This window comes from Heptranchias perlo, chromosome 38 (genome assembly GCF_035084215.1).
Source record: "Heptranchias perlo isolate sHepPer1 chromosome 38, sHepPer1.hap1, whole genome shotgun sequence".
NCBI classification, from domain to species: Eukaryota; Metazoa; Chordata; class Chondrichthyes; order Hexanchiformes; family Hexanchidae; genus Heptranchias; species Heptranchias perlo.
The window spans coordinates 16,721,574-16,985,179 of record NC_090362.1 but is presented as its reverse complement, the minus strand read 5'-3'; the positions used below and the strand labels follow the sequence as shown (position 1 = coordinate 16,985,179).

The 263,606-nt window shown below is 41.7% G+C and overlaps 4 protein-coding genes across 9 annotated transcripts; 3 read left to right on the top strand and 1 right to left on the bottom strand.

The window, feature by feature from the left end:
- Positions 1 to 39,082: 39,082 nt before the first annotated feature.
- On the top strand, positions 39,083 to 156,156 carry csk (C-terminal Src kinase). 6 transcript variants are annotated; one of them, XM_067973560.1, is made up of 14 exons: positions 39,083 to 39,282; positions 39,900 to 39,964; positions 107,203 to 107,296; positions 111,228 to 111,341; positions 116,593 to 116,705; positions 124,053 to 124,272; positions 139,874 to 139,967; positions 140,306 to 140,371; positions 141,398 to 141,497; positions 142,630 to 142,720; positions 144,420 to 144,493; positions 145,542 to 145,737; positions 147,011 to 147,097; positions 155,362 to 156,156. In XM_067973560.1, exons 3-14 carry the CDS (start codon positions 107,276 to 107,278, stop codon positions 155,542 to 155,544), a joined length of 1,359 nt encoding a protein of 452 aa, XP_067829661.1. In that variant the 5' UTR covers positions 39,083 to 39,282; positions 39,900 to 39,964; positions 107,203 to 107,275; the 3' UTR covers positions 155,545 to 156,156. The 6 variants fall into 6 exon arrangements, with proteins under 6 accessions (XP_067829661.1, XP_067829658.1, XP_067829659.1 ...); XM_067973558.1 differs by lacking the exon at positions 39,900 to 39,964 and adding an exon at positions 67,687 to 67,791 and having other exon boundaries at positions 39,102 to 39,282; XM_067973559.1 differs by lacking the exon at positions 39,900 to 39,964 and adding an exon at positions 67,687 to 67,812 and having other exon boundaries at positions 39,102 to 39,282.
- A 7,990-nt stretch (positions 156,157 to 164,146) lies between these two features.
- LOC137304820 (protein ERGIC-53-like) lies at positions 164,147 to 221,653 on the top strand. The gene is made up of 13 exons (XM_067973554.1): positions 164,147 to 164,381; positions 167,787 to 167,941; positions 170,838 to 170,945; positions 173,238 to 173,299; positions 174,248 to 174,347; positions 180,895 to 181,018; positions 185,508 to 185,563; positions 188,181 to 188,307; positions 191,033 to 191,229; positions 195,722 to 195,798; positions 214,820 to 214,964; positions 219,007 to 219,119; positions 221,232 to 221,653. The coding sequence occupies exons 1-13, from the start codon at positions 164,213 to 164,215 to the stop codon at positions 221,266 to 221,268; spliced, it is 1,470 nt and encodes a 489-aa protein (XP_067829655.1). The 5' UTR covers positions 164,147 to 164,212; the 3' UTR covers positions 221,269 to 221,653.
- Positions 221,654 to 227,685: 6,032 nt separating this feature from the next.
- Positions 227,686 to 237,535, top strand: LOC137304645 (complexin-3-like). The gene is made up of 3 exons (XM_067973289.1): positions 227,686 to 227,846; positions 232,753 to 232,840; positions 237,311 to 237,535. Exons 1-3 carry the CDS (start codon positions 227,686 to 227,688, stop codon positions 237,533 to 237,535), a joined length of 474 nt encoding a protein of 157 aa, XP_067829390.1.
- A 9,308-nt stretch (positions 237,536 to 246,843) lies between these two features.
- Positions 246,844 to 263,130, bottom strand: LOC137304644 (dual oxidase maturation factor 1-like). The gene is made up of 8 exons (XM_067973288.1): positions 262,983 to 263,130; positions 257,739 to 257,907; positions 257,505 to 257,562; positions 255,118 to 255,252; positions 254,189 to 254,402; positions 252,692 to 252,903; positions 249,572 to 249,750; positions 246,844 to 248,661 (listed from the first exon to the last, which is right to left on the bottom strand). Exons 2-8 carry the CDS (start codon positions 257,883 to 257,885, stop codon positions 248,641 to 248,643), a joined length of 966 nt encoding a protein of 321 aa, XP_067829389.1. The 5' UTR covers positions 257,886 to 257,907; positions 262,983 to 263,130; the 3' UTR covers positions 246,844 to 248,640.
- Positions 263,131 to 263,606: the final 476 nt, after the last annotated feature.

The following is a 263,606-nucleotide window of genomic DNA, read 5'->3' as shown; positions in this document are numbered from 1 at the left end:
TACTTTCCAATATCATAGAATCATACAGTGCAGGAGGAGGCCATTCGGCCCATCGTGCCTGTGCTGGCTCTTTGAAAGAGCTATCCAATTATTCCCACTCCCCTGCTCTTTCCCCATAGCCCTGTAATTTTTCCCCTTCAACTATTTATCCAATTCCCTTTTGAAAGTTAGAGTTGAATCTGTTTCCACCGCCCTTTCAGGCAGTGAATTCCAGATCACAATGACACGCTGTGTGAAATAAATGATGTAGTTAGTTGAGGGATCAAAGTGAAATTCTTTAATATTATTGCACCACCGTGCTTTAATAGAAAAAAGGGCTTCAATCTGAAATGATGTGTGTCTTGGAATAAATCCTAAGCTAACGTGAGCTTTTTACTTTAAGGATAAGTAGCTACTGAAAATGTTACTGTGGGTTGAGCAGACATTTAATTGAACCAGGGATTAATGATAGACATGGACTTCTCTGGCCTTCACGATACTGCAATGGTATTTAACAACATTTGTTGGCTCTGTATACAGCTGACAGAAGTATTGTGGTTTGAGAACAAGCTCTGGATTACTCTGTTGGCTGTGATGAGCCATGTTGCAGAATGTGGAAATAGAAGCAACTTGACATTAAGATACAGGTCTAGATCATCGAATCAAACAGCACAGAAGGAGGCCATTCTCATAATAACTAACAGTGTAAAGAAATTTCTCCTCATCTCCGCCCTGGTTCTTTTGCCAATTATCTAAAATTTGTTCTGGTGACCATAAGACTACACTCATAGAATCATAGAATCTTACAGCACAGAATGTGGCCATTCAGCCCATCATGCCTGTGTCAGCTCTTTGAAAGAGCTATCTAATCAGTCCCACTCCCCCGCTCTTTCCCCGTAGCCCTGCAAATTTTTCCTTTCCATGTATATACCCAATTCCCTTTTGAAAATTACACAGAGGTAAAAAGCTACAGAAAATAATCAGCTTGACTAAACTCAACACTTAAACTGTCTGGCAAGTAAGGTCATAGGTGGTGAAATCGGACTTGGGCGGGGGATGCAAAAACAGGCTATTGCCGCCTGTTATACGACACACCCGGTATTCAGTTCGATTGAAGTTGATGTAACTTAATATCGGACGGAGTGTATAGCAAGTGATCGATGCGATACTGCCTGTTTTGCATCACCATCCAAGTCCAATTTCATCGCCTTAGGGTCCTTCTCAGAATCTTTTCACAGAATATTAGTTGAAAATGAAGTGGGTGCCAGCTCATGGCGACCGGCCCCCCGCCCAACCACTGCTGCAATGCAGGGACTGGCAGGTGAAGAGGTGACTGAACATCCTCAAACAACAGTCCAGATATCCTCTTCCTCAACCATCTCAAAATAAGAATGTCTGTGAATTCGACCACTCAGGTGGATGAACTGTAAACCGCAATCAAACATATTGAGTTTCATCATCTCCCATAGTTACGAACCTGCATACATTATCATTTCAAAACAGGTGGTACCAGCTAAATAATCTTAATCTGATTAATTTTTGATCCGACAGTTCCAACAGCAAGCCAACCTCTCCTTGAAACTAATAATAACAGTATTTGTGTATTGTCTTTCTTTCCCTTGCAGCATAAAAGCACCATTGCATTCTTATTTGTAGGAGTTTTAAATGAAGGCTAGACGCTCATTTTATGTGCCTTGTTCTGTTGTAATTTTCTTTGTTTGGAAGTGACCAGAGAGTCAAAAGTCTTCGGTTTCACAAGCCAAACATTTAAACTATGAATTTACTTCCTCATAACTGCCGGTTAAGTTAATTTATTTTGAATGGATTTCTTCTGTTGCTTACAAGTTTCGGATTATATTTCCTGTCATTACACATTGTAAATGATACCTTTTATTCTGTGTATGCTATGTTGTCGCACATTTTTGGATAGTAAATTGCATATGGTCTCAAACAGTGGCAACACTCTGTCTGCTACAGGACTTTTATTGCCTTCTACAAAATAAGTCAGTGCAGAACCAGAAAGCAGCACCATCTGCAATAAACAAGAAAAAATAGAAAGACTTGCATTTATATTGGGCCTTTCATGACCTCAGGTTGTCCCAATGTGCTTTACAGCCAATTAAGTACTTCTGAAGTGTAGCCACTGTTTTAAAGTAGGAAACACGGCAGCTAATTGCGCACAGTAAGGTCCCACAAACAGCAATTTGGTAATCTGCTTTGGTGATGTTGATTGAGGGATAAAAATTGACCAGGATACCGGAGAGAACTCCTCTGCTCTTCTTTGAAATAGTGTCATGGAATCTTTTACCTCCACCTGAGAAAGCAGACGGGGCCTTGGATTAACATCTCATCCGAAAGGCAGCACCACCGACAGTGAAGCACTCTCTCAATACTGCACTTGATTTTTTTTTTATTCATTCATGGGATGTGGGCATCGCTGGCAAGACCAGCATTTATTGCCCATACCTAATTGCCTTTGAGAAGGTGGTGGTGAGCTGCCTTCTTGAACCGCTGCAGTCTGTGTGGTGAAGGTAATCCCACAGTGCTGTTAGGAAGGGAGTTCCAGGATTTTGACCCAGTGACGATGAAAGAACGGCGATATATTTCCAAGTCGGGAAGGTGTGTGACTTGGAGGGGAACGTGCAGGTTTCCCATGGGCCTGCTGCCCTTTTCCTTCTCGGTGGTAGAGGTCGTGGGTTTGGGAGGTGCTGTCGAAGAAGCCTTAGTGAGTTGCTGTAGTGCATCTTGTAGATGGTACACACTGCAGCCACAGTGTGCCAGTGGTGAAGGGAGTGAATGTTTAGGGTGGTGGATGGGGTGCCAATCAAGCGGGCTGCTTTGTCCTGGATGGTGTCGAGCTTCTTGAGTGTTGTTGGAGCTGCACTAATCCAGGCAGGTGGAGAGTATTCCATCACGCTCCTGACTTGTGCCTTGTAGATGATGGAAAGGCTTTGGGGAGTCAGGAGGTGAGTCAATTGCCACAGAATACCCAGCCTCTGACCTGCTGTTGTAGCCACAGCATTTATGTGGCTGGTCCAGTTAGGTTTCGGGTCAATGGTGACCCCAGGATGTTGATGGTGGGGGATTCGGCGATGGTAATGCCATTGAATGTCAAGGGGAGTTGGTTGGACTCTCTCTTGTTGGAGATGGTCATTGCCTGGCACTTATCTGGCGATGACCATCTCCAACAGCCTAGTTTTTGTGCTTATCTCTGCAGTGGGACTTTAACCCCTAACCTTCTGACTTAGAGGCAAGAGTAATACCCACAGAGCCATGTCAGACACCTAGCCTCATGCTGTAATTGCACACACTTTGCTTACACTGACTGACCCCTTGTATACTAATGGTATGACTAGTGTACAACAACATGATTGCACAGAACTTCCATACACACAACCAAAGAGACCTAGATGTAATCATTATAAAATAATCCAAATGGAATATTGTCACCTTGCTCGGGCTTCAGTTACACGACCACTTTATTAACACTGCTAATCAGATTCCACTTCTCAGCGAGAGACGGAGCGATCGGGGGTCATTTTAAGACTGCATGTAGTGATACAGGAAGTCCCGGCCAGAATGGAGATGATTGGATAATTCCCCTGTGAATCACGCCTGGAGCCCGCACTGCTGCAAGTGACTGGGATTGATTTTAAACACCTAATTTGTGTTATGTAACAATTCTCCATTCACTGCATTTGCCTGGAGAAATAACATTGCTTTTATCAGGAGACTTTTCTGCAGTTTCGGTCATGAGTGGTGTTTGCTGCAGCTCATAGAGACACTTTTTAAATGGACTCTGTTTGCTGAGTAAATAGACTCTGTTTGCTGGGTAAATACTCTGTTTGCTGCAGTAGGCAGTTTAAGTAGACTCTATTTGCTGTTTGCTGAGTAAACAGACTTTGCTGTAAAATAGGTTGTTTGCTGTAAGTCTCACCCGACCTCCAACTCATTGGCTGACGCGGTGTTGTCAATACTCTGTAATTCTTAACCTAACCAGCCTGGCGGGTTGGACGCCCATTTTACACACCGCCAGATTTTACACTCCATTGAATTCAGAGGAATGTAAAACCGGGTGGGTGTAAAATCAGGTGGGATATAAAATCGGATGGGGTATAAATCGGATGGGGTATAAAACGGATGTCTGACCCAAACCCCACCCATGCGGGTTAGGTTAAAATTGCCCATTTATAACTCTAGTTCTGATCTAACTGGAACGTAGTGGTGTGAGACCTCCTTGGGAGGCTGCCTGAGGCTCAACACTGCATGAAACAAAACATCCAGTGCAATGTGAAGCTATGTTTAAAATGTGCTTCGGGAGAGGGAACTCCATTAAATGTCCTGGACATTTTATGAGCTTCAGCAGAGTTTGTAATCCTTTTAGAAAGTGGATGCATCATCTCAAAAATAATTACAAATAGCCCATCCAGGAGCGGAGCTCAATGCACGGTCTATAAATGCAGGATTATTAAGAATTTCATTGAATGACAAGGGCTAAGGTTGGGTCTGCGGGAATTGTAATGGTAGGTGGGGGAGATATATTGGAGATTTTCATGTCACTTTGAAGATAGACAGTGCAAATCGCAGTCCATGAGGTTGGCAAAATTGGCGTTGAAAAACTATCAAAGGAAATAATAGGACGTTGTGATCGTAATCTCCTTTTGAAAGGACTGATAACAATCGTGCTGAAATGGCTTTAATAGTGTAACCTCAGCAGGCCTTTTCACCAGAGCGAAACTATTAACACCTGTAACTTAATCCCTTGACGTTGAGAAGTCCCAAATGAAGGCTGTGGGATAAAAGTGCAGGAGAATTTTCCAATGAAACTGCAAAGGAGAAATGTTGTCCTGACAGCAGACCACCCACACACCAAGTAGAATCAGTGCCCACCCCATCCAGGCAGCTGGGCAACTCATTCTTAACGTCAGTTTGTGTCGGCTCGGACACAGTTTGAATTCAGTTTTTAAAAAATAACTGGTACCAGTAAAAGTGACCACAAAACTGTCAGATTGTCATAAAAAAAAAACAATTGGTTCACTCGTATTCTTTCAGGAAGGAAACCTGCCATCCTTGCCTGGTCTGGCCTACATATGATTCTAGTCCCACATCAACTGTTGTTGACTCTTAACTGCCCTCTGTATTGTCTGAGCAAAGCCACTCAGTTGTATCATACTGCTACAAAGAATATACGGACTGCAGCAGTTCAAGAGAAAGGCCCACCACCTTCCCCTGGCAACGAGGGGTGGGCAATAAATGCCAGTCTTTCCAGCGATACCCACATCCTGAGAATAAATAATCATTCTTTATAAAGTTTGCCAAGGGAGTCAAGTCAATGTGCCCACCACATAAAGCAAAAGAAGTGAAAAAAAAACCCTTTTTTACAATAAATGATGATGTATTGTAATTAGACGATAGTGGCCGTGATGTGATACAATTGGAATCAATTGAATAGCACATTAACAAGAAAGCCATGTGTGTGTTATATGTAATGCTTTACAGCCAATGAAGTACTTTTGAAGTGTAGTCACTTTTATAATATAGGAAACACAGCAACCAATTTGCACACAGCTAGCTCCCACAAATAGCAAATGACAAGATAAGCTGTTTTTTAGTGTTAATTGAGGGATAAATATCCAGGGAGGACACCCTTGCTGTTCTTGGATAAGTGCCATAGGATCTTTTACATCCACCTGAGAGAGCAGTTTAAACAAGGAGTTCGTTTTAACGTCTCATCTGAAAGACAGCACCTCCAACAGTGGAGCACTCCCTCAGTACTGCGCTGGAGTAGCAGCCTGGCATATTGTGCTTTATTCCTGGAGTGGGACGTGAACTACAACCTTCTGACTTATAGGTGAAAGTGCTACCCACTGAGCCATGGCTAAAGTGATTTAGTGTAGCATGACATCCTGCAATGGGAGTAGACATGCATATGCCGTTCTCTTTGCATTTTTCATAAGGGGTACTGCCACGATTGGCAGATTGCTAATTCTAAAACTGAGGAAGCCAGCTCATAGAAGTTCTCGAGCATGGCTCTGTCTTGGTCAAAAGACCCAACTCCAACCATGAGTTGGCTTTTTCCCTCAGTTTCATAATTGGCAATCCATTAATTGCTCCAATTGATACAAGGGGCTTAATTTTCGGACCTCCAATCTAGCGGGTTTGTGGCGGGGGGGGGGGCTTCGAAAATCGGGGATTCCCGGGGCGGGTCCGGAGCCCGGCTCCAACCCTCCCACTTCCGGGTTCCCCAGTGACGCGCTTAGATGCGTGCGCAGCCCCCGCATGCAGGACTCCCGCCGGCAATTAAAGCCGGTGGGATCCCACTTAAACCAATTATTTACACGGTTCAGGTCGTTTGCAGACCTGATTGACCTGATATTTTAGGAGGGCTGGTATTTTCAACTAAACTGGGACTGTTTCCCGTACTGGAGGAAACACTCCCAGTTGAAATGGACGTGTTGCAGCCACCAGCCTGTGGCAGCTGCAAAGGTCCATTTGACAGGTGTGGGGGGAGACCCTCATTCATTGCAGGAGGCCACTCTGTCACTTCGGACAAAGTTTGGCCTCCACCACCCTCCTCCTAACAATAAAATTCACCAACTTGCAACCTCAACCCTGGTGTGCAGACACATTTACCTACCTTGCGGACCCCCTCAAGCGTACATCTTGTGGATGGGGGCCGCTGTAGCTGCAGTCATGACCTCCTCGGAGGATGAACAGCCTCACCGACCACGCCGTCCACCTCTGACACGTGGAGCTCCACAACACAGTGCTGTGACACATCCACCTGCACAGCAGGAGGGAGGGCAACCGCAGAGAGAGATGCGTCGCAGGGGGCACTACCCTCGCCACAGGGTCCACAGACCGAGACTCAGCTTCCTGGATCTCTCTGAGCAGCAGTGCACACGGAGGCTCAGAGTCACTCGACATGTAGTCGTGGACATCTGCAGCCTCCTTCATACCGAGCTGCTCCCGGCTGGCCCAAGCACCATCTTCTTACCTGTCGCTGTCAAAGTCACCACTGCCCTCAACAACTTCTCCTCTGCATCCTTCCAGGGTGCCACCAGGGACATCACCGACGTCTCTCAGTCGTCTGCACAAAAGAGCCCTGCAAATATACCTACACCCACTCTGCAGTGACACAATGGGTGGCATCAGTTGTGGGTCTTCATAGTGATCCTCAGGAAAGGGCATTATTGCACAAACCAGACAAGATTTGCAAAGACGTGGCAGTAGTGGTGACAATATAATATGTAATGTGAGTTGATCAGAAATTTTAATATAAGTAAAAACCATGACAAACCCTCAAACACCCTTGTGCATCCCCATCATGCTCACAACACGTTTGCCTTACGCTTCCTACTGCACATATGTGATGCATGCCCTGTGGCTGCAGCACAGGTAGTGGCAGGTTGAGTGAGGCTGACTGTGAAAGAGATGCACCAGAGGGTGAGTATGAGATAGAGCCATGAGATTGTGAGGATTGGGTTGAGTGGTAGTGGTGGGATGAGTTCTGGTGAGGTGAGTAAGTGCAAGTAAGATGAGGACGAGCTTTGAGTGGGTGTGAGGAGTGATGTGATAGAGTAGTGTTGGCAGTGCAGAAGGAGATGTGGGGTGGGGGCGGTGATGTGGCAGACAGAGTGTAGGGGAATGAGTAAGTGTACTCACTTTGGCTGACCTACTTAGGTCATTGAAGCGCCTCCTGCACTGTATGCAGGTGCGCGATATGTTGGTGGTGCAGGTGACCTCCTCTGCCACCTCGAGCCAGGCCTCCATAAGACCTGGAGTGAGGCATCATTAAACCTGGGAGCAGCCTTCCCCCTGGGCTGCTCATGCTGTAATTTTGCCTATTTTCTGCAGCATCAGTCAGTGGAGGACTGCCCCTTTAAATAGGGCTCCTCCAGCTGACAGCCTATGATGCGGGTGTGCAGTCCGCCCGCTGCGCAGCTGTCCAGCGCAAAACCCGGAAGCCAAGGTAAGTACCTTCAATCAGGCTGCGATCACATGCGGAGCACCCCGAATTCACTGGGCGCGTTACCCATGCGCCCAGTCGACCCCCCGCTGCCAACCCGCCTCCCTCCTAAAATCGAGGCTATGATTTAGATTTAGGTGTAGGGCTAGATTTTGGGTTTGATTCAAAGATCAGTTTCGGGCTAGATTTAGCATTAAATTAGTTAGAGTTGGGGTTACGGTTAGATCCAAGATTAAGTTTAGGATCAGGGTTAGATTTAGGGTTTGATTAGATTCACAGTTAGGGTTTGGTTTGTGTTAGATCTAGGGGTAGGCTTACATTTGGTTTAGATTTGGGATTAAGGTTAGGTTCAGAGTTAGATTCGATTGAAGTGAGATTTTGTGTTGAGTTCAGATTAGGGTTTTGGTTACATTTAGGGTCAGGCTTAGGGTGACTTTGTTTGCAGAAGAAACCTCACTTTATTGAATAGGGATGTCCTCAAGGCTTGTTAAAGTGCTATATAAATTCAAGTACATCTCGTGCAAAAAGTCCTGGAGGAATTGAAAACACCTGTTACATGAAGCTGGACGAGCAAGTCGTTCATATCGTACCAGGGTATGTTCTCTTTACCATGAATTAGAATTATTTTTAAAAATCAAAAATGTTTGATTTGTAAAGACAGAAATATGAACGCATATCAGACTTTGTGGGATACATATGCCCCAAGTCAGAGAGAGAGAGACCAGGGTTGTGTGAGCTGAGTTGCTTGGTACACATTTTGAACTGGTTGCTCCTCACATGCAGCTTTTATGGAGCATGGCTTTGCTCTGCAGGGCCTGTAGTTTTGAACTTCCAGTAAATCTGCTGTTGGCATTTTGTAGAATTGGCTTTCAGGTTTGGTGAACTGTGAAATACATTCGTTTTTCATGGAAAATTCGATAAAATCGGGGAACGCAATCCCGTAATAACAAGGAAAATCCCGTACTCCCATGACAAGGGGGGGGGGGAGGGTCTCCCCAGAGCATGTACCTCGAGAGGGCAGGCAGACAAGTCCTCCTCTTTCCCACACTATGTAGAACCTTGTTGCTGGCCATAAGGAGGTGGACAAGTCAAAAGAGGGTGAGATTACATAGAATCACATGGAATGTATAGATCAGGTACAGGCCATTCGGCCCAACGGGACTATGCCGGTGTTTATGCTCCACACGAGCCTCCTCCCACCCTTGTTCATCAACCTCATCAACATATCCTTCTATTCCTTTCTCCTTCATGTGTTTATGTAGTTTCCCCTTAAATGCATCTATGCTTTTCAACTCAACTACTCCTTGTGATAGCGAGTTCCGCGTTCTAAGCACTCTCTATTTGTTTTCCCTTCCCTCTTTCCCTGTGGGCATTGATTAGTCTCCATTCAGAATCTCTCTGGATGACCCAGCTGAGACATAGAACTTAGTGGGAAAAAAGAGATAGGATCCAGTACAGCAGATTAGAGGCCCGATATAACGGGCTATCAATTCTTATTTAAAAAAAAGTTTTAAAAAGTTTGTTTGAATTTATGTTTTCAATAGCAGATCTCTCGTGGCATTGCTCATGGCGAGTCAGAGGGAATTTTGTTGCAGAACAATAATGGTGTTACCAACAAGGTGTGACAGGAACATTGTTACAGGAAGTAAGTGTGACACTGACAAAAAGTGAGTTCTAGATGCAAGACATTTTAATATTATAGTTTGTAGGATAAGATGTTCGTGATTCATGTTTTAAATAGTTTCTTCCCTTTATTAAGGATATCGTGGTTTCTTACAGTCTCTAGAATAGAACCATTGACCTGGTATGGAATCCAACAATATGGTTCAGCAGAAAGTTAGTGCACAATGCTTGAAAGATTACTGAAGAGACCACATTCACCATGAAGAGAACAACGATCCTCCGGCAGTGAGTTAAGGCAGTTCATTCTTTGGGTTGCACTGACATTTGTAAACCACTTGGGCTTTGCTCTTCCAGTTTACGATGTCATCAGAATCTCTCAATTGAACTATGTTCTGTAACTCAGTGCTGGCAGTCCTGCAATTCTCCATAGGACAAGTTCACGGTTTTTGGCCGCCCCGTCGGAGTGCTTTCATAATGATAATATTTCTTTCTTACTTGGCATTTTCAATTCTTTGTTTTCCTTTATTGGTTTTGTTTTCCGAAGTGCTGTTTACTCTCAGTTTCTCCCATTCTGCCCGGCTGTTTCTTCTTCCATCTACCAGTTCTCCTCTTCACACAATTATGTTTGGCTGCTGTTGACATGTAAAGTGTTTCTGGTAGGCCATAACTGAAGCCCTATGAGACGAGCCCAGCAAATATCCTCAAGGCCCTAGCTCCCTCTGTGTTTAAACATAGTAAAACCCAGCTGGATGATGATTATATTCATTACTGATGTTGTCGCATCACAAGTTGATGAGATATGCAAGGAAAAGCTGATAGATTGGTTTGCCCTGTGGGCAGCATTAACAGTGGCCCCAGACATGTTCAAGATAATCACAGCAAGAACTAAAGGAGACAAACTTAGGAAACATTTCTTCACACAGAGGTTGGATGAGTATGTGGAATTCTCTGCCACAAACTGTTGCTGAAGCCAAAGTCCATGAGTCTTTTGAAAAGGGAGTTAGATAGTTGCATGAAAAAGAGAAATATTCTAAAAGAAATAAATAATATGTTCTCAATATGTGGAATGGAAAGTTCTTCCTTCATCTGATCTGACCCTGAGATGAGCTGCCGACCCCATATCCTCTCCATCACCAAGACCGACTACTTCCACCTCCGTAACATTGCCTGTCTCTGGCCCTGCCTCAGCTCATCTGCTGCTGAAACCATCATCCATGCCTTTGTTACCTCCAGACTGGACTATTCCAATGTTCTCCTGGTTGGCCTTCCATCTTCCACCCTCTATAAACTTTAGTTCATCCAAAACTCTGCTGCCCGTATCCTAACTCCCATCAAGTCCTGTTCTCTCATCACCACTGCGCTCACTGACCTACATTGGTTTCTGGTCCGGGAACGCCTCGATTTTAAAATTCTCATCCTTGTTTTCAAATCCCTCCATGGCCTCACCCCTCCCTATCTCTGTAACCTCCTCCACCCCTACAACCCTCCGAGATCTCTGCACTCCTCCAATTCTTGCCTCTTGCGCATCCCCAATTTTAATCGCTCCACCATTGGCGGCCGTACCTTCAGCTGCCTAGGCCTTAAGCTCTGGAATTCCCTCCCTAAACCTCTTTGCCTCTCTACCTTTCCTCCTTTAAGACGCTCCTTAAAACCTCTTTGACCAAACATTTGGTCACCTGTCCTTACACCTGCTTATGTGGCTCGGTGTCAAATTTTGTTTGATAACACTCCTGTGAAGCACCTTGGGACGTTTTACTACATTAAAGGCCCTATATAGAATCATAGAATCATAGAAGTTACAACATGGAAACAGGCCCTTCGGCCCAACATGTCCATGTCGCCCAGTTTATACCACTAAGCTAGTCCCAATTGCCTGCACTTGGCCCATATCCCTCTATACCCATCTTACCCATGTAACTGTGTTGTTGTTGTTGTTGTGGTGGTGGTGGTATCTGCAACCCTGACCTCTGCCAAAACAAATAATACTTCACCAACAGTAATTGCTTTACTGGGAACAGAAAAGCCTGTGAGTGTTGCCCTGGTCAACTGCAATTGGGTCTAATCTTCTATATTTTTACCAGTGAAGTCTACAATTGGTAACTTCATTAGTGAGGAATGGTCACAATAATGTTATATTCACATGTAAAATTGGACATATAATAACCCCAGACTTCACACTGTCCCTCTGTAACCTTTCTTATTTTTTCTTCCTCTCCCACCTCCTCTTTACATCCCCCCTTTATTGCACTAACCCGCTGCCTGAGAAGGCAAGCAGACCACACGTTCCTGGGCCGTATCCATGGTACTGTGTAAATAACGCAGAGTTGCATATGAGTGGCCTGAATGATATTGGCCCTCTAATTTTTGATCTTTCCCTGTTCAAGAGGAGCCTCCTCGTCCACTCAGCTCCCTCCCCCGTGACTCTTCTGAGGTTGAAGGTTTCTTGTCAGGAGGACTTCAGCATTCAACCTGAAATGTTGCTTTTCAAAAATCCTCTGACTATACCTGCACCTCACACCTAGTAACCACAGACAGACTAATTACTAATGGGAGATGGACCCTGACTTTCTCTCTGCACACTCCACCCTCATAACTGCTCCACTTTCCTTGCCCCGAATAACCCCCCCATGTGCTCTTGCTTGACGATCCCTCAACATGCTCTGAGCTGCTGGTGTTTCTTAGTACGTTGCCATCTTGATAACCCCCAGAGCTCTATCTCCCATGGATCGGTTCATAGCAATAGAAATCGGTTTTGGGCGGTAGAACAAAAACCGACGATTGGAATCGGCAGCCTGCTTCACAATACGCCGGATTTTCTTTTCCATTGATGTCAGTCGGGCGGAGTGGAAAACGGGATGGCCGACTCGCGAGCCGATTCCCAAGACAAATTTCTAATCCCATGGTCTTAGGGCAGGTGCACTGAAGCTCCCTGGGCGACGGACTTTATCCTTGCTGTTAGCTTGCCTGCATTACCCGACTCAGTAACTCATTCCAGCTAGCTCGTTCTTTAAACAAAAGATTCAACCATGAACAAAAATTAACAGGAAAACAAGGGACGTTGAAGTTAATTATAGCGCTTTGCAGAAAACTAAGCTTAACTCGCCAGGCGGGATACTCACAGGATCGGGTGGAATGCTGATTTTACATCCCATCCAATATTACTCTCCGCTGACTTCAGTGATCTAAAATCGGGCGGGGTGTAAAACCAGCGTCCCACCCGATCAGGCGGGTGAGGATAAAATTGCCACCCTGATGTTTGTTTCTCTTCTTCTCCCCTCCTTTCCTGAAAGCACTGACTCGCCTGGGTATTCAGTTCCACAGGCGCCACCCACCCTCTGGTACCTCACCTTCGTGGCCAGTCTCCACGTGTGAGCCCAGAGTATGAGTGTCCTAAGGTCTGTTTATGTTCATTTATCCAGGATGATAAATAGGCCTTCTGGCCTATGCCTGCTCACTTCTTTTAGATGCTTTAGTCCCCATTGTTCGATCGTGGAGTAACATTAATTGAACCTACCCTCACTGACCATCACCGTACACACATCCTCCAGTAGCAATCACTGGATATTGATTACTAGTGAAAACCCTGGCTGATTTTTCCCTCCTAGGGACAATTCTAATGTCGCTACTACCACCTTAGCTGAGATCAATGAACTAAGTTTGATCTTTGAAGCCTTAATAACTAAGTACTACACTCGGTGATGCACTTAGCCTCTAAACCATGAAGGGCGCTTCTTGATTATTATAATGGCTAAGATTTCTCGTTGAATCAGTTAATGCAGAATACTAGGCCTGGGCCCTAAGCTCTGGAATTCCCTCCCTAAATCTCTCCACCTCTCCGCCTCTCTCTCCTCCTTTAAGACACGCCTTAAATCCTACCTCCGCGACCCACTTATTCCAATGTCTCCTTCTTTGGCTCCGTGTGAATCATTTTGTCTGATTACGCTCCAGCGAAGCGCCTTGGGATGTTTTATTACATTAAAGGCGCTATATAAATGCAAGCCGTTGTTAAATATACTGAAAGGGTAGTAGCTGGATATGTCTTTGCAGTGCAAGAATGCAATATGTCCCAATTTGTGTGCTTACACGTACAGGGATAGAATTTCCTGTGGGGGTATAATTGGGAAATTACATCTAAAATTACACAGATTTGTGTGCCCATTGTGCCGATATTAACTTCGGCCTAAATTTCCTGCCAATCCTATGAGCGTACGTCGGAACGTAAAAATCAGCATCAACAATCGGAAATCAGCGTAAACAATCGGGGCCCGAGGAAAGCACTTGGCTCACACAAGTGTATGCCTCCTTTAAGCATGAAAATTAAAGTTTCATGCCATCTAACCATCATTCATGCACATTAGGCACAGCTTGTTTAAGAACCTGCAACTGTGGAACCTTTTCACTTGTTAATGTGCCTCATACTGACGCCATAAAACTGCATTCGAAGAAACAGAAAATACAGAGCAGGTCTCATTGAGTAGAAATAAAAAAATGCTTAAAAAATCGTAATAAAACACCAGAAAAATAACCTTGTTTCCTGCTGTGCCTAAAATTCTGGGCTTAATTTTACACCCGTTAAAGTTTTTACGGACGTAAAAGATCGAGGAAATTCGGCCGTTGTGTTGTTATGTGCATAACACACTTGCACCCCAGTGTTATTTTACACCAGGTATTTGCTTTATGCCCCAATTACATGTGTCTCTGGGTGCAAATCCACAGGAAATTCCACCCCACAATATCACTCCCACTCTACTGGAAGTCCATGCTGTTACTTCTGTGAGCATCCGTTGACACGTAGAAAACACAATGGGGGCTATTTTAACCTAACTCGGTGGGTGGGAAACCCATGGGATTGGGTGTTTTACAGCCCGCCCAATAAAACCAGCGTTGCATCCGATCGCTTCAGTTTCCCGACGGGCGGGTTAGGTTAAAATTGCCCCCAACATGTGACTTCAGGCTATTGAAAAGAATCATCTGTAATTTCTAGGCTACTTGTGAAAAATGATCAGATTCCAACCAATGGAACCAAATCCGAGGTCTCAGATTCTAACACTGGAAATGGTAAAATATCAAACCAAAACCCTCAGCAGATAAAGATCGAAGAGTCCATGATAAAGGCTCAATGACTGGTAACGGTTTGAAGGAGGAGGATAAACAAAGCATGATGGCAAAACAGTCACGTGGACGGGAATAAAACACATCAACGTATTGTAATTTCTCAAGTAGATGCAAGTGTGCAGATAGCTTTGAGTTGATTTTATTGAGCTGTACAAATTTAATCGTTGTGCATTTTTCTCAGTTTTGGTATTTTCTACAAAAAGGGATTCAAAAAAATTCCGTTCCACTTCTTTGCTTCTAATTTCCTTCTTGGAAGGGGAGGAAATTTTTTTTCCTTCAGTCAGCCCTGGCTCAGTGGCAGCATTCTCCACTCTCACCCCTGAAGGTCATGGGTTCAAGCTCCACTGCAGCACTTTAACGTCTAGACTGACACTTCAGTGCAGTACTGAAAGAGCCCTGCACCGTTGGAGGTTATGGATAAGAAAACTGAGGCCCCTGTCTGCCTGTTCAGGTGGAAGTACAAGATCCCGGGCCAGGACACCAGGAGAACCCCACGATCTTCAAATTGTGCTGCGGGATTTTTTTTATATATATATATATATAAACAGCTTTTTTCAAGAAACCAAACATTACGGGCTCGATATTAGCAGGGCGGTGGGTTCTCAGCGGGGGGGTCGACTGGGCGCGTGGGTAACGCGCCCCGGTGAAATCAGTGTGCTCCGCACGCAATTACAGGCTAATTGGAGCCACTTACCTTTGCTTCCGGGTTTCCCGCTGGTGAGCTGCGCGGCGGGTGGACTGCACATGCGCAGCAAGGTCTGTCAGCTGGAGGAGCCCTATTTAAAGGGGCAGTCCACCAATGCTCCTCCTGCAGCAAACAACCAGTGCTACAACATGGAGCAGGCCAGAGGGAAGGCTGGCCCAAGATTTTCAGGCTCTTCACTCCAGCTGCTGCTGGATGGGGTGAGGAGGAGGAGGAGGGAAATATTTTTCCCGTCTGATGGGAGGAAGTGCCCTCCCTCCACTACGAAGAAGGCATGGCTGGAGGTGGCCGAGGAGGTCACCAGCTGCGGCAATGTGCCACGCACCTGGGTCCAGTGCAGGAAGAGATTTAATGACCTAACCAGGTCAGGCAAAGTGAGTATACTTACGCATTCTCCCACACTCCGTCTTCCACATCACCTCCACCACCACACAACCCCTTCTGCACTGCCACCACAATGCTCTCGCATCACTCCTCACATCCACTCAACTATCACCCTCACCTTGCCTGCACGTACTCACCGCCCTTGTCCCCATTCGAACACTACCACGCAACCCAATCCTCATACAATCTCATGGCTATGTTGCACACGCACCCTCCCATGCATCTCCCTCAGGCTCAACCCCACCCACACCAATGCATGCAGCGGCTCACCATGCAACCATCACTCAATCACACCTCTGTGTTTTGCCTTGATAGGAGAAGAGATGCCAGAACGCCCGGGAGAGGGCACGGACCGGAGGGGGCCCGCCACACCAGGTGGTCCTAACGGATGCAGGGCAGCAGGTACTGGACATCAGCCGCATGCTGGAGTGCCTGTCCGTGGCGGATGCCGAGGCTGGGATTGCACAAGTGGTCAGTGACAGAAAGCTAACACTCAGCACTCATGATAGCGAATGATCTTAGCATCACTTGGCATCTGCAGCACCTCAACATCTGTCCACCTGCCTAATATTGCTTTCTGTTCTCTTGCAGGGCCATCTGCGAGCGCCGTGACCGTGGAGGACGATTCCTCAGAGGACCTGCCGGCCTCTGAGGGTCCATCGTCACATCTGAGCCATGCATCCACCAGCGCAGATACATACACCTCGGTGGGTCCCCGTCCTCACTTAGTTGGGCTTGCACATGGTGAGTCACCACGCACATGTGAGCACGAGCAGACCCTGGTGGCTGGGGCAGCTGTGGAGAGTCTGCGTCGGTGGGAGCACTCTTCTCCAGGCTCTGCTCAGCTGGACCCAGATGCTGAACCCTGGGGGCCAGCCATGAAAAGGAGAGTCATCGAGGGGCAGCAGCACATTGCCGAGGTACTGGAACAGGTGCCACGTGCACTCTCCACAATCGCGCAGAGGATGGAGGAGTCCAACTCCTGCATGAGGGGAATGGTGGCACAGTACAGGAGGGTATCTCCGAGATACTGTCACAGGGACGTGAAGGCATCTCTGAGATAGTGTCGCGGGTAGGTGCGGGAATGTCTGCGGTGTAGGAAAGGCTAGCCTCCATCGAGCGTCAAGCACGGCTCAACAATGAGTCCATTCAGGCCCTGACAACGGCCGTTCGGAGTCAGGGTGAGCAACATTCTGCCACCTTAAACAGGCTGACAGATACTTTATAGGTGGCCTTCCAAGGCCTCACACAAGTCCTCCAAACTGCCGTCCAGCAGGGTGGAAGGAGTGATGTGGGCCTGGGCCACGAGAGGGATGATGGTGAAAGGGGACATGGAAGTGGGGACGCCACTCAAAGCGCTCCCACGTCTCACCCGTTGCCCCCCTCTCAACCAGTACCCGCAATGCTGCCCCCTCTCCAGGTGGCCGAGTCTGCCCCTGCACAGGTGCAGGTGGAGCAGTCTTTGGAGGGGCCCTCATGGGCACCAAAACCCAGAGGGCGTCGGCCCAAAGCATCTCATCGGTCAGAGCATGGACAAAAGCAACCTGCCACTACCTCTGCTGACGCCACAGTGGTAGCACCACGTAGGGGTTCCCGGAAACGTAAGGCAAAGGTTTTGGGAGCACAAAGGGAATGCACAAGGGTGTCTGACGATTTGTCATGTTTTTCATTTATATTTGTCTTGTTTCACATGCACAATAAATCTTATTATTATCACCACTACTGCCACGTCTTGCCCATTCTTGACTGGCTTGGGGTTCACCATGAACACGCACACTTGATGCCACCCATTGTGTCACTGCAGAGTGGGTGTAGGTGTATTTGCAGGGCCCTTTTTTGCAGACGACTGAGAGACGTTGGCGATGTCCCCGATGGCACCCTGGAAGGATGCGGAGGAGAAGTTGTTGAGGGCAGTGGTGACTTTGACAGCGACAGGTAAGAAGATGGTGCTCGGGCCAGCTGGGAGCAGCTCGGCATGAAGGAGGCTGCAGATGTCCACGACTACATGTCGAGTGACTCTGAGCCTCCATGTGCACTGCTGCTCAGAGAGGTCCAGGAAGCTGAGCCTCGGTCTGTGGACCCTGTGGCGAGGGTAGTGCCCTCCGCGACGCATCTCTCTCTGCGGTTGCCCTCCCTCCTGCTGTGCAGGTGGATATGTCACAGCACTCTGTTGTGGAGCTCCATGTGTCAGAAGTGGACGGCGAGGCTGGTGATGCTGTTCGTCCTCCGAGGAGGTCATGACTGCAGCTACAGTGGCCCCCATCTGGAAGATGTACGTTTGAGGTAAGATGTACGTTTGAGGTAGGAAAATGTGTCTGCACACCGGGGTTGAGGTTGCAAGTTTGTGAATTTGATTGTTGGGAGGAGGGTGGTGGAGGCCAAACTTTGTCCAAAGTGACAGAGTGGCCTCCTGCAATGAGTGAGGGTCTCCCCCACCCCCACCACCTGTCAAATGGACCTTTGCAGCTGCAACAGGCTGATGGCTGCAACACGTCCATTTCAACTGGGAGTGTTTCCCCCAGTATGGGAAACAGTCTCTGTAAATTTAAAAATCCGATCCCTCCTAAAATATCAGGTCAATCAGGTCTGTAAACAACCTGAAGTACCTGTTCAAGTACTTTAAGTGGCACCCGGCCGGCTTTAATTGCCGACGGCAGCCCCTCCCGCCACGATCGCACCCGATCGCAGGTGTGAAAATCGAGCCCTACAAGTTGAAATAGGAACTGCCAGAACAGGCAAAAGGAGCCTTGGTTTAATGTCTCATTTGACCCACTGACAATGCTGCACTGCCTCAGTACGGGAGTGCCAGAAACATTCAACGAGGAGTGAGTTAACTAACTATTATATTGTATATTGCCCACCAAACTGGCCTCCACCTCAAAGCCGTCCAATCCTTGCCCAGTCGCTAGAGCCCAGTGAAAATTACTTGTCTGATTTTTCCTTCTTTCTGCAGGAAAGCCCTCCCCGTCAGCACAGTTCAAATCTAACCTGTGTGTCTCCCTCTCTCTTCTATTGCATCCACATACTGCTCCACTCTGGGATAAATTGCTGACCTTACAACAAGAGAGACCTCAGTTAACATCAGCACGGAAATAATTATTAACCTGGGTGCTTTAGAGTTTGTGCTAACTAAAATGTGTCACTTCACTTTCTCACACTATCTGGTTCACTAACTCTCCTGAATCAGTTCCCATTTCATTGGCACTCACTGTTCCACCTAAAATATTCCAAGGAAACAGGCAGAAAGAAACCATTTAAAGTTAGTTACAGCTCTTTGTGACTATTTCACATTAATAAAGAGGTTCTGGTGGTCTCTGAACGCCTCGATATTAAAATTCTCATCCTTGTTTTCAAATCCATCCATGGCCTCGCCCCCTCCCTATCTCTGTAACCTCCTCCAGCCCCACAACCCTCCGAGATCTCTGCGCTCCTCCAATTCTGGCCTCTTGCGCGTCCCCGATTTTCATCGCTCCGCCATTACCGGCCGTTCCTTCAGCTGCCTGGGCCCTAAGCTCTGGAATTCCCTCCCTAAACCTCTCCGCCTCCCTCTGTTCCTTTAAGACGCTCTCTAAAATCTCCCTCTTTGACCAAGCCCTGTCCTAATATCTCCTTATGTGGCTCGGTGTGAAATTTTGTTTGATAGTCGCTCCTGTAAAGCGCCTTGGGACGTTTTATTACGTTAAAGGCGCTATATAAATGCAAGTTACTGTTGCTTTAGGTATTTCCTGAATAAGTTCTGATCAGCCTACATAAACTATATTGGTGAAAAAAAGACTAAGACACATATCAGTGTATGGATTCACATTGATTGAAGTGTATTTATATTCCAGTAAAGGGCTGTGGTCTGAATGTTAGCAACAACTGACTGTGCAGTAGAGGGAATCCTGCACCATTTTTAGAAAACCTGATATGTCCAGCAGGTGCCACTGTGATACTGAGATTGGGGAGTGGTGACTCCATCTGCTGAAGCAGATGGGATTCCCTGTGCTCGCTGAGAGACCTTTTGTTATTTTAGTGCCAACGTGAGAACAGTTTTGCAGACGCACGTACAGCGTGAACTAGATCGAAATTGTCTAAATTCACTGCGCTGAGGACCCTTAATGGTCAGCGAGGCTACCAATTTGTACCACTTTGTGATCCTGCACCCTGGATTGAACCTGCCCAAACTCATTTCACGTGGCTCCCTTACAGCCAGAGACAGGGGAAAAGCGTTATAAAGAGCCTAATGTTTTCGAGGTGAAAGGGTTGTTTGCTGATCCACTGTGCCATTACGCCCCCCTCTGTCCTATTACTGCATAGGCGAAGCTACCCACTGCCCCCCTCCCACCTCGGATCTTCATTTCCTCCAGTATAACTGCTGGCGTAGGGGGAATTCAGAGCAATGAAGCTTTGCATCATTTTTGATTGGTTTAGTGACATAATGTCCCATTAGAGCAAGAACATTCTGACATCTGGGAGGAAGCTTGGTTGAGAGGCAGCCATTTGCAGTGTAAACTAGCCCTTCGTTACAATGTGTTTCAAACTGAGGAGTGCGTAAGTAGAGAGAGAGAGAGAAACCATTTTTTGTTTTGAGATTTCATTGTCTGCAAACTTCTGAGATTGTGAGAGGAGACACTGCTGGGCTAATTGACTGGGAGACCCTCTGTTAATTGTTAACTTCTTAAAAACTTATTTTCAGTTGGAGAGTAGGAAAAAGAAATTGAAGGAGTAAACAACGCTGGATTGGTTCAGAGTTGCAGGTGGGTTGGGTTCCAAGGGTGCTGAGTTTGAAGGGACAATTATTGGAATTCACAAAAGTGGCAGGGAGCCTCGCCCATCAGCTGGGTGTGTCTGTACAATGTCCAGAAAATCGCAGGATGCGTGGGATTCCCTGATACTGTGATCAGCAGGTGGGGATCCCCGACAGCAGTCTCCATTTGAAAAATTGCACTAAGTCCCGTTCATCCATCACCCTGGTGCTCGCTGACCTACATTGGCTCCCAGTCCGGCAACATCTCAATTTTAAAATTCTCTTCCTTGTTTTCAAATCCCTCCATGGCCTCACCCCTCCCTATCTCTGTAACCTCCTCCAGCCCTACAATGATCCGAGATCTCTGCACTCCTCCAGTTCTGGCCTCCTGCTCATCCCCGATTTTAATCTCTCCACCATTGGCGGCTGTGCCTTCAGCTGCCTAGGGCCCTAAGCTCTGGAATTCCCTCCCTAAACCTCTCCGCCTCTCTACCTCTCTCTCCTCCTTTAAGACGCTCTTTAAAACCTACCTCTTTGACCAAACTTTTGGTCACCTGTCCTAATATCTCCTTACATGGCTCGATATCAAATTTTGTTTGATAACACTCCTGTGAAGTGCCTTGGGATGTTTTACTACATTAAAGGCGCTATATAAATGCAAGTTGTGGTTGTTGTGTGTTGGCATTTAAGGGCATCAGTCCTCCGTTGTTTATTGACATAACCTATTGTCAGGACTTTCTCTGATGCAGCCATCGAGCTAACTGACAGACTGTCCGTGGTCTGACCCTTACCAAGGGCCCCATTTTAATTTAACTGTGCTATGTCCTTCGCAATCAATCAGCATTCTGCTTGTCGTACAGCTTCCCAATATAGCAGCCTGGATGTGACGAGGCCAGCCATGTGGTTTGAGAAATACACGCATAAGAGAGGATGAACAGAAAAGCCAAGTTTTCAAATCGGTTTTGATTTCCGGGGGAGACAAAATACTTGTATCACATCGCACCTGTAGCCATATCCTATCCTATTTCCAACACTTGGAACAACCTCAATTATTTGAGTGCCTATTTCTGTAGCTCATATACCTCGAGAAAATCAGTTGCTTTGGGACATATTTGGCCATTGTGTAACATTCGTTGCTTCTGATTCAGAAGGTCGTAAGTTTAAGTCCCGCTCCAGAGACTTGAGTACAAAAACCGGCTCGACACTCCAATGTAATACTGAGGGAGTGCTGCATTGTCGGAGGTGCCGTTTTTCAGATGAGATGTTAAATCAAAGCCCCATCTGCCCTCTCAGGTGGATGTAGAAGATTCCATGGCGCTATTTTGAAGAAGCGCAGGGGAGTTCTCTCGGTGTCCTCATCAACATTTATCCCTCAACCAACATCACGCAAACAGATTATCTGGTTATTTACCTCATTGTTCTGCTCTGCTCCATTCTCCGCCCTTCTTTACTTGGCCCATAAACATCAGCAGCAACCCGATGTCATGAATTGACAGCGAGATGTGTCCTCGAGGAAAGGCAAAGCCAGTCCAAAGGTGGAGCTGGTCTATGATGAAGCTGTCCCAAGCATCTTGGCGTGACCTAGTGCTCATTGAGAGTTGGAGTTTACCACCAGCCCTTTACAAGACCTCTCCCATTGCAATTTCTGTGTAAAACAGAGAACCTTTCTGGACCTTGGCAGGATGGCAGATTTTCCACCATTTGCATGTGTGACCCACTCAATGCAGGCCACCTCTGGAACTGAAATAATGAAACAGCTGCTGTACCCTCCATTTGGTTGGCATGCTGCCTCTCCTAATGCCTCCCATTCACTGCCCAAGTGTAAGCTAGCAATTTATGAGAAAAGGCCATTCAGCCCATCAAACTAGCTCATTCTACCAACTGTGTATAATAAACTCTATTCTGGGCTCTGCTCAATCCATTCAGTCTGCTACGGAATGCTTCTCTTGCCCAAAAGGTAAGTCTCTGGAATACCTATCTAATTATGCATCTTCTTTAATTCATCCTAGAAATTGGCCTTCCTTGCCATAATGTTTCCACAGTCCCAGTAACTCAGGAACCAACACATTCCAAAAAGGATTTGATCAGTTCTATCTATGCTCATCCTCGTAACCCTAAATCCTCTTGCTTATCAGCTCTGCTTTAGAGATGTTAATATTTTAACCAGGAGTCTGCTCCACAAATTCACCGCACTATATAGCCCGGGGGTGGGGAGGGGGTGTGAAATCCTTCTGATTTCAAGTGTTGCTTGAAGCTTGTTTTCAAATCCCTCCGAGATCTCTGCGCTCTTCCAATTCTGGCCTCTTGCGCAACTCCAATTTTCGTCGCTCCACCATTGGCGGCCGTGCCTTCAGCTGCCTAGGCCCTAAGCTCTGGAATTCTCTCCCTAAACCTCTCCGCCTCTCTACCTCTCTCTCCTCCTTTAAGACAATCCTTTCAACCTACCTCTTTGACCAAGCTTTTGGTCGCTTGTCCTAATCTCCTTATGTGGCTCGGTGTCAAATTGTGTTTGATAATCGTTGCTGCCAAGAGCCTTGGGAAGTTTTACTCCATTAAAGACGCTATATAAATGCAGGTTGTTGTTGTATTTGTGTCAGAGCTGTATTTCCATTGGGGCACAGGAATTTCCGACCTGAAAGACAAAGGAACTTCAATGTAATATTCAATAGCATGGGAGCACCATAATAATTCCTTTCTGGGTATCACCCTGGTAATGTACCATATCATAATCACACCCATATATGGTGATCCAGGATCGCTAAGGGAGCAGCTGCAAGTGAAGGTTCATTTAAAGGACAAAGTCAGAAAATTAAATGAGGTCTCTAGGCTATTTCTGTAACATTTTTCTTATTTTTGTTTCTCTTACAGTGACTGTATACACGCTGGGAAACTCTGGCTAGCTGAGCTTTTCGGAGGAGAAAGAGAATCGGAGAGACGCTAGGCAGGTCAGACTGAACCCGCAGTGCCTGATGCCCTCCTACCTGCACTCTCATACCCACGTCTGCACACAAAGGTGGGCATACCTCGCTCTCACAGAGGATTAGCACATGTGGAGTATCCGATCCCCAGTGAAAGCTGGGACAGCAGAACTGATGGGGTAAATAACAGAATGGGGATGCCCAACTAACTGTGCTGCTAACTTAGGGGGTTCATCAGAAACATCTCACTCTAAGTATTCCAGGTTTTCAGTGCTCCTGCATGAAAGAAGGCATGCCAGGGCGATTGACACTCTGATTGTTTGTACCCACAAAGATGCCACCGCACATATCCACAAGCATTGGTGCAGCTACCTGGCAACATCTTTTTTATTGTTCATTCTCGAGGTATGGGCATGAATTGACATTAATAAGGCATTCACACTTTGGGATTTTTTTGTTGGACTCTCCTACATCTGATATCTCTTCAGCGGTTCCAAAAAAATGCCATCTCATCAGAGAGAAAGGAGGAACGATACAAACAGATGGAATCCAATAATGAAATCCGTGGGTGGCCAAATAAGGGTTAGGGTTAGAAATCACGGCAGAGGACACTTGACTTCCAGGAACTGCCATTGCAAAAAAAAAAGGATGAGGTTCTTGTTGGATTCTCCCTGAAGAAGAGAAGGTCACGCCAGCCACAACTTGAACAGCCAGGAGAGTGATCCAAAAAACTCAGGACACAGATGCACAGTGACCTAACATCTGTGCATTGTAGTAATGCAAGCCAGCTGGCGGGGTTAACTAAGCAAGCTGGCCTCCCGATCAGTCTGACGACTACACTAGTCCATCACCTGCCACCATTCTCCACACAGTTAAAGCGGCCTCGTGTGCCACTGTGGCTGGTCCTTCAGAAACTCTGAGTGGTGCTGACAGCTCCTCCTCAAACAAACTGTAGCTTCTCAACCTTAATTATGTCAATTACCGGCCATTTTAAAAAGAAGAACTGTGTGAAAATTATGAATGGTTTTCTTTAAATTGGACACTTGTTTCAAAGTATACTTTTTCCTTCAGTTTAGACAGTTGCTACAAAATCTACCCATTTTCACATTCATCTCTGAGCTCTGCCTCATATGTTATGCCTTTATCTTTAGACTGTTGGTAGCCTTCCTGCTTTTGTATAGGAAGCTTACTATCTTGATGCAGATATTTCTTCCATTGATGTAATAGGGGACATTTGTTCCTCTTAAATATTGGTGCTGTTCCTTTAGGATAATGAAGCACATGCTTTTTCCTTACATTGGTATCAGCCGTCCCTCAGTGGTAGCACTCTCGCCTCTGAGTCAGATGGTTGTGGGTTTAAGTCCCACTCCAGAGGCTTGAGCACAAAATCAAGGCTGATCTTTCAGTGCAGTACTGGGGGAGTGCTGCACTGTCAGAGATGCCAAATTTTGGATGGGACATTGGATGTAAAAGATCCCATGGCACTATTTCAAAGAGCAGGGGAGCTCTCCCTGGTGTCCTAACCAATATTTAATCCCTCAACCAACACCTAAAAGCAGATGATCTCACCATTATCACATTGCTGTTTGTGCAAATTGGCTGTCTTGTTTCCTACATTACAACAGTCACTACACTTCAAAAGTACTTCATTGGCTGTAAAGCGCTTTGGGATGTCCTGAGGTCATGAAAGGCATAAGGTCATGAAAGGCACTGCATAAATGTAAGTCTTTCTTTCTTTTTCTTTATTGCAGTAATTTAATCTTTCTGACAAATCCTAAATCTACTTAGTCAGTGATTGACAGTCATTTTGAATGATTTTCAAAAGGAAATAAGATAAATCCAAGAACAGCATTTAGCATTTGCCTGCAAACCTTTTCAAACAGTGGGATCCATTAATTCCTTGTTCAGTAAGGCTTTGAACCCATGTTTAAAGTTTGAAAATTGATGAAAAATAACAACTGAAAGCAACGGGGAATGCACCCCATTAACGTCCTCTTGTTTCCATGACAACAGGCAAGTTACTCCCTCTCTCTGAAGTTTTCTCCCCTTCGGTTATGGGAGTAGGTTCCAAAGCCGCCATCTGCCCTGTCCCAAGTGGCCATTTTTCCATCACAAGATAGATTTGGATGTGAAGGATGTTCCACCCATTTGATCCCATCCTTTCAGAATACCAGTGCTACCATTGCAACATCTGGCTCTTTCTAAATTAATCCAATCTGTGATTCTACACAGTGAGGCAACGATTTTCCTCCACTATCCTGCCCGGAATTGGGGAGTAACTGAGACAACCCCCTGTGATTTGAACAGTCTGCTGTCGCCCCAGGGCTGGATTTTGCTGAGCCACTCCTTGCAGGGTTTGGCGGGATTTCCGCCTGCTGCTCGACCCCCCGTGACCTTAGCCCGGTTTTCCGGGTTGAGTCATTACGTTTTGATGCCAGGCTCCTAGTGGGATTACTGTCAGCGAGTGAGAGTCCGCCAATGCTCCCCAGTAATCGGACAGATTGAGAATTAACCCCGGCGCCTTCTGGTCTGTAGAGCTGAGTATCGCACTGAGTGATGCATTTATCCATTAGGCCCTGGGGGGTAACTTCTGCGATGCTGATATGTAGACAAAAGGGCTGAAGAGAACTGGTATCTCTTTGTACATGGATATGTCCCTTCTACAGGTGCCTCATATGCTTTTTTTTCTGGCAATTAGAATAATACATTAAGGATCCATCTGCCTTAATTCATTGAACTAAACTCAGGGATAAAAAAATGCAATTTTTTTTTCTATGCACTTACGAATGCTTTTCAGACTGGAGAATGGAACTCTTGTTCTGAAAGGTTTATCCCTTGGCAAAATATTTCTGCGCAAATTCAACAAACATTGTGTTTTAAAAAAAAATTGAAATTATGGGTGGGACAGCATAATATTTGGCAGACTGTTGTTTCTGGGTCCTTGTTCCCTGGAATAAAAAATATTGCAGCCAACCTTCAGAATCAGGTGTTACCAACAATTTTTACTTTTGCCAGCTTGCATGTTTACAGTTTATCTTTCTTTTTTTTTTATTTCCGAGTAATTGTATTTACTTCAGTACTATTGCAGACTAGACTAGTTTTTTTTAAGTTCTGCGGTCGGCATGTGTAGATTTACCTTTTTGCTCTTGTGTTCCTGTTTTAGATTCAGTGGACATTTCCTTCTTGCGGTTGGTTTGTTTCCCCCGGTTGACTTGAAGCCACATTCAGAATTATCGCTGTCAGCTCTGGACTTCCTGTCCTGCCAGCTATGGGTCAGCTGAATGAAGAAGATGTGAAGTAAACAAGTAGCTGGATTGTTTATTAAAGGAGATTTCTAATCTGTCAGCAGCCTAGAGGACTATATAGATATCGGCCTTGAAATGTTGCAGATATTAGTGTGTATAACGTTCCTTTGTCCACTATTTAACAGAATTATTTTAAGTGGGTGACCCCGTCCATTAAAATGGCAGACACAGCCATTTCATACAAACACCTTGAGTACTTGTTCATTAATATGTTCACAGTGAAATTCATATTATCACCTATTTTACTTTAATTTCTTTTATAGAAATCACAGAGGTACTTACAGTTCTCGCACAAACTTGCCTCAGTTGGTAGCACTCCTGTCACTAAATCAGAAGGTTGTCAGTTCAAGCTCCAGTCTAGAATATGAGGACATAATCTAGTTGGACACTCCAGTTCAGTAGTAAGCCAATACCTCGCGGAGGCTGGACGCCAACTCTCCGACGCCTCCTCCTACCTCCCCTGGACCATGACCCCACCGCCGAACATCAAGCCATAGTTTCCCATACCATCACTGATCTCATCTCCTCTGGAGATCTTCCCCCCACGGCCTCCAACCTCATAGTCCCCCCAACCCTGCACAGCCCGCTTCTATCTCCTTCCCAAGATCCACAAACAGGACTGCGCTGGGAGAACCATCTTTTCAGCCTGTTCTTGCCCCACAGAACTTATTTCCTCCTATCTGGATTTTTTTGTTCTCCCCTTCTCCAGTCTCTTCCGACCTACATCCGCGACTCTTCTGACGCCCTCTGCCACTTTAACAGTTTCCAGTTCCCCGTCTCTAACCATCTCCTTTTCACCATGGACGTCCAGTTCCTCTACACTTCCATCCCCCACCAAGTCAGCCTCTGGGCCCTCCGCTTCTTTCTTGAATGGAGGCCCAACCAGTCCCCATCCACCACCACCTCCTCCACCTGTCTGAACTTGTTCTTACATTGAACAACTTCTCCTTTGACTCCACTCACGTCCTCCAAATAAAAAGTGTCGTTATGGGAACCCATATGGGTCCCAGCTATGCCTGTCTTTTTGTGGGATATGTGGAACATTCCTTGTTCCAGTCCTACTCAGGTCCCCTCCCTCACCTCTTTTTCCGGTACATTGATGACTGTATCGGTGCCGTTTCCTGCCTTAGCCTCAAACTGGAAAATTTCATCAACTTTGCTTCCAATTTCCACCCTTCCCTGGCCTTCACATGGTCCATCTCCTCTCTTATCTTCCCTTCCTCGACTTCTCTATCTCCATTTCTGGGGATGGGCTGTCAACCAATATCTATTACAAGCCCACTGACTCCCCCAGCTACCTTGATTACACTTCCTCCCACCCCACTTCCTGTAAGGACTCTATTCCCTTCTCCCTGTTTCTCCGTCGCATCCGATCTGACGATACCACCATCTGCACCAGTGCTTCCGATATGTCTTCCTTTTTCCAGAACCGAGGATTCCCCTCCACCTTCGACCATGTCCGTCCTATTTCCCGCACTTCTGCTCTCACCCCTTCCCTTCCCTCTCAGAACCATGATAGGGTCCCCCTTGTCCTCACCTTCCACCCACTAGCCTCCACATTCAACGCCATTTCTGCCACCTCCCAGCACAATCCCACCAACAAACACATCTTCTCCTCCCCTTCCCTTTCAACATTCCATCGGGACACCCTGGTCCACTCTTCCATCACCCCCAACACCCGCTCTCCTCCCCACGCCACCTTCCCATCCGAGTGCAGGAGATGCAACACCTGCCCTTTCACCTCCTCCCTTCCCACCGTCCAGGGCCCTAAGCACTCCTTCCAGGTGAAACAGTGGTTTACTTGTACTTCTTTCAAATCAGTATACTGTATCCGATGCTCACAATACGGTCTCCTCTGCAATGGGGAGACCAAACGCAGACTGGGTGATCGCTTTGCTGCACTGTTCGCAAGCGTGACCCTGACCTGCCGGTCACTTGCCATTTTAATTCCCCTTCCCACTCCGACTCTGACCTCTCTGTCCTTGGCCTCTTACACTGTTCCAATGAAGCTCAACGTAAGCTCGAGGAACAGCACCTCATCTTTTGTTTAGGCACTTTACAACCTTCCGGACTCAACATTGATTTCAATAACTTCAGATCATAACCACTGCCCCCATTTTTTTTTTCAATTTTTAAAATTTATTGGATTGCAGCTGCTGGTAATGGTTCTGCTGTTGCCATTTACAGCTACTCTAGACTGATCTTTTGTTTCTTAACTTGTCCCATTACCACCCTCCTTGCCTTGCACCATCATCCTTTTTGTCATTTAATCACTCCTGCCCTCCACCCTATCACAGACTTCCCTTTTGTTCTTTCCTCCCCTCTCCTCCCTCCCCCCACCCCCCCCCCCCCCGCCCCCCCCTTTCCCTGGCTCTGTACTTGCTCAAAAACTTTAACTCTTTTAACATCTTCCAGTTCTGATGAAAGGTCTTTGACCTGAAACGTTAACTCTGTTTCTTTCTCCACAGATGCTGCCTGACTTGCTGAGCTTCTCCAGCGTTTTCTGTTTTTATTTCAGTACTAAGCGGGTGTTGTGTTGTCGGAGGTGCTGTCCTTCAGATGGGGCCGTAAATGATGAGGTGATTGTTACACATCCCACAGCACTATTTGAAGACGAGCAGGGATGTCTCTTGGTGATTCGGTCAGCGTTGCTCACTCAACCAACACCAGCAAGAAAAGAACAATTAACTGGCCATTCATGTCATTGCTGGTTGTAAACTCTGCTGAGTGGAAAGTAAGAAATGCAAAATAACAGTGACTACACTTCAAAGTAATTTGTTGCATGTGAAGTACATGTGAATGTTTCTACATAAATGCAAATTCTTGAGTCTTGTTGGTACAGGCACATGAGTTTGCAAGACGTTATCACACTATTTTGCCATTGTCTTGTCCTGGAGCCCCACTAATGCCAGTTTGCAGTGCACCAAGTTATAGATATCTATTCAGAAATGTGCCTGTAAATTGATTTAAAAATAGCTCGCTTCCATTCTCAATCCCAATGATTTCACAGAACAAGTAACTGTAGATTATGACAATTTACGAGTGGATTTTCCAGCCTTGCATGTCGGCCGCATATATCGGAAAATCACAGGTGTGTTGCTTGGTGATATCCCGATCTGTGCAGTCAGCAGGGGAGGTTCCTGCACTAAACATCGACAATAGCCATTGTGTGATAATACCATCGGATTGCTCAACAACTTCACAAGATATTACTTTATCAGCTAATTTAATGAGAGCGTTAACCTGTTTTTAAAAAATTGAGCTAACATTTCCACTAAGAAGAGGACTAAATGATTTCCTGGCTTTTATATCACATAGAATTTTCCAGTAATTAATGTAGGTTAGTTCTCAATAAATCTACAGTAATGATGTTGCAGTTCTCTTGTGGAAATGTCAGTGGGCATTAAGGAGATGGAATGTGCTGAGAGTTGGCATCTGGACCGACAGCTGTTCCTTGCACAAAAACATACGAACATACGAAAAGAGGGACAGGAAAAGACCAGCTGGTCCATCGAGTCTGTCCCAAACAGTCATGAGGCAACAAAGCATTGTGACTCCCACTGTTCCCTCTCACTAATAATTGTGTGATCTCTTGGGAGAGGCAAAAAAAGATTTAAAAACCTATGCCAATTCAGGGGGGAGAAAAATCTGGAAAATTCCTCTCTGTTCTCCTAAGGTCCATCAAAAACAAGTTCCAGGAGGTCTCAGTGACCATGTGGTACAAACCCAAGTACACAGTGATATTAGACACAATGAGGAACGCGTTCAGTTCCTTTTTGAACTGTTGCAGTAAAGCTGCCCTCACCACTTGAACCTGCAACACTACCAAAAAAGAAAATAGATGATCTGGTCACTTATCTCACGACTGTGGGACCTTGCTGTGTACAAATTGGCTGCCGCGTATCCCCTACGTTACAGTAGCGACTACACTCCAAAACACTTCATTGGCTGTGAAGCGCTTTAGGACGTCCTGGGGTCGTGAAAGGCGCTATATAAATGCAATTTCTTTATTTCTTTCCTCTATTTGACACCTGCCACCAGTGCCACGGCTGAAATTAGGAACTCACCAAATATAAGGGAATGTCAAACTCGGCTCAGGTCTCCACTGTGAAGTTTCCATGTGTTGCACCACTACAGTTTATGTATTACTGTGTTCATTCAAACTGCTAGTATTGAGTGTTTACTCGTTAATAAAAGGGCACATCAAAGAGTTTTGTTCATCTTTACTGCACCATGGCATGAAGCAAGGCACAGTGGCAGGGTATAATGCTCAGCCGTCCCTGCTTCATTATTGACCTCTTAATGATTGACCTACAGAGCAACATTCTACAATGCAAAGGGAGGGAGGAGAAAGCCGAAAGAAATACTGTATATTGTGCAACGAAATCTGAACGACAGCATTTTGTTTTATTGCAATAGGGAACTGGCTGCTTAAAATACTCCTTAAATTTAAATTAATTTAATCTTTTGTAGGAAAAGAATGAATGTTACTTTCTACATAATGAGAATAATACGTTATTGATTCTGGCAGTTTTGGAGCCCACGCAGTGTCATAAACTGGGGACAGCTGACTGCGAACCTAAAGGAACGCACGATAATGGGTTAAAGATATTCAATCTATTCAAAAGTAAGGTACTTGATTCCAGGGAGGCCAGCAAATAGTACTTACATAACCTGTGTCCAGATTTGACCTGTAGTTAGGAGTTATTCTTAAAATAATTTGTTTAATTATATACAGGTTGTTATCACAAGGACTGCAGCGGTTCAAGAAGGCGGCTCACCATCACCTTCTCAAGGGCAATTAGGGATGGGCAATAAATGCCGGCCTCGCCAGCGACGCCCACATCCCATGAACGAATAAAAAAAAAGGCTTTGGAATAGATCATGTGGGATTTCACTGGTAACGATTTGGAGATTACTCACTTGTGGATTACTATTCCTTAACTCATAGTCTTTCAAACTAAAGTCCACATATCCTCGGGGTCCATGAGGAGATCCTGAGGGGTCCGTAAAGTGATCAGATTTTCCCACCTGAGGCCTGGCATACTAGAATTACATAGAATTTACAGCACAGAAATAGGCCATTCGGCCCAACTGGCCTATGCCGGTGTTTATGCTGCACACAAGCCTCCTCCTGTCCTACTTCATCTCACCCTATCAGCATATCCTTCCATTCCTTTCCTCCTCATGTGTTTATCTAGCTTCCCCTTATCTATGCTATTCGCCTCAATTACCCCATATGGCAGCGAGTTCCACATTCTCACCACTCTGGATAAAGAAGTTTCTCCTGAATTCCTTATTGGATTTATTAGTGACTGTCTTATATTTCTGACCCCTACTTTTGGTCTCCCCCACAAGTGAAAAAATCGTCACTACATCAACAAGGTGCCACAAGCACAGTATCTTGACAACTCTGTATTTGTCCTGTACTGACGTACGAGCATGTTATTTCTGTTGTTGCATGCTAAAAAATATGAAAAATTCCCACTGCGAAAGCAGTGTTTTCCTTTGGTAGCCGAGGCTGTTTTTTCAGAAGTTAGGATAGGAGTTCCCCAGAGTGTGTCAGTATTAGCAGGGGTCTCTCAGTGTCAATATTTGTACGGTGTCACCAGGAGCGTGTCAGTATGTTCAGGGCGTTGCCAGGAGCATGTCGATTCTTGCATGGAGTTCCCAGGTGTGTGCCAATATTTGCAGCAAGTTCTAGGTGTGAGTCGATATTTGCAGCCAGTCCCCAGATGTGTGTCGATATTTGCAGCCAGCCCCCAGATGTGTGTCGATATTTGCAGCCAGCCCCAGATGTGTGTCGATATTTGCAGCCAGTCCCCAGATTTGTGTTGATATTTGCAGCCAGTTCCCAGATGTGTTGATATTTGCAGCCAGTCCCCAGATGTGTGTTGATATTTGCAGCCAGTCCTCAAATGTGTGTCAATATTTGCTGCCAGTCCCCAGATGTGTGTCAATATTTGCTGCCAGTCCCCAGATGTATGTTGATATTTGCAGCCAGTCCCCAGATGTGTGTCGATATTTGCAGGGGGTCAATAGGGAGTGCGTCAATAGTTTGGAAACCACTGTTTATGTTTATGTTAGCAAAACAGATTCTTCAATTATTGTCACACCTTTTTTTGACTTGCCAGTCAACACAATGGTAATCACAGTGCTATGCTGATAAACTACTTTGCAATTAAAACTCTATTAATTAAAGGAGACCTGATACTGTAGCTGTAACTGGGGAAAATCTACCACCTAGCACTCCTGGACAGATATAGGAAAATATCTAAAAGAACAATTATTTCACCTCTACTCTCCAATCTCTCTCTCCCTCCCTCTCTCTCTCTCCATTGTGACCTATCCTGCCTTCTTCTTTCTCTTTATTTTATCACTATACACTGCTATAGTCATTAATCATCTGAACTTACCTCTCTTGGACCTCCTAAGCTTCAAGTACATCACCTTACACGCTGTTTAATTCAAATGTTTAATTGGACGTTTCCACTTATGGGGGAGTCCAAAACTAGGGGCCTTAAATATAAGATAGTCACTAATAAATCCAATAGGGAATTCAGGAGAAACCTCTTTACCCAGAGAGTGGTTAGAATGTGGAACTCGCTACCACAAGGAGTAATTGAGGTGAATAGCATAGATGTATTTAAGGGGAAGCTAGATAACCTCATGAGGGAGAAAGGAATAGAAGTTTATGCTGATAGGGTGAGATGAAGTAGGGTGGGAGGAGGCTCGTGTGCAGCATAAACACCAGTATAGACCAGTTGGGCCGAATGGCCTGTTTCTACGTGGTACATTCTATGTAAATCTATGTAATTGCCCCCCAACTGTCCCTGGATGGGGGGGAGGGTGGGTATTAAAATTCCTTCCAGTGTGTTCAAATCCTGGAGCAAGCTTAAAACCCACAACCTTCAAACTCAGAAGCGAGCGTGACCAAGTTACCTGCCGTTGGAACACACCACCGGCCTTAAGAGGCACTGTAGCTGAAAGAAGGCACTGCTGCCCACTCATTAAAGCCCAGGCAGGACAGGGGGGCATTCATTCATGTAAAACAAATACATCAAGTTGTACTATCATTGAGGAGCAACAAAAATTAGAATCACGCAGTCAGCTATTCATAAGATCTTAACAAAAAAAAGCTTAACTTATTCCATTTATCCTGGATTAAATACAATACATTGAAATCCTATTTCTACTGCAGAGGGTTAATTTCTTTTTCATCAATTCGCAGCAAATTATAAAGAAAATGTTTCAATCTCACAAGATATTCCAAAGCCATGTTCTTGCTTGTAAAAATATCCCGCAGTGTCAGATCAGTTTACATCACAGCACATTCAATCCTTAAATTCCTCTAACTCAGCTGGTTAGAGGAGTTAATTAGGTGCATAATTAGGTGCTACGATTCATAAATTGGGAGCCGGTTTGTAGTCAAGATATTGGCTATATAATAAATCTATCCCTGGCCACTGCCATTTTTTTTTAATTGAATGAAAAACAGCCTCATTCATAAATAAGTATAAACCAATATTCATCCTACGTAATTTCAGTTATTCAATTTCATGCTGAAAACTATAATAGCAAATTAGACATTCTGGATTAAGAGCTCTTCGTCGCACCCTGACGGAATTGGTGGATTTCAATGATAGGATACTTTCTTGCTTCAAGAGAGTCGAAAGGAGTGTCTTTTTTCCGAATTCGGGGCATCAATAATTAGAGGTGTAAAACTCTATTTTTTTTCCAAAATTGCCAAGTCAGGGTCTATCTGGCATTGCTTTGTTCCATTTCAAAACATGGGAGGAGAATCAGATCCTTAAAAAAGACAAAAAGTGTTTTATAAAAAGTTCTCTCTGCAGATGCTGCATTTACAGCAGTGTGAAATTATGGTGCCCTAAACCACAGTTCCCAAAGCAAACTTTCCTTGGCTCTTCCAGGACCTGAGCCTACCCAAAAAACACCAACACCTCTGTATGGTCTCTCCTTATGTCTAATGAGCAAAATGTGCTTGCAAGGCTTATTTAGCTACAAGTGCAGGTGCTAAATTTGTTTTGTGTTTGCATTATGCATATTTCTTTTTGTGGGTTAGTGTGTGGGCAAAGTCACGGCCTACAGACATTTCAAGTTTCCTGAATGCATGAATAGAGCTGTAAATAACCACTTTGTTTATCCTGTGCAATTTTGCCTTCAAGCTTTCTATGTGTAGTGATTAAATAGTTCGAAACAGGTATTGAATGCAAAGCACAAACAGCAAATGCTACCAAACGAAAGGAAAAAGATGGTATGGTTTTATTTATTTGACAAAAGCAGAGGCAGGGAAAGAAAATGAAGGAGGAGATATCCTACTGTATGGATGGATCTCAGCCAATATCACAAAATATCAGATTTTGATTAGTAACACTCTTCCCTCTGATTCAGGAGGTTGTGTAATCGAGTCCAACGCCAGAGACTTGAGCATGTAATCTCGGCTGACATTTCAGTGCAGTATTGAGGGAGTGCTGCACTGTTGGAGGTGCTGTCCGTTGGATTAGATATTAAACTGGGCCCGGTCCCACCTGCCTGTTCTGGTAGTTCAGGGCGATATTAAAGATCCCATGGAACTATTCAAATAGGAGCAGGGAGTTCTCCCAGTGTAAACAGCCAACATTCCTCCTTCAACCACCGCCACTAAAAACAGATTACAACAGACCTTGTTGTGTGTGAAATGGCTGCTGTGGTCACAAACATGATAAGGCACCATGTCAATGGAAATCCTCTCTTCCTTAATGATAATTTCTTTAATTTACTGTTTGTGGATTTTGCTATATGCAAAATGGCTGCTGTGTTTGCCTAAGTAACAATAGTCACTGAACTTCAAAGTAATTCATTGTGTGAAGGGCTCTGAGAAATTTCTGAGAGACATAAGGCACAATATAAATGCAAGTCTTTCTTTCTTTAGAAAGTAAACTGTTTGCTGGAAGTGAGACTGACATGTGCTATTTCTGCAGTGAGTAAAGCATTGCTTGTGACAGAGACAGTACCAGTTGGAGTCACCTTCTGGCATACATCTGCCTTAACAAGGCCCATCAACAGCCACTCCACCACATTAGCTTGTGCAAGCATAAGGTATTTGTATAAGGCTTTTGCCAAATCCAAAACCAAAGAGGTCGGGCAGAATAGAGGCGGGGTAAGGGTGAGATCACAAGATAATTACGGATGAGGAAGGTTATTTGATCCTTCCTAATTCATCCATCAACAACACCCAATAATCCCTCATTTCAGCATCCTCATAAATAATTTCAGAGTTTTTGTTTCCACTCATCTATTCAGGAGTCCATTCCATGAGATGATCACGGCTAGAAAAAGAATTTCCTGATATCAGTTGTAAATTTGCTTTTTACTAGTTTGAATCCCGTGACTCCCTTGTCCTAATGTCATAATTTAACATAAAGTAATATTCCGAGTTTACCTTTTCCATATTAACTATCTTCTGTAACTCCAAGATCACCCTTTAGATGCCCCCCTTCCAGGCTAATAAGCCCCGGTTTCCTTATTATTTCCTCATGACTCAGACCTCCAGCACTAGGAATCAGGCCCATGGCTATTCTCTGCACTGCCCGCAGTGCATGAATATCTCCCTTGTGTCTCCGTGACCAGAACTCTTTGCAGTACTCAAGTCGTGGTCTGACCAGAGTACCGTATACTTTGATTATGACATCCTCTAACTTATAGTCGACTGGTTTAGTTACAAAGATCAATATTCTATTCACTTTGTTGATTGCTGTATTGTGTTGGTTGGACATGTTTAGCACCAAGTCTGCTAAGTCTCCCAGGTCCCTTTCATCTTCAACCTTAGGTATTTCAACACCATTCATGGAGTACTATGCACTGGCCTGTATTAAATTTCATCCACCCACGTACTTATTTTGTCCCACTCATTCCACTGCCTTGCTCACTTTGGTATCAGCAGTAATTCTGACCATTTTGTATGAAGTTTCAAAGTCCAGGCCATTAATGTAAATGAGATACAGTAGTGGTCCCAAAATGTCAACAATACTTCTTCTTGAACGATATTAAACAAAATTTTATTTTGTAACTAGTTGAATTTTCAAGCTAAATAAATATTGGTACAAATTTGAATAAAATGAAGGTTTTATTTACAATCATTATTTATCTATGTCACACATAAACCAACCTAAATAAAGAGCAGTATTGAGGCCAAAATAGTCAAGATCATATAAGTCTTCTGAATTTTTTTTGCTTAAACTGCTGTATAGTTTGATATTTTCTGGATACATTTCTCAAAAAACATGACCATCCACTCCAAAATCAGATAGATGGAGTACCTACTCCAACCCAATGACAACTGGATTTAGTCTTTTGGAATAAGACTCACTATGTAACATAAGAAGTAGGAGCAGGAGTAAACCATACGGCCCCTCAAGGCTGCTCCGCCATTTAATAAGATCATGGCTGATCTTCTCCTCAACTCCATTTTCCTGCCCTTTCCCCATATGTCTTGATTCCCTTAGTCCAAATAACCACCAATCTCAGTCTTGAATGTACGCAACGACTGAGCATCCACAGCCCTCTGGGGTAGAGAATTCCAAAGATTCAAAACCCTCTGAGTGAAGAAATGTTTCCTCATCTCGGTCCTAAATGGCCGACCCCTTATCTTGGGACTATGACCACTAGTTCTAGACTATCCGGCCAGGGGAAACAGCCTCTCAGCATCTACCCTGTCAATTCTCACCTGTTAAAAAATATTCTGCTTTTACATTCTCCCTACTAAATTTCACATTTCCCAACATTATAGTCCATCTGCCACCTTCTCGCCCACTCACTTAACCTGTTTATATCCTTTTGCAGTCTCTTTGCATCCTCCTCATAGCTTACTTTCCCACCTAGCTTTGTATCGACAGCAAACTTGGATACATTACACTTGGTCCCCTTATATAAGTCATTGATATAGATTGTAAACTGCTGAGGCCTAAGCATTGATCCTTGTGGCAACCCACTAGTTACAACTTGCCAACTCGAAAATGACCTGTTTATTTCTACTCTGTTTTCTGTCATTTAGCCAAACCACAATCCACGCTAATATATTGCCCCCAATCCCATGAGCCCTAATCTTGTGTAACAATGTTGATTAAAAATGTAACTACTCTTCAATGATTTAAATCAACGTCAATAAATTAATAATTTAGCTAGTTCTTTGGGCTGATAACATTTTGCTGTTTAGAATGTGGCAATGATTGGCAGCTATGTATCTCAACACAATGAATCCACCAGTATGTTTAAAAAGGAAAAACAATGCAAATCTGAAATAACGAAAAAAAAGAGAATAGGCTGGGACAAAAACACAAAACATCAGCATCTGTAAACAGAAAGGACAGGTTAACCTTCTGGATGTAGATTCTTCAGTTTCCAACTTACAACAACAATAACTTGCCTTCATATAGCACCTTTAATGTAGTAAAAAAAACCAAGATGCTTCACAGGAGCGATTATCAAACAAAATTTGACACCGAGCCACAAAAGGAGATATTGGAACAAGTGGCCAAAAGCTTGGTCAAAGAGGTAGGTTTTAAGGAGCGTCTTAAAGGAGAAGAGAGAGGCGGAGAGGTTTAGGGAGGGAATTCCAGAGCTTAGGGCGGAGGCAGCTGAAGGCACGGCTGTCAATGGCGGAGCGATTAAAATGGGGGATGCGCAAGAGGCAAGAATTGGAGGAGCGCAGAGATCTCGGAGGGTTGTCGGGCTGGAGGAGGTGACAGAGATAGGGAGGGGGCGAGGCCGTGAAGGGATTTGAACACAAGGATGAGAATTTTAAAATTCAGTGAACCCAAAATATTAACTTGTCCTTTCACTTTTCTATTTTTGAGCCTGAATAAAGTGCTGAGGATCAGATCAATCTGTTTGTGGTATTATTCCAATCTGAAGCTGGTGTCTGTAATATTTTCAATTCATAATTTCGAGTTTCCCCGCCTTAACTGCAACAGTGAAGTAAATCCCTGATTGGTTAATTATTCAGTGACGCTTGTTTTGTTGCCCCCTTTTTTAATCCCGCCTCCTCTCTGCGCTGATTGGTCGCTGCGGCCGGAGCTGAGAAACGATTGGCGCGCCGGCTGACCATTCTCAGCCTATTGAGCGGCCGGGCCCAGCGCGATTTTCCGATTGGTTGGAACGGGTGCCAATCAAGAGCAGGAAACGATTCTCCGACACCCCCTCCCCCTCCCCGATTGGCGGGCGGGGCGGCCCAAACAAAGGAGGCTCGGGGGCCTCATTGGGTGGGACCGAGTGTCAATCAGATGGGAGGAGTCCAATGGCCGGGGCACCTGGGGAGGGTTACGCGCGGTTGATTGGCTGAACTGAGGAGGGAGGGAGAGGGGGGTCCCGCCCACCTGCGCGTGGGCGGTTGCGCGGAGCGAGGGACGCGGTGCAGCGCGAGCGGCGGAGGCGGCGGTTGGTGGAAGAAGTTTGAGTCCGGCGGGAGGCTGCGAGCTGCCAGACGGCCGCCGTCCATCGATCGCATTCGCTGGGCCGAAGGAAGGACGAGGACAGGCGAGGCCGCAGGCCGCCGAACGGTACGGGGTACGGGGTGCGGATGCGGGCCGGGCCGGGCTGTCAAGGTGCGGGGTGGGTCAACACCTTCGTGTCCGGCCGTCCCTCGGAGGCGGGTCGGTAATGTGTTACCTGAGGCCTGGTGGGTGTGGGTGAGGCCGCGGGGTGTCAGTGCCCGGGCAGCCTGTAGGAGGTGGGCCAGCCAGCCAACCACTCTGCTGGGTTCACCACCCCCCGCCCGGTTACTGTGAGCTCCCACTGGGCCAGGCCGTGTTCCTGTGGCAGGCACCGTCGTCCTATCTCTGTGCAAACACTAAAATCTGCCCTCCTGCATCTGGCACTTGTAACTTTTTGTTTTGTATTTTTGTTGCGTTCTCTCTAACTTTTCTTTTAATGATATGAAGGAAAAAAAATCAGCTTTTATCTGAACGGTGAGGTTGGAAAATCACCCTTCTGAGGATAGAAGCTTAATTTTAAGTGTTTCTGTGCACTAAAGGTGGATAAAGCCACAAAAAAAAAAGGCTAACACGTCTTGCATTTTATAAATCGGGGCATAGAGTATAAAGAGGTCATGATAAATTTGTGCCAAACACAGTTGGAGTACTCCTGAAGTTGGTTTGTTTTTAAATCCCTTTCTCAGGGCTCCTCTGTTCAGGATTCACCAAATGTGTTCGTTGTCTCTGGAACTGTCAACCTGCAGCAAAGGTTAGCAGTGGGATTTCGTATCAAAGAGCTATCTAATTCAGCAGAGAAGAGGTCATTCTGGCTGACATACTTGTGCCAACTTCAAATCAGACCCATTTCAGCTAATTCCATTTCTCTGCTCTTCCCTGTGTCCTTAAACAAGCAAAATATTAATTCTCTCTTAAATGCTGTGATTGATGGAGCTTCAATAACTCTTTGTGGTAATGCATTCTGCTACTAACCCTTTGCATTAAAAAAAATGTAACCTCTCCCTGATTAAGTTTGGTGATTACTTTAAAGGTGAGGTGCATTAAAGTTGGCCATATTTGTAACCCTGATGAGTAAAATTTGATCATAGAATAATACAGTACACAAGGAGGCCATTCGGCCCATCGTGCCTGTGCTGGAACTTTGAAAGAGCTATCTAATTAGACCCACTCCCCATAGCCCTGTAAATTTTCCTTTTCAAGTATGTATCCAGTTCGCCTTTGGCAGAGCATTCCAGATCATAGCTCGCTGAATAAAATAGAATTCTCCTAATTCTTCCCCCCCACCCCCCCAACTTCCTGGTTCGTCTGCCAGTTATTTTAAATCTGTGTTCCCTGGTTACCGACCCTCCTGCCAGTGGAAATATTTTCTCTTTATTTACTGTCAAAACCCCATATAATTTTGAACACTCTGTTAAATCTTCCCGTAGCCCTCTCTTGGGTCTGGTTGCCCTTGAATTGCACAAAGATGGCATGTATGCTACTAATGCTGAATTTTTCCTTGAATAATTAAGGAAATGCTTGGAATCTCAATTGACTTTAATCTAGCAAATTTGCTATTCAAGTATTAGAAATGTTTTAATACTAAATGTTGAACAACGTAAAGAATTGTGCAGCTAATATCTTGGAGGGAGTTCTGAACCCCGTTGAGGAATTTATATCAAAACGAAAAGCAAAGTTTTTGAATAATTTTATAGACCTTACAGGAGCAAAGTTCTATGAATTTGTTTGAATACCATCTGAATCCCAGGATTGGATTTGTGCCGTAGAATAATGTTTTTCCCTGTGCGTTCTTTTCCGTACCAGCAACAAGTGTTAATTTGAGTCCTCACTTCTGAATATGACGAATACTAGTCTGAAATGGGTAGTTTCCTAAAGTGATGCAGGGCTGTTAAACTTGAGTTATACTGATGGCTCTGTTTTGTTATCTGGCAAAGCCTTATGAGCAAAAACCATGGGTGTGGCGAGTTCTACTCACCAGTATCTGAATGCTAGTTAAATTTTAATGCTTGCAGAAAGCTCCATGAACTTGAGCTCCTCCAAAACTCTGTCTTTATCCTAACTTGCAGCAAGTTCCGTTCACCCATCACCCCTGTGTTTGCTGACCTACGTTGGTTCCCGGTCTGGCAACGCCTTAATTTTAAAATTCTCATCCTTGTGTTCAGATCCCTTCATGGCCTCATCCCTCCCTATCTCTATAACCTCCTACAGTCCTCCGAGATCTCTGCGCTCCTCCAATTTTTGCCTCCTGTGCATCACCGATTTTAATCACTCCTCCATCGGCAGCCGGGCCTTCAGCTGCCGAGGCCCTATGGTCAGGAATTCTCTCCCTAAACCTCTCCACCCTTCTCTTCCTTTAAGACACTGCTTAAAATCTACCTCTTTGACCAAGCTTTTGGTCACCTGACCTAATATCTCCTTATGTGACTTGGTGTCAAATTTTGTTTGACGATTGCTCTTGTGAAGTGCCGTGGTATGTTTTACTATGTTAAAGGCGTTATATAAATGCAAGTTGTTGTTGATGGAATAGTCAGCTCTGTGCTAACATCAAAATGATGTAAAATTACATTTCAAAAGGTACCAAATGGTGAAATGGATTGTCGGGGAACTTTTAAAACTGATCTTTGCAAAAAAAACAGTTACATTTGAACTGGTGTGTGACTTCTCCCCTGTCTAAATTCATTTTGGGTGACTTTGCGGCTGAATTGTATTAAGTAGTTTGTATTGATACTTTGAATCAACTCAGTGCGTTGTATACTTGGCCTATAAGTTTGAACTGTATATTTTCTCAACTGATATATGGTTCCAGTATGAAAAGGCCAAGTACGCCAGCATTACTGCAGCTTAAGTTGAGAAATTGATTTATTTTCCAATGAAATTTTGTTAGCTTTTGTAACACTGTAAAAGCAGTAAACTTTCTGGTTAAATGTACATTTTCTTGCATTGTTGAGTCAGTAGTCAAATGAACTTTGTCTTGTTCAGTTAACCTATGCCAGTTTTCCTGCAACTGAAGACCAAAAATTCAGGTTTTGAGTTGTCGTGTCTGAATTTCTGTCTGTTTTATGTGTCTGATTTCAAAAAAATTGTAAAAAATGTATGGTGCAGATTAATGTTTGAACAAAGCCACTCTGCAATTATTTTATTCAGAATTTTTCTTGTGAACATTGAGAATGTTGAAGTCTGAATCTATGTAGAGGGTGCACAGCAACAGGAATTCACTTCAATACTTCTATAGCAGTTGAGCTCTTTGAACCATTTCAAATCTGGTGTAAAGTTCCCCTAAATTGATCTTTAAGGCAAAGGCAGCTATATGCTCCAGGGAAACACTGTATGCAGTAAGGCCATTTAAAAAAAAATTCAGACTAGACAAAATAGGGCACTGTAGTGCAATCATAGACGTGTAATGGTGGTCGGGTGCTTTTTGTACATTGTAGCTGTCAAACGGAATTTGGGTGGACAAGATATAATCTTGTCAATTTTCTCTTGCCCTCCAGCAAATATGGAGAAACCTGTGGTCTGTCACCTACGTTTATAGGTTGAGGTGACCACATCAGATTATAATGCAGCATTTTCATTGTTTTTGATCGTAAAATAATAAAGGTCGTCCTCCTGAAACGTTAACTCTCTCTCTGCACCGATGTTTACAGTCTTCAACGTTTTTCTCTATTGAATTCGCTTCTGGATTGTTAGTAATTTTCATATGCCAGAAACCATTTGTTTTCTTCTGAGTAAGTGTAGCAGTGAGTACTCAAATTTTAACAATAAATAAAAACCGAAAATGCTGGTAACATTCGGCAGGTCAGGCAGCATCGGTGGGGAGAGAAATGGATAACTTTTCAGAAAGGGAAGTTGGGAGACTGATAGTAATGAAGGTGATCAGGGTAAAAGCGACAAACGAAAACCTTGTCTGAGAGAAGAGCAGAACTTTTTCAAGATGGGCATTCCTGGAAGAAAAGTGACAGTGAATTAAACAAAATAAAAGCAAAATACTGCAGATGCTGGAAATCTGAAATAGAAACATAAAAAGCTGGAAACACTCAGCAGGTCAGGCAGCGCCTGTGCAGCATCAGAACCCAGGAAAGTTCACCCACCTGAAACGTTAACTCTGTTTCTCTCTTCACGGGGCTGCCTGATCTGCTGAGTGTTTCCAGCATTTTATACCAGAGGCAGCATCTGTGCAGAGAGAAAGAGTTAACGTTTCAGGTGGATGACCTTTCCTGGGTTCAGATGCTGCCTGACCCACTGAGTGTTCTCAGCATTTTCTGTTTTTAACTCAAATTTAACACTACTTTTCAGAAAACCTAAAACACTGCTGTTTAAAACACTGCTGTTTGTATTATGTACTCATAGGAGAAACATTTAGCTGCAAGTTGCTGCTACTTGAGTTGTACGGTTTGTTTCATTTTGATTAAAGTCTTTCAGGCAGAAGCATGTTCCTTTTGTAATTTCACAAGTATATCTGATCAGCCATTCTTGCCTGGAGGTTACACTTAACTACTCTAATATGTTTTTACATGACGATAGACTTTCTACAGAAATGCAACAGGTTGTATCGGAACTGCTTACGCTATAAAATTTAGCTTCCAAAGAATTGCAATGATCTTGTGTGCATTGTTTATTGCTCACTTGACTGATGGTCTGTAAAGAATGCCCTGTGTCGTGTTGTATGGCTCAGAGCTTTATAAAGAGGATCTACTGTGTTATACATTTTCTTCTAAAATATGCAAATATCTTGTTGGTGATTTAATTTTTTAATGAGCATCCAAGATCCATGGGTGAACATTGTTCTCATTTCTGACATTTCTATATGCAATTCATTTTTATTGGTTGTTTTAGGTGTCATAATAACTGACAGACCAACCTTGCTTTGTTGATAATGAAATGATGTAATCTGGGGGCTGAATGAAATTTGTTTCAATTGTGCAAAAGTATGAATTTTAAAAGCAGTAAAATTCATTTGTGATTTTAAAGGATTGCTTTTCCCCCATTTTTCAACAGCTCTCATTTTGGAGTTCAGAAGTCAAAACTAATTTGCATTCATGTCCGTCATTGGCCCTTTAGTCTGATGTACTTCTATTGCAACACAAAAGCTTGCATTCAAGTAGTCGTACTTTCTTGATGGGAACAAAATGCCTGAGATTAACTCCCCAGTTAATTATAGACTGCTCAAGAAAATGCCTTTTGTTTGTGGGGTGGGGGTCGGGGGAACGGAAATCCAATATCTTATCTACATTGATTTGTCCTGATAAATTTTCCCCATTTGATTCTCAATGTTGAATTATGTCATTTCTTTATTGTCCTTAAGTGCTTAATGCTATAAGTTTTTGCTTTTCTCAATTATTGAAAAATTGAGTATATAAAAATGGCTTTTAAAGATCCTTTAAAAACAAATTTGTAGTATTTGCTGGAGAAACTATTAATGGTGTTAATATATCCATTCGACAGTAAAATTTGCATGCTGAATTATTTATGTAACCATTTCCAATATTTCAAGAAAGTCGGTTTCTGCAAAGTTCATTGCTGGTTCAGAAAACATGGTGTGCAGTAGATTTTTTTTGTTTTTATGGACTATTGGTGTAGTTTATAATGGGTTTTGTGGATTTTACAGTGCGTACCTACAAGACGATCGAGCATTCATTCAAGGTTTTGATTTAATAAGCTCATATCTACTCTTTGTGGCTATGGGTAAAGTGGTAGAGTGGTTAATTACTCGATTAACAATCCAGAGGCCTGGACTAATAATCCAGAGAACAAGAGTCCGCCATGGCAGTTTGAGCATTTGAAAGCAGCATTTTAAAATAAAAACTGAAATCTGTCAAAAAAAAGTGATGATCAAACTATTGGATTGTTGTAAGAACCCAACTGTTTGGCTTGCGTCCTTACCTTGTTTGGCCTATGTGCATCTCCAGTCCCACATTAATGTGGATGACTCTTAACTGCCCTTTGATGTGGCCTAGCAAACTATCCAATTGTACCAAATCAGGGCAACCTGAATGCGCAATAAATTCCAGCCTTGCCAGCAACACCCACATCCCGAGAATGAATAATAAAAACCATACCTCTAAGAAATGTTTTAATGTCATTTGCAAATTGGGTACCAGAAGTTCCATCATCTCCCTTAACATTTGCCATTTTTCACACACAAGTTTGTTTTAAGAACTAATTACAGCCGTGAAAAGAAATTAGCTGTAGTTGTTTACTTTTAATTCCTGCTGTATGAAACACTAAAGTCTTGTAATTGTGCAGTTTTATGTTGTGCTGAATCTGATGTTTCCTGTCACCTTTTCATATCTTGCTAAAGTTTTCAGCACATGCATTGTTCACTGGCTGACTTCTGCCTTTGCATTTTTGAAAGTGGAAGCAATGAGCCGTGGTATAGTACTTTGTGGCATTTGTATGTTGTTTTGTGGGGATGGGCGGATTTGTGCATTGTAGTTTGGATGTTGCATATAGAACATTTTGCAAAAAGATATCGCTGGTGATAAATGACTTAGTGAATGTTGAAGTAATTGTTTCTTCTGCATGTATTGCGATCCCTCTGCTGTTTAGATGCTCTGAATTGTAGTATATTGTTTCCAGGTTCAGCTGAGGTTGCAGTTAGTCTATTGATTTATGAGCATATTTAATTGATTTCATGAGATGTAAGAATCCATGAGACTAGTGCTCCCAGAAGAAAAAAATAAATTTACATTTGAACCATGGAAAAGGATACATGAAATGTTTGTGAGCTGAATATAGTTAAAACCTCATTGTGCCACATTTTATGTGCTGTTACTTTACATCATGCTTGGTGTTTTTCATTTTTTTTCAAATCCTAGTAAGAGGTTAAAATCCTCCCCCCCGCCACGCCCCCCACCCCCAAAAAAAAAATCTTCTATGTGATATACAAACGGTTCTTTGGATTTTCTTAATTTGTAGTGAATATTGAAATGCAGAATCTTCTGTTAGGCCAACCTTTTCGCTTGTAGAATGGTAATATCTAAACCGCCCAACAACAATAACAACTGCATTTATATAGCGCCTTTAACGCAGTAAAACGTCCCAAGGTGCTTCACTGGAGCCTTATCCAACAAAATTTGACACCGAGCCACATAAGGTGATATTAGGAGAGGTGACCAAAAGCTTGAACAAAGATGTAGGTTTTAAGGAGCATCTTAAAGGAGGAGAGAGGTAGAGAAGTTTAGGGAGGGAATTCCAGAGCTTAGGGCCCAGGCAGCTGAAGATATGGCTGCCAATGGTGAAGTGATTACAATCGGGGATGTGCAAGAGGCAAGAATTGGAGGAGCGCAGGGATTGTAGAGTGTTGTAGGGCTGGAGGAGGTTGAAGAGATAGGTAGGGGCGAGGCCTTGGAGGGATTTGAACACAAGGATTAGAATTTTAAAATTGAGACATTCTGGACTAGGAGCCATGTAGGTCAGCGAGCACAGGGTATGGGTGAATGGGACTTGGTGTGAGTTAGGATATGGGCAGCAGAATTTTGGATGAGCTCAAGTTAATGCAGGATGGAAGATGGGAGGCCAGCCAGGAGAACATTGGAATAGTCGAGTCTAGAGGTAACTAAGGCATCGATGAGGGTTTCAGCAGCAGTTGAGCTGAGGCAGGGACTGAGACGGGCAATGTTACGGAGGTGGAAGTAGACGGCCTTGATGTTGGAGCCGATGTGTGGTTGGCAGCTCATCTCTGGGTCAGATGGGACCCTAAGGTTGCGAATGGTCTGGTTCAGCCTTAGACAGTGGCCAGGGAGAGAGATTAATAATTAAGCTATTAATCAGGTAAATATAATTTTTATTTCCTGTTGCCTTTTTGACAGGATGTGTTGCAGATTAAAATGTACAGTAATCTGAAAGGTGGCACGAAATGCTATAATTCCATTGTGTCTGGTTGACAGGTTTAGGATTTGACCATATAACATAGACTGACACTTCAGTGCAGTGCTGAGTGCCCCATTGTCAAAGGTGCTGTCTTTTGGATGAGATGCGTTCAGGTGGATATAATAGATCCCACGACACCACGAGCAGAAGCTGGGGAGTTCTCTTGTCCAACATTTCCTCTGCTAACACCACCAAAGAGTTCAATTGGTCACTTATCACTTGTTTGTGGGGCTTTGAGCAAATTGGTTGCAGCACTTACGTAAGTGACCACACTTCAAAAGTAATTAATTGTATGTGACATGCTTGGGATGTCCTGAGGATAAGAAAAAGTACTGTATAAACAAAGATAGTTCTCTTATCCTTTTTTATGTTTTGAAGTTGTGCACCCTGTGAATGAGAATTGCTTCATGGATTAGTTTTGTGCATATTACAATAAACAATTTTGAAGCATAATTTTAGAGATTGAGCTTTTTATAAAGTGAGTTTTTTAATAAAGTTTAAGACCTTGTTTCTGACCTATTAATTCACAATACTGTTGTACGCATGCTGCGCAAAAAATTGTGCATCAACCTGTATGGGGAGATTTAGCAACTGGATTCTTGCATGAATTGTACATTCCTTCCCAGATTGAATATTATTTACTGTTTTTTTTTCCCAGTACACAAATGGCTTTTACCTGCATTCCTTGATCTATGTAAAGCTGATCCTTGGCACCTTTTTAGAGTGGTTCAGTTAATACTACATACCCGATTAGCTATGTATTGCACGTTTGTTCTTAATGTAAGGCTAAACATGGGTAAGGACAGCTAATGTGGGATTGAAGGAAAGAGTTCAAAAAAAATCTGAGGGGAGAGAGAGTGAGTTAGCTTTGTTGAATCAAAAATGATTATTTGTGGCTATGTGATGTCTTCCAGAAGTTATAATGGCTGTTCAGATACTCTTTCTGCAATTGTAATTTTAAAGGGGCGCAAGACTGGATGCCAATCTGTAGTCGATCCAGCAGTGAAGAACCAGGGGAAAGCTACGCGACTGATTTTCAAATAGATACAATGCAAACAGCTTAGAGTTTAAAACAGGACAGTGTTTGTTTCAAAGAGTATGATGAAAGATGACACAGTTATGTGCTAGACATCACTGGCATGCTTAGTTGATTGCTACATGTGATTTATAAGAGTTATTATCACGAAACACACGATTGTAACGTGGAAATTAATGCTGTGTTTGTGAAACTTTGACACAGGAGTCATTTGGAATCTTGTATATAACTTGGGATCCTGTTTTCAAGCTGTATCCCTGTTTGCAGACAGTTAAGCATGATTAGAAACAAGTACACTATATAATATTTCCCACTTTATCTGTAAGGTTGTAAATGGAAGCAAAGATAAATTAATTCAGTGTCTCGATAGTTAAGTCTCCACGCTTTCCTCAATTTTGTTTATTGAAGGTTTGATTGTAATGGATAATGAGCTCTTAGTTCCCTAAAGCTGCAAATTTTTTTGTAATGTACTGATAATGTATCCCATTGACCATCAGCCAGAAAATTTGGAGTAAATCTTTGTAGACACGATGCATGCATTAGCAGCAAGCATATTGGTCATTAGTGTCTGTTGTGACAATCACTAACGATGAGATGAAATCAAAAATAGCACCATGAATATGTCTTGGATACCAATACTTGATCTCACGTCTGTAATATTACCATACGGTTCAGATGATATCTGTAAACTGAAGTATTCACTTTCCTGCTTTCTCATGAACCTGTTCAGGATATAACAATTATGAAATGTGTCCCAGATTCTCTTAAGCTTTGTAGGCTCCTAAGAATCTCAAATGTTTGATTACAATAATGACATTTCAATAGCCTGTTAGTCTTCAGTGTAATTTATTTGTTATTGTCGTCAGCATTGTTTACATTTTATTGAGACTATAGTGTAAAGATCATATGCAGTAATTATAATTTAGCGCTGGGAAAAGGGCAATATTCTACTTCTCGCCATAACTTGTGGATATACTTGCAGTTACCCTAGATTGAAAGGAAACATTGAGCCATACAGACCAGAAAGATCCTGTGTTAATAACTGGGCTGTAGAGGGGAAAATATTCATTCTTCCAGTAGCTGTCATATGCTGGAAAGTACCAGAGTGGGGAATTTGTGCCAAGAGCATGATCTCACTCAACTATGATGGCGACACGGTTCACTAGCTCACCAACACGCCTTGATTCTGGCAGGAAGTATGGCCTCTTCAGCAAAGTACTGGCTCCTGCTGGAATTGTATGATGGTGTGAAGAGGTAAGAAAAATGGGGAAAATTATTGTTGCTTAAACTGATTAACTTCCCACTTGTGAATAATATCAAATGCAAATGTGCAGTTTCACTTTTTGTAATGGAGATCAAGATCCCCATCCACGTGTTTGTTTAAATATGGCAAGGAGTTTGTTCTGCACTGCCAGTTCTTGGCTTAATGACACTGGAGGGGGGAGGTGGGCACTGATCAAATATTCCACAGGGAAATTTTGCTGGTGATTGGAAAGCTTGGTTAATTGTTGCCCCAGCACAATTCCGAGTTTGTAACCCCAGATGACACTGCTACTTAGGAAATACATATTTGGTAAATCCAACATTTGACATGGAGAGCTTGTCTCTGCAGTCTAATTCTGTCCAAGGCTCCCATAGGAGAATAAGATAAACCCACTTATGCTTTGCTGATCAAGTACCAATATGTTTGAATGCTGAAATTGAACATTCTAGTTCCTAAAATGACCTTATGGCAGGTTCATGTTTAACTTACTGCTATAAAGAATAAAATAATTCAATGCATTTACCTTTCTAATGTAGCCCTCAGTGCATTTAAAAATACAACCAACTTACAAAGACCCAAAGGTTGGCAGTAAAAGTGTTATTACATTTGTCTGTACTTGAGGCATACATTTGTTTTTTTCCACCTTTGACAACATGTTGCCACCAGGTTAATCATTTCCTTGGCAATGAAACCAGTATAAAGTACAAAAATTCCAATTAGAGTTCAGAAAATTGTATAAGAAAATGGGAGCAAAATATCCGATGGTTGTTTATCTTCAGTTTTTTCAGTCTAAATGTTTTATGAGCCAACTGAGTGTTGCTTCCTTCCATAATAACTTGTTGCTAGTATACTGTCATGTTCCACCCTATTTAACCATGTATAATGGTTTTATTGAATTAGATCAATGATGACCGTTCTCAATTATGTGTGCAGTTTGTCTTTTTAAAGCCAGTCCTAGCATAGGTTTGCATGAAGCCTGTTTTTATAATAGCAATCTGTATAGCTGCAGTTGAAAGTGTAGCCAGAAGTGTGGGGGTTTTGTTTATTTCCTTTTCTTCCTCCCTCTTTTTCTCCAAATTCTCCAATTTGTATTTAAACAGTTGGATATCTATTATTCTTGATGCAATGATTAGACAAATTCCACCATTTTAATTTGTGTTTGAACCATAGTTTGGTAATACATACAGTTGAGGATGTTTATACCAGAAATTCTTTCTTTAAATTTCATGGTGTTATCCAAGTCTTTGCAACCTGGAGCTGTTTTAGCAAGAGTTGTAATTGTGCTATTAATTGTTGTAAACTCTTTCATATCGATGTAGTTAACGGTGGATGTGAAACCCTGGTTGAAGTGTCTCGTTGCAATTTGTGTCACTATTTCCTAAAATGAGTTGTACACACTACTTACGGAAGACTTATCCAGAGGGACCTAGTTTAATTGAGTGCATTCTCTAATATCCTGATCTGTGAAAGGATGTACTGTAGTTGCTTCTGTCCTTTCATCTCCATCATTCCATTGGAGCTGTGCTCCTGTATTGATCAATCAAAGGCCCCTTATGTGGTGTCTAATTTTCCTGAACTGCATTTACATCTGCTATGCACTCTGAACTATTAGTATCCAGATGTCTCCCTTTCTGTTTGACTCCTTTGTTAGCTGCCCTGTGGGAGCTGTGAAATGCAGGCCTGTGCTGCAGAGAAACGTAAGGAGGATGGATGGATTGAGTCTTGAAACAAGGGAGCTGGTTCTTTTTGTGTGGCAGTTGATTTTAATTTTTTGTGGGTAACTGTTTCGTACTGATGGCCTACATGAGCTCATGGTTTCCATGGATGAAAAGAGCAATATTTATTTGAGTGGCAGGGAGCAGATTGGCTGGGTGGGCTAAAATATCAGTACTTAAACCAAACCTTTTAACTGGCTAAATCGAAGGATTCATATACTGACAAACTGGATATGAATGCCTGTTACAAATGTTTCCCCAATCTGTCCACACTTAATTTTTTTTACTGAGATCAGGGTTGGCTCGATACAACAATACAAAGATGATAAACATTGTGAATCAAAATTGAAAAATTTAGTAAACTTAAGTATTGCATAAATAATATTTCCAGAGGTTAGCATAAGTGTATACCAGTAGTACATGCTGCTATATTTAGTTGCAATTAAGCTTTTGGGTTGATAGGTTCTCAGTGAACAGCATGTTAACTGATTCTGTAGAAAATGTGCATGCAACATGATTATCCCTCGAGTGTTTCACCAAGAATGTATACCATGGGAGTGAATAGGAAATGATTTGGTTGTTTGGAATTCTGTGTAGAGATCAGAATAATATTTGGTCCCAGCATGTATTTGTGTACTTGAATCCTAGTCAACATTTTCTCATTTTAACTGTTTAGCTGGACAGTGGTAGGCAAAAAGTGACTCTGGTGTTCTCAGGCTAGGGGAGTGCAAATTCACCCAATGTTCTCCATTCCTGTTTGTCCAGTCCCATCTGCTGAAAAAATGTGGAAGTAAGGATATTTGGTGATGGCTTGGTTGTGTGACCCCCCCCCCTCTCCACCCCACAATGTCAAATAATCCGTTGACATTTATTTGGGCTCACACAGAAACAGTGGCCACTTGGGAAAGGTACAAGAAGGCTTTTGGCATTTGTGGACTTTTATCCAAATGTGAATTGTCTTTGGAAGGTAGTAAAAGTAGAGTTTAAAAAATATCAACTGTTTGTATAAGAACATTGAATTATTGTTTTTGATGTTTACTTCAAATTACATCTAGAATTACAGCACAGAAACAGGCCATTCGGCCCAACTGGTCAATATTGGCGTTTATGCTCCACACGAGCCTCCTCCCTTCCTACTTCATCTAACCCTATCAGCATACCCTTCCATTCTTTTTCCCTCATGCATTTACCTAGTTTCCCCTTAAATGCATCTATGCTATTTGCCTCAACTACTGCTTATGGTAGCCCGTTCCACTCTCTGGGTAAAGAAGTTTCTCCTGAATTCCCTATTGGATTTATTAGCGACTATTTTATATTTATGACCTAACTTTAGGCTCCCCCCACAAGTGGGAGTGTTTTATTTGTCTACCCTATCAAACCCTTTCATTATCTTAAAGACCGCAATCAGGTCACCTCTCAGTCTTCTCTTTTCTAGAGAAGAGCCCCAGCCTGTTCAGCGTTTCCTGATAAGTATGTCCTCTCAGTTCTGATATCATCCTTGTGAATCTTTTTTGCACCCTCTCTAATGCATCTATATCCTTTCTATAATATGGAGACCAGAACTGTGCTCAGTACTGCCAAGTGTGATCTAACTATAAGGTTCTATACAAGTTTAACATAACTACTCTGCTTTTCAGTTCTGTCCTTCTAGAAATGAACCCCAGTGCTTGATTTGCCTTTTTTAAATGGCCTTAATAACCTCCGTCGCTACTTTGTGATTTGTGTACCTGTACCTCAGGTACCTTTGTTCCTCTATCCCATTTAGACTCTTATTGCCCATGTAGTATGTGGCCTCCTTATTCTTCCTACCAAAATGCATCACCTCACAGTTATCTATATTGAAATTTATTTGCCATTCATATCCTATTGCATGAAGTTAGGTATGAAATTATCTATTTCGTTTTGTGAAATTGTATTGTGCTGCACTGGATTTGTGCAGCAATTATCATGCACTGCATAAATTATCTGCAAGTTCTCTGCAGAATTCAAACTTTAATTTTCTTTGCAGAATAAATCTGACCTACATAATATTTTGCATGGGTGCATGATAATTAGGGGATTGGATTATTTCAGATCTTGCACACTTCTTAACACTTCAATAAACTGAAACTGCAGGCTGTATTAATATCTACTAACATTCCAAATGCTGAGGCCAAATTTTGTTTCTGTTTAAATACAGAAAAAAATGCTACTTTAGATATATTTAGGCAATTTAAAAATAAAATGCACATTATTCAAATCTGCACTCATGTTAGTAAATGTTACTGTGTATCTTTATGCTTGAAATGCTTTTTTTCCTCAGTTTGTGGTTGGGGGGAGGGTTGCAGAAGCTACTTGTTTGAAATTAAGAAAAATTGGTATGGAGAAATGGGTCTGAGTTAAGCAATGTGAAACATTTAAATATTGAAGCTGAAGATGTCAGTAATACTGATTATTTTCCTTGTCTCCATGCTCTTAAATTTTTCTCTGGTGAACTTTGGTCATGTAAGATTATTGAATTTGAAAATGTTCGTCCAGTTTTCAACTGTTATATTTTCGTAATTTACTTCTTCTTTGCACATTTTTGTCTTTTTTGAGTAGATTCAGTGAAAATGAGTTGCAGTTTCATTTTTTAGGAAAACGATTCCATTCCTATCTGTCCAGTCGTAGCCAGCGAATCACCTGCAATGGCTTCTTTTCCCGTTCTCGCACTGTTATCTCTGGAGTCCCCAAAGGATCTATCCTTGGCTGCCTCCTATTTTTTCATTTACATGCTGCCCCTTGGCGACATCATCCGAAAACACGACGTCAGATTCCACATGTACGCAGTCTTGGGTCCCCGTTGCAAACTCCATTCCCTAGCCACCAACTCCATCCCTCACCCTGGCCACTGTCTGAGGCTGAACCAGACCGTTCGCAACTTTGGCGTCCTATTTGACCCTGAGATGAGCTTCCGACCACATATCTGCTCCATCAAGAAGACCGCCTGCTTCCACCTCTGCAACATCACCTGTCTCCGCCCCTGCCTCAGCCTCAGCTCATTTGCTGAAATCCTCATCCATGCCTTTGTTACCTCCAGATTGGACTATTCCAGTGGTCTCCTGGTTGGCCTCCACCCTCTATAAACTTGAGCTCATCCAAAACTCTACTGCCTGAATCCTAACCCGCATCAAGTCCTGTTCACCCACCACCCCAGTGCTCGCTGACCTACATTGACTCCCAGTCTGGGAACGCCTTGATTTTAAAATTCTCATCCTTGTTTTCAAATCCCTCCATGGTCTTGTATCTCCCTATCTCTGTAACCTCCCTCCAGCCCTATAACCCTCCGAGATCTCTGCGCACCTCCAATTCTTGCCTCCAGCGCATCCCCGATTTTAATCGCTCTCCGCTTCTCTACCTCCTCCTTTTAAGGTGCACCTTAAAACCTACCTCTTGGACTAAGCTTTTGGTTATCTGTCCTAATACCTCCTTATGTGGCTTGGTGTGAAATTTTGTCTGACAATGCTCCTGTGGAGTGCCTTGGGACATTTTACTACATTAAAGGCGCTATATAAATGCAAGTTTTTTTTTCATTCGTTCATGGGATGTGGACGTCGCTGGCGAGGCCGGCATTTATTGCCCATCCCTAATTGCCCTCGAGAAGGTGGTGGTGAGCCGCCTTCTTGAACCGCTGCAGTCCGTGTGGTGACGGTTCTCCCACAGTGCTGTTAGGAAGGGAGTTCCAGGATTTTGACCCAGTGACAATGAAGGAACGGCGATATATTTCCAAGTTGGGATGATGTGTGACTTGGAGGGGAACGTGCAGGTGGTGTTGTTCCCATGTGCCTGCTGCTCTTGTCCTTCTAGGTGGTAGAGGTCGCGGGTTTGGGAGGTGCTGTCGAAGAAGCCTTGGCGAGTTGCTGCAGTGCATCCTGTGGATGGTACACACTGCAGCCACAGTGCGCCGGTGGTGAAGGGAGTGAATGTTTAGGGTGGTGGATGGGGTGCCAATCAAGCGGGCTGCTTTATCTTGGATGGTGTCGAGCTTCTTGAGTGTTGTTGGAGCTGCACTCATCCAAGCAAGTGGAGAGTATTCCATCACACTCCTGACTTGTGCCATGTAGATGGTGGAAAGGCTTTGGGGAGTCTGGAGGTGAGTCACTCGCCGCAGAATACCCAGCCTCTGACCTGCTCTTGTAGCCACAGTATTTATATGGCTGGTCCAGTTAAGTTTCTGGTCAATGGTGACCCCCAGGATGTTGATGGTGGGGGATTCGGTGATGGTAATGCCATTGAATGTCAAGGGGAGGTGGTTAGACTCTCTCTTGTTGGAGATGGTCATTGCCTGGCACTTATCTGGCGCGAATGTTACTTGCCACTTATCAGCCCAAGCCTGGATGTTGTCCAGGTCTTGCTGCATGCGGGCTTGGACTGCTTCATTATTTGAGGGGGTTGCGAATGGAACTCTGCAATCATCAGCAAACATCCCCATTTCTGACCTTATGATGGAGGGAAGGTCATTGATGAAGCCGCTGAAGATGGTTGGGCCTAGGACACTGCCCTGAGGAACTCCTGTCCTGGGGCTGAGATGATTGGCCTCCAACAACCACTACCAACAAGTTGTTGAAAAACTCTTCCGAAGTACCTTGTGCTGAGTGGCTAGGAAGTGCTTGTCTGTGAACAAACTTTGTGACTATGGTTACAAGGGGATATGGCCACCAAGGCAATGTATTACCTTTGTAAAAATACTACTCTATCTGGGAGTCCATTCCATGTATTGATTACTCTTTCATGTGAACAGGAACTTGTGCATACTGGTTGTAAATTTATCTTTTTCTTAGTCCCACGCTCTCAATTTGAAGTAATTTTCCAGATTTTTCTTTTTCCATTCTGTTTACAGTCTTGTTTCCTCTAAGATTACCTCTCAGTCACCACCTTTCAGGGTTGAACGGCTCAAGTTTCTCTAGTCAGTTCTCGTAATTGAGCCAAGACTGGGGATCATCTTTGTGGCTCTTTTTTGTACTGCCCTTATGGCTTGAATGTGTTTTTGTACTGTGAACTGGACACAGTACTCAAGTTCTGCTCTGACCAGAGCGCTGCAATTTGATCTTGCCCTCCTCTGACTTGTGTTCTAATGTTATGGCTATATACATCAATAGTTTTTGACATTGTCGATTTGCATTGGTTGGGCTTTTCGAGGGTTGAGTCACCTGAAATGCCTAGGTCTTTCCGGTTATTTCCATTCAGTAACGTTGCTTAATCGTACAGTTTTTTTTTAGAAAAAGTTTAAAATTAGTCAGATAAAAACCAATTTATTTGAAGAGATTGCTCAGCTTCGAAAGCAAAATAGATCAACCTATCTGAATTGGGTGATTAACTGAACTAGCTGAAACTCCCTGTATCCACTCCACCTAAATACATGATCTGTTATCTGGAATTATTTACTCATCTGCACGTGGGTGTTTTCCTAACTGTTCAGATAATTAGTGTCCAACTTGTATATATTGCACAATATGTGTTTATATTGAGATTTATTTTCAAGAGAATTGGGTCCACTTACTAGATGCGATTATTTGATTTACCCTTAAAGTTCCATGTGTGTTGTGTGCCCACTAAAATCTGGTAAATTTTTGCAGCCGATCAATTTTTTCAAGTCAATTAAGGCCAAGTACTGATTTTAAATTGAAGGATTTTGCATTCTTTGTTGTTTACTTTTATAGCCTGTGTAGGTAGTGTCTGGTAAGACCATAAGAGATAGGAGCAGGAGTAGGCCATTCGGCCCCTCGAGCCTGCTCCGCCATTTAATGACATCATGGCTGATCTGATTTTTACCTCAACTCCACTTTCCTGCCCTTTCCCCATATCCTTTGACTCCCTTGCTGATCAAAAATTTGTCTAACTCAGCCTTGAAAGCCTCTACAGCTTTTTGGGGTAGAGAATTCCAAAGATTCACGACCCTCTGGGAGAAGAAATTCCTCCTCATTTCCGTCTTAAACGGGCGACCCCTTATTCTGAGACTATGCCCCCTAGTTTTAGATTCCCCCATGAGGGGTAACATCCTCTCAGCATCTACCCTATTGAGTCCCCTCAGAATCTTGTATGTTTCAATAAGATCTCCTCTCATTCTTCTAAACTCCAATGAGTATAGACCCAACCTGTTCAATCTTTCCTCATAAGACAACCCTTCCATACCCGGAATCAACCTAGTGAACCTTCTCTGAACTGCCTTCAATGCAAGTATGTCCTTCCTTAAATAAGGGCACCAGAACTGTACACAGTATCCCAGGTATGGTCTCACCAGCACCATGTACAGTTGTAACAACATAGAATTGGATTTTGGTTGTTAGAGGTATCTCCACTTCTAATTCTGTATTTTCTGTATAATTGTCTTTGAAGAGATTAGATTATGGGCCAGTGTAGTAATGTGATTTTAACTTTGTGCCCAAATTGGTAAAATTAGAGCTTCATAAATGGGATTACATTTACGGTTACAATGTTCTCAGCCATCACTTCTAGGGAAAGTGGATTTGGGAGAATCAGGCCATTTTCAATAAGTAGCATTGTGATCTTTTAAAATAAAGTTAAGTTGCCATCCTCCTTGTCTTTTTGTTATTACTTTTCATTTTTCGGTTTTCTTCCTCTCTCCTTTTTGCTTAGGATAGTAACGCCTTCATGTGATTCCGTGGCCAGTAGTGGCCCTCTTGTGCCCCACACGTGAACATTGTTCACGCATGTACCTAAAGGTTGGGCGTTGATAGGCAATTAGATCATTTCTTGGGGGGGGGGTTGAAAAATGTCATTGTCTAACCATAGATAGACACTTTACAACAGAGGTTAGTGCACGCAATCAAGAACTTTGGTTAAATCCTATTTTCTTTTGCACCGTACTCGAGCCTAGGGAAGCTGAGATTAATGATAATGCCCCACCACTGCCTTGGCTGAGATCAGCTAGCCTAAAAGAATTACTGGGTTTTGAAGATGCTATAGAAAATAATGGGACTTGAGTTCTGAATGGGCCAGTTGCAAAGTGAAATATTAATGTGGTCATTCTGTAGGGTGGCATTTAGTGCTATAAATTTCTTGCACTGTGACCTGGTTTAGGTTCTTTGAGACAGTATATTTACAAATGTCCTAGGGGCAACGGATATTGCACCACTGGTCTAATGAATGCATTCAAACACCAACTCCCTGCTCCCACTTAGACAACCTTTTGTAAACGTTTTACAAAATGCCTCCACATACCTGCATGTATATAGGTCCATTAAATGTGTTTTCAGTTTCTTTTATAATGGGTCAATTGGGTTTTTGCTGCAGATGAATGACCTGGTACGGCAGTCTTCTGTTGGCGTGATTTTAAAACCACGTAAGGATTATCCATTGTATAATACATCTGTACATATTTGTCCCTCTGGATATTACATGAGCATCTACAAGACTCTAATGTTCGAACAACTATGTCTTAATGGTTCAATATTATATTGAGTAGGACCAGTTTAAAGTTTTCATTTTGAAAAATTAGTGACCAGCACTGTGTACTACGTTACAAAGCTTTTTTTTAAACTTGATGCGTGTTCACTAGATTCAGTTGTTTATCCTCTGATGTTTTCATTTTTAATATATGGTTGTCAGTAGCATGTGGGTTGTACTATTGATGGATCTAAAAGTAGATCTCTGATGTTTATGTTGAAAATGTACAGAATAATGTAGATTTTGATTTGAAATCTTCCCCCAGAAAATCACTGTGTTCTGTTGCCTTTTTATAAAATGCTGTGTAGCAGAATTATTTTTTATTATCCTTGTTCAGTTTTTGTTGCATGTTTTGAGGAGAATTCTGGAGAGATTTGGTACTTGAAGGATGTATAACTTTTTTTCAGCTGTGTTCCCTGTGGTTTAGGAAGAAAAAAATAAATTACTGTCTTTCACCAAAAATTTTCGTACTTTTCCTGTGAAATGGTTTTCAATGGAATTGTAAATGAGCCATTCAGCAGCCATTGCTGATCTGTCATTGCCCTTTGTGGAGAAACTGAAAAGTGCTGCTGTTTAACGGACAAGTTTCTTGTTTTTGCAGTGTCAGGGTGCTGCTGAATGGTGTTTGGCATGCGGTGGGAGCTTTGCACTTCATTGCCTTCTCAGTCAAAAGGCCTGCTGCACAGGTGCTCCCACCTGCTCTTTCCTCTTGTCACTGTTGCCAAGGTTATTGTCCATCTCCTAACAATAGGGAGGCAGACAATTCAAGCTAAATTTGAATTACACAGTTTTCATTTTTGAGATTGAAGTATACCGAAGATTTGATCTCAGCAGTATTGGATCAGTAGACCTATATAATTAAGTGTATCTGACCAGGTAAATTTCAAATGTCTTATAACATTATTACATCATTTCCACACCGCCTGAGGAAGGGGAAAGCCCCCGAAAGCTTGTGGGATTAAAAATAAAATCGTTGGACTATAACTTGGTGTTGTAAAATTGTTTACAAACATTATTACACTACAACCGTCCATGAATGAAGCTTACTACTGCATCATAGTTCACATGAAATGTGCTACGTTTCTAAGTGCTTCTGTGGTGCCGCTTGCCACTCTTGCTATAGCAATGTCCCATTTTGTTAATTTCTGCAGCAGCTGGATCAACACTGAAACATATCGTGCATCTCAGTTGCAAAAGGTGATTATTTCCTGTGGTCACAGTCTTTCCAATGACTGTGAAAAGTCTCTGCTGGGCCCCATGGGATGGAATGGCCCCTTCAGCCACTCAGCTTGCTAGCAACCAAAACGGAAGCTAATTTAGGTTTACAACATAGCATTTAGAGTGATGGGCTAAAATCCTCTCCACAGTGTGTTGTCTTATTCACATTGGTGATTTGCCACTTGCTTTGGAGCTGCCACTGATGGCAACCTAGCAATGTAAACAAGCAATAAAATGTGCCAAGCTATGCCTGAAACGGTGATGAAGTAAATATTTCTGTAGCAAATTATAAATGGTTTTCTTGAAAACTTTTAATGTTAGATATTTGTTCTTGCTGTTTGACTTGATTGACTACAGAATGGTTTGAACTTTTCATTTACTACATAGATACGTTATGACCATTTGTGCTGTGTTTGCCACCAAAAGTTATCCATAAACACGCAATGTTAGCATGTCCTCTGGATTCTGCAGGCAAGTCAATGTGCTAAATGTGCACATGCCTGCTGTACTACAGATGGCTGGTCAAAAGTAGCAGGTCTGGGAGAAGGCAGTGTAAATGGGTTATTAGTTTAAACATTTCCTGTCATTTGTTGTTTGTCTCAAAGTTTCAGCACAGTTATGCCCTTTGCAACTTGCAATAGATTAGAATTGTTTGGAAACTCCTAAGTGCTGCTGGGCAAGAAAGAATTTGGTGCTTATATCTATTTTAGAGAAGGAGCTATGCCATATTTCTAATGTTGGTAATTCATTGATAATGCTGATAGGTTAGATGAAGTAAGGTGAGAGGAGGCTCGTGTGGGCCGGCCTGGATCAGTTGGGCTGAACCGCCTGTTTCTGTGCTGCACAGTCTATGTAATTCAGGGAAAGTTTACTGGCTTAATATAGACTTTTTATAACTTTTTAAGCTCAAAGTTAATGTCTTTAAAAAGAACTAATTTATTTCTGCTTGCAGTTTTTGTGATCCCTTTAAGCTGAGTGGAAGCCTTTATGCAGTTTTTGCAGAATGTCCTTAAACTCTTGGTAATTAGTTCCCTTTTTAATGGCATTGTAGGGTTCAATATGTAATCGTTTTGAGGATATTGGGTGACTACCATTTTTAAAAAGAATTTGGGTGCAACTTCCAGGTTCAGATATGTTTATCATTCTAATCAATATTGATTTCCTAACATTTACACAATTTAGCCATCTGTACTTTTAGTTCTGAATATTTTCAATTGCGCCTCTCCTATCTCAGTATAAACCTAACTATAAAAGGTAAAAGAAACTTTTTTTGTTAACAAAGTAAAAGTAACTAATTGTATAACCTATACAAGAATGCTGTACCCAAGAAGTGCAGTATTTTTCAGCTGAAACTTCAACCCTGTACATGTCAAAGCTTTGTTTGCAAAATTGATATTCTGTAACCGTAATGATAGGGGCTAGTAGAGTAAAGCAAAAATGGGCTGCATTCTCAGCAGATTAAACACTTCAATGTGTGAGGTTATGCTCAGAGGAGAAATTGATGTAGGGTGGGGAGGTGAGAATTTATGTAAATTAGCAGCTGAGTTGACAATGTATTCGAGGATGTAACATGTTTGAATTTGGATGAGAAACAAAATTTTGCTCAAAGCTTTACTTCATTTCAATAACTAGGAGTGTATTAGTATTATGGTTTTACCATTGTGTAAAGAGAAACTTGTTAAATTGTGGTGATAAAAATAGTGTAACATTAAATTGCAAGGGGTACTAAAAAGGAAAGTTAGTTGTGATATTCATTTGATATTCGAGCATTATGTCTACAGCTAGTTGATTTGGAAAGTTATTTACTGTTAGTGAGGAATTGAGATATATAAAATGATCATGGTTAATACCACAGTTAATTGTATCTGCAGGGAGGAATGCATACTGAAATGTGCTTTTGTAGCAAGAAAGTCAGATAAGGTTTCAGGGCTCTCCCATTTGTGCTGTTCTCGACTCTTGAATTGGGCTGGTAACTTTTAACAACCTTAAGGAAAATGTGTGTATTGCCCTAATGAAGAACGATGGGGTACCTATTGTACCTGAGTGAAGTGCAGTATCTTGTGGTTGTTACAAATTCCTGACTTTAGGAGACCTGGTAAGATCCTCATTTTATGATTTAATCTTGTATTCTAAATTATGCTGTTATTAAGATGCTTTGAAAGTTTCAATTTGATAAATGCCTTGCTACTTTTTGTTTGCATTGGAAGGAAACCTACAGATACAAATTTTTTTTGGGTGGGGGTCCAGAAAGTTGTATATTTCCTTGGGAAGATGAACCAATCTGTAAGCTTGTACTGCTCTGTGTCTGTCCTTCCATCCCCATCTAATGAGAAATGTGAAATTGACATCGTTAGCTGTTACTTCTTTGGATCCATGTGATGTGAAAGTTAGCATTAAGCACTACATTGTGAAGTTAAGTCCCTTTTTGTACATTGATTTTGTGAAACGTGAAAGCTGTTGCAAAGGACGTTGTTTTTGTTTTTCCCCATCCAGTTCATTAGCATTCCTTACAACTTTTAAGTGTAAGGGGTTGTTTTGTTTAGATTAAATGTTGTTCATTGTTCATCAGGGAACTCAGGTTTGTGTACAACATGTGTGTGCATATATAGTTTGGATGATAAAACTGCAAAACGAGCTTGGCAAGGATTGCACTATACTCTCTTGGCATCTCCTAGTAGATTAGGTTTGGGCAAATCTTGTATCAGTAGGAATAAGAGATTAAGATCAATCAAAACTGGTCAGTGAAGATTGGTGTCCATATCCATTGTGCCCCAGAGTGGGATTAGAACTGGGAATTCTCAACATGGTGAGTTCTAACCTTGGCCAAACTACCAGGGAGTGGTGAGTGAAGGCTCAGGTGCTTTCCCAACAACAAAGGAATGGAAATTGGCACACACGTTAAGACCTTTGTGCAACATTATGCTGTCACTGCAGTTCTTTGTTTCAGCTTGAGCAGTCTTCATTGGTGAGATTTAACACTAGTGTCATGGTGTTACAGACGAAACCAGTACTGTACATAGAACTGGTGGATCTGCCAGCAGAGATTTTATCTTTTGCTGGGATTTGTTAGTTACCAGAACAAGTTAAGTTATGCCATTTATATTTGAGTGCAGCCAGTGGCGTGGGAATGATGTGCTTGTCCTCAGCTGCACTGAGTAATTTTAAACACTCTCCTGCCTGTTTCAAGGCCATCACCAAGTTTATGGGATTATAGCTTGTTTGCCTTCTAAGTTGGAGGAAAGTAATTTTAAAATGGGGAATACAACAAAAAAAATCTGTTAATCTCACCCACACAACGAAATGCATATTTTGATTCTAAAAATTCCCTTGTAGTGTGGCTTTCAATAGCATATCTACAGCCGAGAGAGAAACTAGTAAAGTCCAGCACTGAATATATTGAGTACTGTACCAAACCCAAGTTCTGTAACCCAACTATAGTTAATTCAATAGTAAATTTAATTCAATTGATGAATAAGCAAGAGATGATTCTTTACCATTAATGGGTTGAGGAAATAATGTTTCATTTCCACTTAATTTCTCTGCTACTACTGTTTATCCTGGTACCATTCATCATCGTTCTTCCATCTGGAATTCCACATAAATTGCATTTACCATGTCTCACTTGTGTCTCCCTGGCTTTTCTACTCATCTTCTGTTTTTCTCTTCCCTGCTGTGTTGCGCCCCCTCTACATGGACTGTTTTGTTTCTTCAGCCTGTTCGCTGATATATCCTGACACACTACTTGTCTCTTACTCTCTCTATACCTCTCCCCTTACCACAGTTAGTGTCAACCGCTGCTACTTTTCTTTGCTACTAGCTGTTAATTTGTTGGCCTTTGATCACTTACCTGCTGCACAAAAATATAGAATTTTTAAAATTCGTTCATGGGATGTGGGTGTCGCTGGCAAGGCCAGCATTTGTTGCCCATCCCTAATTACCCTTGAGAAGGTGGTGGTGAGCTGCCTTGAACCGCTGCAGTCCGTGTAGTGAAGGTTCTCCCACAGTGCTGTTAGGAAGGGAGTTCCAGGATTTTGACCCAGCGACGATGAAGGAACGGCGATATATTTCCAAGTCGGGATGCTGTGTGACTTGGAGGGGGGCGTGCAGGTGTTGTTCCCATGTGCCTGCTGCCCTTGTCCTTTTAGGTGGTAGAGGTAACGGGTTTGGGAGGTGCTGTCGAAGAAGCCTTGGCGAGTTGCTGCAGTGCATCCTGTGGACGGTACACACTGCAGCCACAGTGTGCCGGTGGTGAAGGGAGTGAATGTTTAGGGTGGTGGATGGGGTGCTAATCAAGCGGACTGCTTTGTCCTGAATGGTGTCGAGCTTCTTGAGTGTTGTTGCAGCTGCACTCATCCAGGCAAGTGGAGAGTATTCAATCACACTCCTGACTTTGCCTTTCCACCATCTACAAGGCACATGTAAAGTTTTACTACACTTACTTAAGACATCCCTGTTTTCTAATATATCTTAGTGGCTTGAATTTTTCCACCAGAGCTAGTGTTAAGGAAATCAGTACATCTTTCAAAGTGGAATCCTCATGAACTTTAACCAGTTTTACTACTGAGGGAAGTGGGAGTAAAATAAACCAAATCTACAGAAGCATGTTACTGGTGCCAAAGCAATATGGTGCCTGATTATGAGTCAAGTGCTCCATGACTTTTAACTATTCAAGTTCTGAAAGATAAGCATAGAGCAGCAAAATGTGTGTGTCTCAAGGTTATCTTGTCCACATAATCTTGGTCTGGTAGTAAGTAGAGTGAGATAAGGAAGTTTTTGGTGTCTTGTGCAGTGAGTAATAAAAATGAGAAGGAAGTTGAAAGCCACTGATCTAATCTGTCTGTCATGTTGTCATGCAGCCATTATGTGCATGATCAACCTCAGTTGTATAGCAACCAGTTCCAGTTTGCAATGAGATGCATCCTTGTTCATTTTAATTACATATGTTTGTCTTCTCTGTTGTCTTCACCTCACCCCATCCATTGCTCTTTCATTTGTTTATATTAGTTGAATAAATGGCAACATTTAATATTGAAAAATTGAATCTTTTGAATCGGCCATACCAAATCGTTGATTTACAAGGAGTGAGAGCTGTCTGTTTTGAAGTTCATATTTTGTACCCACAGGTAGATTATGATTTCTGCTGCAATATTTCAAGCTGGTTTAGAATCCACCCAGATGCTTTGTAGCTGTAAGCCTTGAATCATTGCCATTTATACAAAAATGAAGACTTTTGGGTTAAGTTTTATTGAGTTCAACCAAACCGTTTCAGGAGTCCCCATATAACAGCTTACTTGGGTCAAATTATTTGGCTTCTTTGCTGGTCTAGATATGGATAGAAAACTACTGCTCCTGATTTAGAAAGGGACTAATAACTCTGAATTTGTTATGAACTAGTACTTTGGCTGTGCCAACAGGGACCATTGAGTGGTACAGGGACTTGTCACTGCAGAACAGCACTTGTGCAGTTTATCAGTTTGATTGCAGATCTCAGAACCGTACCTTGAGTGACTCAGTAACTTCTAAATATTCTGGCAATTAACTTCACATGTTCCAACAGAACTTAATCTTGGCTTCTTTCCCTACAACCAAGGCCACAAATGGATGGAGGCGAGTTATGAAGTGTATTAAGAAGCTCAATCTGAATGTTAATATTGAGGCCCTATCTTGTGAATATGGGGCTTTATCGTGCATTAACGAATTTGACTTTTTTTTATTGTGCACTTGTATGACATTTTCATTTACTGGGAAGTGCCAAGGACCAGATTTACAATATTAAGTTCTAGTCTGCTGTATTACTTCTAACTTGTGTCTAATAGCTTTGCTGAATGTGAGCAATGGAAGAAAAACTGCAAGTTACTTAAGCCAAATATACTGAAAGTTTTGTGTGTGACTTGATAAAGTCTTGATTTTTAAAAAATGGAGGATCTACCCTCAACGTTATATGCAATCTATTTTGTTTATGTGGGAGAGAACATTAGGAGATTTTTCTAGAGTTGATAGGCTAAATTGGGCATAAATTTTCCTTTCAATGAACAAGAATACTGTTTCTTTTGTATTTTTCACACAGTTGAGCTACATTTTGCTCTGAACTGTTTGATATGTTTATCAGGGTTTCAAAAGCAAATTTTAGGTCATATTTTCAGGTGGTCAACTCCTAGCTAGATACTCGTTTATGAACTCCATTGCTCTGGTCAATTTTCATTAACTTCTAGGAGTGCAGGGTGGCAAATTACTTAAATCCTAGTTTGCTTTGAATAAGTGGGAATCCAATATTGAGCACTGTAGGGCAGTGTCTGTGCATCTAGCATTTATGGTCCCCCCTACTTGTTAGGATCAATGCCAATTAGAAGCTGGATATTTCCTTTTGGGTAGAAATAACCTGAGTAAGTACTTTCCCGCACCACTGGTGAAAAGTTAATGTAGGATTGGCAGTGACCTCTGAGGAGCTATGCCGGACCACTGCCTGAGTGGAGAGGGTAGTTTTTGTGTTTTAGAACAGTAACAATTGGTAAAACTGAGACACCAGCAATGGGCCAGTTAAATTCTGTATAAGGATCAGGTTTTATAATCCAGCAACTTATGTACTCAGTCAGTGTCAGCATGCTACTTGAACAGATTTGATCCAGGTGAAGCCCAGCAGAAAATATTAATGATTTGAGGCACTAATAAAGGATGATAATAAAGGATAATTGAAGTTATAACTATCAGGAAAAACTGAACAGGCAGGTGCTGTTTTCTCTAGAAAAGAGAAGGCTGAGGGGTAACCTAATAGATGTATTTAAAATTATGAAGGGGTTTGATAGGATAGATGTAGAGAAGTTGTTTCCACATGTAGGGTGTCCAAAACGAGGTCATAAATACAAGATAGTGGCTAATAAATCCAATAAGGATGTAAAGAGAAACTTCTTTACCCAGATAGTGGTTAGAATGTGAAACTTGCTACCACATGAGGTAGTTGAGGTGAATAGCATGGATGCATTTAAGAGAAAGCTAGATAAGCACCTGAGGGAGAAAGGAATAGAAGGATATGCTGGTAGGGTGAGAGGAGGCTCATGTGGAATATAAACACCAGCGTAGACCAGTTGCGCGAAGGGCCTGTTTCTGTGCTGTAAGTGCTATGTAAGAGATCAGAAATATGCACTTTTTTTTGTCTTTGTTGGCTGCTTCAGTACAGGCCATGGAGTCTCGAAGGTCACATATAAGGTTTCAGTTCTACAAAACCAGTTCAAATCAGCCCTGATTGATGAAAGAAGCTGGTCTTGCTTCTGCCAGCTGTAAAGACTTGCATAAAATGAGTTAAGCTCAACCTAGTTCCTCAAAGCACACAACTTCCCATAAATTGGTATTAAATTGAACTCATTTAGAGGGCACAAGGTTTTTTTTTAGCAATATTCACATTCTTGTGATGGGGTATGCCCTGCTCAGATTCAGGTTAAGACAAATTAGTGCAGAATGGTGGGAGCATCAGTTTTATATTTGGAATCAGTTCCATCAAATGCCTCTAGCCCCTAAAATGAAGGTGTTCAATTAACCATTTTGTTTAAAAATAACCACCTCCCAAGGTGGGAAGAATCAGGGAAATTCAAATAGGAATCGAGATAGCTGTAAGAAAATGTTTAAGGGGAGTTTAGTGGCTGCAGACTTGTCCCAAGACTCTGCTATTGATCGTTATTGGCTAGTACCTGTTTGTGTGAAAGCGGCTTCCTGCCCTTGTTAGTCTATTTGCATATGGGTTTTCATGGGCATTAACTACTGGTAGCATAGTACCCTGAAGCTTCAATGTAGTGTGCAACAAGCATTTGCATGGTTTCTTCCCACAGCTGACATTGTGCAGTTAAAAGCACTAGTGGCGTCCCGCTCCAGGCTTCCATCTATGTTGCCATTAACCCACGTGCTAGGTTTTGTAAAAGCAACCCAGTGACACCAATTTTTTTCTTTTCATGCAGAACCTTCAAGATAGCATAGCTTCAACTGAGCCAAGATTGAACCACGTCCTACCGTTTCTTAGCACTGCCTTTCATTTCTTCACGCTGAACAGATGCATGTGCTGGGTTAGTTGGAAGTATTAACAAGTAGGACAGCTTTATTTTCCCATGTGCAAAATAGACCAGTGAGTCAATCAAGTAGTCTTTCTTGTTTACATGACTGAATTTTGATGTGTAACTTGGAAACAGAAGCTAATATGTTCTTGCACATTGTGGTCCTTGACCAATAAAACTGGCAAAAGGATTTGGTACCTGATAATAAGTCAGTTACTATTTTGTTGGGTGAAAAAGTGAAATCTGGATGAGGTAAGATTTGTTTAGCATGAACCAGTTACTAGTCGAGACAGGAACCATCCATATCTAACAAGAAAATTAGTTTTTAATTTTTTTCCCCCAAAATCTGTATTTTATCTTTTTTGCTGAGCAACCTTTATGAATAGAGAGTAATGGTTTTGATGAAAATTACTTCCAGGGTGCAACTGAAGGTTTGTTACGACAGAGGTATGGCTATTATGGATGATGGGGTCAGTTTTCATGTCTCAATAAGAGTAAATTAAATTGTAGTGCAACATCTTCCAAGTTCTTTGCTTGGGAAAAGGTAGACGGTTAATTGAATTAAGGGGGAGGAAGAGCTTTTTTTTGAGATGAACAAAAGCTGAGAGATTGTACTGTGTGGGACATCAATTTGCATTTTCAAGTCTTGATGAGTCTTTGTGCAGACTGATCGAGCAGCTTAAGTGCTGGGACTCTCTCGTGTTGCATATTTAAATCAGTAGGATTTAACCATGGCATTATACAGTTATACGTTATGTCCTTTTTGGGATAGCACTGCTTTACTCATTGCGTTCAATATAGAACCAGAGAAGATATTCAATTTTTTTTCAAAAGGGTGATAAATGTGATAAATGACCAGTAATACAGAAACTACCCAGTATTTTTTTTGCCTGATAATTAAGTTTAGTTTCCTTTTGAAATGAGAAGCAAATCTAAAAATGGTAATTTCTGATCTATATTTTATTTTCTTCCCCTCCTCTCTCTTTCTCCTCCTCCCCCCCCCCCCCCCCCCTCCCGAACATCTCTAACCCAGCATCCAGAAAATAAAATGTATCAGTAAGTCTCTAGCGTACTTCTCTTTATCCTTTAAACTGTTTCTTGCTCCAAGGAATATTGTGCTCAATGGGTCAGATATTTTATTTTTAGCTTAGCAGTTCATGCACTGCAGAAAAATCTCTTGATATTGAAGTGATGGGGAAATGCCACCTGGAGTTGTATTAATGTAACAAGGTAATACTGACCATACACTTCTTTTAAAAAAAAACCCTAACTTGAAGTTTAAAGAACAAATTGCTCTATTCTCTCATCTTTGCCTCATTTATCTTTATTTTGCCTTGTGCTTATATAGATTTTTTTGATTAGCACCTTTGTAAAAATGCATAAATACTGAGTTTGACTTTATCTGTCTCCCACAGCTTGTGTTGGGAATCAGGTTTGTGGGCTGATGGGTGTTGTAAGAACTTCTGATAGCTAAGTGATTCAAGAAGTGAGATGCTACCAGAAGGAGATGACTTGGTGGCACTGGAAGAGTCAGTATGCAAAAGTAAATATGCTTAGACCGATAGCATTTTGACTCTTTGTAAAAGCTGCATATATACTTTATCCCCCTGCTCTTGGAAAAAGGTTGTTTTCAAATGCATTTCATTTAAAATCTGCAGACTCGAGTTGTATAATATGCTGGGGTTGCATTGACTTTTTTTGAGCCAAAGTTTCTGCCAAAGCAACTTCATTGTAAGTCACAACTGAAATGAGCCACAGCTTCAAATGAGGCCTCCATATTACATTGACTTCTGGGGTACATATATGCAACAGTCGCACAAAGTATGAAATGTTGCTATGTCAAATGTCGTCTTTTTCCCTCGTAACATGCAGATGTTGGATTCAGTTAATTATTTGCGTAATAGTTGTGTATACTTTGAGTGGCATGACGGCAGCAGGTTGCTTTTAATTTTTCTGAATTAATCTGAGTGGGACAAGAGAATTTCAAAGTGTCAGCTAGTCTGAGTCAGAAGGTTGTGAGTTCAAGCCCCAATATTTGAGGCACATAATCTAGGCACTAAAGGAGTGATGCATTGTCAGAGGTGCCATATTTTGGATGAGAGCTTTAAGGCCCTATCTACCTGTTCAGGTGGAAAGATCCAGTGAAATTTTTGAAGAAATGCCGAGACGTTCTCCTCAGTGTCGTGGCCAACATTTACCCCTAAGCAAGCATTGCTAAAACAGGTTTATGCGACCTTGCTGGGTGCACATCGGTTACTGTGCTTGTCTACAAAACAAGTGTCTACATTTCAAAAGTAATTTACTGGCTGTGAAGTGCTTTGGGACTTCCTGAGGATGTGAAAGGTGTTTTATAAATGAAAGTTCTTTGTTTTTGTTCCTTCCTGACGAGTGCTCCAAGCACTCCATATGGCTGGAAAGGCAAGTACCCCAAATTTACATTAAAAATATGGCTCAAGTCTTGCTGTTTTCAATTAATTTGATCTGGGGTGGATTTAATTTTTTTAAAATCACAGTAACTTTATGATTTGTATTGCAGAGTGTTTAAATTTTAAACAAAAGAACTGCACCAAAAAATGCTCATGCTTGGCACGTTTCTAACTAATTGCTATTTTTCCATCTGGTTGCCAATTTTCACTGCTCTCCTCTGGAAAATCTCAACTCATCTGAGCAATGGTTCCATGGGTCTTAGTCACCCTTCTAGTGGGCAATGGTCATGTGAGTTTGGGATTGCTGGAAAGCTGTGAAATAGCAAGGATCACAGCTGAGTCAAATCCTGTTACCAGACATTCAAAAGGATGGAGCATAATTGGAAGGGGCAATTTTTTTTCCCCTCAATCTTGCCAAGTGTGTTGTGATCAACTGTAGCTTTCAACTGCTGTACTGGCTAAGATCATCTAGCTCAGCACAGACATAAGATTGATCCTGGAATCATTTTAGTATGTTTGACTCAGCTACTCCCTGAGCCATTGAGAACCACTGCAGCTCCTTTTCATAAAAATATTAAGTTGAATGGCTAAGTTTCCAATGACATTAATTTAGGAGTTGGATTTCCATTTCAGGTGGCCAGAGTTAGATGCATATAGATGTGATACAAACGACCAGTGCTGGAAATCTGAATTTTAAAAAAAACTTGCTAGAGACCCTAGCCAGTAACTCAGATGAATAAACCTTTTTGGGTGTGATCTTTCATCATAACTCTGATGAATAATCATATGCAAAATGTTAGTAACTTATCTTCCCCTCTCAGATACTGATTGACCTGTTTTGCATTTCTGTTGGTTTTTCTTCCTCTCTTCATTTGAATTTTGACTGTAATCATTTTTGGCAAACGTCATGTCATCTATTCGAATTTGTTAAAGGAGCTGTATATTAAAATGTAGTTATAACCGAAGAGAGATTTTAGCAGCTCATGACTATTTGTGGCCCGATCAAGCTTATGGTGTTTACTGAATATTTGGAATGCTATCCACTGCAAATGGAATGTGCCCAAGGCCATTTCAAGATGGTTAGTATCTACTATGCACAGCCTATTTTAACAGTGACACAATCTTCTATTTGAATGTGGCATAAAGTACCTACCCAAACTTGTTTTCTCACTTGCACTTTAATGATGTAGTAATTGGTTTAGTTGTCCATGCTGCTTGCTGCAAAAGTCACAAGTCCTATTTGGATGGGCTACATTCAATTTAGTCTGTACATTTTTTAATTTTACATTTTTCTACAGCTTTTAAAATGGCACAAATGCTCAAATTGACTTTGTAATCACCTTATGCTAAATATTTTAACTTTCTTCCCATATCCAGTCATTGCAAATTCAACCTGTAGCAGTAAATATCACATTGAAAAGCTATATTAAGAATGACCAAAGACAGTTTGTAGGCATTTGGAGCGAGTTCCTTTTGGGATTAAACTTTGACCACAAAAGTCCATCTCTGTATCTTGGTAGTACATATCCTCTCTCTGTATTTTAATTGTTGCACTTGGACTGAATTGAAGTAAAATGTTATTAATGTGGGAAGGTTTTTAATTGACAGTGCTTTTGGGGATTTAATAAGATTTCAGCACACCTGGATCACCAGACCTGATTTTGCTTGTTTAATGCAGTCTTTTAAAATAAAAAAAACTTTATGCCATAAGAGTGGTGCAGGTTTTCACTGGTGTTATGGAAGTTCAAGTTGAAACCTGTCCATTAGCAATTTGAAAGCATGGAACAGTGTCTCTACAGTCATTGGAGAATCATAGAAAGGTGCAAAAAAGATTTGGTAGGATGATACCAGAACTGAGGAGTTATACAAATCAGGAAAGATTGAACAGACTGTGGCTCTTCTGTCTAGAAAAGAGAAGACTGAGGGGTGACCGTTAATCTTTAAAATGATTTAAGGGTTTGATAGGGTAGACGTAGAGAAGATGTTCCACTTGCAGGGGAGACCAAAACTAGGGGCCATAAATGTAAGATAGTCACTAATAAATCCAATAGGAAATTCATCAGAAACTCCTTTACCCAAAAAGTGGTACTTTTTAAAGAGTTGAGGGTCCCTGCCTCTCCCACCAATTCGGGCAGCAAATTCCATGCACCCACCACCCTCTGGGTGTAAAAGTTTTTCCTCATGTCCCCTCTAATTCTTCCGCCAATCAGCTTAAATCTGTGTCCGCTAGTTCGTGAACTCTCCGCTGGGGAAACAGGTACTTCCTGTCTACTCTATTTAGGTCCCTCATAATTTTGTGCACCTCAATCAAGTCTCCCCTCAGCCTCCTCTGCTCCAAGGAAAACAACTCCAGCCTATCCAATCTCTTCTTGTAGCTGCAATTTTCAAGCCCTGGCAACATTCTTGTAAATCTTCTCTGCACCCACTCCAGAGCAATTGCGTCCTTCCTGTAATATGGTGACCAAAACTGCACACAATACTCCAGCTGTGGCCTCACCAGCGTTTTAGACAGTTCCATCATTACATCCCTGCTTTTGTATTCTGTACTTCGGCTAATAACTGAGAGCATTCCGTATGCCTTCTTTACAATCTTATCTACTTGTACTGCCACCTTCAGGGACCTGTGCACATGCACTCCAAGGTGTCTCACTTCCTCTACCCCTCAATATATTCCCATTTACTGCGTATTCCCTTTTACTGTTTGCCCTCCCTAAGTGCATTACCTCACACTTCTCCGGGTTGAACTCCATTTGCCACTTTTCCGCCCAATCCACCAAGCCATTGATATCTTCTTGGAGTCTACAGCTATCCTCTTCACTATCAACTACACGACCAATTTTTGTGTCGTCTGCAAATTTTCCAATCATGCCCCCTACGTTCAAGTCCAAATCATTAATATATACCACAAACAGCAAGGGACCCAACACTGAGCCCTCTGGCACACCACTGGAAATGGATTTCCATTCACAAAGACATCCATCGACTTTTACCCTTTGTTTCCTGTTACTGAGCCAATTTTGGATCCAATTTGCCACATTTCCTTGTATCCCATGGGCTTTTAGTTTCTGGCCAGTCTGCCATGTGGGACCTTGTCAAATGCCTTAACTAAAATCCATGTAGACAACATCCACTGCACTACCCTCATCAATCCTCCTTGTCACTTCCTCAAAGAATTCAATCAGATTTGTAAGGCATGACTGTCCTTGAACAAATCCATGCTGACTATCCCTGATTAAACCATGTCTTTCCAAGTGACAGTTTATCCTATCTCTCAGTATTGATTCGAATAGTTTGCCCACCACCGAGGTGAGACTGACCGGCCTATAATTGTTCGGCCTTTCCCTTGTACCCTTTTTTTTAAACAATGGTACTACGTTTGCAGTCTTCCAGTCCTCCGGTACCTCCCCTGTATCTAGTGAGGATTGGAAAATGATCCTCAGAGCGTCTGCTATTTCCTCCTTGGCTTCTTTCAATAGCCTAGGAAACAATCCATCTGGCCCTGGTAACTTATCAACTTTCAAGGATTCCAGTCCCTCTAGCATTTCCCCTCGTTATGTTTACTTTATCCAATATTTCGCACCTCTCCTGTTTAACTTCTATGTCCGGATCATCCCTTTCCTTTGTGAATACGGAGACAAAATATTCATATAAAACCCTACCCACGTCCTCTGCTTCTACACACAAGTTACCCTTATCGTTCCTGATAGGTCCCACCTTTTCCTTAGCTATCATCTTGTTCTTAATATACTGATAAAACATCTTTGGATTTTCTTTAATCTTACCAGCTAATATTTTTTTCATGCCCTCTCTTTGCTTTCCTTATTTTGTTTTTTACGTCATCCCTGTACTTTCTATACTCCTCTAGGCTTTCTGCAGTATTTAATTTTCTCTGACAGTCATAAGCTTTCTTTTTCTGCTTTATCTTGCCCCGTATACTTCTAGACAACCAGGGGGCTCAAAATTTGGCAGTGCCACCCTTTTCTTTGAGGGGATGTGTCTGCATTATACCTGTAGAATTTCACTTTTTAGTGCCTCCCACTGGCTTGCCACTGATTTCTCCTCAAGTAGTTGTGTCCAGTCCACTTCTGTAAAATCCCATTAGTTCTGTAAAATTTGCCTTCCCCCAATTTAAAACATTTACTCCTGATTTAACTCTGTCCTTTTCCATAATAATGCTAAAACTAACTGAATTGTGGTCACTAAGCCCAATATGGTCACCCACTTGCCTATTTCCCAGGACTAAATCTAGAATTACATCCCCTCTTGTTGGGCTTGTCATGTACTGGCTAAAAAAAGTTCTCCTGGACACAGATCAAGAATTTTGCGCCCTCTGTGCCCCTCACACTGTTTGAATCCCAGTTGATGTTAGGGTAGTTGAAGTCCCCTACTATTATTGTCCTCTTACTTTTGCACTCAGAAATTTGCCTACATATTTATTCTTCTATCTCCCTTTTGCTATTTGGGGGTCTATAGTGCAATCCTAGTAGTGTGACTGCTCCTTTTTTATTTCTTAGCTCGACCCATATGGCCTTGATTGATGATCCATTTAGCATATCATCCCTTCTCACAACTGTAATTGATTCTTTAACCAATAATGCTACCCCCCTCCTTTTTTATCACCCACTCTATCCTGCCTGAAAACTATATCCAGGGATATTGAGCTGCCAATTACCCCCCTCTTTTAAGCCAGGTTTCCGTTACAGCAATGATATCGTGCTGCCATGTGTCTATCTGTGCCCTTAGCTCATCTGCTTTGTTTGTAATACTCCTTGCATTGAAGTATATACCCTTTAACCCCGTCAAATTCCTGTGCTGAACACTATTTAACCTTTTGCTTCTTTTGCCTTTGAGTCGCTAACTGTGTCACTAACTGCTTTTCTACTTCCCGTTTCCTGGTCTGAATTTGTCCTATCTGTACCTGCCCTTTGGTTCCCATCCCCCTGCCATACTAGTTTAAACCTTCCCCAACAGAACTAACAAATGCCCCTGCAAGGATATTGGTCCTGGTTCTGCTTGGGTGCAACAGGTCCAGCTTGTACAGGTCCCTCCTTTCCCAGAATCGGTCCCAATGCCTGAGGAATTTAAACCTCTCCCTCCTACACCATCTCTCAAGCCATGCATTCATCTGGTCTATTCTCCTATTTCTGCTCTCACTAGCACATGACACTGGGAGTAATCCTGAGATTACTACCTTTAGACTAGGTCCTGTTTTTTAATTTATTTCCTAACTCCCTATATTCTGCTTGCAGGACCTCATCCCTTTTATTTAAACCGATGTCGTCGGTACCGATATGGACCACGACCTCTGGCTGTTCACCCTCCCCCTCCAGAATGTCCTGCAGCCGCTCCATGACATCCTTGACCCTAGCACCAGGGAGGCAACATACCATCCTGGAGTCACGTCTGCGGCCGCAGAAACGCCTATCTGTTCCCCTCATGATGGAATCCCCTACCAGTCTTGCTCTCCCATTCTTTTTCCTCCCCTCCTGTGCAGCTGAGTCACTCGTGGCGCCACAGTTTTGGCTCTTGCTGCATTCCCCTGATAAGCCATCTCCCCCAACAATATCCAAAGCGGAATATCTATTTGAGAGGGAGATGGCCCCCGGGGACTCCTGCTCCACCTGCCTAGTCCTTTTACTCCGCTTGGCGGTCACCCATTTCCTTTCTGCCTGCATAATCTTTACCTGTGGTGTGACCACCTCACTGAACATGCTATCTACGATAATCTCAGCATCGCGGACGCTCCACAGTGAATCCACCCGCAGCTCCAGCTCCGAAATGTGGTTAGCCAGTAGCTGCATCTGGACACACTTCCTGCACACGTGGTTGCCAGGGACACCAGTAGTGTCCATGACTTCCCACATAGCGCAGGAGGAGCATATCACGGCTGCGAGCTCTGCTGCCATGACTTGCCTTAGATTAAGCTTGTTACTCCCTTTTAAGGAGTTTACTCCTTTAAATTACTCTTTAGAGAATGTGAACTACACGAGGGACCTTGATTCACTGAAAAACACTACTTGCTATAACTAAATTTAAGTTTAGTTTTTTAAAAATAATTTAGTTTTATGCTATGTTACTTAGCCCACAGTCCTAAGAAAGAAAACAGAAGAGATACTCACTACCTACCTGCCTTACCGGTGACGTCACACTGCAGTTTTGTTTTGTTGTTGCTGTGACCCGCTCTTGGTACGCTCTGCTGACTAATCAAATGCACCTCACCCCTTACTGCACTGAATCCCCTCACGCACCAAATTCCCAATTATAGACACTGTCGAAACCAGACTCCGATAGCTGCGACTCCGTGCGTTAGCAAAACACTTTGGCATTCTAGCTAGCATAAATTCAGATCACCTGAGTCAGCCCCAGCTGACAGTAGATTACCAGTTCTAACCAGTCACCTAATTAACTAGGTGACCAACTGCCACTTCAGGCTGCTGGTTCACCACTAACTGAAAACTGCAAGTTAAGATTAAATTGAAGTTAAATACTTGTTCTATGTAATTCCTTGTAACTTGTTAGATCTCAAGATTTCAGCATTTATGACGTTGAGATTTTTGACTTCTGGCAGTCTCTGCTGCTCCTTCTGCTTTGCCGTTTTCCTTCCCTTGGCCTAAATGGGATCTGGCCAGATCTCTTGAGAAACATTTCCATGTCTGAATAGCCTGGGTGTTGTGAAGGTAATTGATTGTGATTTGTAGTGTGGTCACTGTGAATGGGATTTTCTGCCTTGTTTTTTTTTCTCTCTTCCCACTCCACTGCCCATCCCCAAAAGTCTTTGCCTGACTGGGGTGGGGGTGAAGTGAAGAATTCAGGATTTGCTTCCAGGTCTCTGCTGGGTGCTGCTTTGGCTACCAGGTGGAGTGCAAGAAAATAACTTTTGACTTGCACTTCATTTGGGGTATTACTGGGTTTCTGCTTGGCACTTTCCCACAGTAGTATAACTGAAATAGGGAACAAAAACTTCAACTGTGTACAAACTCCTTTAAATGCATGAGCAGCACTTCATAGTAAGTAGTGTCTTTTAATGTTCTGGAGTACCTCCCCTTGGTGGCTCTAAAACATGCTGCATGGTATGTTAGAGCCAGGAAGATATCTGCTTCAGTCCTTGTTTTGTGCTGATAGCTGACCTCCAGTAGTAGGGGCACAATTAGCCTCATTTTTATATCGATTATGGAAAAGTAAGCTTAAGCTCCTGCTATTGTTTTGCTATCCATTGACTTCTGCCGAAAATGTCAGTGGGTTTTTGGGTGAAGTTAGAATGTGGCTTGTGTAACATTGCAGGTTCGATTGAAGGAGTGTGTAAAAGAAGAACCAGTCTCTATCATGTAGGTTTTTTTTTAAAAAGTGACACTTGCACAAGTCTTTGTTCAGAGCCACGATAACTGGTATCCCAGCAACACTTTCTTTGTTACTTGACCTAGGTTCGATAATAGCATATGAATTTTCCAGTGCCTAAATGCATATCAATATGTTACATTACAAGAAAATCTGACATCACCAACAATTGCACTCCTAGAAATCACAAGTCATTTGAAGCAATTACACTGCCACATGAAATAAGAAAACTAATGACTATAATTAACTGGAATGTATCTAGTTTAACAGAAATTTCCATAACTTTCTCTCCATCTCAATTTTTGAAATTGCATTTCAGGGACCAACTCTGCCATTGACGTATATAGTCAAGATATGCTTATGCATGAAGTGTGTATTATGATCTGCTTGACTTGGGAACAAAGATTTTTGTGCAAGTGTTTGGGGTACAAGATGATTGGGAAGCACATTTGGAAATTAAAGGTGGAGCTTAAATTTTTTCCAAAGCTTTTGATAGTCCACTATTCTAGAAGTGAAATAGTTACCAGAACAATTAAAATTTTCATAGGTGAGCGCACATACATTTGTTAAACTTCACTGATTTTGTTACAGAAACCAAGCTGTATTTGTGTACAACGGTACAGTGTTTGAAATTATAAACAGTATAATTTTATCCCTTTTTCAAAATTGTTGCTAATTATGGAACACGTACTGAAAATGAAGTGAAAACTACCAGCAATTTGCCATTTTGAGCAAGTGTTAATTTAAATGCTGCACATGCTGATATCTGGCAAGGTTATTTGCAGAATTGGTCCATCTGTCTGTGGAAGTTACTCTTCTGCACAATGGTGCTTTTCAAAGCTTTGTGGGTGGGGGAGGGAGGTGTCCCCTGCAAATATTGATCCACCTTTGTCCTAACCTATTAAAGATGCTCTCATTGCAGAAAATATTAATATGCAGAAATAATGTGCTAGTAAGTTTAATAAACATGAAAAATATTACAGAAATCTGATGACTTTGTGAACTCAACATTTGGAAATAGATGTTATGTTGAGTAATTTAAAAAATCTTTTAAAGGCAGAGGATGAGGTGACGGAAGTCTTGGCTTTGTGATTTTGGAAACGATTGGTGTCTTGCATGAGGCTGTTGGATCCTCAGAATTCCTCTGACCAAGACATTCTGCCATCCCCACCCTCTTCAGCTTCCTGGCTGACCATTCAACTGTAGTATATCTCTCTCTTAGCTAATTGCAAGTATTGAGTGAGTTTTCATACATACATAGAATAACTGTCCTCCCAGACTTTAGTAGTCTTGTGGACATTTTTGTAGCATTTTTTTCATATACCTTTGGGTATAGTGCACTATATATTGAATCCAACAAATGTACTAACACCAAATTCTCATTCTGTTGAGTTCTTGCTTTTGGGATGTAGATTTAGCTAGCTGTCTTCATGCTTTGAGAAAATTGCAAGAGCAAAAGGCTGCCTAAAAGTTTTATTTTCTGATGAATTTGAGGAAATAGCCTCAGAATTATATTGAGTTGACAGTTGTGGGGGGGCGGGGGGGAGGGAGAGGAATGCATTTGTAATTGCCATCTTGAAGGTCCTTTGAAGTAAGGTGCGTTTTGCAAGGATCTGCATAATTTTAAGCTGGATTGTGAAAAATGAAGATTAAGCTAAGCATATAAAATAAATTCTATGATTTATGTTGCTGATTTTGACAAGAAAATGTCTGATTCCATCAGACCAGCTATTGCTTATTTAGGATATAAAGGGATAAAATGAAATTGTTATCGGAGAATCTTGGGAAAGTTCAGTTCAGTAATGTATAAGCAGCATTAAGGTAACTAGTAAATTGCTCACTGCGTTGCCCATGGTCAGTTGATGCGACTGAGTCGGGAGGGAAACTTCAGAAACTCACTGCACAGAGCCAACTAGTGGCTAGAGCCTGCAACTAAATCATGGTGGTTGATAAAGCAAAATTGAATGGAAAACGTAAACCTCAATTATGGTAAATATTAGCGCAAAATTATGACCTAAAATTCTAATAGGAAACAAGGTTTGTGGACAGGACGTATGTGCCAAGTGAAAGATGTTTTATATATAGATTCTGTGCAATGTTAGTCTCCATGCTTTTATATGTAAACACATCAACAACAACAACAACAACAACAACAACAACAACAACTGCTATTTGTATTCGTAAAGCTCTGTTCATATAGATGTGGGCTTTACAGGCAGTGGACAAAGAACAGGCACTGACCAGGAGGCAAAAAGTGGCTTTGAGAGAGGCCAAATATAGTTAGAAAGACAAGTCTTAAGGATGCTTTGGAAGGAAGGGATAAGTCAAGGGCGAGTTTCTGGAGCAGGGCGTTTCGGAAGGATGGGACATGCGGTAGGTATAAATTCTTGATCTGCCAAAACGATTATGAAATTAGGAATTCCCGCTAACAATGTGCAGGAACTAGGTGCAGTGATGAGGGACTTTAGGGAGTGGTGCAGCACTTGATTCATGGAGGGTGATTTTTGTAGATTGTGATTGAAACACGCCAGGTTTTGCAATGGTTCTGCCAGTGTGTAAATCCGTTGGCAGTCCCCAAATCAGTTAACTGTGCTCTAAGGGTTAATATAAGGAATACTGCTTTTAAACATTTTTAGTCCCACTGCTGCTATGAAATAGCCATATCACTAATAGTACAGCCTACAACTGAAAAATCAAGGTTTTTATGCGTTTTTTTTTTAAAAATTGAATTTTCCGATAATTTGGTTTAAACAGCCTAAATAGTGCCAAGTAGAAATTGAATTATCAGAATTTGAGGAATGGATTTAGTGTATTTATTGGAGTAGGCATTTAAAATAATTCTTGTTTTCATTCCAGTTGCCAACTCAACTCATCAATAAAAATGTGAAAGAATGCCATAATTTTAATTACAAGTTAATGAACTGGCTCATTTGGATGTTTGCAGACAATTTTTGCAAAGCTAGTTTCACAGTTGCAGGAGCACTTTGATACTGGTGCATAAAGACAGTGCTCAGGATGTGTGCAATTATGTAGATGAGGGAATATACTGACAGAATCGGATGAGTTTGACACCTTCTCAAAAGAAACTGCCATAGACTGATTTCAATTTATGCAAAATGTAATGCTAATATGTTCAATGTTGCGTGTTCTCTTATTCCTTTATTTTATGTTGCTTTTATATTCCATTGAATTGGAAAATTATATGTCAGCAATATGACCTGCAAAGAGGTCTTGTGACATTTTAAAGAGGAATTTACCTAGCAGCATAAAAGTGTTAAATTTACTTATGGAACTGCAACTTGTATAGTTGCAAGTTTTTATACTATTATGAATTCCATTTTGGTTCTGGGGGTTACAGTTGTGGCAGTGAAGCTCACCACTGCAACATACTAGGCTATGGAGTGGTAGGATTTGATTTTCTGTGCTCCTCCCCAAATCTACATGCTGAGTAACTGATTTCAACCATGCCACAGGGGAGAGGCCAGGACCATTCCTACATTGTGAGGCAAAATTTCTAGGATGCAACTGAACAGTGACAACAGAATCCTGAAACAAATTGCTTGGTCACAACTTGGCTGGGAAATGGGTTCATGGCACAGGAAAGAAGGAAAAAAAGGGCAAAAATGTTGGCGCACTCCTTTCTTGCATATCTACCAGTTATTTCGTTAAGTGGATGTTTGCTTTCTCCCATGTCTACCAAGTCTCGCCGCTCTTTTTAGTATGATTCTAGATATTGAACTAAACGGACATCACTTACCTTTTCACTAACCTTGAACTTTAGATAACATTGCTGTGGAAGGGGAAAGATCAAACTTTTCATCCCATCTCTGAAATGGGAGGGTGTGGATTTTTTTTTTAATGCCCTTTCCTTTTCTCTTTCCCTAATGCTAAATAAGCAAGTGCTTTTATACATCTTAGTTACCTATTTGAACATTTCTGTTGGTTATCTGTATTCATCAATTGCAGCCTTTACGAATAATGAGGGGTTGAATTCCTTGTTCTCCTGGCCCTACTCAAAAGGAGTACATTTAGCTGGTCCAACACAAGCCAATGGTTGGTTCTATTGAAATGTGTCACGTTCAAAAGACTCCCCTGGTAAACAAAAACGATTCCACAATGTACAGAGTGTAGGCCTATTTTTCAAAGTTTCTTGTAACTTCCACCTCTTTTAACTTCCTCCACGCTTTACCACTATGGTGTGCCACTTTGTTGATTTCGGATATATTAAACAAATCATTTTAAGGCATGGGTGGCTAATATATCTGTGTAATATATATTCATTTTCAGAGATGTTTGAAGGTACAGATGGGAATACTTTGTGTACAGCACTGTTGTTACCAGAAGAAACATTGCAGTTAACTTTAAGAGCTGAAATATTAATAAGTGTGATATGTGATGTACTGAAAATGTTGAGAAACTTATGCTATCTTTCAAAGCAAAATGTCAACTTGGTATTCCCATGACTTTCATGAGATTTGTTTTTTTAAATAAATGCTTTCAGGTGCTTCAGTTGTGGGCACATATGGAAGTATGGATGTGTGTTTGCCAACCAAGGAGTCTTTGTGTTTATTGCATCACTCTTGATATATCGTTCGACGTATTACGGTTAGGTTCCCACATAAAAAGAATAATTTGTAACTACTGGTTTATCAGATACCCCAAGATATAACAGGAAATGTAAAATTTGAAAACAAAGAAGTGGTTTACATTTCAGAAACCCAGATGGAAAATATTTGCTTTGAATATTAGAACTGCTCTTGTATAAGTATTGAAATGTGTTGCGGTGCTATGGCAGTAGCGAAACCAGTTTAATTCTCTGTTCAGCTGAAATCCAGTTCTTCATCGTGGTGTGACATTGAATGGAGTTAGATACTCCTCACAGAAGTCCTCCATGGGACACTGTGTGGATCCTAGTCACCAGCTTGAGTGTCAGTGAAGAACAAGTTAACCACATGTTTGTGCACTGAGGAGTTGAGTGGAATACTTTAAAAAAAAATTAACAAACTTTAGTTGACATAGTGCCTTTCATGACCGCAGGATGTCCCAAATTGATTCATTGTACTTCAAAAGTACTTCACTGGCAGTCACTTTTGTGATGTAGGCATTCACAGCAGCCACTTTGCACGTAGCAAGGTCACACAACAGCTATGAGATAAATGACCAGATAATATGTTCTAGTAATCTTGGCCAGGACACCAAGAGAACTCCCCTGTTCTTTTCGAAAAAGTGCCATGGGATGTGTCCGCCTGCTGGGGCAGATGGGGCTTTGGTTTAAAGTCTCATCTGAAAGATGGCATCTCCGACAGTGCAGCTCTGCTGCCCGTATCCTGACTCGCACCAAGTCCTGTTCATCAATGCCTCAAGTTTAAAATTCTCATCCTTGTGTTCAAATCCCTCTGTGGCCTTGCTCCTCCCTATATCTGTAACCTCCTCCAGCCCTAAAACGCCCTGAGAATACCCTGGCTTCTTGTGCATCCCGATTTCCTTTGACCCACCATTGGCGACCGTGCCTTCAGCTGTCTAGACTCTAAGCTCCGGAATTCTCTCCGTGAACCTCTCCACCTCTCTATTTCTGTTTCTTCCTTTTAAGGCACTCCTTAAAACCTGCCTCTTTGACCAAGCTTTTGGTCACCTGTCCTAATATCTCCTTATGTGGCTGTGTCAAATTTAGTCTGATAATGCTCCTGTGAAGTGCCTAAGGATGTTTTGCTATGTTAAAGGTGATTTATAATTGCAAGTTGTTGCAGCACTCCCTCAGTATTGTACTGAAGTGTAAGCCTAGATTATGTACTCAAGTCCCTGGGGTGGAACTAGAACACATGACCTTCTGACTGAGGCAAGAGCTACCACTGAGCAATGACTGACACCTATGGTTGTAGTATTATGTTTTCCCAATTTTGAGCTGTTCCCCTTCAATACATAGTGTATTCTTCTTTTGGATGAGGGAGGTGTATCTATTCTCTTATTTTAAGTGTACTCATTAAAATAATGAGCCTCTGAAAAGTAACATGAAAAGCAGTGTAAGTTTGAAATAATGAAAGCTCATATGCATTTTATTTAGGGATCAACTGGAAGTGCATATTGTGAGGTATTTGGATAAGGAAGTGATTATGCAGTGTCAGAAATTGCGCTTCAATTAAAATTGTCATCTAATTGTAAATATTTTGTCTGTATTTAACTGAAAGGTGGTACTTTCAGCAGCTCCTGATCAGATCAAGGTGATGTTGTGCAGTGTAGCATTGGACAATCCTGTCCACTCTTCAGAACGACTAGATTTAGTTCCAACACATGCTAACAGTGATTGGATCTATTGAAATGTGTCACATACAAAGGACTGCCCATGCAAACAAAACTGATGCAACAAAGTGCAGAGTGTCGGCCTATTTTCCAAAGTTTTAAAAAAAATAAATCACCCCCAATTTTATACACTCCACAACTATAGTGTGCCCCTTTTTTGATTTCGGAAATATGAACCCAGTCATTTTAAAGAGACTAAAGCTGATCACCTATGTGAAATGACAGATAAAGGGGGTCGATTTTCATCTGCGGTGTATGTTGGGTGGGCAGCAGGCAAGGTGACCACTGTGTCCACCTGATGAAATCAGTGGGAGATCTGATCCATTTAGGTGGTGGGGCCACATTTAAATTTGATTGGTCAGCTGCTAACTGCACTGTTACTAGGTAGCTCACCATTTGGGAGGGTGGAAATCCAGCAGGCTTGCTGCTTAAAGACAGCTTGCCTACTTAAAGTGGAGGTGGGCTTTTCATTGGTGTATGGAAAGTGTGTTTCTGGAGCCACAGGCACGTCGTCAATGGCCAGGGCACCCTGATTTTCAGATACTGCAAAGCAGGTGTTTAAACAGAAACATAGAAAATAGGAGCAGGAGTAGGCCATTTAGCCCTTCGAGCCTGCTCCGCCATTCAATATGATCATGGCTGATCCTCTACCTCAATACCATATTCTTGCTCTCTCCACGTACCCCTTGATATCTTTTGTATCTAGAAATCTATCTAGCTCCTTCTTAAATATATTCAGTATATTTATTGAAAGTTAGGTCCTCTTTCCTTCAGATTGTAGATGGGTGCCACGCCAAATAAGTCAGCAGTAGGGTTGCCAACCCTCCAAGATTACAGATGCTGTGTGTCAGCATTTTCTGCTTTTGTTTGAGGTTATCCCACCTTTGATTTCTTGTAGGTGGTGGGAGATGAGAGACCAATCTGCCCCTGCCAGTGAGTAAAAACGTTCTTTTGTAGGCTCACTGTGAGCCAAGCCACTCAACTACAGGGGACTCGACCGTTATAACTTAAATGCAATAACATTTGCAAACTGTGATCAAGCATTAGGCGACCAAGCCTCCAGGAATATGCCCAACCAGAGTTGGCAACCCTGGTAGCAACAATGACTGGATGCTGCTCCGAGGCTGTGTAAACGAGTGGCCCAAGCAACAACTGCTCTTTGCTCCTCCCCCTCAAACCAAAAACCCCGAATAGAACCAGGAACTATGATGTGTTGGTTTGAGTTTGAACCAACATCTCTCTGGCACTTTCGTCCACATTGAATTCTTAACCTTCGTTCTCTGTTTTCTAGTGAAATCTTTTTAAAATAGGTTGTTCATTTTGCACAGTTTATAATAACTCAAGTGCAAATCTGAATTTTGTTTTAACTGTAATTGTTCATCTTCCTGCAGCATCCAACTGAGGAAACTTTACAATTGAGGTCAAGGTACACCCAAATATACAGGCTAAAGGAGAACATTTTAAATCTATAAATTGGAATTTTTTCAAATCTAAACCAGCTGGCTTGAAATGACCATTTCAAAAATAAATATGTACCAGTGCATGCCTGGAGAAAGAAACTATAATATCTAACTTACGATTGCTGGTGAGACTGGCAGTCTAACCAAGGCCATTTACTGTGTAGGTAGAATTTAATTTTATTGCATTTTTAAAAAAAAATGATTTTAGTAGCAATAAGTTGTGTCTATGGTCACCACATGCTGGTGTAAATGTGTTCAGATACACTGATTTTCTAAATTTCATGAGCAAATGGAGAATGAAATTAAGTGTAAACCTTTTTTAGGTGAAGTGTCTGAACTATGTAGGTCTGATGTGTGCCAGTGCATTGAAACTGATTTGCAGTTTTGTTTCTCATGTCCACTTTTCTAGTTGTAGTATGAAATGGCGTAATGAACATAAGGCATTGATAATTAATTCTGGGTTTTGTGGAAGCAGGTGTTTTCTGATGACTGGTGAATTGGAACAAGCACTTGGCCAAGCAGTACATCCGATTCACATTGTGAATCTAAGTAACATCATTTCCTTCTGTGTGGTTTGAAGAACTCCCTACACATTTTGTCTTGTCTATTAGCCTCAGTTTGCTTTAAGCAAATTACTTTATATGGACATGCTTTGAATTTTTGTGGTTTGTCACTGCTGATTGGTACCAGTTTTTGCCTGCTCTTTCCTGTACTGTGCTTAAAAGATGGCAATCATCAGTAAAACTATGGGAAATTCCTGTTGGTGGGAAGATCATACCTGTTTAATTATGCAAAAGTAATTTGAGCTATTACAAAGATTGTATGTGCACTTTCTTCCCCCCAACCCCCCCAGCATTCAATGAATAAGTTTCAAAAAGTCAGAAGCAAACGGTGACTTTTACAGTGGCAAACGGGAGGTGCACCAGTGAAATTTGGTTTCTGTTTCGGGTAAATTGATTCATACTGCAGTACTAGGAAGTTCTCGAGCTTTAGAGCCATGTCAATCTTATTAGGGCAACAGCATGTGTCGTCTGAGGTGAATTCAGACTACTTTTTGTTTATAAATGTGCTGACTCCTGCTTCAGAATTAGCTTGATTTCCACCATGGGGCTGAATTTGGAGGTCTGACACTAGAGCACTGAGGGAGATGAGCAATTCCACAGTTTTGTGATTGTAGGAGATAGTGAGCTGATGTCAGAGTCTTGGTTTGAGGATGTGGGAAGGAGGAAGAGCATCTGGGATGGTATATTTTGGAACTCGCCAGAATTAAGGATGAGAAGAATTGAAAAGACATAACTGTAGTATGAATTAAAATGGAAAGATTAGATCATGTTTTTTGTGGATGCTAAGTGAAGACTTGAACAGGTGCAATAGATTAGTCAATAAATTTCTCAATTGTACCTAGCCAACAGGACAAAATGCAAAGTTGCATGCACAAGCTACTGAGGCATCAGAAACTGAGCATTCAATGCTAATTTTTTTTAAAAAACAGTATTTCTAAGTGTTCATTTTTCAGTTCCTCCTTATGTGTATTTTAGTTACAGCTGTAAATTCTGTTTTGTGGGTGGTGGATAATTGTTGTAATTTAATTCTACTTCAAGTATATTTCAATAGCTGTTCAGAGTATGAGCCATTCTCAGTATTGCATACAGCCTGATGCCCTTTGTAGATCTTGTTTAATGGTCAAGCTATTCATTCATTTTAAATTTTTCTCAACAGATTGAGAACGTATATTAACACTGAGTATACCAAAGGCTGCTCATCTAGTTTATAATCCCACAGTTGCTTAATATTTAATTTATTTACCCCTTCCTGTTTGTGAAAAGCAATGTCTGAGCTTGACAGGTGAGACCCCATCAATCTTGTGTTTGCCATTTGCTTGAAAAGCTAGCCATTGGAGTTGCTTGTTAGCAATTAAATGGCATTTCTTTTTAAACAAAGTCAATAGGCTAGTGCATTTACCTTGCTTGAAGGAATTTGGATCTGCAGCTGTCATTTCAGGGTGGATTCGAGGGGATTCAAATCCCAACTATACCTTTTCTTAGCAACAAAGGAACAGCTTTTTTTTAATCGGTGCTTTTCGATTTTGCCCGGCAGTATAAATGGGGTGTATTTGAAATACCAACATCCACTGGCACTAGTTGAAATTTTAATTTATACTTGTGCTTCCTAATTGAGAATAGTGAGGAAAATCAACTAAGCATTAGACTTGTAGTTATGTTAAGCACAGAGGAATAAATAACTGTTGTGGTAGCTATATATAGTGAATTGGCAAAATTTGTTCTGTTTGAATACATTTTATGTTATTGCTACATAGAGCTACCAGCGCAATTCTTCCACATCTCCTCTCCTTCCCTCCACCAACCTCCCCAACATTGTTACGTGAATTGAGCTCAAGGCAAAAACGTGGTTGAAGCACGTTCTGGATTTAACAAGTCTGTTTTTGAATAATTGATCCATTTCTTAAACTGTCAGTAATGTCCAATATATTTTACAGAAATAAAGCTGATCTCTCTGACACCCCTTTCGTTGCCAACCCACGCCCCCATATCCAGTCAAGGTTTATTGAACCTGTCTTGCACCTTTTTCAAATGGCTCCACAATTGGTCTGCACTGTCAGGTATTGCACCCTATGGAGCTGAGTTATCGTACAAATGTTTTGTCTGCATTTGCTTTGGGGGAAGAAACTACTGTGAAATACCCCATGCTGTACACGATACTCGTGCAATTAGTCGGGTCACTGGTTATGTTAGTGTCACACCAGTGAAAGTGTTCCCTATTTTAATCATGATCTGTGTTCTGTAGTAAGTGGCATTATATAATTTGTGCTACAATAGTTTTTGTCATGGGCCTTTTGAGTAAGATGATTAACACACACATTATTTTGCAATTAGATATGTATTGTAATATGGAGGTAGAACATTGTTTTTTTTCCTCTCATAGTACTGACCTGTCATGTTTATTCCCTCACATAATGTGTTTGTGATTGCAGCTGTACAGCTACCAGTTGGAAATGGTTGGCTACCATGCAGCAGACAGCTGGATTGCTAACATTTAAAGCCAAACTTTTTTTTAATGCAATGCTGTACATGGATTTTTTTCAAATCTTTCTCTGCATTCTGACAATTTGTGATGTGCAAGTTTCAGACTTGATGTGAATCTTGTGTCTGCTACAACCATTAATATAAGCCAGTTGTATCACTGCAGGTCAAAGTAGAAAAGGTGGGAATGCAATGTAGGTCTGTCAGCAACATAAGTATTTGTTTCCCAGCATTTGTAGTTTTTATTTCTGCTGTTAATGCATTCAAGTTTGAATACATTCAGGTAATTGAGCGTATCATTTGTTGAATTAGTGACTTACTGAATTTTTAATTTGCAGCCAGGGTGCTCTCCTGATTGGTGCCCAGTTACTTCAGCTGGTAAGTGTTGAGTATGGACGTTGGGTGAGGACAAGATTGGCAGTGGTTTCTACTCCCGTCCCCACTGTTGAATAAACTGGTATAACGCAATGACTTGACTTTACACGTGAAGAGCTATCACTTGGGCAAGTAGTTGGAGGATTGCCGGCACAATGGAGCTATATCCCAGCAAAAGTTGACAATTGCAGGCAGAGAAAAATTGGGTTTTAAGAAATACACGGGCAGAGTTGCATTATTTGTTTTGTAAAGCCAAACTGAGAAATGGCTGGGAAAATTGCTTCTAGATCTTCAGTCTTTGGGATCAATCCAGTCTGAGGCTCTGGATTTGTTCAAGTGCGCATAATATTACAGGCACTGATTGGCATTCGAAAGATTTACCCCTGACTGGGCCGAAGCTGTGAGGCATGCTTATCTGAAAGACCAAAAATATTTCTCATGAGAGAAAGCAGATCATCAGTTGAAGGTTTTTCTCAGGATCTCATTGTATCCAGGTCCTGTACCATTCAAAGCTTGTCCCATGCGCAAGGCTTGCTGAAACGACCTATCTTCTACCAGTGGCTGTACTGACCCAAATATGACAACCCTAGTTGCTTTTACTCTGGTGTCGCTACCCACTCTTTGTAATAAGGGAGCAGCACTGATTTCACCCTTTTTAAAAGGCTATTGAGCATCCACAGTAATCTGGGCAACAAATGTACTCCATGCTGGGCTATGTTGGGAATTGTAGCTTTTAATTCCATTTCAAGTTGCTTTATACAATAGCCAATGTTTTTTGAAAACTGCACATTTTTTTTGTAACTGGCAATGGCTGCTTTGTTAACTGAAAGCATCAAAGCTCAGCTGAATTTTTGTTTCGCCATGATGCACTGTTTTGAGACTACCAGATGGCTGGCAGTGTTCATGGTGATAAACTCGAAGGGGTTTGGATGATATATAAATCACGAGTGAAGCTCAAGGTTTCATGAAAGTCGCACCTTTGAATGCTCTTCCAGCCATTTTTATAATGGCAATTGCTGAATCCAGTATTGCCAATGATTTTTTTAAAAAAGGAACAATATTGCCTGTTTTGAAAGAGGGATAAAGTTTGAGCAACAGCAGTTTGTTTCAAATTGGCAGAGTTTTTATGAAGGGAAATTTTATTGGTATACTGGGGTTTAACTGAAGAAAATACTCTTGCTGCGTTGTAGTAATGAGCCTGTTTTTCTTTGAGAAATATTCTAGCATACTGACCTTTGTCTTCCCCTCCCCTCCCCCCCCCCCCCCCCCCCCCCCCCCCCTTCCCCACTTTCCCACAGTCCAAATGAGAAGGTGTAGATTGGCATTTTAGTTTAGAAATTATAAGCTAAGCTAATTTTATCAGCCAAAATGCATGTGTGGTGGCAGTAGTAGGGTATAATTCTGTGAAGAAAAAATATCACTGGTATTGTGTGCATAATATGATTTACAGCACATAACTTTTTTTAATTAAGAGCCAAGGTCCATTGTGGAAGGCACGACCAACATTGGCGAGTAAAAGACCAGATTAATTGACAGTTGCTGATTATCGTTACCAGGAAGGGGCGGTCGGGGAGATTGGAAATCTGTAGTAGAATCACAAATTTCTGGAAATATACAGCTAGTCTGTTGACATCTGTGAAAAGACAAGTTAACGTTTCAGTTGTACTAGGAGAAAGCTTGTTCTCCTGTTCTGTAAATAAAGACAGAGTCCCACACTGACTATCAGTTGTAACCCCATATTTTGTCTGTTGTTCCTTCATCTCTTTGCATTAATTCTTGCTGGCCAGTACCCTGAACGAATTCCTGTTCAGTTACAGGTTTCTCATCGTATCTTGTGGCCTGACTCACTCACTGTTGCAAGAACCCTACTGTTGTACATTTGCACTGATTTTGCTTGCTCTCAATCTTAGAAACTTACATAACTCTTCACCCCAAGGGTAAATTTGTAATTTCAGCATTCATGTTTGATTTTTAACTTAATGACAAAACACCTTTATTAAAATAGTTCATGTACTCCACCAATTATTTAAGGAAATGGCATCACTGCAGAGCTATTAAAAGTGGCTGACTTTTTTTTAAAGCTTTCAAACTTGCTTTGGTAACTTGAATCTTCACTTTGAACTTCACCAAGACTTGTTAAACTCTTTGCATTGTGCTGTTCCTCCTGTTAAGGCAATAGCTGGCTGACTGCTAGAAGGTTTACAAAAGCACCTGATGAAGACTTTTTCTACCTCCTTTTAAGCTTCTAGACGAGTTTTCTCTCCCTCTCTTTTTTTGTGAGGTACTTCAGTTTTACACTCTTTCCTACAGCAGATGTAAAGAGAACAAAGGATGTTTCTCAAAACAGGTTTAGTTTTCTTCCTTCCATAATAACCCTACTGTCGGAGGATGATGCAAATACAAAGTCTGTAACAGTGTTTTTAAAATGAAAGCACTTCATCAATGGGTTTCTCATCTTTAAATGCGTGACATTACTTTTATACTGTGCAAATCTAAATCGAAATTGATTTATGGTGTACCTATAGGAACCTGCCCGTGCTTAAGAATATCTAAACCAAATTACTGAAATTTAGTGTTTGTGTCTGATGGTGTACACTAGATTCCCATATGGGCAAACATCACCTTATCTAAACCCAATCAAATTGGGCACAGGTGGGCCTAAGCCATGTCTCTGAGACGTGCAAATTTGCACAGGATACTGCTGGAGTTCATCCAACTAAATTTGTGCAGGTTATTAGCACATGCACTGTAATGAACATCTTGCCTGTCCAGCTAAGATTGTCCTACCTTTTAGGGCATTGACTTGCAGGGTTAATGGGAGCTGAGTGGGAGGCTAACTGGTTAATCACAACAGTGCCTTCCAATACTGCAGGTCTGCCTGGATCAGCTATTGGATTACTGTAACAGTTTGTAATAAAATCTAATTATTTTAAGTGTAAAAATTCCCCACTTCAGTATTTGAACGCACAATCTAGGCCAACACAAGTGCTGTACAGAGGAAGTGCTGCACTGTCTGAGGTGCCATGTTTCAGATGTGATGTTAAACTGCGGTCCCACTTTCCTGTTCAGGTAGATGTTAAAAATCCCTTATTTTAAGAGTAGGATAATTCTCCTGGTGTCCTGGTTAGCATTTTATCCCTCAGCTATTTTTTTAGAAATGATTATTTATCTCACTTGTTTATGGGACCTTGTGTACAAATGGGCTGTCATTTGCCTACTTAAGTGATTCTACTTCAAAAAGTGTAAATGCACCTTTAGTACAGTAAAGATGCATTAACTGACTTGTGCCTGATTCTTTTACACTTGGGCAAAGAGGATGAGGATATTCAAATGTTAGAACATGGTAAAATCAGGATTTCTAAATGTGTAGAGTCAAGCTATTGTATCCATGTGTTGCAGTACCTTTTTTTAGCTTCCAGACTGAAGGAGAAAAACAACAAAAGAGGAGCTGACTGGGCTTTTTGTTACTGCAACTCTACACTTGCACTGACATTTTGCTGCCTATGGTAGCTCAACTTATGGCAATTATTCTAAGAAGTAATTGGTACAACACAAAACAAGTCCATATTCCTAAAAGGCAAAAGCTCCACTTATGCAGCTAAGCAGTCAACAAACTAGGTAAGAGACAGGATTAAGCTAAAAGAAAAGGCGTACAGAAATGCAAGATATTACATACGTACATACATACATACATACATCAGTTTTTCTAAATACATTGAGGGTGGTAAGGGGGAAATGTGGTCCCATCGAAGACAAATGCAGGTGATACTACAATGCATAATAAGGAAATTGAAAACTTATCGTGAATACTTTGTATCTGTTTTTACAGTGGACTATATGTATATGTGTATGTATAATATATGTACATACGTATGTGTGTGTGTATGTATAATACGAAAAGGCTATTGAATGTTGGCCTTTATCTAAAGGGGGAGGAAGTTGTGCTTCAGTTGTACAAAACCTTGGTCACACCCCATCTGGAGTACTGTTGTTTTGGGCAGACCCCACGAAGGGCCTTGGAGTGGGTACATCACAGATTCATCAGAATGATACCAGGGTTTAATGGGTTAAATTACAAGGACAGGTTGCATAAACTTGACTTGTAGTTCTTTGAGTTTGGAAGGTTGAGGGGGTGATCGAATTGAGTTCAAAATGATAAAAGGATTTTATACAATAGATGCAGAGAAACTGTTTCCTCTGGTGGGGGGAGTCCAGAACAAGAGGACACAATCTTAGAATTAGAGGCAGGCTGTGGATGTTGGGAGTCAGTTGAAATTTTCAAGACAGATCGACAGATTTGTATTCACTAAGGGTATCAAAGGATATGGAGTTGAGGTACAGATCAGCCATGATGTAATTGGTGGAATGGCTTACTTCTGTTGCTACGTGACAAACCAACAAAATGAGTGAGGGTGTGCAGCATCAAAATTTCTAGTTTTGGTGAGTACCTCTGAACATAAACTTGGCTACCAGAGAACTTGTATAATATCTTGTCTCATCCTCCGGCTATCCCAAAAGTAAATTATTTTTGAAGTTTATTCACTGTTGTATAGGCAGAGGAAAAGCTTCTGTTTTGGTTACCGATTGGTAGGAGTGGTTGAACAGCTTCTGCCTGCCCTGGACTGACAAGCAAAGTGGTTTTGCTGGAAGCTAAGAAAGGTAGTGATACCAGTTCAATAATGGCAAACAGAAACTGTTAAGTCAACTGATAAGCCTCTCCTCCTTTTAAGACACTCCTTAAAACCTACCTCCTTGACCAAACTTTTGGTCACCTCCTTATGTGACTTGGTGTCAAATTTTTGTTTGATAATGCTCAGGTGAAGCGCCTTGTAACGTTGTACTACGTTAAAGGCATTACATAAATGCAAGTTGTTGGTTTTCAAGAGTGACGTACCAGCTTCTATAGGAGCTGCACCGTACAATATGAACAGGCAGTTTCTACAGTGCAGAATCTATAATGCCATTTAGGACTGAAACTAATATTCATTGGATTTCATAAAGTAATCCTGTATTTGGAGTCTGGCGGTAACATTTTTTTCTTGAAAAATACTTTGCCCAGGGGAAATATTGTTGCTATGAATTTTATGGTATCTCCCAACCTGCTTTTGATGCCAATCATTTGCCGTCATGTTGCGCGGTTTGGTAAGAAGTTTGTTGGTGAAATTGTGAGAAGAGTTTGTTAATATGGATGGGAAGTTGCTGCTGTTGCACTGCTTAGGGTACATTTTACTTGTCGATTAACTCTGTAGTGGTGTTACACTGGATGAAAACCAGTTCGCCGAATATTTTTTGATCTTACACAATTGCAGCCAATAAATATCGATGCAATACTATATTGTGGCTTGAGTGAATATTATAGTTTAATTTTTTGTTAAGATACTCCCAAATTTTGCTATAGATAGACTTAATTCTAAAAAAAAAAGTACCAGCAATTCTAAAGAAAGTACCAGCCTAATTGGAAACAATCTCTTTTTAGTATCTGGATCGAACCTAGACATTCAATTATCAGGCCCCGCCCATGGTCACATTTATTTCCTTTACATGTGTTGAAACAATTTCTGTTATAGTCGAGCATCTAGACAATGTTTTTGAAGTGTTTTGTTGAACCATTTGTCATTTATTTTATACTATTTTAGATCTTTACTTTCAGTTGGCATAAATCAAGATGTAGAAAATGATTGCCATTTAAAGTTGCATTGCAAAATGAGGTTAGAATGTGTGGAACTTTTTTTTTGTACGTTGAGCTGCAGATAGAGAATGTTAATTTCAGCTAAACATTTCTCATTGGCCAAATGGTTATCAGTTGTGGGGGAAGCTGGATTGTGATTGGTCTCAGAATTTCACTGGAAGACAGAGTGCTTGGTGGCTGCATCAGAATCTGTCCACTGATCTTCTATGTGCAAAATCTGCATTGCACTTCCTTCATGGTGCCTGTGCTGGAGAAACTAATAGACTGGACAATACATCTTGAAAACACTTCAGTTGAAGAAGTTCATGCAAAATCCCAGAAACTCGTGGATTTGTTGAAGTGACATTAAGCGGCAGGGATTTAGTTGTCTGGTTCATTCTTGATCTTCCTTTGTGACAGCTGAAGCACAGTGACTCGCCTCTGCTCTGACCGGCAGCCAGCCACAAAGATTTGCAGGCAAGTATTAGCTCTGAAAATCTGTGCCAGGTGTGCTTTTCCCCCCTCCTATTTTACTGTGTGCCCTGTACAGTATAACTGCATGGGGATTGAGGTGTTTACTGTCTATTTATTTATATTTGCATAACCATGTAAGCGCTATTATTATTCTGAAGTGCTCAGGCCAAATGTGTCTCATAAATGATTCAGTGAGTAAGGCGGTATTGAAAGTGGTCTTTTTATGTGGTTTTAGTAATTTAACTTGTGGACAGTGCTATCTTAACATTAGTGACCCATGGGTGTCCTCGTAGTTACCATTCTGTTATGGGGGGGGGGGGGACAGAATATTTAATTATGCTTATTGGAAAATGTGAGGTTGCAGTTTGGTATTTTTATTATTAACATTATTGGTGAATAAGAAAATGAACTGCAGTAATGGGCCTGAGAGGCACCATGCAGGGATGCTTGTGTGCAAGATCATCAATACAGAAAGTCTGTCCTTTTTACATTTAAAAAAAAATGACTACAAAGCATTAATGCCTCCTGTGTTTTGTTGCTGTGACTGCAGAATACTGTTGATCTATTTGAAGGAGTCAGTGCTGCATCAGTCTGCAGAATAGGCCAGCCCAATTGCCTATGGTAAAATAGTGCACTGAAGCAAGCTCTAATGTGATCAGTAGCTATCATTTTTGCACTGACGCATTGTTGTTGCACAGCTAATTAACGCTCTGTGTGCTTCTCTACTTCAAAAGCTGGCACTGGTTATACTGTAAGATATTTCTTAGTTGAAACACTAATATTGCAGGTACTAAAGTCTAATCTAGCAGCTCTGTATTGAACTACTTTTAAAAGCCAGCTTTATACATGCTATATCTGTTTTGCAGACACAGTTAACTGTTGATCTTAAAAATGAAAAGATACACATTTGATCCTTCTGCCTAATGGATGTGTTGGCTGCAAATGACTGATATCTTTTGAAACTTGGACTTTAACATGCTGTCTTCTATTGAGGCAAGTGGCTTGCAAAAATCCACTAGTAGGGCTTTGGAAAAAAAAATCAAGTTTAGAATAATTGGAGAAATTTTGTTTTGTTGTGTATTCAGACTATAATAGCACTGAGATAATAGATCAAGGCCCTTTTTGGAAGTAAGAAATCACTATCTGCTTCACCTTCCACCCCCGCCGCCCCCCCCTCCTCCGCGCGCCCCCCCACTGACTCCACCCCTTCTAAATTTAGCTATTGCTGTTTCCAGGTTCCCTGCAACGATGGTCTTGAGTTGGCTGCGAGAAGGCTTAATGTCGCATGCTCATTGGTGTGCTTTTTTGTGTGTTGGGAGTGGGGGTGGGGGGAGAATGTCTGTCTAGTTTTTGCTCAGTTCTCCACACAAGTGCACCTGAGGTTGGGACCTTCAAGCATATCGGGGAATTGAGCCGACGTCCCAATTCATGATGCTGTGCTTGGCTGCTCAAGAGCTTTATTCATTCCTTTGTGCGTCTAGTGCACAGAGGCACCAGCTGAGCTTAATACTATGAGAGATTTGAAAAGGTGTACATGGTGTAAAATGGATACTTAAGAGCTTGAACTTGTACCTGGGCATTTCTTGTCACAATCTTTACTGAAAGGGTATATCCCAGATCTGAGCCAGCCTATGTAGGCAGTCACTGAATATAGGAGAGGTGGTTCCCCGTATGAGAAATTGTGAAGGGTTGGTAAGCATAGACTGCTCTTGTGCTTCATAGTTGCTTGTTACAGGATGATCTCAGCCGAGGTCATGGAACAGGCCTTTTTGTTTACGCTATCAGTTGGATTTAATGCTTGCCAGAAAGACCTTTTTTTAAATGGGGAAATAAAACTTGCTGTAGTAAATTGGTGTTGCAAATACCTAAACTTTTGAGTTCATTTAGTTTGGCGGCACTTAAAATAGGTTCACATTTCAGTATCTTCATATTCTGCAGTTTATAGATAGTATGGATGAGGTGACCATATTCTAGGTTTCTTGATGGTGGTACAAAACTCTATGGGAGCAAATTCACATTGGGAATATTTTCCTGAGTGTTCTTCTGAAATTTAGAGTGGCTGCCATGCCCAGGCACACTAGTTGTGGATTTTAGTGAGAAGTATCTTGTAGCAAACAAAGCTTGAAGGGAAATACTTCCTGAACAACAAACTGTCCATTGTTTTCTAGAGACATCACCACAACCTCTTACCTTTTCTTTAATTAAAAAAAAAGGATGTTTATTGCTGCTTCATGTTGATGGAGGAATGGGGAGGGACCCACCATTTCAGGTATCCACTCTGGAGGTGTAGACTGTAGGCGTAGCCAATTTGCTTTTCTACATAAATGACTGCACATAAGTTATTAATTGGCTGTGAAACACTCTGAAATTCTGCTAGAATGGGCACCAATAATCAGAGGACTGGCCCTTTGGATCAAGCTGAGGTTTTGACCCAGAGCTGTTTGATTCTTGAAAGATGACTCTTGACTGAGTATATAGCAATACCCAGACAGTCATGACTATTCCTAGTTTGAATAGGCACCCACATTGCACGTTGAATCTGCTATTCAGATCAACGGAGCCGCTTCAAGACGCATGCAGGACATCCTGTAACTTAAATCATCATTTGGATGTGAAAAGGCACTGTACAATTACAAACACCTCAAAGTGCTTCACACAATGAATTTTAGTGATTAATTAGACAAATGCATCAGCGCTCTGTGGCAATATTGCCCACAAACATCAGTGAGCCTGTGAATAGATAAGACGCCATGTATCTTTCAAAAGACAGAAGGTGGCCCTTTTACTCTTGAAGGACAGATTGGGGTGGGTTGGCCTCTCCTTCTCCCGCACATTAGGTTCTCAATTTGCATTCTTAACTTTAACAGCATTTGCTCCCTAGTGTTGTTGTAATTTTAGAAAAAATGCTGTCACATAATTCCATTAGTTTGCTTGGTATAGTGCTAAAGAATTTTTTTACCAGATTGCTGTATTCTCAGCATATGTACATTCAAAGTCTCTCAGATCTGCTATGTTTAATGAGGTGTAAAGAACCTGGGTGCAGTTGTTTGAATAATATGTATTAAATTCTTAGGCTACCCTGACTCATTTCATGTGCAAGACTCGTCATTTAAAACTGCCCAAGTTCTTAATTGTATAAAAGTCTGATTTGCAGTCAGCAACATGAATAAGTTGATTGGTAAACTTTATGAAGTGGAAATTTTGTTCCAAACTCTGGTATGAAGTAGTTGAAACAATACTTCTTTATAATTGTATGAATTACATAGTCCATGAGTTATATAGTTCGTGAATGACTTGTAGAGCCTCTGATTGTGATTTTCTTTTGGATTTCCAATGCTACCACCACAAAACCTTCATCTTTTTGGCTCTTCCACAGCTAGCTTGACGAAGTGGTACATTATATATGACAGAGTGAAATAAATGTATTAGGCCAATTATATGGAGAATAACAGGTGGCTGGACCTGTGGTGCATGGAATCCAGATGGTAGGAGCCATAAGTAGGAAGCTTCAGTGGTTTATATTTCTATGAATTCTGACTTTTATAGATTTGAATAAATACACACCTATTTTTATCTTAGATATCCCAGTTTAATTTTGATTTTGGAGTTTTTATCTTTTATTACTCCTAATGATGGCTGTAAGGAAACCTTGTGGTAGCTGATTTTTGTTGCATGTGAATACAAGACCCAGGGAGTGAAGATAAAGTACTGCTGTTTGACCTGAACAGTTCATTAACAACAACTTGCATTTATTATGCGCCTTTAATGTAGGAAAATGTCCCAAGGTGCTTCATGGTAGTGTAAATGGACAAAAATTGACACCGAGCCAAAGGAGTTATTAAGGAGGGCTAGAAGCTTGGTCAGAGATGGCTTTTAAGAAGGCTATTAAAGAAGGAGAGGGCTTTAGGGAGGGAATTCCAGAGCTTAGGGGCTAGACAGCGGAAGGCACAGCCACCAATGGTGGGGTGAAGCATGTGGGGGATGCCTCAGAGGCTAGAGCTGCAGGAATGCAGAGTGCTTGGAGGGGTGAGCTGAGAGAGATAGGGAGGGTTGAGACCATGGAGGGATTTGGACATGAGGATGAGAATTTTAAATTAGAGTTCATTCAAATGTTGTGGCTCTTGGCGAGATGCCATTTTCAATAAAATGATGGACCCTTCAGGTCCATAATGCTATACAGAATAGCTAATGTTCAGGTTAATTTGGTTATTTGCACAATTGTGTTGACATTATTGGATTCCATGCTGCTGCATAACAACCTGTGCATAAGATTGCAATCTGCATAATACCAGTTATTTTTAGTGCAAACCCTTTGGATCCTCTTCGAAATTGCAGATTTAGAAACTGACAATAAAACAAATTTCAGACCAGTCATTATAATCTGTATTGACAATATTGTATGCATCAAAGTAGTTATGGTATTGAAATGTCAGCTATAATCTTTTGTTTAGCATATGCAGCTGTTGAAAATGCAATTCTCCAAGTAAATAGTGTCATCCAGCAGGCCTTCTGGTTTTCAGAATTTGGCAGTAGAGGCATATTTAAATTCCCATTGCATATTTCCCGTGATCTGACATGCAAGTTGAAAAGTATTTTTCACGTACTTATTCTTGTGACATTCTGGATTTTGACACACTGGGATAACTGCTAGGGGTGGGAGACTATGCCTAATGTTGAACTGCTTGCTGATTTGGTTTTGCGGTTTCCAGCTATGTGGAAAACTAAAATTCTCCAAGTGTATGGAAGGGAACATCCTCATTTAAAATTCAAATCCTATTTCTTCTACAGCTTTCCCCCCCTTGCATTGCCCACTGGTGATGGGGTTGGGGAGGTGGAAGGAGGCTATATTGAAAAGATTTTTGTGCATATTATGTCAACCTGTTCGTTTTACAGGCACTATATAAAACAGTTTCTTATTGCTTTCATATTTAATAATTTTGAACATGTTTCAAAGGCTGAATATTTCTTGACTGAAGGTTTAAACCTTAAACAGCATTTATTGTATACACCAGATGGAGCCACTTCAGTTCTCCAGCTGTGTATTAATGAGCTTTAAATACTTGATCTGTATCAATTTTTTTTAACACATGTAAAAACAATTTATCACTACTTCATAATCTTCTGTATGATGATAGCACAGTCTGAGAATAATATGGTCAGTTTTTATTTGTTGCATGTTTACTTGGATAAAAAATAGGCTCAAATTTTGACGTTTTCCATTTATCATTTTTGAATAATGTACATCTTAGATAATGAGCAAAAATTACATATTTGGTACAATTTTGTACAAATGTGATCAATGTGTTTCTGAATGCAAAGTCTGTTTTGGCAAATGGCTGCCTGACATTGTAACCTTTTCGTTGTCAATGATTGCCAGGAGTTCCTGCTGCTACATGATGAGCAAACACTATTGGGAGTGGGATATTCTCTTCGCTTGTACAAAATAAAAGGTCAGAAATGCTCCCCATAAAGTGTGTTTTCTCAAGTCTGGCTGCAGCAGCAGATGGCTGTGGTAATTAGAGGAAGAGAGGAGCAGATTCAAGGCTGGAGTTAGAGTGCATGCCTGATGTGTTGAATTTCCCTCCTCCATTTTTTTCTCTTTTTCTTTCTTTTTTTTTCTCTCTCTCATATTTCTGAGAGAGGGAGTGGCAGAAATGGGGAGGAAAAGATGGTTAGGGTGTTTAAGCAAGGTCGGAGAGAAGCTGGCGACATTGTAGGTTCAGGTAGAATGATAACTCGTGGATTTCCCATGGCATTGCTCGTGGGTAGCCCACGGTATAAGCCGGGGAATGGAATACAGGGACAACAAGCAGCACCAGCAGGAATATAGAACCTGGAGCTGGGTTCGAAGCCCAAATAGAGGATAGATGGAGCTGGGTCAAGGTCTCTTGGGACAATGTGTTGTTATTTAATTAACATTTCTTTTAATGTATTGAACTTGTAATATAACTATTAACACCAGTAGTGTTCACTCTTTCTTTTATTCCCCACCTCCAACCCCCCTATTATGATTCTCATGAATGTATTATATAATATGAGTACCCCATTGTTTATAGTTATATTTAGCTTGAATTTAAAGCTGTTTTTTTCCAGTGACTTGTATTTATTATAATATATTAGAAATCAAGAGAGGGCTTTTACCCACTGGCAGAGTGAGCTGCTTGGGCTCAGCTGTTGGAGCTACAGTGGGAGCTGTCAATCTGCTAGTGAGGTAAACAAAGGAGATGGGCACAACATGGAAATGGTAACACTGAGCAAACTAACTAGAACCAATGGCCTATGCCTCCGGTTGGAGGGGTGCGGGGGGTGGGTGGAAGGAGGCAACCGTAGGTTAGTGCATTTGAGGTTCGACTGGGAAGAGGCAAGGTAAGAGTGGTTGCCATTATTGGATGTAATTATGACCTTTTTCTGAAGTGCTGGCCCCTCCCCCACCCTCTGCCCATCTCCCTCACCCACCCCCTCCCCCTACTTTCCTGGGAGTGGGGGGAATCTCTGCATTGATCTGACAAGGCTGGCAGTTCAGCTGCTTATCAGGACTTCCCCAATGCCCTTTGCAATTGCATGCCAGATGCACTTAGTGTGAGTTGATTTCACTTTAAACATTTTTCATTTCTTTCTATAAGGAATGCCACTCCTTCAGGCAAGGTTTTAAATTAAAAGAAACATTGCGCTGTTGTGCACCTTTTTCATTCGTTCATGGGATGTGGGCGTCGCTGGCGAGGCCGGCATTTATTGCCCATCCTTAATTGCCCTTGAGAAGGTGGTGGTGAGCTGTCTTCTTGAACCGCTGCAGTCCGTGTGGTGAAGGTTCTCCCACAGTGCTGTTAGGAAGGGAGTTCCAGGATTTTGACCCAGCGACGATGAAGGAACGGCGATATATTTTCAAGTTGGGATGGTGCTTGACTTGGAGGGGAACGTGCAGGTGGTGGTGTTCCCATGTGCCTGCTGCCCTTGTCCTTCTAGGTGGTAGAGGTCGTGGGTTTGGGAGGTGCTGTCAAAGAAGCCTTGGCGAGTTGCTGCAGTGCATCCTGTGGATAGTACACACTGCAGCCACAGTGCGCCGGTGGTGAAGGGAGTGAATGTTTAGGGTGGTGGATGGGGTGCCAATCAAGCAGGCTGCTTTGTCCTGGATGATGTCGAGCTTCTTGTGTTGTTGGAGCTGCACTCATCCAAGCAAGTGGAGAGTATTCCATCACACTCCTGACTTGTGCCTTGTAGATGGTGGAAAGGCTTTGGGGAGTCTGGAGGTGAGTCACTCGCCGCAGAATACCCAGCCTCTGACCTGCTCTTGTAGCCACAGTATTTATATGGCTGGTCCAGTTAAGTTTCTGGTCAATGGTGACCCCCAGGATGTTGATGGGGGATTCGGCGATGGTAATGCCGTTGAATGTCAAGGGGAGGTGGTTAGACTCTCTCTTGTTGGAGATGGTCATTGCCTGGCACTTGTCCGGTGCGAATGCTACTGGCCACTTATGAGCCCAAGCCTGGATGTTGTCCAGGTCTTGCTGGATGCGGGCACAGACTGCGTCATTATCCGAGGGATTATGAATGGAACTGAACACTGTGCAATCATCAGCGAACATCCTCATTTCTGACCTTATGATGGAGGGAAGGTCATTGATGAAGCAGCTGAAGATGATTGGGCCTAGGACACTGCCCTGAGGAACTCCTGCAGCAATGTCCTGGGGCTGAGATGATTGGCCTCCAACAACCACTACCATCTTCCTTTGTGCTAGGTATGACTCCAGCCACTGGAGAGTTTTCCCCCCTGATTCCCATTGACTTCAATTTTACTAGGGCTCCTTGGTGCCACACTCGGTCAAATGCTGCCTTGATGTCAAGGGCAGTCACTCTCACCTCACCTCTGGAATTCAGCTCTTTTGTCCATGTTTGGACCAAGGCTGTAATGAGGTCTGGAGCCGAGTGGTCCTGGCGGAACCCAAACTGAGCATCGGTGAGCAGGTTACTGGTGAGTAAGTGCCGCTTGATAGCACTGTCAATGACACCTTCCATCACTTTGCTCCTGATTGAGAGTAGACTGATGGGGCGGTAATTGGCCGGATTGGATTTGTCCTGCTTTTTGTGGACAGGACATACCTGGACAATTTTCCACATTGTCTGGTAGATGCCAGTGTTGTTGCTATACTGGAACAGCTTGGCTAGAGGCGCAGCTAGTTCTGGAGCACAAGTCTTCAGCACTGCAGCCGGGATGTTGTCGGGGCCCATAGCCTTTGCTGTATCCAGTGCGCTCAGCCGTTGATATCACGTGGAGTGAATCGAATTGGCTGAAGACTGGCTTCTGTGATGGTGGGGATATCGGAAGGAGGCCGAGATGAATCATCTACTCGGCACTTCTGGCTGAAGATGGTTGCAATCGCTTCAGCCTTGTCTTTTGCACTCACGTGCTGGACTCCCCTATCGTTGAGGATGGGGATGTTTGCAGAGCCTCCTCCTCCCGTTAGTTGTTTAATTGTCCACCACCATTCACGACTGGATGTGGCAGGACTGCAGAGCTTTGATCTGATCCGTTGGTTGTGGAATCACTTAGCTCTGTCTATAGCATGTTGCTTCCGCTGTTTAGTATGCATGTAGTCCTGAGTTGTAGCTTCACCAGGTTGGCACATCATTTGTTTTGTACACAAGTTGAGGGATGTCAATGTTTGGAAATTGGAACAATTTTCTTTGCAATTTGTATGTCCAGTATCATTTTGGATACAGCATAGCCACATGCAAAGCAAAACACTCTCTCTCCTCTGCCTGAACGGCACATCTTAATTTTGCTCCCTTGGAAGAACTTACTGTGCTGCACTGGTGCATTTTCCACTTCCTAGCCATGTTAGTGGGCCAGTGGTGCTCGTTTGTGGGCAGTCTGGTGGGGCACCCACAAGGAAGTGGTTTAAGATTACTCAAGACCCCTGTACCAGCAAAGGAACTTAATGCATCACTAATCTGTATAGGGTTCAAGCCAAACTCGGTGCAAGGGCAGCATGCTAACACACAGTGCCACTCAGTTCTCGTGGATTTGAAGCAAAAAAAAATCTACTTGTCATCTTCCAACTTAACCACGAGCATTCCATCAAAGTAAGTCTGAGTTCAGGGATTCCCTTTTGGGCTAGTATTTTAAACTGTATGGTTTGTACCTTGCATTCTAAAACTTAAACTGACTTTCCACAATAGCACGGATGATGTCGATAATGGTCGAGGCAGGAAAAAAGTTGTGAAAAGCTGGCTGTGCTCATTTTTGAAATGGATTTATCTAATTTTGTAGTAACTTGTTTCAGGAAAATTTGCCTACCTGGTCTGTCGAGAGTCATCTTGTTCTGTTCCCACCAAACTGCTGACCACCCAACTTCCCTTCCTGGCCCCCTTGTTAGCTGATATTGTTAACGGTTCCCTCTCCTCAGGTACTGTCTTCCCCGCCCCCCCCCCCCTCAAATCTGCCATCGCCACACCCCTCCTCAAAAAAAAAACTACTCTTGACCCCTCTGTCCTTGCAAACTACCGCCCAATCTGCAACCTCCCTTTCCTCTCCAAAGTTCTTGAACGTGCTGTCGCCTCCCAAATCTGTGCCTAAGTACCGAAACAGCCCATATCAAAGTCACAAATGACGTCCTATGTGACTGTTAGTGTGGTAATCTATCCCCCTCATCATTCTCAGCCTGTCTGCAGCCTTTGACACTGTTGACCACACCATCCTCCTTCAACGCCTCTCCTTCGTCGTCCAGCTGGGTGGGACTGCGTTCACCTGGTTCCATTCCCATCTATCCAGTCGTAGCCAGAGAATCCTCCACAATGGCTTCTCTTCCTGCTTCTGCACCGTTACCTCCGGAGTTCCCCGAGGAGCTACCCTGGGACCTCTCCTCCTCATCGACATGCTGCCCCTTGCGACATCATCCAAAAACACGACGTCAGGCTCCACGTGTACGCTGACGACACCCAGCTCTGCCTCACCACCATCACCTCCCTCAACACCTCCACTGACTGATTTGTCACGCTGTTTGTCCAACTGGATGAGCAGAAATTTCCTCGAACTAAATATTGGGAAGACTGAAGCCATTGTCTTAGTTCCCCGCCACAAACTCTGTTCCTTAGCCACCGACTCCATCCCACTCCCTGGCCACTGTCTGAGGCTGAACCAGACCGTTCGCAACCATGATGTCCTATTTCACTCTGAGATGAGCTTCCAACCGCATATTTGCTCTATCATCAAGACTGCCTACTTTCACCCCCATAACATCGCCCATCTCTGCCCCTGCCTCAGCTCATCTGCTGCTGAAACTTTCACCCATGCATTTGGTACCTCTAGACTTGACTATTCCAATGCTCTCTCGGTCGGTTTCCCATCTTCCACCCTCCATAAACTTGAGCTCATCCAAAACTCTGCCTGTATCTTAACTTGCACCAAGTTCCGTTCACCCATCACCCTTTTGCTCACTGACCTACGTTGGCTCCCGGTCTGGGAGCGCCTTGATTTTAAAATTCTCATCCTTGTTTTCAAATCCCTCTATGGCCTTGCCCCTCCCTACCTCTGTAACCTCCTCCAGCCCTACAACTCTCCGATCTCTGCACTCTTCCAGTTTTTGCCTCTTGAGCATCCCTGATCTTCATCGCTCCACCATTGGTGGCCGTGCCTTCAGCTGCCTGGGCCCTAAGTTCTGGAATTCCCTCCCTAAACCTCTCCGCCTCTCTACCTCTCCTTCTTTAAGATGCTCCTTAAAACTACCTGTCATCTGTCCTAATATCTCTTTATGTGGCTTGTGTCAAATTTTGTTTGATCACGCTCCTGTGAAGTGTCTTGGGACGTTTTGCTTTGTTAAAGGTGCTATATAAATGCAAGTTGTTGTTGTTTGGATGCTGTTTCTGTTTTTGACAGTGGAAAATATCAATTTGACCCTCACTTTTCTGACTTGCAGTTAAAACCTCGTGTGATTGGATTAAAAATCACTATTTTCAGCCAATCCGAGCTTTATTTAATTCAGTCGCTTAATATTTCTCCCATGCATTTACTGGTTTCATACTTTGGCACATGAAAAACAGTTTGTTTACTTTTACGTACAAAAAAGTTCATGCTGCTATCTTAAGCCTCTATATGCTTGGAGGATTTGCCTCAATCTCATTACACACTTTCTAAATATTATATACGTGTAGGAGTGAATAAAAATGGGTTACAGACATCGTCTAATACAGTTGTTGTGAAATCTTTTCAAAAACAAAACAGGCGACCCTGGCGTTCGAGAATATTGAGATTCTTGTAGTGAAGGCAGACTTTAAGCTTGTCAAAGGGACAGCATTATTGGTTAGTGATGTCACAATTGCTTTGCAAAGGTAATAGTAAAGGGGAAATGACAAGAGCAACTTCAATCCGAATTTCCAATGAGGGTAACTCGTGTACAGAACGTGACATCAATCAGTGTAAAATTTTCACTACGTTGGGTCTACATTTCTGCAGCTGGCTTACGAGAACTGGTTTCAGCCATGTTAACACAGGAGCTGGCATTGGGATGTTGTTTTCCCGTGATGAGAACTAAACAAGTGCCAATGTAAAAGCATCTTTTGGCTGCTTTTTTTGCAATCTAATTATTGTCGAGACCAGTACTCGAACCTGGATTGCTATGGCTTTTACTTTTAATTCAAATTTAAAGTCTTTCTTTTCATGTGGAACTTGGAAGTTTACTTAGTAACAGCTTCAAAGAAGTTGAGGTGCTTTGTCAAGCAGCATCTTCCCTTCAAAATCCATGCATGGTCGTCATAAAACACATACTGTTACTCCTCAAAGACTTCCTCTTTGAATAGTTCCAATTATTTTAAATATAATTGGACTAATGGGCCTAGTGCTGCCAATCTCCAGGATTGTTCTGGAGTCTCCAGGAATTAAAGATTCATTTTCTCCTTGGCATTGCTGCGAGCAACCTGGGAGAAAAATAATAGGGGCTTTAAAAATTGTTTTATTTCCCATTTTCTTTAACACTTTTGTTCATTTATAAAAATATTGAAGATGGTGGTGGTGGGGTGCGGAAAAGGCTGTTTGACTGGGTGGGAGGTGATGTGATGAAACCTCCAGGAATACGTCCAACCAGGGTTGGCATTCTTGAATGGGCCTGTAATTCAGCGCTGTATAAATATAGGATGTGACCCATTGAAAATGGAGCAGAAAACTGTGCTTGTATATCAAATCCAAAAATGCCTTTTGTTTCGATGGGATAGTTCAGGCGTATGATTCTGACCAAACTTCACTTGAACATTGATTTACAGAACATGCTTGTTCAAACTGTTACTTGCAAATATATTCGAAATTTAATATCAAATTATTGTGTATAACCTCCTCCTCTTTTGCTTCCGTGGTGCAGGTCTGATGGTACCAAGCAACCGTTGAACCGCTGTGAGGCTTCCCACCCACATCAATATTCACGAAGGTGCAACATGTCCAAACCGCAGGTAAATGTATGTACCCCATTGGTTAAATGCAATGCACTCTGTTGTACTTCATTCTCTAGATGAAAGTTTAAACATCAGGATGCTGATTGCACACTTCACAAGGGTGAGGAAGAATAAGGATATTAATCTGTTTCGTAGGTGATGAGACACATGCTGTCTTGTGGCAATTTATTTTTCACAACCATATACGCAGTGAAACCCACTTAAGGGAAATGTTTTCCTCTTAGTGTTCCTGGAGTAAAACAATTGTAAACCTTTGTGACAGACTGTTTAAAAATATTTTCTTGCGGGCGTAGAAAGATTGATATGAATGAGCTGGTCTGCTATTTTTAGTGTGTTGTTGGGGGGGAGGGGGGGGTGTGGGTTGGTGTGGCGGAAAGAACGGAGAATAGTAGATAGCATAAGCAATGTGTGCCTCCCTTTGCCACTAATACAGTTGCATCCAAATTAGTTGCAAAATGTCATAAAAGGGAATAGGAAATTTGAAATGTTTTTCCTTTTGCTTAAACATTACAGTTTTATCCTGTGATAAAAGTACGGGGAGGGTATAGTCATCCAATATTAGTGTTTGCTTCCGAGTATCTCTAACATCAGCTCTCTTGCTCCCTTAGTCTAGTTTTTTTAATTCACCAATTGATATTTAACCCAGTAGGAAGGATAGTGATGGAATTTTCTCAAGATCACGGGATTGGGGGTAATATTCTGGCATGGGTGGAGGATTGGTTATCGAACAGGAAGCAGAGAGTTGGGATAAATGGTTCATTTTCGAACTGGCAACCAGTAACCAGTGGTGTTCCACAGGGGTCGGTGCTGGGTCCCCAACTCTTTACAATCTATATTAACGATTTGGAGGAGGGGACCGAGTGCAACATATCAAAATTTGCAGATGATACAAAGATGGGAGGGAAAGTAGAGAGTGAGGAGGACATAAAAAACCTGCAAGGGGATATAGACAGGCTGGGTGAGTGGGCGGAGATTTGGCAGATGCAATATAATATTGGAAAATGTGAGGTTATGCACTTTGGCAGGAAAAATCAGAGAGCAAGTTATTTTCTTAATGGCGAGAGACTGGAAAGTACTGCAGTACAAAGGGATCTGGGGGTCCTAGTGCAAGAAAATCAAAAAGTTGGTATGCAGGTGCAGCAGGTGATCAAGAAAGCCAACGGAATGTTGGCTTTTATTGCTAGGGGGATAGAATATAAAAACAAGGAGGTATTGCTGCAGTTATATAAGGTATTGGTGAGACCGCACCTGGAATACTGCATACAGTTTTGGTCTCCATACTTAAGAAAAGACATACTTGCTCTCGAGGCAGTACAAAGAAGGTTCACTCGGTTAATCCCGGGGATGAGGGGGCGGACATATGAGGAGAGGTTGAGTAGATTGGGACTCAACTCATTGGAGTTCAGAAGAATGAGAGGCGATCTTATTGAAACATATAAGATTGTGAAGGGTCTTGATCGGGTGGATGCAGTAAGGATGTTCCCAAAGATGGGTGAAACTAGAACTAGGGGGCATAATCTTAGAATAAGGGGCTGCTCTTTCAAAACTGAGATGAGGAGAAACTTCTTCACTCAGAGGGTGGTAGGTCTGTGGAATTTGCTGCCCCAGGAAGCTGTGGAAGCTACATCATTAGATAAATTTAAAACAGAAATAGACAGTTTCCTAGAAGTAAAGGGAATTAGGGGTTATGGGGAGCGGGCAGGAAATTGGACATGAAGCTGAGTTCGGATCGGTCAATGCCCTGTGGGTGGCGGAGAGGGCCCAGGGGCTATGTGGCCGGGTCCTGCTCCGACTTCTTGTGTTCTTTAGATTTGTGGTTGGGATCAGATCAGCCATGATCTTATTGAATGGCGGAGCAGGCTCGAGGGGCCGATTGGCCTACTCCTGCTCCAATTTCTTATGTTCTTATGTTCTTATAGCTGGATCTTTTTAGCATTGTGTTTCTGCTGGGTGCCACTACTAAGTTTTCTTGATCCCAGCTATAATTCTTTGCGGTTTCACTGCTCTCCATTTAGAGGCATACTCAGTAGTAACATCCATAGAGCCAGGTAGCTTTGACCTCAAAAGTTCCAGTTTTTACACAGGTTTTGCATAAAAGTACTATGTCATAGAAATGTACCTATCTGAAGTTACAACAATTCTTAGATGTCCCGCTGTTAACCCTTAGCAACAAGTATACTCGTCTGGGCATGCTCACTGTGGTGTAGCCTGTCCTGTGTGCTATGTTTTTAGAAGTTGATCGTGTGTTTGACCTGATGTGTTAATCTTCAGTGTTTGGCTTTTAGATTGTCTGAAAAATAAGCTTTGAAACCGTGAATACCTTTTTTTGTCTTCAGTTGCTCTGATCTATAAAATGGATATTGGAAGACAGAAGGAAGGTGAAACAAAGCAAAGGGTTTGGAAAAAATATTTGTGAAGAAATAAAATTAAATATTAAAAATGGGACAAAGAAAATTAAAGGAAGAAGGAAGAGCAGGATTAGTGTTTAAAATTTTTATTCAACTGTTTATACTTTAGGGTTGAAGTAACTTCTTCCAACATTGCATAGCTGTATTACTGTGATATAGCTTCAGCATTGTAGGCACTACAAGCTTACAAAACCAGCTAACTTGGGACGGCAGTAATTTCTTTGGATTTAATGGCAGTCTAAGACTTTAAACATAATCTGGTTAATGCAAAGAACAACTGTTTGCACAATTAAGTCCCAAGGATTTATGTCTTAATGAATTGCGGCTATTGGCTTGTATAATGTGCAGAAAACTACCACTACCTTCAATAGAACCATGGAAGGCTCAATGGGTCAGATAAGTGATGGGAGAAAAAGTGAAAGTTTTGGCTGGAACAAATCATTGTGCAGTGGAAGTGATGTGGGGAAATTAAGCTCGAAAATTGTATGCTGCATATAAATGACCTGTTAGTAGTTAATTGAGTTTGAGTTTTGATGTATTACCACAAGAGCTGTTTACCATTTTGAATGCTGATGATAAATTCAGATCCACACCAAAGAAAGGAAAACTAGTTTTAGCACCCTGTTGGTAGTAATACTGTGATGACTTAATTTACATATTGCTGTTGGAACATTGCTGCCCATAACAAAGTAATTTGAATGTGAGAACATTGAATGGACCTATAGAAGGCTTTACGATCTTGGTTGCACTATGAGCTCTTTATCACAAAATGGATTGCATGTTGGTTAGATATTGAGTCTGGTTTGTGTTCTCAATTAGCGATTACATTGGATAACCTATCATGGTTTTGCTTTTCCCTATGCATGTACTTCCTATTCTCTTTCTTTCTACCGCCCCCCCCCCCCCCCACAAAAACCACGTGCATGTTTTAGCATAAATATTGATTGATTAAAGGGCAACTCAGCAAGAATCAGCTTGATGTAGTAAACCCAGTTGTATTGAACTGTATGATCAGTGTGTTGTAACTTTTAAACAAGTTGTTAAACGAGTATTTCATTCTAGCTTCACTGAAATAAATTGAGTTAATTAAGTTGATTGTACTCCTGGTTTTCTAAAGCCTGGAGTTCAAAACAGATGTTGTTTAATTTTTAACGACATGTCTCCTAATCTTAAATATTCATGAGTTTACCGTGACATGTCTGGATGCACTGAGTCAAGTTCCATTTTTAAACTGGCATGACAAAATTACATTAGCTGTTGTGCCATATAGCTATCATGGAAATCCTGGATTTGGCGAAGATTGATTTCTTGCACAATTAGTAATGGCAAGGAAAGCTATTTTGCAATTCACTGCTTTTAAAATATTTTAAACTACCTAATCACTATACATGATAGGGTTTATTATCCAATGCTTTTAAAAACCACCTCTGCTCTTGGGGTAGGTTTGTTAGTATATTTTTTATTTGAGAAATTTGAAGTAGTAAAATCCGAATCTTCAAGCTAACTAATGCATTTTTCTCTTGCAGTCAATATGGGCATCAGGCACAGAATGTATAGCCAAATACAACTTCAGTGGCAGTGCAGAACAGGACCTTCCCTTCAACAAGGGCGATGTTCTCACCATTATTTCAGTCACCAAGGTAATAGTGTTCTTCAATGTCCCCTTGGAAACTAAATGAAACCCCCTTCAACAATGTTTGTTAGTCTTCAGTAATTACTCTGAAATGTTTTTATTGTCCAGGAAGTTTCTTCACAATTTTAGGAAATTAAGCTTAGATTGTATAATAAGGTATGGCATAAAGTGTCTGCTTGCTTGATTAACTGCCATCCTCACGTTACACTTCACTAACTGCTTTCTTCCACAAAAGACGTGCAATAAAGGAAAAAAAAATTGAGCAGCTGAACAATTGCATCTCGTGTGATTTATCATCCAAAATCATTTCTAAGGATTTACTTCACGTGCAGCAATCAAACTCTCCCGGTTTTTTTTTCATATGATTTCATGCCCTCCTTGTGTTCAAAACCAAAGTATTAGTGCTGCAGTAGATCCTGAGCTGATTATACCATTTGGGGAATGAAGAGGAAATCTCACAATGAGCAAGAAGGTACCAATATGTACCAGCTTAATTAAATAGGTCTGCTCATCTCTTCATATGAATAAGGTTCTTTCTTTTTCAGTTCATTTAAAAAAAAGTTCGTGGTGCAAGGTTTTGAGGGAAGTACAAGGAATTGAACCAATTTGCCAAAAATTGCACCTTTTATTCACTTGATTTCCTTTATTGGTTGCATAGTTTGAAATGTACTCAAAATTCATTTAGGTCCAGTCTTTGCCTAATGGAGGGAGAGCTAGCTTCTAGACCTAACCCTTTGACTGATGTGGAGTGTAGTGATGATTCAGTGACACAATCCTTTGGATTAGGCCTACACTGACGCCTATACCATACCAATGTCAGTTTGCTATCCTTCGAGATAATTACAGATGAAGAAGGTCATTTAGCCCATTTTAATTCATCCATCCTCAAACATCCTCCAGCCCCTCCACTCCCATTGCAGCATTCAGTTGTTTCTCAAATGATTCCAGGATTTTTGGTTTCATTACTCTAGCTGGGAGTCCATTTCACATGCTGATCACTCTTTGTGAGAAGAATTTTCAGTCCTAGTTTACCTCTATTAGTTGATATTGTTTCCCTTTGTCCTACTGTCTCAATTTAGTTTAATATTCTGAATTTATCCTTCTAAATGCTAGATGCCAATCCTGGCATTTGCAATCACATCAAAGGCTCAGTACTGGCAGAATCAGAGTACTGACGTGTGCAAGTGCTGGGATCAGCATCCAGGAGTGAGAGTGGTGCTGATACTTGCCTCATAATTAGCTGACCTGGAGAGGGACCTGCTTGGTATATTACTTGAACGTGGCAGGTCTCCCATGGTTATTAAAAATCGGACGTCTCACTACAGGGTGCTGTGATGCTCTCATTTGAGTGTCCTAGGTTGAGGCATGAACCAAATTCATGTGAGTGTATCACAAAAAGAAGATTTTTAATACAAGCTGAAAAGAGTAACTTGAATGTAAAAGCATTTGCAAAAATCAATCTGACTTCTCTAAAGTACTTCTACATACTATATCGAAGTGTATTGTGAAGTTTTATTAATGAGTACTTTTTTAACCAAATAAGGTGCTGAAACATTAATTTTGTAGCTAAACAATTTTTTTCTGCTTAGATGGTGAGTTTAAAGAAATCTTTCATTTCCACTACACAATTCAAGTCAGCAAGATTGCTGAAGTACAACAAGGGTTTGTGAGGTGGCGAATGAGGCAATGCACGGTGACTGACCAGTACATTTCTTCTTCCTGTGGGGAAGTGGCTAACCTCAGCTCTTTGCTTCCCTGATGTGACCTAGATAGGGCTACTACTTCATGATGCCGCATATTGGAACCCTAGAGTATTGCATGTGTTTTTTCCTATTTCTCCTTGCTATTCTTTATTTGTTTCCAGCTGTTGGTAAGTGTTTGCTCTGTATATTTGAGTCAAAATTCAGTAATCGAGAACTATAATCAGAACCAGTGTCTCCTAAATTTAACCCTCGTAGTTGCTGAGACTATAAAAAAATACTTAATGTCCCAATAGGAAAATTTCCACCAAGTCTTGGTTGACCTTGCAATTGAAACTCTGCATACAAGTCAGTGTTCCAGGTAACATTATTTGGGAGTAGTTTTGTGAAGCTATGCCATTGTATGCAGACTATGTTTTTGCTGTGAAGATGATTCTAGGAATCTCCCTGTGGTGGAAGTGCTGCCAGCTGTACTTAATGCTGGTGAATGTTCTGAGTCCTTGATAGAAAACAGAGATGAAAAGAAGACGACTACATTTAAAGGGGGGGGGGGGGGTCGATGGTGGTTGAAGAAGGAGCTTGAAATGATTAGTAGAACCAACATTTTGTAAATGCAAGAGAACATCAGTCTGGTCTTTAATATGTCGAGTTTGCCAAACGTACGCATCAGTGTTAAATGCATCTGTTCAAAATACGTAGCATGTAGGTTATGTGCTGTAAAACTTAATTGCAACTGTATGCAAGGATCATTTTGAGGCATGTAGGTATCACTTATGAAAGCAATTGTATTGAGATTTGAGTGAAGTATAGATGATGATTTACAATTAAACAGATTTTCATAACATTTTGATGTAGTGAAGTACACCAGAGCTAAATAAGCACTTTCAATAGTCTCCGTTGTGCATTCATCTGTTAACAGTGGAAAATTGTGTTCAACTGTTAGATTCAATGGAAAGCACACTTGCCATAACTGTGTCGCTGATTTTAGGTACGGTTATAATTTTTGTGCTTTATCCCATCACTTAACTCGTATTCACAGCAAAAAGGTAGTTTCCATAAGCAAACTCATGACTGTTATGAACTGTGAATCTTGCCCTCCTGAGTGATGTGGATGGGATATTGTCACTCTTATCACTGGATTAAGCACTGAAGACCACGCCGGCCATGCATCGCATTCTGTCCACTATGAAACGTAAATATCATTGTCAGACATTGCATGTAGTCCAATTTTTTTTACAATAAAGTAAATGCACAACATGTAACTAGAAATGATCATCCTGACCAATGCAATACTTCAACTGTTCCAAAACCAATATATTGAGTTTGAACTCTCCATAGCTCTTTCCATAATCTTTTAACTCTGTCTCTAATGAAATATTATTTGATGATGCCAAAGAGCTCATCTTTGGCTGCCTCTTGGAATAAGCAGTGTGAGGCAGGGAACTAAAAATGACAGGAAAAAAAAATCCACAGACAATTTCCAGGGACTCCCAACAATGGACTTCACCATCCAAGGTGAAAGGGCTCTTCATTATGGTTAAGCAATTAAGATATTAACTATTTAAAACTTAAATAGATAAGGGGTGAACAGCATCTGTTGTGTGGAACTTATTGTGATCTATAATTAAGGACAGGGTGACTGAGCACTTAAACAAATTTGAGCTGATTTAGAGAGCCAACATGGATTTGTAAAGGGGAGGTCATGTCTAATGAACCTAATTGAATTTTTTGAGGAAATAACTAAAGTAGTAGTCAGGGGAATGTCTATGGATGTAGTTTAAGTGGACTTCCAGAAGGCATTCGATAAGGTTCCAAATAGGAGACTGTTAGCTAAAATGGAAGCTCATGGAAATGAAGGCAAATTATTGACCTGTTTAGGAGATTGGTTAGGTGGTAGACAGAGAGTAGGGATAATGGCTATGTACTCGAATTGGAAGGAAGTGACTGGTGGTGTCCCACAAGGATCTGTGTTGGAGCCTCAACTATTGGCTATATTTATTAATGCCTTAGATGACACAATAGAGAGCCAGATATCCAAGTTTGTTGATGACACAAAGATTGGTGGCATAGTAAGTAGTGTAGATAGGAGCATAAAATTACAAAGAGGCAGTGATAGATTAAGTGAGTCTCTTGCCTTTGTTTGCTTTTTGATACTAACAACATTCAAAGTTACATCTTGACCAGTTCCCATATCTTTGTTAATACTTTTAAGCAAGGAACAACTGGAAGTTTCTACTGTTCGAGATTAGTTAAATCTGCAAAATTGCATACATTAACATCTCAAAAGGGATTGAACCCAGCGAAAGTAATTTTCTGAAGGATCAACTTTAATTCACAATCTTTAATTCAAATTGCTTTAAGGTTAGATAAAAGTGATATAATAGTGAAGTTTTCCCATTTGAGGCATGACAAAACTCTACTACAGTCTTTGCTCTTCAATGTGAGCATCATGGAAGATAATTGTACTTCTGCATTTCCTGAAGTCTTTCATTTTGTCAGCCACTGGTCAGTATATTCATGACCCAGTGCTTTGGGAACTCGATGACAGTGGGTTAGCAAATCTTCACGTCAAAAACCAGGGTTTAAACTGATGGGTTTAAATTGCCACTATGCAAGATATGAGGATTCTAAGTGAAAGCAGTTTGAGTAGTCTCAACTGGTTCCCAGTAGCCTTGAATCCACAGCGCAGAACTCTACATAATACAACATTAATTAGTGGCCTCACTCGAAGGATAACTACAGCGAGAATTAGAAATATCATGCTGGTGCAATAGGAGGTGCTTTTCTGAGATGTAAGTTTAGGCACATTCAGTAAAATAGTGTCCAACTAGTGTGGAACTTGACCTGGTAGTGTTTGATATTGATGCTAGGGGTGACAAGTGGACAGGAAATTACCATTCCCCACTACTGCCATCCTCCAAATGAAAACTATCGTGCCTTCCAAACATCACCTAAGATTTGGAAGCTCATGTACCAAGTTCTCTGAACTCATACTGATTCAGGATACTACCAGATTAGTATTTCAACTGGAAGAACATTTTTAAAAGCAAGAGGAGGTGCCATTTTGAGCACTGAAAGGCCACTGCACCCTGAACCCAGTGGAATTTTATAACTTGTTTACATTGTTTGGCGGAAATGTAGATAACCAGTCTTATGAACAAAGATTAAATCTGAAAAAGGAATAGACATCTTTAAATGTCTAATACTGATTGTTTTTCAATGCAGTTTATGCGGGGCACTTCTTAACCCTATCCCAAAGTGCAAGTAATGTTCTTGGCAAAGAATTTAGCAAGATCAACTATTTGTGGATTTAAGACCTCTGTGCACTTTTGTGTCCCCACCTGAGTTTAATTTTAGTTCTTTGCATATATTCTCCATATGTGAAGAGGATTTAAACTGATGTTTTATTGTTGAAGCCCAGCAATCCAATCTTTGAACCTACAGAGCTGTTTATTTCAATTAGATTTTAACGAGCTTCCTTAACTTGTGTAATGTACCTGTACTGTCACTGAGCACCTCAGTTTATGTTTTCTCTTCTAATCCTGTGTTGTCATTTAGGATCCAAATTGGTACAAAGCGAAGAGCAAAATTGGTAAAGAAGGTATCATCCCTGCAAATTATGTCCAGAAGAGAGAAGGAGTGAAATCTGGTGCAAAGCTTAGCCTTATGCCGTAAGTAGAAGATAACCACTGACCTTAGAATACAAAAATTTTTGATATGAAATGGATATCATTATTGTCACTTTTTTCTGTTCCCAAATTTGGGACAAAGAAGCAAAGGGAGAGTTGTCACCAAATATTACTGGAAATATTTGAACCCACAGTCGTTTTAATTCAAGAGCATTCTTTGTCCTGATTAAGTGTACTTAGATCATTCAACTGATTAGACCAGGGCTGTTAAACTCAATTCATGTGGTAGGCTTGATTCAACCTCCTGGCACTTGCCGTGGGCCACATTCAGCAAAAGTTATTTGGACACAAAATGGGCTAGAAATTGGTATGGATTTTGCCTGTTTAGGCATAAAATGGACGCAATGTATGCCAATTTCTGGGTGCAGCGTCCTGCATGCTGCCATATTGGTCCTCACTTGTTTTTTTGGTGTACCTGGTGGCTGCCTGAAATCAGCATTGGATCAATTTTAAATATGCAAAGAAGGGTCTTCCAAAATGCTGAAAACAAGGTGAAGCATCTGCTGTGCAATCTCCAACCAGTTCTACAGTGGCTTAAATAGCAGTCGATAAAGGAATTGCTGGAGGTGGCTGAAGAAATGGTCAGGAATGCTTTTTTAAAAAATAATTCCCTTCTGTGGAGCCAGGAAAGCCCTTCCCAGCTCTACAGCACTATTGTGGGCCACTGTTGGCCCATACTTGGCCCTCCTGCATTTCTTCTGCCCCACCATGCAGGACTCACTAGCAACGCAGCAGGTTCATTTGACCCTCAACATCATGCGATCTGCCACTGGAGGCACAGCAGGTGCAGGCAGCTTGCCTGTATTAAAATTAGGCGTGATACCCAATTCCGGATGAGTCTCAAGTCCCGGCTACTGGCGCGTGCTTTAAATTTCCACCTCACTATTCCTGTAACTTTTAGCCTGTGGTTCTGCAAACATTCTCCCTCAGAAAATGGTTTAGATGGCACAGCTATTTCACTGGCAATCACAGCACATCTTAACATCATCACTTGCGTGGCGAGCATTAGCAAACGTTGATTGCTGCTTTTTAAATGGTGGCGCAAATTCAGAAAAGTTATCTTTACGTAACTTTCCTGTACACTTACTATATTTCTCGCCATGGTTTGCTTCATAGTGTCTTCGAATGTTGTATTGTTTATCACAGCTCTCTGATGATTACAAATCAAGAACATGTGCCTTCCATTCGTGTCCACAAAGAAATATGAAATTAATTTCATAATTCATGTGAATGTTCTGGTAGTTTTACTTAATTGAGACCGAATGTGTTCTGGGATACAAACTGCACAGTTTAAGAGGGGGAGTAAAGAAGTTAGTGAAGGCTATTGTCAGAGCATAAACAATTATTTTTGCTTTTCAAAAAAGCTAGGTTGTTTTTTGTAACAAAGGCAATGAAGCTGGTAATTGTTTTTCGCAAGTGAATCGGTAGCATGGGCTCAGCTGAGGAAAATAACTTTAAATTAAAACACTGAATTGTTACATTTATCGTCACCATTACGGAAGTAAATGGTGGAAATAAAAGCATATCAATGGATTTATACATCTACCTCTCCAAGAATTATGGATTTGTATCATTAGTCCTAACCACTAAGACAGTCGCCCCACTCCAATCCCATCTTTCAGCTGTTCCCCTTTGGCAGACCATACACCACAGTAATGAAGTCATATTAATTGTGTAGTTGTAACAAAATCACTGATAAATATGCATTTTTCTTTCAATCTACAGTAAAACTGATGTCCCCAGGTTCCACTCACCCTTTATTGGCTGCTCCTTTATCAGTGCCACTCCCACTCACTGTTGCTGCTGCACCCGGCGTTTCAGGAAATTCAGATCTTTCTCATTCTTTACTGAAACATAATGACTGAAGCCATGCATCTTTTCCATTCTCTTCAACCCATCACAGAAATTGTATGTCTTGTTGATAAAATAATTATGGCCTTTTATAGTAATCTGTTGACAATGTCAAGCAGCCCTCATCACTTGTGGGTAATTTTTTCCCAGCCATTGCATTGTGCTGCTAACAAAATAAAATGAGATACATTCAGTGCTTTTCTTGCCAGAACATAAATTTTTATTTCACAATACATTTGGGGGCAAAAGCATTTGATTTCATGTTCCCATTTGCTGTATTTTACTTGTGATGAAGGATAACTGTACCCAAGAAATAGCCGTTCCAGAAGTATTCCTGTGTGGCTCCAGAGGATGCTGCTGGTCATCAGACAGTGATTGGCTAAGGATTTGCTGACCCTTCTCTTAACCCAACTGCCACCTTTTTGGTATCATACCAAGTTTAAGATCATGACCAGGAAATATTAATACTTATTATTTTTGCAATAGTAGGTACCTTTGTTTTGCAACCCCATCCTAGGTTTTCTCATTTTGTGTTATTATCTCCTGAAGGTGCTGAATCATCAAAGTACAGTTCCAAATAAACTAGTTGCATTCTTGGTATCTCACCCAATTGGTCCTCCTTCATATGCAACTTAAGTGTTGACAACCTATTTGATTGGGGGACATTGCAGCTGAGCCTCATCAGATCGTTTGATGTCGACTTACCAACAATAATGTTTTGCGGGGGAGGGAGAAAGTCCTGGGTGCATTCTGTTGGCTCCCATCACGATCCCAAGCCAAGGGAACTGATGCAATTCCGTCTGCCTGTTCAGGTGGATGGACAGAAGATCTGATGGCACTATTTGAAGTACAGCAGGTCTCCTGGCCATCATTTACCGCCAACCAACACTGACAAAAACAGAAATTAGTTAATTATCTCATTGCTGTTTGTGGGATCCAATGTGCAAATTGGCTGCTGTGTTTGCCTACATAAGTGACCACACTTCAAAAGGAATTCTTCGGCTGTGGGGTCATGCAAAGCCGTATGCAAATACAAGTCCTGACCTTCCTTTTCCTCTTTTTCTTGTTTTTCCAGCACATTTGCTTTCTGTCTGTCTGTCTTTCTCCCTTATTTTCTTTTTCTATTCTCTTTCTCTCTCATATTGGTCTCTGATTAGCACTTATTTAGTGGGAGGTGCAGTTATGAGATCCAACTTATGTTGCTGGCTGCACAGTACTCTGATCGACAAAGGAGTTCCTGAAACTCGGTTTTGTGCACTGTGGAGGGCGGTGGGGGGGGTGGGGGTGCAGGTTTGTTTGTTGTCCCTCTCTAACTTTATGCTGCCACTTTTTGCAGTTGAAACTATGTGGCATTGATGCAGAAGTGATTGCATAACAGCACAGAAGATGCGGCTAATTTGATTTGCATATTGACGCAGTGGGACATTATATATAAACATTTCACTGTAGCTCACATCAGCAGTACTGGTCAATTCAATCTCTTATGGCAGCTGATCTCATTTTGTCTTCAGCTTTGCATTTGTTGACAGACAGCTGTAGCTTTTCTACCAATTAGTGTTTGGCTGGCTACTGTTCCCATGATTCACAAATGTAGCAGTTACAGTCGCACTTATTTTCAGCTTATTAACTCCAGTGGAAACTAGTGCAACAAATTTAGTGCTGTGTAGAAAAATAAGTCATTATGACAAATTTGTATAATGCATGAGTTTTGCATTTTTAATTTTTATTAAATTAATTAATATTAGTTATTCTGTAGAGGCTATCTTAGAATGCCAGAAACTTAACATGGTATGATGAATCCAATATTAGAGTAGATAATATTCACTCAGACTAAGTTGTTAGACTATGGTTTAGATCTACCTCTTAATGGGCATTCAAACTTATGTCTCCCCCATCCCCAAAATGAGAGGAAGACTGATTCAGACCCATGCCCACCTCGGCCTGGCTAATATAAGGAGCCTATCTCCCCAAACCCCAGAGCACCAAAGCTTTGTAGTTACTGAAGGGCCTGGAAACCCTGTGGACAAAAAAATTCAGTAGTACAGGTATTATCGAAACTCTACGTCTGTCTGAGTTGCAATCTTCTCCAAGGCTTCTGCAGTCAAATTACTAGCTAGTACATTAACCAGCTGATCATCAATGAACATTCAGGCTCTAATTAATACTGTGCTGGTGAGCAGAGTGCTTGTTGAATTTAAGACCAACTGCTAATTTCCTTCATGGTCAGGCACGAGACCGAGCACCAGCACTTTAAAATACATTCTTGGTTAAATTGCAAGCGCTGGAGAATGAACAAACTGGGGAAGTTTTCAAGAGCATTGCATCTCAGGCAGACTGATTAACCATTGGGGTTTCCCCACCCTTCAGTAACTACAAAGCTTTGGTGCCTTGGGGTATGGGGAGATGGGCGGCTTATATTAGCCAGGCCGAGGAAGCAATCTCATGAGAAAAAAGACTCGAGACCTAACATGGAAATTTTGCTAGGTGAGTGGTTCAGATGAATATTGACAATGTGGCCCAGACCATCTATTATTCTCAGCTTGCCATAAGGACAGCCAGAATTGATTTTGGGGGAGGGGTGCTATTGTTTTCATTCAGCTAGCTTTTAAGAGAGTTGTGCTATTCAGCTGATAAATATACCATTAAGCTAATTACTAGGCTGTAGGGCCAGATACATTCTGTTGTAATAGCTGGTCTGAGTGAGATGCTGCAATTGATTTTTCTGGTATTTGACAACCAAAGACCGCAGTTTGCAGGGGAATACATGATATCTTTGCTTGTCTTGTGTATCGATTTATAATGGATAAAATCCCAGATCCATGTGCTTTTTATGTAATGTGATACCATATTCAAAAGACCTTTCAGCAACTAGTTCTAATGAGTGGTTTGTGAGTGGAGGGATATAAAAGCATCAGTTTATCTTAATTTGGAGAGGAGTAATTGGTTGACTGCATTCTGAAACATTTATTGCAATTCAGTTTCAAAAATGCAAATCCATCTCAATCTGTTGTCGTTTTAGGTGCAGTGCTTACTGTACTGTGGCCTTCATTAAAGGGAACTTCTTAATGGAATTTTCTTATTAACAAGCATAGCCTGAAATTAAAGCTGCACTTCTTCCTGACTCAGCTAAAAACACAACATTGAAAACAGTATGATATCCCTAACCGGCTGCACAAAAGGCATTTGCATTCGATGTGTGTGCATAATTGCTTAATAATTGTGAATAATTCATTAGATTTTGTTTGCCTTTATCCTTCTAATGCAAACTGCAATTGCTGCAGCAACTGAACTTCAGTTTGTAGCTTGATTGCCAATACAACAAATTCTTTTCCCTGCCCCTGTCCCCCAAAGTGTACTAAAATATTGAATACGTCAAATAAGTATGTGGGAAGCTATGATTTATATTCGTATTATTTTGACAGCTGCTACATTTTGTGACACTTTTGTGTAGCTTCCAAACTGCTAATAGCAAATTTAGGCCCTGGAGCCTCATTTGGAAAGAAATACTCCCCTTTTAAATATTCATCTACTTTTACAATGTGAAGTGTCTACTGTCTCTTGATATTGCTGTTAATACTAGATGCCTTAGTTGGTATTAAGTTTGTGGACTTGCATGCCTGGGCTGGCCAGGAGAACATTGACGTAGTCGAGTCTAGAGGTGACACAGATAAGGATGTGTTTCAGCAGCAGATGGACTGAGGTAGGGGTGGAGGTAGTCAATGTTATGGAGGTGGAAGTAGGCGGTCTTTGTGATGGAAAGGATATAGCAACAAATAGGGCGCCGAGATTGTGAACAGCCTGAGACGGCGGCCGGAGAGGGATATGGAATCGGTGGCAAGGGTATGAGGTTTGTGGCGGGCTGAAAACAGCGGCTTTTGTTTTCCCAATATTTAACTGCAGGAAATGATGTCTCATCCAAGACTGGCTGTTGGGCAAGCAATCTGACAACACAGTTAGTGAAGGGGTCAAGATCGGTGGTGGAGAGGTCGATCTGGGTGTTGTCAGCGTACATGTGGAAGCTGACCCCTTGTGTGTGTGGATGATGTTGCCAAGGGGCAGCATGTAAATGAGGAAAAGGAGAGGACCATTACTGGATCTTTAGGGGACTTCAAAAGTATTGATAGAGATGGTTAGCGAAACCATTGCTGGAGATGCTTGGGCTACGATTAAATAAGTAAAAGTGGAACAAAGCGAGGGCAGTTTCACTGAGTTGGACAACTGAGGAGAGGAAATAGAGGAGGATGGTGTGGTCGATCGTGTCGAAGGCTGCAGAGAGGTGGAGGAAGGAGAATGTATCATGGCTACAGTCGTTGTCACAGGATATCCTGTGGCTGGGGCCGTTTTGGTGTTGTGGCAGGGGAGGAAACCTGATTGAAGGGATTCAAACATGGAGTTGTGAGAAACATAGGCATGAATTTTCGCGTTTCCAACATGTTCAAGGAATTTGGAGAGGAAAGGGAGATGGGGTGGTAATTTGCAAGGATCGAGGAGTTGAAGATGGGTGTTCTTAAAGGCTGGTTTTGAAAGGGAGGGGGCCTGTACCTGAGAGGGAACCATTTACTATGCCAGCTAGCAGGGAAGTAGGGTGTTGGTTTGGTGAGGGAGGGGACGAGAAGGAGGCAGTCAACATATTTTGTATTTTATAAGTTACAAATTCTTGCGCTTTTTATATTCTAGAAATGTGTGCATCAATCTTGCTGTATTTATCTTCATCAAGCTCGAAATAAGAATGTGATGCTCCACTAAGAATTGTGTGACCTGTTAGGATGTTGCAGAGAAATGACAGCCTCTCTGCAGTACTAGTGTTTAGGCTGTTGCTGACTCCTTCTGCAGTTGGTTTCAGATCCATCGTCCAATGCATTTTTATTTAGGTCAGAATTAAGTGCATGCTTTAGTAAATCTTGAATAAATTCCATAGAATATTGTCTTGTGGATTTTGTGGCTTATGACCTCTGAGCCCTTTGACTGTCTTGTAACACACCACAAAACAACAACTTGCATTATGAAAATATGACATCCCATATTTTGCTGCCTTTGAAAATGAACCGAACAAAACTGAATCTAGTTAAGAATTGGGGAAATAGAGAATCGCACAATAATAACTAGTTTCTTGTCCAAGAGAAAACAAATAGAATGTTATTGCTTGTCCACTTCCAAATTCAAGTAGCCAGCTTTAGTGTGCTACGTTGAGGTGCTGTAACAAGTCAAATAAAGGGATGGAATGGGGAGACCAGAAAGAGATGGTGCGGAGGGCGGCATTTGAAAGGCTGCATTAAACAAAAGTAATCTGGTGACGGCATTACTTATCTCGGAAGGATAAGACCGTGCAAGGATGCTAGTTTCTTTTCAACTTGTGTCCAAATAGTTTGATATGGAGAGCATCTGGTTGGAAATTTGTGGTTTCATTTTGTTGTCTGTCACCTGCTCTATTCTAATATTGCCTTTTGATTCATGTTTTGTTTTATTTATCTATTGCAGCTGGTTTCATGGAAAAATTACTCGTGAGCAAGCTGAGGGGCTATTGTATCCTCCGGAAGATGGTTTATATTTGGTACGAGAAAGTACCAACTACCCTGGGGACTACACACTGTGTGTGAGCTGTAGTGGGAAGGTGGAACATTACCGAATCATTTACTCCTCCAGCAAACTCACCATCGATGAGGAAGCCTATTTTGACAACCTGATGCAATTGGTAGAGGTTAGCATGATTTTAACTACCTTTTGTGTTTAGTTTATTTTAAATTCAATATGTTTTCCCATTCTGCTTTTTGGAATAATGACATAACTTTAGCATCACTCCATTATTTGAATATTGAATTTCCTGGGTAACGTTAAAAAAATAAGCCTGTAGTTTCTACTATTTCTGAATTAATATGTAATATTCAAAATTTAAGAGTATGATAAATAAGAATTAAAAGAACAAAGTAATACAAAGGCTTTTTCTAGTTTGTAGTAAATGGAATTAGTTGGGAAAATTATAAGTATAACCATTGAAAAGTGTTCTGGACATTTAAAAACCATTTCAGACTCACGATGCCACAAATTGTTCTCTTGGCAAATTCTTTACAGTTAATCAGTTCTCTTCCAATCTGCCTAGAGTTGACTACGAGTTGGTTTGTGAGTATGCTGTGGGTCGTGTCCATTGCATTTTTAAAAAAAAATTCTCGTGTGGTTGTACCTCTTCTCCAATTGGCATCTTCCCTGAGTGCAACAGGTTTGCAGTTCATGGTGTGCACATGATCGCACTTTCAACCCCTGAAAGTGTGAGTGCATTGATACAGCCGTGCATTGACACCAGTTTGATGTTTAACTTTATATGTAAGGAGATTTTAGAATAGGAGAACTGAAGTAATTGTGCTTCCTTTCATTTTTATGTAGATTCAGACATTTTTACTGAAATATTTTAGTGGGCATTGCAGATGTTGAAAACACAGTTAATTGCTGCAGTGATGGCATAGTTCCTGAGCTGTGTATAATTGTAATGTGCAGAAAGAGAGATCTTGTTCAGTAGAAGCACTCAATCTAAACTTAAATGGCAATTATCTTCAATTCAGTGACTTGTGTCTGTTAATACTAGGATTAAGTGTTAGCACTTATTTTCAGTTTGTAAATGCAAATAAATGCTGTTGATCACAAGATTGTCCAAACTTAATATTTGATATCAAGGAAATGAAGTAAGTGTAGAATGCATAAGGCACTGTTCTAGTAACTTCTCAAATTTATTGACATTTTTAAGGATAGTAGTTTGGAATCTGACTTGCATAATGTTTCAGCCATTTTTTTTTTAAAAGATGAATTTTGTATCATGTTATAGCCTAGTCTCTCTGGGATTTTAACTATCATATTAACTGGACAAATCAAATTGGGCAGGGCAGCCTTGAGGAAGAGTTTATTGACTGTATTAGGGATGGATTTCTTGAGCAGTATGTAACTGATCCTACAAGGGGGCAAGCAACCTTGGACCTGGTCCTGTGTAATGAGCCAGGATTAATTAATTAATGTCCTAGTTAAGGATCCCCTTGGAATGAGTGACCATAACATGGTTACATTCCATATCCAATTAGAGGGTGAGAAGGTTGGTTCTCAAACAAGCGTACTGAGCTTGAATAAAGGAGACTATGATGGTATGAGAGCGGAATTGATCAAAGTGGACTGGGAAAATAGATTAAAGGGTAAGACGGTACATGAGCAGTGGTGTTCATTTAAGGAGTTATTTTACAACTTTCAAAAAAAATATATTCCACTGAGGAAAAAAGGGTGTAAAAGAAATGACAGCCATCCGTGGCTCAGTAAAGAAATTAAGGACAGTATCCGACTAAAAACAAGGACATATAAGGTAGCCAAACTTAGTGGGAGGTTAGAAGATTGGGAAGTCTTCAAAAGACAGCAAAAAGTAACTAAAGGATTGATTAAGAAAGGGAAGATAGATTATGAAAATAAATTAGCAAAAAATATAAAAACAGATAGCAAGAGTTCTACAGTTATATAAAAAGAAAAAGGGTGGCTAAGGCAAACGTAGGTCCCTTAGAGGATGAGACCAGGAAATTAATGGTGGGAAACATGGAGATGGCAAAAATGCTGAACAAATATTTTGTTTCAGTCTTTACGGTAGAGGACACTAAGAATATCCCAACACTGGACAAACAGGGGGCTCTGGGGGGGAGGAGCTAATTACAATTAAAATCACTAAGGAATTGGTACTCAGTAAAATAATGGGACTCAAGGCGGATAAATCCCCTGGACCTGATGGCTTACATCCGAGGGTCTTGAGGGAAGTGGCAGTAGGGATTGTGGATGCTTTGGTAATAATTTTCCAAAATTCTCTGGACTCGGAAGAGGTCCCGGCAGATTGGAAATCTGCTAATGTAACACCCTTATTTAAAAAGGGTAGTAGGCAGAAGGCTGGAAATTATAGACCAGTTAGCCTAACATCTGTGGTGGGTAAAATTTTGGAGTCTATTATTAAGGAGACAGTAGCAGAACATTTGGATAAAAATAATTTAATAGGACAAAGTCAGCATGGCTTTATGAAGGGGAAGTCATGTCTGACATATTTGCTTGAGTTCTTTGAGGACATAACGTACAGGGTGGATAAAGGGGAACCAGTGGACGTAGTGTATTTAGACTTCCAGAAGGCATTCGACAAGGTGCCACATAAAAGATTATTGCTCAAGATAAAGAATCACTGGATTGGGGGTAATATTCTGGCATGGGTGGAGGATTGGTTATCTAATAGGAAGCAGAGAGTTGGGATAAATGGTTCATTCTCGGACTGGCAACCAGTAGCCAGTGGTGTTCCACAGGGGTCGGTGCTGGGTCCCCAACTCTTTACAATCTATATTAACGATTTGGAGGAGGGGACCAAGTGTAACATATCAAAGTTTGCAGATGATACAAAGATGGGAGGGAAAGTGGAGAGTGAGGAGGACATAAAAAACCTACAGGGGGATATAGACAGGCTGGGTGAGTGGGCGGAGATTTGGCAGATGCAATACAATATTGGAAAATGTGAGGTTATGCACTTTGGCAGGAAATATCAGCGAGCAAGTTATTATCTTAATGGTGAGAAACTGGAAAGTACTGCAGTACAAAGGGATCTGGGGGTCTTATTGCAAGAAAATCAAAAAGTTAGTATGCAGGTGCAGCAGTTGATCAAGAAGGCCAACGGAATGTTGGCTTTTATTGCTCGGGGGATAGAATATAAAAACAGGGAGGTATTGCTGCAGTTATATAAGGTATTGGTGAGACCGCACCTGGAATACTGCATACAGTTTTGGTGTCCATACTTAAGAAAAGACATACTTGCTCTTGAGGCAGTACAAAGAAGGTTCACTCGGTTAATCCCGGGGATGAGGGGGCGGACATATGAGGAGAGGTTGAGTAGATTGGGACTCTACTCATTGGAGTTCAGAAGAATGAGAGGCGATCTTATTGAAATATATAAGATTGTGAAGGGGCTTGATCGGGTGGATGCGGTAAGGATGTTCCCAAGGAAGGGTGAAACTAGAACTAGGGGGCATAATCTTAGAATAAGGGGCTGCTCTTTCAAAACTGAGATGAGGAGAAACTTTTTCACTCAGAGGGTAGTAGGTCTGTGGAATTTGCTGCCCCAGGAAGCTGTGGAAGCTACATCGTTAAATAAATTTAAAACAGAAATAGACAGTTTCCTAGAAGTAAAGGGAATTAGGGGTTACGGGGAGCGGGCAGGAAATTGGACATGAATTTAGATTTGAGATTAGGATCAGATCAGCCATGATCTTATTGAATGGCGGAGCAGGCTCGAGGGGCCGATTGGCCGACTCCTGCTCCTATTTTTTATGTTCTTATGTTCCAACCCAGCTCCTTGTTTGCAGTGCTGCTTATTCTAAAGACTGCATGAGGATATTTGTATAACCTACAAGTAGAAGGTTTTTTCAAGTTTCCAATGTCAATGTCAGGTTTGTGTCCTAATATTACAAGAACAATATTTTTTTTAATGTGTCTGGGAATTTTATTTGTGTGAAGTCCTGGATGGTTTGTTTTATTCGCCAAATGTACTAGGTCTGTCTCACGTGAGAATGTAGTATTTGGGCTGAAACAAATGTCTTAAATTTAAGGCTCCTCTGACTTGTGTTCCCGAAGCACACTGTGCTGTAAATGACAGGTAACATTTTTACAATGTTGCCCCAAGCAGTTTGTTCCGTCTATAGACTGATTCATACTTCCATTGTTGGGAGGAAATGCGTGTCAGACACTGTTAATTTTTTTTTAAAAACTTCATCTTATGCAAGCACATTTCCAGTAGTATTTGGCCTCAATGAAAACTTTACACCCAGCTAACAGGTGTATGCAGAATGAGTTTACTGAGATTCTTTTACAGGAGCCTTAGCTCTTGGGGACCTGTTGATCTCCTGGAAGAGGAAGTTTCTTTAAGGCTTCCTCTTATACCTAGAAACATTTATAAGATCATTTGTGGAGGAAACCACATTATCATCTTCCCCTCCCAAACAAAAGAAAAAGGCTGATAGAAACTGAGCATCGCTCACCCCTTCCAGATCCTGTTGATGCAGGATTGAGTGCTGCAGCTGGAAAACTGAACGTGGTGCAATGCAGTTCAGAGTCTGCATTTGACATCTTGGCTCGACAATTCAGTCCAACCTGCCTTCAATTATTGGTGCAGATAGCATCTCAAGGCTTCCACCTTTTAAAAAATCTATAATGCTAAATTGAAAAGGTTCATCTGAATGTACTAGGACCATGACTATACCTCACTGAGATGTGATATTCTAGCTATCCTTTTAAGAAATGTTAATCGGGGCATTTTCCTGACTTGAGAGTTCATCTGGCCACTGTTGCACAATCACCTGCTTTTGACAGGAAATTAATTTCAACACCCAGTAGTGTCTATATTGATGGGCTTGTGAAAAGTCAAGTGTTTTTAGTTAACTATTACATACTTTCAGTCTTGTGTTAACTTATGTCAAAGCTGCATGTATGTTTGATTTTAAAATTCCTTGCACTTAACTGATACTTTACTCATTTCACCATGCATGCATGGGTAGTGAACTTCATGCTTTGGTTGTTCCACTTCGTTGTGTTTGGCACGTGGATAGTACAGCCATGATACTGCAATTGTCATTTTTATTTAAAATTGACTTGAGTTTCATTGTAGGGAAGCAATGATGAAATTCAAATCAGCAGCTGCCTTTCCACTGAAAAGAAGTGCTTCCTTGTTGATTTTCTCAGAGCTTCAGGCTTCTGAGTAGATAGGAAACGAATGAAAGCATTTACAAGAACAAAACTTCAGGTGAACTAGTCACGAAGCAGCCAGCATCAAATTTTCTTGTTGTTTTCTGCTATGGTTACCTTCTGGCTCAGCATGTTAGCAGTTTATGCACAAAACTATAAGATCACTGTTTGGAGAACCTATGGGGGTCATTTTAACCCCCAAGAGCAGGTGGGTTGGGGGCGGGTGGGAGTTGAAAATAATTACTTTTTTGGATCGCAACTGCAAAATTTTCGGACTTTGCATTCCCAGTGAGAAGCCTGTACTTTTACGCGCCCAAGTTACACCCGGAAATAAAGCCGGGTTGCGATCACGACCCAAAAAACAACTATTTTCAACTCCCACCCGCTCCCAACCCACTTGTTCCTGGGGGGTTAAAATCACCCTCCTATGTGCCTTCACTAAGCATTGTCTTAATGAAACAATTTAAGATGACAAATGGTTTGGCGTGACCATAGTGTAAGTTGCTTTGAGTATTTAACTCATAGTTCCCTTCTTTCAGTTTTTGCACTAGTCTTAATTCATTTTTACAAGGAGGTTGAACAGATCTCATTGAAACATATAAGATTCTGAGAGGGGTAGATGCTGAGAGGCTGTTTCCCCTGGCTGGAGAGTCTGGAACTAGGGGGCATAGTCTCAGGATAAGGGGTCGGCCATTTAGGACTGAGATGAGGAGAAATTTATTTACTCAGAGGGTTGTGAATCTTTGGAATTCTTTACCCCAGAGGCCCGCGGATGCTCAGTCATTGAGTATATTCAAGACTGAGATGGATAGATTTTTGGACTCTAGGGGAATCAAGGAATATGGGGATTAAGCGGGAAAGTGGAGTTGAGGTCGAAGATCATCCATGATCTGATTGAATGGTGGAGCAGCCTCGAGGGGCTGTATGGCTTAATCCTGCTCCTATTTTTTATTGCTTATAAATTTAGGGAGAATGTGATTGCATTTTCACCGCAGTTGCCGAGCTACAGTATTGTGCAGAATGAGGTCTTGTGTACGTTTTTTTAAAAAAGTGTGGAAAGAGCACCTGAGGATGTCAGCCCCATATAATGTATATCGTTGCTAAAGATTCAGAATGACTGGTTGAGTGATGTTCATTTGTATTTGGAAGTTGGTCTACCTTCAGTGAGTAACGTATCAAAATATATATATATTCTTCTATAGTATTTTTCACAGAGGTGATCAGTGCCAGAGTCTGAAATGCTTGTTTTCAGCTTGCTACACATTGTGCAGAATGGAGCATTACATATAGCTTTGGGACCCTGTGCATTAAGCAAAATCACTGAAGGGTACCAATTGCAATTCTCATGCTAAGTCATGGCAGCTGTGAGCAATGTTGTATAACGTACTGGCCCCAAGTGTGTGTTCTGTTTATATAGCATTTGGTTCATAGTTTCTCACCAATTTTTTGATGGAGGAATTAGCGTGGATTTAGTTGAGTTAGTGACTGAGGCTTGTCAGTTGTGAAGAAGTGCAAAGCAGCCAAAAATCAATGTAAAAACCAAATGTAAATTTGAATCCTGTTTTAAAATATTTACGGGCATGTTGGGCGTAGGTGATTTATGGAAAAACTTCCTTTAAATGTTTAAAATTCCGCTCATGGTTCAATGGAAGAAGAAATGGATTGTACATTCCAGTATAACCTAAGCACATTTTGTCACTTGATTAAAGATAATGCCACACCTTTTACATTTACGAGTTCTAAAACCTGTTTTACTCATTCTGCACAGAAGGGTTTTTGGGTCTGTAGTTTAGAATTCTCTACAAAACCACCTTTGATTTTGAAACATGCTGACTTCTGTCTTGTACTACTAGAAAGTTCCTTCCCCTTGTCGAACCAGGAGCTCCTAATGCTGAGTGGAGCTCATCTTGGCAAAGACCATGCATGATTCACTATTCAGTAATTGGCTACAAAAAAAAATCTTCTGGTTTGCTGTTGTTTTAAAATGTTTTTTTTAAAGTGAATCAAGTTATGTTTCTCAAGTAAAAAATACTCTGACCAATTGCAGATTCAGTGGGGAATTCGGCAGTTCAGTTTTTCATTGGTGGGGGAGGGGGGGGGGGGGGGGAGGAGAGAGGAAAATGCTTTCCGCTGACCAGAGATTTGAACTGAGTCAAGCTTGGAAAAATGTATCATTTTGTTAAATTTAAATATTCTCTGTCCCTCTTTTTTGAGGAAGCGGGGGAAGGAATATTATACCCAGGGCAGGCAGGTACCCTGCTCCCAATCTCCTAGTGTCACTTGCTCTGTAATTGGCTATGCAAAAACATACCACTGTCTCTCATACTCTTTTCTACACCCCCCGACCCCTGCCTTCATTCCCCTTCCCAGAAAAATTCATGTAAACAAGGATTTTTTTCCTCGTGTATGTAGTGATTTCCATTGAGCAGTATACCAATGGTAGTAAATGTGTTTTAAGTTTCTAAAATGACACTGGGCATTGTAAAATGCTAAGTTGTCAGAAAGCCATGATATTTTCATGCTGTTTCTATCCATGCTGTATAGTTATTTTCATATTGGATGTGTTTATTGTTCCCTGCGCATTGAGAATTTCAAATGTATTACTTTACGTGTAAATCAGGATGTCAGGGTGGGTGATTCAGTTCTCAAAAGATTTTAATTGACCTGTGAGATGAACTCTGCCTTTGCTTTAGTTTCACCTGTTTTTGCAATAAAAGGTGCAACTGTTAGCAATCAGTGATTTAAAAATAGCCAGATATTCAAAGATGGGTACAGTGAAAGGAAGTTGTGCAATGATTGTAGCACTGATTAAAAATTGAACTAGAAATATACTTTCAGAATGTAAATCCACTGCCGCTTCCAATGTAGAACTGCAAATACTGAAGTATGAATATGGCTTAAAATGTCCATAGTTTAACCAGTTAGAAGCTTCAGAGAAAGGAATAATGTTGGCATTTCAGGCAGAGACCTGCATCAGAACTAGTCTGGTGAAGGACTGTGCCTGAAATGTAAACATTTTCCTTTCCTTGCAGATGCTACCTGACTTGCTGAGTGTTTCCAGCATTTTCTGTTTTTTGTTTCAGATTTCCGGCATCTGATATTTTCTTTTTTGTAGAAACTTCGCAGGCTTTCATCTTCTGAATTTAACGTGCTCTTACAATTAGAGTATTTAGTTCCAGTTGTGCTATAAGATGAATTATTTCTATTCTGTAATTTGAATGAAGTGAAAGTCTAATAAGATGGGGTATAGTTTAGTTATTGATGCAGAACAGGTGGTGTAAATATGCACAGGATGTTGTCTCTAATTAGAGGAAATGGTAAGAATATTTTTCTTGCTGAAACTATAGTTGAATGGCAGGTTTTTTTTCTTGTGCTGTAAAGAATTGTTTTTTCTGTGATATTAGTCAGTGGTTTCTGAGTTGAATTCTTCAGATTTTCCATTGTGTTGACATTTATGTAAATGCTAAGGTATTGCTCAAATAGTAGCAAATTTAGGGCATTATACTGTAAATCCTTGTGTAGTAGTGCTATATTGCAGGAAGTGGTTCTGAAGTGGGTTGGAAAATAAGCAACTACAACTTTAAAAACACAGTCGTAATGAAAATGCAAATATATAACTTCTATGATTCGTGTTTGTGCTTCAGTTCATGTCCAGATTGGCCTCCATGTTTTATACTTTGGGAACACTTGGCTCTACTACATAGAATTGCAGGAATCAGTTGTCTTTGTGCCAAGTAACATTCGATGGGCTGTGGGTTACTGTTAAGGGGCCAATGGCAACTCGATGATTTTTAGACATCAGATCAAAATATGCAAATGTACTGGTAATCAAAGGGGTGGCTAAATCGAGGTCCGCACTGTAGCTTTTGAATTATAAATGATGTTGTCTTTGGCTGTTCAGATTGCATTCATGGTTTTCTTTTGTTGGAGAATTATTTATAATGTAGTAACATGCTTAAAGCTTTTTAGGAAATTAGTAGGCTTGTGGAACCTCAGTTCCTTTTGAAACTGTGGCTTCTTAAGCTAAGTGGTGACCGAATTTTTAAAAATTTAGTTTTTTTTGAGAAAGTACTTCTGGCATTTACCCTGCAACAAAGTCTTAAATGTCATCTTATTGGTAAAGTTCCACTCCATTGGTAGAATGGTAGAATCAAGATGCTAACAATTTGGTTAGTGATAACAACAGAATTTTCATCCAGTTATGTATACATCTATAATATATTAGAAATTTTGCACGTGCACACACTTCCTGCTGACAAAACCTTAGTCCTGTTGTCATACGTCTGTCGCACTTTGTGAAGTCAAGATTTTCCATTATAAATTCTGATGTCTACATTTACAATGGCAACTACCTGTGTAAACTTGTTATATAATTATACCCCACTACCAGCATTTGCAGTATAGCATCTCAGTTTTGCATCGCCCAGCTCCTCACCCTTTGCTGCAGATGAACTCCTATGCTCCAACTAACTCTACTTCCCAAACTGCTCGAGTTTTGCTGTTTTCATTTTAATATCAAATGAAGATATGATACAAAAATAAGGAAAATCTACAACTTTAAAATGGAGACTCTATTACACCTGCATGCCCTGTAACCCTGCTTCACCTGAAGAAGACACGATCTTGACTCCCCATATGCAATTCCATGGAAGTCGTGGCAGCTTGGTTCTAAAATGGAATTGAGATGCTCTATTGGAAACTGCAATGGCATTTGAAGTGTGGTGCAGGAAGTTTTTGTCTTTCACTAAGTGACTCTCCATACACCTGAGTGACATGTTCTATCCTACTGCTTTTTTTGCCTCTCCACTGTGACAAAATTGGAAATTTACCATGGTGATATGGCAGCAGTTTTCAAAGCTGATATCTTCCTCTCAAAGCACTAACTTCACTTCAACCTTGTATAAAATACTTTATCTTTTACTAATAGTTCTCTGACTGTGCATGAAGCCTCATAACAACTCTTTGAACTTTGGTTAGTGTAATACTCCTAAGCAGATGCATTGATGGTGGTTTGCTAAAAATGTAACCATTCATTTTTCACGGTGATGATTTGTTAGCTTCCTAAAGCTACAGTAGTGTATCTATCATAGAAATAGTTGAACTTTTAGGGCAGCAACTGAAAGGTTTGTGCAGTTTTGTTTTCTCTTCAGTCTCTTATGCATCCAGATTAATGTTTAACTTTCTGTACAAAGGTTAGCGACATTTCTCAATGTCAACAGTGGGATTTTGAAGAACAGGTGTAACCTATCTAACTGGTTTCTTGATATTGAGACCTACACAGAAATGCATGTGCCGTGTCTCTTCTGCCCTCAGAATATATTAGTGGGTTAGTAAGTCTGGTTTCATGGATGTGTAAGATTGATACTACCGAGACTATTTCTTGTATCTTCTCTTTCTTTCCCTCCCTTCCTCAAGTGAAGTTTGACATTGGTGGAAATGAAGTATGTGCTTCTAGTACATTCTGTGTTAAGCTACATCTGACATTTGGAGGGTAATTTGCAACCTTTTGCAAGTGCACAGACACTGAGGTGGTTATGTGAATTTTCCCATTTGATGTCCAAGTAGGTAATGCATTGCTGACCACTGATTTGACTTAAATACCATTAGATTTCTGAATTGTCACCCTGTGAAAGGGGACATCACTATGTTTGGAAGGAGTATACTTTGAAGTACTTCACCATAAATAATGTTCACGAAAAAGATTCTCTCAGTAGCTGCAGGAATATCAATTTTGACTCTTGGGGGAGTAAAAAGGAAGGTGGTTGTACTAGGCGACAGTATAGTTAGGGGGATAGACACTCTTTTTGCAGCCAGGAGCATGAGTCCCGAAGGCTATGTTGCCTACCCGATGCCAGGGTTAAGGACATCTCTTTCGGGCTGGAGAAGAACTTGGAGTGGGAGGGGTAGGGTCCAGTTGTCGTGGTCCACGTAGGTACTGACTATATAGGTAGGACTAAGAAATAGGTTCTGAGAGAGTTTGAGCAGCTAGGGACTAAATTAAAAAGCAGAACCACAAAGGTAATAATCTCTGGATTATTACCTGAGCCACGAGCAAATTGGCAAAGGGTCAATAGGATCAGGGAGATGAATGCGTGACTCAAAGGTTGGCGTGGGAGAAGTGGGTTTCGATTCGTGGGGCACTGACACCAGTACTGGGGAAAGAGCGCTGTTCCGTTGGGACGAACTACACCCCAACCATGCTGGGACTAGAGTTCTAGTGAATTGAATAACTAGGGAGGTAGATAGGGCTTTAAACTGAATAAGGTGGGGGGGGGGGGGTGGTGGTGGGAGGGTCCCGGTGGAGAGAAATCTAGAATGCTAAAGAGAAAAGACAAAGATGCAGTGCAGCAAAGTGTCAGGAAGGGACAGAGCGTATAAACAAAAGACAACAAATAGGGTCCGGGTAAGAAAAAATGTTAAGACAAATAGGGCCATCGTACAAAAAAATGTTAAAAAGACAAATCTAAAGACACTGTATCTGAATGCACGAAGCATTCGTAATAAGGTAGATGAATTAACAGTGCAAATAGATGTAAACGGATATGATATAATAGCAATTACAGAGACATGGCTGCAAGGTGACCAAGGCTGGGAGCTGAACATCCAAGGGTATTCGATATTTAGAAAGGACAGACAAAAAGGAAAAGGAGTTGGGGTGGCATTGTTAGTAAAGGATGAAATCAGAGCAATAGTGAGAAAGGATATTGGCTCAGAAAATCAAGATGTAGAATCAGTCTGGGTGGAGTTAAAAGCACCAAGGGGCAGAAAACACTGGTGGGAGTTGTCTATCGGCCTCCAAACAGTAGTGGTAATGTAGGGGATGGGATCAAATAGGAAATTAGAGATGCATGTAACAAGGGTACTACAGTAATCATGGGTGACTTCAATCTGCATATAGACTGGCCAAACCAAATTAGCAATAATACTGTGGAGGATGAATTCCTGGAGTGTGTATGAGATTTTTTTTTAAGACCAGTATGTTGAGGAGCCAACCAGTGAACAGGCTATCCTAGATTGGGTATTTTGTAATGAGAAAGGGTTAACTTATAATCTTGTGCAGGGTCCTTTAGGGAAGAGTGACCATAACATGATAGAATTCTTCATTAAGATGGAAAGTGAAGTAGTCCGATCCGAAACTAGGGTCCTAAATCTAAACAAAGGAAACTACGAAAGTATGAGGAGTGAGTTGGCTATGATAGATTGGGAAGCTTCGTTAAAAGGCATGACGGTGGATAGGCAGTGGCTAACATAATTGTTGCATGAATTGCAACAATTATACAATCCTTTCTGGCGCAATAACACAAAAGGAAATGCGGCCCAACCATGACTAACAAAAGTAGCAAGCCTGAGGATTGGGAACAGTTTAGAATTCAGCAAAAAAGGACCAAGAGGTTGATTAAGAGGGGAAAAATAGAGAGAGTAAACTTGCAAGGAACATAAAAGTGGACTGTAAAAGCTTCTACAAATATGTAAAAAGAAAAAGATTAGTGAGGATAAATGTAGGTCCCTTACAGTCAGAAACGGGAGAATTTATAATGGGGAACAAGGAAATGGCAGAGCAATTAAACAAATACTTTGGTTTCTGTCTTCACAGAAGAGGACACAAATAACTTCCCAGAAATGCGAGGGAACCAATGGGCTAGTGAGAAGGAGGAATTAAAGGAAATTAGTATTAGTTTAAAAAAAAATAGTGCTGGAGAAATTAATAGTACTGAAAGCCGATAAATCCCCAGGACCTGATAATCTGCATCCCAGAGTACTAAAAGAGGTAGCCATGGAAATAGTGGATGCATTAGTTGTCATCTCCCAAAATTCTGTAGATTATGGTACAGTTCCTGCAGATTGGAGGGTGGCAAATGTAATCCCACTATTTTTCAAAAAAAGAGGGAGAGAAAACGGGGAACTACAGACCAGTTAGCCTAACATCAGTAGTAGGGAAAATGCTAGTCTATTATAAAGGATGTAATAATGGGATTAGACAAAGTCAACGTGGATTTATGAAAGGGAAATCATGTTTGACAAACCTACTGAAGTTTTTTGAGGTTGTAACTGGTAGAATAGATAAGGGAGAACCAGTGGATGTACCTATTCTTGAATACCCACTGACCAGTTCAAAAGTAGGATTGCTGGATATCTGGGAATAGATCTTATCCATTTACATGAAAATTTGGTGTGTTGTGCCAAGAGGCCTAAAATTAGAGTTTAAAAATGATGGGGGGAGGGTGGGGGCAGCGAGTGAGGGAGGAGGGAAAGGAATCTCCAGTCTGAAAATAATATACTACTTTTTATTAAAACTCATAACTTTGGGCAGGAGTATAGTATCCATTTAGAGATAATGCTCAGTATCCTCTGTCCAGTAATATGAATTACTCTGTCCAGTGTTATTGAAAGGAAAGCACTTGGATGTAATGAGGAAATACAGAAGTTAATGGGAATTAATTGACCCTAAATCCTATTTCTATGATATTTGGAGGGTACAATTAAGGAATTGGAATTAAACAATAAATAACAATAGGTAAATTAGGTTCAAATACTATTAAGAAAGTTGGACTGTGTGTTATTAATACTTTGTCCACTTGTCAGTTGAAGACAGGTGGGACAAGAGCAGTCGGCTGAATATCCTAGAATGAATGTTTGAAAAACTCAACACGTACCTCAATTTATGAATTCCAGATACTAATTTTTCATTCAACTCATTCAAGATTTTTGCTTTTGTTCCTCAGTGGATGCAGAATGATTTATGCTTTAAAGAATCTTTTATTCATAAAGCTAATTTTTAAAAGTAATGAATATTGGTTACGAAACGAGTACAATATCAGTTATATTGAGGTTTGTACAAATCTCCATTGGTGCATTGGGCCATATCTCTATCTCAAAAGCTTCAAAACGTTGAATGGTTTTCAAAAGCTGTTGCATTACTTTCATCAAACTATTGTTTCCTTTTGACATTTAAAGTGGCAACACATTGTGCAAGTTTAATATCATTGTCGATTGAGTTGTAACTGCTGCTAAGTAACCAAATTAGCCTTTTTAACTCTTGAGCCTGAAACCCTTTTAAGTAATTAAACAGCAAAACAGGTGCACATCACTGCAATTGGTAAAATATTCCATACTACAAAATTGACAAGTGCACTAAAGGAATTGTATGTACAAAATTTTAACCCATTAATAAGTATTTCAATATGGCATCCCTTGGGAGGGACTGTAAAATCAAATAGCAGTAGAGGACAAGTTGGCTGTCTCATTTATGGTGGTCCAAAGGGATTAAAATAGGCTTGAAAATTCATTTATATTGCTTTCTTGCATAATCTGGCTAAATTAGTGAATGCCTGAGTAAAGTGAATTTATCAGCTCACAATCTTTAAACCAGCACCAATTATTTAATTTTCAATGTCTTTTTGTGTTGAATCAGTTAGTCTAATTTCCTGCTCAGTGGGGTTGGGCTGCTGGTGGCTCTGATTTTGCAGCTGCCTTGTGCTCAGGCCACCCAGATAGAAAACAATGCCCTTGGTAGCAGGAGTGAAGCGCGCCACCTGTTATACTGGGTTCCCAAATCCTAAAAATCCATCGTGGCTTTTGCTAAGAGCTTTTTGCAAGACCTGCAAAAAATACTTGTCACCCCTTCTCTCTTTTTTCTACTTTTCCTCCCAGGGTGAGGCCCTGTACAGGGAACCACAGTACTTCATTTCTCAATTTTTTAAAAAACTGCCTAATTGGGCATTTTTGAAAGGGTTATACTTTCTGCTTGCATTGGTGAGGAGTGCAGAAGGTCAAGCTCTGTGCATAAATCCTTGACTCATGCATAGAGTTCTGCACATTAGCTTTTAGTTACTGGTGAGATTTCTAATGATTTAAGAGACGAACAGATAGTCAGTCAGTCTTTAGAAATTGAATGGCGATGCAGTCTTCAACCAGCAGTAATGGTGCATGATCACCTCTCCTGGCTCCTGTTGCCAAGCTCCATTTGTATGAAATCAATTTTATACTGTGCATTTGGCAGTAGGAACTGCATCCCATTTTGACTGCAGCAGGTACTACTCCATTAGAATGTGATGTATATTTTACCAATACTGTGCATCATTCTTTGTTTAATTGGTACTGTCTACTATCAGTTTTATTATTTGCATTATTGCAACTGAGTTCAAAGTGTTCCCTGGATGTCGACAACCTTGGACATTGATTGTCATGTCAGCGGTCACTTCAATTTCTTTTGAAAGTGAGGCTTCATATTGTTTGGTAAAGACAGCTGCTGTATTTTTGAATTGCAAAACAAATATTCTCTGCATTGGTGGTTAATGATATTTACTACTGGTCTTGCAGTTTTATGCATCTTTTTCCTATTTGAAAACAAACATTTTTATAAAGGGAGAATAGTGTAGCATTAACCTGAATCATGGCAATGGGGGAGGGAGGGAGTGGGGAGGACCTGGCCTCGTTGCCCAAGCTGCTGAATTCCTGAACTAAAAGTGGATCAAAAGTGTGGCCCAACGAGACTAGCATACTCAAAATTGTGTAGGAGCAAAAGTAATGTCTTCACATACTGTTTTCATTTTGTTTTCTTCCATATTTAGCATTACACTATGGATGCTGATGGGTTGTGTACACGTCTCATCACTCCCAAACTTATGGAAGGGACAGTGGCTGCCCAGGATGAATTCTCTAGAAGTGAGTGGAAAAAAAATGAAACCTAAGGAAACTGATTTTCTCTGTCTTTCCCCCCCGCCCCCCGCCCCCCCCCCCCCCCCCCCGCCTTTCAAATTACAATTAAATGTGTTTTACGACAGTGTTCGAAGGCATTGTCTTTGGTATGAGAGCATGACGTCATGGTTTGTTCTCCTCCTGATTTGGACTGTTATGTAAGAATTATCAACTGACTTCAAATATGTAGGTAGATGCTTTGAAATCCTGCAAAAAGTGCATTTTCAATATTGGCGAGCCATGGCTTTACGCAGTTTCTTATCGCATCTCTCATCACTGCAAATTTCATCCATTTTGTTTTGTAGGTGGGTGGGCACTAAACATGAAAGAGCTCAAATTGTTACAAACAATAGGAAAAGGAGAATTCGGAGGTAAGCAGCAGTCATTGTGTTTAGTGTGGAAGTGGGGGGGTGGGGGGAAAAGAGGGTGAGCAGTGTTTATTCTAAGTGGGGTTCAAATGTTTCTTGCCATGTTTGCATATTTGTTCTTAGTAACTGCTGTTATATACTTTTAAAAAAGACTTTGCATCGTTTAGTGATATAATGATAAGATTCTTTGAAAAATACAGCTGCTATTTCATTGAGGGTGATTACATGGAGAGTGCTCTCACCTTCCAGATTTTACCAAAATTCTTTGCTACCGATATAGCAAGCTTTCAAATGGAAAGTTGTTTGAATGGTGAATATGGAAAGAACTTGCATTTATGTAGTGCTTACCACGACCCAATGAAGTACTGTTGAAGTGTGGTCGCTGTTGTACTGTTGGGAGGATGCGACAGCCTGTATTTGCACATCAAGGTCCCACAAACAGTAGAGATGATGACCAGATAATATTGTTTGGTGGTGTTGGTTGAGGGATAAATGTCGGCCAGAACATCAGGAGAACTCCCCAGCTCTTTTTTTTGAAATCGTGCTGTGGGATATTTTACGCCCAGCTGAGGGTGCTGGCAGGCCCTCAGTTTAACGTCTCATCCGAACGATGGCACCTCCAACAGTGCAGCGCTCCCTCAGCACTGCACTGAAGTGTCAGGCTATATTATGTGCTGAAGTGTCTGGAGTGGGGCTTGAACCCCTGACCAGCTGACTCAGAGGCGAGACTGAGCCAAGGCTGACACCTCTATAGGTGGTAGATCTTGGGTCACCTGGGGTGAGTTTACCATTGCCTCTACAAGATTCTCAAGAATGTACTGGTGTCCTGCAGTGTTTTGCGAGACTTTACCATCTCGACCTTTTTCTCCTTACCATCTTATTTTAGTCAGCCTTGGTGTTATCCTCCATTATGAGGCTTAACCACTTACCTTGATTTGTAAAAAAAAAATCAACTATGCTCTGCACGTTCTCAAGTTCTTTGTCATATGCCATGCACCTCCCATGACTCAACCTTTTGCTTTTCTGCAGATGTGATGTTGGGTGAATATAGAGGCAACAAAGTAGCAGTCAAATGCATTAAACATGATGCAACTGCACAAGCGTTCATTGCTGAAGCATCTGTAATGACGTAAGTTTTACCATTAATCCTGTACTGTCGTGTTGCAATCAAGAACAGGTTTTTGAAATGGTTATTCATTGTTTCACACATTAGTAATTCAAGTTCTATTGGTTTCTTATTTTGAGTATAAGTAGATTCTGGTCCAGAGTCATGTCATGTACATATCCACCAAAATGTCCTGCATGTCAAGCAATCCAGTAGAAGTGTGCAGAAAATGCAAGAAACTTTTCAGCTTGCATCATTGTGGGGAAAGGGCAGTATGTTCTCCCTTACATGGCTGGCTGCTTTTATCAGACTCCATATCCTTTTCCACTCTTCTGTTATCTTTACCTCAACCAGTTCACTCTGCTCACTTGGTTCAATATTTATGAATTATTCTGTAACGTTTATTTCCAAGAAACTTAATGTAGAAATCTCTTCAATATAAACTTATTGTACAAGTGATGAAATTAAAGCAAACCGCAAAGCATTATTGTATAACGCATGTTTTCAGTAGGGCATGAACAAAATCTTGAGGACTAACAGCTTAATTTGTGCTCTGACGCAAGTGCGAATCCTGGTTTTTATTGCAGTCTCATTCTCCTGTTGAATCCTATGTATGGTAGTGTAGTAATGGAATTGGATGAGTAAATCGGAGGTTTTGAGTTCAGATTGCATCATGGCAAGTTCTGAAAATTAATTCAACAAACCTAGTAATTTGTGGGCTGACACCAGAAAGAAACTTAGTATGGAAGCTGGCGCATTGTTGTAAAAACAAAACTGGTTCACCCATGTCCTTTAGCGAAGGGAACCTGCCGCCTCCGCCTGGTCTGACCTACACACGATTCCAGTCCCACACTACGTTGTTGACTCCGCGTTACCTTTGGCTTACTGGGTCACTTCAAACAGTTGTAAATACCACTGCTGTCGAATGTCCAGTACCGCCACCTTGGGGCAACTTGTGTGGTCAATAATTACAGCCGTACCAGCGTCGCCCATGTCATGAGAACAAACAAGTAAAATTAAAATAGCAGCTGAAGTGCCAAAGTTTGGTATCCTATGGCAATGCAATATTTGTAAAAATCTTGACTGGTCACTTGAACTTCATTAGCTTTTGGTACAATGCTAAACAGCGAACTAACAAATTTTCTTTATATTAAAGGCAACTTCGTCACAATAACTTAGTTCAGCTTTTGGGTGTCATTGTGGAAGAAAGCGGCTCACTATATATTGTAACAGAATACATGGCAAAAGTAAGTATTTAACTACTGGTATTTGTAAGATGAGTGAAGGGCTGACACTGATCACAGGTTGCTAATGCATGGGTGGGTCCTTTTGTAATCTTAGAATGCTGCAAGTTATACCTTGTGACCTTCAAGGCCTTGAATTTGCATTTTTACACCATAAACTTGAGTTTTTTTTGCCATGTCATACCATTTGTGAGGGTGTGGAATTCACTTCCAGGGTTAGTGGCTGAGGAAGAAACTATATCAACATTCAAGATTCGATTGGATAGGTGGATGAAGAAAAAAGGGGTTGAAGGCATATGGGAACAGGGTGGGTATATGTGATTAGGACTATATTCTCGCTTGGGGGATAGACGTCAACACAGACTGGTTGGGCCGAATGGCCTGTTTCTCTGTTGTAACTTCTACATATTTCTATATTTAACTTAGTTTTCACGAAATTCAGGAAATAGCAAAAAAAAAGGAATAAAAAATCTGGTTGTGTAAGGGTTTCTTGAACTTGCACAATACTTGGTACCAAAGGACCCCATGACACTTATGATTAACAAATGCACTTGGACTGGATGTGCAGTGGAGTGATTGCTTGTTAAAATTGAGTCTTTTATACACACATTCTATTTTCCTCCCACCCTCTTCACTTTTTAAAAAAAAATTTCACTAATTTCAGCCCTTTTACCCAACAACTCCATATTTTATGTGTTGGGTTTCCATTTTTTAGATTGCTTGTGTCCCTGACCAAACTGGTCAAGAATTTTTCATAAGTGATTCAAAGGATATATATTTATAGAACTTCTGCTTTTTGAACAGTGCAGAAATGACATTGTTTCCCTCTAATGACGGTAAGTCAAAATACTATCCTTTTCTGGGCAGACAATTTTTAATGGTTAACCTTTTGTATTGATGGTAACTTGTTTACATAGCTGGTTAGTAATACAAATGAGTTTTCAATTGAGGGAACTGTATTCCTTAGTACAAGTACAATTAATAGGGATTTAAATATATCTGCCAATTTTAAAATTTCAAACCAATACACTAAAACAACTTGCAAACCAAAATAAAGCTTTAACTCTTCAATTCAAGTTTTTTTTAAGCTGGGTTCTTCTGCAATTTTTCAGTTTTATTTTTATTTTAGTCTTGGGTGAATATACCAAGTTAACTGATAATAAGTGGGAAATTTGTAATCAAATAAAATCCTAGAAATACACTGCATCTGCAGAGAGGAAAGCAATTTAATGCTGTGGATGTAGACCCTCTATTTCAAATTGTGACTTTTGTGCTCTTTGGGTGAGCTGTTAAACTACCTGTCCTGATGGGCATTAAAGGTCCCCTGACACTAATAGAGAAAGAGCAAGCTGTTCTCCTGATGGCCTTTATAATAAATTAACTGGTCATTCACTTCATTGCTGTATGTAAAATGGCTACCACATTTGCCTATGAAACAGTGACCAGACTTGAAAATAATTAGATGTGAAGCGCTGGTATTTCTTCAACTCGTTTAACCAGCACCACCTACAGATTGATCATCTCATGGCTGTTTGTGGCACATTGCCGGTGCAGAATGTTTGCCTACATAATAGTCACTGCGCCCCAAAAAAAAAACTGCCGTGTGAAATGCTTTGCAATGTTCTGAATAAAAGGCACTATATAAATGCAAGTGGAATTTAAATAGCAAACTGAAAAGAATGAAACTTCTGTTTGTTACCAGGGCAGTTTGGTGGATTATCTGAGATCAAGAGGAAGATCTGTCCTAGGTGGAGAATGTTTACTAAAGTTTTCCATGTGAGTATTAGAACAAAAGGGGTGCCATAGTTCGTAATCTGCATGCAACTTTTGGAATAAAGTCAGAAAATAATGAAAAAGTACAACAGGTCAAGCAGCATCTGAAAAGGACAAACTTAACACAATGGGGACTTTTCATCACAGCTGATGGGCGGGGCCCCTTGAGTAATAATCTGACCTATTTTTCCATATTTTCTGTTTGATTTCCAGCATTTACAATTTTTTATTAAATGTAACTTTCTTTATCCATTGCTGCTGTGAACATCAAAGTATGTCCAGTATGAAAAGTGCTTTTATCTTGGTATAATAGGACCTGTAATCAGCAGATAAGTTATTTTTCTCATTCGTTTTGTTTCCTTTTGATGCCTTCTCACTGTTCTTTGACTGTCCCAGTTATGGGGACAGGCTGGTGACTTTTTAGGCTGCTGCCTAAACCAGCTGCTGCGATATATAACAGCAGACTACAGCGCTGTCTTCCTCCTTCCCTTCCATTTGGTCTTTTGTTCTGATAATTGGTTGACCAACACTTGGAACCACTTATCTGTGGTGAGCATTTATAAGCGCATAGTTTTGTAAGGCAGTGGTTTTCCAAATTCTTTGTGTGGTGGATCCCATGTAAATATCGACACCCTAATTCTAACTTTCAATAGATGCATGAGATACCCAATGAAAAGTAATGTCATCATTAGGGAAACTTTTTCTTGTATTTAGCAACATGTTTAGCAACACATACAGAAATCTGATCACCCTTATACAGCCACCAAGAATTTCCTTGCAGACCTCAGGGTCAACAGACCCTAGTTTGAAAACTTGTTGATATAAGGCAAATTTCCACATTAGTAGGTACAGTGGATATAGTGCAAATTAGAGATAATCGTACAAAGTGTGAGAATGCAAAGTGAATAAACAAGGTAGTTTGTTTTCCACCACAACTAATTTATATCTTCAGACTTAATGTCATCCAAGTTTTTAATGTGTTTTTAAAAAAATCTGTATGTTAATGCCAAGTTGAATAAGCTGCTGAAACTTTTCCTTTTTTTTTTAAAAGTGATGTCTGTGAAGCGATGGAATACCTGGAGGCAAATAATTTTGTACATAGAGATTTAGCTGCTCGTAATGTCCTGGTCTCCGAGGATAACATAGCTAAAGTTAGCGATTTTGGTCTTACAAAAGAAGCTTCGTCGACGCAAGACACTGGGAAGCTCCCAGTAAAATGGACTGCGCCTGAAGCTCTTAAAGAAAAGGTAAAAATGCCCAGTGAGTTATAGGTGTAAAGAATTTTTTCCTTGTACAATTTGTTGACCTATATCCTGGTGTCACTTAGAATGTCTTATAAAAGGTGTTGAGCTCCTCCTGTCTCCCTAAAATGGAGTTTCATGAGGTTGCATAGAAGCTGCAGCAGTGGCTGGGAGCTGAACTTCAATTCCTGGTCTGAACACCATTGAAGCTCATTTGCCCCCAATGGGTGAGTTGATGTTTTGTCTGGTAGTGGACTAAGCCAGCTTGAGGAACTGAAACAAGAAAAAAATCAGATAATCACAAACTGGACTGTCTTGCTTGCAAGTGACTTCAATATAGATGATAGTTTGTCCTGAACCATATGGGAATGTTACATGGAAGGACCTTTTTTAAAAAAATCTCTTCCCCAGTGCTTTACTTAATTCTAAGAAATATGGTGTTGAGCAGTGCAATGCATTGGTGCACCAAGGGAAGTTTGTTCAGTTTCCCCTACTGGGTTCATAATCTCCACTGTTTGTGACAAGTGAAGGCTCGGTGTCACAAGTGGGGGAGTGTGCGATGGGGGTGGGCATGAATAAGTCAAATTGAAACCAGTTGAAGTGGTAATATATCCTCACTCACTACCACCTCCCAAAATAAAAAAAGTGTAGATGTTCAGATGCGTCATCTGAGAGACAATATAGCCCTTTGTCGTTTGATGGCAAAAACCATCTTTGCACTTCAATTCTGTGGAGTCTGAAGCTGTGACGCTGGATTAGTGCTGCCTACTCTTTGCTGTTCAGCATTGGAAAGTTGTGGCTGTTTATAATTCCTCTACAAGATATAATTGAGGCTTAAACCCGACATCCATGTCTGTCAGGATCACAGGCTACTGTAGCTGCCCCTAAAAACTACTGTATCAGTTAAAAGTATCGACATAAAATGCCAGAGATAAAATACACCATTTCTTACTCTGGAGCTGTCTCCTACTCAGTGTTCACCTGAAACTCTGCTCCTATATACAGAGGTTCATATGCAAAGTTAGCCATCTCTTGCTGTGCTGAGGCTGGTAGAGCAGGTATTGGGTCATGAGGAAACCTCCAACATGTCTGTTGGCATGCTACAATTTTTCCAAGCCTTCCAGGCTGGACCACGGGTTGGATTCACAAAACATCTGTCTACTATTCAAGTTTTTTTTTCTTGTATATTGGGTAGCTTGACACAAAAGTTCATGTAATACATATAAACAATAACAGACTGAAATAATTTTGAAGAATAATAGTGTTTTTTTTATTGTAGAAGTTTTCCACTAAATCAGATGTATGGAGTTTTGGGATTCTTCTATGGGAAATTTACTCTTTTGGGCGAGTGCCTTATCCCAGAATGGTAGGTAAAAATATAATTTACTAATTTCACTTAGTTAAAACCAAAGCCATGTCAGCAAAGTGTATGTTGAAGTATTTATCAATTTTTTAAAAAAAGTCTTTTAAAAAAAAAACTTCTGGAAGCAAAAGAGCAAGTAGATATTGAAAGAGTTTATAGAGCTATAAGCACAGCAGGCCATATAGTTGATTCACTGGAAGTAATGTAATCATCACTGATTTATTTCTGAAGCTCCTTTTGTAGCACTAAGTTTTTTCTGAACCTATCTAAATGCATCAAAGTAAAAAGACGAAGTATTAATTTGTTCAAAACAACATGGGTTTACATAGGATCCAGAAATCCTGCTGGAAGACTAAAATGCAATTTTTTTTTATGCCTGTTGATACACTCGAGCATTTATTCTGGCTGTGTTCAAAGATTCTGTGTTTATTTGATCAGATCCTACTCTACAGAAGGCTATAGACTGTGTTGCAATGACAAAGCAACAGCTGAAATGTGCATTCAGTCTTAGACTCATTTGCTGGATGTCTGGTATGTGTTGTCTTAATGTAAGTTGAGGCCAACCAGGGTTCATTCAGACCAATATAATTTTTTTTTATTGTTTCACAACACTACGAGCCTAATTTATGAAGCCCTTATCATTGTTCTGCTTGAACTACACTACTACTTGTGGTTTGTTCATGCAATGCACACAATATTTGGATGAAGAATAATAATTTGGGTTATGCACAACAGATATACCAGACTTTAATCAACAGGTCCAAATGCAAGCGTGTGTTTTGCCACTTTCTTGCAATACCTACAAAGGTTACATCCCTCATGGCCCATTAGGTAATCTGTAAATAAGAATTAAATGTGCACTCAGTCTTCAAAGGTTGCACTTGTTCAGTGTCGCTATTAGAAGGGAGAATGAGCTGTTTTTGAATTTTGATCCAATAAGCAGGATTGGAGAGAACTGAGGGTGTATTTGTTCATTAATTCTAGTGTGAAAAATGGACTTGGAGTATAAAAAAATGCTTTCCCTGCTTTATACTTGCTTCTACTTTTTCATTCAAATGGTAGAAAATATACTCCCCGATGATTATGCAAGATTAACCTTCTACCTCTAACAAAACAGTCATTGAGTTTATACTGAAACTTACTGTAAAATTGGCAGCCTTGCATAGGATGGCTTGTAAGGCAAAATGTCTTTGTGGTGCAGCAGGATTGTCTTTTCAGGCTGAGGCGCATTTTTGCACCAGTGTCCCAATGTGCTTTACTCTTTGTATCTATTCATGCTGTAATCTGGGTGTTCTGCCATTCGAGACACTCAGGTCGATTTTGCAATGTTGGCTCTGGGTAGGGGGGTGGTGAAGGTGCCCGTGGCAAACCCTCAAACAAAACTTACCGTTTCCAACGCAATCAAATGGTGATTGCTGATGTCCTCTCCGGGTTTCGCACCCGGCAGCCAGCCTGATTGACAGGCTGGCTGCCGTCAGGAGCTGCAACGCGAGGTGTGTGTGTGGGGTGGGGGGGCGGGTGTTGAGAGTGAACGAGACGTTATCCGGCGCTGGAACGGAAGATCGGGGGGGTGGTGGGGGGAGAGGGGGGAGATCGGAGAGGTGGACATTGGAGCAGGGTGGAAAGGTAGGTTCATTTTGTGTTTTAACTTCTGTGATTTTTTAATTTAAAACTAAATGCATTGCGAAAGCTGATATTTCTACTGAGGAGCAAATTTAATGTAATTCGAAGGGTTGTGTCTTTTTCCCTGATCCGGCCCTTCACGCCTGTGAATCAGAAGCGGTGGGCAAGCTGCCCAGGTAAGTGTAACGATTTTTAAAATCACTTAATCTGTCACAGGTCAAGTGCCTTAAGTACAGAGGTACATTTGACTCTTTAACTGTAATCCCGCTGGCTTTAGTTGCCGGCGGGACTTCCAGTTTTGGGTTGCCCGCCCACTCACAGGTGGGTCCCTGTGAAACTCGGAAGTCGGCAAGTTGGAGCCGGCTTCCAAACCTGTACGGGATTTTCGGAGCCCCTCCCGCCCCCAGCGCACCCGCAATTTCCCCCTAAAATTGAGCCCTCAGTGTCAGCATCAAAATTTTCCATTGCTAATGTTCCTCCCCTTAAGTAAGCATGATAATTTAAATTATTTGGAAAAAAAACCTGCAGTCAAACTCTTGATATAAGGGGAAGTGGAAACTTACTGCTCCCAAACTAACTTGTCATCTCAATCATTTCACTTTATTTTAAACATATTAAGTGACTTCCTCTTATCAAACTCAATGGTAACATTAACACAATGGTAAATCAAGTACTTGCAGACACCCTTCGAATTACATTAAATTTGTTCCTCAGTAGAAATATCAGCTTTTGCAATGCATTTATTTTGAGTCAACAAGCAGCAAAACACAGTTGCGTGTGGAATTTTCTCGATTCCCTTTGTGAAATTTGCATGCTTATATGTTCCTTCTCATGACATTTTGACTCCCTTTTAATCTCCACTGCTTGCACTGTTGACAGCCACAGTGGAAGGAGTTTAATTTACAAGTTGGTATTTCTGGCTTGAGTTGTGCTCTGCTGCTTATGAAGTCGTTGACAGGCTATTTGGCTGTGGGGGATATCTCAGCTGAGTCTGGTCCTGTGCTCATCCAATATCCACACAGATGCATTTTCCAGCAGGTGTCACTGGATATCTGTCATGGGGTGCTTTTTCTTTTATCCAATTCACTGCATTGGAGGCCACTTGTGGCACCCCAACTACTGTCCTGGGTGAGATCAGCTAACTCCAGAGACCAGGAATTAGAGCTAGGACCTACTTGCCTTCATGATTCTGTACCACATCAGGCCATGCTTTCATTCATTAACCATTGGGGAGTTGAGTTGTGAAAATTAATGTATTGCACAGAGGCAACATTACCATAAGCCTGGTGAAAACCTCTTAAAATTAACTTTCTACCTCTAACAAAACATTCATTGAGTTTATACTGAAACTTAAAAAAAAAACACTTGTGAAATTGGCAGAATTTGTACTTGTGTGCTTACTGATAAGTGGAAAATTGATTTCTATTTTTAAAAAAAATGCATTACGCAGTATCTGAAATCTGGAGTCATACCTAGCACAAAGGAAGATGGTAGTGGTTGTTGGAGGCCAATCATCTCGGCCCCAGGACATTGCTGCAGGAGTTCCTCAGGGCAGTGTCCTAGGCCCCAACCATCTTCAGCTGCTTCATTGATGACCTTCCCTCCATCATAAGGTCAGAAGTGGGGATGTTCGCTGATGATTGCATAGTGTTCAGTTCAATTTGCAACCCCTCAAATAATGAAGCAGTCCAGGTCTTGCTGCATGCGGGCACGGACAACATCCAAGCAACATTTGCGCTAGACAAGTGCCAGGCAATGACCATCTCCAACAAGAGAGAGTGTAACCACTTCCCCTTGACATTCAACGGCATTACCATCGCCGAATCCCCTACCAACAACATCCTGGGGGGGGTCACCATTGACCAGAAACTTAACTGGACCAGTCACATAAATACTGTGGCTACAAGAGCAGGTCAGAGGCTGGGTATTCTGCAGCAAGTGACTCACCTCCTGACTCCCCAAAGCCTTTCCACCATCTACAAGGCACAAGTCAGGAATGTGATGGAATGCTCTCCACTTGCTTGGATGAGTGCAGCTCCAACAACACTCAAGAAGCTCGACACCATCCAGGACAAAGCAGCCCGCTTGATTGGCATCCCATCCACCACCCTAAACGTTCACTCCCTTCACCACCGGCGCACTGTGGCTGCAGTGTGTACCATCTACAAAACGCACTGCAGCAACTCACCAAGGCTTCTTCGACAGCACCCCCAAACCTGCGACCTCCACCACCTAGAAGGACAAGGGCAGCAGGCGCATGGGAATACCACTACCTGCACATTCCCCTCCAAGACGCACACCATCCTGACCTGAAACTATATTGCCGTTCCTTCATTGTCGCTGGGTCAAAATCCTGGAACTCCTACCTAACAGCACTGAGGACCTTCACCACATGGACTGCAGTGGTTCAAGAAGGCGGCTCACCACCGCCTTCTCGAGGGCGATTAGGGATGGGCGATAAATGCTGGCCTTGCCAGCGACACCCACATCTTATGAATGAATAAAAAAAATGTTGTTCAGTATCAGCTCTTTACATGTGTAAAGCTGCCACAGCTTTCTTTACATATCGTTTCCTTTTCAATGAAACTGTTGTTTTCTCTGTACAGATGTGAACAGATCATACAAATACTTCTTGGCGAATTGTATTAGGATTTTTTTTGGCATGTAAATTATGCACAGACTTAGAGGAAGTTAGGAACTTAGGAAATTGGAGCAAGAGTAGGCTATTCGGCCCCTCGAGCCTGCTCCATTCAATAAGCTCATGGCTGATCTTCGACCTCAACTCCACTTTCCCGCCTGATCCCCCATATCCATCGATTCCCTTAGAGTCCAAAAATCTATCGATCTCAGTCTTGAATATACTCGATGACTGAGCATCCACATCCCTCTGAGGTAGAGAATTCCAAAGATTCACAATCCTCTGATTGAAGAAATTTCTCCTCATCTCAGTCCTAAATGGCCGATCTCTTACCCTGAGATTATGCCTCCTAGTTTTAGACTCTCCAGCCAGGGGAAACAGCCTCTCAGCATCTACCCTGCCAAGCCCCTCAATCTTATATGTTTCAATGAGATCACCTCTCATCTAAACTCATAGGACAACTCTCATCCCAGGAATCAATCTGGTGAACCTTTATTGCACCATCTCTAAGGCAAGAATATCTTTCCTTAGGTAAGGAGACCAGAACTGTACATAGTACTCCAGGTGTGATCTCCCCAAAGCCCCATACAATTGCAGCTAGACTTCCTTACTCTTGTACTCCAACCCCCTTGCAATAAAGGCTAACATGCCATTTGCCTTCCTTATTGCTTGCTGTACCTGCATGTTAACTTCCTGTGTTTTTACGTACAAGGACACCCAAATCCCTCTGAACAACATTTAATAGTTTCTCAACATTAAAAAAAAATCTGTTTTTCTATTCTTCCTACCGAAGTGAATAACCTCACATTTCCCCGCATTATACTCCATCTACCACCTTAAGTCCAGGGAGAGTACTTTTTCAATTGTAGTCCCCTATTTTATACTGGAAAATGGTTGGCGTATCAAAATCTGGTTTCACATTTTATGTGTTAACTTTCTTGAGAGTGGAGGCCCTTTATGACTTTTCTCATCTCTTACCCTGGGATGCAAATGCCAATGCCAATTGTAGTACCTCCTTGCCTGCTGGGCTGCTTCATGATGTCACTGATGGGGAGTGTCCCAGAGTGACTGTGTTGGAAACAATGGGAGCAGGATCCCTCAAAATTGCACTGTGTAAGAATGAAAGAACTTGTATTTATATAGTGCCATATCGCTCACGACCGTGGGATATCTCAAGGACAATCAGTCAATTTCTTTTTAAAGTATGGCCAGGTCAACTGAAGGACAAGATTGTGGTTTCAGGCCTTCAAATATGGGGGTATAGATGCTCATACATCATGATTCTCTGCCAGCAATGTTAAAATGTAATTTAACTCTGGGAAATTTGTTTGTTGTGATCCATTGCTACTTCACATGTTTTGAGGTATTATTACAGATTTCCCTGCAGCATGTACCATTCTCTGTGACTTGCCCTCGGGCCACTAGTGCTGCTCCTGCATGGCGGCACCTAAAATTGTGCAGCAAAAATTGACACATCACGTGCTATAATGGATACAAAGGACAGTAGTACCCTCTATTGGAAAAAAAAGTGTATTGCACACCAAGTATCTTTATGGCGATGCAGGTTTAATTGTGAAGCAGTGCAAAAAACATGTCCAAACTAAAGCTGATCTCTTTTTTGGGGAGAAGGGGTCTTTTATTAATGGGCCATCTCTATTGTGAAGGAGTAATTCTATAGTGCTTTTGGAAATTTACTTGTGAAGTGTGGTTATTGTTTTGTAGGCAAGTGTGGCAGCCAATGTTGTGCCGTGCAAGGTCCCACGAGCAAGTGACCGGTTAGTCTTTATTGGTGTTGCTATGTTTGTTAGCCAGGACACTGGGAGAACTCTTGATTAGTGACATCCACCCAAGATGCGGCCTCGTCCGAAAGAGGAGCACCTCCAACAATGCAGCACTCCCTCTACCGCGTAACTGTCGGCCTAGACTGTGTGCTGAAGTCTTGTCACAGACTTGAATCCACGGTCTTCTGACTGAGGTGAAAGTGCTACAACTGAACCAAGCCAACACTTAAGGCCATAAAGAATTCATCTTCTATCAGAAGGAATTTTATAATGGTATTAAGAGCTGTTTTGTATTACAGTGTGCTATCTACCCATCATAACCTCTTGCGTTTAAATACTTGATGTGGAGATGCCAGTGATGGACTGGGGTTGACAATTGTAAACAATTTTACAACACCAAGTTATAGTCCAGCAATTTTATTTGAAATTCACAAGCTTTCGGAGGCTTCCTCCTTCCTCAGGATTTCATTTCCACATTCACCTGAGGAAGGAGGAAGCCTCCGAAAGCTTGTGAATTTCAAATAAAATTACTGGACTATAACTTGGTGTTGTAAAATTGTTTAAATACTTGGTTATGGTGTCCTTGCCCTGTGATCAGGACACAAGGCTGGGGTTTTCAGTCTCTGCTTGCCAATGATTTTTGCTCATTACAGTGAATCATGGGCTGGTCAGTGCAAAAGGAGAAACTCCCGACCAAGAAGTTTTGCCATACAATGTCTGCAATAATGAGCCCATATTGTATTGTCATTGCTAACCCATTTGTTAAATGCTTAAGATCTATTATTGCTACTCTATTTTAAAAAAAATCTTTCCACACATTCTCAAACTACTGACTATATTTTGGAGTTGAAGGATAGAGCTGATGTCTTCATTGACTATTTGGAAATATATTTAAATGTAAATCAGAATGACTCCTAATCTTTTTATTTGAAAAATTGTGATGACTTTGATCATTGTTGCACTGTTGTACAGTTTAATGCATCCTAACTACATTGTGCAGCCCATAGACAGCAATAATCTATGGGCATTGTAGTCATGACTGATCCATGGTCTGTTGAGGCATAGATACCTTCATAATTGGCAATATAATAAATGCTAAAATGTTATCAAGGATAATCACTTTTGTGGGGGAGGGGGGTGTGAAATGACCATGGAGGAGGGGAGGGATATTATGCACTTCGAACATCTAATCTTTTATAATAACTGAATTTCCTGGACTGAAAATAGCTCAGGAGCTCATGTGCCTCTAATTTACTTGTTTTTCCCTCATTTCTCTTCCGATTTAATACGTGCCGTAGGATGATTTCCTCAAAGAAGATTGGAAAATAGATCTTTTATTGCAGTGTGCACATGGTTCAGATTCCTTTCTGTGCAGTTCCATATTGCTGATAATTTACATGACAGCTAAATAAGTGTTATTCAAAAACTATTCCAAGCTAGTAATTTATAATAAACCTTGTATGCATGCACAACTTTGTCAACTTTTCCTTTATCATTTCTCATGGAAACTGCCTTTGTAAACTTGTCACACTGTAATGACACCCTGTCCCCAGAGGAGGTGCTGCAGCCCCACTGTTGGCAAGAGGGTTTAATTACAACATAGCAAGTTTACATAGGCAGTTTCCATTATAAAAGTATTGACGTAGGAATTTATGATAGAAATATGACTTCAAAATGGGGACTGAATTACGTCTTTGCGCTTTTGGTATTGGTTGCCCTCTAACCCCACTTCACTTGAAGGCTAACTTCATCTTGATTTCCTAAAGTAGATTACATTTTTGAAAAATAAATTCAGAACGGACTTTCAAGGTAGTTTTCGATCTGTTAAGCCCAAACGCTTGAAAAAGTAACCTTTAGTGTGAAATATCACAGGACTAGTGATTAGTGAGGAATTACTTTTTAAAAAGTAAAAAAAAGAGGCCAGCTCGTTTCTGCATTGAGACTTAACTTGGAGTTGGATTGCTTTTCTTTGTGTTTACTTACGCTTTGCATTTTCTGTAAAACTCCTTGGTAGATATTAGAATGAAAGTTCACAAAGCTAGTTCCTTGTGTGACTGTTGGTAGCTGGTTCCAGAAGAGTATTTGAAATCTGGAATACAGATTACCTGTCCTTCATTTAAGGAACAGCATCTGCCACTGGGGCATCTCCGTAATGAGACAAAATAACTTTTTAACAGCAGGTGTCAATTTGTAAGGAAATTATTTTTCTTTTCAAACCCCCTCAGCCTCTGAAAGATGTGGTTCCTCGCGTTGAGAAGGGTTACAAAATGGATCCGCCTGATGGGTGTTCGTCTGCTGTTTACGAGTTGATGAAACTGTGCTGGGACCTTGACCCTGGTCGAAGACCTACTTTCAAGCAGTTGAGAGAGAAGTTACAGAATATCAGAACAAAGGAACTGCACCTGTGACACCAGAATGCCATGGAACTTTTTTTTAAAAAACTGCTCAACATTAAACCAAGAGTGCTGAGACTTTTACAAGGCAATCTTCTTTAAAAAAAAAGAACTCTGCATATCATGGCCTTGTGTTTCATTTCCCCCAGTATGTGTAATGCGACACAGTATTCCTCTTTCCCCATTAAAGAAGCATGCTTAGAACACCTTTGTCAAGTCCTTCGGTCCTTGTGGTATTTGTTTTGTGCCAAGTGCCTCCAGCCACAAAGACGGTGCTTACTTGCTTATCTATACTCTGCAACATGTTTGTGTGTACCAAAATGCGATTCACAATAAGATTTGGTGACGAGATGTTTTTCTTAACCGGCATAACACAGTTGTGTGTTTTTTGCTTTCCCGTCTAAATTTGCTTAGCCAGATTTTTTTTTAATACTTGTAGTATTTTTTTAAAAACAAGAGGGGTTTTCAGTTTCTTTTTAATGTTCTGTAATGTTCCACTGATTTGACGTAAACTCATTGCATGTAGTGTGGGAGGCATTCATTTCTGTCAGTGGGTTGCATTCATTTTAGCTGCCAAGGATGAGATTAAAATAATGAAATAAACCATTCCATGTGACCAGTTCTAAACGGTTGTTACGTTTTGATTTAGATTTTTGAACGTGGGGAAAAAAATAAATCGTGCTGCTGTCTTTGTCTGATTCCCTCATAGCCTCCCTGGACTCCAACCGAGAGGGGACTGGAATGGCTTCGTTGGACATCACTGCGCTCTGCTGATGCCTCTCTGCAGACAGCTGGTAGCAGGTGCTCAAGTGTAACCAGAGATGGAATTTTTGCCAAAGAGATTGTTTTATTCCAACCGTACTTGTTTGCAGATGGCAAAAATATAGACCAGTCTGATAAAATACACTCTTCCCACCTGCAGCTAAGAAATGTAGTAATGCTCGTGACTGACATGGTACATTCGCAACTTGAGATATGTGAAATAAAAATAGTAAGTTCTGAAAAGTTTATTTTTATTTCAGATCTTCAGCATTTCCAATTTCTGTCTATCCCCACTTGTCAAGTGAATGTGCCAGATTTGGCTTTCATTCATCTCTCAAGTGGAGAGATATGATGGATAACAGTTCAGAAAAAGAAATTCAGAACAGACTTTCAAGGTAGGTTTCGAGCAATTAAGGTAAAACTCTTGACAGAGTAACCGCTTATTGAACTTGTATATCAAAATGTTTGCGGTACTAGGAATGGAAAATATAAGCTCGGGTTTGGCCTTCTGGCTGGTGTCCAGTGACCCCTACTATTGTACATCTGTGAAGATAGCAGACGAGGACAATATCCGACCCTGCGACTGCCAAATAGCGTGCTGCTATTTACTGTCTAGGCTCACGTGAAGAATGGCCGCTTGCATGAGGTGCTAGAGCTTTGTTGCTAACTATCAAATGATACTTGAATCATACAGCACAAAAGGAGGCTGTTCGGCCCATTGTGCCTGTACTGGCACTTTGAAAGCTATCTAATTAGTCCCACTCCCCTACTCTTTTCCCCATAGCCCTGCAGTTTTTTCCTTTTCAAGTATTTATCCAATTCCCTTTTGAAAGCTCCTATGGAATCTGCTTCCACCACCCTTTCAGGCAGTACATTTCCAGATTATAACCACTCGCTGCATTAAAAATAATTCTCCTCATCCCCCCCCTCTGGTTCTTTTGACAATTACCGTACATCTGTGTTCCCTGGTTACCAACTCTCCTGCCAGTAGAAACAGTTTCTCCCTTATTTACTGTTAACTGTCAAATCCCTTCATAATTTTGAACACCTCAAATTTCTCGATGCTGACTATCGCATGATGCTTGACATCTTCAGGAGAGAAGAGAAGAAAAATGGCAAAAAAAAATCGGCATTATAATTACATTTAAGATTAATTTGGTTGGATAGATTAAAATAAATGTGGTTAATTAGGCTAGAGTTTTTAAACATGTTATTGAGTAAATAATTCTATGGTTCCAAAGTCTGTGCTCAATATTAAGGGCTGGACCAATTGGTTTCGTGGCCTGCAGGTTGATGAACCAGTATAAAATGTTATCCTGTGATCGCCACTGTTCCGCATTCTCCTGCAGTGATGTGTTTATATTTTTAATCTGTACTGAGGTTTATTTTCTCCAGTGTGGTTAGAGTTTGCTTTCTGTTTTTCAACTGAATTATTCCTTTCACTTCAATTTATAAGTGTTGGAATTTAGGTTAGGGTGTCACCATTCAGGAATAGGGTCTCAAACTATCCTGTCGGGTTTAGCGGAGCCAGATGTCGAGCTGCACTCCCCACTCTGCACCAGCAATGTGCCCTGAAGCCAGCTTAAAGAGTGCAGATATAAATTTTCTCAATGCCCCTATTATTTTGACTTATTTTGAAATTGCCAATTTGTGCTGAATTGTGAATATGGATGCCCACTAGGAAGTGGTTGAAGATTGCCCAACTTAATTTCATTTGTTCTTTCCTCCCCTCTTTTCCCCCCCCCCACCCCCGCCCCTCACCTTCCCTGGTTCTGTATTTATAAATTTATCTCTTATAAACTGTTAAATCCCTAAATTCTTCCAGTTCTGATAAAAGGTCATCCACCTGAAACTTTAACTCTGTTTCTCGCTCCACAAAAGCACCCTGACCTTGAGTGTTTTCAGCATTTTCTGCTTTAATTTCATTTAATTAGTGACTTTCATCCTATTTAGTCTAGGTCGATTTTGAACATAGTTTCTATTGATAAAGACCATGTGCATAATTACTGCATCACCTAGTTCCCTTATTACCTCATATTTAAATTCCTGTCCATCTTTCATCTATTCCAAGTTGCAACAGGTGCGTCATGGTTAATTTAGCTGCAGTATTTGCATCTTTTATTCTCTCCTAACCTATTTACGATTTGATTCTGTAGCTTTTTTTTTCTGGTGAAATTTTCCCATGTCATTAGGTTTCATTCCCAGTTAAGATGATGCTGGGTTGACCAATAGCCAACTAACCAGCTGGTAGCAGCAAACATATATGGCCGATTCTTCTCAACTCAGTCACTTTGAAAACAGGACTTCAACTTATAAATTTGCAAGAAGACCATTTTGCCTCCATCCCATGACAATTTGGAACCTGCCTCTGAAAGTGATCCTGGGAAGGCTCCATTTTGGATGATGCCATTTTTGCTTGAAAGTTGTTCCAACTCATTTTTAATGATCTGCTATACTGAAAAGACGACTGAAAACGCAGTTTTAACTGGAGTACAAAGAGAGGTTCTACTGGGATAGTATCAAAACACTTGAAGGGCTGAAAAGCAAGAGGCAGGCAAATACTCAGTGTCATCACAGTCACCTCCAGGCAGCTGAATGAGATTAGCATAAAAATGCAAAAATATGATTTTCATAAATCACGTTGGAAATGGTAAATTTTGAGCCTTGTGCTCCCAAAATGCACTGCTGCATTGAAATTCGAATCTAGTTTTTATTACTGACAATATTTGAATCAAAGTATGGATAATTAGCAACTATTTTAAATTATAATATATATAATATAAGTATAATAAACTTAGATTTTGTCTGAAAAATAATTCTTTGCATTTGCTTCAAATATACAGACAGTCACCAGCAGGAATTACCAACGGTAACTTTTTATTTAGACTGCTGCTATGCTTTACCAGCACAAAATTCCTGACTGGGTGCAGAGGGATATAGAGAATTAGTTTACTGAGCAATGTCAGGAAAAAGTAACTTTTTCTGTACGTACCATTCCCAGATTTGTATTTCATTGATACACAATTGCTCAAGCTACTGAGCAATTTAATGATGTGGACAAAAGAACTAAAGAAGTCAAGGAAAATGCATGCATTAAAAGGATGAAAAATTCCCTGAAATAGAAGTAAAATCCATACATTGTGAAGGCTCATATTACAATGTAAAGGCTCTTCAAGATAGTCACAATCCCAGTGTATAATATTTACATTAAGTTTGGCTCAAGTTTTTTTTTCAATGGGTCTTGCCCTCAGGGCTTGAGAACACATATATTGAAGGATTTTAGTGGTTGGGGAAGGGGGTGCTTTTCAACACCATTTAGGTGTGTTACCGATTGCAGTCAGAGTACAATATCTTATTGGTTATGGTACTGAGTTAGTAACCCAGAACTCATGAGTACAAATCCCATCATGGCAATTCATTAAATCTGTGGGCTCAGAATAATGACAGTGAAAGTGGGTTATCATCTCTAACCCTATCTGTCCCACACTTCCTGGCTGACTGTTAAATCCCTCTGGGCAGCTAGAGATGTGCAAAAAGTGCTGCCTTGCAAGTGTTAGCCACATCCCAGGAACAAATACTGAAGAAAAGTCATCCAAAAAATGGTGTCTGTAGAGCTATCGGTGGACCTTGATTCTTTGAAATGAAGAAGGGAACAGGTGACCACGGGACTGAATAGATTTCAGGGGAAAATTTATTGTATGTAAATAGACATTTTACTGGAATAATCTCCTCATTGAATAACGGCAGAAGGTTTTTTCTAAAATGACTTTGAAGCTGCTGGCAAGCTGCACTGCAACATATGTTGTACAGATTAGATCAACTGTTGTTTTGTTGCTAATAGGCTTTACAGCGTGATTGAATGCTGTGCAGGTCGTCTTCTTTGAACCAGAAACACACAGTGCAAAATATCCTGTTGTTTATGCAGTAGGGTTGTTAAAAGTTGATAATTTTTAATAACAGTACTCTGATCTCTTAGTTGCAGAGTAATGGAGTGCACATTGTGGTAATGAAATGAAACTATGTCACACACACCTTATTTGGACATCACCACTATCAGCCCCTCAGTGGCCCGCTATTTATTTTGGGTGAGTACCATCAGAATAGAAGCCAATGGGGGCTGGGATGCTTCCACCAGATAAAATGACTGTGAAAGCTGACCGATTGCCATAAAAACCCAAATGATTAACTAATGTCCTTCAGGGAAGAGAACCTGCTACCCTTACCTGGTCTGGCCTCCATGTGACTGCAGTCCCACTCACTGGAGTATTTAATTATTCAGAAACCAGCTAAAGAAAATGGATTGAAAACAGTTTCTTAGCTAGAAAAATTTACAGAATGAACTTGTACGGCTGCTATGTGGTTGACCCTTTAACAACCTCTGAAGAGGCCTAGCAACCCAGTAAATTACAGGGTATCACCCACATCCTGAGAACACACTTTTTTCAAAAAGGGACAGAAATAATTTAAATAAAAGGTTCAAACTACTTTTATGTACCTCTAACTTATAGAATAGCCTTGGTGCCTGCTCGAGGTGTGGAAAAATGCAACAAAAAAATTGGGTTTGTAGAGAGGGGTGAGAAATAAAACCATTTCACAAATTAGCAATTTAATTTGAAATAAGCACTACTTCAGTTCCATGTAATATGTAGAAAACTTTTTAAATTAATTTATACAGTAGAATTTGTGTAGATATACATAATTTCTAGTATCCAGAGATACTAACGTGCTGAAATTAATGTGGAAACTCCAAATTTTTCAGTGAAATATGGCTGAATATTTTCCCCCAATTTTTTTGGGAACTCAAACAAAGCTTTGAGAAAGTTCAAAAAGCCAGATTTCATTGAAAAATTGAGTCTATATTAAATACAAGTCTCCATATCTGGTATTGCAGCAGATGAGTTGTTAAGCTTTGCTTGCTTGTGGTGCAGATACGCTATTGCAGGAGTAAAAAATGGATGGCTGTATTGCTAGTGGAGGAGGTTGGTTGTTCTTGGAAATAAGGAGATCTTCTGCTTTGCCCACGGCAAGTCAGGACAAGAGCAAATTTCCTTTTATGCATTAATAATGCTGGGGGTATAGGTATGGGGATCTGGAGCTTATGAATTTTCATCTCATGGTAGACGTTTCCAGCTGCAGGCGTGACTGTGTGTCACAGAATGGTAATGTCCAAATAAGGTGTGTGTGACATTACAAATTTGTTGTAGCTAATTAGTTTGCAACATTCACAAGACCCAATTTCCTGGGAATTTGCTCCATGCTATGTGGATGTTTTATCACACTGGTTTAGTAATTGTCCAGCTTATGCTGGATATTTGCTTATGTGCTTTAGCTTGTTTCAGACTAGATTTCAAATGGGTTTAATCACAAGTCTTAAGTAACCTGAGAATTGATTTGAATTGCTTAAGTACTTGCTAAAATGAATGTAATACCCAAGAGCGTATCGTGGTAGCAACTGTTACTAATTATCAGAATAGAATGGAGTCATCCAACCTTGTGCTCCATGCAGCAATACTGCCAGTTTAATTTCTGAACTCAACAAGAAAATGGCCCAGATGAAAGTTGTACTCAATAAAAATAATTGGCATCTTCAGGAAAATCTGGTACAAAGATTGGAGTTGAATACCCATCCAGGCATAGCATGGCAGTTTATCTATTTTTTTATGTATTAAAAATGATGAGTGGGCTCGAACGTCTCATGGTAATGTCCCTTTAAATGGTACTGTGAGTATAACATTGTGACTCAACAATTTAAGTGGACTTCCCCCATCTGCTGTGTGGCAGGTTCCTGTAGTCTCCCTTTACCAGCCAGACACTTAAAACTGGCTTATATTTTGAGAATCTTTAAATGACCTTCCTATTTATAACCTCTAATACAGTTCTCTGGCCTTATTTTATATAAAACTGGAAATTAAAACACAGGTTGTCTCTATGGGCAATTTGTCAGGACAAAAGCGGGCAGCTGAAGTGGCAAAAGTTACTGACAGCAGTATGAGCATTAAATGGGCCCAGCGGCAGTCGCTGGAAAGTTTGAATTCATTCATAGTTGACATGTATTTTCTAAGTTCTGATGCTGTTCCTTAACTCGATTTTATATGAAAGAGGGGGAAAACATCCCCACAGGCACATTATCCGGACAAAAACAGAAGGGAGAAGAATTGTTCTCGGTAGTATTAGGTGATTTTGCAATTGGTTGGTAAAAAGCATGCTCTCAGTGTTGCAACTGTAAATGGTTCAGTTTGCAATCGCCACTTCCAAAAGGAAATCCTGACCACTGGTGTGATCTTGCCACCCCTTGAAGAGCTTTGAAACCTAACACACCTTAGAGCACCAGTAGTAGCAACAGACAACGAGCCTGGCAACTATGAGGGGTAGGATTACAGAATGAAACACACAGCTATAGCTGCAGACCAGCGGTCTATAAAAGGAGCATTCTGGCCATGGCGATCTCATTCCTCCTTCCCCACCTTCGTCCAGTTAGCCCCTTTACTGTCTAACCCTGCTTATTGACTACACTTCAAAAGTACTTCATTGGATAAATAATTGAAGGGGAACAAATTTACAGGACTATGGTGAAAGGGCATGGGAATGGGACTAATTGGATAGCTCTTTCAAAGAGCTGGCATAGGCATGATGGGCTGAATGGCTTCATCATTCCATGATTTTCTGTGAAGCACTTGGGGATGTTCTGAGGTTGTGAAAGGCGCTATATAAATGCAAGTTGTTTTCCCTTTAATCTGAATAGCGTTCTTGACCTTGAGACTCCCTTTGTGCAGTGGAAGATGGACGAGTTAAATCCTTGTGTTAGTAACACTGTTAGGTGCCCAGAACACTGACATCGATGGGCAACACTGTAACGGTTATCCCTCCTTGCTCAGCCTGCTGCAACTAGAAGAAAAAGCCTATCCTCCCACTAATGTTGAGCAAGGCCAGAGCAGCTTAATTTGCACTGTAGGATTACACACTTTGGAAAGGCGCAGGAAGATGAATGCGTGTGAACTTTTGTGGGTAAAACAAATTTTGAGCACTCAGCATCAGTGAAATATACAACAGATGGGTTTGCCTGCTTTTTTTCCCCTCAGGCTGCCAGATCGGCACTTTTCCAGTTGTTCCTGTTTGCATTTCACCTGCCTTACCCCCAACTGCACGTGCACTCTTGTCTCTTAAATGTTTTTCATGTGCTGCTTTCTATCGTTTCACTTTAATATCACTGTTTAACCACCTGATTTCTTCTTAAGCACTTTACAGGTTATTCTATTGCTTGTGCGTGTCTCTCTTCCCCCCCCCCTCCCCGTTTTATTTCTTTCTAAATTACTGTTCATCAGAATTAGAAAAAAAATACTGATAAGTTGACAGCGGAGGTGTAACCCTTTCTCTCTACAGATGCCGACTGGGCTGCTGAGTGTTGATAGCATTTTCTGTTTTTGTTCCATGATGGTGCATTTTATTTGAATGAATGCAAATTAGAGCGTGGGGGGAACATCAAGGTTGTAAAAAGGCCATATGGCCCAGATAAGCTTATTACCTAGTACCCTTAATTAGTCCACCTTAGCACCAAAGTGGTTTTGTAAATGTACCCAATGTTGTGCTTCTTGCTACTTGCCTGTCAGTTTATTCCAAATACTTAACCAGATCCAATTGTTTGGAAGAGGTAAGAATTATATATATATATATATATATAGAAATGAGCCTTTAGGTTTTATATTTGAACCTTTTGACAAATTAGAGGAGGCACAGTCTTTGCACAGCAGGCTGCAGCCTATTAATAGCAAATTGATGCAGAGACCCCGATGAACCCAACTAGTGTGTTCTTGACCCAAGAGGAGGCGGCAGCAGCCAATGGGTTGCTGCCTGGTGGCTTTCTGTGCTGGAGGTCGGGTCGGGTCGGGCGGCGGAGTGCCGCCGGCTCAGTGCGCGGCGAGCGATGGCAGGGTGCGCGCCGCTGCTCCTCCTCATCTCCCTCCTCCTCTCCGCTTCCACCAGCAGCCAGAAAGTGGAGCGGCCGCGGCGCCGGTTCGAGTACAAGTACAGCTTCAAAGGACCGCACCTGGTGCTGCAGGATAACACAATCCCCTTCTGGACCCACTATGACAGTAAGTTTTACTCTTTTTTTTCCCCAAGAGAAGGGCAAACTCCAAACTGGGCAACAAAAACTTTTAATGCATATTTCCCCCCCCTCCCCACCCTTTTGCAACAAGTAATTAATTGAAACTGTGGTGTCAGTTTGTTGCTAAGCAGCTGGTTACGCTACAGTTCGGCTTCATTCGGCGTGTGCATTGTTTTGCGTGCTGTTTAAACAACTTCCCTGCCTTCTTACAACCTCAATCTGTTCAAAGGTGTTGGGAAAGTAGCGCAAAACAGTGTTTGTGGCGGGGGGGAGGGAGGAGTATTCTCAAGTGTCTGCTACTAGTTGCTACGAGTTTGTTTTTTCCTGCGGTGACTCGTTTGGCCCGTCCTGTTGTGAAACTCCCAGTCCCTTCTCAGCTGTCAGAGGTCGCCTGCCGACTAAAGGACATCTTCCCCCCCCCCCCACTTTCCACGTGCATGCTATCCAAAAGACTCAGACCCACGCTGTACGTTGCTGCTGTGCAATAGTTTTCATTTAACTTTTTTTTTTACTGTGGAGGAGCTAACTTTGCAAAGTCGCTGTCAAGCTACCAAAAGTAATGCTATCTCTGCAGAATAATGTTTTTTGTTTTTACCAGTTTGTATCGCAGCAGATATAATGTGTTAGTAAATCAACAAATGTGGAAGAATACAGAAGTCTGATTAGTATCCAGGAACCCAAGTTTGAAAACCTATGTTCTGGATATTAAGATGTAGTTTTTTTTCTAATTAACTCATTTCCTGGTAATCAACTAACTTCCGTTTTTAAGAGCAAGTTTTTCCCCTTAGGGAATTTCCAAGGGAAGCTATCTGCCAGTCTTGAGTCCTGAACTACTTCTTAAGAAAGCGTCCTACCTAGTGTATAATTTCTCTTCAGAAATAAATTGGCTGCCACATTTTAATTGTTCATAAAAATTTCCTGATGTCTTTCGGATGAGTCGTTAAACCGTGGCCCCGTCTGCCCCCTCAGGTGGACGCAGAAGACCCCAAGGCACTATTTCGAAGAAGAGCAGGGGAGTTCTCCCCTGTGTCCTGGCCAATCTTTATCCCTCAACTGACATCACTAAAAACAGATTATCTGGTCATTATTGCATTGCTGTTGTGGGATCTTGCTGTGTGCAAATTGGCTGCTGTGTTTCCTACATTACAACAGCGACTATACTTCAAAAAGTACTTAATTGACTGTAAAGTGTAAACAATTTTACAACACCAAGTTATAGTCCAGCAATTTTATTTTAAATTCACAAGCTTTCGGAGATTTTCTCCTTCCTCAGGCAAATGTTTCAAGAGCTCCTTGAAGCCTACGCATTTATACATATAGAACAATACATGGTGTTTACAGACTGCCCCTGCAACTGCCCGTTGCAGTTGCAGTTGCAGGGGCAGTCTGTAAACACCATGTATTGTTCTATATGTATAAATGCGTAGGCTTCAAGGAGCTCTTGAAACATTTGCCTGAGGAAGGAGAAAATCTCCGAAAGCTTGTGAATTTAAAATAAAATTGCTGGACTATAACTTGGTGTTGTAAAATTGTTTACAATTGTCAACCCCAGTCCATCACCGGCATCTCCACATCATGACTGTAAAGTGCTTTGGGACATCCCGAGGTCATGAAAGATGCTATATAAATACAAGTCATTTTATTTACTACTGTATCTACATCTATGGGCATAATTGTCCTCTGTAGGCGAAAGAGTAGAATATAATCTTTAAAACTGTTTTAAAACTAATGGAAAATAATTTTCCAATATAAAATATAAATCATGCAAGGATGCCAATGTTATATGAGGAAGAAACATCAAGTAATTTCCTGGCCTTTAGTACTTGCATCCTCATTACTCACAGTTCCAAGACCAGTTGGCACACGTCGACTCTGGTTTTCTTTCTCTGGCATCTGACTTATTTGTAAGTTTGCATCGTACAAGAGGCTGTTCGGGTTGCAGCATTCCAAATATCCACAGTCCACATTTCAACAACCTAAGACAAATTGTAGTTTCTATAGTGGAGAGATTCCACGATAGATGGATTTTTTTTCTTAGAAGTATTGCATCGCTTGGCACTGATTAATTTTATCTTCACGAAACTTACCTTAATTTGTTAATTTATTTCGAATAACTTATGTTCCCAGTGCCTATATGTAAAGGTGGTGACTGTTATGTATGCTGAGCTTTGGTCTAATTAGATACCTTAAACTTGGAGCTCCTGGATCCAATTGCAACTCCAAAAATGGAGAATAGTATCTCAAGCTAACAACGGACTTACCTTACATAGAATTTACAGCTCAAAAACAGGCCATTTGCCCCAACTGGTCCCTGCCGGCATTTATGCTCCACACGAGCCTCCTCCCACCCCTTTTCACCTCGCCCTATCAGCATATTCTTCTATTCCTTTCTCCCTCGTGCTTATCTCGCTTCCCCATCTATGCTATTCACCTCAACTACTCCTTGTGGTGGCAAGTTCAACATTCTAACCACTTTCTGGGTAAAGAAGTTTCTCCTGAATTCCGTATTGGGTTCATTAGTTGACTATCTTCTATTTCTGACTCTTAGTTTTGGACTCTTCCACAAGTAGAAACATTTTCTCTGTCTACCTGATTTTTTAAAAAAAATCATGTTTGTATTTCTGTTTAAAAATGGTTCCATAGAAGGAGGAAAAAATGGAAGATTTTTATTCTACGTAACTGTCATTATGTTGTAATGAAACCTTGTGCACTGGGTATTGTAGTCTGATTACAATCCTGAGCCTGGAGCTTGTGTTGAGCTCATGGCTCGCAAGGCCCTCAAGCCAAATAAAGCGGACAGGTCTGTCTGATCCAATAAGCATTGCTATGCCAACATTTAACTGCCATCTTAGTTCAAGATACCCATACAGTATAAAGAACCTTGTCAGGGATTGAACGCTTCTTAGAACTTGGTCAAAGAGGTAGGTTTTAATATCTCCTTATGTGGCTCGGTGTCAAATTTTGTTTGATAACACTCCTCTGAAGCACCTTGGGATGTTTTACGACATTAAAGGCACTATGTAAATACAAGTTGTTGCTTCTATATTTTTATAATATGGAGACCAGAACTGCTCAGTACTCCAAGTGTGGTCTAACTAAGGTTCGATACAAGTTTAACATAATTTCTCTGCTTTTCAATTCTATCCTTCCAGAAATGAACCCCCGTGCTTTCTTTACTTTTTTTTTCTAATGGCCTTATTGACCTGCGTCACTATTTTGTGATTTGTGTATCTGTACCCCGAGATCCCTTCGTTGAGATTTTCTTCATCGGGGTATATTCTAGTCAAGTAGACTTTCAACCAGTTATACAGATGCACACAACTATCCTCTCTTTGTATCAGGATTTTTTTTAATGAGTAACTTTAACAGTTCTTGTTTCATTATTTCTCAGATGCCCTTCCTAATTCTGAACAAGTCCGAGTTGTTCCTTCACTGCGCAGCCAAAGAGGATCTGTTTGGGCTAAGAACAGCGCAGCTTTTGCAAACTGGGAAATAGAGGTTGCATTTCGGATAAGTGGCAGAAACAAAATTGGTGCAGATGGACTGGTGCGTTTTTCCTTTTCAGCAAACTTGAGCTTTATAATAAGTTTCCTGCCTTCCAAGAATCCATTAGAAGTCTGCAACTTGTGGTCATCTAGTGGAATGGAAGCTGATGACTACATTAAAAATTTACTCCGAAAACATTTCAATTTGATATATTCTACTCTCCATATGAGGATTTTAGTAATTGTTATTACAAAGTGTCCACTGTATTACAGAATACAGCACTCAAAATGTGCAAAGCACTTGACTGGAGGACCATATTGTACTAAAGGAAAAAAACACAATTACTTACTTTGCACTGTTTGCTAATGTCAAAAACATCAACATGTGTAAAAGTGAGGAAACCTGTTTTATGTGCACACTAACTTTTTCACCGAGAAAACATGCGTGCCACTATATTAAATGTTGCATATTTACATAGAAAATAAACTCGATATCTAAAGCTGAACAGAATTCAAGATGGTGATTGAACCTTGAAGTCTAGGGAAATCCTAAATCATGGTAATCAATTAGTATATGAGGAGCTTGTTGTGGAGAATCTGTTTCTTCATATATATATCATCCAGTGTATCTTTATACCCAATGTTTATCCATGATTTAAGTACATAGGAACAGGAGTAGGCCATTCAGCCCCTCGTGCCTGCTCCGCCATTTGATAAGATCATGGCTGATCTGTGTTCTAACTCCATATACCTGCCTTTGGCCCATATCCCTTAATACCTTTGGTTGCCAAAAAGCTATCTATCTCAGATTTAAATTTAGCAATTGAGCTAGTATCAATTGCCGTTTGCGGAAGAGAGTTCCAAACTTCTACCACCCTTTGTACAAATGTTTTCTAATCTCGCTTCTGAAAGGTCTGGCTCTAATTTTTAGACTGTGCCCCCTACTCCTAAAATCCCCAACCAGCGGAAATAGTTTCTCTCTATCCACCCTATCTGTTCCCCTTAAAATCATAAACTTCGATCAGATCACCCCTTAACCTTCTAAACTCTAGAGACTACAACCCCAATTTGTGTAATCTCTCCTCGTAACTTAACCCTTGATGTCCGGGTATCATTCTAGTAAACCTACGCCGCACTCCCTCCAAGGCCAGTATGTCCTTCCGAAGGTGCGGTGCCCAGAACTGCTCACAGCACTCCAGGTGCGGTCTAACCAGGGTTTTGTATGGCTGCAGCATAACTTCTGCCCCCTTGTACTCTGGTCCTCCAGATATAAAGGCCAGCATTCCATTAGCCGCCTTGATTATTTTCTGCACCTGTTCATGGCACTTCAATGATCTATGTACCTGTACCCCTAAGTCCCTTTGGACATCCACTGTTTTTAACTTTTTACCATTTAGAAAGTACCCTGTTCTATCCTTTTTTGATCCAAAGTGGATGACCTCACATTTGTCTACATTGAATTCCATTTGCCACAGTTTTGCCCATTCACCTAATCTGTCAATATCGCTTTGTAATTTTATGTTTTCATCTACACTGCTTACAACGCCACCAATCTTTGTTGTGGAGATGCCGGTGATGGACTGGGGTTGACAAATGTAAGGAATCTTACAACACCAGGTTATAGTCCAACTGTTATATTTGAAAATCACAAGCTTTCGGAGGCTTTCTCCTTCATCAGGTGAGTGTCACTGCTTGTCACTCACCTGACGAAGGAGAAAGCCTCCGAAAGCTTGTGATTTTCAAATAAAACAGTTGGACTATAACCTGGTGTTGTAAGATTCCTTACACCAATCTTTGTGTCATCGGCAAACTTAGATATGAGACTTTCTATGCCTTCATCTAAGTCGTTAATGTATATTGTGAATAATTGAGGCCCCAAGACAGTCCCTGCGGGAGTCCACTAGTCACATCCTGCCAATGTGAGTCAACGTGTGTGAATTCTTTGGCCTATTACTTCGGATTTTAGTTCAACTATTTAAGTTGGTCAGAATTCTTATCAATAATAATTGAATTTATATGATGTCTGGTTACTTCTCAGACTGCTTCACAATTTTTTTTAATGCAGTGACTGTTATGTAGGTAAATGTACTTCAATTCATGGTCAATCCAGCAAGGTTTGTGATCTTTCTCAACATTTCGCGAGAGACATCGAACATCCCAATCCATCAGCTCAAGGATTAACTCAACTCCAGATGCTTAGCAACGTATGGAAGCCAGTTTTCCCAGTATGTCCTCAGCGCCCCCTTGTTTTAACAAAAACAAAGTTGATCATTGTTTTCGATTAAATTGTGTTTTTCAAAGCATTCTTGATGGTGACACTAATCAACTTTTCTAATTAATAAATGAATATAACTCCAAAATATAGACATTGAAATGTAGCCTTAATACCTACAAATACTTAATAAGTTACCACCTTATTTAATATAACCCACTCTTCAGTGCCTTGTGAGAGATGAACTCTACTTACATTTAAGTACAAATTGCTATTAAAGTGTAGTAGACACTACATTCTTGAGTGAGTGTCATCTATTTTCTTTTTGTTTCCACACTACCCCTGAATTACATGTCCCACCCACTAGCTGAGAGATTGGAGGGCAACGTATTTTCACGCATCTGACTCTACCGCCCCACAGCCAGCTGGTAGAAGAAGGTGACACTTCGTTTTTCCTCCTTGGGTTAATTCCCCATTCTTCTTGCACCACCCCCCACCTTGAAATTGTTTAGATACCTCATGTCCCCAGGGCAGCGCAGTTCAGGTTGGTAAATCGCTGTGTGGAAAATCACAAGCCCAACCGCTCCATGGTGCAGTGCAGTCGAGGTCTGGTGCGGACTGTCAATCCGCTGGACTTTTTCATCAAATGTTGGCGTTAGTAGAAATATATGACTGTGTGTTTATCGATAGAGTCCGTGAATCCACCAAAGTGGATAGATGCTCATAACCTCTCCTTTCATGTCAGGCCATATGGTACACCAGAGAGAAAGGGCCAACAGGACCAGTTTATGGAGCAGTAGATTACTGGGATGGCATTGGGATCTTCTTCGACACCTTTGACAATGATGACGGCGTGAGTATCAAAAGCAGGAAAAGTCAATTTTGTTGAACTAGTTTCTTTAAAGTACGTGCATGAATTTTGAAGACATTATATGTTGCTATGTTTTATATCGGATCTTGCAATAGGGCCCTGGGTCATTTTGGCCTACCTCCCCTACGTTTGCAGCCATGTATATTTCTGAGCCTCCATTCAGGATGCCCTTAGTTGTCCAGCCAGAGCTGGAGTTCAGCGTTGCTCCCTCCATATAAGATCTATAATTTCAATATAGCCATCAGCCCTATCGTTACTTTTCCTTCTCTTACTCCACGAGCCTGTTTTCTTTGGTAACGGTCTAGCTAGCTGGTGCCATATTTTAAATTGGGACCTCGCTGTGCAAGAATGTACAGATCTGAGTGCTATATCTCCTGAAGTGTGTTGGAGCATTCTTGGGAGTGGCCCTGGGAAAAATTAGCAACTAATCCTGACTTAAATGGAAGTTTTCAGCAGGAAGCAAAAGCGGAATGTTTGTGGGTTGTGGCGTTTGATAGTATGAAGCCTTTTCAAGTAATTGAACTGTGTTTGCAAGACTGTGATATCCTTACAGTGGCAAGCAAAACGTAAAGCTGATTTGTGTGGGGGCAGAAATCTGGGTTGCAATTGAATAAATTTGTTTGAAGGGTAATTTTAGAACAACTGAATACAATTTATTCAGCACAGTGTGGCACATGTAACGGCCTTTGTTCCTGCCTCCAGTGTTAGTGGTTGATGGACAGTGGAACGGAAATTGAGGATGAAATTTGCAGACATAGAAAGGCATGCATTAAGAGCAAATAATTATAGGAGATTTTAATTATCCAAAAATAGATTTGAGACATGTAAAATGGTTTAAAGAAAAAGGCTAGATATTTTTGTGTGTTCAAGACTGTTTTTTCACAGTATATTGCTACTCCCACAAGGAAGTAAGCAAGACTTGACCGAGTTCCGCGTAATTGAAGAGAGCAAGTAGGCGACCGAGAAGTAGGAGAATGTTTGGGGAAACAGTGACTACAATACATTTACGTTCACGGTAAGAATGGAAAATGAAAGGTCAAGGACACTTGACTGGGGTAAAGAAAATGAGTGAGGAGAAAGGCATCTTGCCCGTATTAAATGAAAGGAAAATTGGCAAACAGAACAGCAGGTTAACAATGGGAACTATTTAAACAGGGATTGAACAAATGAAGTATATTTCAGTAAGGAAAATAGGGAGTGCATCGAGGAGTGAGGTTCCATGAATAAATAGTCATGCTCAATTTCCAAACACAGGAAAAGAAGCATTTAATATTTGTTGGACAGATAAAGAAAAACAGGACTAATATAAAGAATGTAGGAAAGCTTCACCTAGAAAAAAGGAGTAAGAGTAGGCCATTCGGCCCTTTGGGCCTGCTCCACCATTCAAAATGATCATGACTGATCATCTAACTCAGTACCCTGTTCCCGCTTTTTCCCCATATCCTTTGATCCCTTTAGCATTAAGAAATATATCTGTCTTCTTGAATACATCTAATGATTTGGCCTCCACTGTCTTCTGTGGTAGAGAATTCCACAGGTTCACCACCCTCTGAGTGAAGAAATTTTTCCTCATCTCGGTTCTAAATGGCATACCCCGTATCCTGAGACTGTGACCCCTGGTTCTGGACTCCCCAGCCATCGGGAACATCCTCCCTGTCTGTCTAGTCCTGTTAGAATTGTATATGTTTCAATGAGATCACCTCTCATTCCATGGCAAGGACATCCTTCCTCAGATAAGGAGACCAAAACTGCATACATTACTCCAGATGTGGTCTCACCAAGGCCCCATACAACTGCAGTAAGACATCCCTGCTCCTGTACTTTAGTGTACGTACCAAATATTCATTAAAACCAATAGTCCTTTTTAAATTGAATTTAGCCACAATAGACTTTATCAGCTTGGATAATGAGTGATGTTGCTTGATGTGATCAAAGGTATCTCAGCATTTTGTGATATAAGGCAGTGAAGGATTTTGCAATCTTATTACTGAGAGAGCATTGCTCCTCTGGTAATATAATTGCATCATATTACTACCCCTGCATCTGAAGATGAATCATGACGAGAAGTGTCATTTCCCAGCTGCTGGCAGCCCAGTCCAAAGGGCTATTCGTCATGTGTCTCAACTATTTGGGGGACAAAAATCCGACTGATCAATTCTCCAGTTTTGTGAATTCACAACCTTTAGAATCCTGCTGGGCATTTTAGTGCACGTTTAGCTTGGATCCATAAAATGAAAGTTCACCAACTTCTGTTTGTTTTAAACTGGTTCTTAGAGAAACAACCCAGTCGTCCTTGTGATGGGAAATGATGGGCAACTCGCGTATGATCACTTAAAGTAAGTTTTCATTTTATTTGTGATATAAAACAGAAATTGGGGCTTGTTTTTTTTGAAAAAAAAATACTTGTACATATGGATGAATCATGATTTGTTTCTTGAAATTTGTAATGAATCGAAGACTACAAGTTTTATTTCTAAATTTTCCTCAAATTAGATTTAGAAAATAGAGGTAGGGGAATAAAGTGACTTTTTCTTTTCAAAGCCTACATATGGACAAGCGCTTCTGTCCATCATTCCCTTCCTCCCTAACTTTTCACTTTGAAGTAGAGCAGCTTTGGATTATGGCTCATGTTATAACAACAGGAAGATTGGGTGGGGCATGGTTGTGGTGCTATATTCCGTAACACTGATAGCTTTCAAGGTCTTGATGCCAAGTCTTATCTTTTGTTTTGATTTGTTCGCGGGATGTGGGCGTCACAGGGAGGGTCGCGTTTATTGTCCATCCTTAGTTGCGTGAAGGAGGTGGAGGTGGGCAGTCGTCTTGAATGACTGAAGGCTTGCTCGGTCACTTCTGAGGGCATTAAGGGTTGACCACGTGGTGTGGGACTCCGCGGAGCCACTTGTAGGCCAGACTGGGCAGGAATGCCACATTTTCCCTTTCCTTCAGGACCTTTTATGAGCCAATTTTTCAACGGTCCTGCGGCTTTTATGGTTATTTTTTTGGTGCTGGCCCACCATTACCAGAATTCACTTCACAACCTGCCACGGTGAGATTTCAACACCCGACCTCCTGGATTGCTAGTTATGTAGCAATCTAATTTTTTTTTTACATAAGAGTTAGATACATTATTTTTTATATTCCAAAATGGTGAATTAACTAATTATTTCGCATTAATGAAGTAATTTTGAAATGAAATCTATCATGTTTTAACTAGTCTACTTCCAATGTGTTTAATAAAACTGTAACTGTGTTTGGGTACGTTTGTATTTTAATCCAAATTACAGTGATGGTGCAACTCAGGCTTTGGGTTCATGTCTCCGAGATTACCGCAACAGCATTCATGCTATCCGAGCAAGGATAAGATATTACCAGAAGACATTGCAGGTAAGCTGTTTAGTCATTTTAATAAACATAGGAACAGGAGAAGGCGTTTCAGCCCCTTGAGAGCCTGTTCCATCATTCAGTGAGATCATGGCTGATCTGTATCTTAACTCCATTTACCCACCTTGGTTCCATACCCCTTAATACCCTTGGCTAGCAAAAATCCTGCATTCTCAGATTTAAAGTTATTAATTGAGTTAACATCTTTTTGTGGGAGAGAGTTCCACATTTCTACCACCCTTTGCATGAAAAAGTGTTTCCAAACTTCTCTCCTGAATGGCCGAGCTCTGATTTTAAAGTTATGCCCCCTTGTCCGAGACTCCCCCACCAGCAGAAAAAGTTTCTCTCTATCTACCCTATCAAGGGGTGTCTGCAGTGATAGAGGATGCATTTTTTGTGATCTTCCTAAATTCTGGAACGGTTCCAGTGGATTGGAAGGTAGCAAATGTAACCGCACTATTCAAGACAAGAGGGAGAGAGAAAACAGGGAATTACAGGCCAGTTAGCCTGACATTAGTCGTCGGGAAAATGCTGAAATCCATTATTGAGGAGGTGGTCGGAGGGCATTTAGAAAATCACAATATGATTAAGCAGAGTCAACATGGTTTTATGAAAGGGAAAATCGTGTTTGACAAACCTATTAGTTTTTTGAGGATGTAGTTAGCAGGGTAAATAAAGGGGAACCAGTGGATGTCATACATTTGGATTTTCAAAAGGCATTCAGTGAGGTGTTACACAAGGCAAGAGCTCATGGGGTTGGGGGTAATATATTAGCATGGTTAGAGGGATTGGTTAAAGGTCAGAAAACAGAGTAGGAATAAACGGGTCATTTTCAGGTTGGCAGACTGTAACTAATGGGGTGCTTGGGCTTCAGCTATTTATAATTTATATTAATGACCGAGATGAAGGGACCAAATGTAATGTTTCTAAGTTTGCTGACGATCCAAAGGTAGGTGGGAAAGTAAGCTGTGAGTTGGACACAGAGTCTGCAAAGGGATACAGACAGTGAGTGAGCAAGGTGGCAGCAGATGGAATATGAAGTGGGGAAATGTGAGGTTATTCACTTTGGTAGGAAGAATATAAAAACAGAATATTTTTTAAATGGTGAGAAACTATTAAATGTCAGTGTTCAGAGAGACTTGGGTGTCCTCATACAAGAAACACAAAAGTTAACATGCAGGTACAGCAAGCAATTAGGAAGGCAAATGGCATGTTGGCCTTCATTGTAAGAGGATTGGAGTACAACAGTAAGGAAGTCTTGCTGCAGTTGTACAGGGCTTTGGTGAGATCTCAAACAGTTGTTGAAGAACAAGTGAAAGGGAAAAGCGTAGAGCAGCGTAAAGAAAGTGTACTTTAGGCATGACAGATAAAATAAAAACTAGAAGGCGTAAGGCGATTAACCCAGCATCAAAGCTGAAGGTCAGGCTAGGGTGTGTGGCCCAACTAAGAGTTCTATATACAAATGCACGGAGTATAAGGAATAAATTAAATGAACTACAGGTTCAAATTCAAATTAGAGGGTATGACATGATAGCTATTACTGAGACTTGGCTGCAGGAGGGTCAGGATTGGGAACTAATTATACCGGGTTATAAGGTCTACAGGAGATGGGGAAAATGGAAGAGGGGGAGGAGTAGCCTTAATGATTAGAGATGAAATCACTTCAATGATAAAGGGGGATATAACGAGAGGTAAGCAGCCAACAGAGACCTTATGGGTTGAATTGAGAAATAGGAAAGGATCTAAGACTATAGTGGGAGTTGTATATCGGAGCCCTGGCAGCAGCTCTGAAGTGCTAGATTGTATAAATGCAGAGATTAGACAAGTGTGTAAGAAAGGCGTAGTGGTCTTAATGGGGGACTTTAACCTTCACATAGATTGGGGAAAGCAGACTAGCAACTGTCAGAAAGGTAGTGAATTTCTTGAGTGTGTCCGGGATAGTTTTCTACAGCAGTATGTCCTGGAGGCAACAAGGGGGTAAGCCATACGAGATTTAGTAATGAGTAATGAACCAGATTTAGTTAACGGCTTAACTGTGCGTGAACATCTATCCAATAGTGATCACAACATGATCGAGTTCAATGTAATGTTTGAAAGGGAAAAAAGTGAATCAGCTGCTAAGATTCTAGACTTGGGCAAGGCCGACTTCAATGGGATGAGACAGACTGTCCACAGTAAACTGGGCAAATCTGTTAATGGGTAAAACGACTGATGATCAGTGGGAAATGTTTAAAGAAACATTTAACGTGATACAGAATCGGTTTATACCCCTGAGGGGCAAGAACTCTACTTGCCAAAAAAACAGCCAAGGACAACGAAAGAGGTAAGGGACAGTATAAGACATAAGGAAAGGGCATACAAAAAGGCAAAAAATGGCACAGATCCTGGCGAATGGGAAAGATACAAAGATCAACAAAGGGTCACAAAACAGGGCGACAAAAAGAGAGTATGAAAAGAAACTTGCAAGGGATATCAAAACCAATACGAAGAACTTTTATAGTTATTAGGAAAAAAAGGGTGGTCAGGAGCAGTGTTGGACCCTTAAAAAACTGAAAGTGGGGATATTGACAATGGGGAAATGGTGGACATGTTGAACAATTACTTTGCGTCAGTATTTACAGTAGAAAAAGAGGATAGCACGCCAGAAATCCCAAGAAAACTTGAATAGGGGACAGGGACTCGATAAAATTAACATGGGTTAAGCAACAGTAATGAAGAAAATAATAACACTAAAGAGTGACAAATCCCCAGGACCAGATGGTTTCCATCCCAGGGTTTTAAAGGAAGTAGGTGAGCACATTGCGGATGCCCTAACTATAATCTTTCAAAGTTCTCTAGATTCAGGAACTGTCCCTCTAGATTGGAAAATTGCACATGTCACTCCGCTTTTTAAGAAAGGAGAGAGGGAAACCAGGAAATTATAGACCAGTTAGCCTAACTTCTGTTGTGGGGAAAATGCTGGAGTCTATAATTAAGGATAGGGTGACTGAACACCTCGAGAATTTTCAGTTAATCAGAGAGAGCCAGCATGGATTTATGAAAGGTAGGTTGTGCCTGACAAACCTGATTGAATTTTTTGAAGAAGTGACTAAAGTAGTGGACAGGGGACTGTCAATGGATGTTATTTATATGGACTTCCAGAAGGCATTTGATAAGGTCCCACATAAGAGACTGTTAGCTAAGATAGAAGCCCATAGAATCGAGGGAAAAGTACGGACTTGGTCAGGAAGTTGGCTGAGCGAAAGGCGACAGAGAAGGGATAATGGGAAGGTACTCACATTGGCAGGATGTGACTAGTGGAGTCCCGCAGGGATCTGTCTTGGGGCCTCAATTATTCACACTTTATTAACGACTTAGATGAAGGCATAAAAAGTCTCATATCTAAGTTTGCCGATGACACAAAGATTGGTGGCATTGTAAGCAGTGTCGATGAAAACATAAAATTACAAAGCGATATTGATAGATTCGGTGAATGGGCAAAACTGTGGCAAATGGAATTCAATGTAGACAAATGTGAGGTCATCCACTTTGGATCAAAAAAGGATAGAACAGGGTACTTTCTAAATGGTAAAAAGTTAAAAACAGTGGATGTCCAAAGGGACTTAGGGGTTCAGGTACATAGATCATTGAAGTGTCATGAACAGGTGCAGAAAATAATCAAGAAGGCAAATGAAATGTTGGCCTTTATATCTAGAGTACAAGGGGGCAGAAGTTATGCTGCAGCCATACAAAACCCTGGTTAGACCGCACCTGGAGTACTGTGAGCAGTTCTGGGCACCGCACCTTCGGAAGGACATATTGGCCTTGGAGGGAGTGCAGCGTAGGTTTACTAGAATGATACCCGGACTTCAAGGGTTAAGTTACGAGGAGAGATTACACAAATTGGGGTTGTAGTCTCTAGAGTTTCGAAGGTTAAGGGGTGATCTGATCGAAGTTTATAAGATATTAAGGGGAACGGATAGGGTGGATAGAGAGAAACTATTTCCGCTGGTTGGGGATTTTAGGAGTAGGGGGCACAGTCTAAAAATTAGAGCCAGACCTTTCAGAGATTAGAAAACATTTCTACACACAAAGGGTGGTAGAAGTTTGGAACTCTCTTCTGCAAACGGCAATTGATACTAGCTCAATTGCTAAATTTAAATCTGAGATAGATAGCTTTTTGGCAACCAAAGGTATTAAGGGATATGGGCCAAAGGCAGGTATATGGAGTTAGATCACAGATCAGCCATGAATGGCCTACTGCTGTTCCTATGTTCCTATGTACTGTGTACAGTTTTGGTCTCCTTAGCTAAGGAATGATATACTTGCTTAGAAGGTGGTGCAACAGAGTTTCACTAGATTAATTCCTGGGATGAGAGGGTTGCCCTATGAGGAGAGATTGAGTAGAATGGGCCTATTATCTCTGGAGTTTTGAAGAATGAGAGGTGATCTCATTGAAAAATGTAAGATTCTGAGAGGGCTTGACAGGGTAGATGCTGAGATGCTGTTTCCCCTGGCTGGAGAATGTACAACTAGGTGGCATAGTCTCAGGATAAGGGGTCGACCATTTAGGACTGGAATGAGGAGAAATTTCTTCACTAGTTTGTGAATCTTTGGAATTCTCTACCCTAAAGGGCTGTGGATGCTCAGTCGTTGAGTATATTCAAGGCTGAGATCAATAGATTTTTGGACTCCAAGCGATATAGGGATCAGGAGGGGAAGTTGAGGTCGCAGATCAGCCATGATCTTACTGAATGGCGGAGCAGGCTCGAGGAGCCATATGACTTACTCCTGCTCCTATTTCTTATGTTCTTAATTCCCTTCAAAATCCTAAAAACCTCAATCAAATCACCCCTTAAATCTTCTATATTTCAGGGAATACAAGCCTAGTTTATGTAATCTCTCCTCATAACCCAACCCTTGGAGCCCTGGTAACATTCTGCTGAATCTGCGCTGCACGCCTTCCAAGGCCAATATATCCTTTCTCAGGTGCGGTGTCCAGAACTGTGAACTGTACACTGTACTGCAGATGTGGTCTAACCAGGGCTTTGTAAAGCTGTATCATTGACTTGTTCAAGGTGTGAATGTGTGTACTAACGTTACAGATTGATATGCCAGTACAGTTATGCTTTGGCAATGTGCTAAATGTCCAGTTCCTCCCCTTCCTCTTCCCCCCCCCCCCCCCCCCCCTGCCCCTTTCCTTCCTCTTGACTGGTGATTCATGCTGAGGTGCAATGCTCAAGTACAGCTAGCCCAGCTAGTATTTTCTCATGTGTGAACCTAGACAGTGAGTCTAGATTTAGCCATTTGAGAGGGAGGAAAGAGCAGGTGGTGGCTGATTGTCCAATTTCATGTTGTAGATTCGCATTTATTACCTTGACACTTTTTACACTCACCTCTTTTGTTCCAATTTTGGGAGAGGGGCTCTTGTATGCTTCTCTTCTGTACTTGAATAACCATCTATGTGGCATCTATGTAGGTCCATTGAAGACTTCTTTCGGGGCCAGTTACAACCACTGATGGGTTAGGGAAATTGATATTGAGTGTCTTGGCCTTCAAGCAGTTTTTTTTATACTTGATTTCTAAACAGAGATGTTGACACAAAAACAAAGCAAATCCATCTGAGATGCTCATTTCCCATTGCCATGGCCTGAGTTGTGTAGCCAGTATTGGTCATGATTGTCATAGAAACGATGGACTTTGCCTAGAGATACAGCTGACTGGAGCCACTTTTTATATAGAATTTACAGCACAGAAATAGGCCGTTCAACCCAACTGGTCCATACCGGTGTCTATGCTCCACACGAGCCTCCTCCCACAACTCTTCATCGAACCTTACCAGCATTTCCTTCTATTCTTTTCTCCCTTATTTGTTTATCCAGCTTCTCCTCAAATACATTTAAACTATTTGCCTCAACTACTCCTTGTGGTAGCAAGTTCCACATTATTACCACACTTTGGGTAAAGAAGTTTCTCCTGAATTCCTTAACGAATTTAGTAGTGATTGTTTCCACTTGTTGGGACCATAAATATAACATTCTTCTCTACGTCCACCCTATCAAACACTCACATAATCTTACAGGCCTCTATCAGGTCATCCCTCAGCATTCTCTTTTCTAGAGGAAAGAACCCCAGCCTGTTCAGTCTTTTCTAATAGGTATAACCTCTCAGTTCTGGTATCATCCTTGTAAATCTTATTTGCACCTTCTCCAGTGCTTCTATAATCGTTTTTTAGAATATGGAGACTGGAACTGTGCACAGTGCTCCAAGTGTGGTCCAACCGAGGTTCCATACAAGTTCAACATCTCTGCTTTTCAATTCTGTGCCTCCAGAAACAAACCGTGCTTTTTTTAAATGGATTTATTACCGTGCATTGCTACTTTGTGATTTGTGTATCTGCACCCTTAGATCCCTTTGCTCCTGTCATTTATTTTCCGAGGAGTATGTGACCTCCTTATTCTTCCTACCTTTTTAAATCGCGTTTACTCTGTCTATCTAAAGTCATATAAAATCTAACATACATTTGTCACAGCATGCACTGACTGTTATCCCCCCTCCCCCTCCCTCTAAGGTATATCTAAACATGAGGGTGACAGATTTCGATGAGAACTATGAGTTTTGTACTGAAGTCAAAAACATGAACCTACCTTCAAGTGGATACTTTGGAGTTTCATCAGCTACTGGAGGAGTTGCTGGTGAGTGACGAAAGCATCTGCAGTACTGTGGAGTATATTAATTATGATATTTGTATAGATTTTCCTGTATTCCTCGATTAATTCAGGAAAATAATAATGTACAGAGCTCTATTTAGTGTTTGTTTTGGTTGTCTCACTCCAAATAGCCTACGTTGCATCTTTTTAATCTGCATTGCCAAAATAGTTACAACAATGGAATTTGTGGACTTTGGAGAAAAGTTTTCAACCACATATCAAAAGATTCACAAGACGATGCAGAGTCTCTTGGGACGTGTTGCGGGTCCGGTACTACTTGTAGAGGCAAATGTACCTCCTTTCCCAGCAAGAAAATTACATCTGTTCACAAGGAGCTCTATGATGACTTGATGACTTTAGGAAAAAATAACTGCTTTTATATATAAAAAATTTATATATAAAAAATTTGCATCAATAAATTTGGGAATGTAATTTAACACATAGAAAGAACGTGCATTTCTATAGTGCCTTTCACAACCTTAGTGAAATATTTTTGAAGTGTAGTCATTGTTGTGATGTAGGGAAACACGGCTGACAACGTACGCACAGCAAGATCCCATAAACAGCAGCGAGATAAATAACCAAATAATCTGTTTCATTGTTAGTTGAGGGATAAATATTGGCCAGGACACCAGGGAGAACTCTCCTGTTCCTTGAATAGTGCCAAGGGATATTTTGCATCCACCCGAGGGGGCAGACGGCACCTCCGACAGTGCAGCACTCCCTCAGTAGTGCTCTGGGAGTGTCAGCCTGGACAGTGTGCTCAGGTCACGGGAGTGGGGCCTGAACCCTCAACCTTCTGACTCCGAGGCGAAAGTGCTGCCCACTGAGCCACGGCTGACACCACAGAAGGTAAGGAAAGAGGAGGAGTGGCAATATTGGTGGAGGGAAACATGCTGTAGAGAGGACTGATGTCTGCAAAGAAGAGAGGTCCCGACAGTCAGTATGATTAGAGATCGAAGATAAAATGTTATTACATTAATGGGGTTGTACCTAATTGTGGGAGGGAAATGAAAGAGGAAATCTGTAGAGAGATGAATAGGAATAACAAAATTTGTCTAGGAGATTTTAATCACCCTCATCAATTGGGATAGGAAGGCAGTAAACGGAGAAAAGAAATACATGCAGAAGATCTTCCTCAAGCAGGATGTTCATTTGCCTACAAGGCGGGAGGCGTTGATACATCTAGTTACGAATAATGAAATACATCAGGCAGATGAGTTAAATGAGAGCAGGTATCTTAGGAGCAGTGACCATGATATGACGAGGTTTAAGATCCAAAAGGAAAAGTTAGGATGGAAACAAAGGCACCAGATTGGAAGAGGGCAGCTTTCAGTAAAGATGAGTGAGCTAGTTGAGAGCTGGAAAGAGAAGTTGGCACACAGGACAGTTGATCAATAATGGGATATTTTTTAAAAGGAAATTGCAGAGTTGCGGAATAAATATATATACTGTCAAAAAGGAGTTTCAGGATGATGTGGGTTAAATAAAGAGGTTAGAAACAAACTAAAATTGAAGAGGGGATATGGGGCATGTCGAATCATAGAACAGCACAGAATGAGGCCATTCGGCCCATCGTGCCTGTGCCGGCTCTCTAAGAGCTATCCAATTAGTCACACTCCTGATCTTTCCCCATAGCCCTACTAATTTTTCTCTTTAAAGTATTTATCCAATTCCGTTTTGAGAGTTACTATTGAATCTGCTTCCACCGCCCTTTCAGGCAGCACATTCCGGATTGTAACAATTCGCTGCGTGAAATAATTTGTCCTTGTCTCCACCTTTGCTTTCTTGCCAATTATCTTAAATCTGTGTCCTCTGGTTACCTACCCTCCTGCCAGTGGAAACAGTTATTCCCCATCTACAGTCTACATCCTCATCCCGGGATTGAAGTCCCTCCACTCTGCCCCTGTGATCATTTACACTTCAATGTTCCAGCAGCCCCTTCCAAGGTGGCACCTTAATGTTCCTTAACATTCTGTCTTGTAAACTACCTCCACGTGTTCCTCAAAACCTACCTCTTAGACCACGCCTTCAGTCACCTTAAACAAAAACAGGAGAACAGGAGACAATAAGGGCAGAGGTTGAGGGGGACAAGGAAAGCCAAGAAGGGAATATGAGGAGTGAATCTCAGAAAAAAAAATTGAAGAACAATGAAAGATTTGAGGAATATGTCAATAAAAAGAGAAGTGTTAAATGTGAGGTGGGACCGCTAAGAGGAGAGGATTATAAGTTAATAGAAGATAATGGAAATTGGTATAATATCTCATCTCACTTTTAACCAGATTTTGCTTCAGTGTTTTTTTTTTAAAAAAGAGGATATTAGGGAGGAGGCAAATCCTGAATTGGTTAAAAGAGAGAGGAAATATTATAAATAAAAGTATTAGAGAAGTTAATTAAAGTAAAGGAAGTCAAAGTGCCAGGACCTGATGGGATACAATCAAGGATCCTGAGTAAAATGGGGGAAAGGATGGGGGGGGGGATAGCAGAGGCCCTGGAAATGACATTTTAGGGTTTTATTGAGAGCAGCTGTGTGCCAAAGGACTGGGGAATGATCAAGATTCTACCCATTTTCTAAAAGGAGCACAGAGTTAACCTGGGGGATTCGAGGTCAGATGGTTTAACATCTGGGAGAGGGAAAATTTTGTAATCTTCAATTGAAGATGAAATTAATAAATATCTAGACGAAGAGAAAATAATTAGCTGCAGCCAACATGGATTTCAGAAAGGGAGCTTGAGTTTGAGGAACCTGATTGAGTTCTGCGAGGAGGTGACGGATATGGTGGTTGGGGGAGACCCAGTGCACGTGGTTAATCTCGAGAACTATCTCGACATGTAGGCGAAAGGGAAATTCAGGGCCAATGTCAGGAAGATCTGCGGCTCGGGTGAAAGCTGCAGCTTCATTCAAGGGTTGGGCCATGTGATGTGAGAGGAGAAGTTAAGTTTTTTTTTCTTTCTTACAAATGGCCTCCCTCATCTGTGTTTATCTCGTGATCTTATAAATGCAGCACAGACCGTGAATGGGCAATACAATATGGTGTGGTTTCATCTCCATCTAGTGGTTGAACTGAAACTAGACTCTGTTAGCAGTTGTGCGGTGAGACGAGGCTCCTCCCAATTGTTGTCCCAGAAACAACATTGTGGGAAAAACCTTCTGGGTCACGGTTTGCGGAATAAAGGCAAATTGGTCAAATAGAAGTAAAAATAGTGGTACCCATTGCTGAGGACGCATCTAGTCTGCAAAGTTCTGCGCAGTCAAACCAGACTGTTCGCATACTTGGCGTCCCATGTCCTCTCCATCACTAAGACCGCCTCTTTCCACCTCCGTAACATTGCACGTCTCCGTCCCTGCCTCAGGCTATCTGCTGCTGGAACCCTCATCCATGCCTTCGTCTAGACACGGCTATTTCAATGCTCCCCTGGCCGGCCTCCCCGCTACCACCTTCTGTAAACTTGAACTCATCCAAAACTCTGCTGCCCGTATCCTAACTCGCACCAAGTCCCGTTCACCCATCACCCCTGTGCTCGCTGACCGACATTGGCTCCCGGTCTGGCAACGCCTCAGTTTTTTAAATTCTCAACCTTTGTGTTCAAATCCCTCCCTGGCCTCGCCCCTCCCTATCGCCGTAACCTCCTCCAGTCCCAAAACACTCTCGGATCTCTGCGCTCCTCCAATCCTGGCCTCTTGCGCATCCCCGATTTCATTTGCTCTGTCGTTGGCGGCCGTGCCTTCAGCTGCCTCGGCCCTAAGCTCTGGAATTCCCTCCTTAAATCTCTCCGCCTCTCTCTCTCCTTAAAACCTACCTCTTTGACCAAGCTTTTGGTCACCTGACCTAATGGGGGTGATTTTAAACGCCACGAACGGGTGGGTTGGGGGCGGGTGGGAGTTGAAAACAGTTACCTTTTGGGTCGCGACCGCAACCCGGCTTTATTTCCGGGTTTAACGTCAGCGCGGAGAAGTACAGGCTTCCCCCTGGGAACGCCAAGTCCAAAGATTTTGCGGTCGCGACCCGAGAAAACAACTGTTTTCAACTCCCACCCTCCCCCAACCCACCCGTTCTTGGGGGGGGGGGGGTTTTAAAATCACCCCCAATATCTCCATGTGGCTCGGTGTCACATTTTGTCTGATAATCGCTCCTGTGGAGCACCTTGGAACGTTTTACTACTTTAAAGGCGCTGTATAAATGCGAGTTGTTGTTCGATGAGTACTTACCGATTTTAAAAAGCTCTGCTGATTTCAGGCAAAGTCGGGACTTCCAAACAGTTTCACTCAGCTGTTCGTAACTCGGTTAAGTTGCGATTACGTTAGTGATGCAACTGGAGCAACGAGGAGACGCAGTTGCTAAGTGGAGATTTCCCATTTTAAAAAAGAATATGTTGGTGACTTGCATTTTTGGTTTTTGCCATCCAGGGTTTATAGCAGACAAATCGTGTTAACACTAACTACAAAAATATAACTGTGTGTGTTCTCTTGTAGATGACCACGATGTTCTGTCATTTATTACATTCAGCTTGACCGAGCCTGGGACAATGGTGAGAGTCGAGGGGCATCGCCTTTGTTGAACAATTGTTGTGCTGAAAACCGTCGTGCCAACAGGACATGCTGCTTAGCAAATTAGCCAGCCTATCGCAGTCCGTGTGAGAAGACATGGCAAACAGCTAATACATTGTGTGTGTGTAGCTGTACAGATGGCATGTAATCATAAGGGAATTCTGTACAAAAGCTTTTCCAGTTTAGTTCATGCCCCAGTAACTAGTGATTACAGCTGACTTATGAATTCCATTGAATGTTAAACGTTACGAGAGTCACAAAGGAGCTGTTGCTACAGCAACGTGACGGCAGTTTTCCATTTATACCAACGACTTGCTTTTGGTATCATTAAGTACCTTTAAACCCAGAAAAAATTTCCCCCACACTTTACAAAAGAGACTAAGCGTAAGTGGGTGAGTTAGGAGAGGTGATCAAAGGCATGGCGGGGTTTGAGAAAGCGTTAAAAGGTAGGCATAATGCTTTGAGAAGGGAGTTCCAAAGTGTAAGGGCTAGACAGCTACAAGTTTTGCCATCGATTTGGTTGGAAGGAATGCAGTGGAGGCCAGAATTGGAGGAGCAAAGGACTTGGGACAGGACAAGGTGGAGGAGGTCACAGAGTCGTGTAGGCTGTGGATGGATTTGTAGCTGACCATGAGGGTTTTCAAATCCGAGGGTTTTCAAATCAATGCAGTGGAGTACAAGATGCCAACATGTAAACTGGCAAAGATTGGTGGGATTGGCAAGCAGGACTTGGTGGGAACAGAATGTGAGCGAAGCTGCAGCTGTGTTGAAGTTTGGGAGTCTGGCGGGAAGGGCATTTGAGAAATCAAGTCTGGAGATGATGGGCATGGATAAGGGTTTTGGCGGTGGGGGGGGTGGTGAGGGTGAGGTGGTGGCAGCTGATGTTGAGGTGGACATAAACGGCCTTGGCAATGCCAAGGATGAGGGGTTTGGAGCTCAGCTCTGGGTTGAGTCAGAAATTGAGGCTGCGACTAATCTGGTGCAGCCTGAATGAGCAGCCACGAAGGAAGGTGGAATCAGTGGCAACGGTACAGAGCTCTTGGCAGGCGGAGTGACACGATGGCATTGGTCTTCGTGATGTTCAGTTGGAGGGAATCCTGGTTCATCCATGACTTGATGTCAGACAACAGAGCTAAGCATGGAGCCGAGGCGAATGGTGGAAGGTTCAGCTGGGCGTTGGCAGTGTACACCTGGAATCCTCCGTATCACTGGAGGAGAGCATGCGATTGAGGAAATGGAAGGGGCTGGGGATGAAATCTTGGATTTCACGAGTGGGAGGAACCATGGAAGTTTGCATTTAGCTCATTGTGTCTGATAGTTATTGCTGGAGATGTGCTAACTTAGATTTAAATTTTTGTTGGAAATATTTTGCTCTTGACATCCCCTTAATTAGCTTGTCTTCACTCAAAGTCTCTCTTTTTCCCGGATAATTTGGCTGAGACTGAGATGTTGTGTGAACCTAGATCCCAGTACCCCATGTAGGTGCCCTAACCCAGCAGGTGGCCTGGGATTCGCATGTTGAGATGTGAACCTGCTGCCCTTAATGTGAAGGCAATGTCCAAGGTATGCTGGCTAGCTCACTAATTCTTACTTACATTTTAATCAACAGCATGGAGCTGGCAGTAGTTAGCATTATGTGACACTTGGGTTGAAATGTTTTACGTAGCAGGGGTTTGAACTGAAATGGTGATATTTTTACAACAGCATTTTGTGGAGCAATAACACATGTTTATCGCAGGTGTTTCACAATGTTATTTTTGGATTTCTCATCACACTTCTTTATGGTCATGTGAACTTCAGGTAGCAGTTTTATGGGTGCATTTTTCCATTGCCTGCTGCGTAATGTACTAAATGTGCTCACTGATCAAGATAGTTTCCTGAACGCAAATCATGTGGACTTCAGCTTGTTATTTTATTGGCCTTGGAAATATCTTTGTACGGTTCCTAACATTCATGGTGAGGTGTGTATGTATATGTAAATATTGTGTGTTGCGCTGTACTGAGAATTATACACAAATTGAATCTCTCCCTTTTTCTTGTCAACATGCAATTGGTAAAACAGACATCTCATCTCCAGCTATGCTGAGTAACTTCACTATTGGGTCCTAATTAATTAAAACTAAAAAATCTTAGGACATGCACTTCCTGTCCACAAGCCTTACTTTCTGTTGTCACAATTTTTGGTCAAGATTTTCCATCAATATAGCATCAGAAAAATTACCATGAAGGCTGCCGGATTGTCATTAAAAACCCAACTGGGTCAACTAATGCCCTTCAGGGAAGGGAACCTGCCAACTCTACCTGGTCTGGCCGATATGTGACTCTAGTCCCACACTGTGGTTGACTCTTAATGTTCTCTGGGCAAGCAGTAGTTACTGCCTTGCTGGTATCGTCCATGTCACAAGAACAAATAAATTTTAAAAATTGCTGTTTAACGCTGGCTCTGGAGTGAGTTTATGGAATCTCCCAACTCTATCGCCATCTTGCGTATAAAACATAAAACTTGTATTCGCCAACTGACTATGGGCAAAGCCATGTGGCCATTTTAAATTAGACTGTAGTTTTTTCTGGCTCACCTGTTTATGTTTTGATGTGTAGGATACTTCAAACCAAATACCTAATAAAGAACAGGAGGAGTATCAGAGGGAGTACGAGCGCTTTGAGAAAAACCTGGAGCAGCGAAAGGATAAATTTCAGAAAGAACATCCTGAGCTGCGTATACCAGGTAGGGTGCCAGACATTATGAAAGATCAGTATGTTCTTTGCTTTAACTGCCTCAGTTCAACTTTCAAGATTATGTTGCCTTGTTCCAGATTCCCTCTTGGAGGGAAGAGTCATTTCCTATCCACTTTGTCAAATCCCTTTTATTATAACTGAAATTTACCCAGTCCCATTATAAGCAAGTCCGGTCGTCCCAAGTAGCATCCTGGTGAACCGCGGCTGTACTCCCTCCAAGGCCATTACTTCCTTTACGCGATTAACTCGTTATGTTTGGGCCATGCACTTACACCCAGTGGGAGTCATTTTAAATTTTGGCGATAATGTAAAATGGCCGCTGTCAGATTGGCTGCCCGTTATATGGCTTCAATGGAAATGAAAGTTAGGAGAGAGGTGTAACGGGCGGCTGATCTGATATCACCCGCTTTACACCATCATCCAAAGTCAAATTACCTCCAGTGAGACCTGGCGATCCACCAAATTGTTTCCTTGCCAATTACTAGGTGTTACTCTGCTGCATGTCATTTGTGGGAAAAATGTTTACTTGTAATTTGGAGCACAGTACATTTTCAGAACTCTGCTAGTCAAAAATACATATTAATCATTTATGGTTTTGCCCCTTCCGTTGTCCTGAGCACTATTTATTTTGTCATCAGTCATCAGAAAGCAATTAAAACCACTGGATTTGGACTGGTTGTTAATGAGTTAGGGCAGCATCCTTTTATCTTTGGAAAATGGATTCATATTCAGCCAAGAATTTGCATTTATAAAGCGCCTTTTAACTTAATAAAACGTCCCAAGGCGCTTCACAGGAGTGATTATCAAACACAATTTGAAACTGAGTCACGTAAGGAGATATTAGGACAGGTGACTTGGCTACAGAGGTAGATTTTAAGGAGCGACTTCAAGGAGGAGAAGGAGGCGGAGAGGTTTAGGGAGGGAAATCCAGAGCTTACAGCCTCGGCAGCTGAAGGCACAGTCACTAATGGTGGAGTGATGGAAACCGGGGTTGCACAAGAGGCCAGAATTGGAGGAGCACAGAGATCTCGGAGGGTTGACGGACCAGAAGAGGTCACAGAGAAAGGGAGCGACGAGGCCATGAAAGAATTTAAAATCGAGGCGTTGCTGGACCCGGGAGCCAATTTAAGTCAGTGTAGCCAAGATTGATGGAATGACAGCTGTGGAAGCTGCATCATTGAATAAATTCAAAGCAGAAATAGACAGTTTCCTAGAAGTAAAGGGAATTAGGGGTTCCGGGGAGCGGGCAGGAAATTGGACATGAATTTAAATTTGAGGTTAGGATCAGATCAGCCATGATCTTATTGAATGGCGGAGCAGGCTCGAGGGGCCGATTGGCCTACTCCTGCTCCTATTTCTTATGTTCTTATGACTGTCACCTGTAATGTTGTTATAGGATCATAGAATAGTTACAGCACAGAAGGAGGCCCATCGAGCCTGTGCCAGCTCTCTTTGTAAGAGCAATCCAGTTAGACCCATTCCCCTGCTCTTTCCCCATATCCCTGCAAATTTTTCCCCTTCAAGTATTTATCCAATTCCTTTTCCAAAGCCACGATTGAATCTGCTTCCACCACCCTTTCAGGCAGCGCGTTCTGGATCATAACTATTCACCTGGGTAATAAAGTTTTTCCTCATGTCACTTTTTTGGTTCTTTTGCCAATCACCCTAAATCTGTGTCCTCTGGTTCTCGACCCTTCTGCCAATGGGAACAGTTTCTGTTTATTTACTTTATCTAAACCCTTCATGATTTTGAACACTTCTATCAAATCTCCTCTCAACCTTCTCTGCTCTAAGGAGAACAACCCCAGCTTCTCCAGTCTATCCACATAACTGGTTCCAGGGATGAGGGACTTCATTCTAGTAAATCTTGTCTGCACCCTCTTTAAGGCCTTCACATCCTTCCTAAAATGCACGCCCAGAATTGGATACAATACTCCAGTTGTGGCCGAACCAGTGTTTTATAAAGGTTGATCATGACTTCCTTGCTTTTGTACTCTATGCCTCTATTTATAAAGCCCAGGATCCCGTTTGCTTTTTTCTTAACGCTTTCTCAACCTGTCCTGCCATCTTCAAAAAATTGTGCACATATACTCCCAGGTCTCTCTGTTCCTGCGCCCCCTTTAGAATTGTATCATTTAGTTTATATTGCCTCTCCTCATTCTTCCTGCCAAAATATATCACTTTGCACTTCTCTGCGTTAAATTTCATCTGCCACGTGTCCACCCATTCCACAACCTGTCTATGTCCTCTTGAAGTCTATCACTATCCTCCTCACTGTTCACTACACTTCCAAGTTTTGTGTCATTTGCAAATTTTGAAATTGTGCCCAGTACTCCCAAGTCCAAGTCATTAATATATATGAAGAAAAGCAGTGGTCCCAGTACAAACCCCTGGGGAACAGCACTGTATTATGTGAAATGACAATGGAGGGGAGATGGAGGTTACACTTACTGGGAACTTGGTGTGAGAAATGGAAACGTCACATTTTTCCTCTGAGGTTGTTCACATTGGACTAAATTTTCTGATTGGCTTTTTTTCCCTTAACACCAGCAGTAACCTATTATCTTACAATTACACCTATCAGAAAATCTAGGCCATTGCTGGGGTAGTATAGACAGAGCTTCATTCTGCATCTGTTCTGTACTATACCTGAATGTGTGGGGGGAAAGATTTCAATTCACCATGCATTTTATTTTTTAAATCATCGTTTCTAGACGAGGATGCATTTGAGACAGAGGGTCAACGGGAGTTACAAATGGTTGTTGGTGGGCAGTCGATGATTCACGAAGAGTTGAAGAAGCTTAGAGAGAGGTTGACTGTGGCGTTTGAAGAACACAAGCAGTCTTCAGAGAACTTCAGCAAGGTGGGCAAGGACCAGCGTACGACCACAGCGTGGGGAACCGCAGAACAGGCAAGTACAGAAGACTAGACATTTTTTATTCACCCCATGCACAGCAGAGATTCACTCGGATGATTTTGTGCTTCCAAGTATTTGTACAGTTCAGTTTGCCAAAAGAAATGTTTTAAATTCTTTAGTCTGGAGTTGTCCTGATCAGGAAATCACCTTCCTGATAATTAATTGATTGCTCCTGGAACTGAAGTATAGTAATTGGTTTCTAAACTACATTCTTGTGAGCGGAGAGCCTACTTTCTAGAACAACAACGTGCATTTATACAGTGCCTTTAAGGTAGTAAAATGTCCCAAGGCACTTCACAGGAGCGATTATCAAACACAATTTGACACCGAGCCACATAAAGAGATATTAGGACAGGTGACCAAAAGCTTGGTCAAAGAGGTAGGTTTTAAGGAGAATCTTAAAGCAGGGTACAGAGGCGGAGAGGTTTAGGGAGGGAATTCCCCAAAGATATGTAAAGAAAAATTAGGAATGCTGTGTTGTGCCTTCACGCCCCTCAGTGGATCGGTATTTTGTATGGTATTGAGGTGGAGGAGCACTGTTAGTCTAGCTGAGGTTGTGTCTGGTAATTTAAGACAAGAATATCCACATTAAAGTTGGTCAGTAATTATCCCGTATGGAGCATCCAAGCAACTTTGGCGTAAGTCTGCGTCTTTAAATGTTGTGTAAGATGGTTAGAAATCGTAAGAGGAAAAGCAGTGGAACTCCTCGATACCTTGAAACAGTGAGCAAGCTTCTACCACCACTATATCCTTATAATCCTCTGGGTCACTTTTGAGGCAATTACATTAATTAAACACTTCAAAGATAAATTCCAGGTTATTAAGAACACAGTTAGATTCAGATGACTTTATATATTAAAAAATAGCTTTAAGTCTTCCACAATTATGGTATGAGGCTCGATTTCCTTGCTTCATGTAATTATTTAATACACGTGATGACCATACAGTGCCCGTTCCGCAGAAGGTAATCCTGAGTATTCTATCTTGTCCGTATATCTCTGCTGCCCCCGCACTAAGAGGCTTTGTCTTGGGGATTACTGGGATTATAATAATTTACGATTAGAGTGACTGAGCATTATCTAACCCGATACATTCAAAAGGTTCGTGTTTAATGAATTTGTGATGAAGCCCAAAAGAAAATTGTTTTTTTTTTCCTGTTTGCACAAGTAGTGACTTAGTGTAAAAGATCAGAAATGCTGCGGTCTTGGCTCTCAGGGGATGTGTGATCTCATTCTTTGCTTGTTAAAGCCCCTCTACCCCCTCTCACTAGTGTTTTAGTGAATAAATGCACTAGGTGGCATGAATGGAGCCAAAACAAAGGCCTCCGATTTGATCTCTAATCACGGCTATTAGCCCATCTCAGCCAGAGTGCGAGTGAAGATGTTGCAATTGGGTCTCGGCCTCTCCAAGCTAGGGTGTGGGGCAAAGGTCGTCCAGGGTTTCTGTTCTTGAATGCTGTACAGTAACTCTGCTGGCAGTACATGCCTGAATATATACGTTTTTAAAAATCGTATCTTCTGTATAATGAGCAGTGGAACACTTTAACCTTATTCGGAATAGTTCGAGGCCTTAAAGGGGCATTGCTGCCATTGGGCTATGAGGTCTTAAAGGAAGAGATTGTAGTTGAGGAGGAGGAGTGTGAAATATTGGATGGGATAAACATAGCGAGAGGAAGTATTAAGGGGTTTGGCATCTTTGAAAGTAGATAAATCGCCAGGCTCGGATGAAATGTATGCCAGGCTGCTAAGAGAAGCAAGGGAGGCAAGAGCGGAGGCTCTGAGCATCATTTTCCAATCCTCCCTGGCTACAGGCATGGTGCCGGAGGATTGGAGGACTGCTAACGTTGTACCGTTGTTTAAAAAGGGAGAAAGAGATAGACTGAGTAATTAAAGGCCAGTCAGTCTAACCTCGGTGGTGGGCATATTATTGGAATTGATTCTGAGGAACTGCATAAATCGTCATTTAGAAAGGCACGGGTTAATCAAGGACAGTCGGCATGGATTTGTTAAGGGAAGGTCGAGTCTGACTAACTTGATTGAATTTTTTGAGCGAGTAACAAGGCGGGTCGATGAGGGTAATGTGTTTGATGTCGTGTACATGGATTTTAGCAAGGCTTTTGACAAGGTCCCACGTGGCAGACTGGTCATAAAAGTAAAAGCCCATGGAATCCAAGGGAGAGTGGCAGGAAGCAAAGGGGAATTGTTGACTGGTGTTCTTGCGATTGGAAGGCTGTTTCCAGTGGGATCCCGCAAGGCTCAGCACGAGGTCCCTTGCTTTTTGTGGTATGTATTAATGATTTGGGCTCGATCAAGAAGTTTGCAGATGATACAAAAATTGGCCGTGTGGTTGATAGTGAGGAGGAAAGCTGTCGACTGCAGGAAGATATCAATGGACTGGTCAGGTGGGCAGAAAAGTGGATTCAATCCAGAGAAGTGTGAGGTAATGCATTTGGGGAGGGCGAACAAGGCAAGGGAGTACACAATAAATGGGAGGGTACTGAGGTGTGGAGGAAGTGAGGGATCTTGGAGTGCATGTCCACAGACCCCTGAAGGTAGCAGGACAGGTAGACAAGGTGGTTAAAAAGGCACACGGGATACTTTCCTTTATTAACCAAGGCATAGAATATAAGAGCAGGGAGGTTATGTTCGGTTAGGCCACAGCTTGAGTACTGCGTACAGTTCTGGTCACCACATTACAGGAAAGATGTCATTGCATTAGAGAGAGTACAGAGGAGATTTGAGGATGTTGCCAGGGCTGGAGAATTTTACCTATGAGAAAAGATTGGATAGGCTGGGGTTATTTTCCTTGGAACAAAGGAGGCTGAGGGGAGATTTAATTGAGGTATATAAAATTATGACTAGATTAGATAGAGTGGATAGGGAGGACCTATTTCCCTTAGCAGAGGGGGTCATTGATCAGGAGGCATAGATTTAAAGTAATTGGTAGAAGGATTAGAGGGGAGTCGAGGAGAATTTTTTTCACCCAGAGGATGGCGGGGGTTTGGAACTCACTGCCTGGAGGGTGGTCGAGGCAGAAACCCTCAAGTCATTTAAAAAGTACTTGGATGTGCACTTGAAATGCCGTAACCTACAGGGCTACGGACCAAGTGCTGGAAAGTGGGATTAAGCTGGATAGCTTTTTTTCGACCGGCACAGACACGATGGGCCAAATGGCCTCCTTCTGTGCCGTAACTTTCTCTGATTCTAGTCTATGACCGTAGCTGTCTTGGGTCTCAGCCAAGTACTGAACATTCAAATTTGTGTTTTGAGGGTTGAGCTTCACATCTGTTGGCATAAATGTTGCCATTTCCTCTAAGGTCTGTGGCAGCTAGTTGGGGATGGACATGCTGGACAAATGACCAGCGTGGGACCAGCCGATCCAATCTTCTCTCATAGCTAAAATTCTCCAGCCCTGGCAACATCCTCGTAAATCTCCTCTGCACCCTCTTTGGTGCAATCACAACTTTCCTATAATGTGGTGACCAGAACTGTATGCAGTACTCAAGGAGTGGCCTAACCAATTTTTTTTTTTTACAGTTGTAGCATAACCTCCCTGGTCTTATATTCTGCACCTCGGCTAGTAAAGGAAAGTATCCCGTATGCTCTTTTAACCACCTTAACTGCCTACCCAGGTCCTGACATAAGGTGCAGCTTTTTTACACCAAAAATAATTTTCTTTTTAATTTAGAGATGCTCCTTTTTGGATGAGACACTCAACTAAGGTTCAATCTTCACTTTGGGCTGTAATGGGGAGATGGTAGAGTTCGTATTCTGGAAGGATGAAATCAATTGGGCCGAACTGATGGTGTGATTGTGAATATAGGCAGTACAGTTGAGTCCAGATAAACAGAATTGATGCAAGCACACAGCTTAATTTTTTCCGAACTCCCAGTATATAGTTTTCAAACAGTGTTACATAACTGTCTTGTGTTTAATGGTGAATGCACTGAATTTAGTCAACCCACAAGCACACATCACAGAGAGCAGGGATTTACAAGCCTTTGCCTTTATGGGCTGTATAGGTGCATATCATGGTGCCTTGGGGGCCACATACAAAGTTTAAATCAGTGTTCGCAATAATTCACATTTATTTGCTGATGCTGACAGATATTGATGGAGGACTCACTTTTTCCCCCAAGCCTACCTCTAATCAATATTTTAAACCTTAAAAGAACAATAAGTGTACAGACATCTTTGTGTATTTTTTTAATTCATTTTTGGGATGTGGGCATCGCTAGCAAGGCCCGCATTTATTGCCCATTCCTAGTTGCCCCTTGAAAAGGTGGTGGTGAGCCACCTTCTTTGTGAACCGCTGCTGTCCATGTGGTGAAGGTGCTCCCAATTGAGGATTATGATAATTCAGATGAATGTACTTCCATTTATTTACCATGTGTAATTGCAAGCAACTTGCACTCAGCACTGAGATGCCTCCACTTCTGAAACCACAGTCAGTATTGCTTTTGCTTAAATGTGCCTTTGTTTACTAGGATGCTGATGCTTTCAAGAGCCTGGTGTTGGTGCTTAATGGTCAGAAGGAGATGGTTCAAGAAGTGCAAGAGATAAGGTAGCTATCGTCTTCCTGCTTGGTGGAAATGCATCTTATGTGTGGTTGAGTAGAACACAGTCAGAGAGCTGATGCTTGAATCCCAGATTTTCTGGAATTCTAGGGAGCAAGGAAACCAGAGTGTTGTATGAACAGCATCTTTGGGAAAACTTCACGTTAAACCTAGTGATTGTAACAAACCAGCGCTTGAAGAGAAATACCGAAGGCTGCAGATATGAATTATTTCAGTGACTCCTCCCTTTTTATTAAATTTATATTTTTTACTTGCACTGAACTGGTATATTAGTAGATTTTCTTATGAAGAAAGTAAATATATGATCCATAAATTTGCAATCTCTGATTTCCATCTAAGTTCATTGGTCATATGTGTAATTTTCAAGGGTTAAAAAAGTGAAGCCGCGTAAGGAAACCAATACCAGGCAAATTGATGTATTGTACAACTTTACAATGCAAAAGGAGGCCCTTCAGCCCATTGTGCCTGTGCTGGCTCTCTGAAAGTGCTATCTGCCTTGTCCAATTTCCCTTCCACTTTCCTCATGCTCCTTTACAATTTTTCTTTTAAGTATTTATCCACTTCCCTTCTAAAAGGTATTATGGATTCTGCTTCCATCATTCTTTCTGGCAGGGCATTCAATGCATTTTTAAAAAAATATATATACTTTTCTGATATCTCCCATTGTTCCTTTGGTGATTATCTTAAATTTATGCCTCTTTCTGGTGCTATATTAGTTGAGTGCCACATCTACATGAACACCAACACCAAATTGGTAGTGTAATGTTAGCTGTGTCCAACTAGCTCTTTCAAAGAGCTGGCACGGGCATGGCGGGCAGAATGGCCTCCTTCTGTGTTCTAAGATTCTGATTCAAGCAGACCATAAACATCCAGGTCTGCACTGAGCTAGCTAATCTCAGCAGCAGTAGGGCTGTTCGATTGGCCTTTGCGCCCCTGTCAGGGAGGGAAAAGTTTCCAGCGACTCTTTAGGGTGTGTGGTGTGTGTGTTCCCTGAATTTGGATAGCATGCGTCCACGCGCCATCGAGGCACACAGGAATATTATGCACTTGGATGAGCCATCCGATGTCTGTTGAACTGTACCTCAGCAAGGAGTTAACACCTTCTGTAGGGAAGAGGTAAGAATTGGTGAAAGAAAAAAATTCTATGTCATGGTTTAGCTCAAATGTGTATGTAGTTGCATCCTATTCCAATTTGCTACATGTGTGTAGATATTTAGTGTGTGTGTGTATATGTAAACATGAACTGTGACAGATGTTCAGATTCCAGTTGTGATCGATTTACCTAACCTAATCCTGTCGGACAAAATTGAAAGCAGTGGCACTTTAAGAATAGGAACCCTTCCAACTGTAGTTAATTATATTTGTTTATATGTGCATTGTACTTATTTGCAGTGTCACTTTTTCCTAATGCATTATGATCTGGGATAATAGAATAGAAAGCAGTCTTTCTGACAGTCACCTATATATAGCAGTGCTTTGAGACTAAACTATGACACACATGCACACGTATATTAACACGCCTTCAGCCTGTTACGCCAAAAAAATTCAAATAATAATTTGAGGAAACCGTTGATCAAATGTAGAATTACTGATTTTGCAAAGGTTGTGACGAAAGAATGTGAAAGGGGCTATTAACATCTGCATCTGCCAGTACGTTACTAGAACATTCTTATTCCCGAGTGCCAGATGTGTACTTTTATAAATTCTGTCATCAGTGTTTGAAAAGGAGAAACGTAGGTTAACATTTTGGGTGCAGTCCCTTCATCAGAGCTGACTTGAGTCATGCTGCGTATTTCCAGCATTTTCTGTTTCTTTTTCTTATTATAAATTCTGTTTCCTTGCAAGGCTCTGTACCTGGAATTCAGCACCGATGTAATAAGCACTGAATTGCCATTTTGATCAGTTCATTGGGTTCCTTTTGCAAAACCACTTCAGCAGTGTATGTTCCTGTAAAACTGCTGTAGCGGACAACCAACATAATGGATAAGATTCACGTCCCTCACTTAGTTAAATCACCGTCACACTGCCGCAAGTAGTATAACTCAAGGAATGGCACCTTCCTACTAGGCAGCGTACAGCCCTCGAGCCTTAATGTTGACTTTAACAACTTCAGACCTTAACTGTAGCTGCTATTTTCTCTCTGGCAGAAGTTGCTAGTAATATAGGATTAGGTGTATGGGTGTTTTCAGGGGTGTATGGGGGAGCGGGGGATAGGTTGGTGTTTAGGGTGAGAACCCACCATCGAAACAATGTTGACGGGGTGATCCGCACCCTTGGTGCCGACCGGCTTCTTTATTCAACCTGAGTCGCCTGACACTTTTTCCTACTTTCCCCTTTAGCTATTCACAAACTCTCTCTGTCCCGTATGTATCTTTCATTAGTTTGATTTCTCTCATAATGCCCCCTTTTGTATCATGTCAACGTCACTTCTGACATTTAACCGTCTCCTGTTCTCCACCTAAGCACTTTAAAGGTCTTTATTCTGTTTCTTTTCCTTCTGTGCGTGGTTATTGTGGGGGTTTTTTTTGCCCTTGTTCTGTTCCTTTTTTTGAATGGGTTTTGTTCTGAGGAAAGGTTTATACCTGAAACATCGACTCTTGTCCTCCCCACAGACCTACTTAAGTATGCCCAGCGTTTTCGGTTTTTGTTTCGGATTTCCAGCATCTGCGGTATTTTGGTTTTTGTCACTATGAATGAGTCTTGAGTCACTGTTTCTAGCTAGCTGGCCTGCAACGTGTAGAAAATCCCGTCTGTTCAGTCAGCAGCATAGCATAAATTGCCATCTGGACCATGAATGTCCAGAACAAGTCGCCCAATTCAAACATCTTGAAGAGGACATACAAGTGACAGTTTGTATTAAAATCTGCTGAAGCTATGTAGTGTTGGTGAAAGCAGCCTTGTATGTATTTTCAGTCCTGTCCCGGCTTGTAAAATTAAACAATGTACCAATGCATGACTTATCGGGGAATTGAAGGTTGATTGCCTGAAGTATTTTGAATCCTCTAGTCATATACTCTCACCCCCATTTCATTCTCCAGTACAGTAACGTGCACTTGTATGTCATTGCTTACTTGATTGTTCTCCAGCATCTTGAAGAGATTGAGGTAATGACGTTGAGGTGCTGCGCCATCTGAACTGTGCTACCGGGCAACAGTCAGGCATTCCCCCACACGGATGGGAGAAAACAAATTCAAGGAAAGTTCATTCTAGGATTACATGGAATTTACAACACAGAAACAGGCCATTCGGCCCAACTGGTCTATGCCGGTGTTTATGCTCCACATGAGCCTTCTCTCACTACTTCAATTAACCCTATCGGCATATCCTTCTATTCCTTTCTCCCTCATATACTTATCTAGCTTCCCCTTGAATATGTCTATGCTATTTGCCGTGGTAGCAAGTTCCACGTTCTAACTACTCTCCGGGTGAAGAAGTTTCTCCTGAATTCCCTATTGGATTTATTAGCGAGAATTGGATGTTTCTGTATACTTTGCTAGTGCCTGGTTGCATTGTGGCATTGGCAACGGCCTGGGAGATGGTGGCACGTCTGCCTGCCCACCCTTGGCCAGTGTATTCTATGTGGCAAAGAGTGACTCAGGATAAGAAAACATAACCTAAAGCTGAAGCCTGGCTGTAAGATGACTGATTCTCCTGTGCTGAGTATTGAATCATGTTGTCGTATCTTTAACTGAGTGGCCCTTGGCCATTCTTGCTGAGTTGGAATGCAGCTTTCTCTGTAGTTATGATCAAATGCACAGGATTGCTGTCTAAAGCAATCAGTGATAACCCTATAGACCTAAAGCTATTCAAATCGGTTATCTATAAAGAGCATGTCATGTAAGATAAAACGTTTATAAATTTATATGCTGTGGTAGAAGTCCAAAGACTACTTAAATGTTTTGCTTTGACCTTCATTGCAGGAGTAGTTAAAAAGGGAAAACAAAAGCCATAGGCTACAGATAGCATACTTTCACTATTGTAGAGCTAATCTTTGAGAGGTCTTCTCTTCCCACTGGTCTACTGTGCATCTTCTCCCCCGTTCCCCTGCCTCCACTTGGTGCCAGAGCTTTTAGCCATCGTGCTCTGGGACTATCTTCCTAAACCCCCACGCATTGTTGCGCCTCTTTCCCCATCTTCAAAGTCTTTGCAGCACCTACCCGTTCTGCTGCACCTTTCAGTTATCTGCTCGGAGGATTGAATTTTCAGCAGAGGATTGTTGGGATGGAATATCCTGCCCGAATCTATAGCAGCTCTTAAGATGTCCTACGATGAGAGATTGAGTGGAATGGGCCTCTGGAGTTTAGAAGAATGAGAGGCGATTTCATTGAAACGTAAGATTCTGAGGGGGCTTGACAGGGTAGATACTGAGAGGCTGTTTCCCCTGGCTGCAGAGTCTAGAACCAGGGGGCATAGTCTCAGGATAAGGGGTCGGCCATTTAAGACTGAGAGGAGGAGGAATTTCCTCACTCCGGGGGTTGTGAATCTTTGGAATTCGCCACCCCAGAGGGCTGTGGATGCTCAGTCGTTGGGTATATTCAAGACTGAGAGAGACAGATTTTTGGACTCTAGGGGAATCAAGGGATATGGGAATCAGGTGGGAAAGTGGAGTTGAGGTCAAAGGTCAACCATGATCTTAATGAATGGCAGAGCAGGCTCGAGAGGATGTATGGCCTACCCCTTTTTCTTATGTTTGCTCAGTGTCTTCTGATTTCCTTAAAAAAATGCCTTGATTGGTACACTACAAAAGATGATCTGTAATTTGATAGTGCTCCTGGTATGCATGTCTTCCACGTAACTTGAGAGATATTTTCCATAATTAACCTTTCTGTGTCAGCAGTGGCTCAGTGGGTAGCACTCTCGCCTCTGAGTCAGAAGGCTGTAGGTTCAAACCCTACTCCAGAGACTTCAGCATGTAACCTGAGCTGACGCTTCAGTGCAGTACTGAGGGAGTGCTGTACAGTCGGAGGTGCTGTCTTTTGGATGAGACATTAAACCGAGGCCCCGTCTGCCCCCTCAGGTGGACGTAAAAGATCCCATGGCACTATTTGAAGAAGAGCAGGGGAGTTCCTCCCAATATTTACCCCTCACCCAACACCTAAAACAGATTATCTGGTCGTTTATTTTGTTGCTGTTTGTGGAACCTTGCTGTGCATAAATTGGCTGCTGTGTTGCATACGGTATAACAGTGCCTACACTTCAAAAGTGCATCATTAGCTGTAAAGTGCTTTGGGACATCCTGAGGTCGTGAAAGATGCTCTATAAATGCAAGTCCTTTATTTCTTTCTTTGATTGTTAACAGGACACTCAGCTAGGTGGGGGCATAGCAGGCAAGTTTGTTAATGTCCTCGTTTGACTTTCCAGTGGAAATTCTGGTTTGTTTTCCCCTCCCTAACCCAGGAGTGCTGAGGCCCATTGCAACAACCCTGCTGCCTTAAGATCAGCAACGACTGCATACACTGGATTGGGTGTGTGACCTTCTGTATGGCTCAGCAACAGACTGTCTTTACCAATTGAACAATCAGGGAAGCTGCAATTATTGTGAAGCTCAACATTGTACAGTTTTTAAGTGCTCTTTCTGGATCACTTATAACACTGCTAGTTATTTGCTGCTACGTCTGTGGAACTGTGAACAGTTCCCTGTTGTTCACCCTGTCAGCACTTGTTTGGGAACTGGACCATGTTGCATCCTCTTGGCCTACTTCATTAGACCTTACTATAAATCGGAAAGGGTTTACTGTATCGGTAAAAGAGTGTTTTACTTGCAGATTAAAAAGTAACCTTTACCCTTTCTTATCTGTTGATTTGTCCCAGATGCCAGTCGATGTGCGCACTCAATCCCAAAACCCTATTTCTTTATTTGCACTTCTCCAGTGATTTGTAGGAGATTGAACTTTTTCACGTACCCTGGGGAGTTTGGCACGGAGACTGTGGCATGCTATATTTTCTTTTGATGGACCTCTGTATAAAACCCCAGCAAGCCCTCCATCGAACAATCCCCTCTCGCTTCCTTCCCCCTGGTGGTGCCAAAGAAATGAGTCTGGCAATTTTCCTTAATTGCATGTTACCTTGTAATTTGAGGAAAGTCTTGGTAGTTTACTGGCAAATCAAACACTGGCTTAATTTCTGAAAGCTGTAATTTTCTGTATGCAAATTATTGCCTAAGCTAATGTGATATTTATCTTTTACTAAATCCACGGTATTTGTCATGTGTTTACTCTTCCATTTTACAGTACCAGTAAGTGGAAAAGTCTGACTTTTCATCCAGCTCCATTCATAGTCAAAAAAAATATAAACTGAAAACGCTAGAAATGTAAGGCAGCATCTGTAAAGAGAAAAGAGAGATTATGATATTTCATTTGTTTCTCCTTCATCAGAACGGGGTACACACGCTCTATATCATAGTGTCCTTGCTTTTCACGGGTGCCGATCGATCTGCTGTGTAATTCGAGCATTTTCTGTTTTTATTTCCAACGTTTGCAGTTAGTTAATGCTTTCACCCAGACCAGAAGGCTTTGATGGAGTAAATAAGGAGAAACTGTTTCCGGTGACACAAGGGCCGGTAACCAGAGGACACAGATCCAAGATAATTGGCAAAAGAACCAGAGGGGAGATGAGGAGAATTTTTTTTTAACGCAGCGAGTTGCTGTGATCTGGAATGAGCTGCCTGAAAGGGCGGTGGAAGCAAATTCAATTGTAACTTTCAAAAAGGAATTGGATAAATACTTGGGGAAAAATTTGCAGGGCTGTGGGGAAAGGGCAGGGGAGTGGGACTAATTGGATAGCTCTTTCAAAGAGCCAGCACAGGCACGATGGGCTGAATGGCCTCCTGTGCTGTATCATTCTACGATTCCAATTATCTTTCTCTTCCTCCCATCCTATTGCACTCCCTGTCACCCTGTTACTTAATCATCTGATCAAATACGCTAAGAATTGGATTTGGATCAAAAATGTGCTTGACGGAGTGGAGAATGAAGGGGGCACTGATGATTACAATCTTGGAATATTAGATTCTTGATTTGGAGATCAGAATGTTAATCCCATTCTTGAAGCGAATGTACCTTTAGGGACAGCTATCCCAACCGCAGTCAGGTTTTTCAGTGGAGGATAGCAAAAATAGAACCGGGCTTAGAGTACGAAGGATGCCTTACCATAATGCTCAGGCGTGATTTCTGACTGGTCAGCTAGAAGCTGTATTGTTAGTGTGGAGATATCCGTAGGCTGCATCACTTTGGCCTCTGGACCAAGGGTAACAGCCTGAGTATTGGGGTCTAAAGTGGGAGAGAGAAGAACTCTTAGTTTGTTCAACCTCCACTTCCAGTTCAGATTCATCAGGTGGTTGGGGAGGGAAAACAGCCCATCTTAATCTGGTTTAAGATATTTGCACCCCTGCGGGTATTTTTGTTACTAACCCCCCTCCCCCATACCAATTTTTTTTTAAAGAAAGTAGACGGTGAATGAATTGATAGAACGTATCCCCTTGTAGTGGTTGGCGGTGGGAGCTTGTGCTCTGTCCACTTGATGGGCCAACATGCAGCTTGATGCTACTTGCAAGGTGGACATCTTGAGTAACCTTCTCGGTGATATTGTATTGATTGGGCAACTGAGATCAAGATGTTTTGATCCCATGACACTTTAAGCTGGCCTGACCATTGAGATCTGCAGATATGTAATGCTTTGGCATAATCCCAATTGTATGTAGAGGTTCTTAGATTGCCTGTTGCAGGCATGATAACTTTTTGAAGGACTTCAGTCCCCGTACGGAAAGCTCCCACTCAATTTGTCTCTGAACTGGTGCTTGCGGGGAGGACCGAGAGATCTCAACGCTGGTATATTGCGTTTCTTGTGTCACCCACCGCCTGTCTCCACCAGTCAAAGAACTGACGGTATAGTCCAGATATAGGTGGAGTGGTGGCAATCACTCCATCAAAATAGCTTTGGAAGGATGTAAAGTTGATACAGGTGACATGACCCCTCCCTTGTTGATGCCTGGAAACCCTGGTTGTATTTAATTGGTGGCTGACTCTCTGACTGAATTAAGAAAGCCACACTTGAGAATCTAGAATTTGAGCAGATGCTGACTTCAGAGGGCAGTGAGTTGATGGGGAGATAGAAATAGATTAAAAAATTGGTTTGACTGGATTATAAGGCAAACTGTGACCTTCAGTTGCCAGGATTACTAAGCAAACTATGGGAGGCAATGTCATATGGACAAAGATTGAGCTGAACTGTATGTATGGCATTGTATAGGGACACTAATTGGGCTTGATGCTAATGCAGATTCTTTTTTTAGTTTCAGAAATTATTCTGTTCCTCATGTTTTTGCCTTTAATTTATATTTAAAGAGTGAATGCCCTCAACAGTAGGGATTTATACATCAGCCATCGCAGAAAATTACACTGATGCTGTGATACTCTTTTTGCTTTTGCCTTTCTGTTGCTTTTTAAAAAAAAATATTGGGTTTAATAGTGAATGCTGATGTCACGAGGAGGGTCATTGAGATCAAGAATGTAAGGGAGCAGATTTGCACGGACACCGCTTCAGGTGTGTGTTAATTGAACTCCAATCATGTCATCATCAGTGCCTAAAGAAAATAAATTTAATAAAGAGGTGTAGAAAAAGTGATGGTTTTTATCATTAGTGGAAGAGTTCTGATGGTCACTCTGACTTCCTAACTACAGCTTACAGCGGGCGCATTGGTGCTAACGTGAGCTGCCCACGATACATGCTGGATGGTTTACACCATCAAAAAGATCCGACATTAATTAAACCACAGAATGGACAGAAGAAATCCGAGAACCTGTGCAGCGTACCGTTGGCACCTCGCGTAGAAAAGGGTCACTCTGATTTAATCTCTCTCGCTTGTTTGTTGTAACTTCCTTCTCTCAACGATTGCCTGCTTAGGAACTCCACGGAAGCTCGGCTGAGGCAGCACATGACAAACCAACGGCAAAGATAGAAATTGCCTATTGTAAAAAGCTGGTTGGATGGGTTATTGACAGGTTAAAGGATCACCTCAACGAGGTGCAAACTACTCACTGATCGCCTGTCTCCGCCCGAAATGGCCGACGCCCTTAATACGTGGAAAGTGAGGACTTTGCAACTAACAGTAATGGTAACGGAAATTACATAGCGTTATTCGCCCGATTTAGACGTGGGAGGTTTAAGTGGTGGGGACTGTATCGCTACCATGGCCTACCATGTAGCAACCTATTATTATGCTGCATTCCAGATTAAACTGCAGTATGTAAAGGATTGTTACATGTTCAGAGATTGTCCCCTGTGGTAGAATCATTTGTTTCTGCCCATGTTCAAAACAAATCCACTACTAATCCACCCACTGGCTGAATCCCAGTGCAACACAAAAGAAAGCTGATTTTGGAATTCTGACAGATTTGCTTTTATTGTGAAATGAAAACTCATCCATTAATCTGAAGGGGTCGCAGCATTGTTTAACCACATCTCCTGGTTTTTAATGTTAAACGGCACTTTAAATTTATTTCTGGTTCTCCGGGAGCAAAACTAAAACGTATGCAATTAATTTTTGGGTGTGAGAAACATTACGTGGTAGAGGGGAGACGGTGGGAAAGGGAGGGAGACTGGGAAATTCCTTGGGGCGACGGGGATCCACAGACAGTAAAAGAGAAGAGTTTTGAGGTGACTTTTGAAAGTAGGGAAGGAAGTGGGCAGGGCTGATGGATCTTAAAAAAAAAGTCAGGGGATAAGGGCATAGTAAATAAGAGTGGTCACAGATAGTGGATTGGAGAGAGCAGGAAATGGGAGTAGCCCAGTGCCAGAGGACCAGTAAGTGTGCGCGGAGATATTTGGCTCGAGGAAGTAGGTATTGTGAGGCCAAATTTGGGGGGGGGGGGCTGGTTTGAAAGTGAGGTCGAGGATCTTGATGTTGATTCACTGAAGCACAAAGACCACTGGCACTCGGAGAGTGGTGTGGGTGAGGGTGGAATGATTTGTAATTTGAGGAGGGTAGAAGCAGTGAAGACAGAAGAGCATTAGAAAAGTCCATGCCTTGTGGCCGACAAGGCATGGAGTAGGTTTCGATCAGGAGTCGGGGAAGAGATGGGGACAGAGGCAGTGATCTTGCAGAGGCAGGAACCCCCACAATGAAGAAAGAGTTACTGAGTGTTGTACAGCTGATGGGTTGGATTAACAGACATAGCTTTAGGATTATTGGTGATTAAAGTTTTGCTAATTTTACTTTATAGCAACAGCAATACAGACAGGCCCCATCTCCCCTTTCAGGTGGACGTAAAAGGTCCCATGACACTAAGAAGGGGCGCTTACCCCCCCCCCCCCAAACAACACCCCGGTGTCCTGGGCCAATATTTATCACTCAACCAAAATCACTTTTTAAAAAAAAACAGATTATCTGGTCATTATCTCATTGCTGTTTGTGGGATCTTGCTGTGCGCAAATTGGCTGCCGAGTTTCCTACATTACAACAGTGACTACACTTCAAAAGTGTATTGGCTGTAAAGCGCTTTGGGATGTCCTGAGGTCATGAAAGGCGCTATATAAATGCAAGTCCATTTTTTTGGGTGCGGCACCCTTGTACATACCATCTAGAAGTGATTGATTTTAGGCAGGCTCTTGGTTGTACTGAATGTTTAGTGGGTACATTTTTTTTAAACTGTCAAATTTCCCCATTTGCCAAACCTTAATATGAAGACAAGTTGTCTGTTTATATAATGTTTATCAGATCTAATTAGTTCCAATTGCAGTGCATAAGTGTGTTGGGTAAAGAAAACGCACACTTGTTCTATCCCGAAGGATGCTCATAATTAAGGTGAGTTTTACAAAGAGATAATTAGTTTGCAATTAGTGTTAATTGAGCTTTTTATTTTTCCTCAGAGGACCATAATGTGCAACACCGTGAAAGAAAGCCTATGTAATGTTTTCCTGAGGTCTCGGCCAGGGGTGGAGGAACTTGTAGTTTTGGCTTCTCAGACACGCCCGTGAGAGGCTAAAAATATTATAGGTTGAAGTTGATAAAATTGGGTTGTCTCTGACCAGATTTGACTAGTTTTAAAAAAATCGTCAGTACAACCGTGACAACAAAACATCGATTATTTTCATCACATGATAATCCAATGAATTAATTAACGGAAATATTTTTGCAACACAAACAGCTTGATGTAGTTTGGTGTTTACATTGTGTTTAGTGTAGGCGTGGAATAGTTACAAAGTTGTAATGTAACCGTTGAATTCGGATTACAAGATAATAACAGACGAGGAAGGCCTTTTGGACTATTTTAATTCATACATCCGGAGAGCCCTAATGTCTGCCCATTGTGGTGTCCAATTAAATTTTTCCAGGGTTTTTGCCTCCACTGCACTGTCTGGATGTTTATTCCACACATCGATCACTGGGAAGAATTATTCCCTGACATCAGTCCTAAAATTACCTTTTATTAGTTTGAACCTATGTCCCCTAGTTCGACTCCCACCGTCTAATTTAAAGTAATATTTCAAGTTAACTCTTTCTATACCCTTAACCGTCTTCCTACATTACAAGTACATACACTTCAATAAGTAATAAATTGGCTGTAAAGAGCTTTGTGTTGTCCTGAGGTTGTGATAGGCGCTGTATGATGCAAGTTCTTTCTATCCCCCTCACGCCTCCTTACCTGACTAAAAAGCTCAAGTTTCTCCACTCTTTCTGCAAACTCACAGACCCCTGACACGGATCAGCCTCGTGGCTCTTCTCTACACTGCCTCCAGCACTTGAATGTTGTCTTATTTCTTGGTGACCAGAACTGGATGCAGTATTCAAGGTGCCCTATGATGTTTGATCATTACCTCCTCATTGTAATGTTTTGATGATGTAGTTCAGCATTCAGTCGGCTTTGTTGATTGCTCCTCTGCATTGGGTGGACACGTTTTGCGTCAAGTCTATTAAGACTCCTAGCTTCATCCTTAGCTATTACCATTCACGGAGTACGAGTGTTTATTCTTCCTTCCTAAGCCTACACTTGTCTGCATTCAATTTATTTTGCTGTTGTTCTGCCCATTTGCATCTCATATCCAACTTATTCTGTAACTTCTGAGCTCCCTCCTCCGATTCCATTGTCCCTCCTGGTTTGGTATCACCAGCAAATTTGGCCACATTGCTTTGAGTTTCTGAATCCTGGTCATTTGTATAAATTAGAAACAGTAACGGTCTCAGCACTGAGCCCTGAGATACCCCACTCAATACTTCCCTTCCACTCCAGCATAACTCCTCTAACGAGCACATGTTTCCTGTCCTCCAGCCTGTTTCTTATCCCTTCTGAAGGTTTACGCCGAATCCCCTCAACCTTCAGTTCAATGTTTCTTCTTCACGGTGATTAATATGCAAAAGTCAACTATTCCTTGGATCAGAATATTGTTTCCCATGGAATACAAAAAAAATTGCTCATGGTTTATTTTCTCATCTGACATTTTATGGTGTTCTTAGTTTGTTGTGGAATCAGCTGAATGTTAACTTGCAGTCTTTAGTCCTTGGCAGCACATTGCCCAAGATAATATCTCATGTATTGCTTTGGGCTTAATATGTCCAATTTTTTTTCCTGTTTTATGATGTCGTCATTGGTGCCCGAGCCTTGCAGCCCCTCTTTGTCCGATGGAGTAGAAAGCTTACTGCTGTCAACAAGCATGTCCTTCAAACGGATTAATTTCCAAGAAAGCATTTTACTCCAGATCAAAAGCAAAATACTGCGGATGCTGGAAATCTGAAATAAAAACAGAAAATGCTGGAAATACTCAGCAGGTCAGGCAGCGTCTGTGAAGAAATGAACCAGAGTTGACGTTTCAGGTCGATGACCTTTCGTTAGAAAACGCTAACTCTGTTTCTTTCTCCACATATACTGCCTGACTTGCTGAGTATTTCCAGCAATTTCTGTTTTTATTTTAACTCGGGAGTATGTTTTGCCTGACATTGTGGCCTTCATACAGAGAGATTCAAAACTTTACACTGTCATCGGAATGCATGACTGACACAAGATGACCAAATAGATGTAGATATGGACACTGTTTGCAGGACCCGGTACAAATGGGTGCGTTGCGAGCAATCTGCCCATTTGTACCAGGCAGCGAGCGGCCAAACCAACAGTCCTTAAAGGGACCCTGGGTGAACACTCGAAGGGTCCAAATTTTTCTTATGGCAGATGCCGGTGTCGGGAGGCTAGAACCAAATACTGCCGGTGATTTGCGGGCACCCATTAGGTGCCCCACTGCAGCTCTCCGGTTGTGGGAGGGCAGGGAAATCGGCTGGCTCCTGCGCTGAGCCAGCCGGCAGGTTTGGGCCTGCTCCTCGCAAAAGTTCTGCCCCAAAAAAAAAATGTGGGTCCTTCTCTTGAGTGTGCACCTGCGGCCCCTTTAAGGCCTGCTGGTTTGGCAGCTCGCTGCCTGGTACAAATGGGTGGATTGCTTGCAACGCACCCAACTATAGAATCACGCGGCACAGAAAGAGGCCATTCGGCCCATCGTGCTTGTGCCAGCTCTTACCCCCTGATATTTGACAGTTGCAAAATGGGTGTCCTACAAACCGGCATAGGATCCCGATTTGCATATTTATACAGCCTTGCGCCCAAAACAGGAGGGCGGGCTGCTCGTCCATTTACAGGCCCATCTATAAGTTGTATCAGGCGAGGACTTGGGTGTCAATGGGGTGGCCTTTCTCTTTGTTGGGCCCCCCCCCCCCCCATAAATTTTCAGTTGCTAGTCACCCATTTTTTCAGGCTAACTGTTGAGAATTCTCCCCCCTCCCCCCCACATAGGGTTCCCAGAATTAAATTGTTGTCCGTGTAATTTCTAAAATAGTATTCTTACAGTTTTCTCAGTCTCTTCACTGGAATATTACTTTAAATTAAACTGTGGGAGTAGAACTAGGAGACATAAGTTCAAACTAGTAAAAAGATAATTTTAGGACTAATATCAGGAAATAATTCTTCACAGTGATGGAGTAAAAATGTAAGTGGTAATTAGTACTAATTTCTCCTTATCTTCACGTTTATAATGGTGCTGAGCAGGTGCATTGAAAATGTGGTATGTTGGCTTCACTGCTGTCAATCATATAAATTTAATAATGATGGGATGTAATAAAATCAAACCCATTCCTTGAGTATAAATGTGCAATTTTGATCACCGAGACACAAGGGAGACATTTGAGCCCTGAGGCAGGAGAGAACACGGCGGGGCTGACCCCTAACATCGGAAGACTGGGTTATGAGGGAACTCAGGAGAAAGTTGGCCGCCTTAGCCTTGAAAGGAGAATGTTGAGAGGGACCTCACTGCAATATATGATTAGGTAGAGAAGTAAAAACAGAACCCGATTTCAGGGTAAGTCATGATTGTAAGGTAAGGGGGCAAAGTTCCAGCTGATGGAAAGCCAACTGATTCTCTTCACTCAGAGGGTTGTGAATCTTTGGAATTCTCTACCCCAGAGGGCTGTGGATGCTGAGTCGTTGAGTATTTTCATGGCTGAGATGGATAGATTCTTGGACTCTAGGGGAATCAAGGGCTGGAAAGTGGAGTTGAGGTCAAAGACCAGCCGTGATCTGATTGAATGGCGGAGCAGGCTCGAGGGGCCGTATGGCCTACTCCTGCTCCTATTTCTTATGTTCTTACGACGGCATGAAGTTCTTCACAAGGAAGTGCCTGGACTACCAGGCAGGGCAGTGGAGGCAAAAGCTTGGGAATAATTTAGAAGACAGATGCTGTGATGGGGGAGGCAACTGGCTTTATTTGGATGGATGAGCTAAGATGAACAAATGGCCATCATTATCTTGCAATCTAAAGGTTCACAATGCACCATAATGCAAAGGAGGGAAAACCAACTGAGGTAAGGAAACCTACTTATGGAACTTAATCCATTTTAAGGGTATTACTTTTTCTTTACAGGAATGGATTATCATTGGTAGAGTACGGTTTGTGTACTGATGCTGTTGACCTCTGTTTTTTTGGCCTGGGTCCCTGCCAATCAGGAACCCAACAGCCTACAACAGGGAAAGAGCAGGAGCAGTCGTACAGATGCCCGTGTGTCACTAATGTCAATTCCTGGCAGCAAAAAAATAAATGTCTTCAAAATGGATTGAGTTTGGAAATGTTTTGACAGGATGGTTACTTTAGCTTTTGTAGAAGAAAGATTAAATTTTGAGGCATTGAAAGTTCCCATAGGGAGCCGTGCTCCCATATTTCTGTTGGGAAAACTATGCCCTGTTCTCAGAATTCCATTCCCAGTCTTGTTTCCAAAGAAGTTGCATGTAATCCACTTCTGCATAAATTCCCAATCTTGCTAAATAAATTTGTAACTTTGTGAATGGGATGGTGAGGTGATCCACCAGATCCTTAGTTTCTCTCCCCTCTGTAACCCCACCAGTTCCCCTCTCGGAGGCATTGAATCGTTGATTATTTACCAGGTTATGTTTCTGCAGTCACTGGGCATCCAGGGGCCATTTTCATATGAGACCAGTTGGCGAGTGTTAACCGACTGTTGGGTCATGGAGAAGATCATAGCTGAGCCCAGTCCTGTCTTCACCAGACCAGGTGGCACTTCTAGCAGGGGATTCTGGAACATAATTGGCAGTGGGAAGCATTGGAAATTCTCTACCCCGCCCAACCCAAAGTTGCCGAGACCATATGCCTCAGCTGCTCTGGATCTTAATCAGTCAAAGCACTGGGGAAAGCTTCCTACCTTGTTTGCATTGCGATGATTGAGGGTGTTTCGGCTCCTGGCCATGTAAGAATGGGTTTTAGATGTTAATGAGCACCACTTCAAAGTAGCTCTTGGCAGTCGGGTGTTGCTCTTGATCCATCTCCACTGTGTGCCATTTTTAATAAATTTTTTTTAAAATATGTTTGCAACAAACTATGTATTGATAAAGGAGTGATGAAGTGGACAGTCGCATCAATAATTTCCTTTTCAAAAACACTCTTCACATCAAGAAAAAATGTCTCTGAACCTTTACAAGGCAGCAGAAAAATTATCCATAAACGATTCATTGTGGACTGGTGGAGGGGGAGGTATTGATTCCATGGCAAGGGTGCTGATCAAGTGGGCTGCTTTGTGGGATCTTGCTGTGCCAAAAATATTTGCCTCCTTCATAGTCACTGATGTGAAGCACTTTGAGAGTTCGCTGAGAAGCACAGAAGTCTTTTTTTTATTTGCAACCTGCACTCACGATCCTCTCCCACGCTAAACAGACCAGAATAAATTGCAAAAGCACGATACTGCGGCTGCTGGAAATTTGAAATAAAAACAGAAAATGCTGGAAACACTCAGCAGGTCAGGCGGAACTCTGGAAAGGTCATGGACCTGTAACGTTAACTCTGCTTCTCTCTTCACTAATGCTGCCTGACCTGCTGAGTGTTTTCGAGCGTTTTCTGTTTGAAATGCAAACACTCAAATGAAGCCTATTCTTAAGAGAGCAAACAGCACTTGTCAACCAGTGGCTAAATTTTAAATCCAATTGAAGTTTCACTTTTTAAAAAAAAAAATGTTAATCCCTTCCAAAACTGTATTGATTGACTAGGTCTTTTCCCAATTGCTGTGCACTGTGTTTCAATGGCAGTTGCAGTAACTGGCATTCAATCAGCACAGCTGCAGAGCAATGCCATCTGGTGATTTCCCCTAACCAGAGGATGACATTGGGAATGTAGCCAAGTGGCGCTGCTTGCAGTGAATAATCTGAATGGAGTGACCTATAAAAGTGCACGGCACATAATGTTTTCTCAGTGGGCAACAGAACTTTCGTTGGGAAATTCCCAAACACAAGCATACGTGCGGCTGAAATATGTAGTTCTTGGTCTCCTTTTTATAGAAGCACAAATAATTAACAGACGCTGATCATTAATGGGCCAGGGTGCTGGGATAATGTTGATCGTGGTGCACCATTGGAGCCCAGACAAAGGAAGTGGGCTAAAAGTGAAACAGTAAACTGACATTTGGTGCTGCAGAAATTCGATCTATTGGATAGTTAATGTAGGTCAGCAAGAACGGGGGTGATGGTCGAGCGGGGCTTGCTGCAGAACAGGAGATGGGTGTTGGAGTTTTGGACAATTTGGGGTTTACAGAGGACGGAGGTCTGGAGGCTGTCAAGAAGTGGAGTCTAGAGATAATGACGGCATGGGTACGGGTTTTAGTGACAGTGGGGGATGAGGGTTAGGATAAGTTAGGGAAGAGGCAGGCAGCTGGAAGTAAGCATTTTTGATGATGAATAGGATATAAGGTTTGAAGCTTGGCTCAGGGTTGATCAGAACTCCGAGGTTCTGTACATTCTAGTTCAGCCTGAGAGAGCAGCCAAGGAGGGAGTTTGTGGCAATGGCAAAGGTTCTGATTTATCCACAACTTCATGTCAGACAGCAAACCAATGAGTTATAGGGTCGAGGATCGTGGTGGAGAGATACAGTTGGGTGTCGTCAGCATACATGTCTACAAATCATGTCACTGAGGGGCAGGATGTAGAGGAGGAGGCCAAGGATAAATCCTTGAGGAAGTCTGGAAATGACAGAGAAGAGAGCTGGAGGAAAAGTCATGGCTGACGATGGACTGGCTGTATTGTGATGGGTGGGAGTAGACTCTCACAAGGGCAGTGCCACTAAGATAGACCATGGAGGAGGGTGGCATGATTGACTGCATTGAATGTCACACTGGACAAATTGGGATAAAGCATCACTGTTACAATGACAGGATATCTTTTTTAGACCATGTCTCTTACACAGCCTGATTAAGCTGCAAGATGCTTGTAGACTTTCTGATGGGATGTTTGTGAGTCCAGTTGTCCAATTTACAACAAAATTGTGCAGGGAAAGTTTCTGTATATATTACCAAATCAACAAGCCTCTGACTAAATAACTGTCAATCAAGACAGTTCAGAGATAATGGTGCATTCAGTGCATAGAATCACTTGTAGTTACCATTCTCATGATGTCTATAACCAACTAATGCCCTTGACCATATTTAATTTGATTAGCCCCGGATCATTATAGCATGTTACAGTACAGAAGGAGACCGTTCGGCCCATTGTGTCCGTGCTGGCTCTTTGAAAGAGCTATCCAGTTAGTCCCACTCCCCTGCTTTCCCCATAGTCCTGTAAATTGTTTCCCGTCAAATATTTATCCAATTCCCTTTTGAAAGTTATTATTGAATCTGCTCTCACCACCCTTTCAGGTAGTGCACTTCAGATCATCATAACTCGCTGTGTAAAAAAAATGTTTCCTTATGTCGCATCTGGTCATGGTTCTGGCTAATCTGCTGATCAAAGGGCTGGGTTCTAGCCCTCACCTGTAGCCCAACAAGTGAAGACACTTCTTAACCCTAAAAAAAAGACCTTGAATGCTTGTAGTCATTTAAAAATATATATATAATACAAACATTTCCCCTATTTGGTGCCTGACAAAGTTCTGCTATCACCATATTGTTGTCCAATTGGACCTTTTTTTTTTGGTAACTTAAGAATCAAATTGGGTTTGCGCAAGAAATGACCTCATCTAAATAATCAGTTTTTCTTGGTGCCTGTGTGATTGATGAGTACAATTTAATAAAACATTGTGATTAAATGCTTGTGACTCCCTGGGTGTATCAGTACATTTCTCTCATGAGTACCATATAACCAAAATGTACAATAACTTCATAAAATGTATATGTGAATGTGCTTTCATGAGAATTAGAAAGGGGAAAAATGTTGTTCAAAGTGAAATATTTCTTGATGTTCCTTGGTGAGTATTCCAATCTTGCTGCAATTCACGTAACACTGCAATGCAAAAATATTGGTTTGACACGATGTTTATTCATTGAACAACTGAATATGTGTAGGGTATTTGTGTCACTTTAATTTGCAAAAGTACATTTCAATGCTACATCCACTAGCAAGATTCTTTACTAAATTAAAGCAGATTTTCTAAATCTTCAGAGCATTTTAAAGCTCAGTAGGGTCAGGAGTGATTCCTGGCACTTAATGAGTTGTGTCATCTTCTGCAGATTCCATCTTAACCCTTTTGTGTTTTGCTTTCCAGGGCAAACATAGTAGACATCCTCTCCAAAGTGAAACTAAGTCAGCAATCCTTAACTACAGTCACTGCAGCCCAAAACCATTTCAGTGAGATCAAGGAGCACATTCACATTGTCAAGAAGGGCGTTGACAGCTTGGTGAACACCAAGGTAGGACTTGAACATTTCCAGATTCTGCTTCATTTAGGAGTCTTACAACACCAGGTTATAGTCCAACAGTTTTATTTGAAAATCACAAGCTTTCGGAGCTTACTTCCTTCGTCAGCATATATTAGGCTGGGAGACGGTCACAGCAATCAAAGGTGTCGTTGGTGTTCAGACAGGTTAGCCACGGAAAACATTGCATCCCAGTATACTGAATACACAATGGGTCAGATTACACAGACAAAGAGAGAAAGAGACCCGAAAGGCAGAGAGAGAGAGAATGTCCAGTTGTATTAAAAACAGATAACTTTTTTCCCGCTGGTGGGGTTACGTGTAGCGTGACATGAACCCAAGATCCCTGCGAATACACAGAATCTGCTCAGACGAGGAGGAACGCGATGGACACCTACAGACGCTGAAAGGCGCCCTCGTAAGAACGGGATATGACGCTCGACTCGTCAATCGACAGTTCCGATGGGCCACAGCGAAGAATCGCATAGACCTCCTCAGAAGGCAAACACGGGACACAACCAACAGAGTACCCTTCGTCGTCCAGTACTTCCCCAGAGCGGAGAAACTACGCCATGTTCTCCGCAGCCTTCAACGTGTCATCGATGACGACGAACACCTCGCTAAGGCCATCCCCACACCTCCACTACTCGCCTTCAAACAACCACCCAACATCAAACAGACCATCGTTCGCAGCAAATTACCCAGCTTTCAAGAGAACAGCGTCCACGACACCACACAACCCTGCCACGGCAACCTCTGCAAGACATGCCAGATCATCGACACGGATACTACCATCACACGAGAGGACACCACCCACCATGGTTCATACTCCTGTGACTCGGCCAACGTTGTCTACCTCATACGTTGCAGGAAAGGATGCCCCGGAGCATGGTACATCGGCGAGACCATGCAGACACTGCGACAACGGATGAACGGACACCACGCAACAATCGCCAGACAGGAGGGTTCCCTCCCAGTCGGGGAACACTTCAGCAGTCAAGGACATTCAGCCACCGATCTTCGGGTAAGCGTTCTCCAAGGCAGCCTTCGAGACACACGACAACGCAAAATCGTCGAGCAGAAATTGATAGCCAAGTTCCGCACCCATGAGGACGGCCTCAACCGGGATCTTGGGTTCATGTCACGCTACACGTTACCCCACCAGCGGGGAAAAAAAAGTTATCTGTTTTTAATACAACTGGACATTCTCTCTCCCTCCCTCTGCCTTTCGGGTCTCTTTCTCTCTGTCTGTGTAATCTGACCCATTGTGTATTCAGTATACTGGGATGTAATGTTTTCCGTGGCTAACCTGTCTGAACACCAACGACGCTTTTGATTGCTGTGACTGTCTCCCAGCCTAATATATGCTATGCGATTTTAGAACCCTTCACTCACTCACCTGACGAAGGAGGTAAGCTCCGAAAGCTTGTGTTTTCAAATAAAACTGTTGGACTGTAACCTGGTGTTGTAAGATTCCTTACATTTGTCCACCCCAGTCCATCACCAGCATCTCCACATCATTTAGGAGCGTGATCTTCCACTGGGTAGAGTGATGTGTGATTGGACCTGATGCTGAAACTGCAGTTAACCTCTTATGTGAGAAAAACACAAGCAGATTCCTGGAGGGGATTTTACTGGACAGTATAAATGACGGTTCTTTTTGTTAGTGGAAATTGGTGAAAGTTTAAACTACGGAAGATTTTCTTTCGTCACAAGGGGACTTTAAGAGTTGCTTTGGATGGAGTATAGACTCTGATGATGCACAAGTTTGTGCCCAATAAGAGTTCCTCTATTTTTAGCATATTCATAAACATAATCTTTTAGAATGGGATTTCACCAGAAATACTCAACTGGGGAAATCTGCAGGAATGTCACTACACATGGCAACCAGCGGAATCTGTACCCTTCCTGGTGAGTTCCTTTTTACAGCTGCACTGCTGGACATCATGGAGGTAGAGCACTCCACTGGTGGTGGGAGGGGAAGAATAGGTCAACTTGAGTCATTGCAAACCAATGCTAATTAATTTAAAGCAGTGCCAGGGGCTTGGGAGGAGGAGGCGGTTAGCCTGGGCTCACAGCTGATTGGGGTGATACCAAGTAGTATTGGTGGGTCTTGAAAATGAGGTACAAAAACATAAATGGGGGTTGGGGAGAAACAGAAGAGATTATTGTTTACAATTTCCAGAGATTTGAAAAAAAACTTGGCCTATTCAATTGTGTGCAGTTTATTGATCTCACACCATTTCAGGAGATGACTACAGGGTAGGTTGGGAGTTTTGGAGTGTATTTGCGCTGGGTTTTTAAAATGGAAGCATGGTCTTCAGAATTGAGAGTGTAAACAAGGCTCTATGTAACATGAATAAGCAGTTCATTCTAGATTTTCAATTAAAATTTAAGTGTGTGTGTGAGACGCATTGTGCTGGATTCTTTTTGTACTGTTACACTGTACAAGGAGAATTAAAGGGTCTTTTCTAATGGCGTTGTTTTAAATTTGATCCAACCTAACAGCTAGTCCAAAAAAAATCCGATGATTAAGGGGTGATCTAATTGAGGTGTTCAAGATGATTAAAGGATTTGATAGGGTTATCTGAGAGAAACTCTTTCCTCTGATGGGCGAGTCCAGAACAAGGGGGAATAACTTTAAAATTAGAGCCAGGCCGTTCAGGGATGATGCCAGGAAGCACTTCTTCACACAAAGGGGCAGTGGAAATCTGGAACACTCTCCCCCCAAAAAGTAATGTGTTTTTTCTACGTGTTTTTTGTCCATTGCAACAAACTACTGCTATAAAGGCAGAATTAATATTCTTCAGATTTTGCACAAATTCTGTCCCATTCAATTTCAATATGCATCCTGTAAAACACATGGCATTTCCCCAGGGGGAGAGTGAGAGAGAAGGGGCCAAGGCCAGCTTTTGATAGAAATTCATTTTGCCAGGCAATCGCCCAAAGATTTCCCTGAAAAGCCTTCTGGCCCTGAGAGGAGGAGGAGGAGGAGGAGGAGAGGGTGTGACCTTGCCCTGCTTTCAGTATTCCTGCTGGGCATCCCGGCTGGCGTCGCAGTGATAGTGTCGACTGTTCCACAGGGTCACCCGTGGCTTGAGATGAAGTATACCTTCCCCAAAGACGCTTTCTCTACACATACCCCAGTAAGAGGGTCCCATGTTTAAAACAGCACCCTTCGATTTGTAGTTTTACTCAGAAAATCTGAATTGTGCAATAGACTTTATAAAATATAGATGGGAGTCTTACACAAGTCGAATTTCTCCTTCCCAAACAAAACTCTCAATCAACGACTTGCCCAATGTGGACCTGGACATCTGGAATAAAAAGGAAGAATTATAATTTGAGACCTGTTCCATTAGCTCCAGTGTAAATCTCCCATTGTGTTCTCCTGGTTTTTCCAAAATATAATTTTCTCACCAAAAGGGTATCAGATATTTATCCCAAGTATATTAGAAAACTATCCTATTAGAAAGGATTAAATACACTGCAAAGACTATCCAAACATTGGCTTGCTATTCTAAGTGTAACTCCAGCGTGGGTAAGTAAGCAGTGAATCTCCCAAAAACTCATCGAGGAAGAGAATGACCTGTTCAGCAAGTTGAAATTGGATCGGTATTTTGTCCCTCCCTTCTAAACCAGTGTGCTCACGTTTTTTAAAAATCAAATAGTGTGCTTATATTTACATCACCTAACGCCTCTTGGCATTTTGAAGATCTGGGTCATGCCGGTACGTAGTTAGAATAACTACTTTCAACTTGCCATGCGTTTGAGATGTATCCTAATATTCAGTTAGCTTTGTTGGCAGTGAGTTGCTTTGAGTAGATTTGTCCAGCGAATTATCCAGAGCCTTTTCCTTATCCACCTTTTCTAATAAACACATCTTCAATGTGTGCAGGTTTGCACTTTCCTCTTCCAATATGCAGTACCTTGCGTGATTCTCCAATAACTAACCTTTAAATGATAGAGTACATGTTGTTGATACGAACTTCTAAGGATTGTTTACAGTAAAGTGCATCAATCATTTGTTCTACAGGTTCAACATGTCACCTGCCCAAAGGTTGCTCCAGTTCCATCCTGTACCTCAGTGTGGCATTTCTTGGTGTTCATTATCCTCCAGTCAGTATTCTTCTATTACCTAATACACAGGTAATCCTTTTGTCTTTTTCATGCTTGAGAAAAATGTACTGACTATATAAATTATTGACATTGCTGCTGGGATAGTTAAATGAGGACCAGAAATACAAAGCCAACAGTATAGTTCATCGGCTCACGTACCTGGGCTGTTTTTTAACAATGTTGAAGGTGTTAGTGGAACTTCTCTTGAAATCCTTGACAACAATATATACCCATCCGTAAGTCAAGTATGATTGTGTCACCCAGTGCAGGGCATCGGGTGCAAAAGGACTAGAAGCAAGTTGTCGAGAACTCTAAAAGTGTTCATTTTAATGGACGCTCTTCGTGACTGCTCTGAAAATTTATTTCTAAGATTCCATCGGGTTCCCCTGACTGATTTGTGGAAAAATGCACAGCTGGGTGTGATCCTGAGCTACACAGATTAGGAAGGTTCCATTATTGTTCCCCAGTCTACGCTTTTAGCTGATTTCAGCCATGAGCGCATTAAGGGTACCCCCAAATGTTTCTGGGTGAGGGAGAGAAGAGACAGCCAAGGTTTCTGCTCCAGATCAACGTTCAAGATCTCTGCTGGAAAATGTGGACACAATTCGTTTGGTTGTAATATCCCACCATCCAATCGCCTACCGACACACACTGTCCAGGCTCTCATGACGCATGACACAGAGCTCCCTGTATCTCTCGAACCATATAAGAACATGACTCTCTGCCTTCAGGAGAGCAAGACAAGGGAAGAATTTGGTCTTGAAATTAAATGTCCCTCTACACTACCTTCTCACTGCTATATTATTTGTTAGCTCTTAAGACAGCAATATAGGAGCAGTGCTTAAGATTTCCGTGTGATCTTCAGTCTCTTGTCCTTCAGGGACTTATCCTGTGACTCATCCAAGCTTATGATTCATTGAACTGCCATTTTGGGGACAGGAAGCATTTGACTGGACTGCACTGTCATTGCCTACACAATCAGGACATCAGCATAAGTAAAAGGGAAAACATGAATGTTTGATCCCTTTTAATTATTCACCTGATATTATACCCTTGCTGTCTAGACATTTTTAATAGTGTCTCAAAACTTGTGCATTATTGAGACCTCCCTGTTTGTCTGAGATTGGGTGATACAATATGTTGGGACATTTCATCTGTGAAATCAGAGTTCAAATCCTGGTTACCAAGATGAGATCATCGTCTCCCTTGTCTACGGGCTGTTGAGGATTGAAGGAGAAATGGCTTTTGGGCAGCACCCAATCCACTTCTGACGTAGATGTGCCTTCAGCACATAACTGTCCTCACTCGGCATCAATTAACACTAAATGGAAAACTTATTCCACTGCCCTGTCGTGCTGCCATGTTTTAACGTCATGGCCAGTTCCTGCTACTGCAGAAATTAAACTTGTTGCATTGCATTTTTATTAAGTTTCAGCATCTGAATCAAATATTTTTAACAACTAGTTCCTAAAATTACAAACACCTAATGTTTTACGGCAATTGATACTAGCTCAATTGCTAAATTTAAAGGAGAGATCGATAGCTTTTTGGCAACCAAAGGTATTAAGGGATATGGGCCAAAGGCAGGTATATGGAGTTAGATCACAGATCAGCCATGATCTTTTCAAATGGCGGAGCAGGCACGAGGGGCTGAATGGCCGACTCCTGTTCCTATGTTTTTGTCTCAAATTTCTCTGCCTGATATTTAGTTTGGGTTAAAGTAGCAGGAATGGAATTTCAGACTGATGCACTGGATGTTTGTACTTTATCTCGCTGAGTATTTTCAGGGGCTTGAAATGACAGGAAAGCAACAAAATGGTATTGTGGGGTGGGGGAGACTGAGATTGAGATTGATAGGAAAAAACTGAGATTGAGAGATTTTTGTTTAGGCGAGGGGTATTAAGGGTTACGGAACCAAGGCGGGTAGATGGAGTTAAGATACAGATCAACCACGATCTGATTGAATGGTGGAACAGGCTCAGGGGGCTGAATGGCCTCCTCCTGTTCCTATCTTCCTTCCTATGGAGGTATTGCTGACTGTATATGCAATGAGCTGTCTTGTCTTTACCGTCAGAACCTTGCACTTTAAACTTATTATCGAAAGTGTTCAAAAAACCCCAAAATATTTATCTTTTTTTGCAGGAGGAAAAGAGAAGCCAATTCCAAGAAATTTTTCTGAGGGAATGCTGGAGGAACATGAAAACTGTGGATATATATTTTTGGGGGGTATTTGTGGACTGGTTTCCGAAACAATTATGTGCTTTAAACTGCCTTATACAATCTTTTTTGATGTTTTAAGTGTTGCACACCAAATAAAAAGTATCTGTAACTACCACCATTGTATAAAGTGAACACAATTACTTTCATACAGGAGATTTTTTTTAAAAGTAACCAACAAAATTTAAAGGCTGGTGTTTGTATCAGGCTACCCAGCAAGATATTTTATTGCCTGTAAAAATGACTTGGATTTAGATGAAATATACAACTCAGTGTTTATTACTGAAGCTGTGTTTTTTGGATTTTTTTCTCTATTTTCAAAAATTGAAATAAATAGTTTAAATGTTTGTTCTAATTTATTTCAATCAGTCTTATAAATAGTATATTGTGACAACTTAACAATAAATAGAATTGATGTACATCAAAATAAATTGCATAAGCAATCCTTCCTGGAGTTTTTATATTAAGTTGTGGAAGATCAGGGTTTTCTAATCCTAAAGCTGATTTATTTGCACTTGCTCCTATTTCTGTAGTCTTTATCTCACTCATTTCAAATGCTATTGTGAAGTTGGTTACTATGCCACTCTGTATGGAGCACTAAAGAGGGCAGTTGTCTTCTTTTGAGAGCCAAGGACTGATGATGGAGAATGGTGTTAGTATCCCAGAGTGCAACAGTTTAAAGAGACTACCCTTAATGTTGCAGAGTACTGCCACTTCAAAATGGTCACACCTACCAAAAGGAAACAAAGATTAAAAGCACTTCAATTGCAATGAATTACTCTGAAGCGGTGACTGTTTTGAAGATGAATGCAGCAGCCATTACGCATGCAGCAGTGAGATGAATGACCAAAATCCTGGAACTCCCAACCTAACAACACTGCGGGAGAACCTTCACCACACTGACTGCAGCGGTTCAAGAAGGCGGCTCACCACCACCTTCTCAAAGACAATTAGGGATGGGCAATAAATGCTGGTTTTGCCAGCGATGCCCACATGCCATGAATGAATATGTAAAAAGAAATGTGTTTGGAATTGATATGAGGGAGCAATGTTAGCCAGATTTTCGCGAGAACTCGTTGCTCTTCTTCAAATAGTGCCAAAGGATCTTTGACATCCATCCTGAACAGGTCCCAGGCCTTGGTTTAATGTGCCATCGAAAAGACAGCACCTCCAACAGTGCACCGCTCCCTCAGTATCGCCCTTGAAGAATTAATCTAGATTATGTGTGGTTTCAACACCTTCGTCAATCTGCGTTGGACTCTCTCAGCCTTCTGAATGAGGCAACATTGTTACCAACAATGCCAAGCTCATACTTGACCATAAGCCTGTAGAGCTACCTCAGCGCACAGTTGCATGCAAATGAGGCCTGGTCTTCAACATGGCTCCAGCCATTACAACTGGTGGGCGGTGAATTTATATACAACCTCAATAAGACCACAGTTGGAGGAGTGTGTGGGGTTTTGGGCTTCACTCTACATGAAGGGCGTTGAGGCAATAGAGACCAGCGCAGATTGACTGGGGTGCTGCCTGGTACGAGGAAATAACAATGCGAAGAAAGACTTTAAAAATTGAGGTGGTTTTCATTAGAAAAAAGATTACAGGATGATTTGATAGAGGTGTTTAAAATAATGAAGGGATGGGACAGAGTAGATAGAAACGGATTGTTTCCAATGATTGAGGGATCTGGAATGAGGGGGCGTAGATTATATGATTAACCATAAGAGATTTGGAACGATAAGTAGGATAAACCTTTTTAAACACAGGGTTGTGAGGTTAGTGATTTGAAGCAAAGACCATGTCAACATTTAAGAATAGATTAGATAGGTGGTTGAAGGAAAGGGAATAAAGTGATATGGGAACAGGGCAGACACCTGGAATTAGGATTTCTGCTTGTGTGGAGGATAAAGGAGATGAACTGGTTGGGTCGAATGGCCTATTTCCATGTTGGAATTCCACACCACTTTGCCTTTAATCCCTCCCTTTTTCCTTGCATCTGACTCCTATCATTGCTGTTTTCTGTTACTGCCTGAGTCCTGTGAAACTGCTCACAACTCATCAAAGGGGCTTAACACAACTAATTCATTCACTGGAAGACTATCCTGGCAACAGGCCTGTTGGAGTTTGGCTTGTTCTCATGCAGAGATTTTGGATTCTGGTTCTGCACAGAAATGTTCCTTCGTCTCCAGGTGAGGTAAGGAATTGATTGTAGGCAGACAACAGTCCCAGGATTGGTCTAAAAAGAATACATTGGCCCAATCACATTTCTTGTTTATGTAGCAGTAACTGCATTTCAAAAGTAATTCATTGGCTGTGAACTGCTTTGAGATGTCCTGAGGATGTGATGAGGTGTTCCATTAATTCAAGTTCTTCCTTGTACAGTTGGTGAGAATTGACATGGAGGTTTCATTAAGAGTCACATCAACCCACAGCATTGATTCCAAACCTGCCCATGCTTGGGTTTAACAATTGGACTGATGGTGCCAGCTGTTTGATCTGGGCATCTAAGTCCCATACTGGCACATCACTGAGTAATCTTTGACATCATCTAGAACAGTGGACTTAAGCTTTGCTCCAGTCAATGAACTAAGGCTGTTCTAGACCCAAGGCTGTTCTAGAACCAGGTCTAGGTTGATCCCTTCAACTGGAATCAGAAGAATAGAGAAATCAGCTTTATTGGTGCAAAACTGCCAATTACTGTTTTTGTGTGGAGATTGAATTTAATTCAAAGAATGACCAAAACTATAGTCTTGTGTAGGAAATCTAACCTTTTTGAAATTGCACCATTATATGAAATTGTTACTTATGTATTTTGGTCCAATTTCATATTTTTGTAATTCAATGACCCTTAAGCACTTGGGTTTACAGTTTGTGTTTCATAATCTACCATCTGCTGTAGCTTTCATGGCTTTATTTAATTAAGTTCTTAAATTAAAATCACAACACTAAGATGACTCATGCATTGTGTGACCTACTAGTGAGAATTTTATGAACGTGTATGGATATTTGTACACAAATAGACTAAAAGCAGGTATAAAGCCACACTTTAAATAAACCTCTGCCGTCTCCAAATAATTTTAATTTGAGCGTAGAATTATAGTCTGACATTACTACCCGCCATCTTCCCATTACCTACAATTATAGAGGATTTATAATCCTAGCCTAACATGAATGTTAAACCCTGGTACGCTCTTAAAACCCCACTATCCAGATGGGGAATTTGTATTATTAATGGAACAGTCCTGGCATTTTTCAAATCCAGGTTTTGTCCTCTAACAAACGTTACGAGCTAACTCTGAAGCTGGTGCAATGCAGTTCTGCAACCCGTACCCTCGCATGCAGGCACTAATGGCAAAAGAAGGTGGCAACCTAGAAAATATTCCAAATTCGTGGTTTAAATCCTCATTACATTAAATATTGTGGAATGATCATCTATAATTATAATCCTGGCTATAAGGAGATCGTCTCTTTGCTTTACACTTTTTTCTTCAATGCTCAATTTTATTGCTTAAAGTATGGTGCCTTTCATTTGAATTTTTCAAAATGCTTGCTCAACTTTTTGACTGCAGACCTCTTAAATTTCACCCAGAGTGAAAATTGACTCTTCCACTCAGGAAAACGTGTGGATAAATATCCAGTTGTCCCAACCCCTGACATATGGTGTGAAATGATCTCTTTATGTATCCTGTGTGCACATCTGCATATTTCACTGTAGAGTACTGAATATTGAACATATACTAAATGTACGTTTTCAGCAGGTGATGTATGAGTGTACACACTTTAAACTACATCCGTAACATCTATTAAGTGTGATAAGTGCCTCTGATGTAAAAAGAAACTTGCATTTATCAGAAATCTATGGGACTTTGCTGCATTCAAACACATTCGTTCTGAAGGAAGTGCAACGTCCGAAAGCACTTCAGGTAGAATGGATTATATTGTGGCGACACTTATGTGGCTGAGCAGCCAAAACCATCCCACGAAAAGCAATGAGATAAAAGACCGGTTAATCTGTTTTTAGTGGTATTGGTTGAGGGAAGCATGTTGGCCAAAATGCTGGGAAAATCTTGCTTCTTTGAATAGTACTATCCAATCTTTAATGACCACCTGTTCATCATCTCATCTGAAGAATGGCACCTTTGACAGTACTGCACCAAAGTGTCGGCAAATATTGTCAGTGGTCATGCTTGCTTTTCCATTAATTACAACACTTGAAGGTGTGAGGGTGCATGTATGTTTTTAGGAGAGAGAGGAGTTCAAAATCTTCCAGTGAATATTTATTTCCAGGATAAGATATATTCCTTGCCTGTTGCCAGAATATCACATGTCCATTCATTAGAGTGTTAGACACATTTTCTAATTAGTAACATTTCATTGCTTTTCGTTGTTGGTTGATGGAATTAAAATGGAGTTGAGGCAGAATTAAGTCTTTGTTCATTGGAGTGCTGAAAACAAAAGACATCTTTTAAAGTTTTTTTTTAGAATAATGATTTGTTTGCTGAATTGTTGCAACATTCAAAATGTACTTCATTATCTATTTTATGTTCTTTTAAAGGTTTACTTTCTGTTGTAAGTTAGATGGAAACATTGAACATTTACAATTAGGGTAATTGAGGATAAGTGACCTGTAGACTTATTTTGGTTTCATGATGCTGCCGTTCTTAAATTGTTACTTTTCTCCACAATATACGTGGTCTCGTACTTTGATCACTGAACACTATTTTAGCAAGAAGCAGATAGTAATACCTAATGATGCAACCACTTCTGAAACTCAGTCTTTCTGGAAAAAGTTCCAAATCTTACCAGGTTATAACTAGACTTAGGTCTCAGCCTTGGTTCAGTGATAGCACACTCACCTCTTCGTTCAGAAGGATTGCATTCAAGTCCCACTGCAGACCCTTGACCACGTAATCTAGGTCCATACTTCAGTGCAGTACTGAGGTGTTGTCTTTTGGATAAGATATTAAACCGAGGCCCTGTCTGCACACTAGGGTACATGTTGAAGATCCCACAGCACTATTTCGAAGAAGAGCAGGGGAGTTCTCCCCAGTGTCCTGGCAAATAATCCATCAACCAGCACCTAAAACAGATGATCAAGTCATTTATTCATTGCTGTTTGTGGAACCTTGCTGTGCCTAAATTTGGCTGCCCTATTTCCTATGTCACAACACTCACTACCCATCAAAAAAGTACTTAATTGGCTGTAAAGTGATTTGTGATGACCTGAAGTGTGAAAAGCGCTATATAAAGGCAAGCCTTTTTTGCCCAACTCAAACCAGTTGTCCTAGATCAGTATTACTCTAAGCCATGGGATGACTTCTGTCCTCTCCTCGCCCTACGATCTACTACCTCAGTGTCACCTAATCGCTCCCTGATTTATCCTTGTTCTGAGTCCTATTTTAACCTTGATGATGTCATCTACTGTGGACTTTGGCCCTTCACAGAGAGGCCCCAAGAAGACGTTGAGCATACACATTGGAGTGTTATGTATGAGAGAGGTGATTCTGCATTGCCAGTCATAAGGAGTTCAGGTCAGAGGACCGGGATGACAATGTTGTAGCTCTGACCCCATCCTGCACTTCCATTGAGTGCATCTTCACCACTGGTGAGCTGGGATCCTTCCTGTAGAGATTCACAGGGTGCCACCACCTACAACAGTGAAGAGGCAATTCCCCATTAAACCTCCACTTTTTTTTTGGCATTACTCCCTTTCATTGTTTTTATAATACAGACAGCAACATTAGTTGTGATATTGATTCAAAACATCACTGTTGAGTTAAATTCATGACTACGCAAGATTACAAGAATTTCATGTACAATAGATTGTTGACATGCTCTATATATTGTCTATAGTGTGTGAACGTATGAGAGATTAGTAAATACCCATCATGTTAAAACTGAGAATATTTAATAGTGAGACAGGCAAACAAAACCAGTATAAATTCATACATTATGTTTATTTGCTCAAAAGTGATCAAGAAACCAAGTTTTGTCTATTTTTGTAAGTAAAATGTTGGCAAAGATTGGAAATGGTTCTGTAGCGTTGATCAGACTGATGCATCCTGCTGGTTCCTTCTAACTATCAATATGGAGAGCTGATCCATTGCTATTTCATCTCGGCAGCTGCGTGCCGTGTCCAAACCGCCAACAAACTTAATCCAGTTTTATAACCAGGATGAGAGCAGACTGTGTGCTGGGGCGGAGTGAGGCAGTGGGCTGTCCACCAATCTGCAATCTGTCCATTCAGTGGGGAGGGAGGGAGAGAGGGAGAGAGCTGTCCACAGAACGTGGTGCTGAAATTTCCACCGACTCACGCAGAGCAAGGGTGCTGTTCACCGATCGTCCCCTGAAAACCGGCAAGCGAGCTGCTTAAATCGGCGTCATGGCTTTCATGGTCAAGACGATGGTAGGGGGCCAGTTGAAGAATCTAACCGGGGGTCTTGGAGGCGAGGAAAAGGGAGAGGGAGAGAAGTCGAATGCCGCAGCCCAAGGGATGACGAGAGAGGAGTTTGAGGAATATCAGCGGCAGCTGGTGGAGGAAAAGTAAGTGAATTTTATCTATGGACTGCAGCCAAGATAGCGAAAGTGCTCCCAAACTATAATCCACTGGCTACATTCACACAGAAAGGAAATTCTACACCGACAAATGTCTGGTTTAGCAGTAGGAATGTGAAGTCATAATCCGTCTTCACAGTTACTTTCTCATGAATTTAGTTTCCCTTAAACTCAGTTCGGAACCTGTTAATTTAGACACCGAGGACGCCCTTTCTCAAGGGTCGCAATTTTTCTAAAATCAATAGATTGATTACTTTTTAGAATTCTATAATTTGTAATCCTGTTCAAGAAGTTTCTTTAAAAAAATAAATGAACATTGTAATTATTGGGTTGCTCTGTCAATATTTTTTTCGTCCATAACAAACATTCAACAATTTAAGATCTTGGAAAAAAACAGCGGTTTGCCAAATGATCAATATCATTGGACACTGGAGGGTTTGAGATATCAAACAGAAGGTTCCGAATCTTGTGATGTTTAAATATTTCTCACCGAGTTCCCAATCAAGATAATACAACTGCTCCTTTAAAATATTTTGTAATGCTTAAAAGTTGCTTTTAGACTTAGCCTCGTAACTTTCTGAGAGACAGAGAATCGTTATCGGAAGGATAGACCGTAAATGTTATTCTGTCTTCTGTATATTACGACTGCGATGCTGTTTTATCTTTTAATTACATTTCTCTGAGAGTTTATGATCCCATCTCGTTAATCAAATCATCCCATCCAAACTTAATTTTCACCCTGTTTCCCAGTGTTCAGGATAACGGCTGTTGAAATATCCAGCAGAGCACAATAGAAGTTAACTTCCTGTCCATTAGTCGCCTTTGGACTGTGGTTTATCGCGTGTTCTGTGCTTAACTGGTGGTTGAACGTTTTTTTTAAAGCTGTTCCTTCATTAAAATAATGAATGTTATATCTCCGGTAGAGAAAGAGGTATCGCTCATAGACCACTGTGAAGGAACAGATTATTGATGGAACATGTTTTGGTGTTGGTGAAGAGGTCAACTCTCACATTTTTAATAAGTTGGAATTATTCAATATTCTCAGACAATGCTCACAGCCAAGTTAGGTTTATCTGATACATTTCCAGCAGACCGCGTTTAAATATGTAAGTTGAATATGTATGAACCCGGGTCACTGCAGTTCTCTGTGATTTTATTTGACATCCCAGTGCATTTGTGAATAAATTCTCTGTAGGTTTGATGCGATAAGATATCGATTCTAAGTATGTGCCATTCACCAGGGACCATCTGACATGAAAAATCACCTCGCTAATGTCACTAAACTGACACTGTTACTTAAAAAGAGAAATCACAGGGAGGCAGTCAAAAGAGCCACAAACGAGTCACTTAGGTCACTTACTGTGAATTGTTCATTCCAATCCATGAACAGGCCATTTTAAAGAAGCCATATATTTTTTCTGGGGGTTTTGAAGTTATGTTTTAAATGCACAAAGCAAGCAACATTGTCTCCTTCATACAATGTGCCCTCTCTGTTTTAGGCTTATCACATATTTTTGAGATTTAAAAAACCTTACCAATGTCAATACTTACGTTTGGAATGTTCAAATATTTAATGTTTAATGTTTGCTAATACACTGATTAAAATATTGGCCTCGGAATCACCCCCTTGGGATTGTGGGTACCAATGATTAATAAGTTCCTCTGAAATTCCTCTCTTCGCCATTATTAAATAAATGGGTTAACCCCTCTGCTAAACTGGTGAGATGAACATTCTAAACATGTGTACCTGTTATTGCACAACTTAATTTCAAAGTGGTTGAGTTTTCGACTTTCCTAAGTTCATTAGAATGTTCTAGCAAGTAACTGCACTGATCCACAGATGTGATCAATGCTGAACCGTCTAACAATGCTGAACCAATAGATTTGATCACAGTAACCATGCTGAACCAATAGATAATCAATATTGATCAGAGTAACCATGCTGAACCAATAGATGATCAATATTGATCACACTAAGCATGCTTAATTAGCAGACTTCATCAATATTGATCAGGCTAGCCAAGTGCTGCTGAGAACACAATACAGTAACTAGTCAGTAAATATCAATGCTACAGATTGAACTGAAATAACAAAGCCACAGACAATAAGATTACTGCATGTTAGAAAAGAAAAGGTTATTCCAAAATATTAGCATGAAGAAAAAAAACCTACTTTAACATTGGTGTTACACTTTTATATTATTATAAATATTATTATAGATATAATAAATATATCTAAGGAGGTAGGTTGGATTTAGCCTTGAGTAGAAACTTGGAATAACTCAACAGCGACAAAGCTAAGAGATCTTCCACAAAAAAACCTGAGCCTCTTCACTTCCCATCAAGTAACACCACAAGTGTGTATTTAAATCTGAAAAATAGAAAATTAAGTAGAAATGAATGTTAGGTTTTCATTTTAGCCTCCAGAATCTACTTGCACTGGGAAATTATACATTCGGTCATACTGGCTGATTATGATGCAATGTGGAAGGTAGGATACAATTTTTATGTAAAATGTTTTATACAAAAAAAAATGCTGCTCACTGACCTGACTTATTCCAAAAGGATATATTGAAAAATCTATCTTTAAAGCCTGGAAATATATTGAAAAGTTAATGTTCTAGCTGTGCATTACTGTTCCTGCCCTTCATAATCACACTTATAATGGAGTCACAAGGGTTAAGGTTGTAAGAGGTGCAGTGGGGGATATGATAGCTGGGAGAGATGCCAACATTTATTTTGGCAGTGAGCTGCATGGAACTCTGTGCAGATTCCAGGTTTATATTACTCATTTCAAGCTGTCCTGAGTGGGGCATAATACTTCCTAAATGTTGACCAAATGGCCCTGTGTGGGTTTTGAAATGTCATGCAGTACACCATCTACCTAACTAGAAGCCTGTAGGTATAATGTCAGAATTCTGGCATCGATTTATACAGGAATGTGAGATGTGTTGGACTTTCTCGTTGACCTATAATTAATAATTCTTTAAAAGAGCTATTGTGTTAAGATCAAGTCATTATCTTTACAGTTTCCCAATTATACCCACTGCAAAACTACAGTGAAAAGGCCTTGTTGTTTTAGAACCCTGCTAGCTCCCTGCCATTTCAAGTGAGTACACAACTGTGCCTGCCCTTCGTAATCAGACCCAATTTCTATGGCAATAGTGGGTACCCCGAAAACATGTCCCCCCTCCCCCCCTTAACATGTCTGTCACCATATTTGATAGTGGACAATCGCAATGGCACTGGAAGCATTGATGGTCAGCTAACTAAAGCATCTTTCACATTCAGTTTTGAAAAATGTAAGCAGGAAAAAGATCTAGATGAGTCTAAATTTAAAAAATGGGAGACCAATTGCCAAATAAAGAAAACAGCACATCAACCTCTGAGTCTGGAGATAGACAAAAAAAAGACATCTCTGTGATTGCTGCAAAGAAGGTGGTCAACATAATGTGTTGCTTTCTTTTTATGAACTATTATCAACTGGAAGGGAAGTTTGATGAACATGAATGAAAATCCCTCACAGTTTTTTCTGTAAAAAAGACTTTTTATAATTAGTTCATTTTTCATAAACATTTGATGATTGTAATTTTTCACAAATTTTGAAAAGCTATTTTTGTCCAACTATAAAAGTTACATAATTTAATGAACTCACCAATTATTTGGGAAAATATTGCATTTAATAAAAAAAACAAATTTGAGAGATTTTTATTTAAAGTTCCTACTGACTAGAATTAAAATATTTCATATTTAAAGAATCTGTATTAGCCATCAGGAAGATGCGATCCCTGTAGTTGACCTTGACTTGACATGTCCTGCATTGCTAGAGGAGAGATTTATCACATTACTGCTGGCCATGACCTATTTGTTGTTGATGTCTATATATAAAAGCAGCTGACATTTCCCAGATGTTGACTTTCATTTGTGATATCATCACTAAGTTTATCTTGAGACGCTCCTTAATGTTTAAATGTGAATGTTCTGTTCTGCCAGTCGCATGCCATGCACTGACTGGTGCTGGCACTGATGGAAAATCCCAACGCAAAACTGAAATGCCACCTTATAAAATATACAGTAAGCAAAGTTGCCTAGGACTGATTTCAAGGCTGTCATCTAACCACCCCCCCTCCCATCCCCAAAACACACACACAGGCACACAAAATCATCCTAGGTCACATTAATACACCCAGCAAGCCCGTTCCATAAGGAGGCAAAGGGTTAAGTAAGTACAAGTTGCTCCTTTGATGTCGTAGCTGAGGTACAGTGTATGGCAGAGACATAAAGGAAGGGAAATTTTGGAAAATAGTAACATTTAAATATGGTTATTTAGTACGCACATAAAGGTTATTAATAGATGACTTTTATTGTTTGTTTGGAATTTAACTTACTAATAATGGATAGGGAATGAAACATCACCTTTGAAAGTATAAGCCCATTCTACCAGCTGGTTTGGAGCCTACGACATAATCAGCTATAAATAAAAAATGTTTTTTCTCTTTTTTTTGTCATATTATTTTGTATCTGTAACAAAGTCATCAGCACATTTATTCTAAATTGGTTAACAACTTTGTTCAAATAGTGCACACAGGAACTTTACAGAAGCGATCCAGCGAGCGCTCTACAAATAGCACTCGGAGGAATTTTCATGTGTCCGTTTCACTTCCCATTCCCCATTTTCTCGCTTGCTCTTCCTATGGGGAAAGTCCTGGTCTCCTGACAGTAGGGCTCGTATCAGAAACTTACCGCACAGACGTAAATCTGCGTTCTACCCTAGGGCACAGTATGACTTGGTACAGCAGAGCAGCACCCCACCAGATCCTCCTGATACCTTCTTTAAACTGTCAGATCTGCTAACTGTAGGTATCTAGTGGCTCTAAATGCATATTTCATTACAGGATGGAACGTGATGCCAATTTTACTCAAAAAAAGGCAGAAAGAGCAACATTGAGAACACATCTAAGGGACAAGTACAAACTCCCAAAGGTAGGCTATTAATTTTTTGCACTGACACTAATGTTAGTAAAATAATTTTGTTCAACTTTTCTGGAGTATATTAAAGTAATGACGTGTCGAGGCTGTCGTTGCTGTTCTATTATTATCTAAAACCACCATGGGCTATATTTTCTGACTGGTGCTTAATGCCCTCATACTAAATTCATCTGTGCAAAATTTTAATATAGATGTTAACTACATAATGCCATAAATCCTATATTTATAAACTGGAGGATGTAATTACTCTTGCGTTTGGTTTATTGAGCAATAGACTGCTACACAAGGAGAGAAAAGGTGAGGATCAGTAAAGGTCATTCAGCCCATCAAGCTCATCCCTCCAATATCCCAACTCACCAAGCCTACCATTCAACTATATATTGTCCTTGATTCCACTATCTTACCTGGTAGATTACTCCAAATGTTTACCACCCCTTTGAGGATTTTTTTCTAAGATCCATCTTAAAAGACCTTTTCACTCAATGAAACTGGAGTCCCCTTGTCCTCCTGGCCTGAATTACCTTGAAGTATTATTCTTAGTTCATTGTTTGATACTTTGAAGAAGTCCTTCCTTAACCTTCTTTCTAGACCGCAATGCTTGAGCTTATCTAATCTTTCCTCATAACCCATCCCCTTTACAGTTGGGATCATTCTTATTGCTCTTCTCTACACCCTCCCCAATGTATCTGCATTGATCTTTTTGCATAGTGACCAAATTGTACTCATTACTAATGAATAGAATGACCCCAGAACTCAGGAAACTCAGTTGCTCACTTTGTGCCCAGGGAGGGTATAATAAGAAGACTATGTTAATTGGATCAACTATAAGAAAAAAAATTAGGTTAATTTGGAAATAGTCTACACCTGATAACTAATGTAAATTCTATCTTCACATAAATCAGAAGGTATAATTACACCATTAAAGAGAAGCAAGACCTGGGAAAGATTGTTTGAGTAACACATGGTGAGATGAGTCTGGTCAGTTGAAGAAGTAACAAACACATTAATGCATTTATATGAGATCCTTCAGTCCACTATTTTAATAAAGAATTAACTCATTTAAAATAAACAGATTAACATCTTTATTAAAATAGCAGACAAAGAAATTTCATATGAAAGCATTAACATCTTCATAGAACCATACAGCACCAAATTTGGCCCATTGGCCCTTTGAAAGAGCTATCCAATTAGTCCCACTCCCCTGCTCTTTCCCCGTAGCCCTGCAAATTTTCCCCCTATCCAATTCCCTTTTGAAAGTTATTATTGAATCTGCTTCCAGCACCCTTTCAGGGAGTGCATTCCAGATCATCATAACTCGTAAGTAATATCGCACTGTGAGGGGGGGACAGTATATATCACAGTGTGAATGTGTTGAAACAGGTGACACAGAAGACTATTGAGTCATTTTATGATGTCACCAGGAGGCTGTTATGACACCAATGTAATTATTGTGTCATTGCACTAAATTAAAGTCACCTGCACTCAGAAGTGTGGAATTAATTTTTCCAGCATGTGTCCTTTCCAATATTTCTTCCTCAACGAACATTACCAAAAAAAAGATTATCTGTTCATTGTATTGTGTGGGACCTTGCTGTGCACAAACTGGCTGCTACGTTTCTTACATTACAACAGTGACTGATCTTACAAAGTACCTCATTGGGATGTCCTGAGGTCATGAAAGGCCCGATATTTCTCTCTCTTCCTTTGATTTTTAGAGCATGGTGTGTCAGAAACAAAGAATACATTGTGATATTCGTTATAATATGATTTAGATCCTATAATCAACCTGACCTGAAAACTCATGAGCAATGAAGTCACAATTGAGTTAGGGTCAGAATTAGGAGTGGGAAGCAAATTGCGGCCTTTTAATTGAATGAAGTGGTAAAAGGACAGGTTTAACAAGGCACTTAAATGTTCTGTGGTTTAATCCCAGTGCAGCCACAGCTGGTGTGAGTTTGAATTAGTCCACCCAAGGTGACTGAGGGGAAATCTTAGAGAAGTTGTAAGATAGTGAATAGAATACAACAGCTAAATCCAGTACATTATTTCAAAGTCAATTGTGAGAGTAGGACAAGGGAGACAGATTCACGCTGGTGAAAGGCAAATTTAGGCTCAATGTCAGGGAATTCTTCAATTCACACAATGATCACCACTTGGGATGGACCTCTGGGGAGGGCAGTGGAAGTGAAAATCCTGGAGCTATTTAAGAGGTGGGTGAGATAAGATGGGCTGAATGGCCTTGCCCCCGGCCTACCCCCCTCTTCCCCGATCACCTCCACCTCCACCTCCGAACCACCCTCCTCATCTGTAGTTTTAATCTGGTCCAGTGCTCGTTGTGAGCTCAGGATGTTTGTAATTGAACATCCTCATCAAATGAATTTTCAAAACAATTAGTTCTAGTAATGAGAACATGTCATTCTCTTTAGATATAAAACCATGTCCTGGGAATAAACAAAGGATCCTGTATGAGCAGTGGATAGAGGAATGAAGGATGTCTTCAGTGGATTTATTGGAAGCTCTCAAACATTTGAGTTGAGTTTGTCAGTTTAGGTTAGGCAGTACTTTTAATAGACCCCATTACAGTTAATTAGAAAATTATGAGTCCTTTATTGCTTATTATGTTATATGAGCTTCTCGTCTCTCTGGACATATCCTTTATATTAGCTTGATATTCAAACAACCATGACTCTTTTCCCCCGCTGACTGTTTTGTAAGCTTATCTGGGCTTGTGGTTTTACCTGTAGCAAAACCCCAATATTCCCTCAGCTCACCGAATGCTAAGGACCTGATTCAAATCATAAATCCTTTTCAATGTAATTGAAATCACAGGATCCTGAACTCATGTGTACGGACACTTCTGGTTCAGTTAGAAGTCTGGCCTCGATTTTAACTCCCCCTGCCTGGCAGAAACCAGTCGGGGGCCGCCAGTTAAAATGGAGCTAGGGGGGTTTACCCATTCCTTTCCCATCCCGATCTGACCAACTGCAAACTGGCGGGGTCCTTTATAAAATATGCAGAAGAGGCTCCGATGGCGTCATCTGGGCCTGATCTGCTATTTTAACCTGAGGCCTGAGCGGGGGAGCAGTGGTGTCTTTCCTGCCAGGATGAGGTCCAGTAAGCTAAGTTTTAAAACATTTATTGGAGTTTCCTCAGGGCCCCACAAGGAAACCTTGAGCCTCCCTTGCCCTGAGCTTCTGCCTCCCCCCCTCCTCTCTTCTTACCTGACTGTCGGGGACCGTTCTCATGAGTCCCTGGCAGTGGCCTCCTGCCGCTCGAATTTCTGCTCCCCCACCCCGGGCCGGGCAATGATTCCTGCCAGGCTCCAGCGGGCATTGGAGCCTGCATATGGAAATGAGGCTCGGGAGTCAAAATCTCTCAAGGCCTCGACAGGCAAGTTTGTCGCACACTCCGCACCCCCGCACAGTCCGATCCCATCCCGAGTTACAATCGAGGCCTCTTTCTCAGCAGATAAGTGAGAGCCCTTCTGTGTAATGAAAGGAACTGCCTTCAGTAAAGTTTTGAGAAGAGATAACTGGAGCGAACAGGTGAGAAAATCACAATCGCACAATGTTTCTTTTCATTGTGAAATCCAGGTACAGAGAGGACTCACCGTGGTTGAAATCAAGAAGTAAGTTGACACCAAGTTTAGGTTTCAAAAGCATATGGATTGGCGGAGGGAGGGAAGATTGTGTTCAGTAAGGAGTTTTATAGTTTAGCGATTTTAGGGAGGGGAAAGAAAGAAAGACTTGCATTTCTATAGCCTTTCACAGCCTCAGGACGTCCCAAAGCGTTTTACAGCCAATTAAGTACTTTTGAAGTGTAGTCACTGTTGTAATATAAGAATGTATTAGTATAGGAGACGGTGCAATGAGTTTTGATTTCAAGGATGCAGGGGGGAGGAAGAGTGTGTAGGACAACATAAGTGGAGCTCAGAAGGAACAATGGACCAGCATTCAGGAGAACGATGACCATAGTTGTATCAATAAATAGAGAATAAACATTCCCCTATTAAAAATGTTTTGAGACTATTGAAGGAGCTGATGGGACAATGGAACGAGATTTACGCGAGTTCTGCAGCTAGCTGGTTTGATGTAATGATATGAGGGTGGACGCAGGCTCCTGCGATTGAGAGACTAATTAAAAGGTAGTCCCACACCTGGAGCAGAAACGATTTCAACCTTGTAATTTGACCTTGACTGTCAAACAGGGCTGTCGTAGATAGTAATTTACTGCATTCAATCCCCTGTCAAGGCAAGCGTTTTCTTATTTGTTCTATTAATAACCAAGACAATTAGCTTCTTGCTTGCCTTACAGCTGTTTATATGTCATCATCATGTATGTTTGTACATAAGGACTTTGCTGCATTAAATCAGTCAATTCACTAAATCTGTGACGGCCATGAAATGAAATTCAGTGAGTCAGGCTTCAATACGCTGTGAACATTCAATTAATTCTTCTTGCCAGAGTGAAATGGACGAGAACCAGATCCAACTGGCTGGTGGCGATGTGGAGCTGCCCAAAGAGTTGGCCAAAATGATTGAAGAGGACAACGAAGAGGAAGTGGAGAAGGACTCGATGATCGGACAGCTGGCCAACATCCAGAATCTTGATCTCGACACTTTGAAGGACAAGGCGCAAGCAACCCTCGAAGACTTGAAACAAACGGCAGAAAAGTGTTGTGTCATGTGAAAAAAAAGGGACTGATTTTCACAATATTCACTGCAACGTAAAAGAAAGATGCTAATTGGGGATAACGACCCGGGGAAAAAAAAAAAGTCCCAGTGAAAGAATGCAATAATTGGTTAGACACAAATCAACTGCAGTTTGCAAAATCTTGGCTGTACATTTTACACATCTTGCCTACTCCTACCTGGGCTCTGGTTTTCTTTGCTCCCGAGATATTTGTCCGTGAGACCGAGTTTGGTATAGGTGCAGGTATCCGAATATGAGCCTGGGGAACAGATGTTTCTCCCCTCCTTTTGCCCCCGTGTATTTCAATGCCAGAAAGGGTTACTGTGAGAATAATGGGCACGCAGCTAACTTTACCTAATTTGCAAGTTACTTCGTTGTTTTCTTCTGTACACTAATGAATGGAAATAACAATGACATTGGATTCTCCTCACTACCCTCCCCCTCCACCCATTTTTATAAAGGCCAATGTGAGATCTCGCTATAAATCCAACTGCCTGATATTGATACTCCAATTAGATAATGCAGAAGGTGCAATGTTTCCAAATTAGGCAACCAATCAATACATTTATATATTAATGATTCTTATGATGTGGGCATCACTGACAAGGACTGCATTTATTGTCCGTCCCTTGTGTAACTGAATGGTTTGCTTGGCCACTTCAGAGGGCAGTTAAGAGTCAACCATGTTGGTGTGGGACTGGAGTCACAAACAAGCCAGACTGGGTAAGGACGGCAGGTTTCCTTCCCTGAAGGACATTAGTGAACCTGTTGCGTTTTTACTGATTCCAGCTTTTTATTTCCATTTTTTTTTTTAAAAATTGAATTCAAATGTTCAAACTGCCATGGTGGGATTTGAACTCACGTTCTCTGGATTATTCACCGGTGACTCTGGATTATTAGTCCAGTAACATAACCACCACACTACCGTACCAGGATTATGATGTTGCATTGGTACAATTAGTCATATGATTTCCGAATATTTACAATGTGTGCAAAAGACATAGGATGAGTTTGGGGCAATAATTGTCTTCAGCTTTTCACTGCTTCACACTTTGAATCTAATAATTGGCTCCTGTAAATTGGGAATGGGATAGAAGGCTGATCACAATGCTAAATATAAGCATCACGGAGTGGGGGGGGGTCGGAGAGGAATTTTTTCTCTTATTGGCTCTGGGTTTTTTCTCTTTTGCCTCTCCCAGGAGATGTTGGGAGGGGAGGAAGTGTTTAGTCACGATGTTCTGGCCATCATGTGTGGGGCAGGCTTGATGGACCAGTTGGTCTTTTCCTGTCCATCAACTTCGTATGTTCGTACAACAGTGATGCAGTCAAACATAAAGGTATCAATAATTATACATGACTCTTATTGAAAGGTGCTTTATAAAGTTCTTCAGATTTCTAACACATTTGTTCAATGTAAACTTTTTTTCCCAGCTCCACTCCTATCATTTATTTTGCCTGTGGGGATCTGAAACTGCAGCCATCACCCAGGCTTAACACCAACGCTGCTTTAAAGATTAGCCAGGAACCAAGCGCAGGTGAGCTGAGCTCCAGTCTATTTCTTCCTAGCTTGAAACCAGTGGAATGTTATACTTGGGTATCCAATCCCTAAAAGACAAGGGTCATCCAGTCACTGCTGGGGAACAGCCTTTACATCTCTGGGAACTGATCCTTGATGTGAGAAAGGATATGCAAAATGTCAGACATGCCCTCGAGAGAAATGGGTACCTATCCACTTAGTCTAATTTCCGCTTTTGTTAAAATGAATAACTCCATCCTGATTGTATGGTACAATCAGCAGCGAAGATTCTCCTATCATGGACCTGCTTGCTTTAGTGGGAAATAAAGGGCTATTAATAATAAGAAATCTAAATGAAGGAACAAGGACCATCATGTAGAAATCGTAAAAACGTGTAGATTGTAGGAGGAAGGGAAGATTGATGGAGATACTGAGTTCCACTGTTTTGAGGTCCTGAGAATGTTGGCGTGGGAGATGGAGTTTCGATTTTGAAGCAGAAAGGTTGTAGTGAGAGAAAAGAAAGTGTAGGATGGTATATTTGAAGCTTAAGAGGAACAATGACTATAGTGTTACCAATAAAAAAAAGAGAATGTTGAAAAAGATTGTGATGGAGAGACTTTTGCGATTGATATCTAGAGGTCGGGGTAGGGTCACATATCATACAACAAACTTTTTCTTGCATCCAGTCCAGGAATGGAAGAGAGAAAAGCCTCCCCAGATATAGGAGCAGGATTCAAAGTCTTAGTGGAGTGAGGCTTCGTAGAAAATTATTGAGGGAAAAATGTTTGTCACTAGAGATGAACCATCTGATTGAAGGACTGAAAGTCCTGTGGTTTTATTTACATTCTTGGGGGTTTTTTTGACTGCTATATTAATCTGTCCTTATCTGCTACTCGTACTGTTCAGTCAAGAAATGCTCCTAACGGGCTCCATCAGTACTGCTGACTCTTTTTTTGTTTTGATATTATCTAACTATCAGCACCTTGCCACCAACAGACAATGATGCAGGGGAGATGAAGATATGGTTTGTTTACATCACCACAGCAGCAGGTTCCAGCAGTCTCTGGTCCTGTCTCCAAAATTGTTGGGACGTGGCTTTATTGAGCCAGCCGTCCTCTGGCACCTCACCCCGTTCTTGATGTGCGAACCTCGATAGTGAGCGCTGTTAGACTTTGTTATCTCGGGGGAAGGAGAGGTTATCATAGCCAAACCTGACACCATCCTCACTCAACAGAGAAAACCAGAGCTCTGATGAAGGATCCACACTCTGAATGTTAACCTGTCTTTCATCTTTCAGATTCTGACATTTCAGCTGTGCGATTCCAGCATTCTCGTTTGTTTCTTATTTTATCAAAACTCTTAAAACATTTTTATGATGCCAAACAAATGTATTAATGCACAAAGTATAAAATAATAACATCTAACATCTCTAACACATCACATCTGCATATCGGTGATGTTTGTTGATTAACCTTAGTAGATTAGCCTCAAGTGGAACTGACTTTCATTTATGTTAAGCATAAAACAACTGTAGAACAGTGCAAAATGCATGAAAAAGTTAAAGGGACACATTAAGCATGTTGAATCTTAACTTCACCACTGTTTCTGTTTGTACAATTTAGAAATGACAATTAGCAGCAGACGTTTTGTAAAACTACCCATTTTCCCCAGGATTTATTGCGGCTCTATCGTGCCATCTGGCCACAAACCTGAAATGTATTTCCCAAGTTTTTCCACCTTGTTTCCCCCCCTTGCCTCCTCTCCCAAAGGCGTGGACCCTCACTGGGGCTTGGGGTTCCCCTGGTGCCAGAAACCCTCTGGTACTTTACACGTAGCCACTGTGTAAAGACAGGGAGTGGTTGGTAGGTGGTTTACCTGGTGAATAGGGAGGGAGGCAAATCAGTTGATCCTAATCCTGCCCCCGTCTGCATCCACAGACAGGCGCTTTAGAGCAGAGGTCACTGGACAGCGATCAGGCGCAAGATCCCTGAGCAATTTTCCACCCCCAACCCTAACCCAGGGACCAGGAGCGTCTGGGGGGGGGGGGGGGAAGAGGGATCATTCAGGGGTTCAAACACTCCCTGAAATTTCTGATTTCATTTTTTAAGGACTGTTCCTTCTTGTAGGGTAAATTGCAAGGCCATTCTGGAGCGCCATGAATCAGGCCCACTGTTTCCGATCGCCCTCCTTTCCAACGAGCCTCCTTGCTAGCAATGCACCCCAGCAAAGCTTGGCACATCATTTGCTCAGAACCTCTTGAGGACTGAAATCAGGCCTGGCGTTATTAATAACAAAGGCATTTGTATGAAATTCTCTCTCTGCTATTTTAATGAAGGAGTTAACACCTTTAAAATATTGGAGTCCTGGCCAATATTTATCCCTCAACCAACAACACTAATAATAATTTAAAAAAACACATTGCTGTTTGTGGGGCCTTGCTGTGGGTAAATTGGCTGTCATGGTTCCCAACATTACAAAGATGACTACACTTCAAAAGTACTTCATTGGCTGTAAAGTGATTTGGGATGTTGTGAGTTTGTGAAATATGTTCAAAAAAGTGTGTAAGGATAAACCTGGCAACTACAGGCCAGTCAGTTTAACCTCGGTGTGGGGAAGCTTTTAGAAACGATAATTCAGGACAAAATTAATAGTCACTCGGACAAATATGGATTAATAAAGGAAAGCCAGCACTGATTTGTTAAAGGCAATTTAAGTTTAACTAACTTGATTGAGTTTTAATGAGTTAACAGAGGCTTGATGAGGGCAATGTGGTTGATGTGGTGTATATGGACTTTCAAAAGTCGTTTGATAAAGTGCCACATAATAGACTTGTCAGCAAAATTGAAGCCCATTATAAAGGGGGCAGTGGCAGCATGGATACGAAATTGGCTAAGTGACAGGAAACAGAGTAGTGGTGAACGGTTGTTTTTTGGACTGGAGGGAGGTACACAGTGGTGTTCCCCAGGGGTCGGTACTAGGACCACTGCTTTTCTTGATATATATTAATGACTTGGACTAAAGCAGAGAAGGTTGAGAGGAGATTTGATAGAAGTGTTCAAAATCACGAAGGGTTTAGATAAAGTAAATAAAGAGAAACTGTTCCCATTGGTGGAAGGGTCGAGAACCAGAGGACACGGATTTAGGGTGATTGGCAAAAGAACCAAAGGCGACATGAGGAAAATCTTTTTTACACAGCGAGTGGTTATGATCTGGAATGCGCTGCCTGAAAGGGTGGTGGAAGCAGATTCAATCGTGGCTTTCAAAAAGGAATTGGATAAATACTTGAGGGGAAAAAAATTGGAAGGCTATGGGGAAAGAGAGAATGGGATAAACTGGATTGCTCTTGCAAAGAGCCAGCATGGGCTCGATGGGCTGAACGGCCTCCTTCTGTGCTGTAACCATTCTATGATTCTATGAAAGGCGCTATATAAATGCACGTTCTTTCCTTTCCTCAAAAATAAAAGTTAGACAGTGTAGAGGATTATCACAGTTGTTATGAGTTACGCACAGTGTAATTTTACCCCATTAATATCATTTAACACTTGTGCAACCGTTCAGTGGAAAAAAAACTTCACATACTCGTGAATTTAAAGGAAACCCTTTTGATATACGTGTCTTATCATTTCTGCCCTATATTACTCTCTCCCAATCTCTAGAATCGATAACTGGGCATCTTGCGAGTTTGTGCTGCTGACAGAGAGCCTCCCCCACCTGGGTGGGACATCGGGCAGCAGCACAGGCTCAGGATATCGGCCCCTATAGTTTCATCTCTGTACTGTGCCACTAACTAGCTGCAACGTCTGTGGTGGTTTACGTAGACCACTGAGAAACCTTTGTTTTTTAAACTGAGTGGGAGGAGGCTCGTGTGGAATATAATCACCGGCTTTGACCAGTTGGGCTGAATGGCCTGTTTCTGTGCTGTAGATTCTATGTAATTATTGGTTAAGTTCTCCCTGTGATCTGGACCCCTCTACAAACTGTCGATAAAACGCTTTCTCAATAAAGGATTCAAAGCCATCTGTGTGTGTGTGTGTGTGTGTGTGTGCGTCACTTTCTGAGTTACATTCTGCATGTTCAGGTTTACTGTTTAACAACAACTGACACTAAGTCCCGTTAAAGGGTCCCTTCGATCTGGATCGTTAACCCATCTCACTTTCTCCGTGGTGCTGACTGACTGACCTGTTCTGCGCTCGCAGTGTTTCCTGTTTCTATTTTGGATTTCCAGCATGCCCAGTTGTGCTTTTTAATCCAACGATGTCTCTTGTCTGACGAGGAACATGAATCTGTTCCTGTTTCCTCTTCCATGTGTTGTATTTCTTTCAGCAGGGGTCACTGGATACTGATCAGGAATGGGAACCCTGGCTTATCTAACCACCCCCCCCAACTGGAGGACACAGAGGCTAATTTTAATTCCGCATATTTTTAGTGGTAAGAAAGTTGTTTGAGAAAAGACAACGGGAGTAACTTTGGGAAGTGAGGCGGCCATCGATCATTGCTGGACAGGGGCCCAGATTGCAGATTTGGCCCTAAGATGTCGTAGCCCTACCTCTGGCCCAATCCTGGTGTCTAGCAAAGTCCTGGACTTGCAGCAGAGCTACATGAAATCACCACTAATATATTTTGTACAGCGATAAATAAACACACTCCTTTGATCTAATGGAATTAATGACCTCGTTGCCCAATAATACTGATGTTTTGTGGTTCAATAAACCCTGTGATGTTAAACTTAGATAAGTGCATTGATCTGAGGTCCTTACTGCAGCTAACTCAAGACACACCTCAAAGCTAATGGTGCCATTAGTCACCTCCTGGGGACACATGATGCGTAGAGTAAGTGATCTGATTCCCCAAATGACTTCTTGCCATCAGATCTGTTTGGAATCCGATCCGCTCACTTCCTTCAGGGCTTTGAATGCAAAGTGATAGTGTTCAGGCAGCAACTCACACGGCCGAGAGCAAGGGAAGACATTCAGGAGATTTCTTTTTTGGTAGCAAACCATTTGCCCTGACGGTGATGGAACAGTTCAACATCCAGACATACAAATTAAGAGCAGGAGTAGGCCATTCAGCCCCTCGAGCCTGCTCTGCCATTTGATAAGATCATGGCTGATCTGATTGTGACCTCAACCCTACTTTCCCGTCTACCTACTATAACCTTTGACTCCCTTGTTAATCAGGAATCTATCTAACTCAGCCTTAAAAATATTCAATGACCCTGCCTCCACCGCTCTCTGGGGAAGGGAGTTCCACAGACTCACGACCCTCTGAGAGAAAAAATTTCTCTTCATCTCCGTCTTAAATGGGTGACCCCTTATTTTTAAACTGTGGCCCCCTAGTTCTAGTCTCTCCCGCAAGGGGAAACATCCTCTCAGCATCTACCCCTTCAAGTCCCCTCAGGATCTTATATGTTTCAATAAGATCACCTCTCATTCTTCTAAACTCCAAGTATACAGGCCCAACTTGTCCAACCTTTCCTCATAAGATAACCGCCTCATCCCAGGAATCCCAGGAAGGCATTCAGCATGCTTGGTTTCATTGGTCAGAACATTGAATACAGGAGTTGGGATGTCTTGTTGAAGTTGTACAAGACATTAGTAAGGCCACACTTGGAATACGGCGAAGAATCACTAAAGAGACTACACGATAACATCAACAAGTTCCATCCCACCATCAAACTCACCATGGACTACTCCTCAGAATCGGTTTCTTTCTTGGACACACAAATCTCCATCAAAGACGGGCACCTCAGCACCTCACTCTACCGCAAGCCCACGGACAACCTCACGATGCTCCACTTTTCCAGCTTCCACCCTAACCACGTCAAAGAGGCCATCCCCTATGGACAGGCCCTACGAATACACAGGATCTGCTCAGACGAGGAGGAACGCGATGGACACCTACAGACGCTGAAAGACGCCCTCGTAAGAACGGGATATGACGCTCAACTTGTCGATCGACAGTTCCGACGGGCCACAGCGAAGAATCGCATAGACCTCCTCAGAAGACAAACACGGGACGCAACCAACAGGGTACCCTTCGTCGTCCAGTACTTCCCTGGAGCGGAGAAACTACACCATGTTCTCCGCAGCCTTCAACATGTCATCGATGACGACGAACACCTCGCTAAGGCCATCCCCACGCCTCCACTACTCGCCTTCAAACAGCCACCCAACCTCAAACAGACCATCGTTCGCAGCAAGTTACCCAGTTTTCAGGAGAACAGCGTCCACGACACCACACAACCCTGCCACGGCAACCTCTGCAAGACTTGCCAGATCATCGACACGGATACCACCATCACACGAGAGGACACCACCCACCAGGTACATGGTTCATACTCCTGTGACTCGGCCAACGTTGTTTACCTCATACGTTGCAGGAAAGGATGCCCCGGAGCATGGTACATTGGCGAGACCATGCAGACGCTGCGACAACGGATGAACGGACACCGCGCAACAATCGCCAGACAGGAGGGTTCTCTCCCAGTCGGGGAACACTTTAGCAGTCAAGGACATTCAGCCACCGATCTTCGGGTAAGCGTTCTCCAAGGCGGCCTTCGAGACACACGACAACGCAAAATCGTCGAGCAGAAGTTGATAGCCAAGTTCCGCACCCATGAGGACGGCCTCAACCGGGATCTTGGGTTCATGTCACGCTACACGTAACCCCACCAGCAAAAAGGGGGAAAAAATTTATATGTTTTTTAAAATTCTCTCTCTCTCTCTCTCTGCCATTTTGAGTTTCTTTCTGCCTGCCTGTGTAAAAGACACAATGTATATCGAGTGTACTGGGACGTGCTGTTCTCCGTGACTGGCCTGTTTGAATAACAACGACACCTTTTGATTGGTGTGATGCTGTCCCAACATCGTATAAGATATGCGATTTGAGAACCTTTTCATTCATTCATCTGACGAAGGAGATAATCTCCGAAAGCTTGTGATTTTAAAATAAATTTGTTGGACTATAACCTGGTGTTGTAAGATTCCTTACATTGGAATACTGTGTACAGTTCTGGTCACCCTATTATAGAAAGGATATTATTAAACTAGAAAGAGTGCAGAAAAGATTTACTAGGATGCTACCGGGACTTGATGGTTTGACTTATGGGGAGAGGTTGGATGGACTGAGACTTTTTTCCCTGGAGAGTAGGAGGTTTAGGGGTTATCTTATAGAAGTCTATAAAATAATGAGGGGCATAGATAAGGTCGATAGTCAAAATCTTTTCCCAAAGGTAGGGGAGTCTATAACGAGGGGGCATAGATTTAAGGTGAGAGGGGAGAGATACAAAAGGGTCCAGAGGGGCAATTTTTTCACTCAAAGGGTGGTGAGTGTCTGGAACGAGCTGCCAGAGGCAGTAGTAGAGGCGGGTACAATTTTGTCTTTTAAAAAGCATTTGGACAGTTACATGGGTAAGATGGGTATAGAGGGATATGGGCCAAGTGCAGGCAATTGGGACTAGCTTAGTGGTATAAACTGGGCGACATGGACATGTTGGGCCGAAGGGCCTGTTTCCATGTTGTAAACTTCTATGATTCTATGAATCAGTCGGGTGAACCTTCTCTGAACCGCCTCTAAAGTAATTATGTCCTTTCTTAAATAAGGAGACCAAAACTGCACACAGTATTCTAGATGTGGTCTCACCAATGCCCTGTACAACTGTAGCAAAACTTTTAAATTCCACACCTTTTAAACATTTGACCGGTCATTACAAATAGGTCACTTCGATCTTTATTTATATTTTAATAAAAGTAAAATTAAAAAAGATGAAAATGTTCTTTTAATGTGTACAAATATATTAAAATAAAATTACAAGTAGAGAACAATATTCATTTTCATCGGCTACCTGAGAAAATTACTAATAAGCATTTCCTCCATGTCGCACATATTTAAAACATAATCATGTATATTTCATCCTTTTCGGACAAATTAAAGAGCCAGATTGCGCTAGAGCTGACACTGAGCAGAGTCTTACTTGTATCTGTAGCTATTGAATCCATTTTATATTGTAAGGCAAATTCTAACAGCACAGGCAGCAACTGAGAAAGAATTGCATGTGCACAAGTTTGGGCATACCTAGACATTTAATTATGGCTGTTTGCCAGTTCTCCAGTTAGAGTGATACCTTCACTAGTCTACAGGGTGCAGGTGTGAGTATTGAGAACGCAGTTCAGTTAAACATTGCTGCCTCCACTAATTACAGCAAATGAGGGGGGGGGGGTAGAGGGTGGTTGTTTTCATTGGGGGAAATGGGGTAATGCCACCTCTTTTGAGGGGACGGATCACCAGCGATGGTGCCCTTACTGTTTTGCCTTCTTTGCTTTCAAAGGTAGGGTGGCAAAGCAAGAAAGTGGGGTCTAAGGTGGAAAAATCCAGTGGTGGTGAGATGAGGTTGGGACATGTACATCCTTCATTGCCTAGAGACCAATTAACAATAACAACTTGAATTTATGTTCCACCTTTAATATAAAGAATGTCCCCAAGGAACTTCACAAATAGGCATTGAGACAACAGTAGATGTCGAGCGGGGAAGAGTGAGATTGGATGGGGTGACCAAAGGCTCGGTCATTGAGGTGGGTTTTGAAATCTATTGTGGCGTCAGAGCAGGTACCTGCTCACTGAACCAGGACGGAGCCAGAATGTTAGATTGAGCTGAGAGTGCTGGACACTAATAGAAAAATGTTGCATTTCCACAAGTTAACATCTGTACAATCTCTTCTCCACCCACCTTCCTTCACGTGTATTACTAATCCGTTAAGCGGGTGTCCAAAACAATAACTGTCAGAAAAATTCAAAATAAGAAATGTTTCTATTCCAAAGTGAATTAAGACGACACAAGATTTACGGTTGGTACAGAAAATAATTCATTATTAAGCTAAGAAGAATTCTTGTCAAAGTTTATCAGCCCTTTCCTCCCTCTCTTGCCGTCTGGACCACGCAGCCATGAACCCCAACGTGTGCTGCTCTCAATGGCTCCATTCTGTGCTACTTCTGATACCCCAAGGGAGACTGATGACTCCCACCCTGGAGGGGATCCAGAGTGTAAATATCAGTCGAGGTTGAGATCTAAACTTGGGCACGTACGGTGCAGCATGATATCGAATTGCAGCTCTAGTGCGCATAACGTTGTCCAAATCTCAGTGACTTGAGATGCTCCTTCCCCCCTCCCTCCGCTTTACTTTTTTGTCGTTGTAATATTTGCCCATTTAGTTAAGTTTCATTCACATCCAAATTCAACAAGTGCGCGATACGTTCCTTCAGCGCTTCCAATGAATCTAAGATGGGTTGGGAACAAGAGCCCATCTTCTCTGGTTTAGTGAGTTCGGATTCTTCTGTGCGGGCCACTCGCCCCTCGGGGGCTGCAGCAGCCACATCTCTGTATAAATACAGCAACAAGGTTAAAACGAAAAACAGTGTCTTTCCCTACTTCCAGTTGGTAACGTCCAGGGCTAGAAATTTACAGGTATTCGTGCAGACGTGGTGTGAAAGACCATCTCTTGAGAAAGCAAGCAAGACTTTCACTTTCTGCGCAAAGTAGATCTGAAGAGCGAATTATAAGTCTGAGACACAGCGTTTTTTTCCCTCTCGATTATACAGCATGTTCCAGGGTCTAGAAAGAAAGAAAATAAAAGTATAATTATGTTGTGTGTAATATCCAAATCTTTTAATGTAGAAAAAAAAATCCCAAAATGCTTGACAGTCGGGGGGAGGGCAAGGAAGGAATTGCTGTAAGCTGGCACTCTCACTGACCAAACATATCACATGGCTGCAGGGCGGAGAGAGTTTCATTCTGCATCTTTTTTAAAAAATTCATTCTGGGGATGTGGGCGTTGCTGGCAAGGCTGGCATTTTATTGCCCATCTCCAGTTGCCCTTGAGAAGGTGGTGGTGAGCTGCCTGCCCCTGAGGTGAAGGTGCTGCTCGGTAGGGAGTTCCAGGATTTTGGCCCAGCGACCGTGATGGAATGGCCGGTATATGTCCAAGTTGGGATGGTGTGTAACTTGGAGGTGGTGGTGTTCCCATGCACCTGCTCCCCTTGTCCTCCTAGGCAGTGGAGGTCACGAGCTAGGGAGGAGCTGTCGAAGAAGCCTTGGCGAATTGCTGCTTTTATATTGCAGGCCGAGTCTCGAGAGAGAGAGAGAGAGAGAGAGAGACACTCTCCACCTTCACATTCAAATACTGTTGCAGGTCTACAAAGTGGACCCCGGTGCCTGAGGAGACTGGCTGTGACAATTTGGCCAGTGTGCATGTACATTGACATTGTGGCAATGACCTTGCAAGGGGTGGATGGAGGCTCCGCCCCCCCCACACAAGGCATTCTGGGATTCATCATGCTAATCATACTTGGTCAAAATGTACGGACAGTAAATTACGGGCCGTCCACCCGCGGTCTCCCGATAGGTGTGGTTGGCGGCCAAGGCTTACAGAAGGCATAGCGAACTTGGAAAGACCCCCTCGTGAGTTGGAAAGGAATCTCAGTGGAGTTGGTAATGTGTTTCAAGTGTAGTGTAGCGCACTCACTTCTGGCTGCACACTCTGAGCGGCTTTGTCATCGTTACTGCAGGTGCCATTGTAAAAGTCAGGCTTGGGGTTCTCGTCTTCATTGTCGCTGCCGTTTAACAGAAAGACTCGCCTCAAGGTCGTCGGGGCAAAGATGCTCATCACTACGATGGCCACGCCGATAATTAAACAGAGCAAAGCTGGCAACAACGAGAAAAAAAAGGGGGAAAGTCAAACTCGTTTAGCTTCTGCAGTCTCACGGCTTTCATTTTAATACCACAATTAGGCTCACAAAATCCACATGGAGAGGCCATACCTCAGGGTAAGTCCTGTGATGCGCCATCTCCACCAGATCGCTGTTGCTGACCCCTCCAAACTCTCGGGGTCAGGGGTCAGGAGTCGGTCCCATCATCACCCTACCGTCGATGGGGGCACGAGTCATTCGCGGGCATATCTGGGGCACTCCTCCATTACAACAATGCCAGAAGGTCCGGCGTGGGAGACCCCCTGGGCAGAGGAGGCCCAAAATAAAACTGTTTAGTTGCCCCCAGCGGCTCCCTTTTATTTTAAAATAAAAACTCTGAGCCCAGCCTTCAGGGGTCCTAGCCCGTACCCCAGCTCATTCCCACATTCACCCCTTGGCCATTGAAGGCCCAGAGTGGTGGGAACTTTTGACATTGTGACAATGACCTTGCAAGGGGTGGATGGAGGCTCCGCCCCCTCCCCCTACAAGGCATTCTGGGATTCGTCATGCTAGTTTAGGATCCGGCCTAATTTCTGGCCACTCCGGTGTACTCCTGCCGACTTACAGCGGGAATACACCGGCAAGGGGCCACAGATTTGCAGGCCCCCTTAACATTTCAGCCTTAAAAGCATATCAAGCCACCTAACTGGCTACTCTTTATGTGCGAGACTAAATGGGGAGCGTAGGCAGGCAACCACCGGAATATTGTGTCCAGTTTTGGTCTCCTCAAATGGCGGGTGATTCTGAAGCTTTGGAAAGGGCCCACAAGATTAATACCCGGTTTGAAGCATCTTAGTTATCAAGATAGGCTAAAAAAGATGGAACTCTACACTTTAGAGAGCGTAGAGTTAGGGGGGAATTTGATCGAAGTTTATAAGGTGAAGAAGGAAATAGATTTTGTTTGAGTTGACAGCTTGTTCCAACTAAACAGTTTAGGGAGGACCAGGGGTCATAATTTGAAGTTGTATGGGGCCAGATCGAGGTTAGATGTCAGGAGGTGGTTCTTTTCCTCTGGAACAGGCGGCCATCTCGTGCGGTGGACACCGATTCACTGAATTCCTTCAAGCAAGAGCTGGACCTGTTTCTGGCTGGGGTGGAGATCACCTCTTACAAAAGGTAGGTCCTGCCTAGAATTCAGGGCCAGAGTCGTCTCCTGGACTAGTTTCGATCGCCTGAAGGGGTGGGAGAGGACTTTCCCTGATTTTTTTTTTCCCCCGATTTTTTTTTTCCCCCCCCCCCCAAATTGGCCTGGGTTTTTATTTCACCTCTCCCAGGAGATCACATGGTTCCAGGTGTGGTGGGGAGTGTTTGTACTGTGATCCACAAGGCATGGCAATTGTGTGGGACAGGCTGGATGGATCAGAGGGTCTTTTTCTGCCTCTCACTGTTGGTGCATTTGTGTAATTGAACTATGGAGGGCTTCATAACTGAGCCGGGGATCATCATCATCATCAACAACAACAACAACAACTGGCTTTTCTACAGTGCCTTTAACGTAGTAAAACATTTCACAGGAGCGATTATCAAACAAAATTTGACACCGTGCCACGTAAGGAGATATTAGGACAGGTGACCAAAAGCTTGGGGCGGAGCCTCCATCCACCCCTTGCAAGGTCATTGTCACAATGTCAAAAGTTCCCACCAACCTGGGCCTTCAATGGGAGCTTACCGACTGGTCAAGGGGTGAACGTGGGAATGAGCCGGGGTACAGGTTAGGACCCCTGAAGGTTGGGCTCAGAGTTTTTATTTTAAAATAACTCCCTTTTTTTTTTTACGGGAGCTGCTGGGGGCAACTAAACTTTTTTTTTGGTGGGGTGGGGGGGCCACCTGACAGCCCCCTCTGCCCAGCTGGTCACTTACGCCAGACTTTCTGGCATTGTTGTATTGGAGGGGTGCCCCAGATGTGCCCCTAGTGGCTCGGGCCCCCAACAATGGTTTTAAGGGGAGTCTTAAGGGAGGAGAGAGAGGTTCAGGGAGGGAATTCTAGAGCTTACACCCTAGGCAGCTGAAGGCACGGCCACCAATGGTGGAGCGATTAAAATCGGGGATGCACAAGAGGCCAGAACTGGAGGAGCGGAGAGATCTCGGAGGGTCGTAGGGCTGGAGGAGGTTACAGAGATAAGGAGGGGCGAGGCCATGGAAGGATTTGAAAACAAGGATGAGAATTTTAAAATCGAGGCATATCCGGACTGAGAGCCAATGTAGGTCAGCGAGCACAGGGGTGATGGGTGAACGGGACTTGGTGCGAGTTAGGATATGGGCTGCAGAGTTTTAGATCTTCATCCACTTTAAGTAGGAGTCGCAGGATAGAGATCAACAAGAGATTGATTTCTCCTCCCCAGGAGCGCTAGGGCCAATTGTCCCAACCACAGACCCCAGCTGAGATCAGTCAACTCAGCCCACACCAGGGATCAAACCTGGGCCTTCAGGTCTGTGTGGTTTGGTACCATGCCAGGCGGTGCATTTACCCACTGAGGCATTGGGGGAAGTTGGTTGAAACAAAAGTTACGTTTCTCACACCTGCAGTTAGAAATGGGATAGTTCAGCACTCCTGGCATCTCCCAAGTAAACCCAAAACAGTCACGTGTATCCGTTCTGCGAATTGTTCGAGTTCCGTATTCGGGTAAAACTCACTCTTTTGGCTCGAAATTCCCAACGCCGACATTAATGAACAAACGTTCAACTCTGCTATTTTAATGGCTGCACTACCCCATTTAATGGATTAACGGCTCATTGAGAAGAGCAGACCGAGGAATGTTATCCAGACATGCTCAGTGTTTGTCCGCTAATATGTAAATGTAACTATAAATGGTTGTCCCATCGAATCAGTCTATGCTAGACACCGCAGAATGCAATGAAGTGACTTCCCCCAAGAATGACTAGACCTCGGCACTCACCCGTCACTAAAGTTAACCAAAAGGATGGACCCAGAGCACAGTCCAATGCCACGTTAAACTGGATGGCGCAGAGTGGAGCCTGTCTTGTTGTGCCAAATGAGATCAATGAAAAGATCATGAATGAGCCAGTTACCAGTATCAGGTATCCTCCGTATAGAAAGACCATCAGCCACAGAAGGATGTTGGACAGCATCCAAGCACAAAGTGCCACCCTGGTGAGTAAGAAAAAGAAAAGACACTTTTTAAATCTTTAAAATCACAAGAAAGCCATCTTGGTACATGTCTAAAAGGGTTAAATTACAAGGAAAAGTGGCATGGCCCAGGCTTGTATTCCCTTCAGTATCGAAGATTAAAGGGTGATCTAATCGAGACGTTTAAAATTACAAAAGGATTCGACAGGTTAGATAGAAACTATTTCCTCTGGTGGGGGAGTCCAGAACAAGGGGGGCATAACCTTAAAATTAGAGCCAGGCCGTTCAGGGGTGATGTCAGGAAGCACTTCTTCACACAAAGGGGAGTGGAAATCTGGAACTCTCTCCCCCAAAAAGCTGTGGATGCTGGAGGCCAATTGGAGCTTTCAAGACTGAGATTGATAGATTTTTGTTGGGTGAGGGTAAGGGATTATGGAACCAAGGCGAGTAAATGGAGTTAAGGTACAGATCAGCCATGATCTAACTGAATGGCGGAACAGGCTCGAGGGGCTAAATAACCTACAGCTGTTCCTATGTTCTTACAGGCACGAGAGTGTAAGCCTCCTTACAGTTAAAGGCTGAAAACATTCACCTCCACGGCAGCGAACTCAGCTAAGTAATAATCCTTGCATTTATAAAGCTCCACATCATACTGAAATGTCTCCTAGTGCTTCACACAAAAGGGCGTCCTTGGTGAGGAGTGATGCTTGCCGGGAGCACTGATCAGGAAATCGAAGAGTGGCAGGCTCGGAATCCCCGTTCATAACATTTAAATGGACAGAACATCAAAGGGACTGCAGACTCTCGACGTGCAGACCGGTGCTGTCAGTGAGCACCACTCCTCTCCAGGAATGCCCGAGCAGGGAACCGGCCCCTCAGTGACTTACTGGGATGTACAGTGACTGTTATGCAGGTACACGTGGCAGCCAGTTTGCACACAGCAAGATAGCTCACTGGATGAACTCAAGCAGCCGTCAGGGGAAACTTTTACCATTTACATTTAATCCATTAAAAAAAGAAACCAAAGTGAATTTAAAGGACATAGTTACTTGGTAACATCTCCAAGCCCTCTACCAGTATTGTAAAGCAAGGAACGCACAATAACACAAATTGGATGATGTTTTGCATTGTCAAGTTCACTTACGTTGAGTTCAACTAGGTGCTAGACCAGTAAAGCCCATGACAACAGTTCCTGCTCCATTGCAAACATTCCACGTTGGCCGATATTTTGGTGACTACTGAGTTTTCAGAAAAGGTTGTGCCTTGAATGCATCGATTGTTTGGCTCATGTTGTTCTAGAACTTACCACATCGTGGCTGAGGCGTAATGGCCAGAGACCTTGTACTGTGAATAAACACCACACGGGCTGCTGGGGGTAAACTTTTCCGCTATATACAAGATTGGATTTGGAAGGCCCCTCTCTAGCCCTTTGCGATACTGGTCTTCATAGTCCAGTCCGAACTTCCACAGAAACTCCTCGTTGTAGTTGATGGTTTCATTCAGTTGGGTCTCGGGGAGTCCTGCAAGCACATTATTACATGGAGCTCGTTAGCTTTCCTTGGATAGTGTATTCCCTAATTTCATTGAGGTTTCGCCTTGCAACTAATATACAGATGATCCCAATATATGATATGGAGCACTAACCTATTCACAGTACTAGTGGCTGCTAACCTTGTCCTTCATCGATAGATTTGTACCTTGAATTATGCTCAATTATTGAATGTGGTTATGATTGAGAGACTGGGAAATTGGGAAACTCTAAGGATTGACTGAGACCGGATGAAAATGGAAGGTCAATTTTTTTTAAATATATTTGTTCTCGGGGTATGGGGGGGCTGCTAGCAAGGCCATATTTAATACCCATCCCTAGTTGCTCTAAGACGGGGGTGGGCCACCAGTAATCTCTCTACAACAGAGAGGCTCACCAGGCCGTATCGGCTGGCAGTAAGAATCAACCAGGTAGTGCGGGGATTGCAGTTACATCTAGGCCAGATCAGGTAGGGGTGACAGGCTCCTTCCCTAAAGGGGGATTAGTGAACCAGTTGAGTTTTTACAACAATCTAGAAGCTTCCATGGTCATTTTTGTTTTCTCGGGTGCCAGCCCACAAATCATCAGATTTATTGAATTCAAGTTCATAACTTGCCCTGGTAGGATTTCAACTCGTGAGCTCTGGGTTACTGGTCCAATACCATAGCTACCGCACGCTGCATACGTAGGGCAAGTGAAAATCCTACCTCTTAGAGTTATATTTATTCCTGCAAACCCAACGTGAATCCCAACTTCTGCATCGATGTTCTTGTTGCTAAAGGATTTATAAGTTGTGTTCACTTTGGCAAATCCTCTTTCCCAGTCGTTGGTAAAATTGACAGCTGAAAGAGGAAAAAAGGAAATCATTGCACTTGTTCTTCATCAGATGAAAAAAACATGCTTTGATGGTTCTGTTTCTTTCAATCACATGCAACTATGTCCAAACAGTCCGGGTCTGGTCCACTATCATAAGCCACATGCAGATTTCTTATTTTGATCTGTATTCTGTGGTGAGTGACTCACCTCCTGACTCCCCAAAGCCTTTCCACCATCTACAAGGCACAAGTCAGGAGTGGGATGGAATACTCTCCACTTGCCTGGATGAGTGCAGCTCCAACAACACTCAAGAAGCTCGACACCATCCAGGACAAAGCAGCCCGCTTGATTGGCACCCCATTCACCACCCTAAACATTCACTCCCTTCACCACAGGCGCACTGTGGCTGCAGTGTGTACCGTCCACAGGATGCACTGCAGTAACTCGCCAAGGCTTCTTCGACAGCACCTCCCAAACCCACGACCTCTATCACTTAGAAGGACAAGAGCAGCAGGCACATGGGAACAACACCACCTACACGTTGTCCTCCAAGTCACACAACATCCCGACTTGGAAATATATCGGCCGTTCCTTCATCGTCGCTGGGTCAAAATCCTGGAACTCCCTACCTAACAGCACTGTGGGAGAACCTTCACCACACAAACTGCAGCGGTTCAAGAAGGCAGCTCACCACCACCTTCTCAAGGGCAATAAATGCTGGCCTTGCCAGTGACGCCCACATCCCATGAACCAATAAAAAAAAATTGTATTTCCACCAGCTATCATGCTCATGTTGTGAAGTCATTCAGTCTTTAACTGGGCGTACTACGTATCAGGTCTACTATCCTGTCAGATCTCTCAGCCTCCCCCAGTCACTGAGTACATGAGTCTTCAATTCATTCTCCCAGTGTGTGAATTTGTACAAACTGAACTTTATCTGCCCATTTTTATCTAGGTCTTGTTGGTAATTCCTCTGCTGCCTCATCAGACCTGACTTCCCCAACTAATTATGATCATTTGCAAATTCAGCATCGCCAAATACTTTTTAAAAAAAACAAATTTCCACGTGCAGCGCAATCGATCAGAAATTAATTTTTCTAATTGCCTTTAATTACTTCAATTTGCTGCATTTTAATCTGTTCCTTGCAATTGACCACCACTGAACCCGTCCAATTCGAGGAGTTGTTGGCTCATCTGCTGCCCTCGCCTGGAAATTGGTGTTACTGCAGCTGTGTTCAGCAAACGATGGCAGAGGCTCCCCGTTCAGCTGCATTCCCTGGGTGGGTGGAGTTGCTATTTTTGCTTTGTTTTATTGTGGAAAGATCATGCGGATAATTATTATGCTGGGTAACTTCCTGCATGCACGTTTCTCTTGTAGCTATTAATTTGCTTCCCTAACGTGCATAATTTTCAAGAAATTATATGATTTGAAAGTTCATACGCAGCTCCCCCTCCGTATCTCAAGTTTTAGCTGCTGTTAAATAAGATGAAATTCTTATTCTCGGGACAAGGCTGATGAATTTGCGCTCTCTTAAGTTCAGGTTGGTGAAACTGCTCTTGTATCATAGAATCATGCAGCAAAGAAGGAGGCCATTTGGCCCCTCCTGCTGTGCCTCCTGTTTCAGTTTTGTGAATCATTTGCAGGTGTGTTACTTTCCTCAAAGTCTGTATTTTTCTTTTTCTGACATCACCCGAAGAGGTGAGATGACTTCCACCCCCCTCCCCGCATCTGAAAACCCACCAGTGCTGCCTCTATCACAGATCAATCAATCACCATTCGGACAGCAGTAATCAATAAATGACAGTTCTTTTAAAAATCCATTCTTAGACCAGCCTCCCCTCTCCCCTTCTAATGTTCCTGAGCAGAGCGGACACCTAGGGAGGTTTTACATACTGAGGTTCCTGTCTGCAGAATCCCTACTTCACTCAACTGGCAATAACGTCCTCGGCTTTAACTGCAAGTTTTGACCAGAGCAGTCTGCTCCACATACAGTGTTCTTATTCATTCCCAGCACTAAATTCTGTTTCCCTGCTGCTCTTTCATTTAAAAAAAAGTTTTATTTTTGATGAGGAACAACGCTTGCCAAGGTAACACTGTACAGTTACTTTTCTCAATTGTTTCTTTGGACCAATTTGCTGGTAGGTACAAAATTTTAGGACAACACAGGGCTGAGAGATGCTGCATTATCAGGCCCTCCTTGAGTTGTACCCATTTTTTTTGCAATGTGATAATTTCATCGTAATCACCCATTACAAGAGTCGATCTGTCGATACTCACCAACGATAACGACGCCAATGAAGAGACTTAGACTTAACCTCACAAACCAGTGCAGTTTCTGGAAAATGATAGTGCGAAATACCATCAATTAGCGAAGAGATCATACACTATAATGATTTCCAGATTTATACTGCAGCTTTAGCATTGGTACAAAATGAAGCATGAAATATTAAATGATTCTTTCTGTGTGTTTATTATACTCTAGACGAAACCCCAAATAAGACAGGTACTTACTTCAATCCCACGATTGCCTATGAGCACAATGAAAAAGGCCAGCAGGAAGACTAAAAATATAATAATAATCACAATTTGGATGGTATTGAACCCCACTGGTGTTCTTGGTACTGGATAGAAGGGGAAAATGCCATCATAGAAAGTCATCTTTATCGTCCTTTGTGGATACCTGGAAATGACAAGTGAAGATGTTATAGTCTAAAGTGAACCAGCGTGAAACGGCACAACCTATCGATACAGTGCCACTGAAGTGGATGTGTTTCGAGTGGCTATGTCAGTACCGAGCACCACACTTTATGGGGCAAGCAGTTGCGAATGTTCTGTGGATTATGCTAAAAACTTATTCTGATACAACTGTTCCTTTAATCTATAGCAACTGTTATGCTACTTACATGGCGTAGTAAAACCCACTGGGTATTATAGTAGGTACAGCACAGGAGGAGGCCATTTGGCCCATCGTACCTGTGCTGGCTCTTTGAAAGAGCAATCCAATTATTCCCATTCCCCTGCTCTTTCCCCATTGCCCTGTAAATTTTTTCCCTTCAAGCATTTACTCAATTCCTTTTTGAAAGTTACTATTGAATCTGCTTCCACCGCCCTTTCAGGCAGTGAATTCCCGATCATAACAACTCACTGCGTTAAAAAAATGTTTCCTGATGTCACCTCTGGCTCTTTTGCCGATCACCTTAAATCTGTGTCCTCTGGTTACCGATCCTTCTGCCACTGGAAAAAGTTTCTCCTTATTTACTCTATCAAAACCGTTCATGATTTTGAACATCTCTATCAAATCTTAACCTTCTCTGCTCTAAGGAGAACAATCCCAGCTTCTCTAATCTCGTCACATAATTGAATTCCCTCATCCCTGATACCATTCTAGTAAATCTCTTCTGCACCCTCTCTAAAGTGTGGTGCCCAGAATTGAACACAATACTCCAGCTGAGGCCTAACCAGTGTTTTATAAAGGTTTAGCATAATTTCCTTGCTTTTGTACTCTATGCCTCTATTAATAAAGCCCAGGATCCCATATGATCTTTTTAACAGCCTTCTCAACTCGTCCTGCCACCATCAAGATTTGTATATGAACATCCTCAGGTCTCTCTGTTCCTGCACCCCTTTTAAAATTGTACTATTTAGTTTATAATTGAGTCTCCATATTACATTCACCTACATAACTACAGTCACTACACTTCAAAGTCAGGAATTGTCTAAATGCAAGTCTTAATTTCTGAAGAGAATAGCAATTTTCTCACTGCATGACAGGATGAGGGAGTAAAGCAGTTTTGTATGTTACAAAGCATTGGGGTATGTCAAGTCCAACGATAGGAAGTACCAGAGATGGAGAATTTGTGGTGCAAGTATGATGCTGGATAGTGACAGCCACTGCAATAGGTGGTATAAACATAAACTGGATAAGAAGGAGGGAGGTTTGAGTGGTGTAATTGGTGATATATACAGTCCATGCTGCAGTGTGGGCTCATCTAACTTGGTGGTTCTACAGTCCCACTTTCAGAGATGACAGTTCCAGAACCTGAACCTGTCCTGAAACCCTTGGTTATTTCCCTGATGGATATCCAAAGGCCACCATATCTGATAATGCAACACCCCTTCAGTGCTACACTGGCGTGCCAGTCAAGATTATGAGCTCAGACTCTGATATGGGGGCTTGAACCCACAATATTCTCACCCAGAAATGGCAGTGTTGCCAACGAAGCAAAGTGGACAGATATATTTCCATGTGTATCAGCTTGGCTTAAATTTTCACCTGTCAAATCTCCTACAAGTTACAATGCAAGAACCAGGAAACGAGTGAAGCTATTTCTCAACCCAAGAATGAATTTTCTCTAGAAAAGAGAAGGCTGAGGGGTGAACTAATAGAGGTGTTTTTAAAATTATGAAGGTGTTTGATAGAGTAGACTTGGAGAAGATGTTTCTACTTGCAGCCATAAATAAAACTAGGGTCCATAAATATAAGATAGTCACTAATAAATCCAATATGAATTCAGGAGAAATATCTTCACCCAGAGAGTGGTTAGAATGTGGAATTTACTGCCACATGGAGTAGTTGAGGTGAATAGCATAGATACATTTAAGGGGAAGTTAGATAAGTACATAAGGGAGAAAAGAATAGAAAGTTATGCTGATAGAGTGAGAGGAGGCTCGTGTGGAGCATAAACGCCAGCACAGACCAGTTGGGCCGAATGGCTTGTTTCGGTGCTGTTAAGTCTATGAAATTCTATGTAAGAATGCAGTGTGTAGTGGTAACGCTCGCTGGGCAGATCACTTACATTCTGTGCCAAAATTGGAAGAACAAATCAAAGTTTTTAAGAATGAGTGTAACTGGAAGTACGGGCCCCAGTCTATGTTGAGGCCAGTATCTGTGACTTGCGTGCTGCTCTATGCCTCACTTTCACTAATGCTACATGACCACAGCTTTCTCATTTCACATTTGAACTTGTGTGACTTCAACCCCACTCCTTCACTACAATCCTCAATCACGTTTCCCCAAAACAGGCATCAGAGAAATGGACAAGGTAGAAAAAGGACCAGGACTTGGACCTTTAAAGGTTGCATCCTCACTACTTCAGTTTTTTTCACCCTCAAGTCTTAATTCCATTCATCTTTTGCAATTGCTGGAATTAATTGAGGTTCCAACATAAAACAAACTAACTAACGAAACATCAACTGCATGTGAATTACATAGAATGTACAGCACAGAAACAGGCCATTCGGCCCGACTGGTCTATGCTGGTGTTTATGCTCCACACGAGCCTCCTCCCTCCCTGCTTCATTTCACCCGATCAGCATATCCTTCTATTCCTTTCTCCCTCATGTGTTTATCCAGCTTCCCCTTAAATGTAGGACTGAATAATTTTTTACATTCTCAACTTGGGATTAATCTGGTTGGCAAGGATGCCAATTTATTGAAGTCTGAGTAAGTAAGGTCACCGATGCACAGGCAGGTAACCAGGCACAGTTAATAGTTTGCTTCGCCAAGTTCTATCCCACTGATCTTCAAAACACAATTCAAATCCTTCAAGTGTTCCTTTAGTCAGGCCACTTTTCTCATTGAAATAGAAAATATATTTCTGGAATACATAATGAAAATTAAAAGGATATTTAAAAATTGATATGCTGTGGGTTTTTTTAACTATTACTTTGTGCTTATCAAGGCACAAAATGTCAGTACCAAGGAATGGAATATACTACTTCCACTTTAGGCACCCAGTGCCAACATTAAGCACTCTTCCGTCATTAAACCATGGCTAGAATCAAGTATAAGCTACTTTTGCAGATTTCCAAAATGTGTCTGCCTCCTTTCCCAGCTCCAGTTCTCTTTCCTTCAGTTCCTACACTAACTGCCCTTGTGGGTTTCTTTCAATACGATTACCAATTTGTGTGCAGTTGTAAGCAAGTATGTGCTATTGGCCCAAACTCACTAGGAACTACGTTAAGACTGTCCATAGGAACAGGAAAACAACAACAACTTGCATTTATATAGCGCCTTTAATGTGTAAAAACATCCCAAAGTGCTCCAGAGATGCAATCGGACAAAAATTGACACTGAGCCAAATAAGGAGCTATTAGGACAGGTGACCAAAAGCTTGGTCAAAGAAGTAGGTTTTAATGAGCATCTTAAAGGAGAGGTGGAGAGGCTGGTACCTCTTCTGTTTAAATGAAAACCATTCCCTCTATACAGCCTTCCCTGGCCCCAAAAGTGATCCCAATATCCCAGGAATCTGAAACCCTCCCTTCTCCACCATCCTTCCAGCCACGCATCGAAAATCCAAATCTTTCTCTCCCTATCTGGTCCAGAATGTGGCACTGGGAGTAATCCAGAGATTACTACCCTAGAGGTTCTGCTCCTTAATCTAGAATTCCTTGCAATCTCTTTTGCAGAACCTCTAACCTACTCCTATCTAGGTCGTAGGTTCCCACATGAACCACGGCCTTTGGCTGCACACCATCCCATTCCAGAACCTTTTGTATTCGCTCTGTGCTATCTGGAACTGGGAAGCAACATACCATTCGGTCGAAATTCATAGCACCATTTTTAAAGTCAGTGTACAAAAGGAAACATTTAGGCAATGGTATTAAGGGTTATGGAACCAAGGTGGGTATATGGGGTTAACATACAGATCAGCCATGATCTAATTGAATGGTGGAACAGGCTCGTGGGGCTGAATGGCCTCCTCCTGTTCCTATGTTCCTATTGTATTAGCCCATTTGGCTATTTGTTCAGTCCTATGTGTCTTTAATAGATTTTTGTACAATTCTAAAAAAAAAGTGAATTTAATAAATTCCTGGGCATTCTTAAGATGCAATTTATATTCTTTAAAAACTACATTAAGTAAACAAATACGTTGGATAGAGATTCCTTCTCACAGCTTTGACAGTTCCGACTAAGGGACTGTCAAACTTGTATTTTCTACTATCCTGAACTCTGTACACCTCCAGTATCTTCTGTTCTTATTCAGCAGTTTCAGTTTATTTATTTTTTTTACCGCGAGTTGTATCATTTGTAACTGCTGGTTAGTTAGTGTTTGCTATAAACCCGTGTTTTGCTTTCTCCCTCTGGTCACTAACCATTGCCGGGGAGATGGCGCTCCATTCTACACACACAGACTCACAGAGTCTCACACAGACAGACTCACACACACAGACTCCCAGAAAGACTCACAGACTCACACACACAGACTCACAGAGTCTCACACACACACAGACACAGACTCACACAGACACACACACAGACACAGACTCACACAGACACACAGACAGACACAGACTCACACAGACAGACACAGACACACACTCACACACACAGGGACATACACACAGACTCACTCACACACAGACTCACATTTATTTCCCTGTTCAACAAACATAACTGTAGACTCCCGGTCTTTAAGATCTGCTTCATATAAAGAGTCGCCTTTGAAATTCCATGCAAACGTTTTGTTAAACTGTTTCAGGGGATTTGCATGTTTATAAAACTTTAATACGTTGTTTTTAAACCAATTAAGAAGATGTCGTTTTTGTTGACGTTAGATTTTAAAACTTGATCAAAACCTTCGTTTCCCTTTTTTTTGCCAAATGCCGTCACATTTATCGGAAAGTGCGATCTCAGGAAAATCACTTGTTTATTGTAAGGCAGCAGAGAGTTCGAGCCTTGTCGCTGCCTTGTGTGCATCTCGGATGAAGCTGTGCATAATTCATCAAGTAAGCAGTGAAAAATAAATAGCTCACCTTAGCGAAGGAGATGAGAGAGTCCGAGATTGAACAAGGGCTAAACTTTTCTTTAAAAGGATTCAACTTGATTGCAACTTCTTGGAAGAAATGGGCTTCGGAGAGTTACTTTATATCCATCCGTTCAAAGCTTCGCCCAGCCTTGACGTTAATGTGACAATTATGCAAATATCCTTTCTCTGGTGAAGTTTGTGGAATGAAATGTGGGTGGCGACGCAGATCAATCCTGTAAATTGCTTTGCTCTTGCAGAAACTCGTAGCAGTTTTAATTTTTGCTTCCTCCCCACTCCACTTAATAGTTTCCTTTTACATTTTGACAACAATGGGACGATAGTTCAATTTCTGAGTTTAGTATATTGTGCAACTGCTCCACTGAATAGTAAAGACCTGTGAGGATATTTAAATAATACTAGAAGAGTGCCCCTGGCATTGCTCATGGTGAGTGAGAGGCTACCTGAAGTGTCAGGTCTGACATGAAGGCTAAAGTGTGACCCTCACGGGAAGCAAGTGTGACCCTCACGGGAAGTGTGTCTTCTATGCACATTGGCAGGAGTCAATGAAGCGTAAAACTGGTGTCCGGTCGGAGCCGGCCCCATTCCCACCTGGTGGATTAGGTTAAAATCG

Excerpts from the sequence above, each read along its gene's own strand:
- csk (XM_067973555.1), top strand. Across the intron at positions 144,494-145,541 it reads TGTTTACTAAAGTTTTCCAT|TGATGTCTGTGAAGCGATGG; the intron begins GTGAGTATTAGA and ends TTTTTTTAAAAG. Across the intron at positions 147,098-155,361 it reads GAGTGCCTTATCCCAGAATG|CCTCTGAAAGATGTGGTTCC; the intron begins GTAGGTAAAAAT and ends AAACCCCCTCAG.
- LOC137304820 (XM_067973554.1), top strand. The coding sequence starts at position 164,213 with ATGGCAGGGTGCGCGCCGCTGCTCCTCCTCATCTCCCTCCTCCTCTCC. Across the intron at positions 188,308-191,032 it reads TCCTGAGCTGCGTATACCAG|ACGAGGATGCATTTGAGACA; the intron begins GTAGGGTGCCAG and ends CATCGTTTCTAG. Across the intron at positions 195,799-214,819 it reads CAAGAAGTGCAAGAGATAAG|GGCAAACATAGTAGACATCC; the intron begins GTAGCTATCGTC and ends TTTGCTTTCCAG.
- LOC137304645 (XM_067973289.1), top strand. The coding sequence starts at position 227,686 with ATGGCTTTCATGGTCAAGACGATGGTAGGGGGCCAGTTGAAGAATCTA. Across the intron at positions 227,847-232,752 it reads CGGCAGCTGGTGGAGGAAAA|GATGGAACGTGATGCCAATT; the intron begins GTAAGTGAATTT and ends ATTTCATTACAG. Across the intron at positions 232,841-237,310 it reads ACAAGTACAAACTCCCAAAG|AGTGAAATGGACGAGAACCA; the intron begins GTAGGCTATTAA and ends TCTTCTTGCCAG.
- LOC137304644 (XM_067973288.1), bottom strand. The coding sequence starts at position 257,885 with ATGACTTTCTATGATGGCATTTTCCCCTTCTATCCAGTACCAAGAACA. Across the intron at positions 252,904-254,188 it reads TACGCCTCAGCCACGATGTG|GGTGGCACTTTGTGCTTGGA; the intron begins GTAAGTTCTAGA and ends CTTACTCACCAG. Across the intron at positions 249,751-252,691 it reads TTGGTTAACTTTAGTGACGG|CTTTGCTCTGTTTAATTATC; the intron begins GTGAGTGCCGAG and ends CGTTGTTGCCAG.